The sequence below is a fragment of the Carettochelys insculpta genome, chromosome 10 (assembly GCF_033958435.1).
Source record: "Carettochelys insculpta isolate YL-2023 chromosome 10, ASM3395843v1, whole genome shotgun sequence".
Classification (NCBI taxonomy): Eukaryota; Metazoa; Chordata; order Testudines; family Carettochelyidae; genus Carettochelys; species Carettochelys insculpta.
In genome coordinates, this window is record NC_134146.1 from 14695816 (window position 1) to 14984173 (window position 288358).

General features: G+C 44.1%; 1 protein-coding gene across 1 annotated transcript; it reads left to right on the plus strand.

Annotated features, from left to right (window-relative positions):
* Nucleotides 1-73594: 73594 nt before the first annotated feature.
* PXYLP1 (2-phosphoxylose phosphatase 1) lies at nt 73595-198253 on the plus strand. Its single transcript, XM_075004205.1, has 6 exons — nt 73595-73718; nt 107619-107750; nt 155270-155431; nt 159030-159156; nt 186743-186882; nt 194736-198253. Exons 2-6 carry the CDS (start codon nt 107672-107674, stop codon nt 195665-195667), a joined length of 1440 nt encoding a protein of 479 aa, XP_074860306.1. The 5' UTR covers nt 73595-73718; nt 107619-107671; the 3' UTR covers nt 195668-198253.
* Nucleotides 198254-288358: the final 90105 nt, after the last annotated feature.

A 288358-nucleotide genomic window follows, 5' to 3' on the forward strand; every position in this document is an offset into this window, starting at 1 on the left:
GTATGCAAATTTAATTTTTTCTCTCTTACACACACAAAAATAGAACCCTATCCTGACAAGAAAGTCTTCCAACCATTGTGGATCCTTCAAATGAGCCTTATTTTATCTGTATGATAACCACCAAAGCCCGTAGAGAAATTGAGAAGTTTACTGTAACACCAGAAAGGAAGGGGTAGAAGCAATACAGTCCAACAATCCCCTGAGACAGTATTTGTCAATCATATACAATGCAGAACACAGATATCAAGCTTATGTCTGGGTTTTGGCTGGAAATCCAAAGGAATGTACACATCTCCTGCAAAACCATCAATGTGTGTATCCAGTCTGAAAGAAGTTCATCCCATGTGCAGCCTATGTAGGAAATATATTCCTACAGAGTCCATTGTTAAGCCAACGAGTCCATTGCCATAAGCATGTTATTTATGTTCCTTATAGGTCACAACCATAACCTCCTTCAACAGCTGTTGTACAGGTTCTACCTCCCTAGTCTAACACCCTCAGGACCTGAGTGGCCCCAGACAAGGGATTTTGCTGGACCAGGAGAGAGCAATGTCCCCCGATGGCCTTCATGCCCCTGCTCCTATGCTTCCCTCTCCATTCTCGCCTGCAGCTTCCCGACATCCTCCTCTTCACCACAGGCTCCCTAGACACAGCTCAGCTGGCAGCTGCCATTTTCTGGACCTGACCATGTCTCCCAGCCCCAGCCACCCCTCCCCAGCCACAGCTTCCCCGGGGCTGCGACTTTCCACCCAGCCCTGGCGGTGAGCCGCTCCCAGCTGCTGCTCCCCAGCCTGGGCTGCCAGCTTCTCAGCCCTGGCCACTGCCTCCAGGGGCGAGAGTCTCACTGCTGCTCCTGGGCCTGGGGCTGGGCCTGAGCTCCCTGGCTATTGCAGGCCCCCGCTTGCTACGACCCCACCTGTGCCTGCCCTTCTTTGGGCGCCAGCTGCTGGTGTAGCTGGACCCTCCTCCTCCCCGACCTGGGACTTTCTGATCGTAGAAGATCCAAGGTCCTGCCGGGCCAAGGATTTGGCCAGGGGAGGTAATGCAGGATGTGGGCATTTCAGAAGGGACAGAGGAAATCAACCTCTTTCTGTGTTGCCACTGCTGGAGGTGGAGCTTCACTTCACAGGAAAAAATAAGTGGCTGACAACAGGAGAAGACTTGCACCCACTGACAGGACTTTCACAGCATCCAAACCAAGACTCCGGATCTGACTTTTACATAAAATAAGAGTGAGCCCTTATTGCAAGTCAAACTAAATGTAAAATTCACTTCTGACTCAGCTGCCATGCAATAAACCTCTGCAACACAGTAACATACTTGCACCTATCAAAACAAAAAGCAGTCAAGTAGCACTTTAAAGACTAGCAAAATGGTTTATTAGGTGAGCTTTCGTGGGACAGACCCACTTCTTCAGACCATAGCCAGACCAGAACAGACTCAATATTTAAGGCACAGAGAACCAAAAACAGTAAGCAAGGAGGACAAATCAGAAAAAGATAATCAAGGTGAGCAAATCAGAGAGTGGAGGGGTGAGGGGGAAGGTCAAGAATTAGACTGAGCCCAGTATGCAGACAAGCCCCTATAGTGACTCAGAAAGTTCCCATCACGATTTAAACCATGTGTTAATGTGCTGAATTTCAATTCATAGCACAAATCTACTGCATCAATAGCTTTTGAATTTCCATGTTTTAATTCTGACACTAGCTTCAAACATTCAAATATTTGTGCACATCATTGAGGAACCCAAATATTGAATCAAGCTGCTAAATCTGCTTAAAGCATTCTGTAACTGATTGGGTTTCAGTAGCTAGAATGGAAAAACTGACATTTACTTCAATTTTTTGTTTTGGATTTGGAACTGGTTCATCTTTTGCCTTATATGTGAACCGTTGCTTCTTCCTCCAAATACAGCCTAGTTTTGGAGGGGTAGCTGTGTTAATCTGTACCTTTGCAAAACAAAACAAGCAGTTCCATAGCACCTTAAAGGCTAACAATTGTATTTATTTGGTAAGGAGCTTTCATGGGTAATCATCATCATCATCATCATCATCAGATTTTATCCTAGTTTTGGTCTGAACGCTGTTGGTAGTTCAAATTCCACAGCAAGCTCATGAGCATGTACTTGTGTCTTTTCACTGACTCAGCTGTGTGACTGCCCAGCTCTGGGCTACTGAGAATGACTGAATTGCCAGATCTGCCCCAGGCAGCAAACCCAGGTGGCATTCTTTTGAAGCTATGCTGTGACACATTTTATTTGGATTTACGTACACAGCTGTGCTCCACAATGGCTGTGTCTACAATCTCAAAGTACAATTTTGAAGTAAGCAACTTTGAAGTACAGTGTCTACACACACCCTACACACATTCCTGGGAATGCAGTAAGGACTTTGAAGTTGGGAACTTCGAAGTAAGGGAAAATGCATGTAGACTCCCTGCTGGCTACTTTGATGTAGTGCCTAACTTCAAAGTTGACTTCGAAGTTAGTTCTTAGTGTAGATGCACCCAATGTGAAGTAATATAACTCAACTTCTGACATGGTGATGATGCCCAGTTTTACAATTACAATATTTGATACTTTTGTTAAGTGATACTTTTGTTAAGTGATAACATATGGCTGGGCAGGCCCTGCCTATATTACTTTTGAAAACAGTACATAGGTTCCTGGGCCACTGAGACTATGTCTATCCAGGCAGATGGACTTGCACTTGCTGGGCTTGAGTTAATGCATGAAGAATGCGGATGAAGGTGCTGCATCTCCAGATTGCTAGTGTAGAGGTCAAGCTCAGATGGGTTTGAGTGCCTGAGAATCAGTCCATATAGCAATAACCACACAACTATTTTAAGATGGTAGCTATGAACCCTACTAGTGAGCATCTTTCCAAGCCGTCCAGAAGGCTAGCTCCCAGCTGCTGCATTGATGTATTGCTGGACACAAAATTCCTTTTCTACTAATTCTTTTTGGTAGTAAGGGAATTTCGAAGTTGGGCATGTATTTCGAAGCACCCGTGTCTAGGCTGCCTGTCAACACTTTGAAGTTAGCAGCATTGAAATTCGTGTGGCTGCCATTATGCTAATGAGATGCTGCATATGCATGGTAGTGCCTCATTGATATTCCCCAGTCTGTGTCATTTCCATGCCCCCTTCAAAGAAGGGGGCAAGTGTAGACATGGCCCCAGTGAGTTGAGAAGTGAGCAATATATGTGCACCTATTGGGATTGGTACCAAGCCATTTTATATGCATAAACAATGTCTGCATGCAGTCAGCAGAGGCCACAGCATTGCAAAATGCCTCTTGCCTTGGGTTAGAGAGGAGCTCCGTGTTCTCGGAATCTGGGACAGAACTTGCAGTGACAGGGATTATTATTTATGTAAAACTGGAAACAGGCAGATATTTAAAAAAATAATCCCCGAGTTCATCCTAACATTAGTAACAGTGTTACATAACTCCAGCTGTGTGATTCATAGGAAAGCTGGATCAGAGACAGGAGACTTGTCTACACAGTGGCCATTCCAGAGGCTTCATTTCATACGTTGCAGAATGGTTTTATATGTGTTTGTGCTAAAATGAAAATATACCATCATGTTAAGTGGGTCTGCTACACTGAACTAAGCTGAACATTTTAAATACTTTTAACATTTAAGAGACAAGAAAAATTACAATTAAACTCTCTGGATTAAAAAAAAACTAAATTAAATTACTTTCTAATAAATCTATTTAGAATTAACATTAAGATATTTATTGCCAGTACCAAGTAGTACAATAACTGATATTTAAACATTTGTAATTTTAGTGGTCTCAGAATAGCTATTACTATATTAGTGTCATGGTGCACACTTCAGTGACTAGCTTAGTATTTAAAAAAAAAAAAAAAAAAGAATCCTAGCATATTTTGCCCACTTGGCCATCATGCAGGGCCTCATTCAGCAAGATACCTAAACACAGACTCAACCAAGTCAGCTTTCCTGCAGACGACTTGGTTAAGCTTGGGAGTAAATTGCTTAGGGAGACTGTAGAAACTCCATTACTGGAGATTTTTAAAACCAGATTTGATAAATAACTGTCAGGGACATTCTAGCTAGTGCTTGGTCCTGCCCTGAGTGCAGGGGACTGGACTTGATGACTTTTCATGGTTCTGTCCAGCTCTCTGATTCAGTGGGATTTGTGGATGTTCAAGTACTCACTAGGCTTCTTATTTAGATACCAAGATTTAAATTTAGGTGCTTAATTTCATTACCCATATTTGAAATGTTTGGACTTTACCACTATACAGTGCCTTTTTGCTTAGGGAAAAAAAAAAGAGGAACCGGTACTCAGCTGGCATTCCCACCCACCCTCAAGCCAATCCCATAGCTGGGGCTGCCGAGGTGCTCGTACTCAGTACCAGCAAGTACCTGCACAAAAAAACCACTGCCACTATTACCTGATACTAATTTGCTTTATCTGTTATTGGCAATTGCATTACATATAATTAACATATTTTTAGTTAGATTATTACGAAACAGATATAGCTGGATAAAAATATGAGTGCATGTTATTAGATGAATTAGGTGCTAAATAAGGAATTGTTTCCATTCTAAAGGCACTTATCTGATAAATTGCAAAAAAGCCTACCTCAGATGAAATTTATTACTCATTTGTCCTCTTATTTTTCTTGAAGAAAAATAAACACAACTTTGTGGATCGTTTTCTCATACCCAAAACTGAGCTCTCCACACAGGGGAGGCCCAGGGTGAGAAGAAGAGGGTGACTGCTCTCCATGAGTCCATCATCTGAGGGACAGCTACCTCTAGAGGTCTGTCAATACTGTCAGTGCTCTCTTCCCCAGGCACTGAATCCACCACACACATAGTATACACTGAACAGAAAGTAGTGGAAAATGCTCAATTGAACCTTGAGTCCATGTCTCTTGAATGCTTCTCAGATGTATAAGCCAGAAATGTAAAGGACACCACAGGAAGTAGCAGCATATCAGCTCAAATGACCTAGCTTATCTTAGTTATTAGAGGGGGGAAAAGAGAACATTTTCTGAAAGACCAGTTCATAGACTGGACATGCCTCAGGCAAGCACATGCTTCAGAATAGACATGTATGTACCTTGTGTCTTGTTGTAATGCCCCAGCACAAGAGAAGAGTTGCTACAGCTGGTGCTGCATCTCATGATGTACTGTGCATGCAGTCAGCAGCTGAATGGTATCATATGTTACTTAAAGAGCTTCATTGATCCCCTTTTCCCCTCTCCTTTATCAACCCCATTCCCAACCTAAGAGCTGTCATGACGGGAAAGAACTGGACGGGGGTCCCGGTACACTGCTTCTGAGCTGGTCAAAGAAACTGCTATAGAGCACCACAGCACACACAAACTCAAATCCAAAGGATGAAATGTATTTTCCCTGCAGCCCTCCCAGCGTAAGAAACAAGCACAACAGCACAAGTGTTGAATTCAGATCCCAGTGTAATGCCACACACTTCGCCACTGATGAGGAGAATCTTTCTAATCAGCAGAAATTACACACACACACACCCTCTGTCAGTGAAAGATCATATATTGCACTTAAAGTACTTTACAAAGGAGGTAAGTCTCAGACACATAAACACATGTTCACATTTCTGAAACTATGCCTGTTAAAAGGTTTACACAGGTAAGAGAGAAACCAATCTTTGTATGGTGAAACACGGGAAGCAGAAATAATTGCTAGGCACTGGATAAGGGCGGATTGTGTGAGGGTTGGGAAAATTACAAGAGGCAGGGGGATGGAGTGCAGATGGAGCTCAGACACTGGCCCCAATTACAGACCAATCAGCAGAACTGGAGGCAAATATGTTTCACTCTTTCACTGTTGAGTGTGTATACAAGTGTAGTAGAATACCCATATTCCCTTTGGGGCAGTACAGCTCCAGGTCTCTAAAATCATGACCGATGATGATGGTGTTTACTTGTTGATCATCTTCCAGGGGAGTTGTGGATCCACAGGTGGCTGAGAAGGCCTATCCTTGAACCACAAGTTCTATTACAGGGGCCGTGTCTACATGGCATTCCCCTTTTGGAGGAGGAGTGCAAATAAGAGTGATCAAAATGCAAATGAAGCACTGACTTACAAATTCATGCTTCATTTGCATAATCTCACACAATCACATTTTGGGAAGAGACTTTTCCAAAAGCAAAACCAGCCATGTAGATGGGGTTCCTTTGGAAAAATCCCGTTATTGAAAGACTTCAACAATGACAGCTGTGCTGAAGTGTTAATTTTTTTAGCAAATCCTTCATGCTATTTCATCTGAAAGAACATAATATTGTACTTGTACAGCACAATTTCCTCTTCCAGCTGTGCTCCTCAGGAGATAGGAAAGTCCAGACATTTCCACTCTGAAAGTTTCCAATGTATTCTCCTAGGCTCAGGCTACACTATAGTCTTAGCGCAAAATAAGTTACACAATTTGTGTTGTGCAAATTGCATAACTTATTTCTAGGCATTTATTTCAAACCCACTGCAGGCTACACTGCACCAGAGTAAAATAATAAGTGCTTATTTTGAATTTCCCAGTAACCCCTGTAAGACGCAGTGTTTGGCCGCTCGGTTTCAATTTCAAGATACAAATATATCCTGAATTAGAAACAATAGCATAGCCTGAGCCTTACTGAGTGGTAGGGCATGAACCCCCCACCCCATATCAAAATAACAGAGGGTTCAGTACTGAAAAGCAGTAGATCCTTGAAATCCAGACATTCAGGTCAGACTTTTGAAGCCACTAACTTTGTACAGGTTTCAAGGTATTCCTACATCCCACTAAGCCCTTTGGAAGGATATTTTCTGCAGGGAGCCATTCTGCCAGCAGCTCCCATCACTAGATCAGGAAACCCTTTTAGTACATGTTGGGGTAGGTTTATGGCACTGAGAGAAAGAAGCAGTTTAATGTTAAGCTTGTCAGCAATAGCATTAATGTATCTTATTGACCCCCTTCACGCTGGTGCATGACCTATTCTGCAGAGTGAGGTGGGGAACCTTTGTTGGGCTGGAGGCCACTTACACTCTGAAAAATCAGCTGTGGGGCAGGTGCCACACACAAGGGAGAAGCAAAAATGAAAACAACAAAATGCTTCACTGAACTAGGCCCCAAGTGAGAAGAAAATAAAACCCTCACAGATGTGGCCTCCCAGTGAGAAGCAGAAATAAAAGAGAGGCACTCACCTCATGCCTCTCAAGCTCAACCACCTGGTGGGTTGGGGTGTGGCTCAGAGTGGTGGGTTAACTCTTCTAGGGTCCCAGACTAGCAGAGTTTATGGGGACCCTTAGGCTCTGGGGTGGAGCCAATAATGAGGGGTTGAGTGGGAGGGTGGTGCCAGGCAGTGTGCTGGGATGGGGGTGAAGAGTCTGAGTACGAGTTAGGGTGTAGGAGTGGGCTAAGGGTGCTGGGTCTGGGCAGAAGAGAGTAGGGGACTGGGGCACCTACCAGCTCCTAGGGACAGCTCTGTGGCTCACTGCACTTGCAGTACCACCTCCACCCCTCCCATTGGCTAAGATTCCTGGCCAGTGGGAATGATGGGAGTAACAGCTCCCAGCAAGCGTGGGGACTGAGCTTCTCTGCACTGCTGTTTCCCGAGCCCCTTTTACTCCCTGCCAGGCAGAACACGAGGGCTGGATGCAGCCCACGGCTCGCTTAATTCTAGCCTGCAAGGCTCGGGATTCTCCCTCCACCCCAAACACTGTGGAAGGGAAAGGCAACGGCAACAATGGCGGTCCAGCTACGTGAGGGGTGCCAAGCCTTGGCACATCCTTGTGTGACCGGAGTGCCAGTGCCAGCTTGCCCTGTTGTGGTGTAGAGGCTGGGGAACTCCAAGCCTCATGGGCCAGCCCATGGCTCACCTTGATCTGGAGGGTCTCTATCCCTGCTGCAGAGGGTGACCTGCTCCTAGACCAGTGCTTAGCTTACGTACAGTTTGAGTTGTTTGGAGGAGGTACCACAGGATTAGGGGAAGGAGAGAATGGTACAGGGAAGACAGTGCTCCCTCGTGTGAGCCTCACCCCCGTTTGCACGCTCCCTGGGCAGAGAGGGACAACAGCATTTTGTTTTAATCTCTAGCAGGTTACACTTCAGTAGGGTGTTTTGCATCAGATGTCAATAGCAAATCCAAAATGTATCCCATTCTATTCAGAGTAAATGAGGCACAGACTATCCCTAGGTGCTGGAACTAGGTGTGTGCGGAGGGGTGGGGAGGCGGGGGGTGCTACAGCACCCCCTGATTTGAAGTGGTTTCCATTATATATGGGGCTTATAATTTGGTTCAATGGCACTCAGAACCCCCATTATAAATGTTTTTGTTCCACCCACACTGACAGAGTATCAGAAAAAGAAACTGTGAGCATGCAATCTCAGCTGACATTGGTACAGGAAAAACTCTAATCAGACATCTTTCCATGCAGTTAAAGCACTGGCTGATGTGGTAAAATCCAAACAAATCAATACATTAAAGGAGGTGAAGTGCCCTAATTAAAGCATAGGAGCCTGTTTCAATATCCCTTGCACATTTAATGCAGTCAACTCCAAACATGTTAAATTTAGTTCAATAAAAATTAACATAACTCAATTAAGTCCATTTTGGATATTGCAGGAAACAATTGGTCTGTCACACATATGCAGGTGGGTTCTCCTAGCCATAAATGGTGGTATGCATAGGACTCTCAATAGTAGTAGATATTGTTTTGATAATGGGTTCACTTCTGTATGGTTTTCCAGTATATAAAGGACATTACCCCTAAAAGGGCTGTTCACAGATCATCAGACGTGACTAGCACCAACACTGCTTGAGAATGAGAAAAATATTACTAAGACTACAGCACAGTTGCCCCAAATATTTTGTTAGTCTTTAAATTGCTACATGACTGCTTTTTTGTTTTTAGAAGCCAGGTGGTTGAGCCTCATTAGCATCTTTCGATTAGGTTCATTATCATGCCCCTTTCAAAGCTCTGGGGCGAGTGTAGATGTAGCCTAGACGTTTCTCCTGCACAAGGGAAAACCTCCACTCTCAGCTAAATCAGTTCTAGGGCTGCCACTATGGAGCCCTAATGCATCAGAGAACTAAGATCTGCCTACTTAAACCTGGAGCTAACCGCTGTTTTCAGAATCTGCCCCTAGGTTTTCATGGAAGTGAAGACTGAATATTTCCTGATGCATGTAGCCAAAGGATCTTGTTGCCAGCACAGTAACTGAACAGTCTAGCATTCAATTATACAAACAGCAAGAGCTTAAAAGAGTGATTTGTTTAACCTCATAAGCAGGAAGAACATGAGTATTGCATCTGAACTAGCTAGAACCTGTTTAGACCAACTTTTACAGAGGCCCACCAACAATGCATTACAAAGATATTATGTTAAGAATCACTGCTTCATCAGTGAAAAAAGTATCGCATTGGCTCCAATCAATGTGCCTATTGTTATCTAGCAATTTCTGAGAACTGGTCAACATTTTAATGAATGAATGAATTATATCTTCATGGTACCGCTCTAGATTTTGTTGATGTAACTGGACCTGACTTATTTCTGAAGCGTCTCCTGCTGGTCACTCAGGAAATAGCTCTTTCAGCCTCCAGAGTGTCCTCTTGCAGCCAGTGTCTCATCCACTGTTGTCTATGGCCGTTTCTACATGCTAATACACGGAGAGAAAGATGCTGATGAGGCGCAGATGCAAATTCCCTGTGCCTCATTAGCATAACATCAAGGGATTTGGAGTCCGGAAGACCATTTTTCTGGACTCCAAAACGCCGTGTAGAAGTGCGGCCACAGGGGGGCTTCCGGAAGGAAGTCCTTCTTCCAGAGGCCCCTTCTTACCTCACTAGTCTGTGCTCACGAAAGTTCATGCTCAAAACTTTTCTGTTAGTCTATAAGGTGCCACAGGACCCTTTGTTGCTGTTACTTCCAAAGCAAGTGGCCTGTGTAGAAACAGCCTATCAGTTTAGTCTCCACATTACCCAAGGACCTGCATTCCTCCCTGACTATAGAGCCCTTCTCTCAGGGTACTGCCCTACCATTATGTCCCACACTCTGGGATCCTCCCCTCCTAGGGAACTCCACACTCTTTATATCCACCTTGCCTCAGGGACCCAATACCGGCCTTCATTTAGCCCCTTACCTCAGGGGAAAACTGCTGTCTGAAATGGCTGCTCATCACTGGCAAGGGGTTGGACCTGCTGCCTTTCACTAACCTGGCTGTCCCTTTGCCACCTTAGGATCCTCAGCCCCTGCAGCCTGGGGCTTGCCTGGCCAGAGCTCCCCTGGCTCATCCTGCCTTTCCCTAGCACTGCTCTGTCTGTGGTACCAGTTCTAGTAGGCAGCTAGGTCCCTTTTCCTCGAGCCATCTCATGTATACAGCCCTCCTGGGCTCTGAACAGCTGCAACAATCCTTACCCGGATTGGTTCTTGGGGATGGCCCTCTCCCAGGGCTGTTTTTGACCCTTTCTGTACCAGTGCAGGTCAACTGCCCCTTCACAGTTGGCCATTATGCCAGGTAACCAACATTAGTGAAAAGATATTTGCATAGTGAATCCTGTTCAGGACTTTCATGCAGGACCCCTAATCCACTTCCATTCCAATTCTGGTTCCCTTACCTCCAGCATCAGTGTTGGCTGCCGCAGCCCTCTGCTGCTAACCATGGCTACAGCACCTCTGCTAACAGCTGTGGGATCTGGCCCCATGGCCCTGCTGCTGAAGGCACTGGCTCCAGCCACCACTGAAGGCTCCAGCCCCAGCTGTAGCCCCCACATCTTTGCTGAAGGCTCTGACCCCAGCTGGTCTTGTCAGATGAGAGAGTACCAGATTTGAGAGGTGCAACCTGTAGTACTCTGCAATTGTCTCGATTTCCTTTCAGTTTGTTGAACTGGAACCACTTGTCCAGTCTGCCATAGCCACGAATTCTTGTCCTGTCCTCCAAAATGCTGGCAACCCCTCCCAGGCTGGAGTCACCACCAGATTTTATACGCATGCTCTCTACTTCATTATCCAAATAGTTAATGAAAATGTTGAAGAGTACCAGACTCAAGACCGTGAAGAACCCCTTGATAGTTTGACAGCAAACCATTGATAGTTACTTTTGTTTAAATTGATGTGCAAATTCCATCAGGTTCTCTGTTTCATCGTGGAGAGGTCAGGACAGTATTTTATCAAACTACAGAGGCTCAGCTAGAACATTTCTCTGAGTAGACACATTTTTGAGACTCAGTTTTGAGACCATTGAGATCATTTGGAGATAATTTCGAACCCTCCTTTTCACAGTTCTAATTAGAACTGATCTCCAAATGATCTCAATGTACATTTTTGTCTCCCTTGGAACTTATATGACCAGATTCATAGAACCATAGAAATGTAGAACTGGAAGGGACCTCAACTGGGACATCCTTCTTCAACCAAACTGGCAAAAACTTTCCTCTTCCAATTTCCAGTGAAAAGTCCCCATGTACAGAACCAAAGGACACGGAGTACTAGAAATCCACAAAATACTTAAGAAAAAAATGTTTCCCCTAAGTACATCCCCAGTTTATCTGTGGACTTTCTTAAACCACTTAATCCTGGAGAACTTGCTAAGCACACCTCATGGTAAAGGATACAGCTTGCACCTTCCTGGTCTGGCATGGCCACAACGTAATTGGTGCCCAACAAGAGAATTCACTGGACCAGGGGAAGTCCTCTGCATGGGTCCTCAAGCTCCCAGCAGGCACTTTGCCTTGCCCCTCCTCTCCCCAACTGGACTGCTTGCCCCGCTTCTGTGGGGGCCACCTAGACTCTGGGCCCTGGCCCACACTACTGCAGGGGCTCTGGCCCCAGTCCCACACTGTTGTGGCAGGCTCTGGCCCCACAGTGCCCCCACAGAGTTGCCAGGGAATGCCAGTCCTGGCCTCATGCAGTTACCAGAGAAAGTTGGCTCCAATCCCAGCCTTTCACAGTTGCCAATGGATGCCAGCTACAAATGCCTTCCTGCTCAGGCTCTCTGTTGCCAGACTAGAGAGTTCTGGTTTTAAAAGGTGCAACCTGTACTGTGGAGCCGAAGTCATTCCAGAAGAACATTGTTATTTATTCTGTTTGTGGTAGGCTGAATGCCTCTCAGTGCCCTTAATACACATGCAAAGCATGCCTGCTACTACAGCCCTTCATGCTTCGCATAAAATCTTGGAGTGGAAATTCAATTCTAGTCAGGTTCTTCACTGTTCCCAGCTTCATGGTATCAGAGTGCCAGTGCCTAACATTTCCCTTCCTGAGGCCATCGTGGAGAAAAGTTCCTTCTACCCTATCACACATTACGTCTAGGCACATTCTGCCCCTTAGTGCAGATATTTGGTCTGGTTGTCTATAAACATTCCTGCAGATATGCAGGAAAACCCCTGCCTGTCTCCACAGATGTATTGCCTGACTGCCAATAGCTTCTTTATCTGGTCACTTCTGATTCCCTTCAGAGAAGCTCCAGTCATGGACATTCTTGTTGCACTGACTTGTCCCTTTCCCCTTTTCCTATTCTCCCATCAGTGGTGGGTGCTGCTCCCACTTCCACTGCAGGCTGCACACAGCGCCCTCCCCAGCCAGCCACCCTTCGGCCAGAGTGGAACACGAAGCTACCAGCAGAAGCATCCTGAAGTATCCCTAGCAACTGGATATGTTGCTGCAAATGCCTATTGTTGTTATGTTTCCCTGTCCCTCACTCAGCTGTTCTGCTGACTGGGGGCTCCCCACCAACTACAGGATTCCTCTGCCCCACCCAACTCACAACACCTCTCCAACTCCTTGGCTGCCTTCCCCTTCTGAAACTATCTTCACTCATCATACGCCTTTGGTCAGATGACATTCCCCATAACAGCAACAGCTCCTTTAGGAGCAGGGGCCTGGACTCGATGACCTTCTGAGGTCCCTTCCAGCCCTAGGAGTCTATGATAATTTAACAAAAAGGCTTCTATTGAGTGCCTACCATTTTTCCCTTGCTGCTTATGCACAGTTTCCCACTGTCCTACCTGGAGGTTGAGATGTCTCCTTTTGAGGTGAGACTTTAGATCACATCCCAGAACCATTCAAACTTAGACTATCTGTTGAGACTCCCAAAGGGTAGCAAATTATTACCAGTTGTGGAGGTGGCCACTTTGCCTCTGAGAACTGGACTGGGAAGGTAGACAGTAAGCCATAAGGTTCAGTCTCAGCTCCCAATTACCTGTTTGATCTTTCTCTCAGACCCTTAATGCTATCTGCAAACACATATTGTTGTTACATTTGCCTGACTCTTTCTTCTCTTACAGAAGTGGAAATTTATGGAAGTGATAAATATAGCAAGTAACTAAGATACACATAAAACCAGGCTTACCTAGATGAAAGGTTGCTGTGCATGTTATCTGAGTGTGTTTTGCAAACTCCAAATAAGTCCCATTACAACTCTGTGAGAGTCACTTATTATAACACCTGAGGTACTGATGGGCAACCTGAAGGATGACAATAATAAATGATACAAGGTCACACAATGAATTATTAAGACCCAGGAAAAGAACTAAACCATCTTTTCTCCCAAATTGTGTGTGTTCTAATCACTAAACCATATTAAACACTGTCTAATTTTAAGTTCAAGGCTGCTGATGCCTGTAAAATCATGGCTTGGTTTCTCTCTTGATGTGACCTCATGAGCTTCAAAGGGGTTACATCACTAGAATATTTGGCCTAATATATACCTCAGCGCCTACATTACTGATTTGATGGGATGTTGCTGCACAGTTAGAAGAACCAAATGAAAGAGTTGGCAAAATGTGAGATTAAAAAAAAGCAACAAAAGCAGCACTTAATTGCTATACAAGGAATACAAAAGGCAAAAAAACATGAGAAGTATCGGTGACTAAGGTGACCATCCATCCCGTTTTTGGTGGGATAGCCTTGTATTCTGTGCACCAGAAAGGCACCACAATTTATTTCAACAAAAGCACTAATTGCCCCGTATTTGGCCCCCTGCTGGCACACAGGCTCAGCTGCTGGCTGGAGAACACGTGGCGACCACGTACAGTACTTGTATGCTCTCTGGCCACACCAGAGGGAGCCAGCAGGGATTCCTGCCCCGTCCTGGCTGGGGCTGCCTCAGGGCAGCCGTCCCACCTTGTGCTGTGGACCTGCCCTGGCATCCTACCACACTAGGTCCTGGAGGAAGGGGCTGCAGGGCTGAGCCCCCCCACACTGGGTTCTAACCCAGCCAGTCTGGTGGACCCAGCCTTCCTCAGGCCTGGGGCTCTCAGGCAGGCTGGGCTGCTCGGAGCACAGGGCTCCCGGCCAGACAGTGGAGTGAGGTGGGATGGAAGTGGGGGCACTGCTGAGTCCCGACTGGCATCCCTGCTCCTCCCTCACCCCACATCAGCCAGCTGCCCTGGAGGCAGGGTAACAGCAGTTCCTGGTGGAGGCAGGACACAGCCATGGCAGACTGGGGCTGAGGTAAGCACGGATGGGCTGAGTGCTGCCCACCCCCAGGTCCTGTGGGGCCTGGGCTGAGGGAGCAGTGGGGCCTGGCCAGCGGGGTTTCTCCAGGACTGGGGCGGGTTTGGTGCAGGGGAACTGGTAGTGACCTAGGGGCAGGGAGGCTGCTCCTGGGGGGCTGGCAGTGACCGGGGGCGGGGGGGGGCAGGGAGGCTGTGGTTGTGGGGCTGGCAGTGACCTGGGAGGGCAGGGAGGCTGCAGCTGCGGGGGCTGACAGTGACGTAGGGGGGTGGGGAGGCTGTGGTCATACAGGGCTGGTAGTGAGTTAGAGAATGGGGAGGCTGTGGTTGTGGGGGTTTGCCATGAGTAGGACCCCTTGCCTGGCCTGGGTCCCTTGCCTTCTCCCAGCCGCTGGGGAGCAGCTGCTCTCAGCCACCTCCCTGCTGCACTTTGGCCACCCTACACAGAAGCCTCCTGCCTGCCCCCACATCCGTGGCTCAGGCTGGTCAGCCAGCTGCCCCTCTCCCCCTCATATCTCCCTGTCCCATATGTGGTCACATGTCCCTGGAATAGGCTAAAAGCAAAGGGTGAATCAAAATGTTGTAACTGAGATTTTTTAAAAGGAAAATTTAAAATCTCTTTTTTGGTGGGGGCGGGGGTGGAAAAATAAGACTCCTTCTATCACTTAGTACCAAAATTGCTTTGTGTAACACTTCATGGTTCAAATGAACAACACGCACAGCGGTATTTAGGGTGCAGTGCAAAGTCATTCTGTTCCAGCAGAGCTAAGGGAAGGACTGATATCCAAGAGCCTCAGCCCTTTCTGAGCAATCTGGTGTACATCCCCCTCCCCCACGTTTCCTGTACTCCTGAAATTTCTGAGTACAAAAGATTGGTTCAGATCTTTCATGAGACATGCAAGGGAGGAAAAGCTGCTTGTATCATTCTCTGCCACTGAGCAACCATGCAAGGATCAGGGACCTTCTTAAAACTAGGAGCTGTATAGTTCAAAGCTCTCTTTGCTCTCTCCAGGCCAGTGTTTGCATTTATGAATATCAAGGATGCAACATATTTGCATTTACTCATGTGCCCAAGCAATAGAGTTCTGTTGGTCCATATGGAAGACATGGTGCTACAGGTCTATTGCTATCAGCTACTGTTGCTCAAGCAATAGAGTTCTGCTACAGATGAAAAAATCCCAACCCTTCTGATGACATTTGTGAAGGGTCAATATGATTCCATGTCATTAATTTGTTTCTATTTAAGTTTTCCTTTCAAAATCCTTTCCAAAATATTATGTTAAAGGAATGTTGGAAAGTCAAGTTCTCGGAAATTACTCAGGCACTGAGTAGCCTTCGTTTGGCCACTCTGTGGCTATGCATGAGGATACAGTCTTTAGACAATTGACCACATAATATTTCCCCCACATACTATTCTGTCATTGAACAGGATAGACCATGCATGGGGAGAGAGGGACAGGTGGCAGTCAGGGTTGCATACTAAAGAGGGCTGGGTGCTGAACATGGCAGAAGATGCAGGTAGAGAAAGGATGGCGAAGGCGATTAAGTACTGTCCTTGAGAACTACTTTCCCTCCCTGCCTCTGCCCCAGAATTGCCAGGAAGCCATTGAAGCTAAGCTTTTCACAGGTGATTACCTGCTACGTGTTCCTCATTTGTGCATAGTTGTGAGCTCTTTTGATCTTTTCACAAGGAAAAGTTTCCAAATAAGCCTGGGTTCTGGGGCATGACAGTAAGGGTGCTATACGCCAGATTTTACTGCCCATAAAACCGCACACTGTCATACCAGAAATCATCTATAATGAAATCAGAGAAGAAAATTATAACGAATCCATTTTGGAAACATACAAACATAAATCTACATTTAATTTTTGCTGTTTTATAGCAAAGTTAGTATTTTAATATCCATTTTCCAGTGATCTACCAGGACTGGACATAAAACCCTTATTCTAAAAGAAAATGGGGAGACCTACCTGACTTTTAAAAGCTGTTTGTTCTGCATCCAGGGCCGAACATTGCCAGTCCCAAATCTCAGAGTTATGTGACTTGGTAGTAAAAGGCATTTTTTAAACAGGCTGTTTAAATAAATTAAGCTGGCAACAGGATACTACACTGAGTTTTGTAATGGGGAAGTAGCAGTAGGAATAGCTTAGTGGATGGGGTAGTAATAGGGGAACTACAAATGTATTTTTCACGCTGGGCTTGATCCAAAGCTTGCTGAACTCAAAAGGCTCATGGATCTCAAAGGGCTTTTCATTCAACCCATCCTAGCCAGTGTGTTCTCATAGATAAGCAGCTCTTCCACATTATATACATTTATTAAATCTATCACAAGACACATTGATTATAGGACCCAACTTTCTAGTGTCTTAAATGGAGCTGGAGCTATACAGTGGGCAATGATAATCAGTCACCACATGTGTGAAGTTGCACTGCTATTTTGCACTGTCTTATAATTGAACACCTTTTATATTTCTATTTTCATTTGGCTCTCATGACTAACAGATCATACTAAAAATGGATGTCCTTTTTTATGCAAGCAGCTTGGACAAACTGTTTTGTAAAGACAAAAAGGCAGTCAAGTAGCACTTTAAAGACTAACAAAATAATTTATTAGGTGAGCTTTTGTGGGACAGAAAATATATAGACTAGCAAGGCTCCCTCTCTGTTACTGTTTGGTAAAGGTGGCTCCATATGTAGTTATACTGTAGTAACCTGCCCTCTAGTGGTTTAAAATAATAATCCATTAATCATAAAATATATTTTAAAAAAGGAAGAAAAATTCCCAAATATGCAGCATGACTATTTAAGCTAACATAGGACATCTGTTTCAGACGTCCTATACCATTAATGAATACATACAGCTGCAGTGTACTTATACTTAAAGCAGATGATTACTGAGGCCAGCAATACATTTTAATCCAGAACAGACTTTATAAAATGAATCCCCTGTATAGTATTGATCATATTCAAAGAATAAGCACTTCTCCGAAAAATGCAAGCTAAAGCATAAAATATTGCCAGCATCTGAATATGTTAAAATGTTCTTTGCATTCTTCCAAGGGATTACAGAAGTAACCTTTAACCCACACACTTTAGCTATGTCTACACGTGAATGCTACATAGAAATAGCCTATTTCGATGTAGCAACATCAAAATAAGCTATTTCGATGAATAACATCTACACGTCCTCCAGGGCTGGTGCCGTCGATGTTCAACGTTGACGTTGGGCAGCACCACATCGAAGTAGCCGCTGCAGGGGAGCGTCTACACGCCAAAGTGGCACACATCGAAATAAGGGTGCCAGGAACAGCTGCAGACAGGGTCACAGGGTGGACTAGCACTTCCGGGGCAACAGCTAGCCGCTCCCTTAAAGGACCCCTCCCAGACACACACAAGCTGCGTCTACACGTGCACGCTACTTCGAAGTAGCGGCACTAACTTCGAAATAGCGCCCGTCACGTCTACACGCGTCGGGCGCTATTTCGAAGTTGAAATCGACGTTAGGCGGCGAGACGTCGAAGTCGCTAACCCCATGAGGGGATGGGAATAGCGCCCTACTTCGACGTTCAACATCGAAGTAGGGACGTGTAGACGATCCGCGTCCCGCAACATCGAAATAGCGGGGTCCTCCATGGCGGCCATCAGCTGGGGGGTTGAGAGATACTCTCTCTCCAGCCCTTGCGGGGCTCTGTGGTCACCGTGGGCAGCAGCCCTTAGCCCAGGGCTTCTGGCTGCTGCTGCTGCAGCTGGGGGTCCGTGTTGCATATACAGGGTCTGCAACTAGTTGTTGGCTCTGTGTATCTTGCACTGTTTAATGAAAGTGTGTCTGGGAGGGGCCCTTTAAGGGAGCGACTTGCTGTTGAGTCCGCCCCGTGACCCTGTCTGCAGCTGTGCCTGGCTCCCTTATTTCGATGTGTGCTACTTTGGCGTGTAGACGTTCCCTCGCTGTGCCTATTTCGATGTTGGGCTGAGCAACGTCGAAGTTGAACATCGACGTTGCCAGCCCTGGAGGACGTGTAGACGTTATTCATCGAAATAGCCTATTTCGATGTCGCAACATCGAAATAAGCTATTTCGAAGTTGGGTGCACGTGTAGACGTAGCCACAGTCTGCACAGCACGCGGTCTGCAGAGCCATAGGCATGCACACCTCGGCGAAGCAGTTATGGACCCCCAGCAGCAGCAGCCAGAGGTCCACCCAGCCGCCCCTGCAGGAACAGTGCTCGCCCTGCTCAATGCCATGCAGGAGGCAGCTGAGCACCTTTTATTCGTGGAAGAGGAGCTGCCCCCGGGGAGGAGGAAGCAATCCCAGACCCTGCTGTCCTCACCCCTCCTCCCCCCACGCCGCACACGCCACCAGCTGTGGAGCTACCCCACGAGCACCGACTGGTGGGAGCGGCTGGTGCTCGGTGAGTGGGACGACGACCGCTGGCTCCAGAACTTTCATATGAGCCGGCAGACATTCCTGGAGTTCTGCCAGTGGCTCACCCCCGCACTGAGGCACCAGGACACCGCCATGCGGCGTGCCCTCAGAGTGGAGAAATGGGTCGGCATCACTGTCTGGAAGCTGGCCACTCCAGACAGCTACCGATCCGTGGGTCAGCAGTTTGGCGTCGGCAAGGCCACCGTCGGGGCTGTCCTCATGGAGGTAAGAGGACCCACGGGGAGGGGGAGGCAGCCTTGGCGGTGGAGGGGAGACCTGTGGGGGAGGGCAGCCCTGGGGGGGAGGGGAGCCCTGGGGGGGAGGGCAGCCCTGGGGATGGAGGGGAGCCCTTGTGGGGGAGGGCCAGACACACCCTGCACACCCCTCATTGGTGCTCTTCCATGTCCTTCCCCTGCAGGTCGTCCGCGCCATCAATGCCCTGCTTCTCCACAGGCTCGTGCGGCTTGGGGACCTGGATGCCGCCATCATGGGGTTTGCCACCCTCGGCTTCCCAAATTGCTTCGGGGTTCTGGATGGGACCCATATCCCCATCTGAGCTCTGGAGCACAGCGGAGGATGCTTCCTGAACCTGAAGGGCTACCACTCAGTGGTCCTCCAGGCCTTGGTGGACAGCCGGGGCCGCTTCCTGGACATTTATGTTGGCTGGCCTGGCAGCACCCACGATGCCCGGGTATTCAGGAATTTGGGCCTGTGCCGCCGGCTGGAGGCGGGGACCTACATCTCCCAGCGGGAGATCCCTGTGGGGGATACCACCATGCCCCTCTGCGTCGTTGCAGACGTGGCGTACCCCCTCCGGCCCTGGCTCATGCACCCTTACACGGGCCATCTGTCAGCCAGCCAGGAGCGCTTCAACATGCGCCTGAACCATGCGCGCCAGGTGGTTGAGCGCACTTTTGGCCTCCTCAAAGGGCGCTGGAGGTGTCTCCTTACCCGCCTTGATGCAGGCCCCACCAACATCCTCCAGATTGTGGGCGTGTGCAGCGCACTCCACAACCTGGTCGAGAGCAAGGGGGAGGCATTCTTTCAGGGCTGGGCTGTGGAGGCTGGCAGGTCTGACGTGCAGCCACCCGCTGCCCCCAGTCGCCAGGTCGACCCTGAGGGGATCGGGCTCCGGGAAGCCCTGCGGGCCCATTTTGACCAGGCCGTGGGGTGAACGCTGGCAGGCCCCCCACTGCACCCCCCCATCTTCCACAACACTCCCTGCCCCCACGCCCACACCACAGAGCACCCAAGAGCACACCCCCCCACACTTTTCTTGCAAATAAAAATAGACCTGTTGTTTTTGAAAACAAAACCGGTGATTTTTCTTATAATTAAAATAATACAAATAAATATAATATATAATATAGAGCTGAACAAAAGGGGGGAACTATTTACATGGGGGGCAGGTACCATATAACAGAACAGAACACAAACTATATTATACAAATATATATTATATAGGGGAGGATATGTACACAGGGGAAGGGGGGCCACATCCTGGGCCCCGCACCCCTCTACTGTCCGGTGCCCGTGGTTGGCGGGCACGACCCTCACCTCAGCCTCAGCCCTGGCGGAGGCTGGCTGGGGGCTGGGCAAACTGGCAGATACAGCCGGTGGGTGTCAGCAGGCCCCAGGTCCCCCTCGGCGGAAGGCCCCACGGTGGCGGACGGCGGTGGGACGGCAGGTGGAGCAGCAGGTGGAGTGGCAGGTGGAGCAGGCAGGGAGGGCAGACCAGCGGGCGGTGCGGCGTGGGGGGCCAGGTAGTCTGCTATGTGCTCAAAAGTGCGCATAAAGGCCCCCCATGCCTCCTGGCGCCAGGCCAGCGCACGCTCCTGTAGTTGCAGGTGCCGCTTGTCCACCCGCAGGTGTTGCTCCGATACCTCCAGCTGCCACCGGAGGGTCGCCAGCAGCTGGGGGTCTGTCACCGTCCTGTGGTGGTGCTGGGTCCGCCGTCGGCCCCGCCCTGGGGCTGGCCAGTGCTCCGCTGAGAGGCTGGCCTGCAGCAATGGCCCCAATGGGCTGTCCGGGACCACTGACACCTCGCCAGCACTCTCCAGGCCCTCCGATGGTGCAGCTGCGGAACACGGGGGGGAAGAAGAGTGGAGGCAGCCGTTAGTGTGGCCCCTGAGCCGTGGCCCTTGTCCCCCAACCCCTCTGCTGCTGGTTCCCCATCCCTGTCCCTGGGAGATGCTGCTGCTGCTGATGGGTGTCCCACTCCCTCCCCCCCGGGGGACCCTAGGTTCCACTCTCCCCATCCCCAGGGATGGGGCATGGCACTGTCCTGCTTGGGGGGACAGGGGCTGATGCACTCTTCTGAGGGACATGCCACTGCTGTCCTTGGGGCCATGGTCATCTGGGCATGTGGAGGGCCCTGGTCATATCTCTTGTCCCCGCCCCTCAACCCCAGGGGTATGCACCGGGGGGGTACATACCTGATGGTCCGCTCCCACAGTCGGGGGACACCCTCTGGGCAGACGCCCTGCTGGAGCTCCGGGATGGCAGGAGTATTTGGAGCCCCCCGTCACTGGAGGAGCATCCCCCCTCCTCCTCCTCCGGTGTCCCAGGGGTGGGGTCCTGGGGGGGGGCCCTGGGGTGCAGGGCTTGCCTCCGGGGCGGAATCCGCCTCCGGGGCCTACTGGGGCTCGTCGGCCGAGGTGTCAAGAATGGCCGGCGGGGAGGAGGTGTACCGGGGGCCCAGGATGGCCCTGAGCTCCCTGTAAAAGGGGCAAGTGGCAGGGGCAGCCCCAGATCGGCTGGCCACATCCCGGGCCCGGGCATAACCCTGCCGCAGCTCCTTGACCTTACTCCTGACGTGGTCAGGAGTGCGGGCAGGGTGATCCCGGGCGGCCAGGCCCTCGGCCAGCCGAGCGAAAGCATCCGCGTTCCGCCTCTTGCTCCCCATTACCTGGAGAACCTCCTCCTTGCTCCATAGCCCCAGCAGGTCCCTGATCTCGGCCTCCGTCCACGAGGTGCCCCGCTGCCTCTTCCAGGGCTGGCTGCCAGGCTGGGAGCCCTGGCTCCCCTTGGAGGGGGGTGCCCTGGGGGCGCTTGGGGGGCTGGTGGGTGGCCATCGCTGCGGGGGTGGTGGGTTGGGGCTCTGGGAGGACGTGCAGGCTGGCCGCATGGCTGTGCTGCCGCCTGCACGCTCTCTCAGCTTCCTGCACAGGAAGGCAGGGGGCGGTGAGCTTTAAGGGGCCACTGCATGTGGCGACCATAGAGCTCAGGGGCTGGAGAGAGAGTCTGTCAACCCCTCAGCTGATGGCCGCCATGGCGGACCCCGCTATTTCGATGTTGCAGGACGCGGATCGGCTATATGTGCCCTACTTCGACGTTCAACATCGAAATAGGGCGCTATTCCCATCTCCTGATGGGGATAGCGACTTCGACGTCTCACCGCCTTACGTTGATGTCAACTTCAAAATAGCGCTCGCCATGTGTAGACGTGGCGGGCAGTATTTCAAAGTTGGCGCGGCTACTTCGAAGTAGCTGGCACGTGTAGACGCGGCTTTTGTTTAGTACCGGTAGGATATGGAGAAACTGTAGAAATATTATAAACCTTAGAATTGGATGTGGTTTAGTTGACACTTTTACTCTTCCAAGGACTCTACGGCTACGTCTACACGTGAAGCCTACATCGAAGTAGACTATTTCGATGTGGCGACATCGAAATAGGCTATTTCGATGAATAACGTCTACACGTCCTCCAGGGCTGGCAACGTCGATGTTCAACATCGACGTTGCGCAGCACCACATCGAAATAGGCGCTGCGAGGGAACGTCTACACGCCACAGTAGCACACATCGAAATAAGGGTGCCAGGCACAGCTGTAGACAGGGTCACAGGGCGGACTCAACAGCAAGCCGCACCCTTAAATGGCCCCTCCCAGACACACTTGCACTAAACAGCACAAGATCCACAGAGCCGACAACGAGTTGCAGACCCTGTGCATGCATCATGAATCCCCCGCTGCAGCAGCAGCAGCCAGAAGCCCTGGGCTAAAGGCTGCTGCCCACGGTGACCATAGAGCCCCGCACGGGCTGGAGAGACAGCATCTCTCAACCCCCCAGCTGATGGCTGCCATGGAGGACCCCACAATTTCGACGTTGCGGGACGCGAATTGTCTACACGATCCCTACTTCGACGCTGAACGTCGAAGTAGGGCGCTATTCCGATCCCCTCATGAGGTTAGCGACTTCGACGTTTCGCCGCCTAACGTCGAAGTTAACTTCGAAATAGCGCCCGACGCGTGTAGCCGCGACGGGTGCTATTTCGAAGTTAGTGCCGCTACTTCGAAGTAGCGTGCACGTGTAGACACAGCCTACATGGAAGAAATCCTTTGTGGAGAAAACTGTTCATTTACAGGACTTTAAAATTTCTTTTTTAAATTCAAAGATATGAAAGCATCCACTATTTCAAAATAACTATGTGAGCATCTACAAAATACAACCACTATTTCAAAATAATTTCAAAATAGCAAATGCCTTATTTCAAAATTGTTAAACCTCATTGCATGAGGCATAGCGCTTATTCTGAAACAAGTATCAGAGAGGTAGCCCTGTTAGTCTGTAGCTTCAAGAACAACAAGAAGTCTTGTGGCAACCTTATAGACCAACAGATATTTTGGAGCATAAGCTTTCGTGGGCAAAGACCCACTTCATCAGATGCATGAGTGGCAGGGGGGTGGTTTCAGAGGGGTATTTGAAGAGTGGGGTCCCAGTAAGAGTGAGGGCTAGAGCTGACAAGGTCTATTCAGCAAGGTGGAAATGGCCCAGTATCAACAGTACTTATCAAAAGAGGAAAAAACAAGTCAGATCAGACAGGGGGATGTGAGCCTTTGTCAGAGTCTAATGGGGAGTTCTTAGCACCCAAAGCAGAGAAACTGCCTTTGTAAGTTGCGAGCCACTCCCAGTCCCTGTTTAATCCATGGTCAATGGAGTCAAATTTGCAAATAAATAGTAGCTCAGAGATTTCTCTCTCCATTTGATTTTTAAAATGTTTTTTTTTCAGGACTGTCACCCTTAAATCTGCCACTGAGTGTCCAGGGAGATTGAAGTGTTCCCCAACAGGCTTCTGTACATTACCATTCCTGATGTCTGATTTATGTCCATTTATTCTTTTACGGAGACACTGTCCAGTTTGGCCAATGCAAATTGCAATGGGGCATTGCTGGCACATGATGGCATATATTATATTAGTAGATGTGCAGGTAAAGGAGCCCCTGATGGTATAGTTGGTGCTAGGTCCTGTGATGATGTCACTGGTGTAGATATGTGAGCAGAGTTGGCAGCAGGTATTTCTGAAGAGGGGCTGTGTAGACAGGAAATAGAGCCTATTTCAAATTAAGCCTAGTGAGTCCAATGGCTTTATGTCAAAATAGGCTCTGTTGCGTGTAGATGCTCTATTTCAAAATAGCTGAGCGCAATTTCAAAGGGCATTTTGGCCGCTTCTACCCTCGCAAGTTCTTTTGGAAAATCAGGCCCTTTTTGAAGGAACATATGGAGCTAAATATTTTCTTTCGATCTGACATTTAAGGAATGTGGCTTGTCTTCTGGAAGCCCTCTTCCACTCCCTGATCAGGAAGAGTGCCTTCTTTTGAAAGCTTCTTTCACTAAAAAGCATGTGTAGATGCTCTATGGGCCCTTTTTTCAAAAATGCATACTGAGCTGTAGAGGGAGGTAAGTACTGTTGTGTTTTAATCAGCTGAGAGCGGGCTTCAGTGGAGCAAATTGGCCCATATCCTTTCTTGGGAATGTGGCTGCAGACAGACGTTTGCACCGTAAAGTGTGCTGCACAGCAGCAAAAACTGAGAAAGCCTCTTAGATATTCTCTCTTCCCCATGTTGTGAACAGTAGGACAACAAATTTATTTTTATTTATAATTAGAGTGAAGAAGTGTGTATTGCATCCAAGGCAGATTGGGATTTGGTGGGGAGAAAGGCAACCTGAAGGAATGCAAGAACTGGAGGGGCATCGTGTTATTGTCTATTCCAGGAAAAGTGTTCAATAGCATTCGCTCGGACAGAATGGAGATAGAAATTGATAGACAGATCAGGAAAGAGCAGGCCGGCTTCTGAAGTGAGAGATCTTGTACTGACCAAATAGCAGCTCTCACAGTGATCGTAGAACAGTTGCTTGAGTGGAACTCCCCCCTGTACATAACCTTCATAGACTTTAGAAAAGCCTTCAATGTGATTGATAGAGACACTTTGTGGAAACTGCTGCAACACCGTGGCATCCCACCCAAAATTATTAACCTGATTCAGCCAAAGTATGAGCCCTTGACATGCCAAGTTGTTCAAAATGGTGTCTTGACAGAATCCTTCATCATACTCTCAGAAATATGACAAAAGTGCCTTTTGTCACCTTTCCTGTTTTTGATCACAATGGACTGGATTATGAGCAGAACAACAGATGGCCATCAATGGGGCATTCAGTGGAAACTTTTCAAACAGCTAGAGGACATGGATTTTGCTGATAATGTCACCCTCCTTTCACACCAACATGAAAGCATGGAAGAAAAGGTTGCAACATGAGACAAAACTGCCTCAGTGACTGGACTGAGCATCAACATGGAGAAGACCAAGATAATGAAGATCAACCAGTCTAGTAATACCACCACACTGGGAGGAGATGACCTGGAAGATGTGGAGCAGTTAACCTACTTGGGGAGTATTATGAGCAGAGATGGAGGAACAGACAAAGGTATCGATGCCAGGATAGAGAAAGCAACAGCTGCATTCAAGACTCTTAATCTTATATGGTGTTCACAAATAATATCTGCAAAGACAAAACTGAAGATCTTCAACACAAATGTGAAGAGTGCACTCTTCAACTGATGCAAGACCTGGAGTGCTAGAAAGTCTTCAAATCACAAGCAACAGACATTCATAAACAGATGCCTGAAGTACATCCTTCACATCAAATGGCAAGCCTTGGTCACAAGTAAGGAGCTTTGGAACAGAGCAGGACAAGAAAACCACTTGATGTTCAAATCAAGAGAAGAAAGTGGGGATGGCTAGACCACACACTCAGAAAACCATCATCCAGCATAGTCCATCAAGCTCTCACATGGAACCTTGAAGGAAACCTCAAAAAAAGGAAGACCTCAGACAGCGTGGAAAAGACCTACTGAGACTGAAGGACAACAACTGAGGTACACCTGGAGTCAGCTCGAAGTTTTGTCTTGAGACAGAGTGAGGTGGAGCAGACTTGGAGATGACGTATGCTCCACTCGGAGTACAAGGGTATAATTCAAGTAAGTCTGGGCCCCAGCAAGAAGGGACTTCACCCTGTCCCTTCTACTGCAGTCCTCACCCCTGTTGCCTCCTCTGCTCTCCAGCTGGGGAATAGCTTTGGGGTATGGGGGCTTGCTCCATTCTACCCACCTGGCACTGCAGATGTGGAGCAAACAAATGGATCAGGGCAAGCCCCATGCCTCATCCCTGATCCCTGGCAGGAGATCTGGGAAGGTAAAGTAGGTGGGAGCACAGGAGTGCCAGTTTTTCTGCAGTCCCCCCAATTTGCTAGGGCTCCTGAGCGCAGGCCCTATTGGCCAACTGGCTATTCCACCACTGGTTGCGTCTTCCTAAATTGTAACATTAATTTTCCCCTCCTCTCTTTAAAGTCAGGTCAGAGGTAAAATCAGCTAGAACTAGACAAACCTAAAATTTCCTTCTATCTTACACCCCTGGCAGGATAGCCATTTTCCTGAAGAACTCTCTTGAGTTTCTCAAAAATGCTGTTGGGAGCTGTGCTTTATTAACACTTGTCTTCTAACATTGCAGCAACTCTGTGACATTCCTCCCAGTTATTCTGTTATTACTACCTACAAATGATGACTTGCACTTGCTACTCCTATTTCAGATGCAGAAAAATTCTACAAAACCATTTCCTCAGAGTAAAAAAGAGGAAGAAAACATATTATGAAAAACACAAGGCCAATTAACTAATATGGCTGCTTTCTGGGAAATGACAATTCTACAATATTGATACTCATTTAAACCCAATAACCAATTAGAGGTAAAATCATTGGACTTGTAATTGTCAGAAGCAGCTCTGGAACCCCCTGCATTCCCCAAAATAATCTTATAATAAGAAGTTGCCAGGATGATGTGTGTAATGAGTACTACAAAGCATGATGTTTGTGCTTTCTTTTTAATCCCATGTGTCCTACAAAGAAATCACCACTTGGTGGCAGAACAGACACTGTTTATTTCTTAAGACTGCGAAGCACTGACATGCTAGGTATTATTATTAGATTTAAATAATATGAGTTTAAAATTGAATGAGATCTATCAGGAAGAAATCATCTTTTGTTCCATAAGTTTTAAGAATATTGCAACAATGTAAGAAATCAGAGAAGGACAATCAAAATGGTTAGAGGTCCGTGGATGCATGAAGAGGTTGAAGACAAAAACTTTGTAAGTGATTAATACTAATGTATGTAGAAAAGGAAAGAATATGAGATACAACAGTGGTAAATACAGCACGAAATTATATACAGAAGGCCAAATTTGCAGTCACATTTAGTTGTTCTCAATGTGGAAATACAAGAGGATATTCAAAAGATGATTTAATTTGATTTAAAAGGCAGAAGAGACGTGAAGAGAATGAACTACAATGGGGATACACTGGAGAAAATGGCCAAAGACAGACAGAAGTGGAGGACCTTCGTTGTTGCCCTACATGCCAGTGGGTGTAACAATCTTTAACTAACTAACTAACTAACTAACTAAAAGGCAGAATACAGACAAAGGGGAACTTTCTGCTTAAACAAACAACTTTGGTGGAACTCACTGTTGCAGGGTATTGTTGAAACAAACAGCTTAATTTCTATATAAACATAGTTATCAGATTCAATTATTTTCACTGAACAACCATTTTAAATTCTTGTCTTTCTGGGGCTAACCACTGGTCAGCAAGAAGTTTCCAAGGGACATTAAATTGAACAATTAGGCCTGAACAAATTGTTAACATGCCTGGGAATGGACCAGCAATCTTCCCTGCACATGTCCATAAAACTCTTGGACGGGTATTCTTTAACTCTTCCCATGAGGTTTCTGGGGAAGCCTGCCTTATTCTGACCTCATCAATAGCCGTGTCTACACGTGCATGCTACTTCGAAGTAGCGGCACTAACTTCGAAATAGTGCCCATCACAGCTACACGTGTTGGGCGCTATTTCAGTGTTAACATTGACGTTAGGCGGCGAGACGTTGAAGCCGCTAACCCCATGAGGGGATGGGAATAGCGCCCTACTTCGACGTTCAACGTTCAACGTCGAAGTAGGGACCGTGTAGTCATTGCGCGTCCCGCAACATCGAAATAGCGGGGTCCACCATGGCGGCCATCAGCTAAGGGGTTGAGAGACACTCTCTCTCCAGCCCCTGTGGGGCTTTATGGTCACCGTGTGCAGCAGCCCTTAGCCCAGGGCTTCTGGCTGCTGCTGCTGCAGCTGGGGATCCATGCTGCATGCACAGGGTCTGCAACCAGTTGTCGGCTCTGTGGATGTTGTGTTGTGTAGTGCAACTGTTTCTGGGAGGGGCCCTTTAAGGGAGCGGCTTGCTGTTGAGTCCGCCCTGTGACCCTGTCTGCAGCTGTGCCTGGCACCCTTATTTCGATGTGTGCTACTTTGGCGTGTAGATGTTCCCTCGCAGCGCCTATTTCGATGTGGTGCTGTGCAACGTCAACGTTGAACATCGACGTTGCCAGCCCTGGAGGATGTGTAGACGTTATTCATCGAAATAGCCTATTTCGATATCGCCACATCGAAATAGGCTACTTTGATGTAGGCTTCATGTGTAGACATAGCCAATGTGTGTTTTTCTAAGGAGGCTGAAATCTCACATTGCAACCTAAAGGAAGCAGGGAAGGAGCATTAAGCTATGATAGCACAAATGCTCCACCATGCTTGGACCATCCCCGTCCATTCCCTTCCCCAGCTGTTGGGGGAAGGGAAACTTTCACTGTCCCAGCGAAGCAGGGAGGAAAAGCACAAGGGAGTTGTGAGAACCACAAAGCCCTGATAGCACAAGCTACACTGCCATGCCTGCTCCCCCAGCTTCCCTTCCCTGGGTCCTGGGGAAAGAGAAACTTTCACTGTCCCAACAAAGAGAGGAGGGGAAGCATGCAGTGACTGTGACTGGCACAGCCTTGAAAGCCACCATGCCCCCCAACCCCCTCAGCATGCACAGCTGTAGAATCTACTTTTGGAAGCATAGGCTTGAAAGCATGCCCTTAGTCTGTGCCTTACAATGGCTGGTAGTGAACTGAGTCAAGCAGGTCCGTTAAGACCTCTGTGTAGTACCTGCTGCACAGAGGAGACTGGAAAGAAAAATGTATCCTTGTCCACAACACATCCCCATTGTTTGCCACAGAGGCTGTTTCACGAAATGACTTGGGGTGCTGTAAAACTTACCTCTTCTCCAGTAAATGTATCTCCCTAATGTCTGGTCTTCCCTTACGTTTTATTGCAGTGTGCGTAACAATGGGCTCTTTGACCGTTATTCCTCAACCCCATTCAGCTGGCAGACTGGCACAGATCAGAAACAATGAATGTGGGAAGATATGCTCCTGGAGCACATGCAAGCCATCTGCAAGGACGTGGCAGTTAAGTGCACAGAGGAGAACCACGCTGGATGCTGGACGAGAAGAAGGCACATTGGGAGCAGAGGAGGGTGCTCAGAGAGCATGAACTCCAAACCCAGGAGGAGATGCTGAAGCTGATGGTGCAGCAAACAGATCTCCCGAGGTTCCTTGTACATGAGCACAGAGCCCTACTGCAGCCCATGCTGAACCACATGCCCTCCTCACCATATTCTGTAACCTCCACACTGGGTGCCCCAGAATGAGGGGCGGGGGAAGACAGGCCTCAAATTTAGACACATGCTAATTTTTTGGTATTTGATAAGAAAACGACTTGGTTTTATGCCCATCCCCCCAAAATTAGTGCATTTGCACAGGAAAAGGCTAGAAAAGCATGTTAAATTCGGATACATTCAAAATATGTCTCACTCGGTTATGGCCGGGGGCCTCAAAAGCTGGACCTCTCAGAGGGCCTTCATAGATGTGCTTGGTTTTAATGTCTCTGACTACTATTTTAGTGACTTAACGCTAAGGTGTTAAGTGCCCAGAGGTGACAAGGAAGAATTTATAAGGTGGAACTGAGTGTCGTCATATGGGCCTGATGTGGTGCGACACAGCACTAGCAGCTTAAGAAGGCTACGAAGTAGGAAGGAATGCAAGGCCCACTTATATATCTGGAGTTATAGTAGTGTATTTTCTATGATCATATAAACACCAAAAAGGGAATTATACATAAAGCTGTATAATGCATGGGGCTGCTGGGAAAGTCTGTAAAAGGACTATCACTTCCTTCTAACACTGGCTATAGATAGACTGTTTAAAACACAACTCAGAAAACTGCCCTAAACATGATATTGTTATGAAGACTGAGCATTATTTACTTCTGGGCAGTCACACACGGTACCAAAGCTTTATTCATCCATTGTCGGAAAACCATAAATAACTTACTAGAAGAGCAAGGGATTTAGCACTGCTTAAGCAAAAAGTAACATTAGCTCTGTATAGACCGGTGAAGCTGGACTGTTTAGTGAGAGCCAGGATTCCGCCTTACTTCCTTGTCATAACTATCCAACATGACTTCATTCAGCGAGAGCATGCTGGACTGGTTTCACTTTCATCTAGCTTATTACAATATTTTTCAGAGGATGGATAACCATTACGGATAAGAAATACTGACACAGACCTTAGTTTACTTAGGCCTCATTCACAGGGATTTAAAAACTCCAGAGAACACTAGGGCTATAAGGACAACCAGATAATCTCCTAAAATAATCTTGTCAAACTGTATTAAGGTCCAGGTAACTACGGGTGCATCTACACTAGCAAGTACATTTGAAAGTGAGGTTGAAAGATGGCCTTCTTTCGTAATAACCCGCGGAGCGTCCACATACACACTGCGGTCTTTAGAGAGTAATTTGGAAAGAATGGGACCGTTCCATCAAAGTTGGTCCTCCATTCCCACGGTGGGAAGAGCACCCCCTTTGGAAAGATTATTTCAAAAGAGAACAAGTGTAGACACTCCGTGGATGGCTATTTCGAAAGAGGGAGCCACTCGCAGCACAAGCAGAGCTCTATGGCCCTGGCGTTTGGCTGCGTTTAAAGATGCAGGCTCCCACAAACCTCAGGCAGGAAGCTGAGAGTGTACAGGCAGCAGGGAGCCCACGCTGCTCTCCAGCACGCTGCCTGCTGCAACACCTCAGTCAGCCCCTCACCCTCCCTGGTCCCATGGCCAGCAACCTGACCCTGCCCACCCCAGGGGCCCTTCAAGGACAACAGGGAGCCCTCCAAGGAGGCGAGCCAGGCCCTGAAGTGCTGGGCCCCCTTCTGGACAGAGATGAGCTCCAGGACTTCCTCTCCCTAGGGGACGATGAGGAGGTCCTCCACCAGACAGGGGTCTGGTGCCACAATGCCAAGAGTGCCTGTCTCACGACCTGCTTGGCTGGGGCCTCCCTAGCCGCACCCCAGACCAGGTGAGGTACAAAGGCAGGGCTAGTGCAAGGCCTGGGACACCACTGGGCAGTAAGGGACAGTGCTTACAAGCTGCCCCAACTACAAGTAGCTGCACCGCCTCCTGTCCCAAGGAGGCAGGACCCCTGGTCATCATCCTGGACACAGCCAAGACCAAGCTGGAGACAGCAATGGAGGGTGAGGAATGCCCGGGACCAGCAGCCAGCCCCAGGCGCCCACGGATAGTATGCCGACTGGACCCCATCAGCGATGACAGGGGCTCAAGCAAGGAGGCCCTCATCATCAACATTGCGTTTGGCCTGTCCAGCCAGGCCCCATCTACCCATGCCTCACCTGAGTTCCTGAAGGGACCCACAGGCAGGTGGTGTGCACACCAGCCACCCTGGGGAGGGGGCGCTGGGTCCTGCTGGGGGTGGTCACAGGCTACCCACATGGCTGCAGGCCCCAGTCCATGTGGACTCTACATAGCCATGCTCCCCGGGCTCCGGGGGCGGGGGCTGATGCACGGCACACAGCACCACGTGGCCAGGACAGCACCATGGGCCGCCTAGCCATTGAGGGACTGGGAGGGGCGGCGGGGGAGCCCGCACCCATGGAAGCCATGTGGGGAACCCCAGGTCACATATGGTCACATGATTCAGAGTCCAGAAGAAGCTCTTCCAGACCCCAAAATGGCTGTATAGAAGCGCGGCTACCGGGGAATCTCCAGAAAATTTTGGAGTCTGGAAGAGCTTCTTCTGGGCTCCAAATCATGTGACCTTATGCTAATGAGGTGCTGGAAATTTACATCCATGCCTCATTAGCATTCTTCAGGCTGTTCATTAGCATGCTGCTTTTGGAACAAGTGGCATGTGTAGAAACAGTCATACTGCTTATTTCTAAATAGGTATTTCAAACAGCTGTTTTGAAATAAGTGCTATCCTGCATCTTCACAGCACCCATTTTGAAACAGGCGCTGTTCCTCCTGCAATGAGGTTTACTGATTTTGAAATAATGCACCTGTTATTTGAAATTTATTTCAAAATAGCATGTGTGCAGTGTAGATGACAGCAAAGTCATTTTGAAATAACCACTGTTATCACAAAATAACTTAGCTGCATTAGCATTACAGTGCAGCCCACACTAAAACCCCTCTCCAATAGTCAATCAACTAGTGATCTCTTTAAAGCATCGAAATTATCAGTGGAATTTTATTTAAACTTTAGATAGCCATTAAGCTGTCTGAGGCAACTGATTTTTGCTGATCTCCCAAGTAGCTGCTTCAGGCAGTGTGCTATAATGACATCTTCACTAAAGATGTCCATCACCTTGCCAAAAAAAGATTTTACAGGAATTTAAGGTCTCTAAAATGTCTTTACTTAACATATACACTATAACTACACAGTCAATACTGACCTTAACCTTAGTAATTGCTATTCTTCTTAAAGAATACAGGATATTACTGGCTGTTTTATCATACAATAATTTTTCATGAGCAGCCAAAAGTACTATAGCCATAATCCATTAAGAAACAAGGACTGCCCTCTGCTGCGGTGGGACATTAATTACCCCTCTTTATTGAAAGAGTCCACATAAAAAAGAAAAAGGACAATCAGGCCTTCATGTTCATAGAAAAGGAAGAACTTTAATGCTTCAGCTCCTGTTTTAATGATCTGGTATACCGACAAAAGATCAGGACGGAGTAAAATGCCCACTATCTTAGAAAGTAGGTTTCTGCCCCTGTCTTCCAACTGTCTTCCTTGAGAGGAAAACCTGCATTGCAAACTACACTCTCTTAAGAAATCTAGGTTTGTTTGCTGGACCAAACCAAATCCTCAGCCCACCTTTAAAAGTCAATATATATATTGAATTTTATTAAGAAAAAATAAACTTCTACAGGTTGAATGAACTGTCAAAATTAGAGCAGGCATCAGTTATTCACTCTAAATGGATCAAGTGTCTTAGATTTTATTAATTGTCTCAACCTTGTTGATGCTGTAAAAATGAGAAGTCCTGTGGCACCTTATAGACTAACAAATTTATTGCAGCATAAGCTTTTGTAGGCAAAGACCCACTTCATCAGATGCAAGGGTCTTTGCATCTGACAAAGTGGGTCTTTGCCAACGAAAGCTTATGCTCCGATAAATCTGTTAGTCTATATAAGGTGCCACAGGACTTCTCATTGTTTTTGCGTATACAGACTAACACTCTGATACTTGTTGATACTGTGTTTAAGATATAAAATTATTATAAAGACACCATATTTTAAAGAGCTCTGGCACAGTAACAATAACAATCTGGTAACAATAGGGCTTTGCACTACATCTTGCACAGTTGCATGTTTCACACAAGGATCTTAAAATGTATTTTACCATCAGTGACACCATCTTCTGTTCATCTCTGGGTCTCCTTCACAGCTGGATGGGAGGGAAGACTAGTGAAGCAGCATAGAAACAAAAGTAAATCATGGGATCTGGGCTCCTGCATCTGGAGTTGGCCATTCCTGCTAATGCCCAGGAAATAAGCATTTGGAATGCCAGCCCCTGTGAGCCCTGGTCCATGGAGAAGCTAAGCAACAAACTCCCTAAAGGAAACCTTACCAGGTTTTCCTGTCTCTCTGACTCCCCTTTGAAAGTTTTTCCAATGAAAGGAACAATGTGGCCAAAATTAGTATTTGTTTTATACTCTGTTCTTCCTCTGTTGCGGGGGAAATCAATGATAAGATAAAACATAACTATAATAGATCATTCCCACATTTCCTGCTTAAGCTTACAGGGTCTTAGAGTTTCAGTGCTCACATTTGCCTAAAGTCATTACTGTCTCTGCTAAGTGCTGAATGATGAGGTTGCCAGTGGAACAGCACTACTATATTAATTTCATGAGGAAAATATGCACTAACACTTAGCAGAGAGTGTATTTTGAGTTTTTCTCTGATTATTGATCTACACTCTGAAATGCACCTCAGACCTACTGTCTCTTGAACTGCTCATAATTTTTAATCATTTGCTTGCCATGAATTAAAAGGGCCATTTCCAGTAAAACCAAGTACTACCCTAACAAATTAGGCAATGTTCCAGTAAAGTCCTGACAGACATTTTCAGAAATACTTTTACACTTTTTACCTCCTTAAAACAGGATGTCACTTGAATTGTCCGAATCTTGTGCCAGCTCTTCTGAGGTCTTTGTCCATAATGTCTCTGTTTTGCCTGCTACCATCTGCTGAAAGTAATACTCCATTCACCCAAGCCTTCCAACCCATGATGATGGTTACATGTTTGTAACATGACATATGAAATGGGAGGATTGATATCTGTATAGATATTACATCTTTTTTCAGTGCATACTTCGGATTGATCATCACAGTTTGAGTGACTTCCTTTCTAATTATGATAGGTCCCATCCTATTAACTTTAGGTGCTGTCAATACCAACATACATTTTGTTAATTTCATTTAAAAAGGCCCTTGGAAAGTCCATAGTCCAGAATTAATGTGTTACTTGCACGTCTAACAAGCTATAACATGATAGGTTGCATGGTAAATCCTCGTTTCCTAGTCTGCAAAATCTGGATTTTGCATCAGTATAGAGGGGTGCTTGGCAGCCAGAACATTTTTCACGTTTTAAGATCACTAAAAAGGGCCCTTGCTCAGGTGGTGACACCAAAACAGGTATAGAGGCTGTACTCAGACCATAGGAATATATATAGATGGGGAAACTAATGTTTACAGGTTGAACAATGTGGGGTACCTTGGTATGTATCTTAACACATTTGGAAGCATCCCATAAGCCCAGGGTTTTGGTGCACTCACACACACTCACTTCTGCGTATTTTCTTATAGAGCCTGACGGAGAGGGTTGTGATCCACCTCCATACAAGGCAAATGTCACGATGGTTTTGTTTTCATATTTCCCTGATGACAAGGTAGCATTGTCCTGCAAACATTTATGAACAGATCAATACCAACTCAATTTTTAAGTTGGGGGAAGCTTTCTATATTGCTAGCACATCCTCTGTCCTTGGTTCTTCTCTCTTTCTACGGCCTCCTATTCGGGATATCCTCCAAACTCTGGGAGCTTGAGTTTTGGTTGTTCCTGTACTAGTGGAAGTCCTTTCAACAGAGGTAGTGGTAGGGTGTACTCGATCGTCTAGCCTCTTTTCTGGATCCCTCCTTGGGGTGATGACTATTCCTCATATTCTTTGTATTCCCTATTACAGAATTCTTCCTGTTGATCCTCCAAAGCTTTTCACCATTTTCCTGCAGATTCCTGATAATCCTCCTCCAAGCTGAAATGGAGAAAATTCCAAGCCAAAGTCTCACTTTAATTGGCACAAAAATAGTGTTCATTTTCCCATATCCACATTTCAGGTTTTTGTTGTCCAAAAGATAACACTGCTATTAATTGAACTATATCTATATACATTAAACAACTGATCTTCATCCTCCTTTTCTGTGAAAAGAAACAAAACAGATATCATTAGAATGCTCATTACTTATGTCGATTTGACTGTTTCCTCTTGAGGAAACACGTTATCCCCCTTCCATGCCTTCAGCTGGGAGCTACGGAAACATTTCTGACTAATCTTGCCATTCTTCTACTCAGTTTGATATTCTGTGGGACTAGATTTTTGGATGATTCATACCAGACCTAAGCATCTGGGGATTAAGACATGATTATTTTCTGAGTAATATTTAAAAACTACTGTATCTCCTACATCCCACTCTTGATAGATTAAATTTTCATTGAGTCCTTTGTCCATTTTATGTATGTTTTTTTTTTAACACGACAGCCATCATACGATGGGTTAGAGTGATATTTTGCAGTATATATTGTCTATAATTGTCAATGGCAATTCTCGGGGCACACTCTCCTTCTAGAATCCACCAAGCCTCAGGGGTGTTCATGGGCCTTCTGAACATGCCCTTGTGTGGCATAAAACCATGTGCTCCGATGGTAGACCTGATAGCCATTAGGATCAAAGGGAGTTTATGGTCCCAGTCTTTCTCAGTTGAGACAATCACTTTTCACAATGCAGTCTTTAAAGTGTGATTTGTTCTTTTGACATTCCTGGATGATAGGGGAAGTTTAGCTACATGGAATTTTTGTCATATGTTAAGTCCACTGCAGAACTGATGCATAACTTCTCCTGTAAAGTGGCTTCCCTGGTCTGAATCTATTATTCTCGGCAGTCCAAACTTGCTGAATGTTCTTTCCAAAAAGAGATGTGCTGTTGTCAAGGCAGTGCAATTTCGGGATGGGTAAGCCTCAACCCATTTGGTAGATGGATCCACAACAACCAGACAGTATACATTGCCATTTTTGGTCCGTGGCAAAGGTCCTATATAATTTATTAATACTTGATATCAGGGTCCCTCTATTGGCTGATGCAGCAATGGGCCTTTTTGGATCCTTGTATCAGGGTTGTTTTCTGCGCAGCATAATCAGTTATAGACATGGTGCTTTACATCTTTTCCATCATGGGCCACCACCCGAATGTTCGTATTGTCTGTAGGGTCTTCTCTGCACCACAATGTCCTTGGTTCTGGGGTAACTGCACTACAGCTCACTTCTAAGGGCTGTGGGGATTACCAAAAAAGGAATGGACCCACCTTGAAGCCAGCATCTTCCTGATTAAGCCAGATGGAGGTTTATACATTTTACACAGTAAATATTTTTGTGATCCCATGAGTTGTTGAATCTCGGAGTCATTATTTGGGAGAAACAAAATATCATGTGCATCCAGAGTCTTCCGAGTCAGGGCCCAAACTGGCTTCTTGCTTCGCTAAACCATTGACTTTGTTGTGGAGCACTGACACTTCCGCCATATCCTTTCTATGTGCGCTTACTTTTAACAGGGAAGTGGTTCCCTTTCTATCAATAGCCAACTGCCAAGCATGGTGAAGATATCCTGTATATGCAACTGGTTTTCCATCAGTTGTGGTCATTCCTCGGTTTAACCATGGGACCATCCAGTCAATTAGTGCTCTAGTGAGCCAATCAGAATATGTACAGATTGTTATATTGGTTTCTTGATCTGCTTGCTCTTAAGCGACAGTGACAACCACTACCTCAGCAGCTTGAGTAGAGTGCTGCCAAATAGTTCCTTGGTAGACTTCGCTCATGGCTATGTGTAGAACAGTATATCCAGTTGCTACTTTTCCATTAATGAAAAGACTGCTTCCTTTAATGAAAAGACTGCTTCCATCTACCACACATAAATTGCTTCCCCTGGATTTTGCTTCCATAAGACTGTTCCAACTTGAAAGGAGAAATATTTTCATTGGTATCTATAACATAAGGAATGGGACACTCATGATCTTCAATAGAGGCAGAATCAGGAATCACAAGGCATAGAACAAATGGCATGATGTTAGGTGACTGACTTTACTTATTGTGATTTCCTTATTTATTAAAGCAAGAGTCCAATTTGCCAGTCTCAGATGGCTGACTCTTCCTGAATTGACTTTTCCTGATAACACATATTTCACAGGAGTATGTGAAGTTTTTAAAATAATGGGAGCCATTCTCATAATGAATTCCCAGTGTGAGAGTGCCCATATAAGTGCTAGCACTTCCTTCTCACATTCAGAATACTGCTCTTCTACTGCATTAGGAACCCTTGACCTGTAGGCAATAGGTTTTAGAGATGTTCCTTGCTTTCGCAATAAGGCTGCTCCCACTGACGTCTTAGTTGTGGCGAGTTGTTGATGGAATGGCTCATTAGGTTTTAGAAAAGCCAAAGCTGGAGCAGTTCAGAGAGCCTGGCATAATGGCACAAATGCTGCTTGTTCTTCTATGCCCCACTGCCACTGTTGATTTTTATGAAGCAGCCTATATAGAGGCCGTGCTTTTTCGTTATATCCTTCTGTAAAGCCTTGTGAGAAACCAACCAAACCCAGGAATGAACGTGAAGCACTTACATCAGTGGGGGCTGGTAACCTTGATATTAATTTATTTCCTTCAACATGTGGTCTCCTGCCTTGTGGACCGAGGTGAGTAACTTTTGCCTGCACCATCTGGGCTTTTGCAGGGTTAATTAGGAAGCCAGTGTCTTGTATTTTTTTTCCCAGGACCTCCTTTAGAGCTGAGAAATTCCCCTCCTGTGTTCTTGTTGCAATTAATATGTCATCCACATCGATGACCATGTGCCTTTGATGCTGTAGGTTCTTCCACATGCTTCCACAGGTTGATGACAAATGCTAGGTGCATTGTACAGTCCTTGTGGTACTCTGGTGAATGTTAACTTATGTTGACAAGACAGGTGGATAGGGATGGCGAAGAAAGCATTTGCAAAATCTAGCACAGTATACCACTGTGCTCCTCATGTTATCAGTGCCATTACCTCTGGAAAACTTGCAGCGACTGGTGCCAGGCAAGGTGTCATGCTGTTTAGGGCTTGGTAGTCCACAGTGAGTCACCATGTTTTTCCGTTAGCTTTATGTACTGGCCAGATGGGGGAATTACAGATGCTGTTGTATGGAACAAGAACTCCCTGTTCCCTTAAAGCTTCTATGGTGGTTCTTATTCCTTCCTTGGCTTCCTCAGGCAATTGATACTGATGCAGTGACTTAGGATTTGGTCCTTCTGTATTTACCACAGACTTGATTTTCCCACAGGTTAGCTTTTGGTAGCAAATGCAGCTCTGTTGATTGACAACGTCCATGATTTCTTTCCCCCATTAAGGAAACACCAAACTTTCAGAAGCTTTTATTGCTGCAATGTGATGTGCTGCTGGAGTCTCTTCCCCTTTTTCCCTTCTCTCTGCTCGGGTGATCACTCTGTTAGGCAGATCTATAATACCTCTGAACTTGGAGCTGAGATCCACACCCATTATGCCATGACCAGCTAAGCTTTGCAAATCTACTGAATTCATTACAGATAATGGTCCTAGCACACAAGCCACCTCCTGTGTGAAAGTGATTAAGCTCTGTTTTCCATTACATGAAGTTAAGAATCTCATCTCTTTAATAGGAATCCTTTTGATACCTGGATTATTTCTTATACACATAATACTAGTAGATGCCCGTGTATCTACCAGTACACGCTGTTTAAAGGTACCGAAGCTTCCCTTAATCATTAGTTGTGTGGTAGGTCAGCCCCAAATATCATTATCAATACGGGCTATCATTTGTGGGGTCTGAGAAGCCTCAGCAACTTCATACATGTGTCTCTGTTGGGGTTTGATTGCCACCTGCAGCTGCTGCCACTTTACCATCTTCTGCTGCTTACTTTGCAGTTGACCAGACTCATACGCTGCCAGCTTCCTAAAGATTGCTTCTGCTGACAGTTTTTCCTTTACTCGTTGGCCCCAGGGCTCGTATTAGATAACAGCCTTATTAAAATCTTTTTCATGGCCTTTCTTTCTCCTCCAGACCCTCTAAATTCTAAATGTTGGCTATGGCTATGAGTCTGGCTTTTTTGATTTGAGCCACTGTTAAGGGCTGTCACCCTTTTCTTTCCAGTAACATTACCACTATAAACATGATCATTGCGATTGTTATTGTACCTCGGGACAGGCAAAGACATTTGATGATAATCATAGACTTCTCTCACCCTCTTTTCCAGATCTCTTAGGTGAGTGATTATTGTATTGGCAGGTCCCAATGCCAGCCTGATATTTGCACTCAGACTTTGTACATAAAAATTTCTGAGTTCAGTCGTATCGTAAGTTATTTTTCCTTCTCCATTTTGTCCTGTGTCTGCCAGCCAAAACAGAAGCTTTTTCCTCAAAAAGTACCTCTCTGAGCATTCTTGGGGAAAGAAAGCTCTTACTACCTGCCTATACAAATCTCTTTGGTTACAATTACCATCCATGATTAGTTCATAAGGTAACCTAGAAAATTCCTCCAGACTCATGCAGCCACAAAATACAGTAACAAAATCCTCCTGGGTTATATTTGGGGTCACGAATACCTGAGCTAACCAATCCAAAACTGTTTCCTGGTGACAGGGTCCCCAGTATTTACCCATGGCATGAGCTTGTTCTCAGGTAAGCACCTTGTTTTATCTTTTAACGGAGAGTGGCTCTTGATTTCCTCCTTAAGTAGTTACCGCGGTAACCACAGGGGCTAATGGTGCACTCCCTTTTTCCACATATGGAGGAATTTCCTCAGGTGTAGAGGGCATTGCTTCCCCATCATTCCCCCCCTATATCCTGCCCTAAGCTGATAGATAGAAGTAATCCTCATTACCTTCTTTAAAAGCAGCTAGAGAGTCACTCCCTATTGCTCCTTTCACACCCTTGAGCTGCTGAATTTGCTCTTGTAGCTTGCTGATCTGCTGCTGACACATGCAGTGGTTTTCTGGCCCTGTACCCACATTTTGGGCCTCCTTTCAGCTGCAGCATTAGAGAGCCTGCAGAGTCCTGTGCCCTCCGTGGTCCCAGAGAGCCCCCCCAGAGGCAGCAGAGGGGGGCCAGGCACCTCCATCAGCACCACCACACCAGGCCCGCAGCCAGAGACCACAGCAGCATTTGCGGGAGGACACCGCCAGCCTGTGCCAGGCCAAGGTGGTGGAGCCATGCCTCTGGCTGGAGGAGGCCGACCTGGCCTGGCAGAGGGAGGCCTGGGACCAGCTACTGCCTTGCCTGTAGGGCACACATGGGACCCTCCAGGGGCAAGTAGCCCACTGTGCTGCACCCCCAGCTGTGCCCCCTGCTGAGCCCCTGCTGAAGCCCCATCTGAAGGCCCCCACAGCCCGATCTGCCAGTGCTTCCTGCCCTATCCCAGCCCTGCCACGGACCCCAAATCAGGGGAGGAAGGGGACCCAGGGGCCTACGGGGCCCTTGGCCTGCTACCCCTGCCCCTGAGTGACCCTCCCAGTTGAGGCCCTGACTGCCCACCTCCCAGTTCAGGCCCCTCCCCACCCCCCAATGTACAAAGTTTGCCCCCACCATTGTAAATAGGTTTTGTTCATAAGGTTCAACGGTTCAAGGTTTAATAGAAATGGTTTTATTTCACCAAGATGCCTGTGTCCCGTGTTCTCGTAGGGATGGGTGTGTGGCTGAGGTGGTGGTGGTTGTGTGTGTGGTAAGGGGTGAACGTGTGTGGGGATGGTGAGGGGTGGCTGTGGTGCGGGGGACAGTGAGGCCTGAGAGAGAAGCTCTCCCAGAAGGCCTTCCTGTTGAAGACCCCATCCTGGTTGGCCTGGTGACTGGCAGCAGCAGCCTGCTCTTCATACCCAGGCTTGGACTCGGACGCCCATCCCTGGATGAAGGTGTCCCCCTTGTCCTCCACAATGTTGTGGAGGGTGCAGCACGTGACCCAGTCCACAGCATCTCTGGCTCCATTCTTTCAAAAGAGTGCTCAGAGCTGTGTGGATGCTCCCTTTCGAAAGAATGGAGCAGTCTTTTGAAAGGGCAGGTCGAACCTTTGATCTGCTTTTGTTGTATAGTCGCACACTTTGGAAAGGCTAGATTTTGATTGCTGTCATTTGATTTTTAGCCTTCTGAAAGAGGGCTCCCATGTGGATGCAGCACAAGTGGGGTTTAAAAATGGTAACAATTGTTAACCGTACTTCCTCTCAAATTTTATGTGCTATATAATTTGTTTCTGTGTTTTTTAAAATCTTATTTTTAAACATCATGCAATTTTATGATGTAACAATATATAAAACCTGGCACTTTGCAGGAGACAAATGTAGCAGGGTATGAGAGAAAACTGGAGTTTGATTGTCAGATTCTTTAGTGCCTTCATTATGTTGTTTTTTAGTGGAGATTGCAGCACAATCATGCTTATCATTTGTTTGATGAGTCAGATCCATCTGGGATAAAGCAGTCAGTTTTTCTATGAATAAAAATGGAGGGTTTCTCCATGGCCACATTTGATTTGATTTTGTTCATACGGACAAGCAGCTCTAAAATTTCATCTTTCCTGCAGGGGGTATGCTGCTTCACAGGGGGAGATATGTTGAATTATACTGAATTCTTGTTAAAAAGACTCTTTCTTCCTGTAGAAAAGGTGGAGTTTTAAAGTTCAGGTGCTGCCAAGCCCAGGAAACCTGATCACTTGGCTGCCTGATACTGAAACATATAATTCAGAAGTGCTTCCTTATGAATTAGACCCCCATCATGCATTTTAACCCCCTTGGAGAAAATTATGCAGTGCTCTGAATTGCCTACATGAGTTATCTTTTATTCATTAGAATCCTAAATATTATTGAAATGTATTCTTAATTATTCCCTGCTGAAAACAATGGTGATCTTGAACAAGTATTTTGCATTTGTGATGTCCTGCTGCCAGCAGAGTTAGTAATAAAAAAATTCAGAGAAGTAACAGAACTTGCTAGTGTGACTCAGTTCAGAGAAAATGTTACTGCTGGCCTTCATGGCCTGTGAACAACGCTCTCTGAATATTTCAAGCATGTACAATCTCTGCTCGCAGGACTGACACATTAATACATTTGACAGAATGGTGACCAGTAGGAATCTCCCCCTGCACATACCCATTCTCTAGATCAGTTCTAGAGCAGCACTAGAACGATTTACCAGATACTAGAGCTGGCCAACATTTTTGTTTGAGATTTAAAACAAAACAGAAAATAACCTTTTGGCATGTTATAATGGAGATTTAAGTTTTCTCTTTTTTGACAAATAATATTCATTTTCACTCTTCAGTATTTCAGATTTTGTTTTCCAGTTTTTTATTCCCCCCCGCCATTCATTCCACTCCACTGCCCTTTGCTTTACACTTTCGTCTCAACAAAGATAATCAGTTACCTCACACATTACAAGGACCGTTTCTCTGTCTTTGATATTTGTAGTGATCTCAGGAAGCCCACTTAATAGACACGCACAGCAAGTAATTTTCTTCCCTCACTCCTTCTGTCCTAGGTAGCTGATTTATCAGTTTTTATTTCATTTTTTTCTTTCGGTTAAATTCTCTTTGCCTCGGTTTTCATTTATCAGAATTTTCCAGATCTGAAGAAGTGGGTCAGTCCCACGAAAGCTCATCACCTAATAAATTATTTTGTTGGTATTTAAAGTGCTACAGGACTGCTTTTTTGTTTTGTGAAGATACAGATTAACACAGCTACCTCTCTGTGTTTTTGAAGGTTTCAGTCTCCCCCTTTCTCCTCAAATAAAAAAACTGAGTTTCAGAAGCTTGTTTTTTGCGCACTAAACACACCTTCTGGGGAGGTGGTGTGGGGTGTGTGTGGGAAAGCAGCTCTGCTAAATACTCTGATGTAATGCTCAAAGAATCCACTTTGACATCTCTTGACTAAATCAAATGTCACTTATGTTGTCTTAGGCCTTCTCTCTACTGCCTTTTTCTCTCTAAAACTACCCACTGCAGCAGTTCATTACACCAGTGCTCATTTTTGTATTATTCACGTTAAATTATTCTACTGGCTGGCACAACTGTTTTTGAGGAGTTCCTCTATCCCGCCCTGGTAGAACAACAAAGGTATTTTTGGTACCTGCCATTGTGACTTGTTAGCTGCTGATGTGCTACAATTACAGAGCTCCTGACAAGCTATACATCCACCCTAAGGATATCCAACGGCACTACTGCCTTCACCACCACTGCTGTTGCATGGTCATATGGCTTACAACATGGCCCTGAATCGTTAATTTGGTTTTGTTTCATTGTATTCCATGTGTGGCATATCTCCCTGTAGAATCCAGGTATTACTCACCTTAAGGCTTCTGAGCTGGCTTGTTCGTTATGTTCAAGACAAAATCAAAAATTATTTTGTTATAGTTGCCTCACTTTTTGTCTCTCAGACATCCCTTTGTAAACATGATTTTAAAAGTTACATCTCCCTAGAAAATATAGGCCTTGTTTATCAAAAATGTTCACGAAAATCAAATTTGCTTACTGAGTTTGTAAATTATTGGAAATAAAGGGAGTAGCCTACAGTTACAATAAACCTCTTAAATAAGACAACAGGCTTGATTCTTAACTGCTTTGCTCCTTGTATAGGCAGCTGCATCTCTTAAGAACATAAGAATGGCCATACTGGGTCAAAACAAAGGTCCATACAGCCCACTATCCTGTCTTCCGACAGTGGCCAATGACACAAGCCCCAGAAAGAATGAACAGGTGATCATCAAGTGATCCCTCTACTGTCATCCATTTCCACTCCCTGACAGAGACCAGGGACACTATTCCTACCCACCCTGGTTAATAGCCTGTGATAGAACTAGATTAATTCATGGAGATTAAGTCTTCTTGAACTCTGTTAAAGCCCTGGTCTTCATAACATCCTCTGGCAAGGAGTTCCACAGGCCTACTGTGTGCTGCATGAAGAAAAACTTCCTTTTGTTAGTTTTAAACCTGCTACCCATTAATTTCTTTTGGTGATCCCTAGCTCTTATGGGAACCAATAAAAAACTTTTCATTATTTACTTTGTCCACACCCATCATGATTTTACAGACCTTTAATCATTTTCCACTCAGTCTCCTCTTTTCTAAAATGCAAATTCCCAGTTTTTTTAATCTCTCTTCATATGTCACACATTTCAACCCCCTAGTCATTTGTGTTGTTCTTTTCTGAACCTTTTCCAATCCCAATATATCTTTTTTAAGATGAGGTGATCACATCTGTATGTAGTACTCAAGATGTGGGTGTTTTATGGATTTATATAGAGACAATAAGATATTCTTTGTCTTATTCTCTATTCCCTTTTAAATTATTCCTAGCACTGTTTGCTTCTTTACTGACGCTGCACACGGGGTGGATGTATTCAGAGAACTATCCCCTATGACTCCAAGATCTCTTGTGTGGTTATAGTGAAAGTAGTCCCCATCATGTTATACAGTTTATAGTTAATCAGTTTATAGTTGGGATTATTGTTTCCAATGTGCATTACTTTGCATTTATTAACATGAAAAACTGATTTGCCATTTTGTTGCCCAATCATCTTGTTCTGTGAGATCCTCTTGAAACTCTTCACAGTCTGCTTTGTTTTTAACTAGCTGGAGCAGTTTAGCATCATCAGCAAATTTTGCCACTTCACTGTGGCTGTGTTTAGACTCGCCACAAACTTTGAAGGGGACCTGTAATTAGGGTGTTGGGGGATTACTAATGAAGTGCTGCGGTGCATATGCAACACTTCATTAGTCAAAATCTCCCCGTGGCAACTTTGAAGTGTGAAACTTTGAAGTGCTGGCTTGCGAGTAGCCATACATCAGCCGCAGTTACGTCGAAGTGCCTGAACTCCTTCGAAGTCACTTTACTCCTTGAAGTTGCCGCGCAGGAGATTTTGACTAATGAAGTGCTGCCGACACCCTAATTACCATGCCCCCTTCGAAGTTCAGGGCTAGTCTAGACATAGTCTGTGTATCCCTTTCTCCAGATCACTTATAAATATGTTGAATAGGATTCATCCCAGAACAGACCTGTGGAAGACACCATTAGTTACCTCTCTCCATTCTGAAAACTGACCATTCCTTCCTACCTTGATTCCTCTGTTTTAACCAGGATGCTGCATGCTTCTACTGCATGTGCAGGTCCACTTTGGGGAATTACAATTTCCCTACTCTGGAAGAAGCAGCAGGGAGCCCCTAATTCCTGCAGCACATCTGTGGCTGACTGTCATTTGGAAATTGTTACTTTTACTCTGTTTGTACATGCCATCCACTCCGGGAGTATGGTGCAGGTGCAAGTGGAGGGACCAGTGGTCTGTAGGAGAACCAGATTGCCAAGATTGAAAGCTGCAACAGCAATGAGACAGCATTCCTCTGTGGAGTTAGGATTTTAGAAACTTAATACTGTGGTCCTTCCTTGAGAGGAGCTTCACTCAAAGCCTCAGTTCATTGTGCCATCTGTCCCCTTCCCCATGGCTTTGCTGCGGGCTGATACGAGATCAGGTTAGTCCATTCTTCTCTTATAAAGAGAGAGTTTGAGAGCACAAGGGCTACTCTGTGTCCTCTCTCTCAAACCTGCCTCCCTTATGTCCTGATTTCCGCAAGACTTGAGAAGTGTATCCTACCAAGGCTGCTTAGCTCTGTAGTGCGAACCATGGCTGTTATGCAGAGTGTTATGAATGGGAATACCAAAAACAACTACCCTGACTGCTGTTTTCACAGATAGTAACAAAAACCACAGGCCAGCAAGGTATAAAGCAAAACCTCTTATTTATGCGCTTTCCGAAGGGGAAGGCTGTGGAACCTGAGCCACGTACTGGATGGGAAATGCTAACAGTGGCTGCACAACTGAATGGTTGGGGCTGTAAGATGGTGGTTTTAGTGACCGACCATTGCGTCTTGGAATGGGCCGAGTTTTATCCCTGGTAACTTCACTGACTTAAAACAAATCACAGTAGAACTTAAGTGATCTCTTTTGTATTTGTCATGGGAAGGTGAATACAGCTGTTGACAAGGAGGAATATTCTGTTTTCTCTGTGCCAATGAATTGCATTGGTTAAAGAAAAAAAAATACCATGACACTCTGCAAGCTGTCTGAAGAAGCTTCCCCATGCATGTGAAACTGTCCCAGTGTTTTATTTGTTTTTTTATCTTTGCAGAGTGCCTTTCGTATTGTACAGCACCAATGATGAGCGGAGCAAAACCAGGGTGATCTAAACATGCACAGGTCAGCCAATATCAGGGCTTAGGACAGTAGTAGTAAGTTTTGCAAGGGCACCCAAGCAACCCCGTGGAGCTTTTAGTATCCGGGCAGAACAGACAAGACTTGGACTTTTAGAGGTGCCATTGGAATAGCACAGAGGAGTCAAAAGAGGATTTAGTCTGTATACCCTAGGAAGATTAAAATTAGAGTATGCCCTATTAGGAATTTGAACTAGTGATTTCGCAGAGCAGCTGTTTCAAAATCTTAGACTAGGGTGAGGGCCCCCTTGAGGGTGGGGTACAGGATGATCAGCTGCTTGGTTACAGGCTCATCCACCTCATTAAAAATGTTGAAATTTGTTACTGATTTGATGTACTGATTTATACACCGATTGATAAAGTTTTATATTCTATAGACTTATTTTCTTACATGTACCAAAAAAGGATTTTTCATATGAACGTAACTGAAATTTCCATCCGTTTGCATTACATTAGAGAGGTTGGGGGCCCCTGCTAATTGCAGAGACAAAAAGTGGGGCCCGATGTAAAAAGTTTGCTCATCCCTTACGTAACTAAGCCAACCCTCTGGTTCACTTACAGTACAAATACTTCTGTCTCTGAGACATCACAGTAGCATTTTAAATGTTAAGCCTTCCAGCCTGAAACATTCTGCATAACCATTTTTCTCTCTAAAAGGAACTCAGTACCAAGGCTGATAAAAGACATTGCTGAGCCCCTAGGGAAGCTGGCTCCAGGCCCCCCAGGAGGGGTGGAGTCTCAAGCAGAAGGGACAGGATGGGGGATGGGCTAGCCTTCCTCAGACAGCCCTTCAGTGCAACTGGGCCAGAGGGCCACCCTGGAAGCAATTTAAAGGTCCCAGGCTGCTGCTGAGGTAACACCACTGGGAGCCCTAGGGGCAGCTGCTCCTTTTGCCCTTTCCCCTCCCCTCCATCAGCAGCCCTGGTGACTGGAAGTGGGGCTGGCAGACAAGGCTTGGGGACAGAAGCAAAGGCCAGTGGCTGGGATAGGATGGGGAGCTGGGGACTGGCAGCCAGAGGGGTTGGCATTTACCTCCCTTGGGTTAGGACTTGTCTGGTCCCAAGGGCGCTGGACCAGGGAGGTCAAACATGCACTATCAAGACTAGGCTCAAGTGACTAGAATTAGATGGAACAGCTATGGTACAAAAGCCAAAGCTGTTTTAAGAACCTTTTACTAGAAGAAAACACCAATAAATCACATTATTTTTTATTCTCCATTGCTTCACCAGGCCTTCAATAAAGTTATTTTCATCTTAGCAACATGAGGATGAAGTGGGTATAAAACACTACTCCTATTCAGAAGGAACATGCAAGAGATACATTTCCTGGACACTACAGTACTAATAAAGGATGGCCTGATCAGTACCACACTGTACCAAAAACCCACTGATTGCTATACTTATCTACACCCTTCTAGTTTCCATCCTGCACACGTGACTAGATCCATCGTTTACAGTCAAGCTCTTAGGTACAATCGCATTTGCTCTGATCCAACTGACAGAGACCAAAAACTACAAGAAGTTTACCAAATATTCATAAACCTGAATTACCCACCAGGAGAAGTAAAAAAACAAATCAACAGGGCCAGACGAATACCCAAAGACCAGCTACTCCAAGATTGGCCCAAAAAAGCCAAGAACAGAACACCACTGGTCATCACCTACAGCCCCCAACTCAGACCACTGCAACGAATTATTAAAGACCTACAACCTATCCTTAATCAGGATGGCACACTCCAGAAGGCCCTGGGTGACATGCCTGTTCTCTCCTACAGACAACCTCCCAACCTCACGAGGATCCTCACTAACGGCCACAGTCTATACCCCGGGAATACCAGTCCTGGAACCTTTCCCTGCAACAAAGCCCGCTGCCAGCTTTGTCCACATATCTTCTCTGGAAATACCATCACTGGACCTAACCAGGTTACTCACAGAATCACGGGCACTTTCTCATGCTCCTCTACTAACATCATATACGCCATCATGTGCCAACAATGCCCAGATGCCTTGTATATTGGACAGACTTCTAACTCCCTTAGATAAAGGATCAATGGGCACAAAACAGACATCAAAACACTCCAGATCCACAAACCAGTTAGTCAACATTTTAATGGAATGGGGCATTCTGTCAATGACCTAAAGGTATGTGTGTTACTGAAGAGGAATTATCGCACTGTTCTGGAAAGGGAAGCAGCCGAACTGGCTTTTATATTCAAATTCGGCACATTAACACATGGTTTAAATTGTGATGGGAACTATCTGAGTCACTATAGGGGCTTGTCTGCATACTTGGCTCAATCTAATTCTTGACCTTCCCCCCCACCCCTCCACTCTCTCATTTGCTCACCTTGATTATCTTTTTCTGATTTGTCCTCCTTGCTTACTGTTTTTGTTCTCTGTGCCTTAAATATTGAGTCTGTTCTGGTCTGGCTATGGTCTGAAGAAGTGGGTCTGTCCCACGAAAGCTCACCTAATAAACAATTTTGCTAGTCTTTAAAGTGCTACTTGACTGCTTTTTGTTTTGATAGTGTATAGACTAGCACGGCTTCCTCTCTGTTCCTATTCAGAAGGGTTTCACATCCCGCTTTCCACAGGTATAAGTGACAGTTTGTGCATTAACATTTTTTGTACCACAATCAAACAAACCCTGGTCCACGACTGGTACTATCAGGGAGAAGAAAGAGCCACAAGACATTGCCATGTGTGATGCTCCAAACACGCAATATAGGAGTTTTATTGAGTGAAAGTTTACAACCAAACAAAGCCAAATTGCACAGGATAAGAACGAAAGCACATGTAAGTCATCCGCGGTGCAGAGGTGGGTTACAGCAAAGACAAGCACTTAGCATGGTTAAAAAGTATACACCACCTTGCCCTGAATGCATATGTTTGTGAATTACATTTAAGCCAAAAAGTAACCCCTGGACAAACCTCCATAACAGATAGCAGAGTCTTACTCTATTACCATAAGTAAATACAGAAATGGATGAATTTGACCTTCCTGGGGATAAGGCTTAAGATTTAAAAAAAAAAATTAGCTCAGTCCCGTATACTGGGGTCAAACTGTAGCCAATTCAGAATTCGTCAAATAAAAAACGTTCTTGGATTGGAGGCAGTTGAGAACACTATTGAAATACTATACTTGACATGTCAGCAGTGGCACAAGCACCAACCATGTTTTTGCTAGTAGTGACATGTTTGTTGGTCCTTGATAACGTTATGGAGGAAACAAGAAAACAGAAAATATTATGTGACAAAGTACACTTAGAGTTTATTTCCCCAATTAACAAAAGGAACAATTTCGGACTAAGTTAAAATATTTACCAGAGTTTGGAGGATAACATGAAAACAATATTATTCTTGTACAGAAGGCTCACATTGTGCCTGGAAATTATCTGAGGAATGGATGCAGGCATTACAGCTGATGGATGTTTGGTGAATAGGAATGACATGAAGATAGAAAAAGTAATTGAGCTGCTAGGCACATTTTATTTATTTGAATAGTAACAGAGAGGTAGCTATGCTTGTCTGTATACTATCAAAACAAAAAAGCAGTCCAGTAGCACTTTAAAGACTAACAAAATCATGTATTAGGTGATGAGCTTTCATGGGACAGACCCACTTCTTCAGACCATAGCCAGACCAGAACAGACTCAGAAAAATATTATCAAAGTGAGCAAATCAGAGAGTAGAGGGGCAGAAGGGGTTGGGGGAGTCAAGAATTAGGTAAAGCCAAATATGCACAGGAGCCCCTATAGTGACCTAGAAAACTCCCATCCTGGTTCATTAACATGTGGTTTGAACCAGGAAGATCAACTAGTATGGGAAGGTTTCCCCTTTCAAACGTAATTTTATTTATCAAAGCCAGGAAATTAAAGACTATTTCATTAGTACAAAGCGTAAGGTACCAATGGTGGAGGCAAAAATGTCAGACTAAGTGAACTCTTTTGTTGCTTGCAGTTCATTTCTTTCAAAATGATAACAGTGCCTCAGAACCAGCTGGGATCCTTTTAGGACAGCTACACATCTTTGAGCTTACCACTTCCAAGTTTTTAAGAAAAAAAAAAGATTTACTTCAGGCAAGGAAATTCCTAAACACAAGTCATGTTTCTGGGTCATTTAAATCTCAAGTCACATCCCTTTCTCTCGTAATGTTAAATAAAAAATGCCTTTGTGTCTAACACTGTTTACTTTGGGGATCTGAGAACAGTGCATAATCTTATATGCCATATGGGCGGCTCTGTGTAACACCAGACTTGGATTTGGTCCTGGAAGAACAGAGATACATGCTAAGCAGGGGCTGAAGAGTCTTAATTCTGAATTTCCCTGCCTCTGCAGGACTGGAGTCTGAGCCATCATATATTTTTCTGAACAGTTGCCTTGTGCCAAGATGTACCCTATGCTTTGTAATGTGAACACCAGCCTGGAAAAGCTAATATGTACACAGTGCTGCCAGCTGAACAAGTAGCAAGATCTTGTGGGGGAACGAGATTAGACACCCCATGAGGCCGCATTTCATTTCAAATGGAAGCTCCATGGGAACACCAGCAAGAGCGTTGCTATTTTTCATCAGGCAGAGCTATCTGATTCTATGTGCCTTTCCTTTGTGCAATTAGGGAAGTCGAAATATTGTTAGCACAATACAATGTGCTCCAGTTTCACTGCATTCATTTTACTGTCTAGCCCTCTTTCCCATCACATCACTCTTTGTTTACCTCTTTCTACACTTGATGTCAATGGTAATGTTAAATTAGGAAAATATCACACAGAACAGCAAGCTTTTCTTTTGCTATGACTATAAAAGTATGGATTAGCAATGGGTAACGTGGAACATAACCAGATCAGTCACAGATGAGATCCTCTGAGTGAAAAAAGTTAAACACATATCTCACAGAAGTGGAAGGGACCTCAAGAGGTCATCAAGTCCCGTCCCCTACCCACTTAGCAGGACCAAGCACCACCCCGACAGATTTTCTTCCCCTTCCCCCCCCAGTCCATTTTCTCCATGGTAGAACACCCTTAGAGTGAAATAGCGATCCAATCACATTTACCATTAACATGTTAGGCACCAATCTCTCTGAAAGTTCATTGGTTTCTTTAGGCCTTGTCTACACTACAAAATAACTTCGAAGTTGCTTACTTCAAGGAACAACTTTGAAGTAACAGACTTTGAAGCCGAGCATCTACACACACCCTATTTCAAAGTTAAACTTCAAAGTATGGCACTAGTCCATTCCCGGGAATGGAGTAAGGGTTTTGAATTTGGGCTCTCTTACTTTGAAGTTAACTTTGAAGTAAGGGAAATTGTGTGTAGATGCTCTGCAGGCTTCTTCGAAGTAGCCCCTAACTTTGAAGTGAACTTCAAAGTTAGTTCCTAGTGTAGATGCACCCTTAGCATGTAGGTCACCACAAGATTTAGTTCAAAGAACTTAGGAATCTGTATGCTGGTCCTGATTCAAAGCCCATCGACTTGAATAAACTTTGTATCCAGTTCCAAGAGAACTGAATATACTACAGGAATAACTAAAAATACAGTCTAAAATGGGTGACTATGGTAAAAGGACTCAATCCTGTATGGGGTTACATTGTTTACAGTGCATTCAGGGTGAATGTGAAGTCATTGTTCTATGGCAAAGAGGTAGCCAACCCCTGAGAAGTCAGAGGAAGGGGTGCTGCCTCTCCAGAGGAACGGAAGTGACAGATGGAGAAGAAGAAGATGGCAGGTGAAGGACAAGGCAGAGACGGGGAGTCTGTGTGTGTATGTGAGACTGACTATGAGTAAGTGGAGAGAAACAGAGTAAGGGGAAAGGACAGCCAGAAGGATGGAGGCAAAATGGGCCTGAGAGAAAACAAAGTCAGAGGCTGGCCAGGATAGATGTTATGGTGGGTCATGCCAGCTTAAAGATGGCTGGTCAAATCTGTTCACATTTGTGGCATGTTTTTAAACATCTGTACCTAATGTTGGTTCATGAGGTCCCAGAAATCTGGGACAGAAGTATCCACTGTCCGATAGAGCCTATGGGCCTCGTCTAATGTGTACCCCCTCAAGCAAGCAGCACTTGCGTGTCTTCCTGTAGAGATGGACTTGACAAAAGTCACTTCTGAGGTCTAAAGAATGACTTGACCATGAGACTCCACCCAGTAAGAGATTTGGGGAAAAGGGACCCTTGAACTAAAAGTAAAATAAACTGTATGGTAATAGCTAGTACAGATGGAGCTAGATAGAAACATTGCTTATGTTGAGGGTTACATTTCATCAAGTACACTTTGTGGTAAGTTAGTGTGCATTTGAATTTATTATTTTATGTATATTTTGTGATATTATTGGCAAGTGGAATCCACTTCCCTGTGTTTTGGTTGAAATAAAAACCTGGTTCTGGCTATCAAAAAAACCCACATTTGTATTCTTTTGTCTGCCATTGGACCATACCCCCTCACCTGCTTAGGAAGTTCTACCAACACTGTGATAGACCATTATTAATGCCAGGTCAGTGGTTTTTGGATTGAGTGAGCATAGCTGCATTTCACACAACACAAAAACCATACGCGGAGATCAGTTTAAAATTGTGATAAAGGTAACAGCTGGTGGACTAACACATATATTCCACCATACTAATAGCCTAACGCTGCTGTGCATGAGATGGAACTGGAGTAATCTTGTGTATGCTGTAGCCCAGCTCTTTGGACACATGAGCTGCGTCTACACGTGCACGTTACTTCGAAGTAGCGGCACTAACTTCGAAATAGCGCCCGTCACGTCTACACGCGTCGGGCGCTATTTCGAAGTTGAAATCGACGTTAGGCGGCGAGACGTCGAAGTCGCTAACCCCATGAGGGGATGGGAATAGCGCCCTACTTCGACGTTCAACATCGAAGTAGGGACGTGTAGACGATCCGCGTCCCGCAACATCGAAATAGCGGGGTCCTCCATGGCGGCCATCAGCTGCGGGGTTGAGAGATACTCTCTCTCCAGCCCTTGCGGGGCTCTGTGGTCACCGTGGGCAGCAGCCCTTAGCCCAGGGCTTCTGGCTGCTGCTGCTACAGCTGGGGGTCCGTGCTGCATATACAGGGTCTGCAACTAGTTGTTGGCTCTGTGTATCTTGCACTGTTTAATGAAAGTGTGTCTGGGAGGGGCCCTTTAAGGGAGCGACTTGCTGTTGAGTCCGCCCCGTGACCCTGTCTGCAGCTGTGCCTGGCTCCCTTATTTCGATGTGTGCTACTTTGGCGTGTAGACGTTCCCTCGCTGTGCCTATTTCGATGTTGGGCTGAGCAACGTCGAAGTTGAACATCGACGTTGCCAGCCCTGGAGGACGTGTAGACGTTATTCATCGAAATAGCCTATTTCGATGTCGCAACATCGAAATAAGCTATTTCGAAGTTGGGTGCATGTGTAGACGTAGCCATGGTGAATTGAGAGTGTGAAGCGCATAGTTTTTGAGGGAAAGGGCTGGCCACTCTGGTTATTACAAACCCTGCCTGCTGTTGCAAGAAACTGCCTATCCTTGAATGGCACTGGTCTTTTTTTAAAAAAAGTATTTATTACTAGAAGTTTTATCTTGCATTGCTTGGGTCCTTTGGAGCAGGGGCTTGTGAGGAGTGCAGGAGGCAGGTTGTGGGGCGAGGGTATAGAAGTCAGGGCAGGTGGCTGGGAGGTGGGTGAAGACTCTCTGGGGCTGGCCTGGATAGCAGGGGCTGCGCTAGATGGCCTACAACTGCTCCCCGGGGCAGGTGACGGCCACACTGGCTGGCCAGCAGCTTCTCCCCAGGATGGCACACTTGCTGTCACCTGTGGTCTTTCTAGAGTATAACTGTCCCTGCTATCAGAGCCCTCCCTTTCCCTTTGATGAGAAACCATCAGATTCCAGGCACATCCCATTGTCCAGGAACAACCAAACCCTCCCCTAGCTTTAAGTTATGGTAAGGCATAGCTGCATTTCATGTTTGGGGGTCCTAGCTCTTACCAGGTAGGAGGTGTTCTTTAACAAACAAACTCACAGACAGACGGACACACAGACAAACTGTAAAATATATAAATAGATTAATTCTACTTCTAATTGCTACTTTAATAAGGGAGAAAGCGATTCAAAATCCAAAAGCTGCTAAGTTTGGTGTGCCAGGCAAGGTAAGAATGTGAAGGCTTCTTGGTAAATATAGGATATTAGCAATTAATGTATTTGTTATTTCAATGACATTTGTAACTTGTCAAGGTAAAAGAAGCCAGTAGCTGCAAAGTGCTCCAAATGCATTAGAAGCATTATGCTTCTGGAGGACTCCCTTAATATGGATTTATCATCAAGCTGTCTTAGTTTATGAAAGCCCAAATGCGACAGTACTACTTGCATCACGTTGGGACCACCTAGATCACGACATGGTTTTATCACTGCCTGCCCTATAGCCTTAGGTGCCTCAATACTGGTCTGGTATGGCACAGAGTTCCGACACCAATAACCTGCCCAGAGAGAGAGACGTTTCATCCGGCCTTCCACCAGCCTACCTCGTCCTTGCTGGATGACAATAACAGCCATCCCATCCCTCTCAATCCATCCAGTGAGTTCTGAACAACAAAGTTCTGAGTTCTCTGACTCCTCCCGTCTGATTTGTCACCCCCAAAGATGCAAAAAACAACCCTTCATTATCACTTCCTTTTGCATCCTGAGACCTGTGTGCAGGTAAAAATAAAGAAATGGTTTATTTATTAGAAAAACAACAGATGCCAAGCTGAAATAATATGGGGAAGCAAACACATGGGAGTTAGGCAGAAAATAAATATTCAATCACAGGCTTTAACTTTCAAATGAGATACAGTTCTACAAATCTAAAGGAGCTACCTACTGTTACCCAGACAGGAAGGTGCCTTTTGTGAATGGCCCCTACCAAGTAACTGTTCTTCCATTGCTGGATCAATTTCACTTCACATCCCCTCCCTCTGCCCACCTGTTTGCAGAAGTTTCCCCCGTTCAGTCACTGTAGACTCTCTCAGCAGAGAAAGCATCCTCCTCTCCCAAGACTAGGTTTCTATTCTCAGTGTTAAGCTTTTCCAGCATGTCCCCATTCATTTTACCTGCCAACCCTCAATCTTTCCCTGGGCTGCACAATAAGTGCTGAAAGCTAGTCTCCTCTGGTTAGGATGGTAGCCTGTTTGCCTGACTGACCACCACCCTGCTATGAGTGGAGCTAAGTGTTGCAGCACAGATTATGAGCACAGTTTGTGTTTGCATATAAATACACACACACACACACTCAGAACCAGTCTATATGCACATCTCATGACCAAATCCATGCTGACTATTCTTGATCACTTTCCCTTCCTCCAACTGCCTCAAAATGACTTCCTTAAGGAGCCCCTCCATGATTCTTCCAGGGACTGATGTAAGATTGACTGGCCTATAGTTCCCTGGATCATCCTTCTTCCCTTTTTTAAAGATGGGCACTACATTTACCTTTTTCCAATCATCCGGGATCTCTCCTGATCTCCATGACTTTTCAAAGATAATGTCCAAGGGCTCATCAATGACATACGCCAACTCCCTCAGAACCCTTGGATGAATTAGGTCCGGACCCATGGATTTATGTACATTTAGCTTTTTTAGATAGCTCCTAACCTGTTCTTTCCCCACCACCTTCATCCCACAGTGCATTCCACCTTCCACCTTCATTTCCACAGTGCATCACTTATCGCATTAGTCTGGGAGCTGTCTTTGTCTGTGGAGACAGAGGCAAAGAAAGCATTAAGTACTTCAGCTTTCCCTACGTCATCTGTCACTGGGTTACCTCCCTCATCCAGTAGGAGCCCCCATGCCCTCTCTGATCACCTCCTTCTTGCTAACATGCCTGTAGAAACTTTGCTTGTTATCCTTCACATTCCTCGTGAGTTACAATTCCAGCTGTGCTTTCACCTTCCTGATAACGGCCAGACATTCTCGACCTATACATTCATATCCCTCCCTAGACATCTGTCCAAGTTTCCACTTTTTGCAAGCTCCCTTTTTGTGCCTAAGTTTTCCAAGGATTTCCCAAGTAAGCCAGTCTGGTCTCCTGCCATATTTACTTCTCTTGCTGTGCATCGGGATGGTTTCTTTCTGCGTCTTCAGTAGGGCCTCCTTAAAATACTGCCAGTTTTCCTGGACTCCTTTTCCCTTCATGGTAGCATCCCAGGGGATTCTGCCCCTCAGGTTCCTGAAGGAGTCAGTCTGCTTTTCTGAAGTCCCAGGTGTGTAATTTACTGCTCTCTTTCCTTCCTTTGGTCAGGAACCTGAAGTCTACCATCTCATGATCACTGCTTCCCAGGTTGTCAACCACCACTACCTTCCCTATTAGTTCCTCCCTGTTTGTAAGCAGCAGGCTGAGCTGCGCACGACCTCTGGTCAGGTCCTTCAGCACTTGTACCAAGAAGTGATCCCCAACATTCTCCAGAAACTTCCTGGACTACTTGTGTACCGCCGTATTGGTCTCCCAACAGATGTCAGGGTAATTAAAGTTCCCCATGATAACGGGAGCCTGCAATCTGGAAACTTCTCTCAGTTGTCCAAAAAAAGCCTCATCTACCTCATCATCCTGATTTGGCAGCCTGTAGCAGACACCAACCACCACATCTCCAGTGTTGACAATGCCACTAAGCTTGACCCATAGATTCTCAACAGGCTTTTCTCTCTTACATACAGTGCAACTCCTCCTCCTTTTCTCCCTTGCCTGTTCTTCCTGAACAGTTTATACCCTTTCATGACAGTGCCCCAGTCATACAAGTCATCCCACCAAGTCTCTGTTATCCCAATCAAGTCATAGTTCTTGGACTGGGCCAGGGCTTCTAATTCTTCCTGCTTGTTACCCAGGCTTCTGGCATTGGTGTACAAACACCTTAGATAACCAGTCCATCTCCCTGCCCTCTCTACTTGAACCAGGGGTCCACTTTTATTGTACATTCCTCTTTGCATTTCTTCCTGGCCTCCAAGTTCCTTTCTCCCTTCAGGGTTTTGGTCACTGTGCCCCAGTGAACGTAGTTTAAAGCCCTCCTCACTAAGTTTGCAATCCTACTTGCGAAAATGCTCCTTCCTCTCTTGGTTAGGTGGACCTCATCTCTTCCCAATAATCCTTGTGCCCAGAACAGTGTCCCATGACTGAAGAATCCAAAGCCCTCTCTCCGACACCACCTGCGTAATCATGCATTTACTTCCTCAATTCGATGATCCCTACCTAGACCTTTCCCTTCGACAGGAATGATGGACAAGAACACCACTTGCACTCCAAATTCTTTGACCCTTCTTCCCAGCACCACATAATCCACAGTAACCTGCTCAAGGTCATTCTTGGATGTATCGTTAGTTTCCCCAATGCAGAAGTAGGAACGGGGAGTATTCTGAAGGCTTGAGCAGTTTTGTAAGGCTCTCAGTCACATCCTGAATTCAAGCTCCCAGTAAACAGCACACCTCACGAGATTCCAGGTCCAGTTGGCAGATGGATGGTTCAGTTCCTCTTAGGAGGGGGTCCCCAACCACGAACACCCATCTTTTTCTTATGGGGGTGGTGGTCATTGAACCCCACCCCTAGGGCTACACATCCCATGTCTTGCAGTAGAAGCAGTTCCCTTCCAATTTTTTCCCTGTGAGGCTCCTTCCATAGGATTCACCACCACAGAACCGGTGGAGACAGACTGAAAGCAATCACTTATCTCTATATTGATGGGGGACTCATGTACTGGCCTTCTTTTTCTTCTAGAAGTTACATGCTGCCAGTTTTCTTCTTCATGCCTTACTGCCCTCCCTGGTTCTTCTGCCTGCCGTGCTTGCAAGATTAAATGCTCCCTTCTGTCAAGAAAATCTTCATCCTCCCTGACTGAGCATAGGGTCAACACTTGAGCCTCCAGTCCTCTAATTTTTTCTTCTAAAATGGAGACCAGCTTGCACTTAGTGCAGATGAAATCCCTTCTTTCCTTGGGGAGGAAGACAAACATGGCGCATCCTGAGCAGGTAACAATAGCAGACCTGTCACTATCCATGCCTGCCATCCTAGAAAAGGGATTTAAAAAAAAGGCAAGGGTCCCTGGCTCCTTCTAAACTCCCTCTCTAAACTCCCTGTTTGTAAGCTCACCTGTTCGCTCGGACACTGCTTTATAAAGCCCTGAAATGCCTCAAAGTCCCTCCCCTTACTGAGGCTCAGTCAATCAGCAGAGGCTTCTAGATATCAAGCTTATTTAGAAGCCAACAGTTTCCAGCTGCCAGTCCACGTCTGCCCTCTGTGGCGGGGAGAGGGGGAGGGAAGGGATACAGAGAAAAAAAACAAACACACACACACCATGGAGCAGAAAAACACCACAGCCACAGCCAGAAAGACCCAAACACAACACACACTCCAGACAGACTCTTATTTAAGAGTCCTGTATTTGCTTCTTCTTTACCTGAAGAACTCTCTCTCTAAACTCCCTATATGCAGTCCCCTGATCTGCAACTTCACCCTCAAAGACTAACAGATATTTTGGAGCATAAGCTTTCGTGGGCAAAGACCCACTTCCTCATCTGATGCTCCAAACTTACGCTCCAAACTTATGCTCCAAAATATCTGTTAGTCTGTAAGGTGCCACAGGACTTGTTCTCAAAGACATAGACTAACATGGCTACCTCTCTGACAACTTCACCCTCAGAGACTTGTGAGTGCCCCACATCAGAATAACAGTGATTAAATCTTCTCCCACTCTGGTCAAGGAAGAATTGAACTTTCCCTACCTTTATGATAGGTGAGTGCACAGATCACTTAGCTAATACTTATAAACTGAGCAATGCTACCACCTGCTGCACATTTTCCACGAGACCTGACTTGCTAGGCAGCCTCGTTGGCCATTTACCAGATTAGGCTCTGCGTGAGATGACGGTAGATGAACACCTGTAATCCCCTGGTTCATTAATCGCTCTGGGGCTTAAGTAGATGCCCATACACCTACAATGTACAATGTACACATCCAGAGGCAGAAACATAAGTGCTAAGGGAACTGTTGCTCTGAAAACTTCACTGCCTTTCAGGTTTGGTGCCGACAGGTTCCAAAGGAGTTGTGGATTGCAATTCAGTCAAAAACACCTAAAGCTAGAGTTTCAGTCCCACGGTACCTTTGTGTTATCCAGCATTGCTGACCACAAACCTCTGCTGACCTCAGTGCAAGTGGGGCTGCACACATAAGTGCTATTTTAATTTCAAATCCCGGGGTGGGCTCCTCTGGCAGGAGCCACTGGGCGGCCTCCTGGGCAGCACCTAGCAGGGCGCTTGCCCCCCGGATGACTACCTGGAGGGCCTCCGCTACCTGCTGCTGCAGCTGCTGCTGGGTATCCATATCCTCTGTGACTTGGTCTGCAAGAGAGTGGCTACTGCTCTCCAGACCTTGTGCTGGGCAGGCTGGGTGTGTCTGGGAGGGGCCCTTTAAAGGAGCAGCTTGCAGCTGCCCCGGAAGGGCTAGTGTGCTCTGACCCGGTCCATGGTCTTTCCTGGCCCCTTATTTCGAAAGAGGGTGCTTGTGTGTATGGACGCTCTGCATTTCCTTCCAGGACGGCTCCTTTCGATGTTCCCTGTCGCTACTTTGACATTGAATGTCGACATTGCCAGCCCTGGAGGATGTGTAGACGATAATTGTCGAAGTAGCCTATTTCGATCGTCTTACTTTGAAATAGGCTACTTTGAAGTAATGTGCTAGTGTAGACGTAGCCAGCAAGCATAGGCCAGCCCCACTGACAGCTCTTCCTGCCTATCCTTTGCATTCTCAGTAAACTTCATCTATTCCCTGCCAGGTCTCTGTGAACACGCTCCACCAGCCCAACATCTACTACATTCACCACCCTAAAGGGGTCTCTTATTCTTTTGGTTTCTGGTAGTTAATGGTTCTGCTCTGTTACCCTTCCTCTGGAGCATTATTTGTCTTAATGAGCACTTTTCACTACAAACAGACTGAAGAATTGGATCTAAAGAAAAATACATTCCCAAATCTGCATAATCCCTGAATGCAATTAAGGCAGTACACTAAATTCAGAGAGTTTGGGTTAATATCTGTTTAGATGCACAGTACATTAATTAATATACTATATAAAGTGAATTTATATGAGAGATATAATAGTGTATGTTGCAGATGCTGCAGAGGCAGATAACACATGGGGGGCAGAGACTCTGACTGACTCACAGTATCCTTCAGTGGGTGTTAATTTTAAGACTGGATTAGGCAATGCATCTCACTTAATGTATGACAGAGCTCCAACTTTTTACACATTTTACATTCTAGTCACAAAAACTGGAAACACAGCTGCTTTGGTGTCACAACTATTAAGTCGTATTAGTGATCCCCCAAGTAAGCAAACCACAGGAGTTTAAATGCATGTCCACCCCCTGATCATAATAGTATTTACTTCCTTTGGAAGAGCAGGCTGGGGTGCTAAAGGATCTCTCCTGCAAATGGTTTTGTACCTTCCTGCTCTAACATATCAGTATTACTGAGAAGTTAGGAAGAAAGATTTTAGTAACTTGTATTGTCTTTGGGCTTATTTTCTTTTAAAATAGTAGCAGATCTTTTAGACGGTAAATTATAACTGTGTTAAGTAGAGCTCACCTGCATCTCTGCTTAATATTTTTAAGATCTTTATTACTTCTGTATTTAAGTGGGAATAGGTAGAATGTTGCATAAAATGTAAATACTCTTGCCACTAAAACTGCTTGCAAAATATCGTGGTGAAGCCCTGGGTTTTAAAGGTATCTCTATAGCCTCGTACACCAGGAGGAGGTTCCTCCTGGACAGGATTGAGGCTTAGTAACTGAAGAGGCAGTAGGAAAGATAGTAATGGCACTGCCTAGACTGTATTGCTTCTGTGGAGTAGGGCAGTTCCACATGTACTACTCTCAGGGTAGCACTTCTCATGAGCACTAAAAGCCATTGGAAAATGTAAATATATAATTAAAATTGAGGAGTTTCTTAGGCAGATCCTCAGCTAATCTTACTGAACAGCAAGAAAGCTTCCCTCCCATGTCATTTGCTGATTCCTTTGGCAGAGGAGAATCTACAGATTGTTCAAAGCCAGCACTCTTGGCTGTATGCCATTTCTCTGATCCTACTCACTGTGGAGGGGCACATCAGGGACAAGTGTAACTGCCACTTTGCACAACCCCACTGCCCAGGCAACATAGTTCCTGCAGCAGTCTGAATGTACCTAAGAAATCCCCCCGCCCCCCCCAAACAACAAACACAACTTCTGATAGAAACATCATGGTCTGAAAACCTTCCTTGCCAACTGTCCTACTGGGGGGAAAAAACCCTCAATTGTCATGTAAATACTGAAGCAATGTGCTCAGGCCACCAGCAGTTGCCTAGGAAGCTAAGTGCTGTTCCTGGGGGATCTGTTTAAAATTCCAATCCAGATTCTAGTCAGGCTTGTAAAACTCTGGGAGTGGAACTCCTGAAGTGTAGGGAGTTTGAGTTTCTCTCTCCCCAGCTTGTCTGAGCTAACAGAAAGCAGCTGGGCCAGACAGAGCAGGTGGACCCTGTTATCCTTATAACCAATTAAGGTTATATAAATAGGTTTTTTCAGTTGCCTGACAGAAGGTGATGCTTAGAGAATGTGGGATTTTCAGGGTAGCAGTGGACACAGATGGGCTATAGTCAGCATATGCTGATTATTTTCTGCCTTTTCTTTTTCTGTATCTGCTGGCTGTATCACTTGGGACAGTGATGCTTAAGCTGAATCACCCAAAATGCAAGCCACAGCAAAGAGCCTTTCATTTGAGCAAGAGGGGAAAAACCCTTTGGGACCTATACTATTTGGTGAGGCTAATCCTAGCCCTGCTCCAAGTTCATTAATACTGAAAAATACTGCCTATGAGCAAGGACAGGTAAATAGACAAGTTTGCCAACTAACATGATGACCAGGCTGATCCCCATAGAGTGGGGACCTTTTTTTAAAAAAAAAAAAAAGCTCTGCTTAAAAAGCTTCCTAAGTTCACAAATTCTCCTATCCTGGGAGGTGGCTGCCACTACCCAAGTGAGAAATGTCCCCTTCCCTTAGAACCCAGGAAGACATACTTAGGACATCTCTCTGTGGGGTAACCCTAAGCTTCTTCCCTCCATTAGGAGAGAGCTTGGAACAAAGATGAAGAAATTAAGCTGCGGTCGGATAGCTGACCTTTCTTTACAACACAGGAATGAGATCATTGCTTTAGAAAGTATTTATCAACTAAATAAAAGATAAAGTATATCAATAAACTGATAAAGTATGCTTGATTGCTAGGTATTAACAAGGCTACTGAAAGAAAAAGTAGATAATACCCCAGAGAATTACTTCCCTGGGATTCAGTTTAGAAGTTACACTGGACGGGGGCGGGGGGGGAATATATCAGCCAGCCTAAGAAGTTCCACATCGAACCCAAAACTAAAACAACCTGATTGTGTCCGACTAAACGTTTCCTTTTTACTTACATATCTGTATGTCCTGGTTGTGTTGAAGCTATTTACCGGATTCATTAAGTCTGCACAGGATTAATTTTCTCGGTCTGTCTGCTCTGGACACACAAAAGAAAGATCTACCTGCTCCTTCAGCTAGTAACTGTTTCAATTCAAAAGATCCCTCTCTTCCCATTGGCCTACCTGCCTGCTTGTCAACAGAGAACCCCCTCTCTCTGAATTTAACCCTTTACAGGCATTCATTTGTGACATTTGAATATTAGCAGCTACTGTAAAATGGAGACAGAGAGTGGGGGTTGGGGAAGTAGCTTACCTTGCTGGTCACCCTTTGAGGAGTCTGAATAGGTGTGGCAGGCCATCTGGTCATCCCCCTTAAGAGTCTGACTACTTACTACCTTACAATGTCACTGATGAAGTAAGGCTGTAAATGGAGGGATAGGTGGCATGCGAATAGGTACTACTCAAAATGGAGGATGGTGGCCTGAGCAGCATTGAGGTTAGGGTTAATAATCCTCCCAGTATCACTGGGAATCCCCTGGAATTCCTGTCTCAGGTTACAGAAGCGAAACCAAGAGAACTTAGGCCACTAAAAGTCCAGTAGTGCAGCAGTACTAAGTCAAGATCCCTGCTAGCCCTGGCTTTGTCCCACTTCCAGAAGCAACCAGCATGTCCTGGTGGCCTTGTGTGTGTGTGTGTGTGTTGGGGGGGTAGGGACAGGGAACCTCTGCATGTTGACTCTGCCCTGAGTGCTGGTTGCACAGCTCCTATTGGCCAGAAACTGTGGTCTATGAGAACTTTGGGAGAAATCAGGTCCATTGATGGGCAACTGCCCTGAGGCCCAGAGATTCAAAAGGGTCCAGAGCTGCTGACTGCTGCTATCAGTATGGTGGCAGTGGTCAAAGCCCTGGGCTCCTTAAATTGCTGTTGGAGCCCTGGGCAGCACTAAGGGCAGGCTATCCCAGCTCTGCTCTTTGCACCTGAGGCCCCATCCCTTGCAGAAGCACAGAGCTGCCCCTTCACTTTGTCCAGTGGTCCGACAATTCTGTCAGCTCCCTGTGGGTGGTCACTGCAGGTGAGACAGTGAATGGAACCTTGTGACCCCCAATTCCCAGGGCCACAGGGACATGCTGGCCACTTCTGGGAGTGGTGTGCATCAGAGCGCTCAGGGACCCTGCCTTAACTCCACTGTGCAACCAGCAGGGAGCCCGCATCCGTCACCCTCTCCTGGACCTTAACGCTCTTCCCCAGCCCTGAGCCACCTCCTGGAGCCTGAATCTCCACTTTTAGTTACCACAAGGATGGAGAGACTTCTTTGGGTAGGGGGACACTCACCCACAGAAAAATCAGTCAGGGGCTGCATAAAAGTGAGAAGCAAACAAACAAAAGCCCAAATTTCACTGATGTGGCCCCCACCTGAGACATCTCACTCCCCTTGCACTTCTGCCCCACAGGGAGGTGGGGTGGGGAGGAAGGACCAAAGTTTAGGGCTTCCCCAGGCCAAATTAACTCTTTGAAGGGCCAGGAGCTAGTTGGGAGAGGGGGTGCTGGGGAGCAGGATGGGGATGGGGTGTGGAGTCTGGGCAGGAAGTAGGGTGCAGAAGCAGGGTGCAGGTCTGGATAGGTGGGAGGGCACAGGAATGGACTGGAGGTGGGTGTCTGGAGATAGGTATGCTGCAGGAGCAGACTGGTGGTGCGGGGTATGAGGTTGGGCGAGTGCATGAGGGTGATGGGGGGGCACACTCAGGGGCACATGTGGCTCTGCACCTCCCATTGGAGTGGGAGGCCAAGCCCCAGAACTCACAGGCTGCATCCAGGCAACCCACAGGCTAGGCTATAAGGTAACTCAGGGATGGGGAAAAGCAATTAACAGCAGCACTGTGCTAGGAAATGCAAGTGAGATCTGAGTGGAGCATAAGTCACTGCAGAGGTGCATGTTAGGGGTTTGCCTCCTCCAGGCCAGGAGAAGGCCACAACACCTCCCTACCATCACCATTCTTCATAACGTATGTTACACATTGCTTCTTAGTACAACACACTTCAAAACATACATAACAAAGTACCTTTCAAGCTCTCTTCCACTGGCATTGAACAAAGGGATATCTGTTGATAATATATTGTTATAGGCCTGGCGTAAATATGCCCAGGCCAAAGGGGGTTTAGCTACAAAGAATACTGTGTAGCCTCTGCAAAGTAGTAGCAGATGCCAGGGCCTTGCGAGTTGACTTAACAATGTCAAAAACCTAATCAGCAGTTCGGCATGTGGGTATTTTCTTAGTGCAATTTGATAGTCTATTTACTACAGACTCCCAAAGGGTGCACAGGCAAATCCCTTTTTTAAGCCCCAAATCTAATGCCCGTTTCCTATGAAAGAGGGTTGCCAGCAGCTCTGTGTTATAAAGTACATCCATTATTTAACCTGCTTGTCCTGACTAGATCAGATCAGGCTGCCTTTCATTCACTTTTGCTGGCAGCACAGAATCTGACCCACTCTGGAGATGCCACATCCCAGTTGAAATCCAGGATAAGAAGTATCCCTGTACTGATTTAGAATTCTGATGGATGTGGCCAGGTCAAATTTGCATTGTGTTGCAACTTCATATACCAGCTCAATATACCCCTAAAAGCTGGCATCATGTGTCCTTCTCAATGTGGACAATCAGGCCCATACCACACAAATTTGGCCTTACCTTTCTTCCATTATACCCATCCTGTACTTTTAAAAAATGTTGTCAGCCCTAGTAGGGAGCAAGTACAAGCCAGCAATGTACAACTTTTATGTCAGAAAGCAGCCTCCCCTAGAGGAACTGCATTGCAAAACTAACAATACATTTTTTCAGAAGCTGTACCACAAAACCACACTGAGAAACAGCACTTGTAAAATTGTCATAGCACCACTGGTGAGTCTCACCCTAATAAAGGTAAGTTGCCTTGCTGTGTATGTGGGGTCATGTTCACAGTGATGTTAAACTACTGAAGCACTACACTTACAGCACAGAGTAAAGCCTACAGTCTCCATAAAACATTTGCTACCCCAGAGGATGTAATTAGCATATGTTGATGTGTTTTAGGGTGAAGAGTACATTGCATTGCCAGAAACATTACTTCATTTTCATGACTGGTTAAAAGAGACTTTTTAATTCTCTTGGGAGAAAAATTATTGCTATTTTAGAAGATGCTGGAATTAAGGGAACTGATGTTTCATCTGAACACATTAGTAGTTTGCTAGCAGGCACATTATTTATACCCCAGAAAGCTAAAACTTCACAGTTAGCACTGTTATGCACTCACTAGAGAATACAGATGAGAAAGAAGGATAATTGCATGTATACTTGAATGAGCATCCTTTGCTTGCTTAATATCTTATGGTAACAATACAGATTTTGTACATTACCATTAGGGATTAAATAAACTAGTGAAGTAGTCCAGAAAAGAATGAAATTGTTGGTAATATTTCAGGAGTGTATGTACTCTAATGGAAGATTTCTTCATTACTGCTTCAACAGATAAATCTGAGCATGATAACATCAGGACATTAATGCCCTGAGCAAGTGATGAACAGACCACATTTAACAGAAACAAGATACTATAAAACACAAAATACAACTTTTTGAGGGCAAATGTGGTAATCCCCAAAGAAATTAAGAAAAGGTCAAACTTTAAATACTGCAAGATCATAAATGTAGATATGACAGGCAACTGAGGCTGAGGCAACAAACCCTAAAAGGAAACTGGAAGAGATGCTGAACTGCAACGGTAAAGTTGTACAGACATGCCTTGCTGATTGAAGGATGTCAGATCCACCAATTCAATGTCCTGAAAGATTTTTGCATGGACTCCAGATGGACTAATGTCAGTAGGTAACAACATAAGTATCCCAGGAGGAAGTAGGAATATAATGTTAGAACGTGCAGAAAGCATCAAGGTGTGCAAAGGAATAAAACCAAGGCTACTTCAGTCAAGCATTGATCATATATGTCATGACATTCCAAATGCTCCAGACACATGCAGACTTTGTAAAACATCAATAAACCAATCCAAAGGAACCTGGGAGACCACATTAGATTCCAGTTCTGCTGTAGCAAAAGGCAGGCCTAAAACTGTGACTTCAAAGGAAGTTTTTTAGCTGATTTTTTTAACATAATGGTCATACTGGATCAGACCAAAGGTCCATCTGGGCCAGTATCCTGTCTGCCAACAGCGGCCAATACCAGGTGCCCAAGAGGGAGTGAACCCAACAGGCAACAACCTCTTTAAATGCTTATAAATATTGAGAAGGAGTGGAGAGGCATCCCAGCCTGTAATTAACAAGCTTAAAGTACTGTTTGCTAGGAATGGGATGATATCAGAAACCATTAGTGAGCTTTTTCTACATGAGAGATTAAAGATTTAGCAAAGCATTGGGGAATATATCAGAGAATGCAAGTCCAGGGTACCATAATCTAACAGTATAACTGAAAGAATGAGGAGACAGGTTAAAATCAAGATTTTAATGAGGAAGAATAGATCCTCAGTTATGTTAGAGTTAAGAAACAGCCCTGGGACTGGTGTATTATATTTTTCTCTTCAATTACTAATTGGTATTTCACATAGAAATGGATTGGCATGTACTTTAGAAGTGTCTGACAAGATAAAAGTGGATGAATTCCTCTTTTAAGTGCAAACCTCAGTTTAATCCTAATTATGGAACAGCAATTTCAGCTTTTTTAATTTTGACACAGAATTCCACTGTGATTAACCTACACAGAGGAGGAAAAACAAGTACAGGACAGTGCAAATCTGAATAAGATGAAGGTCTTCCAATAAAAGGGATGAGAGGGGAAGGCAAAAAGGATAATGGCTATGTGGCTTGCTCCAGGCAGTCTTGAAGGCTGGGTGAGGAAAGCATGTCATGGTCTGGCCGGCACAGAGGGATGGTCACCCAACACCCAACCCTTTCTGCCCAAGGCACCACCCCTTCTGGGACCACAGTGGCACTCCTTCCACCTTGCCTAGGGGACTGGTGAGGGTGGCAGATGAATGATTATGGTGAGGGCTTGAAATGAAAGGTAATGATGAACCAGTTACACCCAGACTGGAATCAACATTAAGGGAGTGAAATGGAATGTCCATTTTCCAGGAACAAAGAGTCTGTTATGTTAAAATGGTAAAAAGCAGACTTCAGTAGCTTAGTGCTAGTAACTGCTGACTCTAGGATGTGATTTCCAAATAGAACCAGGCCAAACACAGGCTAAAGCAAGAAGGTGAAGACTGTCAAACTCAGTCCCAGTGTGGATATCCTTAAGCGTGCATCACATGTATCAAAAGGAGACAGCCTTTAACCTGGAAATACTTTAAACATGTTGTATGGAAAATAAAGCTTCAGGGGAAAAATGTAATAGATTGTGGTATAGTTAGGAAAAAGATCACTTCCTGTTTGTGGGTTTGACTCAGGGCAGTAGCATGCTTCAGAGTTCTAGTTACTTCTCAGTGATGTTTCAGTTTGTTTATCAGCTGTGTTCTTTGCAGCGTTCAGAAGTGTCTAGCTTCCATGCATTCCTAACACTTTGACAGGAGAGGTTCATGAAAACCTTTTTGTCCTATCTAGGAAGGTCAAACAGTCTGCAGGTAAAGTGACACAATCCTCTAATGGATAATATTTAAATTTACAAGGACTCGTACTATTTCCTATGTAAATAAATGGTCTGCAATTGTACATTGCACCATATGTGGCAGGTGATTTTACTTCAGACTTTATCCCAAGCAATCTCGGTTGGGATCACATCCTTAAAGGTATTTAGGTACCTAATTCCCATTCATTTCAATAATCACTGGACTACAGAGTCATTCTCATTTTTTCTCTGCAGTCCAGTTACTATCCCACTGCAGATAAATACTGAAACAATCTTCAGGCCTGAAAAAGAGAGTGAGAGAAAGAGAGAATGAGACCCTGTAACCCAGTGGTTAGGACACCAAGCTGGGAGATGGGAGGCCCACGGCCCAGTCTGCTGCTCCAATCAATCTTTTATTTATTCACAGTGGAGCAGTCTCAACAAGGAGATCTTGAGGAAGTCCACATCAGAATATCCCTTAGCTCAGGTTGGTGCTAAAAGTTATATGGTTATAGTCCCCTCTTCCTTTAGCTGAGTTTGAATTCACCTACTCTGGTAGGTGGCCTCTGTGCCTGTCTACCAGATTAGGCCCTGCAAGTGACTTGGTGTCTGATCACCTATTTTACTCTGATTTGGGAATTGCTTTGAAACTTAGATTGGAGACAGATGATGTCTAGATGCCTAGAGTGAGAGGGAGAGGTGCAGGGGGCAGAAACACAGGCACCAACAAAGCCTTTCGTTTCAAAACCTAGTTGCCTACAGGGAGTTTGGGTCCATCACAGTGGACCTTAAACTGGGATTAGACACCTTAACCTTATATTTGTGTCCAAATCTGGGATTTAGGTGCCTAAGTATCTTTTACAAATTTGGGCCAAGTTGCCTTGGCTCACTGAGGTGATGGTATGAAAGCAGCGAAAAGGCAGGCTGTTTTTAGTAGTTTAAGACCAACTGCTTAAAGAACATTATTTTCCTGAGAGATAAAGGGCAAATTTTCCCAGGTGCCTAAAATGTTATCCAAAGACTATCTCCTGAGTGAATCCTATAAAGTCTCACACAGAGGCAGGTGAAGTTTCTTATAGGAGTTGGAATAGATGAAGGCTAACGATAGTCATGGGTTAAATAAAACACACTTACAAATTTTTTCTTTCTATGTACAAAGTACATTTTCCTTCTGGTTTGTGTGTATATAGTTTAATTACAAATAATCCCCTGAGTTTCAATTCTGTAATGAGAGCATAGTATTACATCTATGAATACATTTGTCTGTTTGTTCCCTCATCTAATATATGCTATTTAACTCCTTCGGGAACAATAACAACATAAAAAAAGAGTCTCATGAAAGTATCAAAAAGGAGATAGTTTTTAATCTGGAAACCAGGTACAAACAAAACAAGGGCTACTAGGTGGTGGAATACTTGATTCTTAATTTTCTTTTTAAAAATAAAATAATTGACCAGCTGTGGGGTTGGCAGAAGCCAGGTCTGAGAATCTCAATTTTGTACAATGCAGTATCTTGAATTGTAGTTCCACCCTTCCCTAGAAGGAGGAGGCTGTGTTAATGCTTGACAGAGCGGGGTCTTATTCTTGCTTATAACTTCTGATTTGTAGGCTTGCCTGTCTAACTTTCGTCAGAAGTCAGCTAGAGAAGTATCAGAATATCAACAAACCTCATCTCTTGCACAGTGCAGGCTCCAAAACTTCATTCATTCCTCAGATACATCCATAACCTCTGGCAGGGCCATCCATAAGGGAGTGAGAGGCCCAAGATGACACCCCCTCCTCCCGCCGCCAGCCCTGCCATCATCCCATCTGTTCCTCCTTCGGCATCTTCCACCCCCATTGCATGCCTTCCCCCAAGCTCTCTGACCTGAGCAACATGCTGGAGGGTAGGGTGGGGTGGGGCTGGTGCCAGCAGCAGGACTGGGGGATCCTCCCCACTCACTCATGGTTGTGGTGGGAAGTGGAGCGTGCCAGCCCTGTCTGCTTCCCCAAGCCCAGCTCCCAGTTGTGTCACTCTGAGGAGCTGAGTGGTCTGTGGGCAGGTCACCCTGCTTACTGCAGCCTCCATGAAACAAGGCAACCCAGCTGGGAGATGGTGGAGTGGAGCAGGATGGGGCTGGCTTGTCCTGCTTCTTGCAGTTCCTGCTGCTCCTGGTGAGTGTGGAGACAACCCCTTCCCCTGTAATATTGCAGGGCCCTCCAAAGCTAGGGGCCCAAGATCGCTGCCCCAAACCATCCAATGAATGAGACGGCTCTGACCTCAGGCTGAGTTCCTGAAATCCTCAAATCATGATGTAAAGATTTCAGCTGACAGACTTCACTATTAACTCTAGTTCAAACCAGTCCAATGCTGCAGATAAAAGTCTCTGCCAGTGTGACATGAGCAGAAACTCCTTCCAAATCCCAAATATGGATATTAGTTAGACTCTGAGCATGTCAGCAAGAAACACCAGCCAGACACTTGTGGGAAAAAAATCCCAAGTTTAGCAACTCCAAGCCCTTCCCATCTAGGCTATGTCTAGACTGCAGACTTTTTCCGAGAGACCTGTCTGCCAGGTCCAAACAGTGCGTCTACTTTTCCAAGACTGCTCTCAGAAAAGTGGACGCATTCTGCCAACAACCCTTGTACACCTCGTGCCATGAGGCAGAAGGGATATCCTAGCAGAGGGGCTTTTCCCAACAGTTGACCATGTGTGGCTGGGCTATATGTGGGAGAGCCTCTCCCGACAGGACTGTGAACAAAAGATTCGCAAATTGCAGTGCATGATTTGCATATATTTTGCTGACAGTGTCCCGCAGTTTAGACACAGCCCCAGTTTCCTGATATTTGCTTCTAGCAGTCATAAATGGGACACATGTCCCACAACATAATGCCTTGCTTCAGCAAGGATGCGGCTGGGCCTATTGACATGAGTAAGAGGCTGCTAAAATATTAAGTTACTACACACAGACCTTCCTTAATGTCTAATGGTTGAAATTCACCCGGATGCAAGGAAACTTGGCGGTGTTGCTAACAAAGTGGTTTCTTTGTGCCATGAAAACATTATTTCTACTACTCCGTAAGGGCCATAGAGGCATTGAAAACAAGACTCAGAAAGGTTATCCAGTTGAATGAAAAGGCATTAGATGAGATAAAGTGGGGATGTGGACAGTATTCCTATCTGTCTCCTGGAGCAGACTGCTGTACAATAAGTCCCCATGTCCTGGATTCAGCCCAAGAATGCAGTTTGCTATCCCACACACTATGGTATAGCTTAAGTAACCTGCGGCTTTAACTCCAAGAAAACTACAAATTCTTTTGTGTGTACAGACAAATGTGTAAGTCTCCAGAGCAAAAGGATTCTGTGAAGGCAATTAAATCCTTTTCATTAGTTAAAGAACAGACTGAATGCCAAATCCTTCGTGAATTATATTTAATTCTGGGCCCAGCTGGAGATGTAACCCTCTTTGAAAACACATGCCTCAATCAATGAGATGAATCAATACAGCAGCGACTGTTCTTGGTAATATTTGCAGGATTGGGCCCCAGAGGTAATACAATAGACCTGAATGCATAATGTTTTCTTTTTCTTTTGGTGGTGAAAAGCTGCTGTGAAATCCCAGTTATGTACCATGTAACTGTTAAATTGAATTAAGCAGGACTATTAAACCTTTGCTATGAAGGTTTATAGCCACATGAGCCAAAGGAAGATGTAGGTTTATGCTAAGATTATACAATTCTGTAAATTTGGTTTAAGACTTCTAGACACACCCACACCAAGCCAGGCTTATTCAAAAGAACAGACTTTAGGAGAAAACATGGGACTATGACAGCGTAGAACCATCTGTTTAAGAGAAAAGCCTGGTTTAATAGTTGTGAGGGTCATACCTTCTCAATGTTTCCCAGCAGTGTGAGTTGTGAGATATAGATTGAACCTCTCTAATCTGTAATTCTCTCTCTCCACCAGTTCTGGCACTCACTGTTCTGTGGTATTTAGCTGCAATTAACCCTTTAACGTCGTCTAAGAGCCCAGTGAGCAACAGAAGTGTTAGTAATGTGCTAGCCAAAACTGACCTCCTCTCGTCCGGCACCAGTCAGGTCCCAAGGGTGCTGGATAAGTTCAACCTGTGTATATAGCTCCTGCTGCCACTGGTGAGACTGCCCCCCCATTATTTTCAATAATGCCTGTTGTTTGAACTCTGAGTTTCTTAAAGGCACAATCCTGAACAGAAATGCGCAATCGCAGCCGCACAGCTCAGGAAGGTAACTGCTGACAACTTGCCGGTGTTTTTGCACGGGATGGTGGGGGGTCACCTCCAGTTTTTCCTCATACAGCGAATTAATCATCCTCCCTCGACGTCTTGGCAGCGATGCGATCAGTTCGGAGTCCCACGAGCACTAGGCCAGGGGCGACTCGCCCAGGGTCACTGGGGCAGGCGGTGGCCGCGCTGAGCAAGGATCCCAGCCCGAAAGCCGGACCCCGCCCCCGTGCCCACGCGGCGGCTGGCGCGGAACGCGGGTTGTGGGCAGCGCCGCCGACCCGGAGGAGTCACCGCGCCGCCCGGGGGAGGAGGGAGCCCGAGCTGCAGCCTCTCGCCTGGGTCGGCAGGTGGCGCTGGCCGCCGCGGCGCAGGGCCCCAGGGAGCCCCGCGTGTGCGAGCGGGGCAGGAGGCGGCGCTCGGGCTGGTGGAACTTGATCCGCCCCGCGGAGTGCGAGTTGGAGCCGCGGCGGCAGGAGGCGGCGCGTTCCGGCTGCAGCCCCGGGACTAGGCGGCAGCCGCGGGAGAGGTAGGAGCCGCCGCCCCCCCTTCCTTCCGCACCGGACTTCGCTTGTGCCCCCGATCCTCAGCCGGGCTCGTCCGCCGCCCCTCACCGGGGCTCCCGCTCGCGGGCTCCCCTTGCCGGCCCCCCCCCCAGCCGGGCTTGTTCGCCGCCGGGCGCCCCCGTCCCCCCCCGCGACGGGCCCCGGAGCAGCGCCGCCGAGCTGCCCCGCTCCCCAGCGCCGGGCTCCCCCTGCCCACGGCGGGGGCTGCTTTGTCTGGGGAGGAGCCGCGCGGAGGATGCGCGCTGAGCTCCGCTCCGGGTCAGAGTCGCCGGGAGCGAAGGCGCGGCGGCGCCGGCTCCCCCTGCAGGCGGCGCTACTGCTGCAGTGCTGGGCTGCTCGCCCGGCGTCCACGTAGCCCGGTCCCGTTGGGGGTAGTCGAGCTCTGGCTCCGGAGAATCGCACTAGCGTGGACTGGGAACGCCCAGGGCAGGGGCCCTGCCGGCGCCGGGTGCCCCCATACCACTATAATCCGGGCGCAGCGGCTCCCCGGCCAGGAGGGGGAGATTTTCCGGCATCCCTGAGCCCCAAGGCTGCACCCCTCCTCCAGCGGCCCCCTGCAAACGCCCCCTTTGCAGCAACGGATCAGCCTCGGCGTGCTGAGGCTTTGGCTGCTGCAGGGAAAGTGTATGTGCTTAGTTCGCCATAGGGAAGAGGAGGCAGTTCCCAGCTTTCATTTGTGCCAGGGGGTGCAGACTTTGTCTCAGGTTGCCAGCACATTTCGAAACTCCCCACTGGCCTCTCCTTGCCAGGGTTTCCTTCCCTGTTCCCATGTCTTAGCTAACAAAAAAGGATCACAGAGGTAGCCGCTCTAGTCTGTATTGTAGAGAACAACAAGAAGTCCTGGGGCACCTAAGAGACTGACAGATATTTTGGAGCATAAGCTTTTGTGGGCAAAGACCCGCTTCATCAGCTTATGCTCCAAAATATCTGCTAGTCTATAAGGTGCCCCAGGACTTCTTGTTGTTCTAACAAAAAGTATCAGAGGGGGTGGCTGTGTTGGTCTGTATTTTCGAGAATGACAAGAAGTCCTGTGGTACCTTATGGACTAATATATTTTAGAGCGTAAGTGTTCGTGATCTTTGCCCACAAAAGCTTATGCTCCAAAATATCTGTTAGTCTATAAGGTGCCACAGGACTTCTTGTTGTTCTCTAACAAAAGGTTTTTTTTTTCTCTTGACGTTAGGATTTATCAATTAAATTTAAGCCCCTGAATTCCTGTGTGCAGATCCCAGCAGTCCCATCAGGGTGGACCATCTTGGCTTGTACTAGCCCTTTAAAAACCAGCACAGGAGCCAGGACTTTGAAGTTGTGGCTGGGTTTGGTGCTCTAGTCAGAGCAACAATTTCACAGTTGCATCTGTGTAGCTATTTTTGGAGTGCCACAAGCCACATTAGCTGGGTTGTCTCCACCTGGCCCGAGAGGTTTGCATCTGTGGGCTGTGTAGACATACCCTAAATAATGTTTAAAATTTTACCCATTGGCTTTATCTCCAGGGAAAGTTTGTCAGCATAATCTAAAGTTTGACTTCACATGAATGTGGTTGTCCTTGTCTGACCTCCCTTTGTGGACACTAATTGTGGGATAACAATGGCTTTTTTCAGTTTAGTTTGTTGCTTGAAATGGAGCTTAAGTTAAATTGAAAAAAACTACTTGTACCAGAATAAATGAGTCCGTGCAGCAAGGTGTATCTGATAAGACATTTCCTTGTAGAGAGTTCCTTCTGTGCTTTTATGCTTTTGAAAATTTTACTCTGAAATTTGCTCATTGGGAGTTAAGCTTTTAAGCACCTAAATCAGATTTAGGAGCATAAATCATCTAGATGACTAAAGATTTTACCCATAGCTTGTCACTTGCCAGTCTCAATGGTTTGGGGTTGGCAGCAGCCCAAGGAAGGACCTTTTTAGTAATAATAATAGTAGTACAAACAGAAGCATCCCTGAATGGCGATGATTAGACGACAGCCTTGAAACCTGATTTGTGTGTTTACATCACACGTGTCTTTGTGCTTTCTTTTATTCCATCCTTTGCACATGGAACTTGCTGCCTGAGCTGATCTATAAGATGGCTCCACTCTCCTTTAAATTCTGTCTCAAGAGCACTTGTGCCGTGATGCTGCTGAAAAATTATCCAGCCAGTGGCGTGTCAGTTATTCAGGCCTTAGTACTGGAAAACTGAATTTTATGTGTGTGAGTAGAATACACTCTGACAAACCCTTCCTGGTACAAGCCATTTGTTGCTTATAGCCAAGGGTTTATTATAGTGAAAGAGACCTACCGGGGCAAGAGGAGGAAAGGCAACAGTTCCTCCAACCCTGCAGCTCTGGTGGGGCCTGGAGGACCTGCAAGCCTCCATCATGGCTCAAAGTGGGACTTGGACTGGATTCATTCTATATGAAGGGCTTGATAGTGAGGGTGTACTGTAGTTTGCTGTTGCAGGTTCTGAGGTTGGGGTTGTATCTTCCTATTCATGTGGCCAGTGCTTAATGCATCAGAGTTGCTACCAGAATGCGCATACTGTACTGATAATGAGACTTGTGTCTGCACTGGTACATTTCATAGCATTAGTCTTGGAAAAAACCTGTTGTCCACTCTTGTAGTGTCTGAGGACTGATTTAACACTGGGAACTTATACTGGCGTAGCTGCATATTTCAAGGGTGTGAAAAATCCACCGCCCTGAGAGATGTAGAAATGTTGACCTAACCCATAGGGTAATGTTAGCTGATGGCCGAGTAATGAGTGGTCTGTGAGCCTAATTACATCCGAGTCTTTAACTGCTAGAACCAGCAGTCCCTTCGCAGCGGGCAGCCAGTGTGGCTGATGGGTGCCCCAAATGTTGGTGCAGAGAGCTTATTCCACCCGAGTCTTTAACTGCTAGGACAGACGGTCCTTTCGCAGTAGGCAGCCAGGGAGGCCGACGGGTGCCCCAGGAGTCTGTCCCATGGAGGCGACACAACTCAGCGCTCAGCTTTTACTGCACCTTACCACTGACCAGGCTGATATAGCCAAACGGCTAAGGTTCTTTGTTTGTGTTCGGCCGGGTTACAGTAACTGGAGGGAGTCAGGCCGAAAGCTTAAATGGTTGCTATTTACTAAAAGCAGAAACAAGAATCTTAATGGTTACAAGGTTATCGCTCTATCTTCTTAACCACTAGTAGGATGATACATATGATATGCCAATTAGATTACAAGTGAAAAGTTACCCATTTGAGGACCAGACACCTCAGCCTAAAGAGCTGTTACTATGAAATGTGCACAAAATACATTGCAGGTATAATTCTCACCCCTACGTCCTTCGACTCCGGCATAGCCAACGTCGTTCACTGAATCCCTCAGGAAGAACAATATGAGGAGGACGTCTCCTGGGACCTCGGGAGGCAAAGACCTTACCTGACCGGCAGGTATAGGTAATTGGAGCTCAGTTAGAGTGGGTTGCCAGGCCCTTCTTTATACCCCTTGGGTCACATACACTCTTCCTTATCTAAAGGTACCAGTTGTACTGGTTCATCTTTGTGACGCCAGTTCTTACAAGGGAGTTGCAACTTAATTTACATTTGTAAGATAGAGCTAACTAAATCATGAACACAGAACACTCTTTTTGTATGGGTGGGAGATTCCTCTTCTGAGACAATGTGTGGGCATATCAATTATCAGTACCTGCCCAGGGCAGTTTGAGGCCCTGTGATCATCGGCTGGACCGTTAGCCCTCTTCTCTGTGTTCTTTCGTCCAGGGTCGTGATGAGACAGCACATCTGTGTTTCCAAACCTTCTAAGATGGTGCTGTTTCCTTGTGCTTTGTGCTCAGAGGCACCTAAGAGGGGCAAGATGTCGTCGAGCAGGGGGATTCAGTTTGGTTACAGACAGACGGAAGTGTTTTTGTCAGTCTAGCTTCCATCCTTGGGGAGGTGCATTACCTACACCAGCCATAGAACCTTTCCTGTTGACTTAAGTAATGTGCCTATTGAAGATCTGCAGTATTCTCAGTGTAGACATACCATTACTTGCGATAAGTTTTTAAATGGTGTACTATGTCAGGTGTCTTTTTTTTTTTATTCTAATTCAGTCTGTGAAGTTTGATGCCTTTGACATATTCAAGGAAAGTCCCTTTTTTTTGTTGTACCTGAATTTCATTATACATTTTTTGTTTGAGAAATTAATCAAAAGTTTTTATCAAAGAATTCTTATTATGACAAATTCCTGAAAGTACTTCAAAACAGTTTTGATGCTTATTGACACTCCCTTGAAATTTGTGTTGTGCATTCACTGGTTACTTTATAGATCATATCAATTAGCAGTAATTTTTGCATCTTAATTTTAGTAAAATTTGAGTTTCTTCCAAAAGTGAGCAGAGGGAAAAGAGAGGGTTAAGAGAGATGTTCCCATATCCATGTCCATTTAAAGGCTGAACTCCTGTCTGATCACTTCAAGTAAGTGCCAGGCAGCAGGATGGCCAAGGTAATGACCTTTTTACTGCCGATTAAAGACCAAGCACTTATTTGGTTTCAAAACTTCACCTTTTAAGAATATTTAAGATGTAATTCTCTATGGTGAGAGAACACAATCTGTGGAGCAAGTAGTTCTTGTGTTGAGTAGCTGCATGAACTATGACATATTTTAATATCATTATTGTGCCAGCATTACAATAACAATGGGATGCTAGACTAACAGATTTTGGCAGTGAGTAGTTTTAATATGTATGTCCTGTTTTGACATCTGTGGGAGGAGGATTAAAGCCGACAGAATTGGTAGTAGGAGGGTGTGAGTGGGATGAAAAGGAAAAGCTTCTTAATTTTAATCATTTCTTAAAAAGGCGATTAAAAGTAGCACAGAGGGATAAATCATATTAACCTTATCTTAGTGGGTTTTAATTGTAAACTCTTTCATATTTGGCAGCCCTGGGACCACAAGGTTGCTGGTATTCAAATATTCTGGATAATGGAGAGGTGTACCAAGTAATGCATAACACTACAGAAAAGCAAGATTTGGTATTAAGAAACAAAAATATATACCAAGTACTTCATTTACCACCAACGGTAGTATATTACACTATAAACTATGCTGTATTTGCTGTATTTATTTGTATTTACTTTGACTGTATTGTATTTATGGAAAACCTAACTAAAATTTACTTGTTGTTGAAATGCTGGTTATTTTAGAGTTGTGAGGATAGAATACCAGTTATGAAAGAGTTTACTGTAGTCATTTAAACATATTGTGTAAATTCAGCAGTATTAACACACTAATATTTGTAACAGGCAATATATAGTTAGGCATAGCTCCTTGTCTTCGAGAGTGCTTCTGCTTGACCTTTGTATGAAAACCAAACAGCAGAAAATTGCTTTGACGTGGTGATTTTAATATTGTCCATAATTACTTGCTTAGTTAATCATAGAATGCTAGGACTGGAAGGGAACTTGAGAGGTCATTGAGACCTGCCCCTTGCCCTCATGGCAGGACCCAGTCCTGTCTAGACCATCCCTGATCAACATCTATCTAACCTGTTCTTAAATATCTCCGGAGATGGAGATTCCACAACCTCCCTAGGCAATTTATTTCAGTGTTTGACCACCCTGACAGTTAGGAACTTTTGCCTAATGCCCAACCTAAACCTCCTTTGCTGCAGTTCAAGCCCATTGCTTCTTGTTCTATCCTCAGAGGCCAAGAGGAACAAGCTTTCTCCTTCCTCCTTATGGTGCCCTTTCAGAGACCTGAAAACCGCCATCATGTGCCCCCTTAATCTTCTTTTTCCCAAACTAAACAAACCCAGTTCTTTCAGCCTTTCTTCGTAGGTCATGTTCTCCAGACCTTTGATCATTCTTGTTGCTCCTTTTTGGACCTTTTCCAATTTCTCCACATCTTCCTTGAAATGCAGCACCCAGAACCGAACACAATACTCCAACTGAAGCCTAACTAGCAAAGAGTAGAGTGGAAGAATGACTTCTCATGTCTTGTTCACAACACACCTGTTAATGCATCCCAGAATCATGTTTGCTTTTTTTGCAACAGCACTGTTGACTCATATTTAACTTGTGGTCCACTATGACCCCTAGATCCCTTTCTGCTGTAGTCATTCCAAGGCGGTCTCTCCCCATTCTGCGTGTGTGAAACTGATTGTTTCTTCCCAAGTGGAGCACTTTGCATTTGTCTTTATTAAACTTCATCCTGTTTACTTCAGACCATTTCTCCAATTTGTCCAGATCATTTTGAATGTTGACCCTTTCCTCCAAAGCAGCTGCAACCCCTCCTGGCTTGGTATCATCTGCAAACTTAATAAGTGTACTTTCTATGCCAATATCCAAATACATTCTGTCATACATTTCAGGGTTCAGTTTCATTCCTGTTCATCTTGTTTTCATGAGTGGTGTTCTGTGTTTTTGGGTCTTTAACATATTTTTAGTCTTAAAAATAAACACAGAGGCATTTGTAAAATTGACTTCTACATGCTACATCAATGTTTTGAGTGTGGAGTATTCAACTATCTATGCAGTCCTATCCCCTTGCCAAATAGGCATGTTTGCTACAAGGCTGCCAATGGCAGGGCGTCCATGGTTAGGGTTACATTCAAGAACGGCCTTAAAAGGTTTAATAAATTCCTGCGTTTTGTTGTTTGTTCTTTCTGTAAAAGTAGATGACCCATTGGTGTAACATTTTAAGTCCTTTGAATTTTCCCTGAAGCTCTTGTCCGATTTCTCTTCATAAATTTTTAATAGAACTTTTTAAATTGGCTCTAGCTGAATTTTTTCCATGGCAGTTTGACCTTTCATTGTTGATTATTTTCTTTACAAAACAAGATATTGTTCAGCTTCACAAAACTTGGTGGGAGGTGGAGGCTGTGTGTAGATCGTGAATAGGTTTTTTCTTTTTTACTGGATTTAGACTTGTTTGCATTATTATTGAAATTTCACACAAAAGAGCAAGCAGATCTGATGGAGCCTGGGTGCACACTAACTTCCTTCTCAGCAGCTACTTTTCCTGTTACTTTATCACATGACAGAGAGGTTCCCTGTGCAGCTGTGGGTGCCCAACGGTTTTCTGCACAGCTACTAATGGAGAAAATTCTTCTCCTGCTATCCAAGTTCCCAGCCTGACTGGAGTATTATAAAAATCTAAATGAAGAATACACAGAATTCATTATAGGCAAGAAGTTAGGGTAGATACACTCGGAACCTACAAGATGCCAAATCACAAAGGTAAATAAATTGGAAGATAAACCCCTTAACATTATTGTCCTCCAGTTTCCTGCAGTGGTGCATACCCTACCACAACATTCTACACCATAGACCTGTTCCTGGAAGTTTAGTTATGCTTCCTGAGGAATCTGATGAAGGGGTGTATGTAGAAAAGTTTGTGGGAGTCTTTTTGTAGGTGATATTGGTTTGGAAGCTAGGGTGTGAGGAAAAGTGGCCTCATGCTCTACTGCCATGGCGTCCAATAGTAATTGAAGGATCGCCACACTTGTGGTTGTCATTCTTCTGTAATCACCACAGCACCCTCCCCCACTCTAACAATGACCTGCCCCTCCCTCAGACTCAGGCAACCCCCAACAATGTCTTCTCCCTCCTCTAGAACCAGGCAGGCACCCCAACTCCCCCCTCCCGACTCCAACAGTGCCACCCCCCCAAACTGAATGTGGTGACTCACCGAAGCTGTGGCCACTGCCTCAGGAGTCACATTGGGACCCAAGCAAGCTGTGCTGGCAGGAGCTGTGCTGGGGCCTGAGCCACAGCCCAAGGTGTGACCATGCAGGCAGGAACCACACCAGGGCCCAAGCCACCATTGCTGCCACCACATGCTTGTCCCACCAAGTGGTGGGGTGTGTACACGGGCGGGTGGATGAAACGCATGTGTGTGGCTTGGAGGAGCCTCACTTAAAGGCTTCAAGAGCTGTACGCGGTTACAGAATTGATCACCAGACTTCAGTGTCGTGTTCGCCACTTGGGGTGGGTGGGGAATGTGTTGGACACTGCAGCTCTACTGAATGGTTTTGCACACATTAGCAAATATGGATGCAGCTAGACACTTTAAAACTGTCCTCCAAGACTCTAAAGTATCTGTGTAAAAAAAAAAAAAAAAAAATTGTAACATCCTAGTGTCTTAAATTATACTAGGAGAGCAGTTTTGTCCAGTGTTTGGCTGTGTCCACCTTTGCTGGCTGTGTTCAAGACCACTTTTGGAGTTTGAATACAGTTTGTAATCATGACTCATTGTTTGTGAAGATGTAACCAGTAAGACAACAGGGCTGCATTGATTCATATTGAAAAGGTGATTTATATCTAATATTTTATCTTGGCTAAAAGCCTTTCTTTAAACAAAAAAATCCCAAAATTTAAATTCTATAGGAAATCCTAGGAATACCAGTGTCTCTGTGGAAATTTTAGATGATGGAATTTGTACTTCCAGTTTTTTGAGAGATCTGGTAATTATACTGACATACTGTAGCATTTGTCTACTAAATCTCATTTTGCAGTATGACTTTTTCCATTCAGCATCTTTCATGCAAAATGTGTCCTGAAATGCATTAGAGAAGTAATGTAGGTGAGTATGTGGTATTAATTACGCAGAGGTGGTAAATATAAATTAAAGCACTCAATCACAAGGCCAGTAGCAGGGTGATAATGACTTAGATGAGGTTATATAAATTTTTCTATAAATCTATGCAGAAATATACCAGAAGCTCTCTAAATTGTGAATTACTTCATCTGCCATTTGTGTGCTTAATCAGTGACTCATTATTTGAATACTGTAACACCACACAACAGGTTAGAACAGAAAATTATGAATGCTTTGTCTTAAAACTGCATGAGGTATTCCAGATAGTCTATAAGGTGCCACAAGACTTCTTGTTGTTACAAAAAGGAAAGCAATCCCTAAATGCTGCCAAATTTCAAACTAGGGTACTGATACTGCAAAGAGTATCACATCAGGAGAATCCATGCTCTTTCACAGAGTTTCTCTGACTTGAATTATACTGAAGCCCAGGTACTAAGAATCAGACTAACAGATATTTTGGAGCATAAGCTTTCGTGGGCAAAGACCCGCTTCATCAGATGCATGAGTGAGGGGGTGGTTTCAGAGGGGTATTTAAATACCACTCTGGCCCTCCCTCTTACTGGGACCCCACTCTTTAAATACACCTCTGAAACCACTCCCCCACTTACGCATCTGATGAAGCGTGTCTTTGCCCACGAAAGCTTATGCTCCAAAATATCTGTTAGTCTATAAGGTGCCACAAGACTTCATGTTCTCAAAGCTACAGACTAACACAGCTACCTCTCTGATGCTTCCCTTTTTGTGTAAAGTGTCATGTGATCTTTGATTATGATTGCGCAGTGCTTTGATTTTTATGTCTCACCCAGAGAAGTAATTGACAGGTGTCCAAAGAAGGTGTAGAAAGAGTAAACTTGCTGTAATGGAACTGGTCTTGGTACATGTCTTATAAATATTTAATGATATTTTAATTTACTAATGCATTTTAAATGTAACTAGTTGATCTTAAGGCACGAAGATATTGTTGATATGCTTTATTAGTAATGAGGTAAGCAGTATGTGCCAGGCAATTGGATTGAACAAATGGAAGAGGCTTTTTCATGCCCTAAGAAGCATTTGACAGGGCATATGTGATTCATATTCAGAATCAGATTAGTGGCTGATTGATTGTATCGATTTAAACAAAATAAGATAAAGATTCAGACCACAAGAAGTCAGAAGAAGTAAAAGTTCAGGTGGGTTTCCATAACATTGATTGTTTTGCTATCATGGGGCTGAAGCTGCTTAAAAGTCACACATGCTGTTCTGTTGCTGTTCTCTAGAAATACATCATTGTCAGTAGGTAAAGGGTGCAGTTATCACTTAGCTAGAGGTCCAGGTAAATCACTAGTGAAACTCTGGTTAAAGAAAAGAGAAACCCCACCCTGCTCTCAATGCACTCCTGGCACAATGTTGAGTGGGAGGAGGAAGCTAAACAACAAACTCTCAGCTCTATTCTCATGGATCTGAGATGGGAGAGCAGTTTATTACATGCAGCTGCTTGTCAGTGCTAGCTGGTTGAGCCCAGCATGCTAGGATTGCTTGCTCAGCTCTTTTGGATTGAGGGGGCAGGAGGCAGGTCTGACTTACCAGTTTCACTGTTTTACCTTAGCTCTGTCATGGCACAGTGTAGATCAAAACAAGAGATAGCTAAGTGATTAGGAGGCCTGTCATTCAAGGAGAGGGAGCAGCTCCCATAATAAGAGTAGTACCACAAAAAAGTCTCAGGGTGGGAACCAGGAAATCCAATTTGAGAGTATAGATAACCAGTAAAAATAATAAACACTTTCTGTGCTGTAATTTTTCCTCTGTTTGCAACAGCAAATAACTACTGAGCTAAGTGTAACGGTATAGTAAAGAACTTTGTGGCAGCAAAATAATATTGTTTCATTTTAAGGTTCGTGAGAATCAGGTCAACTCTAATGGTTGGCTGCTATAAGGTAGTTATGAAGGGAAAGTCAGCTAAAGGACTGGACGCAAGGTTTGGCTTAAAGGGATATGTCTGTTCTAGGCTAATCTGCTGAGTGGACTGAAGAGTTTAGTACTTTGTCAGTTATTCCTTGAGACATTAAAAGCCAGCTGGACTATCCTCCGACTGGTAAAGTCTGTGTTGAGGGACAATATGCCAAAACAGTGGTTTGGTGTGCCCATAATAAGTGGAGACATTGTCAGCCCTAGCTGCCACAGAAGGTCTGATGTTAGGCTTTTTCATTTGATTGTTTCTCATCTGGTTTTACGCATACTTTATCTTCTCTGCCCTCCTCCTTACTAGAACATAGAGAATCTCTATTAAAAGCTTCTCTAAAAGATCTCTGTCTGGTCTGATCAATGTGCTCCTCTGCACCCACCAGTTTTTCCCTCAGCCCTTAGTTTAAAAACTGCTCTACAGCTTGCTTAATGCTAAGTGCCAGCAGTCTGGTTCCTTGTTGGGTTTAGATGGAGCCCATCCTTGTATAGGTGTTCTCTTTCATAAAAGTTTCCCCAGTTCCTGTTGAATCTAAACACCTCCTTCCTACACCATTGTCTCATCCATGCATTGGGACTCTAAAGTTCTGCCTGCCTACCTGGCCCTGCACGTGGAACTGGAAGCATTTCTGAGAATGTCACCATAGAGGTCCTGGACTTCAATCTCTTTCCTAGCAGCCTAAATTTGGCCCCCAGGACATCTCTCCTACTTGTTCCTATGTCACTGATACCTACATCTGCCACAAGCACTGGCTTCTCCTCAGCAATAGACATAAGTCTAGCTAGATGTCTTGAGAGATCTGCAACCTTTGCACCGGGCAGGCAAGTCACTGTATGGATCAAACCCAGCTGTCTGTTTCTAATGATTGAATCCCTCTTCATTAGCACCATCCTTTTCCTAATGACTGGTGTTCCCCCTCACCCCGCAGAGCAGTATCCTCAATGTGAGTGGTTACCACATCACCATCTGGAAGGAGGTCCCAACTATGGGATCGTTTCCTTCTGCTCCAGTTGAATGTTCTTCTCTGAGTCTGTCACTCTCCACAACGTCACAGTGCCCCTCTAAATAGAGGTGGGATAGTTCTACAGTGTCCCAGAAAGCCTAATCTACATACCTCTCTGCCTTCCTCAGCTCCTCCCATTCCACTACCTCTGCCTGCAAAAGCCTCTATGTGGTCTGCTGAGGGCCAGGAGCTCCTTGCATCGAACACACATGTATGCCACCTGTCCGTAGAGCAGGTAATCAGGCATGCGACATTGGGTGCAATAAACAGGATAACCCCCACCCTGCTGCTGGGCTTCTGCCTGTATTCTCTTCTACAGACAATTAGATTCTTGGTAGGGTTTTTTATTTAAATGAGGTAGATTTTGTTTTAGTTTAGTTTAAAAGAAGTTTTAAAGAATGTCATCCTTATCTAGCTCCCTTTAAATTCCCACATGAAACTTCCTATAAGCTGCTCCTGTTTGCCAAGCTCCCCCGGTCACTTACTAGAAAGCTTTGTATGGCCGTGGCCTTCCTGGTAGGCCCTGCCCTGGTTAAGGCGTGACCAATGAATGATGGTGCCTGTGAGGGAGAGGCAGTATCCAGAGCTTCCTGCGCCATCTCTCCCACCTAGGAGCTGGACCTGCCGGCTGCTTTCGAGGTCCAGGACAGACAGGGAGCCTGCCTTATCCCCACTGTACTGCTGACCAGGAGCCACCCAAGGTAAGCTCTGAAGCTCTCCTCAACTCAGAGTCCCTCCCACAAGCCTCGCTGAACCCCTCATCCGTGGCTCCACTTCAGTCTGCACTCTTCAGCCAGAGCCTTCACCCGCTCTCACACCCCAGCCCTCTGCCTCTGTGAGACTGGGGGAGAGCGAGCTGCCGAGGGAGGGGAATGTAGTTGGGAAGGGGTGGGGATTTTTGCATTCAGTGTTCCTGTGGGAGTTGGGAGGCTTGCCTCCAAATGGAATTCTGCTATGCTCCGGCATGTGGGGCAATCTCTACTCTCTGCGCCCATTCAAGTTCCAAATTAGCTGCAAAGTATCTTTATCAAGAACATGATGCCCAAGTTGGCTGTTTAAAACCAGGAGTGTAATTTTACTTCCTCATCCTGCTGGCTGATGGGATTTTCTCCTTTCTCTTCATTGTCGTTGTCTTCCTCCTCCTCCCCAGAAACCCAAGCCCCCCATCTCTCTAAAAGCGGGAAGGGACCAATAAGAATTACCCTGACCTTCTAGCCTTTACCTATGATGTGGTTTATGACATGCTGACATTCCAATTCTGGAAGTTGATAAATCCTGTGTCTGTGGGGCCCTCACTGCGAATCCCTGGGCAGTTGGGCTGTCGGACAGCAATTTAGAAGGAGAGGGAAAGAGCAAGAATGAAGTTAGCCCTGAAGCAGTGTTATGGAGACAGGAAGAGACACTGCAGACCACTCATGCTGTGATTTTTTTTTTTGAAGTCAGGCTGAATTAGTTGTTAGGAAGGCGTGGAAGGAAGTCTTGGGCCCAAAGGTTGCCTCTGGTGTCTGACTACTCCTGAAGGCAACTGGGATCCTGGTGTACAAGGTGACTAAATGAAACCTGAGCTAAGAACACCTACTTCTGTTGTGTGCTGTGCATATCTCTCTATCCCCTTGTCTCACCAATAAGTAAACTGTGTTCATGAACACATTTACATTATGCAAAGGATTTTCTTTAAAGCAAGACCTATGAGTCTAATCAGACCTAAACAAAGATAATTTGAGCTCTAAAAAGCAAAGCTTCAGCAAGTTGAGAGCAAGGAAAATGGGAGGGGAGAGTTGTTTAGGTTGCAAGATGCTTTCTAACGTTACAGTGATGTTTCCTGACATAATAGTGTGGTTCTTTTAATGGGGGCGTGTCATCAAGTCTAAAACTAAGGAATTTGTGATCAAAAGTTCTTTGAAAACTGTTAGAACCTTCATAATTTAACAGATTCGATTATAAAGTGATATATGGGAGGTTTTAATATACAGGGCATTCTGTGCTCCAGAGTATCTTCTGTTCCATTATAAAACGTATTTTAAAAATCTCATTTTGGCTTAAATGTGGAACTCTATAAGTCTTAATAGCAATTTCTCCATTTACAGAAGTTTTATAGCAGCAGTATGTAGGTGGTTTTCTGCTGCAGTGATCTAGTTTCTCAGTCTTCATTTTGGTAACTTAAAAATGTGCACAATCCTTTGAGGTTTTTTAAAATGATAGTCATTTGTACAGGTTTGTAACCAGCTTAGTATGAAATGAGTACCAGTTGGTTGAAACTTACGTAACAGTTTACGTAATATTCAGGGTAAGTGGAGGCATATGAAAGAAGTAGGAAAAAGTACTTGGCTTCTTTTAAGTCTGAGTGCTAGTGAAACACAAATGGATACATTTTCTTTTACTTAATGGACCTGCAATAGATCTTTTGTTGTTTTTCATCTTTTCTATGTTGCATACAAGGAATGTGGATTATGGTTTACATTTTTCATATGTAGTAGAGGATTGCAACTAGCAGCAAGGTAAAGTATAATTTTTTCCTCAACAGATGTCACAGAAATAACAGTATGTCCTTGGAAATTCAAAGATTTACAGTTCAAGTTTGTCATATGGTACCATGACAGCTATGTGCTATACAAGCAATTTTTTTGAAAAATTCCTCTATGCCAGTGGTTCTCAAACATTTGGATCCATGGCCCAATCCTGCTAAACACAAACCTTTCCGTGGACGACCAGCCAACTGCCCAAAATGACACAATACATTTGCGTGTCTCTAAATACCTTAAATAGTAAATTATTCATATTAGGTCACTGGAGTATTAAAAATACGCAGCTAAGGAGGCATTTCATTAGCTCTTATGGTGTATATTATGTTAGCTTATCAAACCTTGTTTTAAATAAATTAACATGTTTAAAACACATTGTCTTTATTTGTGGCATGGATGGGGATCCTTTTTTGAAAAATAAATTGAGAGCCATACAAAGGTGAGAAGCAAAAAAACACCGTCCAAGCAAAAACACCGGTCCTTTCTGATATTCCCCCTGATTGAAGCACCTCTTTCCCCTCATGCTCCAGCTCCACTGGCAGCAGAGCTGGAGGGACAACCCAAGTTCAGGATTTCCCACAGGTCAGATTAACTCTTCTAGGGAACCAGAGATCGTAAATTTTGTGGGCCCACCTATGCTTTAGGGTTGGGCCAGAATGGGGAGTTCCATGTGTGGGAGCATGCTGCTGGGGAGTGGGATAGGGATGGGGGTGCGGGGTCTGGGTATGAGGGGTGAGAATGGGAGGTCAGGATGGGAGGTAGGGTGCAGGAGTGGATTAGGTGATGTGGTTCCAGGGAGGCAGTTCGGGTACAGGAGCAGGCTGGAGGTGGGGCTGAAGGTGCAGGAGGGAGCTGGGGGGTCAGGGTCTGGATGTGAGATTGGGTGCAGGAGTTGATTGAGGGTAGTAGGGGCTGTCCAGGGCAGCTGTTGCAAGAGTGGGCTGGAAGAGGTGGGGTTTGGGTGGGGATGAAGAGTGCGTAGGAGTGGGCTGGGAGGGAGAGAGGGCGTGCGGGGGGGGCTCCTTGCCTGTGAGGCTCATGGCTACCCCCTCCCTCCACCACTCTCCTGGTGCAGGGGGAAGCTAGATGCTGGTGCTCCAACCTCACAAGGGAGGCTGCAGGGCTGGAATGGCAGCACAGGCTTCATGCTGTGGGGAGAAGAGGGATGAGCCCTCAGCCCACCTGGAGGGCAGTTCCGGACCCCACTCCTGGTCTGTGGACCGGTGTTTGAGAACCACTGTGCTATAGATAAGTCTGCAGTAATACTGAAGTCTTCTTTTGGGTTTGTATAGAGGTACTGGTAACAAGGGGCGTACAGTTTACCATGCATGTGTGAACTCTACATTGAAAAAAGTCAACAGATCTCCTGTTTGTGCATCTTTGCACCTGTATTTTTGCGTGCAAGCTTCTGTGCACAGATACAGAAATAAGCATTGTAAGATAACCCAGATACGTCACATTCCATTACCAGTTACTTCTTACTGATGTTCTGTACTTGATCAGCTGCTGCAAAAATAAAACAGCTTTGATCCTGTTTAATGCTTGTAAGTATAAACACATCTGTAAGAGAGTGAGAATAAGAGTGTAACAGTTCTGTTACACACAATAATCTCAGTGCTCCCTATCACCTTTTTTGACTGTAGCTGTCCTGCCAAAGAACCAAGTAAATAGAAAATACTGTAAAAATGCATTACACTCATCCCTCGTTAACCGAGTACTTCATTTACGCGTACTCGCTTAAATGAGGGACACACTTACCCACCCTAGTTCACACTATGAGTGAACTTCCCCTGCTCATACGAGCCTCTACCCCGCTTCCCGCGGCTTCAACCCCCTTAGTCTGCCCCCCACCAGCCCCAACCCACTGCAGCCTGACCCCATGCTCGCCCCGCAACCTGACACCCCACTGCTGTCTGCACTGCCTGCGGCCCCGCAGCCCCAAACCGTGGCAGCCTCATGCTGCTGCCGGCCCCGTGGTCAGACCGTCCCACTGCTTGACACTCCCTCCTCCCTCCCCACCTGCAGCCCTAAACCACAGCAGCCAGATCTCCTTACTGGCCCCACAGCCTGACCGCCCCCACCCCCCCATCATGTCTACCCTTGGCGGGCCTGCAGCCTGACCCCCCCCCCCCCCCGGCGGGCCCCGCAGCCTGACCTCGCGGCCACCTGTATGCTCTGCAGCCCGACTCTCCTGCTGCCCCCATGGTGAGACCCTGCTGCCACCTGTAACCCCACAGCCTTGCGGCCAGATCCTTCCTGCTGCCTGTACCCTCCCCGTGGCCAGACCACCCCCGCCTCCACCTGTACCCCCTGTCAGACCGCTCTGTGGCCACCTCTACCCCCTGCAGCCAGACTCCACCCCCAGCGCGTGTAACCCCTGTGGCCAACCCCCCCGCCACCTTTGCCTGTACCTCCTGCAGCCAGACCCCTGGCCACCATCTGTAACCCCCACGGCCCCAAACCATGACAGCCGGACCCCCTTACCAGCCCACACCCAGACGCCCCCTGCCGGCTGACCCGCGCAGCCCAGATGTCCCCAAACCACGGCAGCCTGAACCCCCAACCCGCCCCCAGATTTTAACCCTCTCTCCCACTCACAGCCCCAAACTGCCCCCCAGCCTTTAACCCTCCCCAACCCAAGGTTCACTAACCTTTCAAAAGCGGTGCCACCTGCTGCCACTCCTTCTCCGAGTTAGGAGCCCTAGGAACTAATCAGAGACTTTTACATGTAATTTAATAGGAATATAGCGTCCCTTTTATGAGTTTTTGCCTACGAGTAGGAAGTTGGGAACCAATTGTGCCCGTAAAGCGAGGGATGAGTGTATTGAGGATCTTGCTATTGAGATGCATATCCTAATTCCTTGAAATTTGAGCTACAACTTTCACATACACATAGAGACAGAATTCTAATTTGAATCAAAACTACAGCTAGGGATGGGGGCAGTAGCCAAGGAATTTTGCCAGGTTTAAAGGACCTAGTGGCACAACTATATCGACCCCAGTGTTCGTCAACCTTTTTTTTTATAAAGTGCCCCTTTTTCAGAAAAAAGTACCCCCATGCTTCTGTCATGTACCCTTAAGGGGAAGCACATCATCCATTGAGAGACATGGTCCTAACGTAATCAGAGGTCTTGAAACAAGTGCCATTCAGCCTTTCCAGATTACTGTGCCCTTTTCAGGAGTCACATTTGTTTTGCATCCCACCAAGTTACACCTCACTTAAAAGCCACTTATTTACAGAAATATGCAAAATATCACAGAAGACTACTGCTAAAACTTTCTGACTTTCTACCATCTTATTATGAAATAAATTAATTGGAATAGAAATATTGTATTTACATTTCAGCGTAAGGCATATGACTCAGTAGCAACAAGTCAGTGTCCGAATGAACTTTTAGACTGTGCTGATTCTAAGAACACTAGTATTGTAGTCTGTTGTAAAACTAGGCAAATATCTACGTGAGTTGATGTACCCCTCTGGAAGACCTCAGTGTGCCCCCACTGACCCCTGGATGAGAAATGGTTTATACGACAGCTGCAATACTTCAATGCAGGCACTACAGCAACAGGAGGGGTTCTCTCGTCACAGAAGTTAATTCATGTTCACTAGAAGTGGAATCAATTCAACAGAAGTGCTGCGTATCCTGGGTTTAGGTTAGCTTTACTACAGAGCTTCGGGTTATGGCTTTTTCACTTCTGTGCACATCATAGTTTGGTCAGCCTAACCTTTATTGTAGTACTGGCTGTGACAAAACAGACCAAATTAGAAGGGTAGACTTTTGTTTTTGGGTGACATAAATGGCAGAGAATGTTACCCTGAGATAGATTTATCTGGTGCAAATTAGAGACAAAGGAAATACATTTGATGTGGTTTAAGTAGAGGCCGTCTGATGAGAGAGATCATCAGCATGAGTAAACTGGAAATTTAGAAGCTTTAGGGAGAGGGCAAACAAATTCATAGAGAAATCAGTATCTCTAATACAGATTTATAGCTGCAGTACTGCATCAGAAAAATAAAGTGGTAGTCCTATGGTTATAGGTGCATGATAATATCTGCCTTAGATTTGGCTCTGGATGCCATAGAAAACATGATTGCAGATGTAAATAAAGGAGCTAATACAAGGAGAAAATACTTGGACTAGTTTACAGAATACAAGGATTCCCAAGCTGACACTTGGCACCTTAATCCCTCAGTGCAGGGTTGATCTTTTTTTTTTTTTTTGGTCCTGTCTGACAGACCTGTTACAGCTCTGTATAAATATAATACTGAAGACAGGAGGAGGTAGAACAACTGAAGAACTGCTATAGTTCTAGCAACACAGGGTGAGACAGAAAATTCTTAACATTATTTCTCTGAAGTGGAGACAGTTCTGAAAAACACTTGAATTGCCCCCCCACCCTCCCATGCACTCTATTTAATGTTATAGTTAAAGCTGTGTTATCTGGCATGGTGGGGAAATGCAGGGAGCTGATTAATCAAATATTCTGGTTAACTGAGTTGTACTTTACCAAAGCAGTATCATTTTCAAGGAATTAGAACACAATAAAATTAATAAAGTATAAAATAGTATATAGGTACTCACCAATCCAGCTCTAGTATTGCACTGCAGAGTAGTTGGTTTCTTAAAGCACTTAGGTATATACAGGTAAAGTTTTCCAAACAGGTGGTTATTGTAATGACACTATGTATCAATCACCACTATTGAGAGTTTTGGTGAAAATCTGATGGCAAGTTTGCAGTAGCTGCAGTAACAATGTCAAAGGGGAAGAGAAACTACATTGTCAAGTACCATAGCTGACTCAGTTAGGTGGGTCTGGATAAACTACTGTACCTTGTGTTCTGTCCCTATTGTTCCCTGTTACCAAAAGTGGATATTCCTTTTCTTTTAAAATATTGTTAGAAACTGTTGAGGATGCTGAAACAGCTGCTTTTATTGATGGTCTCCAATGATTATACTCACCATAAGTAATTTGTTTGTCTGATTGAAGTAATGTTTCATTATTCACGCAACTAGCTTTATGGGGGGCTTTGCTTAGCTAATGTTTAGACTTGTTTTTAATCTGACAGGTAGAAATCACATATGCCGTGACTTTCCAGAACGGAGCTGAGAAGGAGTCCCTTGCAATCACTTGCCTGATTGTTTTCCGTGGCCAGGGTAGTGTGTTGCTGCGATGCCTTGCTTCTTGTTTGTTTTTAGCTCCCTGCCTCAGGCTCAGCCAACAAGAAAGCTTGAAGAGTGGAATGAGGGATTGGCTGAATCTGTTCTCCTTGCCAGCTTTTGTAGTAAGGATGAATCAAGCACGATAGGGGCAAAATGGGTCATTTGAAAAGCGTCAGAAGTGGGGTCTGGCGTTCCAGGGACTTTGTGTTGTAACTGTAAGTGTTCTGACCCAAAAAGCAGTGGTGGGAGTGGTGGGTTGCAAAGTTATTGTGGACGGAGCTTTGTGGTACTGTCTGGTACCCTTACTTCTGCATTGCTGCTGCTGCCGGTGGCACTGTCTTAAGAACTGGGCAGGTGGAGAGTGGTGGCTGCTAGCCAGGAGCCCAGCTCTGAAGGCAGAGCGGCTGCCGGCAGAAGTAAGAATGGCGCAGTATTGTATTGCCACCTTTACTTCTGTGCTGCTGCCTTGTAGAACTGGGCCGACAATCAGCGGCTGCCAGATATGAAACAGCAATGCATAAATAAAGGCAGCATAGATATGATGTTGCCACCTTCTCCTCTTTGCTGCTGGTGGGGTCTTGCCTTCAAATTTGAGAACTTGGACAACAGCTGCTACTCTCTGACTGGCTGGCTCTGAAAGAAGTGCAGTGCAACCCCTCTGAAATAACCTTACAGCTTCTTTGCAACTCTCATTTGGATCAGAATCCTAATTAGAGAAACACTGTTCTCTGTGAAATCTGTATAGCGTAGGCTGAAGGCACACGCAACGCCAAATTTCACGGGGGGAAGACCAGATTTCACGGTGCATGATTCATTTTTCATGGCAGTGAATTTACTAGAGCCCTACACATAATAATAGTAGTCCTTCCTTCATCCCAAGATGAAGTAGTGGGCAGAATATAAGAGAGCTGGCAAAATGAATAGCATATGCTATTTATCATATAGAAGTGCAGTTAATTATATGGGTATCACTGCTATATGTTTGATATGGGTGCAAGAATCCTGTTTATTTAATGACCATTTCAAGCTGTTTCACAGTCCCTATGATTATTTTTAACACATTTCAAGGGTTGCTTCTTTGTAACAAAAAAAAAAAAAATCAAAAACAAAACAAAACAACCCCCCCCCCATCACAATACTGGTTAAAAGGTTTTCTTGGTGCAGTACCATCCTCAGTCTTCATGGATTTTAAATATTGCTGGTCAAAAAATCTTCTTGTGTAGACCATTTTTTTTATAGAATAGGGATATTTTCTTAAATCTGCAGTTATATAAAACTATTTGTGGGGCTGACTTGAGTCACAGCAATTGTTGTAGCAGCAAAATGAGTCAGACTTCAATACGAGGAAGCACATATCATGGCGTTGTGTCTATAGTTAAGCATATCAGGCTACGTGTACACTGTGAAATAAAGTTGAATTTATTAAATTCGACTTCGTAAAAGTGCGTTTTATAAAGTCACGGGGTGTGGTGGAGCTGGAGCTAGTCCAACAGCCACATGGCATCTGTGGGGGAGCTGCCCCGTACATATGTGAAGCGCAGAAAAGAAGTTTCTCAGCCTTTCCTGATAAATCCTGTGCAGGGAGGCAGCCTTCACCCTGCAGAGGGTAGGACATTCCGGTGTCTGTGAGCATGATCCTCACAGCCCAGCTGCCGTGTGGTGGGGTGGGGACTGGCCCACCAGCCGCATGGTGCCGGAGAGGGGGTTGCCACATGATCTGGTGGGGGTTAGACTGCCAACCATATGGCGCCTGGCGGGGTGGGGGGGCTGCCCCATACAAATGTGAAGCACAAAAAAGAAGTTTCTTGGCCCTTCCTGCTACATCCAGTGCAGGGAAGAAGCCTTCATCCTACGCAGGGCAGGACAAGCTGTTGTGCTGCTGTCTGGTCCCCAAAGCCAAGCTGCTACATGGTGTGGTGGGGCGGGGGGCTAGCCTGCCAACTGAAATGAGATCCTGTCTCTCCTGATGACTCCATGGTCGGTGCTCTCTTTCACGGCTAAATGTGATCACCACACTGATCAGAAAGAAAACAAATTTCAATTGCTGGGCTTCCTGTTTCCTACTTCTTGCATACCTGGGGAGAGCAGCAGAGGTGAAAGCAGACAGAATGTACCCATTCTGGGCATTGTGGGCTACCCCGGAGGGCAATAAAATTGATTTAAAGTAACACAGTTTCCACACTAGCATTAATTCGACCTTTTGAATTTGAACTTGGCATTATGCCACATTGAAGGGTCAAGGCGAGCTTTTGTGGGTAAGACCACTTATCTAAGAAAATAAGTGTTACCCAGGAAAGCCCCTGACCTCATAAATGTGTTAGTCTGTAAGGTGGTGCAGGACTGCTTCTTATTAGGAAGAAGTAGGTGCTTATTTGTGTAAACCTTTTCTGGATTCCATATCATTGATTTGTTTGACAGACTGTGCAGTAGAGCCAAATCAATTTTAAAGGAGACAGCTTTAATAATACAAGTATTACGAAGAAGAAATGTACAAGCAGGGCGGGCAAGCATCTTGGCCTGAGCATAGCTCTCTTGAACATCCACAATGCTAAAAAAAAAAAAAAAAAAAAAAAAAAAGGTAAGGGAAGGTCTGGAGTTAGTGGCCTGAAGACTTAACAACTGACCTTCCCTGGTGATGTAACAATGATTAAAGAGGAGTCTTTTGGCCCGTTACATTGGATCTAAATCACATGGTCCTTGGAATACTCTGAAAATGGAGAGCAGACCAGAATTTAGTGTGTAGTAGATTTGTTAATATCCCAAATATATTTGATTAAATTATGCAACTTAAACTGCTAAGTACTTTGTCTTTCATATGTGTGCTGCCACAGTTTTAAGTCAAATTGTTTAACCTGAAAATAACAATCAGCCTTTCAGTAAATGTCATTACACACCTCTGGGTGACTAAAAATGATGTGCACACTTCATATTTTTTGCATAGCCATTAGCGATGCATAGAAATGTTTGTCTATGGCTCATCTGGACATATTCAGTAGTATTCTGTTAAGTTTGCTGATTTGCTCTTGTGATGCTGAAGCACTATTTATATTGGCAGTCCAGTTTAAAATTGCGTGCTAGCTCCATGTTTATACTGTGACAGCCTCACTAAGGAGGTAGGATAAATTGAATGAGGTAATTGGGTGTAATTTGCTATGATGATGGGCAGATTGTACTCTTAAATGGGGAAGATAACACATCTAGAAAGTGGAGCAACCTGTTGTCAATGGAGAATTAAGTTATTTAAAGTCAACTACTTTGTCTGGTTTGAGAGAGGGTGAAGAGATATGAGACGGGTTGTATAATCCTCTGTGTAAGCATAATGACCATTCGTAGTAGATAGCTTTAATATTGTTAATGTACTAATTGGTTTGTTGCTGCCTGATGTTACTGGGATGTCAGTCAAAATGTACCTACCGTACTACAGTGTCTCTGCTTTAAAATGCTGAAGTTCCAGTGGACTACTGAAAAGACACCAGCTGTGGTTGATCCAGGGTGTGTGTGGAAAGAGTAAGTTAGTGTTTGTTAATTCTGTACAGCAGTGGCCAGTCAGAGCTGTCAACACTTTAGATGTCTTCTGAATCATTTCTGCTCAGTATCACTATTCCTTTCTCTGCTGCCTTACTTGAGCATTGAAGTAATAGTTAATCTGGCCATGTCCACTTGCATACAGCTGTTATTCTCCATCCTCTCCAGGAGTATGTTCCCAGACAAAGTCAGGGAAAGAAAATGTTTTGGGCTGTCCCACTTATCAGCTGCCAACATGACTTGTTTTATGTACTTCTCCAATCCTCCCTTTGTTTTGTGCATAAGAGAAGGTGCTTTGCTGGTGATCTCTGCTGAGATCTGAATGCACGACAGACTAATGGGTATTAGTAACTAAAAAGAATACAGTTTAGTAGTCTGTGTGTTGGGCTGTCACCGCGAGGATTTCTGTCTGGAAGGTGTTGGAGCCTCTGTGCCCCCTCTTCTTTTAGCTGGGTTTGCCTTTCCCAGGCTGTGCTGTTGCCGGTACCCAGCCTAGCCTTGCTGGCCCTGCTATCACCCAGCATGACAGAAGGTGGCACTACACACTCAAATGAGTTGTCTGACTGTTTTACCAAAGCCACTCCTCAGTTTACAATGGAGCACCAGCCAGTTCTCCCCTTTTCCTTCCTTGCTCCCCTTCTGGTATATAAACCCAGAATTGTACAATCTTGTGCTACTCCGGGAGCTGTATAATGCAAACTCATTTGATTCACTCCTCTCTCAACAGTTACCAAAATTTACCAGTTTACCAAGCTGGTATTCTCGCAGACACTTCTATTCAAAAACTACTAGTTAAGATAAAACAAAAAATAAATTTATTAACTACACATAGATAAATTGTGAGAGATTACAAATGAGATCAAACAGATCAAGGCAGACTACCAAGTAAACAAAACCGAAAACTAAGGCAAATTCATGTTGTAACTTTCTGATTTGGATTTCCCTTTTTGGGCACATCTGTCATCTGTGGGTGTTCAGGAGCTGGAGCACTCATGGGGAAAAGATCCCCAGTTGCATGGCTCTGGAGCTGCCACACATCTTCCTGGAGCGCTACCCCCATCCATATTCTGTTAAGGTTGGCCCCTCTGCTTCCATCAAAGCAGAGCCCTGCAGTTGACATCAGCAGAGGGGCTGCCATTGACTTTTCCCAGGTTTGAGATTGGTCAGGTCCTGAATGTACTAGAGCAGGGAGGTTCAACCTGTATGCTAGATAGGGTTTGAATCAGCCATATCTCACCTTGTCTGAGAATGCAAGCAGACTTGCAGATTCTTGAGGTCCAGGATGTGTCTGCCTGGCAGTTTGGGTTCTACTTTCCCATTCCAAGTCCTGTGTCTCCATAAGGTTCTTTCAGCTGTTGAGTTGTAGGGGAGTGAAGACCAGTTATGATGTCACTCCTTACCTTTACATAGCCTCTCCATATGGTGGGAACTCTTTATTCAAGCTAAGTTCCTAGCCCGGTTTATGGAAGAATGTAGGTACAAAAATGGAAGTCGGGTGTCATGTGGTCTGGCCACATGCCCGTGCATGCATATCCTTGCTGCATCATAGCAGCCACTGTCCATACCATGTTTATCGGAAGGCTAATCTCTTCCAAGTCCCATTGTCCTTGGTGATGTCCATCAGTACTGCCTGGCTTCTTCAGTGTTGTACCTGAAAGATGAGTTATGGGTGTTAGCCAGACTAAGCACATCTTGAAAAACAGATTTAACAGATACATAGTCAATATTCCTAAATTCAGAGACAAAATTGGTACATGCACATAAATAGGATAATCATATTCAGCAAATCATAATTTTCAGACATCCCACATGACCCCTTTTGCACCAGATGCATCATAACTATGTCATAATCCTGATGGTGACACCATTGTGATGAATAGGGGGTGCAGTGTCACAATCAGCTCCTTTCTTTTAGTTGTATATCGTTTTAGGACCTTAAGCTGGAGTTATTTTGGCTGTTGGTGCTACCCAAAGATGTCCTAATGAATATAAATGACACTGAGTTGATCTGCCAAAGATATTTCTTGTTGTAGGTAGTTTACTAAGTGAAGAAGCATTTAACCTCCCTCTTGGTGCTGTAGGATAACTAGACACTTGCCCAAATAGAATCACATAAGCTATTCTATTACTTCCTCAATTTGGTCCTGTTTGTGAGGCATTAATGAGGTATCTGTGCTCTGGTATAATGAGACACTTACTGTGTGCAGTTTTATATATTTGCTTTTAAAGATCTTTATTCAGTTTTCTTTCCCTTTAAGATACCCTTTACATCTATAGTACTTCTAATAATTGCAGTCTGAATGTGGAAACTGAAATAAAAGAGAATTTTCATAATCTTGGTTGATGTGATCACTTTGTTACCTTCAAAACAAGGCTTTCTTGGCCTCAGGGGACAAAACCCTTACTATGTAGTGAGAGCATAGAAGACAGCTCAAAACCAACTGGAAGCTCTCAAAGAGATAGAACTCTCAGTAGTAGATATGGGACTAATAAGTGGTCTCTGACTAAATTCTTTAGTAACTTTCCCCAAATTAATCCATGAATATCACCCTGCACCAGCCCAAATCTTTTTTTTTTTTTTGGGGGGTCCTTGTGTTCTCTCCTCAATTTCCAGGCTGATCTTGCCACTGCAGAGCCTGATAGCACAGAGTGTTTGCTGTGTCAGTGTGTGGCAATCATTCGCTTATAGACTTTGAAGCTTTCTTCCTTACAACTGTAATACTTTCCCTTTTCCATTTCATAATGACCACTGTTCACTTGTATCTCAGCAGTGTGTGTCATTTTGATGTGATGTTGCTGGAACTATCATACCAGATAAATACAGTAATTGTATGGAAGCAGACTTTGAAAAGTACTATTGATTATCCTGGAGACATGCTATTTTAATCAAGTAAATTCATTCAGCTGTCTTGGTAATTCAGTGAAATAATGTGCTTCCACGCTAAGTAAGATGGTAGGTTTGCAACCAAGAGGGATGCTGCTATTTAGAACTAATGTTGTTAGTTAAATGGCACAGTTGTGCATAATGGAAATGATCATCTGGCGAATGTGGGGCATAGGACAAGTCTAGTTTCTTGAGTTTTTGAATTCTGTGGTGGTATGCACATATTTTCAGTGCATTGCATGAAATACTAATAAAAACACTCGTTACGTAAGTCTGAGGAGATCCACAAGAAGTTTGGTAGAGTCAGGAATGGATCCCAGGTCTCCTGGCTCACTTTATCATGTCTCTTAATAACAATACCATTTTTCATCCTTGAGTGACTATATAGAAAGTTGTAGAGCTTACATTTGTGCATACTGATATCTTCGTGCTTGGGTACATAATTATGGGGATACTTTAAACCAGATCAATCATCTGCTATTGTGATGTATTAGAATAAATATTGGACACAATTTAAGAGGGAGAAAAACAAAAGTATCTTATGGCAAGTGCACGAATTAGGTGAAGGGTGTGGTTTTTTTTTTTTAAATTCTTAGCTATATTTGTTTATAGAAAGTATCATTATATTATGAGTCTTTCGACATTCTAGGTTGAGTTTGTATATCTTACAATTAGTAATGTTTGAATAAACTTTTGTGTTTCTGCATAACTTCTTTATCCAGCCTAGCATTATTCCTTGAGCTGAATACCTGCATCATCAGTTATGCGCAGTAAATGCTTGGATTTACACCAGTTCATTAACCTGCTGAAAGAGTGCCAATGCTGAGAATGCTGAGCATAGACTGCATTTCTAGCAGTACGCTATTTATTTATCTTTCACAACAAGAGAGTCAAATCCTGGAGAGTTACAAGCTGCCAGGCAGAGCCAATGTTATGTCAAATGATGATAAAATTGGCCTTCGGGTACTGAGAGCTTTCTGGTGGAGACAGTGAGGCTAGGACATGCCCTGCACTCTGAACCATCTATAAACTAAATAGATAAAGATCAATATGCTCCAAATGTCATCCAGACAGCACCTGCTCTGTAATACAGGGAGCTTTAATTCTGCAGCAGTATCTCTAAATCTGTAACAGTATGCTTCTAGGGTTTGGTCAACACCACAGAGTTAGATCCACATTCTCCTCTTGGTGGTCACTCGATATTGAATAGGACATCTTCCTGTCACCCGTCTATTTGTGAGTCCATTGATGGCTGATGAGCCAAGTTCTGGAGCTGCAGATCTTATCACAGAAGAGGCAAGTGTTAGCAGCTCTTGGAGGGGCGCAGGGCAGTTTTTGATGCTCTTTTCTCCTTCTCCACCTGTCCTCGTCTGTTCTGTGGTGGGACCTCTCAAAATGTGCCACCCCCTCACGGATTCCTGTTCTCCAGTGGGGATGGTCTTGAGCAAGTTCTCCCAAGTATTGACACTGATGATGCACTTTTTCATGTGTGCCTGCAGCATGTCCTTATATCACTTCCGCTGGCCCTCAACACTCCTCTATCCTTCCTCCAATTTGGAAAACGGAATGGGTTTTGGGAGGCACTGATCAGACAGCTGAACCACCTGACTAGTCCAGCAAAGTTGTTGTTAAATGATAATGACTTCAATGCTGGTTATGTTGAACTCTTCCAGGATGCTAGAGTTTGTGTGCATATCCTCCCAAGAGATATTTAGGATTCTTCTGAGGCAGCGTTGGTGGTATTGCTCAGGTGCCTTCAAATGACGCATATATGTTGTCCAGGTTTCACATGCATATAGTAGCATTGGAACAACCACTGCATGATGTACAAGGAGGTTTGTCTTGGGATAGATGTCCCAGTTCTCAAAGACCCTTTGTCTCAGGCAGGTGAAAGCAGAGCTTGCGTGGCTCAGACGATGCTGGATTGCCACATCAGTGTCGAGTTTAGCAGAATGATGACTTCCAGCTATGGGAAGTGCTCCATTGACTTCATGGAGTACACGAGAAAGTACATGAGATTGTCCGATCAGTGAAGGCTGGTGGACCACCTTAGTCTTTTTGATGTTCAGCCTGAGGCAGAGATTATTGTATGCTTCAGCGAAGGCACTTAAGATGTTCTGAAGGGCTGTGGGAGAAAGAGCAACAACCATATTGTCATCTGCGTACTGGAGCTCCATGATCAAGGTTGTGGAGGTCTTGCTTCTAACCTTCAGTCCCCTGAGATTGAAAAGCTTCCCTCTCATTCTATAGACAATCTTCACACCATCTGGAAGCTTGCCATCAGCGAGGTGAAGGGTCATGGTGATGAAGATGTAGAACAGTGATGGGGCAATGACACAACCTTGCTTGACTCCCTTTTTGACCTCAAAGGGATTGCTTTGGGATCTGATGTTACTCAGTACTGTGGCAGTCATGTTGTCGTGAAGCAGCCTTAAAATGCTAATGAATTTTTTGGGGCAGCTGATCTTTGAGAGGATGGTCCACAGGGTGCTATGATTGACTGAGTCGAATGCTTTGGTCAGGTTGATGAAACTCATATATAAGGCTTGGTTGTGTTCCTGACATTTTTCTTGCAGTTGCCAGGCAGTGAAGATCATGTCTGCTGTTCCTCCAAATGGTTGGAAGCCCCACTGGGATTCTGAGAGAATTTGGTCCAGGAATTCTAGGACCATGGTGGAGGGGTGGTTCAAGAGCTCATTATAGTGCTCCCTCCAGCGAGAAGCAATGGCTTCATTGTGTTTAAGAGTTGTGTACCGTCCTTTGATCTTTGGGGAGTGATTCCACGGTTTCTCGGTCCATAACAGCTTTGGTAGCATTGAGGAAACCTCTCATCATTGATGTCTGTGAAACGTGGGTGTTCTTGCGCCTTCTCTGTCCACCACTATTTTTTCAGAGTTCTTGTTTTATTTTGCACTTCTGCCTTGGCCTGGGCATGTGCTTCTCTCTTGGTTGTGCAATCGATGCCAATTTGCCAGGCCCTAAAGGCTTTCCTTTTTGCCTCAATCAAGCGTTCAATTTCCACATCAATCTTATCGAACCAGTCCTGATACTTAGTGGTCTGGTAGCCAGTGGTTTCTCCACAAGCTCCATTTATGGCATTTTTCAGTTGACCACCAGTGTTCTTCCACATTTTCCGGGTGTACTGTTGGCAGCTTCCGTTGGAACGCTGTCTGGAACTCACTTCATCTGATGGAGTCCTTCAAGCCTTGTACATTGATCTTTCGTTGGATCTGTTTCCTCTGACTTCTCTGTTTGGTGACAATCCTAATCGCCATTGTGGATTGAATAAGGCAGTGTTCGATACAGCAGTCATCAGCACTAGTCATTGCACATGTGAGAAGGACGTCACGCCGATCCCGAGTGTGGGGAATGGCATAGTCTGTGAGGTGACCCTGTTTTGATCGAGGATGTTGCTACGAAGTCTTAAAGTTTGTTTTTGTGGCAGAACAGGGTGTTCGTGATGACTAGCTCGTGTTGCGCATTTGTAAGGAGGAGCACTCCATTGGAGTTGCTGTTGCCGACTCCTCCTTTCCCAACGGTAGTCTGCCAGAGAGCTGTCCTTCCGATCCTGGCATTGAAATCCCTCAAGAGAATAATGTTGTCTTCTTTGGGTATCTTTTTCAGGACTGTGTCAAGTTGGACAGAGAACTTATGTTCACCTAAATCTGTGTCTACATTACAACATTGGTCCTGCTGATTTAAGTCTTCCACTTCCCAAGCTCCCACTCCACCTTGGCAAGAGGTATAGCGGTTAGATCAACGTAGTTAGCGTGACGTATTAATAGTCTGTGTAAACAGCGTAGGCCATTTTCTGTATTGCCTGTTGGTCCTGTACAGGGTGCACAGCTGTCACCTTCCCACCTGGGTGCCCACAGCAGCCTTGTGTGGCTTGACAGCTCTGGCTCTTGGCCTCGCCTTGGAGGGGCTCCAGCTCTCAGTGTACCGTACGGTGAGGTCCTGATAAGGACACAAATGACTGATGAGGCACAACGACGGTGGCTGTTCATCAACTTAGCTTAGCTCAACTTAGTTTTGTGGCAGAGATGGGGCGTAATACCAAAAGCACATAAGCTGTCTGTTCTCATCTTTTCCGGATCATCTGGAGAGGGTTTTGGTTTATTGGGTGAGTTTGTTTTCCTGCCCTTAGTTTACACTTTCTAAACACCTTCTTTATATCGACTGCTTGATTAGAGTGTGCTTCTCAGAGTTTCCAGCTGAACGTCCAGCCTGTATAACACCTATTTTGTTGGTTGTAGTGCCTGTAATGTTCAGTCTTAGTACTGTTTTTCTATTGGCTACCACACCTATAAGTATTTTAAACCAATTGTTTCATTTCATTGTGTGTGTGTGTGTGTGTGTGTGTGTGTGTGTGTGTGCGCGCACGCACACACATCTAATCCCAGGATATTTGATATCAGGTGATAGCTGGTAATTAGTTGTCATGCCAGACCCTTATTGAATTGTACAGGAACTGTCCCAAATGAATCGTAACATAAAAATCATACTTTGTTAGCATGCAGAAACATATAATTTAAACAGCCTGTTAAAATATACAATTTCTGAACTATTTAGTCTAAACATTAAATCTTAATTGCAAGAAGAAGCTAATTAAACCTCTTCCATAAACATGTTGGCTAAGGCAAGGCATCTGTTCTCCCTTCTTTCTCCAATCTAATGTCTAACCCAATGTTTAAGCTTCCCTCTTGCTTCACTTTTGGTGGCATTTTGCATTATATACCAACATTATTAACTAATTATATAGGGGTGAGGGAGTTGGTACTAATTCTTCAGATGTTTCTTGCTTGTATATTTTACCTCCCCCCCATATTTAATTTTGTTTTTCATGCAGTTTTCCTTCTCTTCTTCTATCTAACTTAACTACTACTTTGTCTCCTGGTAGTTCGTAACCATCCATCCTTGCGTCTCACTTTTTTCCCTCCTTCCCTGCTTAGTTTAGCATCAGTCAGCGAGCTGGTACACCTCTCAATAAGTGATTCCACTAGTGTTCAGTGAGAGCTGTTATTCAGAGGAGACCTATAAACTACAGGCCTCCTTCCTTCCTTCTCTCCCTCCCTCCCTCCCTCCCTCCCATTTATACTGTTTCTTTTCAGCCATGCAGTTCTTGCTGTGTTCCCATGCCAACTATGGCACTGGTGGCATTTTGGAAAAGTATAACAATAGGCAGCAGTTTCTAGTGTCTCAGAATCTGCACTTTTTTATAGCCTCCTTGAAATTAGTATAATAAAACGTGAAGACAGTCGATATCCTTTTGAGACGGACAGACACACAATCTTGAGAGGATTTATATACTGAGAATTACAATTAGTTTTGTTACCGTAAAAGCACAGGTCCCTGTTACAATCCTTAAAATTCATAATAATCAAAATTACATGAATCTGCTTAAATCTATTGTTAGATTAAAATTTTAGCGTTAACTAATTGGGTCCTGTACTTTCGTGCAGTGCCCTAATGTAGCTGCTCTGGCCTGAGCTTTCAGCTCTGCTGCTCTCCCAGGCACACAGGGAAAAACCCTGGGAACTTTTGAATTTCATTTCCTCTATGGACGGTGTGGCAAACCCAGCAACTCACCTGTCTATGAATGCAAACAGGCTCCAGCATGGAGCCAGCAGTATAGACTGGATTTGATTTCTATGTGGGGAGAAGTATGTGCAGACAGAGCTTCAAAGCAGCAAAAGAAACACGGATATCTATGTGGAAATTACACTGTGTATGTGGGGGAACAGGATACTGCATGAGCGCCAAGCAGTGCTGCATGAAAATAAAGGCACTCAGACCAATGTACCAGAAGACAAAGGAGACAAATGTTCAGTCCAGGTCAGAGATTCAGACATGCTGCTTCTAAGAGCAGCTGCTTTGGATTCTTGGGGTGGGGGGAACCCAACCACTGTCCCAAAACGGTCCATGGTTACCTCTCAAATGACTCTTCAGGCAGCCATGGGCAGCAACAAGAAGGACATTGTAGATGGAGAAGATGAGAATGCTCCCTTGGCAAGCAGGAGATCCAATCTCAAGGTCCAAGTGCTGTTTCTAGCTTTGGAGCTAATCTTCTTTCAGGATTTGTAGTTGCCAGACTCTGATGGTGGGTAGAGCACCTGTAGTGAGTTCACATTTGTAACCATGCTACAGTGTGGACTAGACTTGATGACCTCTTGAGGTCCCTTCCAGATCGAGCATTCTATGATTCTCTGAATTGAGTATAATCTTTGATCTTCCCTGAGCAATTGGGATACATTGGTGGCCAGTCTGCCTAGACAGCAGAGTCTTCCTGGAAGACTTGTTAACATAGATGCAGATGGAACAGGAGTTATTCCTGCACATCACTATAAAGCTCTCATCAAGGTGCTCTTCAGTCCTCCTCAGGAGGTTTCTGAAGAAGGCTGCCTTATTCCATCCTGGGTGGTAGGACACCTTACCACGCCAAGCCACCCGTTAGTGATCTGGCATGATTGCAGCACAAAACATAGCTGCATCAGGTCCAGGTTTCTGGCCACATTCATTCAGCATCCACTCTCTGTCGTGCTCTTTGACTCAGAGAAGACTGATATTTCATGTGGTGATCTGAGCAAAATGGGGGAAGCTCTGTAATTGATAGCACTTGGGCAGTCCATCTCTGTTTACTCATCCCTAACAAATTATGACTCCAGGATGCTGCGCTGTTTGCAGTGACTTTGAAGAGATCATCCTGGAGAACAGCCATGCTGATGACCACACTTTGAGCCTCTACATGCCCAACTCTCTGTACTCACTCATTCCAGTCCATGTGGAAAAGGATGGCTACAGTCTGCAAGCACTCTGTGGTGGTGGGGGGACTCCTCGCAAACCTGGCCCCCCCTTTGCAAACGCAAATGTGTGAACAAAAAGGGCTGTATGTTGCAAGTGCCCTTTCCTGCATGTTTCAAAAGCCTTCTGATGTGTAGCTTACCGTGCTTGCCAGCAAACTGAGTTCAGCTGCACAGCATTCTGCTGTGAGTTGTACCTCACTGGTTGGTGATCAGTTTAAAAAGCAGAATTTAGTCTTGTACATAATGTGTCTTTTGTTCATCATGTTCCTCAGATCACTATCCTCCCTAGCAGAAGGATGTTGATTGCTTTGGCTACTTGGATCACAGCAGCTCCCATTGTGTATTTACACCCCCTGAATTGATTCCTAACTGACTGGTAGCAGTCTGGCTTTACAAGCTTCTCCCGAGCTATCGCCACTTGCGTCTCAACAGTAAGAGGGGGTGTCGTTCTGGAAATGCTGTGTTTTATGGAAGGAGAAAGCAATTCACAAAGTTCCATGAATGTGGCCTTATGCATATGAAAGTTTTGCAGCCATGTAACTGTACAGTTGGACCAGTCTGTGCTTGTTTGGTTCCACAATATCAATGTGCCAAACTGCTGCCAGCATATGTCAATCGCTCCATTCAGCAGGTTCCTGCATGTCTGTGCATGCAGACTCCTCACGTTCTTCCTCTCTTAGGTGAGGTGCTGGTGAGACTCTGGACAAAGCACAGGGTAATGCATGAGGTGTTAGCAATGCTTTCTGTCTTCACAAAGAAGCAGAGAAAAAAGGGCATGGAACAATTGCTTTCAAGCAGGGAGAGCGGGAGGAGATAAGTGCTTTGTGGGAAGCTGAGTACATGTACCCAGAAACAGTCATACCAATGTTTTTTATCCCATCAGGCATTAGGAGCCTGGTAGTCTATATTAACCATGGCAGTGGGGGACTCCCTTCATCAACCACATTAGTAAGGACATTGGGTTTTGACTTTGTAAAGTCAAATGCTAAAAGTTCACCTTAATAAGTTTGACCTAATTTAGTAGCGTAGACTCCCTAACAATAGTTAGAAAATTCCTGGCAAAGTAAATAAGAGTTGCTTTTAGGAGCCATCAGTCAAACCTGTCAACTTTTCTGACCTGCATTTTCCAGATGGGTCGGGAGAGACTGCTTTAATTAAAGGAATTCTAGAGCTGTTAAGCTTGGCAGCTAGCTCTCAAAGTAGCACAGGTCTGCAGGATCCTTGTTAGAGGTGGCAGAGGATCAATTACTGTGTTGTGAAATTTGCTTAGTTTGATGAACTGGCCTGAGAGGAAAGGAACAAGCTCGATACCTTTGTGTCTTGATGAAGATTCTGCATCTCAGAAACTTTCATTCAAGAAATAATTTCATATCTCTCATATTTTATACTTTATACTGTCAAAATATACTTAGATTCATTCCAGGGTGGCTGAAGCTTCCGCTTGTTAAATATTTACTTGCCTGTTTTGTTCACAGGAAGTGTTCATGTACAGAGGTGGAACCATGAAAAGAAAGCAGAACGATTAATAATGCTTTTCCGAAATCGTTTTCTGATCTTGCTGGCTTTGGCAGCTTTACTGGCCTTTTTGAGCCTCAGCCTACAATTCTGTAAGTAACATGTCCTTTTCTTTTGCTTACAGTGTCCTGTAATGTAACAGAAAAAAACATTTTGTGTCCTTGTGATGGGTTGGAGCCCACTTTTGACTGTCTCTGAGATGTTGGGGTCCCACTGAGCCCACTGGTCCTTCCAGCCTGCGTTTCTCTTGCACTGGCTTGCTGTGCCAGGCCGTCTATCCCCTTTACAGCACACACCCAGGCCAGAGCACTCCCAGCTGCAGTCAGCTCTGTGTGAGAGGGTTTAGCTTGGGGGTTTTGCAAGTGCACAATCTGCAGTGTGATATTGTCTTGCACTGTACAGAGGGAGGTGTACAGTGCAAGCTCATGAGCATTCATCCTCTACCCCAGTGGGGAAAGAGAGATGCATTCCTTGCATAATGAGGTTTGACATGAACAACACATGAGTTTATTAACTGCAGAAGGTAAATTTTAAATGATTGCAAGAGAGAGCGAGCAAACAGAACAAAGCAGATAACCTTAGTAAATAAACAAAATGTAGAAATTGAGCTTAGCTCTGTAAATCACCAGTGATTTTTTTTTTTCAACCAGTGTGCCATGAAATTTCGTCAGTTTCCCCTGACTGTGGCTCTTTGCCTCCTGATGCGAATGAAATGCTTCTTCCTGGCCTGAAAGGGTTGGGGGTGAGCTTGCTCCCCCCGCCCTTCCCCGCCACTGTGGCAGGGAGGGAGGGGAGGGTGTGTGGGAGGCTTTTGGAGCTGGGATGCAGTTCAAATGCCACATCCCAGCTCCAGTGGGGAGGGGAACCTGCTGTCTGGAGCAGCCTTCCCCCACAAGTAATTGAACTTTTCAGCGGTTTTTCAGTTACAGTAAACCCTCGCTATAACAGGCTAATGGGGGAGTGGTGTTGGTCAAAGCAGAAAGTCCTTTATACCTGAGCGGTGGCTTCTCTGGCTTTGAGCCTCCTGCGCTCTGCGCTGAACGCGGTGGCTTATCCTGGCTCTGAGTCACCCATGCTGAGGGCAGAGCGCTGGGGTTCCTCAGCGTGGTGGAGGGAGACTCTGCAGCAATCCCAGCCACAGCCAGAGGCCCCTGTGGCTGCGGTGATCCCAGCTGTGGTGTGAGGGACCTGGCGGTGGCTCTCCTAGCTGTGTCCAGGGACCCTGCAGCTGCGGCAATCCTATTTTTTTGTGGGGGATGATAGCGGATGTCCGTTGTTACTGATGTCTGGTAAAATGGGGTCTGCTGTATCGAGGGTTTACTGTACTCAACATCTCTAGCTTGGCATGCGTTCACTTGCCTCTCTCTTTTTTTTTTTTTAATTTGACCTGTTGAAGATGGTGTTTTCTGTGGTGGATTTGAAACATTAATACATTTGACCCGTTTAGTTTGTTGTATGCACTACTGCGATGAAGCCCTCTCTCCAGTAAGACTGTAACCATCACAAATATCAGTAAATGTAATGGTTATGAGCAGTGGATTCAGCTGAAAAAAAGTGGATGTATCTCACTGAAGGTTGCTGTGTTACAGAAAAGGTTGGGAACCGCCGCCCTACATAGGTAATGTGTACATTAGCAAATTCTCCCCTCAAGCAATGAACAGGTTGACAGATTCTTCAGGCACTAGTCGCCTTGGCTTTCCCAAGTTTTCATAGACAGGCTAAAAATATTTCCAGCCAAGGGCCGTCATTTTCCACAGTTCAGTCCTTGTTCCTCAGGTGTTCAAAGGTGGGTTCTGGTAGGGAAGACCAGGTCCCCCCTTGATGTCTTACCTCCTTTTCCCATATATCTTCTTGCAAATTTTGGAAAGTTCTTTCACTGTGATCTGGATCAGACAGTTCCCATTGTGTGTAGTGTGCTTTTGGAGAGGTTTCTGTTGTATCCAATGCCTGGGCTACCTCTTGTGCTTGGCTTCATTTCCATTAATATCGTTTGTCCTTTTTACTCTTGTACCTGAAAGGTTGCTTGTGGTTTTTTTCAACCTCTCAGCATGTTTTGCATGCATAGCCAAACTTCATACGTTGCATATGCTGATAACACATATTCACTGAGATATTAATGTCTAGCAGATCAAGACTTTTACAGTGATACCCCACAAGACATACTTTGTAGAAAACATCCCCTAATTACATGGCAGTGGTGAATATTGGGGTGTCAGGGTATCACAGTCATTTCTTAAGAATTTGTGTATTTTGTACAAAATGTACATAATTTTCTCTTACCTTTTAAATTTCGATTTAGCAGTTAAAATCACGTAAGAATAAAAATAGAAAAATGGCATATTATGCACTCTGTTATAAAATCAGGACAATTTGACAAAAGAAAATATATTTAGTAACAACAATGGTCCTTGCTAAGTGATGCAAAACTCTGATGTAGGTAAAAATGTTGATTTGCTTTATATTGGACCAAGCAAGATGAAATCCAGTGAATTGCTCTGGCAGTACTGAACACTAAGACTCCTTTGGTCTTACCTGAGCAAAGAAATTTTTACTGTGTTTTAAGAAAACCTTTGACAGTTGAGTTAGCTGACACAATGCTGTCTGCAAGTAGCTGGCAGGTGTAGAGGCAGCAAATCAAGTTCTGCATTGTGTAAGCTAGCCATGGGTAGTTCCAGTAGTGTTTATCCAACACCAGCAGATGCAGTGCTATGCAGGACTTGCCCTTGTCTTACATTCTTACTGTGTCATCTAATTTGGGTGTTTTTGGGAAAAAAAAAAAAAAGAGAGGTTTTACAAATGAAATTTCGTAGTGAAGACGAGGCCTATGCATGAATCTTATCTTTCTACTATTGAAAACAAAACTAAATAGGAGTTGACTAAAAGTAAAGAGTAGAAAATATAGGACAGAATGTAGGAAAACGTTTTCTGTCTTGCATGTGTGCAGTTTCAAATTGAGGAGAATTATGAAGTATTTAAATTCTTCAGCTCTTGTATATAATTTTATCAAAATTTCTTTGCAATTCTGTATTTCTTTCACATTCATGGAGTAAAATATGTTCTGTTTAGAAGCCAGAATAACACTTGTAAAATAATATAGTGGAACCTCGGTGTTATCAGTCCCTTGGGAATGGAAGTTATTGATAACTCTGAAATGTTCATAACTGAACACAACATCATTATTCTTTCAAATGTTTGCAGCTGAAAGTTGACTTAATGCAGCTTTGAAACTTTTCTGTGCAGAACTAAAATGCTGCTGGTGACCATCTTAATCTAAAAGGAACAAGCACAGAAATAGTTTCCTTACTTTGTCAAATTTTATTTTAACATTTCTTTTATCTTCTGTAGTTTATGTTTAAGATAGTACTGTCCAGTGTTTGCTTTTTAATTTTTGTTGTTGTCTCTGCTGCTGTTGCTGTCTTATTGCGTGCTTCTAGTTTCAAACAGTTATATAAAACATGGCCAGTTCCTTGTGCTGAGGTGCCACTGTAACTTGCATTTAATATATATCATCCCCAAATAGCTCTTGAATAATATTTAAATGTTTTTTTGAAGCACAGGGTTTTCACATGCATTTTTTCAGTTGCTACTCTTCTGTAAAATGTAATCCAAAAATCTATGGCTCCCAACAAAACCTTTCAAAGAATTTGTTCGTCTTGGGTAGGATGTGATCCAGGCACACTGTTGGTTGTTGCATGTCATGCCTTAAAGGGTGTAAGAGTCTCTGCCTTAGTTTTCTGTGTGGGAGGCGATAGTGCTCGAGAGAAGCCAGTTGAAGTGTGAGACAGAAAATAAATAGATACCAATAAAGAAGAATCCTTACTCAGAAAGGGGGTATGTAGGTGAGTGAGAATCCTGTGGAAAAAGAAGTCTTTAAAAAGACAGGTAAGTGATTTTCACTTCTATAAAGAAACCATTTTGGCAGGACACCTGGAGAGCAAATGACAGAAGGATGTTTTAAAAGGCAAGTAGGCTGCAGCAATCAAGGCTAACCCTGGCAGTGAAATAAAATGTGAGGTTTTACGTAAAGAGGACTAAAAGACTATCAGCAGGTGCCAAGCAGATTAAAACTCAGCTGACCATATTGAAACCATTAACAAATCAAATCAGATAACTGTTATGGTTATGTGATGAAATGCCTACCTTTATGTCATCAGGCTACCTCTCTCAATAGTTCAGCAATTATCCTAATATTGCTTCATATAGCACACTACTTATTATTACATCAATAAAGCACAGCTCACCATCACCTTTAGAAGAGATACATTCTTCACTGTATGCTTAGTTCCTACTACTGCATAAAGTGGTAGCATGTTATCGCTTTAAGGTTTAATATATTTCATATATAGTGCTTTTTCCTCCAAGTGTAACATTCTCACTTTCTGTTTTAGACTGCAAAACTTAATTTTCAAACTTTCAGCTTTTTCTAGCTGTCTTAAGCAAATTTAATTGCAATGCTTTATTTTTCAGTTTCAAATAATGGAGTGATAATTACAGTGGAAAAATACCCACATTGTGGTAAGTTAGAGGAACTAGAGAGGAATTTGAAGCCAGCTATCTTATGAAATGTTACTCGTGGAAATGGATGCTTGATACTAATGCAAAGCTGTGACTATTATTAAATGTGTATTGGCAAGATAACATGGATGAGTTAATATCTTTTTTTGGACCAACTTCCATTTGATAAGAGAGACAACCTTTCAAGCCCACACAGAACTTTGCTTCAGGTCCAGGAAACTAACTTCAGCTTTGTCTACACTTGTAAGTTTAAAGCACAGCTGTAGCTGTACTGCTGTGGCAGCAGTAACACGGCATTGTAGTCATGGCAGCAGTACTGGGAGAGAGCTCTCCCAGAACTGCTGGTGGACTATCAACATGATGGGAGTAGCTAACTGCTGTGGGTGCAGGGCTCCCAACACTGGGGGGCTGTTTACACTGGCGCTTAACAGTGCTGTAACTTGCTGTGCTGGGTTTGTTTGGGTTTTTTTAAGTGAGAAGTAACAGTGTAGTAAGTGGCAGTGTAGATAAACCCTTCCTGTCATGGCTCTGTGTAAGGTGGATCAGATTGTTTACCATAAATTAACACATCTCAAGAGAACCAATGAAGGTGAAGTGACGTGTTACTATAAGTTGAACCTCTCTAATATGGCACCCAGGGGACCTGACTGGTGCAAAAGAGAGAATTTGCCAAGCCACTATAGGTCAATATTGTCTCGTAGCATTACCAACACTTCACTGTTTATTGTGCTCTTAGAACAGATTTGGGGATAAATTACAGCTAAATAATAACATAGAACACCGAGACCAGGATTGGTAACTGTAAACAAACTTTACAGTAGCACAGGAAACTTGGCCACACCCATGATAAGTGAACATCTAGCTAATTAAAATCATGCTGGACCAGGAATGTTGTGTGCCGGACTCGAGAGGTTGAACCTCTCGTCCCAACAGGCCACCTCAAGGCAGTATTTCTCTAGCTTCATTATTCTGTGAGTCCCTTATGAACTTATGCACAGCCATATTGGGTTAGTTCAGTGGTGTTTGTAACTCTGAGGTTCTGCTGTATACACACACAATCACAGGGACTAAATTAGCTGTTACCACTCAAGAATGAGATCTTGGGGTCATCTCTGGAAACATCCACTCACTGTGCAACAGTAGTTTAAAAAAAAAAAGGGGGAATGTGAGGAACCATTAGAAAAGGGATAGATAATAAGAAAAAAATTCATAATGCCTTTTTATAAATCCACGATATGGCTATAACTTGAATACTGTGTGCAGGTGTGGTCATCCCATCTAAAAAAATTTCTATATATTAGAAATGCAACATGTACAGAAAATTAGACTACTGAACAGCTTCTCTGTGAGGAGAGTTTACAAATAGACTGTGAAAGAGAAGACTAAGAGGTGATATGATTGAGGTCTATAAAATCTGGATTTTTGTTGAAAAAGTGACTAATGAAGTGTTGTTTACTCGTGGACATAACACAAGAACCAGGGGTCACCCAATGAAACTAATAGGCAGTGGGTTTAAAGAAAACATAAGACAGTGCTTTTTTACATCACACAGTCATCTGATGGAATTTGCTTCCAGGGGACATTGGTTGTTAGGGCCAAAACTATAATGGGGTTCAGAAAAGAATTGGATGAGTTCATGGAGGACAGGGCAATCAGTGGTATTAGCCAAGATGTTCAAGGATGCAGTCCCATGCTCTGTGTGGCGCTAGCGTCTGTTTGCCAGAAGCTGGGACTGAACAACAGAGGATGGATCAATGAATAATTTCCTGCTCTGTTCATTCCCTCTGAAGGAGCTGGCAGCAGCTGCTGTCAGAAGACTGCAGACTGGGCTAGATGGACCATTGGTATGATCCTGTATGGCTGTTCTTAGCATCACAGTGGAGTCAGAGGAGTTGGGCTCCTGATTTTTTTGCTTCATGTGGATTTTAAAATTAGAGTTAGCACTTCAGGCTCTGCTTGCAGTCCCTGCCCCAGGAACTTCAGTTAAATTGGGCAAGTTGCCTGTTTCCTTAGCCCAGGCTTAGCTCCCCCATTGGCCTGTTGAGCTGATAGCTTGATTTCTGGGGTCACGAACAGACTTTTAAGCTGAAGTGCTGAGTAGCGTGAATGGCATATGTTGAAAAACCAGGAAGATCTCTGGTATGAATAGCCGTGGGTGGATAGACCCCATCCATAACTCCTCTTTCCATTGTTTCCCTTGAACTGTGTGCCAGATGGGTTGATCATGGATACATTTTTCTTTTATTTACTTATTCTAGTAAGTGCTCAGAGTACAAGGCACATTTTTACTTAAGTATATAATGTAAAACTTTGTAAAAGACTAGTTTCAGAAGTTCTGGACATCTTTTACATAATTTATTATATTGATTGTGTGGGCTAGTATTGGAAGCACAGGACTAGGAACCAGATATGTTCTCAGTTTGGCTGATTTTTAACAATATTAAACTCAGATCAGCTCAGCTATAAAAGGAGGTTTTCTTGAACAGATGGTGCTTCTGAATTGATGGATGCTTTACATTTTTAAATGCTATAGAAAAAACAAGTTCTGCTTGAAACAAAATTTTAATTGAGCTAATTGTCTGTGACGGCCAGATACCGTAGCATATTTTCAACTAGCAGATCTTACAGCTCTGAATTATTATGTGGTGGGCTTGATCTCAGACTGTGCAGCTGCAGGCAGTTGAAGTTTATTGGTAAATGTGAACTGTTGCACTGTTGTGAATATATCTGAGTACATCAATGTTATACATGTAAAGAGTAAAAAAAACAGTCAAGTAGCACTTTAAAGACTAACAAAATAATCTATTAGGTAAGTGCTACTTGACTGCTTTTTTGTTGATAGTATATAGACTAGCACGGCTCCCTCTCTGTTACTATGTAAAGAGTAAGTATACGTTTATTTCCATATCATATTCTGCTTCACACTGTCTGTGATGTCCTCTTTTTCTGTCTTTTATACTATTTTTGGCTGCCCTATTAGAGGACTGAAATCACATTGACTTTTCATACACATCTGTTTTGCTTGAAGTTTGATTCATATATAAACTATATCATTCATATAGTTTTCTTTTGTAGCCACATAGACAATATGACTCTGAAATTCATTTTTTAATGTACTCAGCGTTTCATTGTTATTTACTGAAGGATGAAAGGAATGCTATTTTGGTAAGGTTAACACAGACCATTCTTAAATAGAAGTTTTGACAAGAAGAAAATAAAGGAAATACATATTGAGTGATATTTTCGTTAAAATTCTGGGTTACCAGAGCAAAATATCAGGTAAAGTGAGAGCAACAGACCATCATGTGCCCTGTATTTGTAGCCAGTACCTTTCTGAGGAAGGCTGGCTTCATTGTTCTGCTCTGTAATGCTGTTGAGTAAAGACAGGCATTTCTTCTGTGGAGATGGGAGTGGCTGTGTTGTTCTGTCCTCCTTGCTGGAGAAGTAAGACCCCAGGAATGAGCTCTTTATCCCCACCCAAGCTGTTTGGTGTTGGGTAAAATAGCCAAGGACACCATAAATGGGGAAAGATTCCCATGGCATGAGAACTGAAGCGTGCAACTTCACAGATGCCGTCTGGGGACCCTGGCCCATTTATCAAAAGGTGGGGTTTTTGTTTGTGTGTTTGTTTGTTTGTTTCAAATATACTGAAGGTGATTGTGATTGAAAGAGCATCTCTTTCAACTACCCTTTTACCCAGTCTTTTCCACTGTGGCAGTCATAACTTATGGGAGCACCTTCCTTTTGGGTCTGGATACTAAGCAATGGGTATAACTAGGAGTGGCAGAATTCATTTTTAAAAATAATTTGTATGAATAATATCAGTCTTAATTTTAAAACATTTCCTCTATTTTTATCCATCTAATTTTTCAGAGGTGAAAATATGGGTTTTAAGCAGTTGGGAAATTGCACGGTGGGAATCAGACAATGGGTGTGTCTACACTAGGAACTAACTTCAAAGTTAACTTTGAAGTTAGGCGCTACTTCGAAGTAGCCAGCAGAGAGTCTACACACATTTTCCCTTACTTCGAAGTTAACTTCCAAGTATGAAGCCCAACTTCAAAGCCCTTACTCCATCCCCGGGTATGGAGTAGTGCTGTACTTCGAAGTTTAACTTTGAAGTAGGATCAAAACAAAAAAGCAGTAAAGTAGCACTTTAAAGACTAGCAAAATAATTTATTAGGCAAGCTTTTGTGGGACAGACCCACTTCTTCAGACCATAGCCATACCAGAACAGACTCAATACTTAAGGCATAGAGAACCAAAAATAGTAATCAAGGTTGACAAATCAGAAAAAAAATGATCAAGGTGAGCAAATCAGAGAGCAGAAGGGTGGAGGCGGGGGGGGGGGGGGCGTCAAGAACTAGATTAAGACAAGTATGCAAAAGAGCCCCGTAGAGTCCCAGAAAATTTGCATCCAAGTTCAAACCGCATGTTAATGTGTCAAATTTGAATATGAAAGAGAGTTCAGCAGTCTCTCGTTCCAAAGCAATGTGAAAATTCTTCTTCAGTAAGACGCAAACTCTTAAGTCATTAACAGAATGGCCCACTCCATTAAAATGTAGACTAACTGGTTTGTGGATCAGGAGTGTTTTGATGTCTGTTTTGTACCCATTAGCTCTTTGTCTGAGAGAGTTTGAAGTGTGTCCAATATACAAAGCATCTGGGCATTGTTGGCCCATGATGGTATATATGATGTTAGTTGAGGAACACGAGAATGTGCCCGTGATTCTGTGACTAGCCTACTTAGGTCCAGTAATGGTACCTCCAGAATAGATATGGGACGAAGCTGGCAGCGGGCTTTGTTGCAAGGAAAAGTCCCAGGACCGGTGTTCCTGCGGTAGGGACTGTGGCTGTTGGTGAGAATCCTTATAAGGTTGGGAGGTTGTCTGTAGGAGAGAACAGGCCTGTCACCTAGGGCCTTCTGGAGTGTGGCATCCTGATTCAGGATAGGTTGTAGGTCTTTAATAATGCGTTGCAGTGTTTTGAGTTGGGGGCTGTAGGTAATGACCAGGGGTCTTCTGTTCTTGGCTTTTTTGGGCCTATCTTGGAATACCTGGTCTCTGGGTATTTGTCTGGCCCTGTCGATTTGGCAGAAGGAGGGACGTGTGTGTGGGCGTGTGTGAGAGAGAGAGAATATGTCTGACACATTTTCAAGAAGGCAGCACAATGAATGCATAGAAATGGATGATTCCTTCCACAACAAGTACAATTGATTATGTTAGAGGAACCATTTTAACATCTCTGCTCTAACCCCCTTCAGGCTCACTTGGCTTAAACAGGATTTGGTCCCTTAGTATTGAAAAGTGTGGAAAAGTATATTCTAGGGCATAGACTTGTTTAACTCAGTTTAATCATACCTTTTTGACCTCATCTGTGATGGTTTACTGACCTCTAAAGCTAGATAGTGAGAGTCTGGTTAAAACATAATTAAAGATGAACACATATGAACAGATCGACCTTAACAGATGGCAAAAACGTGTTATAAATCAACAGTTACCTTTGGAAAAGTCGTAAAACATAACTCAGACCAAATTATAGTAGGAAGGAAATGAGAATGGAAAATCAAGAGTGTGGATAACAGAGCATCTCATATAAGCAGTCTTGAACCTGGTGATTTAATGTGCAAAAAGTGTTACATATAATTAACAGTTACATATGTCTTGTAAATATGGAGCTATACCTATCTCATAGAGCTGGAAGGGACCTTGAGAGGCCATTGAGTCCAGTTCACTGCCCTCATGGCAGGACCTGTCACCATTCCTGACAGTTTTTTTAAAGCATTTTGCCCTAGATTCCTAAATGGCCCCTTCAAGGATTGAGCTCACAACCCTAGGTTTAGAAGGCTGATGCACAAACCACTGAGCTATCCCAGCCTCTCAATAGTTACCTTCATGACTATAATCCATACTTAAATGGTCACCAAAATAAAAATAGGAATTCTTGCTTCCAGATTAAAAAAGGTGGCACACAAATAAATGCATTCTAATTTCAGTTTAATTATTGGTTTGAGTTTTGGATAAGTGGTAAAAGAAGCTCAAACTACTTTGATTCAGCTAGGAAAATGGTCTTGGATACCAAATCATGTTTTCTAGAAGTTCCCATCTTTGAGTGCTTTCAATGTCCAATTAACCATAGCTCCTATTGCTTGTTTATCTTGGTATCTAATAGTTGGTTTTCTTTCTAATAACTAAGCTGTCACAGTGGAGCTTCATTGAATACCTGCATAGTTAGTTGTTAAACATCACTTTGCCTGGTAAGTTGGACTCTGTCAAACCAATTCTTTTCAGATAAGCTTTCTCTCTGAAGTGGAACTTAACGTCTCCTTTTCGGAGTTAAAAAGAATATATGGGACATGCTTGCTATTTCTCAGAAAAATATTGTATGTATGGTCCACATTGATTAGATCATCGTTGCTGTGGAGACCAAGTAACCTTGGTATATATCCCTACAATGTCTGCAGAATGTCGAATTAATAGTTACAGCTCGTAAATAAAAAGCTCATTTCTGTAGATGAAATCCTGATGGTTTGTCTTCCTTACCAGTCAACAACAACTTAGTGGAGTCAATTTATTGTGTCTACACTAGACAGTAAATCGAGTGGCAGTTGCTCTCCTATCAACTCCAGTACTCTGTCTCAACGAGATGCACAATGCATTGTGGACAGGAGAGTGTCTCCTCTTGATGCACCTCAGCAGAGACACTATGGCAAGTAGATCTAAGTATGTTGACTTCAGTTTCGCTGTTCATGTAGGTGAAGCTGAGCAACTTAGTTTGATCTCTCCCAGTAGTGTAGACCTGCCCCATGTCCAGTCCTTCACTGAGGAAAGATTTCATGCTCAGAAATCAGTTCTTAGTTTATGAGGGCTGACTATTAATTTGATACTCTGTATGCATACTTGTTTTAAAATTCTGCTCACCTTTGAATGTATAAACTACATTTCATCACTTTGAAAATGTGGGCCAGTCTTTTTTTCCCCTTATATATGCTTGACAACTGAGATAATTCTCAGTGGTATTGCACTGATCAGTTCAGCAGTTATTCAAACATCCAGCCATCTACAAAAACTCCTTTTCACCTCTTGATTGACTGTTGCTCTGAGTCATGCTGCTTTACAGGTAATTAAAGATGCATTTCTGAGTCCAATATCTTTTTATCTTCTATGTTCCAACTCAGTATCTCGTGGAAGTTGGTTGGGTCTAGAGTTTAGTTATGTATTGCATAAAATAAGGGTTTTGGGTGTCAATATTTTAAATTGTTACCTTTTTCATTCCAAAGCCCATCTTGTTTTTGTTTACAGGAAAGATAAAATAGGTAGAGCTTGATTGGCCTCTGTTCATTATATTTATATTTAACATATATTTCTCTCTTAACTATGTAGTCCTAGAATTAAGTTTAGTGCATCGCTTTCAGGGAGGTGCTGCTTGACCTACTTGACCTAGTCTGGCCCCCCTCTTATGTCCCTTGGCAGATTTGCCTTTTAATGGAATGTTTGCACTCTGAGTCTTCCTTGGGATTTTCATGGTAGTGCGGCTTTTAAGTTAAAACTGTGGCTGAATAGGAGCCACTGCAACCCTGAGGGCTACCTGGGGGATGGATCTCAGAGCCAGTACTGCCACTCTTTTTGAGTTGTGCTGGATACAAGTGGGTCACTTGTTATCTTCTTGTAGACCCTTTTTGTTGTTGTATTTTACTGAGAATCTATAATCAAAACTAAACACGGTGTTCAAAATGAGAGAGTCCCTTAGGCTGACCTGACATTTCACGTCTACTATATTCTGTCCGTTTTGTACAGCCTCTTGGTTTTTAGACTGATGCTTTGTTAGCGCTTTCCACAGCTACACTTGATCATTTTCCTGAATTCTCACAATGAATTCAGAATGCATTCTACCCTGTTTCATTTTCGTTTCTTCAGAACTTTCAAAATAAATATCATGTAACCCTGGTGATTAATTGCAGTCTAATTTTGCATAATAGTTTATTGGTCTTTTGCTTGGAACTATTTTTTTCTGCGTGTGCCTTACCTTCCTGTGAAGAATAATTCTGCCAAAAGTATTTTCCTCTTAATCAGTCTCTTACACCTAAAATTCTTTTTTTTCCATTGGCTAGCTGTCCAAGTTTCTTGTTAGCCCACTTCGTGATGGACCTCCCCCACGTGCTTTATGAAAAATTGGATATGAATGTAAATATGCATAACTCCGAAATTCTTTGGATGAGATATGGCTTGTGACCTATCATTTATAATGCTGTACCCAGCTGGATCTGTAAATCCTATTTTTGTGCATGTATCATCTTTGTAATTGAAGTTGTAAGTGTTGTCTACATATATGTACTCCAAATATTTGTGTCTGTGAAGATCTCAACAGGAGATGTGGCTACTCTATTGTGATAGTATGGCTTATGAGGGGATTACAATACTTAGCCAACTTAATGGTTGTCAATGCACATATGAGGAATTTGGCTGTGAACATGCAATCCAACAGACAGGCATTAGCTGGTTGCCTAAAAAAGGACTTGGAGATGTCATCTACTCATGTGACAGTCTCCATCCTGGAGTGCATTCTTTCACGAAGAGAACAATGGGATTCCCTCCACAAGGGAAAGATATAAAGAGCGTGCTGGGGTTCTTCCATTTTTTGTCTTCAACCTGCCTAGGAAATTGCCTGGCACACCCTAAGTAAGACAAAGAACTTTATTGGAGACCTAGTAAGTATAAGATCATTTCCGACCTGAAGATTTCATCTGATATAAAGGCCTTGGTTTAGGGTAAGAACTCGAGAGTAGAATCAGCTGTGTGTACTCTCTTCTGTTTGATTTGGTAACTCACTTTGATCTGCTTGTCCTTACTTATAACCAGTTAAATCCTACTGTTTTGCTTAATAAAAACTCTTTTGTTTATAATCAAGCCCAGCGTACACTGTTGTTGCCTGGGGAGGGCTACCACTATGTGTATCTCCCTTTCATTGATGAAGGGGCTTACCTTATGAGCCTTCCCTGTGCAAATATTTTGCAAAGAGAGACAAATTTTGTTGGACTTTTGGTCCCCTGTGGGGGATGAGTCCCGCCAGGTGCTGTGCCCTAGAACTGTTTTTACTTAGAGCTGTGGTTAAACATTGCTCTGCGGTGAGGCAGTTACTCCAACGCTGTGCCTTGGCTTGGGGGAGACCAGAGGATCAGGCTCAGCAGGACAGTGTGGTTGGGGAGCCCCCAACAGCAAGAAGGTGGGTGTCAGTGGTATGATCAGCACACCAGGGAAGATCCCAAGGAGTCTTTTATGACCACTCCCCATCACACTCTGTCTTCATCTTTATGTTTTGTCTGTCAGTCTGTTCTGTTCCATTATCCTCAGTTATACTAGTTTCCATATTTTTGAAATGATATAATACTTTATTCAGACCCCAAAGTATCTTGTTATTTAATAAAGCTGGAGTTTTTCCTAACTCTTTCTTGTTTTCAGAGGTTTGCATATCTTCTCTGACTAATGAGTTTTCTTAGGTTGTTTTCATGCTGATTCTGCGGGTTTTAATGCTTTTCTTCAGGCAAGTTACCACACAGTTTTTTCTAAGCAATCAAATTTAGTCTTAAGATTATAAAACAGAACCTATATGCATGCTAAAAATCTTACCAGAGATCATCCCAACTTTGATATCAAGCTCAGGTTAGTCCTTCAAAATCCACATGTGGGTTTTCCCCATCGTTACGAGTTCATTACTGTCTCAGATGCAGAGCCAGGACTCGGGCTGGGAAGCTGTGTCATTCTGGTCAGTCAGAGTGCTTATTTATTCCTGTGGTCTCACATCTCCGGGAATGGGTAAGCAGTCACTCCCATTGTCACATAGTTCCAAAAGGCTGGGTTTCTGCATACTTAAACTTTATTCAGAAAATTCGCCTAGGGTTGTGGCAGAACATAGTCACCAAGATAAACCTCATGTGTTGAAAACGTTCCCATTTTCAATCAGAGGAATTCAGTGTTCCAGCTTTCCCTAGCACGCACAGTGCACAGGTGCTCACATGACTGGAGCAGAGAAGCAAGGCTAACCCTTGTTATCTCTCTTTGCCAGTCTCTGTCATTGCAGTGCACATGCTTGTGGAAAAGTCCTAGTGGTGCAAAGTCTTGGTGCTTAGGTGCTGACTCAATAGAGTTTTTGAGCTCTGCTTCTCTGAAGTCAAAGATGCTCACATCTATGTTTAACACTGTGCGCTTCCACAGCATGCCATTGCGGTGTAGGTGAAAGATGACTTTTCAGTCATGTTCTCTTGGGTACATGCTTTTTTCTGGTCTGAGGTAAACATCCATGTCCTTACAAAACAAAACAGCAGTCATGTAGCACTTTAAAGACTAACAAAATGACTCATTAAGCAATGAGGTTTTTTGGGACAGACCTGAAGAAGTGGGTCTGTCCCACGAAAGCTCATCACCTAATGAGTCATTTTGTTAGTCTTTAAAGTGCTACATGACTGCTGTTTTTTTTCATTAAAATACAGGCAAACACGGATATGTCTCTGTTACTATTCATCCATTCATTACTATTATCCTAATGGCCATTCTTGCCAATTGTGCGATAGGCACAGCTAAGCTCTGTAATATAGAATGATTGGTTCTTCTTCGAGTGTCCCCGTGGGTGCTCCACAATAGGTGTCGGGCTTGCCCCGGCGCCGCAGATCGGATCTTTCCAGCAGTTTCTGCTGGACCGCGCATGCGCCGGCGTGCACCGCTCCCTTGCGCGCTCCCGGCCACGTGCGTGGTCCGGTCCCCGCCAGTACCTTCTTAACCGCCATCGGCTGCAGACGGAATCTGCTCAGGCTGCAACCAGAGTCAGCGTATTTAATGTTTTAAGTGTTTTTAGAGTTTCTTTTCAGTCTTTCAGTCTTAAGTTAGCTTGTTATTTTTCTTATTGCAAAAAAAAAAAAAAAAAAAGTGTATAAAAGCCTTAGTAACAAGAAGAGCAGCGGAGGCCCGGGGACGTAAGGCCATTAGGCCTCCTGCCATGGCAGGCTGGGCCCGAGAGGGGAACAAGCACAGAGAAGGTGCTAAGTACCCTATTAACAACTCAAAGACTCACCGCAATGTCCTCTTCAGGATTCAAGAAGTGTGAGTCATGCCGCGAAGCTATGCCGGCCTCCGATGGGCGCAGTCAGTGTATTAGGTGCCTGGGGGAATCTCACGTCACCCAAAAATGCTCCTTCTGCGCAAAGCTCACGGCTAGAGCAAGGAAGGACGGAGAAATGCGGCTAAAAATGCTGCTCTTTGACAAGGCCCTCCAGCCAGACGTGCCGGAGCGGCCCCAACAAGAGGGACCTGCAGGGGCCCATAAAAGGAAAGTGGCTTCCCTCACCCCATCAGTGCAAAAACGGAGGAAGCTCTCGCCACCCCGATCCCTGCCGGCAGCCACAGCGAGCGGGACGGGTGCAGCACATAGTCCCCAGCCGCAATCACAGACGAGCGGCGGCGGCGCGGAAGCGCACGTGGCAGAGGCTGAGCCTCCGATAATCAAACAGCCGGCCCGCACCGTGGGCAGAGCGGCGGCCAGGCAAGCGCCGGAACCGGCTGCACTGCAGCTAGCGGCACAGACCCCCGGGGCGCCGACGGTGCACAGCTCGCAGGCACGCGGCCTGCAGGCGCCGGGGAGACCACCCACGCAGCACCGCAGCGAAGCGTGCCAAGTGCGGCGCCGACAGCGGGGCCGAGATCCCCGGTGCGGAAAGGGGCGGAGTCAGCCCCACAGGGGAGGGGAAAGGCAGCAGAGAAAACTCGGCACCGCAGCCCTTCTCCAGACAGATTTCCCCTCGCAAGCCTCCAGCGAGAAGATGTATCACCGTCAACAGGACCCAGAGGGATCCAGAGAGGCTTACCCTAGTGGTTCCTCTCTATCCTCCCCCGACGAGGCTACGGCACCAGGGGACGTCCACCCCCCGGACGATCTCAAACAGTTCCAAGAGCTGTTTAAAAGGGTGGCCTTTACGCAAGGCATCCAAACAGCAGAGGTGCAGGAGAAGCACCATAAGCTCCTCAAAAACCTGAGACCTCCGGCCTCTTCCAAAATAGCTATTCCACTCGATGAAGCAATTATGGAGTCTGCTACCACGATATGGCAGACCCCTGCGTCCGCTCCGCCTATAAACAAGAGAGCGGATAAGAAATACTTCGTCCCGGCGAAGGGCATGGAGTTCCTGTTCAGTCACCCACAACCAAATTCTCTGGTGGTGGAATCGTCTCAACAGAGGTCGAAAACTTCTCAGTACAAGACAGGGGGAACGGACAAAGATGCCAAGAAGCTAGAGTTATTTGGCAGAAAGGTCTACTCCTCCTCTACCCTACTGTTGAGAATGGCAAATTATGCAGCACACCTAGCGAACCATAACTTTGACAATTACTCCAGGCTGACTTCCCTCATGGACTCGCTTCCAGAGGTTAAGAAGCTGGTGCTGAAGGCCATTGTGCAGGAAGCCTACGCAGCCTCGAGGACAGGAGTTCAGATCGCCCTGGACGTAGCAGATACGGCGGCACGCTCAACGGCTATGGCAGTGGTCATGCGCAGGGAATCCTGGCTTCAGACATCGGGTATCCCGAGGGATCTGCAGGCGAAGATCGTTGATCTCCCCTTTGACACACAGAAGTTGTTTGCTGATTCAACTGATTCGGTCCTTCATTCCAGTAAGGACTCAAGGGCTACTCTCAGAACCTTGGGGATTTATACCCCTCCATACAGGAAGAAAAAGTATTACCCTCAGCAAAGACGATACCCGTACCAACCCCAGCGTGCTCACTACTAAAGGAGCTATGAGCAAGGGCGGCATCAACAGCACCAACAGTACAGAACTCCCAGGCGATATTCCCAACAGAGCTGTGCTGCCTCGGGGCAGGGCCAAAGGCAACAAGTTTGACGGACAGATCGAGGGCTGCACTATCACTACCATCGCGCAATGTCATCCAAAGCTAATGTTCCATCATCGCCTCCGACCATTCTACGCCCAGTGGCAAAAGATCACCACAGACAAATGGGTACTGGAGATCATAGCCACGGGTTACGCAATCCCCTTCCAGTCACTCCCACTGCCACAACCTCCACCCAGGCCCCATCTAAAGGACGCCTCCCACGAAGCGAGACTCAAGCAGGAGGTGGACCATCTTATGTTTATAGGGGCAGTGGAAAGAGTGCCGGAACAACTCCAAGGGAAAGGGTTCTATTCAAGATACTTCCTTACAGAGAAAAAAACAGGAGGCTGGAGGCCCATCCTAGATCTTCGAGGCCTCAATCGGTACTTGCGCAAACAACGCTTTCGGATGATCACAGTCGCCTCTATACTTACGGCACTGGACGATGGAGATTGGTTCGCAGCCCTCGACTTACAAGACGCGTATTTCCATATAACAATCCACCCAGCTCACAGACGTTTTCTCAGGTTTATGGTCGACAAAGAACATTTCCAATACAAGGTTCTGCCGTTCGGCCTTTCCTTGACCCCCAGAGTATTTACCAAGACCCTGGCAGTGGTGTCAGCCTACCTGCACAGACAGGGGGTGTTTATATTCCCATATCTGGACGACTGCCTACTGAAAGGGGCCTCGAAGGAAGAGGTACCACGCATGATACGCGTTACAGCAGGCGCGTTTTCTTCGCTGGGCCTGGTCATCAACCTGGCGAAGTCAAAGATCGACCCCACACAGGACATAGAGTTCATAGGGGAACGCATAAACTCCATCACAGCAAGGGTTTATCTACCAGATGCCCGCTTTCATGCCATTGGTTCCCTCGTACAAGTCATCACCTTCAGCCCCCCGGTGCCGGTTCTAATGTGCTTACAGCTGCTAGGCCATATGGCAGCAGCAACGTTCATAGTACAGAACGCCAGATTGCATATGCGCAGCATGCAGCACTGGCTGGCGAGCGTCTACAAACTGGCAGCACACACCGTCCGCAGGGTGGTGTCGCCCGTGACAGAGGTGTGCAGATCCCTGCAATGGTGGGTGAACCCCAAGAACATGCTAACAGGGGTGCCCTTTCATCAACCACAAATATCTATCTTTCTCACCACCGACGCCTCCCACATAGGGTGGGGAGCACGCATGGGCGAAAAGGTGACGCAGGGACTGTGGTCCCCTATGGAACAGTCGCTGCACATAAATATACTGGAGCTCAGAGCAGTGTTCAACGCCTGCAAACACTTTCGAGACCATATACAAGGCAAAGTAGTCGGGAGCAATACAGACAATACCTCCACCATGTTTATACAAATCGATAAGGAGGAGCTCAGTCCCGTGCCTTATGTGCGGAAGCAGTCCGCCTGTGGAACTGGTGCATCACCAACAATATAACTTTGAAAGCCTCGTATTTACCAGGCGCTCACAACGTGCAGGCAGACCAGTTGAGCAGGCACTTCGCACTCACACACGAGTGGCAGATCCTTTCCGATCTGCTACGACCAATTTTTCATGCATGGGGGTTTCCCCAGATAGACCTGTTTGCCACTCATCGCAACAAGAAGTGCCCACAATACTGCTCCAGGGCAGGACTGGGATGGGGGTCCCTGCGGGATGCATTTGCGATCTCGTGGAAGGGCCCCCTGCTCTACGCATTTCCTCCCACAGTGCTCATCCACAAGGTCTTGCAGAAAGCCAGGAGAGAGAGAGAGCCCGCATGATCCTAGTAGTCCCAACTTGGGATCGACAGCACTGGTTCCCCTTACTCCTGCGCATGTCGGACCGCCCACCGATGCCCCTTCCGGTGGCACTGGACCTGCTCACACAAGCCCAGGGGTCTATAGTGCACCCACACCCCCGAGGCCTGCGACTGCAAGCATGGCTAATCCATGGCTCAGCTCCCTAGAGAGCGTATGTATGGAGGGAATGCAACAAGTCCTAGAAAGTAGCAGAAGGACTTCCACCAGGAAGACCTACAAGCAGAAATGGACTCGATTCACTGCATGGTGTTCTACCAGTCAGTTAGCTCCCCTTGCTGTGCCTATACCTGTAATATTAGAATACTTACTGGACCTCAAGAGAGGCGGCCTCTCCCTATCCTTGTTGAAGGTCCACCTTGCCGCTATATCGGCTTTCCGACACAAAGAGGAAGGGCCCACGGTGTTCGCCCATCCCATGGTTGCCAGGTTCCTGAAGGGGCTGGTAAACCTGTACCCCCCTCGGAAACCGCTTCCACCTTCATGGAGCTTGGACCTGGTGCTTAATGCGCTATCGGGACCACCGTTTGAACCCTTAGCCACAGTTTCCCTCTGTCTCCTTACGATAAAGACAACCTTCCTTCTTGCAATCACGTCAGCTCGCAGGGTGAGCGAGCTCGCGGCAGTTATGGCAACACCACCCTGCACAGTATTTTCGAAGGAGGCGGTAACTTTACGGCTGCATCCAGCCTTCGTTCCGAAAGTTTCTTCAGAGTTTCGTATTAACGAACCTATAGTCTTACCCTTGTTTTATCCAAAATCTCATAACTCCAACAAAGAGGCGCGCCTACACCTCCTGGATGCGAGGAGGGCGCTGGCTTTTTATATAGACAGGACTAAGTCCTTCCGAAAAACGGATAGACTCCTAGTCTCTCTCGCTCCCAGATCAAAAGGAGAAGGTCTCTCTTCGCAGACAATATCGAAGCACATCGTATCCTGTATAAAAATGTGCTACGAACTTAGACTCCTTTACTGGTCCCGCCTAGGGCTCACTCCACCAGGGCGGTGGCGGCATCAACAGCCTTTTTCAAGGGCATTGCGTTAAAAGACATCTGCAGAGCGGCGACATGGTCATCCTATGACACCTTTGCCAAGCATTATGCCCTACACAGAGTATTCCAAGAGGATACCCGTCTCTCGACAGCGGTCCTTTCGGGGGCAAGCTACACATAACCCGATTACCCACCTCCTTTCTTGGGTTACTGCTGGGTAGTCACCTATCGTGGAGCACCCACGGGGACACTCGAGGAAGAAAGAGAAGTTACTTACCGTAGTAACGATGGTTCTTCGAGATATGTCCCCGTGGGTGCTCCACCACCCGCCCATCCTCCCCGCTTCGGATCTCTGTTTAGTGTTTTTCAGGAGCATCCGAGGCGGTTGGTCAAGGAACTGGCGGGGACCGGATTGTGCACGTGGCTGGGAGCGCGCAAGGGAGCGGCGCGCTCCGTCGTATGCGCGGTCCGGCAGAAACTGCTGGAAAGATCCAATCTGCGGTGCCGGGGCGAGCCCGACACCTATCGTGGAGCACCCACGGGGACACATCTCTAAGAACCATCGTTACTACGGTGAGTAACTTCTCTTTGTGTGAACACTTTACCAAGCAATGCATCACTCAGTATGGCTAGCAGTCCAAGGGTAAAATAAAATGATAAAAGATTAGTCTAGGATAGCAGATGGTTTAGCACAGGAGGGAAAAGTGGCCAATTTTATGTAGCATTATGGTATTTTGGAAGAAAATGCACGGTTATAGCCTTAGAATTTTTTGCCTTGTAAGACAGCTTTGGAATAAAGAAACAAAGAGAAGTTGTTACCTTTACCACATTCCAATGGTTAACTGTCATGAATATGCCTGAACCCTCTCATGTTGATGGCCATTGCTGAATTACAAGCATTGAAAAATAGAACCACCAGATGTCTGGTATCAAGTAATTGGTCAAGTGATTGGCTAATTTGAAGGGAGAGAAAATGAGAAAATATCATACTGCAGATGGAGAGGGAAATGAAAAACTGTTCTTTTTGAAAGAAAAAGCAGTTCAGGAAGGAGTACAAGGAACTGCTGCACACCTCCGCCTATGCCACAGGTAAAGGCAAATCAAACTGGAACACTGTGTGTGTGGGGTGGGGGGGGGGTGTTAAAGCCATGCCAGATTGGTGTCCACATTTGTGTGTTCACTTGTATTGTTTTCCATTGCTAAGAATCTATCAAACATATATTGTATTACCATCATTACATCTTTTGATTTCTCTGTTCATCATTCAGTCACTATATCTTTAATCCTGTGTTTTGTAGGGAGACTTTAGAGTACTGACAGGGTACTGACAGTCATATCAAGTGTCTCAAACAAGTCCCTGCTGAGTAGGAAAATAACATGCTGTTTCACTGTGGAAGAAATTGAGTTCACATCTTGTCAGTAGGTAACCTGTAGCACAAACAAAAAAAATTAATTTTAATAATACTTCCAAATGGCAGGATTATATTTGTCTTCTATAGAATTTGAAAATGTTTAAAACCAGTGTAGTGGTTTTATTGTTAACAAGTCAGAAATGCTGCAAATTCTCTAAGCAGTGCCATATATCCTTGCTGATGAAGTACAAGCCTCTGTTATAGTTTAACAGGTTTAATTTAACTCAGTCTCAAAAGTTGACATTGATTCCCTGTTGCACTTTGGTCAAAGTGACCTCATCAGTGTAGAACTTTCCTGTGTTTGCTAATTGCACAGTAGCCAGCCACGTGGGATTTTGTTTACTTGACTGAATCATTGCAAAGTTTCCAGATGATGGACATGGAAACAGTAAAGCAATCCTCAAAAATCTCAATTGGAGATAATGAGGCTAGTGGGATTGCAGTGCCATCTGCATGCAGAGGACAGGCAGTGCCATTTCTTCCCCCCCCGACATAGGCCATGCAGCATCTTGTGTCATCCCCAGTTTCTGACCGAGCCGTAATGAAAACAACTTAGCTGGGGCTGCATGCAGAGAAGATAAAATATTTGCCCCACATGATTGAGAGGATTGGTTTCAAGTACATTTAGTAATATACTTAGTAAAAGATTCAGTAAGATTTTAGTAAGAGATTCAGTTCCTGGAAACAACAGTGTAAATAAGCTGTGCCCCCATAAACACCATGCTATACTGGAAACCCACAGACCGCTGTGCTTACCTACGTGCTTCCATCCAGGGCACACCACATGATCCATTGTCTGCAGCCAAGCAGGAAGGTACAACTGCATTTGCTCCAGGCCTTCAGACAGGGACAAACACCTACAAGACCTTTATCAATATTTCTGAAAACTACAAAACCCACCTAAGGAAGTGAAGAAACAGATTGACAGAACCAGACATGTACCCAGGAGCCAGCTGCTACAAGACAGGCTCTATAAGGAAAATAACACTACTACTGGCCATAACCTACAGCCCCTAGCTAAAATCTTTCCAGCACATCATCAGTGATCTACAACCCATCCTGGACAATGATCCCTCACTCTCACAGACATTGGGAGTCAGGCCAGTCCTTGCCTACAAGCAGCCTACCAACCTGAAACAAATTCTCACCAGCAACCATATACCACACCACAGTAACTCGAACTCAGGAACCAATCCCTGCAATGAACCTTGGTGCCAACATTTTCTACATATCTACACCAGTGACACCATCAGGGGTTCATTCAGCTGCACATCTACTAATGTGATATATGCCATCATTTGCCAGCAATGCCCCTTTGCCATATACATTGGCCAAACTGGACAGAATAAATGGACACAAATCAGATATCAGGAATGGTAAGGTAGAGATACCTGGAGGAGAACACTTGAATCTTCCTGGGCACTCAGTGGCAGATTTAAAAGTAGCCATCCTGCAACAAAAAAACTTAAAAAACAGACTTCAAAGAGAAACTGCAGAGCTACAATTTCTGTGCAGATTTGACACCATCGATCAAGGATTCAAACAATGACTGGGAATGGCTGGCCAACCGCAAAAGCAGTTTCTCCTCTCTTGGTGTTCATACCTCCATGTCAGCTGCTGGAAAGGGCCACATCCTCCCTGACTGAACTGACCTCATCAATTTTGGCCTTCCTCTTGATTGGGACTCCCTTCTTTTCATGAGCCTATATATTGAAGAGCTGCCTCTGGAATCTCCACTACAAATCTGTTAGTTTATTAGGTGCCGCAGGACTTCTTGTTTTTGCGAATACAGATGAACACGGCTATTCCTCTGATACTTTAGTAACTTTTGAAGTTGCATTTCACATATAAGAATAGAGTTCTGAAATACAGGCCTCCTCAGTAGAAGCTGAATTCCAGTGACCCTGCTTTGGTAATGGTAATGGCAATAATAGTGGCAAGGTAAAGACTGGCCCTCGATAGTCTGGCACTCTCGAGACCTGCAGGTGCTGAATGAAAGAATTTGCCAAACCATGGAAGATTAATATTGTCTAACAGCATGACCAACACTTCCACTGCTTACTGGGCTCTTAAAAGACATGTAGGGGGTAAATTACAACTAAATAACAGTACAGAACTCCGAGAGCCAGGACTGGTGGCTGGAAACAAACTTTACGGTACCATGGGAAACTTGGTCGTACTCACAATAAGTGGTCATCCAGCTAACTAAAATCATGCAAAATCATGGGTATTGCTGGATGAAAGAGTGCTGACCTAGAGAGGTTCAAACCTAGTATTAAAACCAACATTCAAGCTGACTTTGAAATGTCACAGTATCCGTTAAAGCTGGGGTTGCTTCCATGTGTGCAAATGCTAAACACCAGAGAAATGCAGTGGTGCAGAGAAGTGAGGGAACCCCTGTCCCCTTTATTTGGAGGGAAGCGGGAACATGACATCATAGATCAGTGGTTCCTGCATTTTTTGGCATCACGCCCCCCTTTTGAGTTTTGAGAAACCCTCATGCCCCCTCACCTCTTGTTTACCATCATCCAACCCCGCTTTGAACTAAAAATTCAACTTGCTATAAAAATATTATTTAAAATTAAAAATAAGCACAAATAGTTTTTCTTGGCCACTTGCAGGTGCCTGGTGCACTCTAGCTGCCTGAGCCCCAGGCCAGCTGCCAGAGCTGCCCATTTCATCTGCCCGCCTGCCAGCTGCCTGAACCCTGTGCTGCTGGGACCAGCTGCCTGCCCACCCGCCCCCACCATAGGCCAGCCATTTGCTCAAGTTCCACGCTGCCAGGGCCAGCTGCTTACCTGCCAGCCCGAGCCCCACGCTGCTGTGGCCAGCTGCACAAGGCCTGCACTGCTAGTGCCAGCTTCCCATCTTCCAGCCCCAGCCGCCTGAGGCCTGTGCTGCTGGGTCCAGCTGTCCACCCACCAGCCTGAGTCGCCTGAGCCCTGTGCCCGGGGTCAGCCGCCTGAGCCACTCACACCAGCCCGAGGCACCTGAGGCCTGTGGTGCCAGGGCCAACTACCCAAGCCCTGCGAGTCCCACAAGCTGGCCAGGCACCCGAACCCCACAAGTGCTGCGAGCTGCCTGCCTGAGCCCCTCCCTTCCCTAAAGCCAGGTACTACCAGTCCCATGCTCTTACCCCATCCCCCTCCCCTGAGCCAGGTAACTGCCACCCCCATCTAACCCCTTCCTCCTCATCCCCAACCCACACTCAATCACCCGTGCAGGAGGCAGCTAGCTTCATGTGGGCCTTCGCCAGCTGCCTTCTTTTTATAGAGGTTCTGCTGGGTCACTCATATAAAATGTCAGGAGCTGAGAGCCAGAAGCAAAGGCCAGCTCTTTCTTCAGGTGGGGGATATAATGGGGGGCAGGGACTGGGTCACCTCGTGCCCCCTGTGGAATTTCTTTACGTCCCCGGGGGGACACGCCTCCCAGTTTGAGGAGCCATGTCATAGAAGGAAACTTTTGTTTTATTTTTTTTAAACTAATTTGACACACTGAAATCAACACAGAGAAACCTGTGGAGTGTTCATTCGACAGTCCCTTCCTTCTGAAACTCAAGTTCCATTCCACTTTATTGAATTATGCAACAGTACGGTCAATTAAATTCTGAAACTTCATCCGGTGAGTGGAAATCTCCTCGCTTTCTGCATTCACCAATATTTCTTGTGAATGGAATGCTGGGAGCTCATTATTTTATTCAAAAGTAAACTAGTGAAATTACACCAAATACCCTTTTTTTAAAAAAAAAAACCATTGCAACTCTAGCTCTATCAAATGAGATTTCTGCTTTTTTTTTTTTTTTTTTTTTAAAACCAGATCATCAATAAAATAATTGTGTGCCTGCCAAAGTTTCACTTTCCACCAACTCTCCTTGGTATTCAAGCTATTTAAGGAAAAAGCACCCCCCCCTTTTTTTTTTAAACAGAAAAACATTATTTTACTTCTCTGCTGAAAAATGTTTCAAACTTTTTAAAGTTAGACTTGGGGAGAGAGGAAATGCTTGATGGCTGAAAGCAAACTTGACAAATTTTAACCAGAAAGTTACTAGTTTATGATAATTGACTACTTCAAATAACCCTTTATAAGGAGGGCAACAGGTAGTTAAGCTTAATTATGTCTGTGCCTGTGTGCCAGTTATAATATTAACATCACCAGAATGTAAGCGCATCTCCTGTCTAAAGAACTGTTTAGGCAACCTTGTCAGAGTTCTGAGTATCAAAGAAAACTTGTTAGACTGGACGAGTTAGGAGAGAAAGTATCAACCTGTGTTCTCTTTATCCTTCTTAGAAAAATGATTACAACTGATAGAGTGCAGGACCAGTGACTTAAACCATAATTGGCACCTTCTTATTTTGTACATGTGTGCTGCAGTTGTCCTTCTTGATTTTTTTGTTTTAAACCTTTCATCTCACAAAGATAGTTGCTACACCTTTGTTTCTGAATAGATTCTCGTTATGGCCTCTTGGGCGTGGCTGGGCTATTCTGATTGAGCCCAGTCATAATCTAAGTGTAGTAGTAGTAGTAGTAGGTATCCTTCGATCCCGAGGGATCATGGGTTTCCGCCCCAGTTGGACTGATTCGAGCAGCATCGTCTGTGGCTGTGCAGTCCAATCCGGGAGTGGCAGTCCTTTCCGTACTGTGAGCAGCAGTAGGCAGATGTTGCTCTGGTATCACTGGCACAGATCTTCCTGAGGGCTCTCCTGTCTTCTGCTTCCTTCACCAAGGTAGTTTCATACATAGCAAGAGCTTCCTTCACTCCCTGTTTCCAGGCATGCCTGTCTGAGGCGAGCTAATGCCAGGTGTTCGCACTGATAGAGAGAGCGTTGAGGGCACACTGGTACGTGTCCTTGTAGCGCAATTTAGGTCGCCCTTTCGGCCTCTTTCCAGATGCCAGTTCGCTGAAGAGGAGGTCCTTCAGTATTCGGCCATCCGTCATACGTGAGACATGGGACATCTGAAAGTGTCAGTGTCTAAGCTTCGAGAACAAGAAGGAGAAGAAGTCTTGAAACACTAACAGATATTTTGGAGCATATGCCACAAGACGACTTCTTGTTGTTCCCGAAGCTACAGACTAACACGGCTACCTCTGTGATAAGTGTCTAAGCTGTCACTGAAGTGGCTGTGTTGTAATGTGTGTGTTTAGTGGTTTTAAAATAACGTTGGGCTTCTCACTTATCCACCCTGATGGATAGGATGATAACCAATCAGCATACGCAATTTTCCTGGTACATAGGATGACTTATTCTGTTTCTCCATTGAGATGTTTTGTGTGTCAGAGCAGGGAGACAGCCGCTGCCACTGTATCTGTCTGCCTTTTGTCTCTTGACAAAGGTCAAAGAAAAAGTGTACCTCCTGCAGCTGGACTTTTCTGGCCATAGACATACATGTGTGTTTTGTTATAACTGAAGCATCCACTCTACCTAAACTGAAACAATAGGACAAAAAAACAAGCAGTCCTGTAGCACCTTAAAGACAAAAAATTTATATTAATGAGTAAGATCCACTTAATCAGATTTGCAGCAGATAATGAGAATTCAGCATTTATATAAGCAAGCAGGGTGGGGTGAGGGAAGTGGAAGGAAGGTGATGGTGGTGGAGGAGGAGAAAAAGAAGAAGAAGGAAAAAAATGGGGTAGTCACCTGCTATTAATAGGACCTGTGGAAGAAGTAAATTAAGTGGGATGGGTGCTGTTCCTGCAAATATCAAAGGTGGGGAAGTTGTCCATATAATATAGAAGATAATTGAGATCTCTATTAGACAACAGGATAAATGCGTCAAACTTGCAATGCTTTCCAATTCAGCTGTCTCTCTCTATAATCTTGTGCTAAAATCCTTTTGTAGCAGAATGACAACTTTCAGATCCTTTACTGAATGTCCAGGGAGGTTCAAGCATTCCTCTGCAGGTTTATGTGTATTCCAATTCCTGATGTTAGATTTATGTCCATTCATTCTTTGGCGCAGAGTACACGGCAGAGGGGCATTGCTGGCACGTGATGGCATAGATCCCATTAGTGGATGTGTATTTGTATGATGACCCCCTGATGGTGTGGCTGATTAGGTCCAGTATCTCTGGGTGTGGTTAGAGCTGGTAATGGGGTTTGTTGCAGGAATAGGTTTCTGGGTTAGTGTTTCTGTGGTATTATGTGTGGCTGCTGCTGAGTATTTTCTTGAGGTTGTGTGGCTGTCTGAAGGAAAGAACAGGCCTGTCACCAAAGGCCTGTGAGAATGAGGAGTCATGCTCCAGTAGAGGTTGTAGATTGTCAATGATGGCCTGGTGGTTTAAGCTGAGGGCTAGAGGTGATGAGTGTTCTGTTATTTTCCTTCTTGGGCCTATCATGAAGTCGCTGGCTCCTGGGTATTTGTCTGGCCCTGCCAATCTTTTTTTTTTTTTTTTTTAATATTTATTTCCTATGGTGGGTAACTAAGTTTTATGAATGCTTGGTAAAGCTATTGTTTTCTGTCTGTCAGTGGGGTTGGGACAGATAGTTGTAGAATCTCCATTGCTGGCGATATTTAACAGGTTAGATAGATGTCTATCAGGGATGGTTTAGACAGTACTTGGTCCTGCCATTGGGGCAGGGGGCTGGACTTGATGGCCTCTCGAGGTCCCTTCCAGTCCTAGTGTTCTATGATTCTATGATATTCGGGCTTGGCTGTAAACAGTGGATCATGTGGATGGAAGCTGGAGGCATGTAGGCAAGAATAATGCTTGGTGGCTTTCTGGAATAGCATGGTATTAATTTGACCATCATTAGTTTGTATTAGGGTGTCCAGGACATGGATCTCTTGGGTGGAATGATCAAAGCTGAGATTGATGGTGGGGTGCAAATTGTTGAAATCCTTGCGGAATTCTTCAAGGGCCTCCTTCGCATGGATCCACATGATGAAGATCACGTGGTGCTAGGGGAGGGAAGCTGAGATGCTACATGACTGCTTGTTTATTGTGAAGCTACAGACTAACCTGGCTAGCCCCCTGAAGCAAAGCTGGAAGCCGTGATAATCAAAATGCTGCTTCTGCAAATAGGGAGAGAAGCACTGTGCAGAGTGGGGCATCTTCTAACCAGCCAAGTCGCTGTGCAAGGTTGTCCCTCAAGCTAGAAAAGACCAAAATCGGCCTGTTCATCTCTTCAGACTCTGAAAAGTATCCTCCCAGTCACAGAGTAATTAATTTTTCCCACTGTTTTCCGAACAGCAGGCACCTGTCATCTGCAAGTTGCCCCCTGTCTGTTGAGGTCTGAGGACTCTTGTCTGTGGATGAAGAGGTTTTTAGCAGGGCAGGTTATACCCAGACTTCCTCATTTGCAGTGTCAAGGCAGTTGTAGGGAAACTGCCATCTTTTATCTCAGCCTAAGTACAAAAACAAATTAACCAGTAAATGGGAATGTAATTTGCCAATTTTCATGTTGGAAAGCAAACTTTCATGTGCTCCCATGGCTACAGTTACATCCATAAAGAGGCTAAGGAAATTTTAAAAAATGTTTGCATCTAATATTATCCAGTCTGATCTTGACATAGACTCTCCAAAGGTAAGTGGACAAATGAAAACTGTGTATTCTACTGATGTCTGCTGGCAACTTAATGTGTATATTTAAAAGTCCAAAAAACAATATTCCCTTTGAAACAGCTGCCGCTGTATTGATCATTGCCATCAGACAGAGGTGGATTTATTTGGTAGGAGGGGAGGTTTGCACTCAATAGCATTAAAAGAATTGCTCCAGTAGGCTTTTGGTGATTTTGTTCTCTTGTCAAAATACATTTGTGCTAAAGGTGTGCTGCAGAAATCTACATTAAGGTAACCTGCAGTATTACAATGCTGCCACAGAAAGTATTTTTTCAGTCTTCTTGATGAAAATCATTGGCTCGGCATGAATGTTTGTTTAATGATATTTGCTCATTGGTCACTGTTTTTAAATATTTTTCTTAAATATTTGCAGCGTGAACACTTTGGCCTTCAGATCTACTTCCCAGTTTATAAGTTACTAGCTGAGTTGTGTTTCACAGGGTAGGATGCTCAGAATTGTATTCTGATGTGAAATGGCCTCAATCAGTACCGCTCTGAATACAGATAAATGAAGAACAGTAGTAACTGCTGCACTCCACAGGTAGTGTGGATTTTTTGGACACATGCCTTCACACATACTCAAATGCTCAGCTGTATATTCATCCTGTGTAACAAGGTAGGGTACTGGATCACTTTCTGGGACATAGGGAAAGGAATCCTTCCCTTCCTTCCCCCTTTCCACCTGTTCTGATCACTGAGCTCCTGTGTGGCTACTACTTACTGTAGTTTTGAGGCTGCAGTTTGCCCCATCTAGCTCTAATACCTGTGATCTGGATGAGGGACTGGGTGGGTAGAGCTGTACAATGGTGGATTCATGAGCCTGTTTCTAGACCTCCTGTCACGTGTGGGGGCAAAAGGAGTATTGAATTGTTGGTACCCAGCTCAAGCCCTGCAGAAGATACATTTACGTGAGTGGCTCTACAGCAGGGGTCAGCCACCCCCAGCCCAGGTACCAAGAGTGCCACATCAGCCAATTTTCATAAGCACGCCAGGAGGGAGCTCAGCCCTGACCCTCCTTCCCCATGTAGCCGGGAGCTTGCTCAAAGGCAGGCCAGCTGTGGATTAAAAAGAACACCAGCTAATGTTACCAGCCACCACCTAAACTGTAAAGCTCTGCATCTTTATGTATTTATTAATTAAGCTGTTGTAAGTAGGACTATTAATGACTTTAAACATTATCACCGGCATTCAGATCATACATAGAGGTCAAAAGAGCAAATTTTAGCATTCTGCCTTGGGAAGGTTGCTGACCCCTGCTGTAGGAGGTATGTTAGAGCAGAGCTGCTACTTTTCATTCCCTGCCCCCTCAACTGAATACATGTTTCTATGCTACTCCACCTTCTCTGCTGCTGCCTGTTATGATCCCTCCATCTAACACAGCGGCCAATTCCAGGTGCTCCATTGGGGATGAACAGGACAGGTAATCATCAAGTGATGAATTCCCTTTTAGAATCATAGAATCCTAGGGCTGGAAGAGACCTCAGGAGGTCATCGAATTCAGCCCCCTGCCCAAAGCAGGACCAACCCTATCTACATCACCCCAACCAGGACTTTGTCAGGCTGGGATTTAAAAACTTCTAGCGATGGTGATTCCACCATCTCTATGGGTAACTTATTCCAGTGCTTCATCAGCCTCCCGGTGAAATAGGTTTTTTCCTAATATCCAACCTAGACCTGCTCCAGTTCTTGTCCATTCCCAGTTTCTGGCAAACAGAGATTAGGTACAGTAAACCCTTGATATACGCAGCTTCAAGTTGCACGTAACTTGTTTTAACACGAGTTAAGCACAATTTGACGCTGCTCTGAAGCGCCTTATTCCAGCCGCGCAGTTGTCAGCCTGACAGTCACACCACTGGAGGAAGGCAGGGAGAGTAGCCAGGAAACTGACCAGCCTTGGTGGGCTGCTAGGTTTCGTGGGTCAACAAGTGGAGGGGAGATGCGAACCGAGTGGCAACCTGGTTCCCATCTCCCCACTGATTTGCATGAAAATTTGAGTTACCCGGGGATTGCAGGAACACAACCCCTGCATAACTTGAGTGTTTACTGTATGCCATCCCTGCCTATCCTAGCTAGTAGCCGTTGATGACCTAGCCTCCATGAATTTTTAATTCTTTACGGAATCCCATTATAGATTTGGCCTTCACCACATCCTCTGGCAGAACTCCACAGATTGTGCGCTGCAAGAAGAAATACTTCCTCTTGTTTTAAACCTGCTGCCTATTAATTTCATTGGGTAAACCCTAGTTTTTGTCTTATGAGGAGTAAATAAAACTCCCTGATTTACTTTCTCTGCCCTGGTCATGATTCATATCCCTCCATAAGCCATCTCTTTTCCAAGCTGAAAAGTTCCAATCTTATTGTGTTCCATACTCCTAATCATTTTTGTTGCCCTTTTCCGAGCCTTTCCCAGTTCCAGCATATCATCTTTGAGATGGAATGTTCATATTTACATGCAGTACTCAGGATGTGGGCATATCATGGACTTATATAGAGGCAATATGATATTTTCTGTTTTTTAATCTATGCTTTTCTTAATAAGCCCCATAATTCTGTTAGGTTCTGTGACTACTGCTGCATATTGGGTGGATGACTTCAAAGCAATCCACAATGATGCGAAGAGCTAGCGCTCTCTCTGTCTCAATCTCTCTCTCTGTCTCTCCCCCTTACGTGGTAATAGCCAATTTAGACCTTGTTACTTTATATGTGTAGTTTGGATTATGTTTTCCAATATGTGTTACTTTGCATGTATCAACATTGAATTTCATTTGCTATTTTGATGCCTGCTCCCCAGGTTTTGTGAGATCCTTTCGCAACATTTCACAGTGTGCTTTTGGACTGAACTGTCTTCAGTAGTTTTGTATCATCTGCAAATTTTGCTACCTCACTCTTTTCCAGGTCAATTATGAATTTGTTCAGGGCTGGTTACAGACTTCTCCAGGCCTGGAGCAGTGTGTGGGCATGAGTGGGTGGGTGGGGTTGGGGGCATGGGGGTGGGACTCCCTGGAAGGGAGCCTCAGAAAGAAGGGATGGAGCTAGTAGGAGCAGCCCTCTGAGCTGAGCAACGCCTGCCCAGCTAGCCTTCAGTGCCACTCAGTCTTACGCCACATGACGGTCTGGTGGTGTTTTAGGGGGCTTAGGGCTCTGGCCACTGCTGCCACCACAATAGCAGTTGTGACACGCAGAGGCATGGGCCCTTTTTAAGTCTCTGGGCCCTAGGTGAGCAGTCTCTTTCACCCATTCCCTGTCAGCCCTGAATATGTGGAATAGGACTGTTCCCAGTATGGCCCCCTAAGGAACTTCACTATTTACGTATTTCCATTCTGAAAACTATTTATCCTGCACTGTGTTTTCTGTTGTTTCACCATTTGCCAGTCCATGAGAGGACCTCCCCTCCTATCCCACAACAGCTTATTTTACTTAAGAAACTTTGGTGGGATTTTTTCAAAGCCTTTATGAAAATCTAAGAACACAATATCCAGTGGCTCCTTTTTGACCTCATGCTTATTGATCCCTCAAAGATTTCTAGTAGATTGATGAGGCGTGACTTCCCTTTACAAAAGCTAGGTCGACTATTTCCCCAACACATTGCGTGTCTGTTCTTTACTTATAGTTTCAATCAGTTTCCATGTTATTGAAGTCAGGCGTATTAGATTGTCATTTCAGGGATCACCACGGGTGTCACATTTGCTATCCTCTATTTAGGTTTGGGCAATAATTTTTGATGGGGAGGCACTCCAGGAATTTGGAAAGCAGTCAAGGGCCACATTTTTCCATGATACTAATGGAAGAGGTGCAGGGTCTGAGGTGGAAGTTGGGTGGAGATGGGAGCTTGGGGGTAAGGAATTGGGGTGCAAGAGCAGTGTGGGGATGCGTGAGGACTTTTGGGTGAAGGAGGCAGCAATGACCTGGTGCAGGGGGTTGTGTTGCATGTAGGGCTAGGGGGCTGTGCCCTGGGACAGGAGATTGCGGTGCAGGGTCTGGGAAGGCTATGGGTGCAGAAGAAGGGGCACAGGGTTAGGGTTATGTGGGTTTGGTGGAGAGAAGAGCTGGGTTGCCAGAGGCAGGCTGTGGCTGGGAGACTTACGTAGGCAGCTCCTGGCCAGCAGCTCTGTGCCCCAGACTGCTCAAAATTGCTACTTGTTCCATGTAGTTCTCTGCTCGAGATGCCAGAGGGGAGGGAAAGGCTTTTTGTGCTGCTCACGCTCCCCAGTGAAATCTGTGTTCCTGTTGGCCAGAAACTGTAAACCAGCCCATGGGAGCTGAGATATTTTCCAAGGAGGCAGAAGCAGCATATGAAGCTTACACCTCATGCATGCAGAGCATAGATCTGCAGGGAGCCACTTATAGAAGCAGCTGGCTGCTCTGTGCCTGTATCCTGCTGGCGCCTGCTCTAATCATTTGGTGTCCATTTAAATGATAGGTTACAGACCACACTTAGTTATTCTGCAATTTCACACTTGAGTTCTTTCAGAACTCTTGGGTGAATACCATCTGGTCCTGGTGACTTACTGCTGTTTAATTTATCCATTTATTCCAAAACTACTTCTGACATCTCAGTCTGGGACAGATCCTCAGATTTGTCACCTAAAAAAAATGGCTTAGATTTAGGAATTTCCCTCACATCCTCAGCTGTGAAGACTGATGCAAAGGATTTAGAGTAAACTCTTTCATATCCAGCAGTCCCAGGACCCAGAGGTTGCCTGATATTCAGATATTCTGGATAATAGAGGTGTACCTAGCAATGCATAATATTACAGAAAAACAAGATTACATGTTAAGAAACAAATGTATGCAGAGCACTTCATTTACCAACAGTAGTACTGTACGCTGTAAACTTATACTGTATTTGAGGTATTTATTTGTATTTACTTTCACAAAACTGTACTTATGGAAAATGTAACTAAAATGTATTTATGGTTGAAATGCTGCTGTTTGAGTGTTCTGGATAGCAGAAAGCTGGATATGAAAGTTTACTGTATTTTTTCCACAAGGGCCTTATTATCGTTGAGTGCTCCTTTAGCATCTTGGTCATCTTCCTGCCTTTGATGTACATACAATGTTTTTGGTATTACTTTGGATCTTTGGCTAGCTGTCCTTCAAACTCGTTTTGACTTGCCTAGTTATGTTTAGCTTTTTGTAAATAATGGAGGTGGGGCCATTCTACTGTGTCTTCGAAGTCTCATCTGTATAACTCTGTCTCCCTTAGCTTCTCCAGTTCAGTGGCACTGGTTTCTGAGGGAAAGGAGCTCTTAGCACTGAATGCACACATATGTAACCCGCTCATAGGGCAGGTAATCTTACATGCTGCATTGAGTGCATGAAACTGGATGGTCCCTACTCTGTTCTGGACTTCTGCCTGCATTCTTTTTACTTCTACAGCCTGTTCCTTTGTTGTTGTTTTAGTTTTAATCAGTGGTGTTTTGGGGGTTAAGTTTAAAGAATGAGTGTATCTAGATCCCCACTTTCCCACTCCCCCTCTGAACTCCCTCCCCTGTTCACTAGAATCTCTGATTGCTTCGGCGCAGGCTTTTCAAAGCCATGGTCTTCCTGAGTAGCCCCTTCTTTAAGGGTTGATGAGTGCTAGAGCGCTTAGGCATCAAAGTGTCATTAAGAAGCTCTCACCCATGTTTGGTCCCCCCCCAAAGAAACAAACCACACGGTGTGTTTCAGTTAAACAGCAAGCACACCACAAACACACATTCTGTAGACAGCAGACTTACCCAAGGATCACAGGCGCTCCTCCTTCACATGAGCATGAGGAAGGCTTTGAGATTCACCTGTGGATGGCCTGGAAGGGAAAATTACTCCAAGAATAGCTCTGCACTGACAAGTCTTCTCTTCAATGTCAGACATTGCCCAAGTCCAGTCTCTTTCCCCCTGCTTGTGCTGGCTGACTAGCTGTGAAGTATCTTACTTTTTAGACACTCCTGTACTTACGGTGGCTGTGCACCTGACCCCTACTGAGGTGATAATTGTGTGTCCAGCACTGGCCAAACCTCTGTAATGTGCTAGTAGTTAAATGGAAAAATAAACGTACAGCTGTGCATGCACTTAAGATGAGAGTGCTCAGCTGTAACAAGGCATTCTAATAGGACAGAGCTGCAAAACATATGTACAGCTGTCAGAAAGATTCAGATTGGACAGGTGGATTCAGTTGTCTCCCACACAGGCGTATTTGAATTTCACTGATGTTCAAATATGCATTTTTGTTTTTTTTTAAAAAAAAAAAAAAAAAAAAAAAAGCAAAGCTTTAGAATTGGTCCTACAGAGTGAATGTAGGATGGCAGGGTCTTGGGTGCACTTCAGATACTAGTAGTAGGCATCCTTCAGTCTGCATAGACTATGGATCGTGCCCTTTATAGTTTCAATTGAGGACTTCATTTACAGCGTCTACTGTGACTATGAAGGCCCACACGAGAGTGACAGTCCTTGCTGCATCTCTTGCAGATGTGGTGGGTGTCTGGTAAGTCCTTAGTGTGCTTTCTGTGTGCTCGCTTCGCCTCTGCTAGCTGTCTGATCTTCATCTCGCCCTTCTGAAGGCCCTTGTGTAACCCCTGCCTCCATCTGCTGCGGTCGTTTGCTAGTTCTTCCCAATTGTCCAGCTCGATGTCTACCTCTCTGAGGTCTTTCTTGCAGACATCTTTGTAGCGCAACTGGGGGCGTCCGGGAGGTCTTTTGCCAGAGGCTAGCTCACCATACAGGATGTCTTTTGGAATCCTTCCGTCGTTCATCCTGTGGACGTGGCCAAGCCAGTGGAGACAATGGTGTCTGAGGAGGGTGTGCATGGTTGGGATTCCAGCTTGCTCGAGGACGGCAGTGTTGGTCACTCTGTCCTTCCATGGTATTCCAAGGATGCGCCTGAGGCAGCGCAAGTGGAAGACGTTCAGCCTCTTTTTGTGGCGGGCATACAGGGTCCAAGTCTCGCTGCCAGAAAGGAGGGTGCTGAGGATGCAGGCTCTGTAGACTTGCATTTTGGTGTGAGTGTACAGCTTGTTGTTGTTCCACACTCTTGCTGAGTCTGGACAGAGTTGTGGCTGCTTTTCCGATCCTCCTAATTAGCTCAGTGTCCAATGACAGGGTGTCAGTGATGGTGGACCCAAGGTAAACGAACTCATGGATGACCTCTAACGTATAGTTGTCAATGCTGATTGATTGGGATTCAGCAACATCCTGACAAAGTACGTTTGTCATCTTTAGGCTGATGGTAAACCCAAAGTCCTTGCACGCTTTGCAGAACTGATCCAGCAGTTTTTGAAGCTGGTCTTCTGTGTGAGACACTACAGCAGCATCGTCTGCAAACAGCAAGTCTCTGATGAGGACTTCCCGCACCTTAGACTTAGCTTTCAGCCTTGCAAGATTAAACAGTTTCCCATCTGATCTTGTGTGCAGCAAGATTGCCCTCTGTTGAAGATCCAAAGGCATGCTTCAGGAGGAGTGCGAAGAAGATCCCGAAGAATGTCGGAGCAAGCGCGCATCCTTGTTTGACGCCGCTCCTGATTCTGAAAGCATCCGATAATGCGCCGTCATATTGGATGGTTCCTCTCATGCCTTCATGGAACGACTGCATCATCTTGAGTAACCGTGGAGGACAGCCTATCTTGTGGAGCAGTTTGAACAGACCATCCCTGCTGACCAAGTCAAAGGCCTTGGTCAGGTCAATGAAGGCTATGTAGAGTGGCTTCCTCTGCTCCTTGCACTTTTCCTGCAGCTGCCTTAGAGAGAAGACCATGTCAACGGTAGACCTCTCTGCGCGGAATCCGCACTGCAGTTCGGGGTACACCCTCTCAGCAATCGTCTGGAGTCTGCCAAGGATGACGCGAGCGAACAGTTTACCAGTGACGCTTAGGGGGGAGATTCCACGGTAGTTGTTGCAGTCGCTTCTGTCTCCTTTGTTCTTGTACAACATTACAATGTTAGCGTCGCGCATATCCTGTGGAACCTCACCCTCTTTCCAGCACAGGCACAGTAGCTCATGTAGGGGTTCCAGGAGTGTGTCCGCGGCACACTTGATTACCTCTGGTGGTATACCATCCTGACCAGGGGCCTTTCCTGGTGCAATGCTGTCGATGGCTCTCTTCAGTTCATCCACAGTCAGTTCTTGATCCAGTTCGTCCATTACTGGTAGGAGCTCGATGGCATCGAGGGCTGCATCAACCACAACGTTCTCGCGTGAGTACAGCTCGGAGTAGTGCTCAACCCAGCGCTCCATCTGTTTGGCTTTGTCAGTGATGACTTCACCAGATTTGGATTTCAGAGGTGCCATCTTGTTCTGGGTGGGTCCTAATGCCTTCTTAATACCCTCGTACATTCCTCTGAGATTACCAAAGTCAGCACAGGTCTGGATGCTGCTGCATAGCTGGAGCCAGTGGTTGTTGGCACAGCGCCTGGCTGTCTGCTGTACTGTTCTTCTGGCCGCTCTGAGTGCTTGCTGGGTACTCTGGCTCGGTGAGCGTTTGTACTCCAGGAGTGCAGCATGCTTCTTTTCAATGACTGGAATCATCTCATTGGAGTTAGCTTCGAACCAGTCGTTCGTGTTTCTAGCTCTTCTTCCAAACACCGACAAGGCCGCGATGTAAACTATATCCCTCAGGTGTTGCCATTTGGATGTCGCATCGGCGCCCCAGGGCAGCTGCGCAGATTTTCCTGGCGGGTCTCTCTGAACTTTTCAGCTTTCTCCGAGTTTGCCGTCTTTCTGGCGTCAATGCGGGGCCTTCCAGCAGGTTTAGAGAGGTACCTCTTGGTGTACTTTTTAAAAGCTCACTTTTAAACTGACAATAGTATAGGCATTATTTTACACTAGCAGCTCTCCAGTTCAAACTTTGTCTTTCCAGACTGCTTTTAATGCTGCTTATCTTTCAGAAGATTATTCTTTCCCCAGTCCATGTTTTGTCCTCTGCCCTTTCTAATACTTTTTTCCTTACCAGTCCTTTTGCTTTCCCTGTCCCTTTTCTTCACATGTTAAACGAAACAAACACTCTGTGGTTATCATGAGGATTTCAGAATCTTTCCTGGTGTGCAGTATACCAATTTACCCTCGGAATGTTCTGTTAATACCAATAAACCTTTACCTTGGAGGGCTGCGTAAGTAACTTTTTTCCTCGTTCCTGATTTGCTGTTAGAAGCTGGTGTAAGTTTCCCATTTAGTCTTTTTGCATGTTTGCTATGTGGCTTACTTCCATGTTAGTGCTTTAAATAGTTTGCTCACATGGAACTGAAAGACCTTTCTGTTTTACCAATGTAGAAAAATTGTAGCTCACCCTGTGGCAAGAAAAAAAAAAAAAGCAAGTGGCCATTTTAGCCTTGTGCCACATGTTCTTCTCGGACCAGCTGCAGTTTTAAAAGTAGAAAAAAAATTGGAACATGGCTTTGATGTTGGCCTTTATGCTTCTAGGTAAATGTTAATTATGATTCTTTTTTTTCAAACTGTGTAAATTGCTACATCATCATTATGCATGTTTTTAATATTCAAAACCATACTGCGAGGAAGGGAAAACAATAGTAATGTAGGTTTTTTTTCTGGTTAACATTATACAACATATACTTTGTGGACTGCAATTTGTAATAGGTTTTTCTTCTGTGTATATCATTTTTTTTCTGTTATTTTCATCTGTCGTCTTTTACATACTCAAAATCTGTATAGAACTGCATCTCTCCTGTTCTTCCTCTGAGTGAAATATTTGATTTGTTAAATTACACATTGTTTCCAAGGGGACTAATTCTCATGTAGTCATGGATACAATTATTTTAAAGTGCCTGTTATGATGATTGCATGTGTTACTTAGAAATTGCATGTCTCTATTTTCTGTGAGCTCACTTCCTGCAGTTTTTAAATTGTTCTGCACAAACAAAATTAATCAGACCCTTTTTAGAGTTAACGGTTCATATTTAAAGTACAGTGAAGGTAAATCTAATAAAAAATTGTAAAATATTTCAAAATAAGCTATTTTTATTCTAATACAAGATTCTTGATTAGCTTAGCCTAAACTGTTCACATACTTTAAAATGGTTCCTCAGCTTCTGTAAAAGATCAGCTTTTTTGTAATACACAAATTTATACAACAGTGTAGTTTTGTGTTTGAATATTCTGTAAAGTGCAATTTAGGTGTTTACATTGCCAGTAAATTGAAAAACACAGTGAAATCCTTGGGGCACAAAGCTGGCATAAATTATTTTAGTGCCATTGATGTCAGTGGAATTATCCTGACTTGCATTAACTGAGAGTTTGGCCCCTTTTCACTGATTACATTTTTTATGTGTACAAAACCCATGTGAATTCAGACCTAAAGATTCTTACACCATTGATTGTTGTGTTTTGGTTTTAATTTTTCTGCAATGTGACCAGTCTCCTGTGATTCTTCTATCACTCCCATTTTGGGACCTTTTTGTCTGATATTTGCCCACATGTTCCTTTTTTCATGTTTAAGACGTGTTCTGGCTTGGCAAGACAACAGACAGTGCTTCCTTTAGCAAAAGTTCTGTTATATAAGAATGGCCATACTGGGTCATACCTAAGGTCTATCTAGCCTGGTATCCTGTCTGCCAACAGTAGCCAATGCCCGGTGCCCCAGGGGAGGTAAACCGAAGACAATGATCAAGCGATTTCTCTCCTGCCATCCATCTCCCGCCTTCGACAAAAGGCTAGGCACCATACCTTACCCCTTGCTAATAGCCATCTATGGACCAAACCTCCAAATATTTATCAAGCTCTTTCTTAAACTCTGTCAGAGTCCTGGCCTTCACAGCGTCCTCTGGTAAGGAGTTCCACAGGTTGACTGTGCGCTTTGTGAAGAAAACCTTTCTTTTATTAGTTTTGAACCTGCTACCCATTAATTTCATTTGGTGTCCTCTAGTTCTTATATTATGGGAACAAGTAAATAACTTTTCCATATTCACTTTCTCCACACCATTCATGATTTTCTATACCTCTATCATATCACCCCTCAAAAAGAACTGTGAAGAACTTCAAAAAGATCTCAGCAAACTGAGTGATTGGGCAGCAAAATGGCAAATGAAATTTAATGTGGGTAAGTGTAAGGTAATGCACATTGGGAAAAATAACCCTAATTATACATATACTATGATGGGGGCAAATTTAGCTACAACAGATCAGGAAAGGGATCTTGGAATTATAGTGGATAGTTCTCTGAAAACATCCACGCGGTGTGTGGCGGCAGTCAGTACAGCAAATAGGATGTTAGGAATAATTAAAAAAGGGATAGAAAAAAAGACAAAGAATATCTTACTTCCCCTACATAAAACTATGGTACGCCCACATCTTGAGTACTGCGTGCAGATGTGGTCTCCTCACCTCTAAAAAGATATATTGGCATTAGAAAAGGTTCAGAAAAGGGCAACTAAAATGATTAAGGGTTTGAAACGGGTCCCATGTGAGGAGAGGCTAGAGAGACTGGGACTTTTCTGTCTAGAAAAGAGGAGACTGAGGGGCGATATGATAGAGGTATAGAAAATCATCAATGGTGTGGAGAAAGTGAATACAGAGTTATTTACTTGTTACCATAATAAAAGAACTAGAGGACACCAAATGAAATTAATGGGTAGCAGGTTCAAAATTAATAAAAGAAAGTTTTTCTTCACACAGCGCACAGTCAACCTGTGGAACTCCTTACCAGAGGACGCTGTGAAGGCCAGGACTCTAACAGAGTTTAAAAAAGAGCTCGATAAATATTTGGAGGTTAGGTCCATAGATGGCTGTTAGCAAGGGGTAAGATATGGTGCCTAGCCTTTTGTTGAAGGAGGGAGATGGATGGCAGGAGACAAATCGCTTGATCATTGTCTTCGGTTCACCTCCTCTGGGGCACCCGGCATTGGCTATTGTTGGCAGACAGGATACTGGGCTAGGTGGACCTTTGGTCTGACCCAGTGTGGCCGTTCTTATGTTCTCAGTCTCCTCTTTTCTAGACTGTTGTACTTGGATGCTAATGTATAAATTGTATATTGCATTTTATTTCTATTAGTCCTGATTTTTTTAAAAATTATCCTTTAAAATAATTTTATATTCTTTCTCCTCTAGTTTGTAACATTTTTACAAGTTTTGAACTTTCTAAGTTACTTAAATTTCATCTCTGCTGTTTAGCTGTTGTATAATAAAGATATATGTACCTAGTCTTTATAGCATAGTTTCAGTGTAGGTGAGGTTTCCAGAATCTTCCAAGAGTATAATTTAAATCTGCCATTTCTTCTGGAAAATGAAATAAATGCTGAAAATTCTCAGATAGCAAATTAATCATCTCTGTAGAAGTGTTCACATTTGAGTCCCTTTTTTGCAAGAGAAATATTCAAAATCCTGGCAGGATAAGGTCCTTGTTCTAAAATGCTTTTAATTGGGAATCTATATTTGAAAATGGTAAGTACTGACTTGACTGTTCCACAAAGATACATTTAGATCAATTGCATTTGATCCTGCCCAGCATGGATTACACTAATAACACTGAAGGCTGAATTTGCGTAGTATAAAAAAACCTATTATATGCCACACCTGTTTGTTGTAAAGTAAAATAAATTGTACATTAGAGATTGAACCTGTTAGCAGTTTACAACAGAAAAAGCAGCAAAGAGGTAGGACAGTATCAGATGACCAACCCTGCGAGTTATTTGAGGTAGTGATACCTGTGATGACAAATTGCAGTGGGCTTAGTGGTCACTAATTTTGCTCAGGGACAGAGAGAGCATTGACACTGAGGAGTAGGAGTTTCAATAAGGAATACTGACAGCGAAACCTGCTTCTCTACCAGGAGCTTTGATTAGCTGCTGCTTGTGGAGCAGAGATGAGGTGGCACAGTTGGCAAAATGACATGAGTGCCAAGTAGTGGGGAGAGAGGAGCAACATGGCAGGGGGGGTAGTGGATACAGGGAAAGATAAAACAGCTGGGGAATAGGAGAGGACAAGCAATGCAATCAAAAGGGAACCATCACAAAAAGACATAAGGCTAAAAGGAGAACACAGAAAAGGAAGAAGGGGAGGTTAAAAGAGAAGTTGAAAACCACTGAATTTCTGAGATTGTGCAAGGCTAAGTGGGAGGAGCGATTATTCATTTTAGCTGTGTTTCCACAGGTGGCTTCTGTCGACAAAACTGAGCGTCTACACAGTTAGTGCTTTGTCGAGAGTTTGTCGACAAAACCCAGCTGTTCAACCAGCAGTGTTTAAACCTGTCACCGATCAGAAAAAATGCCTCTGTCGACAGTGTTTTGTTGACAGAGTGCCTGCGTAGACACATCCGTCGATAGAGAGGGCTTCCAGTTCCCCGGGCAGCCCTGTTTACAGAGCTTCCAGTCAGCCGTCCTGTGAAGAGAGGACAGGACAGGCTGGTGCCTCTCTGTCAGAGTGGATTGCTCTTTCAGTCTGCTTTTGTGTTTAGCCTCAATCTGTCAACAGAGGTTTTGCTGTTTTTTTTTTTTTTTTTTTTCTGTCGACAGTGACCTGTGTCCACAGAAGCTGCCCAGGTAGCCATAGCCTTAGTGGGGGGAGAAGAGAGGGGAGAGAGAGGCGAAGATGTAGGACTGAAACTTTAAAAAAGATCCATAAAGAGAGGTTTTTATTTTTCATTTATCAAAGCAGTTTGATATAATGGAACTACAATATTTTCGATGTTTATTCTATCCCATTTCCTTAGACTGCTTTAAAAAATGTTTCCTTTTTAACCAATGTTACATACTGAGCAGAAATTTTAATTGAATTGTGTCCAGGTTAGAGTTCAGACATGATGCCTGTGTCTTTTTAACCTGAATGTTTACAGTTAATTTAGAAACCGTCAGATTCTGTACTAGTTCAGGCCATTCCTTCCAATGTGCATTACCTTGTATCTGTCAAAATTGAATTACATTTGCCATTTTGCTGCTTATTCAGCTGATTTTTCTGGAGTCCTTCAGAAGTTCATGGGAGTTTTCTCTCTCTTGGCCATCCTAATGTGTTTTGTGTCATCTGGAAAATTTGTCACCCAGCTATTTACCTATTTTGTATAATTGATACATGTAAGCAGCACTAGCCCTTGTACAGAAACTCAAGGCTGCCCGCTGTCACCTGGTCTGTATGTAAGTCCCCTCTAGCCTCTGTGAAGAAGATTTGACGTAAAGAAATATTTTTTTCTCTGCAATGTCTTTATTATCCTCTTTATTGCTCTTCCTTCTCATTGATTCTGGCTTTCTGCTTCTTTGATAACATGCTCTTCAGAATCCCTCTTACTTTAACAGTAAGGTCTCAGAGTATGCGAATCCAGAGTACACGACCCTGCTCTTACGTGGGTGCCTCCTGATTCTTATAGTAATCCACCACTTTACGCAGCTTCACATTGCGCAAAACTTGCTTTAGCGTGAGTTTTGCAAAGTGCAAAGCTGCTGGGCTGTCAGACTGCCTAGCTTCCTGCAGCTGTGGGTGGCTAGGCAGGCAAGGAGCTCCTTCCTCTTGTCTTCCCAGAGCGGCACTACGCACCACTCTGGGGAGGTAGGGGGAAAGCTTTTAGCCCACCTACCTGCCTGCCCCTGCAGGCAGCTTGGCGGGCTAAAACCCCATTCCACCTACTTTCCAGAGTGGTGCAGCTTGAAAGCTGTGCCAGTTTACCCCCATAAATCCCCCACTATCTCAGCCCCCCACAACTCCCTCATCCCCATGGCACATCTCTCCTCCCCGTGCGCCCTGGGGGGGGCTCCCCTCCAACTCCCGTGCCCCTCTGCTCAAGCATCCCCACCCTGATGCACCTCCTATCCAACCCCTCCACTGTAGCCCCAGCTCACACTCTCCCCCATGTGCGTGGGGCTCTGGCTTCAACCCGTGTGTGCAGGGCTCTGGTTTCCAGACCCCAGCCTTCTGGGGGGGGTTCTAACCCCCCACCCCAGTGCACCCCCTGTTCAACCCCCCAGCCTGACTCAACTCCTCCCCCTGCACTTGGAGCTCCGGCAGTCAGCCACCACCACCAGCGTGCACAGGGGCTCTAACCCCCCTGCCAGCTCAACCCACCCACGTCCCAGCTCACCCCATTCAATCGCCCCTCTACCTGGTTCACTCCCCCATCTTCAGCTCACTCCCCCCGGCACGTGCTGGGCTCCAGCTGTCAGCCATTGCAGGCGCATGAGGCTCTACCTCCCTAGCCACCCGCCCCCCTAGTTCACCTTGTTCGACCCCCCCCCTCAACCTCCCGCAGCCCCAGCTCACATCCCTCAGCACGCAGGGCTCCCACTTCAATCTGCGCCCTGGGCTCCAACCACCCTATCCACCACCCCCATGGCCCCCAGCTCCAACCCCCTGACTAGGCTCAACCCCCGCCCCAATCCCCTGTTTGCCCAGGCTCAGCTGCACCCTCCCACCCCGCAGCATCCCTCACGCACCCCAGGTCAACCCCCCTACCCTCTCCCAGGGCCCCAACCCTCCCTGACTTATGCGAAATTCAAGGTACGCGAGGGTTGTGTGGAACCTCAAGAGATTACTGTACTCAATTTCCATTTTACATTTTCCCTGCTTTTGCTCAGGTCAGGTTCCTGTTTGCTGTAGGATGCTGGTTTAGCCTGAAGAGCGTTTTGAGCCTTGTCATTTAATCACATTTCCTGCCCACCCCCGTGTTGTTTTCTTTTTAAGAGCTATTCATCTTCTCTGTTATCTAATACTTAATATTTTTAGAGCTAAGTTTAATAATAATTTGGACTTCATTTTTATTATATAGAGCATCATTGTTAGTCGTTCATAAGATTTTCCTACACCCTGCTCACCAGCGAATGTTGAACTGATTGTGTTGTGTTTCCTTACACCAACACTGTATGTTACTTACTGCTAATGGTGCCTCCTGTTCTGTGCTCTGAAACTAGCTGTTCCAGGAGACAATTGCTTACAACTCTTCCCCATTTTATTTGGCCACAGAACCCTTTTAAGCTTGAAATAATTTTGTGGAAACCCATCTCTACTCCCCCTCAGCCTTCCAACCCCCCCCCATCTCCAGGCTTTACCTGCCTCAGCCCCCAAATCTGCTCCCTTATCCTAAGCTTTAACCTCATCCTGCAAATACATCCCTAGGCTTAACCCCCCTCAGTCCCAAACTTGCCCACCCATTCTCAGTCTTAACCCCTCTCAGCCTCAAACCCAACCTCTGGTTCCCAGGATTAAGCCGCCTCAGCCCAAACCAGCCCCTGGGACTAACCCATCTGTGGCACTGGCTGGGGAGCCTATGCTTGACAGCCACATCCACCCAGTGGAAGGAGGTGTTCTGTTGGAGGGGGTGAGCCACACCATGCCCACCGGAAGGGCGTGCCCTCTTGGGTAGCGGGACGAGTGAGGAGATCTCTGCAGCTCCCTGTCCTGCCAGCGCTTAAATAAAGGAACAAAGTTCAGTTAGTTTAACAGCTGGATCCCTGCCAGCTGTTAAACTAATTATATTTAGTTCAACTGTTTCAGCAGCAGCAGGGCAGGGAGCTGCAGAGGAGATTTCATGTGGAACCCTTGTTTTCACTTTGCAGAGCTCTGGTGTTTCGCGGAACACCATTTGGGAAACACTGGCTTATATTTGAAAGTTGTCTCTTTGTGACATTTGATCAATATGTATATGGGGGCATAAATGAAGTCCTCCATTTTCCAATTTTAGTAAGCATAGGAACTGTTCTGATCTTCTGTGACGCTGCATTTATAGAGGCTGGTTGTATAATCTTCTTACAGGTTGTACCTCCCTTGTCCGGCACCCTCAGGACATGACTAGTCCCAAACCAGGGAATTTGCCTGACCAGGGAATGTCAGTGCTGGTTCCTCTGCTGCTGCTAGGCTCTGCTTGGGCAGCTGCAGAGGGGCCGGCACTGACCAGATGGACACTGGGAGAGGCACAGGGGTCAGAAGCCCAGCCCAGCAGCAGCAGCACACTGACCTCTGCAGCTGCTGTGCTGCACTCCTGGACCCTGCCATCAGCTGCTGGGCTGTGCTCCTGGCCCCAGGGGGCTCTGCAGCCACCCTGCCTCTTCCCCCCTGAGTTTCCTCCCAGTCCTCACTTGTTCAGTGCTGGGCCCTGCTCCAGCAGCAGCGGAGGAGCTGCCATTGCCCCAGTGAGGGAGCAGACATTTGGAGGAAGAGGCAGGACTGAAGCAGAGCCCCTGGGGTGCAGCCCTGTGGCAACGCACTGAGCCCTGCTGCAGCCGAGCTGTGCTCTCAGCATGCACCACCAGCTGCAGGGCTTGAGCTCTGGCCTGGGATATCCTCTGTGGTATAAAAAATTGGTTCAGCTGAACTTTTCTTATCACCTTATCCTTCTGAACTAACATGGTTCCCCTACGTAGTTTTTTGCCATTCTCACTCCTAACTCATAAATTGGGTGACTAGAACAATCAAAACTAAAATGCACTACTTTCTCCATTCATTGTACTTCCCAAGGTCTCAGTCATCACTACGTACCTTAAATTGATGACCATTTGTACTGAAAATTGTTGGTGAGTTAAATTGTCCTCTGTGTAAAGCAAGATTGACCCCCCACTCATAAAAAGATGAAACGTCAGGAGTGTAAAAAGGGTTCTTTAGCCTTGTTCACTGGGTATTCTTTTTTGTGCTACTGGCAGTCAAGGCTTCTGATGTTTCCAAGGAGATGATGAGATTTAAAGCCGATGACCTGTCATTTTTCTCCCTGCCTGAACTAGTTTCCAGACAGGCAATCAAAGCAACATTTCTAACTAAGATACTCTGTTGTGTCAAGTTTCTGAAGTAAATGCTTGTGATATTTACTGCCAACGGGGCTGTACGGAGTTAATGGTCTCCTGAGCTATTAAACTTGACTTCAGAACAGAAAGAGTTGGGGAAATTGAGTCCCTCCTATCCTCATAAAGAAAAACTAAAGTCTGGCTTCCCCCTTTATACGGTAAGGTTCCTTTTCTAAAGACTAGATATCCTTAACTATTTTCTAAGGTGCTTTTTACCAGAAGTCCCAGTAGTTCTGTGGCAACAAGTTCCTTTACAGCAGCTCCTGCTGTACCTCTCAGGGTCTACGTATGCTGAATAGTCAGGATGTTTGCAGTCATGGGAGATAAGGACTCGTTTCATATCCAGTGACTATTGATTAAGTATAGATGTGTAGTGCTCCTGTGCTTTGATGTCTCTCCCTCTCCCATTCCCCCGCCCCATGAAGTTATCCAATGCAACAAGCAGTTTCAAGGTGGAAAATGTGCAAATGCCAAAATGAACAAAGAAAAAATACCATGACTCATACCCAGGTAGATGTCTGTGGTCTTTCTCCAAGGACTACACACACAAGAGAGCTCCTTACGGTCTTCCTGATCTCATTATATAAGGGTATCAAAAACTGACAGGATGAGCACAGAGCCCAAAGATCTAGTATGACTGATTTTCATGAAAGTTCATTTCCTTTTAAAATAACCTGTTTTTTCAAGTGAGGATTTTGCATGTTATTAAAATAATCATAGGACATAATAATGAGTATCAATTTGCTCCAAATGTTATTAATTTTATGTCTTTTAGTGCACTTAATTCCAGTTAACCCACTGAAGGAAGATGGGTTGAACCCTAAGAGCCGAAAGAGAATAATGCCTGATCCGCTGACTGAACCCACTGCAATTGACCCTATTTATGAAGCCCGGGTTTACTGTAACATTCCTAGCATAACTGAACGCAGCATGGAAGGTAGGGTATGGCACATGGTAGAGACAGTTGACAAAATGTATTTCATTCTTATTAGTTCCTATATGTTGGCTTTGGAACTGGTGACTTTTAATTGTGCATTGTAAATATTTTAGAACTGAGAGCTAGCCACAATGATCTTAAATGGCTGCTGAAAGATATTCAGCTGCCAAAAGTGTTCAATTCCTCCTTCCCCTCATTGTGTATGGGCGTTGGCTGCTAAAGGAGGTCTACAAAGATTGTTCTCAATGTGGCTTGGGGGGACAGGGAGAGAAAATGTAGATTGTAGTTGACGTTTAAAATATTTAGCACGTTGTATGAAATACTGTAATCACTTTCTAGTGGTGTGAAACTTGGACATGTTAATGCTGAAATCTCAAACTGAGACAAAAATGAAAGGCTAAGTTGGTGGGAACCATGAAAAGAGGTATTTATGGGAGGGGAAAACAGTCTTAGTCCCAGTTGAATAGTAACAGAAAGATAGCCGTGTTAGTCTATATTCTGTCAAAACAACAACAAAAAAGCAGTCCAGTAGCACTTTAAAAACTAACAAAATAATTTATTAGGTGGTGAGCTTTCATGGGACAGACCCAGTTCTTCAGACCATAGCCATACCAGAACAGACTCAATATTTAAGGCACAGAGAACCAAAAATAGTTATCAAGATTGACAGATCAGAAAAATTGTAATCAAGGTGGGGAAATCAGAAGAGAAGAGGAGTGGTAGGAGGGGAGGAATTCAAGAGTCAAATAAAACAAAGTATGTAAAAGAGTCCTTATACTGGGCCAGATAATTGTCGTCCTGGTTCAAACCACGTGTTAATGTGTTGAATTTGAGGAAGATGCTTGTTCTATTGAATGACGAAGCATCTTGTATCATTGTACCTTTGGGTATGGCTATATTATGTTGGGGATTGATGCTGCAGTGATTGATTATCAGTTTATCGCATCTGCTCAGACGTGATAAATCAATCTCCCGAGTGCTCTCCTGTCAATGCCAGTACTCCATCAAAACTCAGAGTAGCAGGCGTTGATTGGAAGACCAACCCCCGCTGACCTTACCATACACAAGATGTCAAAGTGAGTATGTTGGCTTCATCTATGAAAATAGTATAGCAGTGCATTCAGCATGGACCAGGCCTTTATATTGCTCACTAATGTAAGTAACATTCTTGAATCAGTTAGGGATGTTAACTGGTTAACCAGTAAGCCTCAGCTTAAGTGGATGAGCCTTACCAGTTACAATTAATGGGGAGGGCTTGGAGCAGCCCCCACTTGCTGGAGGCAGGGGGTTGCACCCATTCTGTGTGGCCACCGCGGGTGAGGGGTGCTTCAGTGTGGCTGGAGCAGCCCCTTTTCATGGTGGGCCCAGGGGAGGACACCCATGCTGCGGACAGGAGTTGCTTCAGCCGTGCTGAAGCGCCCCCTACCTGCAGCAGCGCTGTGGGCAGGTATGCTCCAGCCAGGCTGAAGCAGTCCTGGTCCCTGGTGCAACACAGGCATGGGTGTTCCAGCCCAGCTGGAGCAACACCTGTCCATGGGGGGGCTGGGAGATGGGGGGAATGGTGGGGTGGCTGCTCCAGACCTACTGGGCTGGAGCAGTTTCCTCAGCTGCCCCTTCACCTATTTAATTGCTTAACCAGTTAAACCTAAAGCATTTAACTAATTAACTCATTAAATGGGATTTCACATCCCTAATGTTAGTCAGTGTTAGGGATGTCAGATCCTCTCCCCAAGGTAAAAGGGGCTGGTTTAGGGTTAACAACCCTTTCTGTAAAAAAACAGAAGTTACAAAAACATCTACCAAGAACTCTGTAACTGCACAAGTCTTGGAAGGAGTTGGCAGTCCTCACAGATTGAGTACGAAGCATGGTAGGGAAAACCGAAAGGAGCCTCGCAGATGACCCTTCTCTCACCAAGGACAACCACCAGTTTGGTACGTGGAATGTTCGGCCCATGTATCAAGTGGGGAAGACAGCACAGACTGCAGCGGAGATAAAACATCCTTCAGCATACTCCCAGGAGTGTGACGAGGGTGCCTGTTGTCACCTTTCCTGTTCTTGATCACAATGGACTGGATTATGAGCAGGACAACAGATGGCCATCAACGACGCATTCAGTGGACTCTTTTCAAACTGCTAGAGGACACTGATTTTGCTGACAACATCACCCTCCTTTCACACCAACATGAAAGCATGGAGGAAGAGGTTGCAACACTAGGCCAAACAGCTGCGGTGAGCATTAACATAACACTGAGCATTAACAAAGGAAAGACCAAGGCAATGAGGATCAACCAGTCCAACAACACCGCCATCACACTGGGAGGGGATGACCTGGAAGATGTGTAGCAGATCACCTACTTGGGGTTTATTATGGGAAGAGACGGAGGAACAGACAAAGGTATCACTGCCAGGGTAGGGAGAGCAACGACTGCATTCAAGACTTTTCATCCCATGAGGCATTCACAAATAATATCTGTGAAAATGGAACTGTGGATCTTCAACACAGATGTGAAGAGTGTGCTCTTGTATGGATGTGAGACCTGGCATCCTAAAAAGTCTTCAAATCACAAGCTACAGACATTCATAAACAGATACCTGAGGTACATCCTTCACATCAAATGGCCAGACTTCCTCACAAATGAGGAGCATTGGAGCAGAGGAGGACAAGAACCTTTTGATCTTCAAATCTAGAGAAGGAAGTGGGGATGACTGTGCTAGATGCACAAAACCATCATCCAGCATAGTCCATGAAACTGTCACATGGAACCTAGAAGGAAAACGCAGTTGTTTGAGCGTTGGCGTGCTAAACCCAGGGTTGCGAGTTCAATCTTTGAGGGGGACGTTTAAGGATCTGGGGCAAATAGATGAAAAAAAATCTGTTGGGGATGGTTATAGGTCCTGCTGTGAGGACAGGGGACTGAACTCAATGACTTCTGAAGGTCCCTTCCAGTTCTGTGAGATAGGTAGGTATATCTTGGACAACGTGGAGAAGATCTCCTGAGATTGAAGGACAACAACTATGGTACTCCTGGGGTCAGCTAGAAGTTTTGTCTCGAGACAGAGTGAAGTGCAGGAGACTTATAGATGACCTATGCTCCACTCAGACTACAAGGGTTTAAATCATTATCAGTCACCCTTCTAGAAAGTAAACTTAAGGCAAAGATTAAAAAACAGTACATTTGATCCAAAGTAGCTCACATTTGGCGACTTCGTAGGATTGGTGTACGAGACATATGCTGCTGAATTCTTTTTTTGCAGGGGGCTTCCCAGAATAAGTAAAGAAGATGCATAAAGGAGCTGTGTGGTAGCAGAGTTTCTTTTTGAGTAATTATTTTAATATTTCTGGGGTTTTGTTGTAGTAGTAGTATGTGTTGGGCATCTAGAGCCTTTCCTGGAGTCTTTTAATATTTAAATTGAAAAAAATACATTCTTCAGGACAAAGGTCTATATCTCCTTCATATTCTGTAATTGTTGGATGCGGTGTTGATAAACAAAAATTACTAGCGGGAATGCATGTGTTTTTACTTGGAATAGAAGAATTGGGAAATATATGAAGAGAAGTAAGACTGATACTTAATTTTACTTCTTCCTTCTACATAGGTCATGCGCCCCATTATTTTAAGCTTGTGTCTGTCCATGTGTTGATTCGCCATGGAGATAGATATCCACTTTATGCCATTCCCAAAACAAAGAGACCAGAGATTGATTGTACCTTGGTGTCTAGCAGGTAAACATCCTGTATTTTACCTTCTCACTCTTCATGTTGACATATAATGTAACATTTCCAAATGATGTGTGACAGCTGATGCATAGATCATGAACAGAATTAGAGAGAAAAAAACACTTTTCTTGTTTTTATGCATCCAGTTTGTAAAAAAAGTCCCTGGGAATAGTTGGCAGTCTCTTCATTCAGCTATGAACAGTTCTCCAGGTTTTATTATTAGGCATGTAGCTGTCTGGTGTTGTGAAGTATCTCTTGCATATCTGCTGCTTGGATAATGTTAGAGACATTGAATTATCACAAAATTTACACTGAAGAGTTCATTTGTCATTGAAAAGATGCATTGAGATATTTAATCTCTTCATTTGGCCCTTACAAAATGTAAAAATCAAATGGTATAACAGCACAGAGATGCATATGAATATTTGTGTGCTTATTATGTAAATGAAGTATTTTGGTTGGATTAATTGGACAAAAGTGTAGAAATTCTAATATTTTACAATTATAATCCAGCTCACTCCTCCCTGTATAGGTTTTACATTAACAGTACAGTAAATACTGAGAGAGTTTTTAATAACCAATTTGTTGTCATTTTGTGTGAGATCGACAGTTTCCGTTTCTTCAATTTGGCGCAGTTTTAAATTTTACTCTAATAATATGAAAAGATAGCTCAGATGATTTTTCCAAGTGACAGAGTCATAGATGAATGATTTAGTGGATAAATATAGTTTGGTATTATATTAACTTGGGTACATAGAAGCAGATGTGATTAGCACTTGGAGAGATGTTGCCCCTGAGTACTAGGATGGTGCTGATGTCCTTGTTGGACAATTACATCTCAAACTGGTAAAAGTGCGGCTATTCTTTAAAGACAGATATGCGCCATTCCTGTACTACAGTAAGGGCTCGTCTACAGAATGTTTGGGGAATAAGGAAACTTCTAAGTAGCATGGGTACTTTGAAGTGTCTGCGGCTAGACTGCTTGCTGCCACTTCAAAGTTAGCAACTTTGAAGTTCACGCGGTGAGAATTATGCTAATAAGGTGCTGCATATGCAGTGCAGCACCTCATAGCTGTTTAGCGATCGGCCTTGATTTTGTGCCCCCTTCAAAGGAGGGGGCTAGTGTAGAAGGGCCCTAATTGTATTTTGTTCTTTGTACTCCTCTTTGGTAAAGAAGGTTCCTTTGTTAGTTCTATTGCTGAAATAAATGAAGTTCTGCTGGTTTACAGGGCTCAGCATACTTTTTGCTGCGGGCTTTGGATGTGTTTTGGCCCGATTCACATAAATATTTGAACAGAATTCAGCATGGTTGAGGATGGCACAGCTCATGGGTGCCATTTATGATCTATCTGGGGTCAAACAGCTGCCCACTTGCTGGTGCCTTGCTGGTCTCAGGCTGACCTTAATTTGCTGGTAAGCCTCCAGCCTTCCATCTGTTCCATATCTCATTGTAAGCATCTTGCTTGTGGCCCAGCTCCCTGTCTTTTTTGAGTGGCCATACACGAGGCCTTTTCACAAGTTCCGTCCCTTCCCTCAGCTACGATTTTCAGAGCTTTGCCTACAACTGCCTTCTCTCTCTGCTGGGAGCAAGACTGAGTGCCGCGTCAGTACAGGCTGTGGTGAACTCCCATTAGGTTCATTCCATTCCTATCTCTCTTCCTAGCTTGCAGCAGCCTCAAAGCATTGCATGCTGCCCTGCTTTTTGAGGTAATCATCACCCCCAGCAAACTTCAGAGCACCATTTCCTTCAAAGTGCCTCACAGAGAGCTTGTTTGAAGTCAAGATAATTTTCCTAGCCTGTCACTTTCACCATGCCACTCCTCTTTGCACCTCCTTCCTGGTTCTACCTTTTCAGTCATGCCATATAAAAACTACTTGTCTTCACCATGAAGGCCCTTCACAGTTAACCTCCATCCTCCTTATTGTCACTACCCACCTCCAGTCAGCCCACTGTGCTAGCCTCCATCCTGCACTGGTGAATTTTCAAAACATCATCTATTTCTCCCACACTACATCCCACCCTTACGAGGCATTCATCACAGATAGCCACAAAACTACTTAATTACCCTCCTTAAACCTCCCAAGATACCTGCAAAAAACCTGACAGTTGTTGGAGACCACTGCCTTTCACGCTAACTAGTATTGTATTATTTTCTTGTACTCCCCATCGATTTGTACCCAGCTGGGGTCTCTTGCCTTATGCTTTCACTGTATATTAGGGGTAGAGACTGCCTTTTTATTCTGTCTATGCAACAACTAACACAGGATGTATGATTATAGATATGGGGAATTACAGTAGCATAGATGAATATAGTGACTAACATGTTTAAATAAGAATACTCTATCCTGTTATCAGTTCAAAGCAGCTCATATTCATAGGGATTATCTGTCTCCATCTGCAAATCCTGAGCTACATCTGCTTATAAAGAACCAAACCCAATTGAGTAAAATATCTACAGTTAGTACATATACTTCCTCTTCCAAAATTTAAAAGCCTGTTGTCACTTATCTAAATGAAGTGTTAGGGATTAACCATTTTATTCCATGCCAACAGGAAAGAATTTCCATTATAGTTAATGAAATTTCCTTTCCTGCATAACAGTAAATTGTAATCTCTGTTCAGTGAGTTCAGATTTAGCCTCTGCTTTAGAAGTTTTGAAATTTCTAAATATATTTCTATTCCGCATGTATAAGTTTCCTTTAATTTTTATTTCTTAACATAATACTTAGTGTTGAAGAGAGAAATAATACTTTTTTTCAACTTAGAGGTGGGTTTTTTGCACTGAACAGCATTTGTTTAGGGTGTGGGAGAAGAGTACACATCTGCCATTTTAATTTGTGCTCTTTGACGTAAACAGATACAGTGCCATTTATTAAGAAAATTATTATTTGCCAACATTTATCTCACAGTGCTACTTGAGATGCGAGGGTGGAAGCCAAAGTAAAAAGAGAAAAAAAATATGGTGTGCCAGTTACCTCTGGATCATGAATATTTTAATGGGGCATCTTCTCAATTTGACTTCTTGGCGCTTTTATTCACATAATACAAAGGTGTACTGCCTAGTACTTACAATGGTAGCAGGCCCCATTCAGGTTGCAGATGTTCTCTGTGAGTTGCTGATGTATTTGGCAGGAGCAGTTAGATATATGGAGATTAACATCTCATAGAGCTGGAAGGGACATCAGGAGATCATTGAGTCCAGTCCCCTGCCCTCTTGGCAGGACCGAGCACAATCTCTGATAGATTTTTTTTTTTTAAATCTATTTGCCCCAGACCTCTAAATGGCCCCCTCAAAGATTGAGCTAACAACCGGGGATTTAGCAGGCCAACGTGCAAATCACTGAGTTATCCCTCCTCTTTTACTTTGGTAGCATTCAGTGATGTGAAAGGTGCAGTATGAAACAATCAAAAGTGGACAGTAAAGAGAGAGAGTTTTTTTTATTGTACCTGAATCACTTGTGGTGGTTGAGTTCCCAAAAGATAGAGTTTTCCCCAGGGAACATTCTGCAGTTCTGTGTTTGCTCAAAACCTTCAGCAGCAGGTTTCAAAACCTGAGACAATGAATGTGGACCCAAGCTGTGGTGCTAGTAACAGCTGTGTAGATATTCTGGCTCAGGCTCTGAAACCCTCCCCCCATCCCACCACTTTTCACAGCCTGATCTTGAATGTCCATACAGGTGAAAACAAATTACAGAGGAAACACAGTAAAAATACTAAAAGAATCTACAGCATGCTAGCAAGTTTCCCAGATGTTACTCCAGCTCTGTTGTGGGTTCTGGCAGGTTAATTCCTTCAGCATCCCACCTCTGGGGAGTCCTTTTGATTACCAGTTGATCACAACTTTGGCTCAAAACAAAGCACACACATCCCATGTTTTGTTCATCCTTTATACAGTTAAGGCATCCTGAGCTAGAATTACCAGAAGAAGTGATTGGTGCACAGTAGGTCTCTCTTCCAGGGCGTATCTTCCGAAGATTGGTTTTTTGAGGAAGCCCATTTACATTTCCCAGATATTTCCTAGAAAATCCACTTCAGTCACCATTCCAAAAAAGTCCATTGGCATTTCTAATACCTTCCTGAGACTGCAGTAGTCTCCTAGAGAACACATATAGTTGTACAAGAACACATACACAATTGCATTTTAATCTACTGAATTCCAAAGATGATAAACTTACTTCAGTGAGGCTTAACCTAATATCATTAAAGAACTTTATTGAATTTCAAGATATTATCAATGTCATATTATAGATTTTTTTTGAAAAGTCATTTAAGTTTGCATATTTTGCATGTCAAGAAGCCTAATCGAACTTCATTTTGAAAACACGATAAGTTACAGGTTGAAACTCTTGTTCACCTGTGTTTCAGCACAACCATTGATGTTGCTGCACCAGAAAGCACCTGGACCACAGAGCCCCAGCTGCCCAGAGCTCATTCTACCCCTTCTCTCTGTCATGCATCCTCAGGAGTCAGGTGCTTCCATTTTGTGGCTTGTCTCCAGATTAGTCACTGTAGTCCATCCCTTCCAGGGCAGGAAAGGCTCTAAGGACCCTCTGTCCAATGCAGTCTTTCCTTTCAGTGTGTGGTTGGGAACCTTGGCCTTCTCCTGCATTGCCTTCTGTCATCCTGAGAGTGACTGCAACCCCCTTCAGCTCTCAGCTCCTGGGATTTGTAAAGGCCTTTCCGGTCGAGCTGAACCTCATATCTCATTAGTGCTTGCCTCCTAACTGCTCTGCCCATTGAAGTATAGGTTGGTAACTGACCTACTTAGCACCTTAACGCGTTCAGGCCTTGTGGGAAATGGATACCCCATCACAAGTAGATTTATTTTATTTAGTGAGGTACGATACATGACTGCAAAAGAAACGTAACCTTGAAGTAGGCCTATGTCCTGCAACTTGCATTATATCAGATCTTAGCTTCAGTGCTAGGCAAAGCTATAATCAAGTATGAATAATTTAATAGGAACCATATAACTGACCATGCTAATGGTGACTCTGCAAAGAGTTGCAGAACTGAACATGCACAATCTGTTGTGCTCCGTCAGGGCATCTGCTGTAGCAGCAGGAGAGAGTGTATTTCAAAAAGCCCTTTACACTTCATTTAGATTACCAGTCTCTCTTTTGTAAGACAGCCCAAATTATTAATGGAAGAGAAATGGAAATAAAATCCTCTTCCACAGCCACATCAAGAGGATTGTGGTGTTTTCACCACTTAGCTGGTCATGAAGTTATGCCGCTGTTCAAGTTTTTTAACATTATTTTGTTTAATATTTTAAAAGAGAAACAAAAATGTGAGGACTTTTTCCCTCCTCCTGTGTAAAGCTGCCCCACTTCTAACATATTTATTCCTTTTTAGGCATAACAAATTCAGGATAGGACAGAAGTAAGCAAAACATTGGCTGATAGCAGGGGTCCATGTGGCATGTATATAAAATGTTACATTACAGAATCTAAATAATAATCATCTTCAGTGTCTTACAGCAAACAAACAGCTAAAGAAAATATCATGGGAAGACATTTAGGGAAAACAAATTGCATATCCTCACTTTGAAAGGGAACTTGAGACTTAATCTCTTTTGCTTGCTGTGATTTTTCCCTAGTATAGTCAATGGAGAGGTGCACTGAATGGTTGAAGCTCATGCTCAAAACTTTTCTGTTAGTCTGTAAGGTGCCACAGGACCCTTTGTTGCTGAATGGTTGAAGCACTCAGCTACAGTCTGAAACCACACCCCCACTCATGCATCTGATGAAGCAGGTCTTTGCCCACGAAAGCTTATGCTCCAAAATATCTGTTAGTCTGTAAGGTGCCACAAGACTTCTTGTTGTTCTCGAAGCTACAGGCTAACATGGCTACCTCTCTGATACTTGATTAAAGTGTCACTCTGTCTCAGGGGTGAGCAAGCTTTTTATGTTGGGCCTTACTTTCCATCCCTGCAATTAGCAGACGTCCCCAACCCGCCTAATGTAATCCAAACCAACAGAAGTTGCGGTTATGTTCACATTTAAAAAACCAAAACCTTTTCAGCACATGTAAGAAAAAAGTCTGCAGAATTTTAAAACATGATTAATCTATATATAAATGTGAATACACAGATATAAAACAATAACATATTTCAACATTTTAATGAGATGGATGAGCCTGAGATCCAGCATCTGATCATGCTGCTCCGCGCCATCCGAAATTTCACATGGCCTGTGCACCCCTGCTCTATCTCAGACTGGAAGGCCATCTCCAGTTCACCTGACTCCAAAATAGGTAACTGATCCGTCGGGTTAGGGCAGTTGGATGTGATGCTGGCCATGTCACTCCCTCATCTGCCGTTGACTGCAAAGCTGATGTGCTTTAACTGCAACAGTCCTGTGAGTGATGATTGGCTTTGGGGTACTTTAGCTTTGATAATCCAGGGTCAGTTTAGTGCGCACCTGTTTTTTCTGGAATTTTATCTTACAACATCAAAGGTTGCATGAAAAGTGCATGTTATTTTGTCAAGTTTCTTTAATACATAGCCAAATATTTTTCTGAACACTATGTACAGGTTCAAATGTGTACTTTTGCTGTGTTTAGAAAATGAGGTACAAATTAAAACTGCATAGAATTATCTACCTCAAATATGTTACATTTTCAAACATGTCAAGTGAAAATTATTACAACTAAAGGGCCTGTGGATATTGTATTGGCTCCATAAAAAATCACTGATGTCTGTCTTGTCTAATAGTTCTGTTAATCTGCTCCGTCCAGTTCTGAGATAGTAGAGTAATATTAAGGTAAATGGACTGATTTACAATCAGGTTTCTACTCCTTATCTGTACGGGCAAGGTGAGTAAGCATTGATCCATTTTAAAAATTTGTCATGAAACGGTTGGTTCCCAGTGTCACCCTTCAGTTTAACTCCTTTTGTTTTCAAGTGTCTCATATTTTTTAGTCTCTAAAGTGCTGCATGACTGCTTGTTTAGTTTGTTAGAATACAGCTATTTCTCTGTTACTACTTGGATGGGGAGGCAAAGAAGCAAACTCAAGAGCTTGATTGTTTTCCTGCCCTGCGGCCCTCCCGCTTCCTGCCCTCAGAGCTAAGTGGAGTGGTGCTTTGGTGGCCACATAAAGGAGCCCAAGGCTCCCGTTACCACCACTGCTACTGTGGCAGCAGCCGTGGCTGGAGCCCTGGGCCCTTTGAATTCACCTTAAACTTAGTGTTTGTAAATCTGGCTTTAGTTGAAGGAGTGGGGCTTGAATTACATCATGCAAAGTTGAGATTGCTCCCATAGTTTGGTCTTTTGCATGCCACCAAATAAGTGTCACTGGGCTGAGCAGACATTTTCTGTAATAAGACGAACCATGAGCAATTTGCATATTGCTAAGATAGGATTTTTAATTATCTGTGTCTCGGGAGCAAGATAACATTTTCCTTCGGAAAATAAAGAGGTATAATTCAATATCACTTAGAGATCGTGAAGCGTCTGATTTTTTGATCTCAGAGAATATCTGCTGTGTTATGACAGGTACAAATAGGAAAGCACTTTTGTGACAATAACTTGAAAGCATGACGTTAGGTGACTAGGTTTATTTCTCTGGGTTACAGGGGGATATGAGACCTCACTTTGATATTTTAAAGAGAAGTCAAGGTTGATGGAAGGCTAAAATGGCATCAGCATTCACTTCACTTAAAAATACTGTGGAAAAGTCAGGTTTGTTTTTTTGTTTTTTGTTTTGTCTTTTTTTAACTGCTTGCTCCCTCTTACATAGATTATATAGCTCAGTGGAGTTGCTTAAATAAAAGTGACAGTTTTTTTTCACCTGAAGGCTGTTAGCTCAGAATTTAATCATGCAGCTTAACCTGCGGCCCGATCTCTGCAGGCAGACCCCTGTGCACCTTTGGAGCTTAAAGTGGATTTAAAAAAAACTATTTAAAATTGTAATCTGTTAAGATCAAAACTAATTATAATATATTAAAATCATGTAAATGAAATAAAAAACAGGGAATGGTACATGTTGGCTGCCAAGTTTGAGAAAGTTCCACCACTTCAGTGATTTGAGCTCAGCACTTGAAATCAGTTTGTTCAAATGAAACCAGTTTTGCCAGCAGAAGCTTTTTCTGCAGAAAGTATATATTCATACAAGAAAGATAATCATATTCAGGAACTGTTCAAGTGATTCTTCATGTGAGTTATCTTGCACAAAGCACATCTCAGTTCTTATGTCATATTCCTATTATAAGCATAAAGCATATGGGAGGAAATGACACAGAATAGAGTTCACTTTAAACTTTAGCATTTGTAAATCTGGTTTTATCTGAAGGAACAAGGTGTGAATTCTGATAGTAGAGTGCTAGTTCGTCAGTGTTGTCACTGAATACATTCTATATCAAAACGGCAGAGTATTTTTCGATGGCCATAAACCATGTATTCCACAGCATTTTAAAAAGTGTTTCCTGGATGTGGCTTCTGAGGTAATGAACGTGAAAGGGCTTGCACTCCTCATGTGTATTTTCTTCATTTCAGTTTATTCCATTGCTTTAGCTCAGTGACTAATTCATTCAAAATTAAGAAATCAGTTGGACATTGAAAAGTCAGGAAAGCTTGTTTTCCCCTTTCAGTCTCTGAATAAAAATTAGATGTGAGAGGATAAATGTTAGTTCCCAACTCCTGACGGACAAGGTGACAGAAAACAATTCAATTAATGATCTACAGATAATACTTCCTTGGTTTAATTAATCAATTTTAAATGCAAAACATGTTTTGATAAAACATTTTACTGTAACTTTTAAGTATTTTATTCAGTAAAAATATATTAAATGTTTTACGCATTTTATTTATGTTTGAATTGCCATCCAAGTGGTGTTTGACACAAATGACAGTAAAAAAAATCCATGATCTTGTAAATCAGACATGTACCAGTCACCACTTTCTAACATAATAAAAAGTAAAAATTTAAAAATCTAAGTACAAGTTAAGCCACGTACTTGAAGTATTTGAGTGTAGATGTCATGTATCTTCCTGACTAGCAAAAGGAATCACTAAATTTAACGTAAAGCTTATGCCCAGTTGTTAATCAATCCATTTTAATGGTTGCCAGTGAATGCAAATCAAGCTTTCTTCAGAAAAATATTAAGTACATAAGCAAAACATGATTGAAGGTAATTATTTAAATCAAGGTTTTCTGCATGCTGATTTAAATCACTGATATAAATCAGTCCACTCTGATGGAAACCCCTTTATGCTAGTAGGATTCTGTAAGAGTTCTTTAGCATGGATCAAACTGTAGGTCATTAATCACAGAAAATAATCGCATTTGGATGGTCATTTGATTCTACTTGTGATCTCAGTCTGGATTTTAGTGGGAATGAATTGAAGCGGGTAAACTACCCAGGTCATTTAACTGATAACCCTGCTGGCCAGGTGGGAGAGCTAATGACTTTACAGTTCAAGAATCTTATCATCTCTGGTCCATCTAAGGCCTGGTTTCCCAAACTGCGGTTTGTGCCCCCTCTGGGGGGAGCGGGGGACACAAGGCAGCCCAGCCCCCACTCCATAATTTCCTGCACCTGAAGAAAGATCCAGCCTTTGCTTCCAGCCCCTGCCATTTTACATGGGTGACCCAACACAGCTGTTATAAAAAGCAGGCAGCCGGTGAAGACCCATGTGGAGTTAGCTGCCTCCTGCAAAGGTGAGAGAGTGTGGGTTGGGGGAAGGAGGAGGAGGGGTCAGATGGGGGCTGGGAGTGCCTTGCTTGGGCGACTGGCTCCAGCATCACTGGACTCAGGCAGCTTGGGCTGGCAGCTGGCCCCTGTAATGCGGAGCTTGGGCAGCTGGTGGGTGGGCAGCTGGTCCCAGCAGTGTGGGGCTCAGGTGGCTGGCCCTGGCAGTGTAGGGCTTGGGCTGGCAGGCAGCTGGCTTCATCAGCATGGGGTTCAGGCGGCTCGGGCTGGTGAATGGGCAGCTGGCCCTGGCAGTGTGGGGCTTCGGTGGGTGGCTCGGGTGGCTGGCCCGCAGCCGAGGCAGGCAGCTGGTGGGTGGGTGGCTGGCCCCCAGCAGTGCGGGGCTCAAGTGGCTGGCAGGAGGGCGGCTGGTCCCAGCAGCTTATGGCTCGGGCGGCTGGCCCCAGCAGCAGTGGGTTCAGGTGGCTCAGGCTGGCAGGAGGGCAGCAGGCACTGGCAGCAGGGAGCTTGGGCGGGTGGCCCAGGCAGCTGGAGTGGGTGGCTGGCCTCAGCAGCACGAGGCTCAGGTGGCTGGCTGCAACTCTGGCAGCGCAGGTATAGGGTGGGTGGGTGGGCGCCTGGCACGGGCAGCTCTGGCAACTGGCACAGGGCTCAGGCAGCTGGCCAGGTGGGGCTGCACCAGACACCCGCAAAGGGCCAAGAAAAACAATTTGTGCTTATTTTTAATTTTAAATAACATTTTTATATCAAGTTTTTGTGTTTAAGTCATGAATCGAATTTTTTATTAAAAGGGGGGTGGATGATGGTTAAGCGGGGGGGGTGTGAGGGTTCCTCAAAAATCAAAAGGGGAGGGCGTGATGCTGAAAAGTTTGGGAACCACTGCTCTAAGGCGAGGTGGAAGGCAGTCTGAGGCCAGATCTACACTACACCTGAAAGTCGATTTCAGATATGCAGTTTTAGTGATGGCAATTGAGTAGCTAGAACTGACATATCGGAAATAGACTTCTTCGAGTGTCCCCGTGGGTGCTCCACAATAGGTGTCGGGCTCGCCCGGCGCCGCAGATTGGATCTTCCAAGCAGTTTCTTCTGGACCGCGCATGCGCCGGCGCGCGCCGCTCCCTTGCGCGCTCCTGGCCACGTGCGCGATCCGGTCCCTGCCAGTTCCTCTTAACCGCCGTTGGCTGCAGACGGAATCCGAACTAGGCTAAGGCCAAGTTAGCGTATTCAATGGTTTTAACTGTTTTTTCTTTAAAGTTTTCAGGTTCTTAGGCTACTGCAAGTTAGCCAGTTGTTATTTTTCCAAAAAAAAAAAAAAAAAACAACAAGCGGGACGGCATTCAGTCCAGTCCCAGTAACAAGCGGAACACCGGAGGCCAGGAGCCTAGGGCCATCAGTCCTCCTGCCGTGGCAGCCTATCGGAGAAGGGGAAAAACAGTACAGAGAAGGTGCTAAGTACCCATTAACAACTGAAAGACTCACCAACAATGTCCTCTTCAGGATTTAAGAAATGTGAGTCCTGCCGAGAGGCAATGCCAGCGTCTGATGGGCACAGTCTCTGCATAAGGTGCCTGGGGGAGTCCCATGTCACGCAGAAATGCTCCTTCTGTGCAAAACTAACAGCCAGAGCAAGGAAGGACAGGGAGATGCGGCTTAAAATGCTGCTCTTTGACAAGGCCCTCCAGCCAGACGTGCCGGAGCAGCCGCAGCAGGAGGGACCCTCCGGGGCCCATAAAAGGAAAGCCGCCTCCCTCACCCCATCAGCACAAAAACGGAGGAAAGCCTCCCCAGCCCGATCCCTGCCGGCAGCAACAGCGAGCGGGACGGGAGGAGCGCGCAGCCCCCAGCCGCAGCAACAGCTGATCGGCGGCGGCACGGAGAGCCACGTGGAGGCGGCTCAGCCTCCGATAATCAAACAGCCGCCCTGCACCGCAGACAGGGCGGCGGCTAAACAAGCGCCGGTACCGGCGGCACCGCAAGCAGCGGCACCGACCCCCGGGGAACCGGCGGTGCAGAGCGCGCAGGCACACAGCCTGCAGGCACTGGAGGACACCGCCTGTGCGGCACCACCCATGAGCGTGCCGAGCACGGCGCGGACGGGGCCGAGATCCCCTACACGTCAGGGGGCGGAGTTACCTCCTCAAGGGAGGGGGAAGGCTGCACACAAAACGAGGCACCGCAGCCCCTCTCCTGACAGGGCTGCAGAGTTGCTTTCTTTCAGCCCTCCGCTTATGCTGCAGACTCCAACCAGAAGGCAGGGGTCCCCCCTAGCCTACCCGGAGCCCCCGTCTCCATTTTTACAACCAGCCTCGCCCTGGCTGGGACCACCTTCACCCTTCCTGGGGTTTGAGCCGCTGGAATACTATCCAAAATCGCTCTCTCCAGTGTCCCAGATCTCTCGACGATCTCGCTCCCCCAGACGCAGAGGGTATGCACCAAGGGAGTGGTCTAGGTCACCTTCCCAAGAACAGTGCCTATACTGCCATGGTCGCCCCTATCACGCGGGGCATAGACACCACCGGCAATCTACCAGGGAAAGATCCCCACAGACGATCTCGTATCCCCGAGGGCAATCGCGAACGGGGACAGAGACTCAAGTATCTCAGGGGGGACTGGTTATGGAACCCCGAGATTTTCCCTCGCAAGCCTCCAGCGAGAGGGTGTACCATCACCAACAGGAACCAGAAGGGTCCAGAGAGGCGTACCCCAGTGGTTCCTCGCTCTCCTCCCCGGACGAGGCTACGGCCCCGGGGGACGTCCATCCTCTGGACGATCTCAGACAGTTTCAAGAGCTGTTTAAGAGGGTGGCCTTCACGCAAGGCATCCAGACGGCAGAGGTGCAAGAGAAACACCATAAGCTCCTCAAAAATCTGAGACCTCCGGCCTCCTCCAAAATAGCAATACCGCTTGATGAAGCAATCTTGGAGTCCGCCACTACGATATGGCAGACCCCTGCGACTATTCCGCCTGTCCACAAGAGAGCGGATAAGAAATACTTCGTGCCGGCGAAGGGCATGGAGTTCCTGTTCAGCCACCCACAACCAAACTCTTTGGTGGTGGAGTCGTCGCAACAAAGATCAAAGACATCTCAATTTAAGACAGGGGGAACAGACAAAGATGCCAAGAAGCTAGAGCTGTTCGGCAGAAAGGTCTACTCCTCCTCCACTCTACTGTTGCGAATGGCAAATTACGCAGCGCATTTAGCGAACCATAATTTCGACAACTACACTAGGTTAACCTCCCTCATGGACTTGCTTCCAGAGGACAAGAAACCGGTGCTCAAGGCCATTGTGCAAGAAGGCTACGTGGCCTCGAGGACGGGAGTTCAGATCGCCCTGGATGTTGCGGACGCAGCAGCACGTTCCACAGCTACAGCAGTGGTGATGCGAAGGGAGTCCTGGCTCCAGACTTCGGGTATACCGAGGGATCTGCATGCAAAGATAGTCGATCTTCCCTTCGACTCGCAGAAGCTGTTTGGTGAATCAACTGACTCGGTCCTTCATTCCAGTAAAGATTCAAGAGCCACACTTAGGACCCTGGGGATTTACACCCCTCCATACAGAAAGAAAAAGTACTACCCTCAACAAAGACGGTACCAGTACCAGCAACAGTGTCCCCAGTACCACAGGGGTTACGAGCAAGGGCGACATCAACAGCACCAGCAGTACAGAACTCCCAGGCGACGTTCACAACAGAGCCGCGCGTCCTCGGGGCAGGGCCAAAGGCCACAAGTTTGACACACAGATCCAGGGCTGCACCATCACTACCATCACACAAGGTCATCCGAAACGGCTATTCCACCATCGCCTCCGACCATTCTACGACCAGTGGCAAAGGATCACCACAGACAAATGGGTGTTGGAGATCATAGCCACGGGGTACGCCATCCCCTTCCAGTCACTCCCACCGCCACGACCTCCACCCAGGCCCCACCTCCAGGAGGCCTCCCACGTAGCGAGGCTCAAGCAGGAGGTAGACCATCTCATGCTCATCGGGGCAGTGGAAAGAGTGCCGGAGCAAATGCAAGGAAAAGGGTTCTACTCGAGGTACTTCCTCACGGAGAAAAAGACAGGAGGCTGGAGGCCCATCTTAGATCTTCGAGGCCTCAACCAGTACCTGCGCAAGCAACGTTTTCGGATGATCACAATCGCCTCCATCCTTACGGCACTGGACGATGGAGATTGGTTTGCAGCCCTCGATTTGCAAGACGCGTATTTTCACATAACTATCCATACGGCTCACCGGCGATTCCTCCGGTTCATGGTAGGCAAAGAACATTTTCAATACAAGGTCCTACCGTTTGGCCTCTCTTCGGCCCCCAGAGTCTTCACCAAGACCTTGGCAGTGGTGTCAGCCTACCTGCACAGACAGGGGATATTTATATTCCCATATCTAGATGACTGCCTACTCAAAGGGGCCTCGAAGGAGGAGGTACTACACATGATACGTGTCACAGCAGGCACGTTCTCTTCGCTCGGCCTGGTTATCAATCTGGCAAAATCAAAGATAGACCCCACACAGGACATAGAGTTCATAGGGGCACGCATAAATTCTATTACAGCGAGAGTATATCAACCAGAGACTCGCTTCAGGGCCATCGGCTCCCTTGTGCAGGTCATCACCTTCAGCCCTACGGTGCCGGTCCTGACGTGCTTACAGCTGCTGGGCCACATGGCAGCGGTGACATTCGTAGTACAGAACGCCAGGTTACACATGCGCAGCGTGCAGCACTGGCTGGCGAGCGTATACAAACCAGCAGCACACACCGTTCACAGGGTGGTGTCGCCCACAGCAGAGGTGCGCAAATCCCTGCAATGGTGGGTAAACCCCAAGAACTTGCTAACAGGGGTACCCTTCCACCAACCACAAATATCGGTTTTTCTTACTACAGATGCCTCCCTCATAGGGTGGGGAGTACACATGGGCGAAGAGGTGACTCAAGGGCTGTGGTCCTCCACGGAGCAGTCACTGCACATAAATATACTGGAGCTCAGAGCAGTGTTCAACGCCTGCAGACACTTTCGAGACCATATACAAGGCAAAGTTGTCGGGATTAGTACAGACAATATCTCCACCATGTTTTATATAAAACGGCAAGGAGGAGCTCGGTCCCGTGCCTTATGTGCGGAAGCAGTCCGTTTATGGAACTGGTGCATCGCCAACAATACAATCTTGAAAGCCTCGTACTTACCAGGCGCTCACAATGTGAAGGCAGACCAGCTGAGCAGGCGTTTTGCACTCACGCACGAGCGGCAGATCCGTCCCGATCTGCTACGACCGATTTTCCACGCATGGGGGTTTCCCCAGATAGACCTGTTTGCCACTCAACACAACAAGAAGTGCCCACGATTCTGCTCCAGGGCAGGACTGGGACGGGGGTCCCTGGGGGACGCATTCGCGATCTCGTGGAGGGGCCCCCTGCTTTACGCTTTTCCTCCCACAGTGCTGAACCACAAAGTCTTGCAGAAAGCCAGGAGGGAAGGAGCCCGAATGATCCTGATAGTCCCAACGTGGGATCGACAGCAATGGTTCCCCCTACTCCTGCGCATGTCGGACCGTCCACCGATGCCCCTTCCGGTGGCGCCGGATCTGCTCACGCAAGCCCAGGGGCCCATAGTGCATCCGCACCCCCAAGGCCTGCGACTACAAGCGTGGTTAATCCATGGCTCAGCTCCCTAGAGAGCACATGAACGGAGGAAGTGCAGCAAGTCCTAGAAAGTAGCAGGAGGACTTCCACCAGGAAGGCCTACAAGCAGAAATGGACTCGCTTCACGGCATGGTGTTCTACCAAACAGCTGGCCCCCCTTTCGGTGCCTATACCTGTAATATTAGAGTATTTACTGGACCTCAAGAGAGGAGGACTCTCACTATCCTCGTTAAAGGTCCACCTTGCCGCCATTTCGGCATTCAGACACGAGGAGGAAGGGCACACGGTGTTCGACCATCCCATGGTTACCAGGTTCCTCAAAGGGTTGGTAAACCTATACCCCCCTCGGAAACCGCTTCCACCTTCGTGGAACTTGGACCTGGTGCTTAACGTGCTAACGGGACCGCCGTTCGAGCCCTTGGCCACGGTTTCCCTCTGCCTCCTTACGATAAAGACGACCTTTCTTCTCGCAATTACGTCAGCTCGCAGGGTGAGCGAGCTTGCGGTAGTTATGGCAATGCCACCCTGCACTGTATTTTTCCAAGGAGGCGGTAATCATACGGCTGCATCCAGCCTTTGTTCCCAAGGTTTCTTCTGAGTTTCACATTAACGAACCTATTGTTTTACCCTCGTTTTATCCAAAGCCTCATAACTCTAACAAAGAGGACCGCCTACACCTCCTGGACGTGAGGAGGGCGCTAGCCTTCTATGTAGGCAGGACCAAGTCCTTCCGGAAAACGGATAGACTCCTAGTCTCTCTCGCTCCCAAATTGAAAGGAGAAGGTCTCTCTTCGCAGAGAATCTCGAAGCACATTGTATCCTGCATAAAAATGTGCTACGAACTCAAAAAGACTCCTTTACTGGCCACGCCCAGGGCTCATTCCACTAGGGCGGTGGCGGCATCAACAGCCTTTTTCAAGGGCGTTGCGCTAAAAGACATTTGCAGAGCGGCGACCTGGTCATCCTATGACACCTTCGCCAAACATTACGCCCTTCAGAGGGTGTTCCAAGAGGATACCCGTCTCTCGACAGCGGTCCTCTCGGGGACAAGCTGCACATAATCCGATTACCCACCTCCTATCTTGGGTTACTGCTGGGTAGTCACCTATTGTGGAGCACCCACGGGGACACTCGAAGAAGAAAGACAGGTTATTCACTGTGGTAACGGTCGTTCTTCGAGATGTGTCCCCGTGGGTGCTCCACCACCTGCCCATCCTCCCCGCTTCGGCTCTCTGTTTAATGTTTTGCAGGAGCATCCGAGGCGGTCGGTCAAGGAACTGGCGGGGACCAGATCGCGCACGTGGCCAGGAGCGCGCAAGGGAGCGGCGCGCACCGGTGCATGCGCGGTCCGGCAGAAACTGCTTGGAAGATCCGATCTGCTGTGCCAGGCGAGCCCGACACCTATTGTGGAGCACCCACGGGGACACATCTCGAAGAACCACCGTTACCACGGTGAGTAACCTGTCTTTTTGTGATTATCTTCTCTAAGGAAAGTCGAGGGGAGCATTTCTCCCCGTGACATCCCTTATGCCTTTCAGTAGTGAGGCATAGTGGGGTTGACTGTCAACCCCAGACAGATTTTGTGTGTCTTTACCAGAGGCACCAAATCAAAACTGCCCGAGTCGATCTTCAGGGAAGTGTAGACAAGCCCTGAGGAAGCTTGCCCATGCCTGTTGTTATTTTCTGGATGAATAAATGTCAGTCTTCAAATATGTCACCACCACTTGTCATCGCCACTAAACACGAGAGCTTACCTAAATTGAAGCACTCTGTCCCTCGAACAATCCTCTTCTAAATGAAAACCCTCCCTGCCAGAAGCAGGCAGCAGTCAGTGAAGAGACAGCTGTAGGTGCAAGTGTCATTTCAAGGCTTGGCAGAGGGGGGTCCTGCAGGTTTAAAAAAAAAAATTAATTGTACTGCCATCATTTTGGATGGTTTATTGTTTGTGTCAGGAGAATATTTAGCGCATTTGCCTGTTAGCTTTGAGTTCCTTTATGACTTTGTATTGGCTTTTAATTGTAAATTTCTACTCAAAATATTAAAAGATATCATTTGCACGTTTTTGAACGGGAGCCTTGTTGTTATTGAATAATTTATCTGAGCTGTCCAATTAAAAATTCAGTTTGTTTAAACTGCTTGGACTTTACTTTCTGATAAGTATGCCATTCAGATTCAGTTCATTCACTGTTCAATTTTAGTATTCTGCTGATGAAATTCATTAATTACAGAGTTTATGCTGCAGCCTGATGGACTTTTAATAGATATGTAAAATAGCTGAGAGGTTGGAGCTTGGGTTTTGTGAATTAAGGAGTGTGGCATGTGCACAAAATGTGGGATGAATAGAAGGGAAAGGGATGTGAAGTGCTTTGGAGGTTTTGTCTCCTGTGACTTCAATTAGCATTTTTACTATTTTGAGCATTCAGAGTGCAAATTTACAGAAGGAATCAAAAAATATATTTTTCTCTGTGAGAAGAACTATTTTTGTGCTTCTGATCCAGATTTTTCCATAGTGGTGGTAATTTTTTAGGAATAGAGTAACTGTTTTGTCATGTTTATCTCCCTCTCTTATAAATCCTTGATTACAGTCTTAAAAAGATAAAATAAAGAATACCAGATTACCAAAATAAGTTGTATTTTGGATAGAAATGTTTAATCAGAAGGGATTTAAAACCATTGCAGAAGAAAGTTCCAATTTATTAGCATGCAGGTTTAATTGGCAAGTGCTCGTGAGGTACAGTATTAATGTGAATAAGTTAAGTAACAGGATTGAGTTTTGTATACATCTCACATATAGGTGAGTGAAACTCCATTAACTTCAGAAGGCTTGTATTTGCTCACCGTAACAGGAAATTTGGTCTGTGGTCTTTAAGGCTTCTGTGCTCCCACTAATGCAGCTCCACAGGGCTAAAAGGCATATTCTGGTTATGCACATGCTCCATTGTGGTCTCCATTGTAGCTCTCCAAGAGTAGTGCAGTGCTGGGTGAATTTAACAGAAGATACAACAGTGAAGTCCTTTCAAAATAAGGTGTAGAGGCTGCCAACAATTATGCTGAAATCTTATTCAGAGGTTGATCCGATTATTTTATAAACTGCATGGCAGAAGCATCTGGCAAGACTAGAAAGTGGGAATACGACAGAAATAAAGATCGACACGCTGAAAAATAATAATTTGGGGGCAGTTGTGCCCAATGACTTGATAGCTTGTCCTAAGAAAGTGAAAGTTGCTGCAGTTTTGTGAGTATATATAACTGCTCCTGCCTTGTGTCTCTGTTCGAAGCTCTTTATGCACATTAAGATAACTTTGCTAATCCTATGTGTCTGTCCATTTATCTTCCAGAGCGGGAAATAATCCATCATCTCAATCCATAGCTATTTGTCTTCTCAGACGTTGATACTAGCTTCACATAAAAACACACGATTCCTTTGTGGCATTTCAAAATCTCAAAAACTCAGTAAGCATAAGAAAAACTGAATTTAGTTCCAGAGTTACTGTGACTCTGGTAAAATGCAAACAAAATAAGGTGGTTTTTCTCCTCTGAAGTGTGTGCAGGTGTCTGGCAGAATATAGATTCCTGTGCTGTGAACACAGCACATTGCCAGAAAAAGAGGTAACAGAAAGAAGAGTTCACCCTTTCTCATTCTAGTGTTTATCTTTAGTCTGGCAGATTGGCAGCTTCTTATTTGATGAACTATTCAAACTTTTCCAGCTTTATATATTTAAGGCACCTTTTAAAAAAAAGACTTAGTAATTGGACACAATTAAAATACCATATTATAAGTGTGGTTTTCCTTTAATCATAGTCTGACAGCTTTCCTTCTGTTTGCCTTTAATATTTTGCACGTTGGGAGAAGCTACATTATTTATACCATTTATGAATATTTACAAACATTTAAATTATTAATAAACAAACATGTATTTTCTTGTCAAGATGATGTTTTTGTCAGTTGCACTAATAAATGTTGTATTTCATCATTCTATTACTCATCTCGTCTCTGTAGTTTTCATGGAAATTTAATCTCAAATGACTTGTGGATTCCAATATCTATTTTTTTAAACTTCACTAAAACAGATATATAGAGCACAGCGGTTTGGCACATGTCATAAGTAGTCATGTTTGAATAGGAGACCAAAAAACCCCAAAACTTTCAGCTCAGTTGAGACCCCATTATGTGGTAAAAGGATATTTTAAAATATTTTAAAATTATAGCAAGAATACAGTTGTACCGCTGAAGGTGATTTGAATCATTAAAACAAAGAAGGTTTCTACCCATTATGGTTGTGCAGAAAATCTTCCAGATGTAAATGAGACGCATTGACAGTGTTATTTTCCTGAATCAGCCTCAAACAATAGGTCTGAGTTGTATGAACTGTCCACATCCATCTCTCTGTTTTAGCTCTGAAGTCTTGAGTTGATGTTCAGTATTTGAACAGCTATCTCCTGCTTAATGAGTTTATTGTATGATTCCAAATGGCCTCCCAGGCCTTCTGGCGTAGGGAGAGCAATACCTTTCCCAGGCTTTGTCTACACGAGCCCCTGCCTTTCAAAAGGGTGATGCTAATGAGACACTTTGGCAGATGCTAATGCTAATTCCTATTTGGTTTTAGGAATAAGGGGCTTTCGAAGACTGGGGGGGGTCATTTTGAAAGGCTCCCCATCTACATGGGCAGCATGCTATCTGAAAGCAGCACTTTCGAATTGCTGTGGCTGACATTATGCTAATGAGATATTGCATATTCATGGTGGTGTCTCATTAGCATCTGCCTAAGTGTTTCATTAGCATCCCCCTTTCGAAAGGTGGGGGCTAGTGTAGACCTAGCTTCAGTGGCAAAAGCTTTGGCTAATTCCCTGATAATTTCCATGTACTGATTTGAGTTACCACAGTCAGTAAAAACTTCCATTAAAAGAAAAAAATCAGGTAGCAGCAGCAGAATTTCCAAGCTGCTGTCCCGGAGCATCACTGAAGTAAGGAGCTTTGCTGTAGAATGTTGAGGACTGCACACGGGCTTTTATGCATAAATCATGTTTTATGCACATAGGAAAAACATATATATATATACACACAAAACCATGTGTTACATCTGTGTCACATGCTCAGTCCATAGCAAACTGGACCCAAATTCTCCAACATGGCTCCTCTTGGTTCTGTATGTGTTGCAACATAAGATTTTTTTTTTTTTTTAAACAAAGATACCAGAAATAGAGATTTCCCTTTTGTTCTGTACACATTCAGATGCATCTAACTAGTTAACAATTTAAACCATAAAGCAGAAATCATGGTTCATTTCTCATCAAACCAACTAAAATATCTTCTGATTTTAGCCTAACCCAAAGAAACAAGGACAATTTCATGTCAGAATGAATCAGCTTAGTGTTTGGCATTAGTGTATGTATGGTTCCTTTTCATGTAGCTCCACAATATGCTTTTTGGTGCACAACAACAATATAAAATTTAACAGAACAGTTTTATAGTTTTGACATACATGAATTTTTTAAAAAGTTATTCTAAAAGATTTAATATCAATGCTTGTAATGACTTTAAAAAGACCATTTGTTCAGATTTAAGCATTCTTCTGCATGAAAGCCAGAAAATGAAACTGGAAAAAGGTGTTTCTGATCCCAGTATAGATTTGTATCTAATGCCAATGTTGTATAGTGCATTGATAAGAGGAAATCATACGAAAAAAGCAAGCAGATGTTGTTAAAAAGACACAAAAGCTTGTATTTTATTAAGCATTATTTTACAACAATAGAAGTAAATGAAAAAGCAAACAAACCTGTCATTCAACTAACCAGAAAATAAATGTCTGTGATCAGATCAAGTTAGATGGTAACAACCGCTTTGATCAATGAATCTTACCATATTCTGTCTGACAATGTAAGAATAAATTTTGGACTGAAATTGATTAGAAACAGCTGATATATTAACTCCTCGTTCTTCAGTTTTTGCTTGTAATGCTGCTGCTATAATAATAAAGAAGTCAGTGAAGTTACACAATGAATCCCTTATATTGCACTTTGATTCTCCTGTGATGTTATGGAAATTAAATTTTACAAATTTCTCTTGAGGGCTTAATCTTTTCAACTACACAACTGAGTAATTTTCTTTGCTTCCTGCTCAGAAACAGTCTTAGCAGTCTTAGCAGTGTTGCCTGGATACTCCATCTCCTGCGGCATCTGGAAATTGGCTGATTCAACTGTAAGATTGGTAATCTAAATAAAAAAAAAATCTTTGGGAAAAGGGAATTTGTCAGCTACCAGTTTAAATACTACTGCAAAGACTGCTTTTCAGCATCACTTCGCTAAATTCTCTTTATTGTGATATAAAAACTTTGCACAGAAAAACATCTACAACACATTTGTGTTTGTTTTTTTTCAATTTTGGCAAAAAATCTCCCTCCTGTCTGGACTGAGTCTCTTCTTTCCTGGAATTATAAGATACAATCAGAAGGCTCTTCAGTTCTGAAATCTTAACTTTCAGTACAGGGAATCCAGTAGTGTATTATTTTCTGTTGATTTTGATGGGTGTATGCTTACGTGTTATAAATAAATAAATAAATAAATAAAAACTTAATGGATATATTTACTGTATTATAAATTCATTGATATGTGAAGGTTGAGTCCTGGATATTAGTTGTTCTGTCTGAGAGGGATTTGTCGACAAAACAGACGTTCTGCTGACAAAATCGGCAGAGTGTTCAGATTCCCAAGGGCGTTCTGTGGACAGTCAGAGGAGGAATGCCACTGCAGACATATGTTGACAAAATGCTTGTCTGGACATTCCAGGGGGTCTTTTGTTGACAGAAGAGGATTCCCGTACACAGGGCAACCCTGTCCGGCATGGTTCCGTGGTGGTGTTTTGCCGATAGAGTGGCTGGGCAGTCTGGCCACTCTGTTGACAGAGCAGATTGCTCTTTTGGTCTGGATGTGATCTGTCTATAGATGTTTTGTCACAACATATATTTCAACGAAACTTCTGCTGACAAATTCCTGTAGTCTAGACATAGCCTAATTAATGTTAGAAGTATTGTTCCCTTTTGTATTGCAACATAGTAAAAATGTTTTTATAGATATTATCTGCTGTGTAGTTTCCATTCCTTTCCTCAAATAACTTGTAGCAGTTTCCCCAAGGAAGGTTTTAATCCACTAGAATTACAGGTGATGGAATTAAAGCAGCAGAACAAGAATAGCTTTTGCAGTTTGTCTCACAAGTGTATTTGAAGAGCTTAACAAAAGAGCTAGAAACTGCATTAAAGGGAGCATTGTTGGGAGAAAATTACCAATGGTAGTTTATGCAGGCTAAATTTTATTAGAAGACAATGAAGTTTTTAGGATTTTGGGTTTTGTAATGTTTGTTGTAATGTTCGCATCTTCAAATTTTGTGCAAACTTGTTTTTTCATTTTAGATTCATGTGTTATTTTTCATTTTAAATTCTTGTTCCCTGAGACATTTCAAATAAATAAATCTATAAAAAGTTTAGTGAAGTATCTATTAAGCTCTGTGGTTAGTGTGTCGGGAAACCCAAAGTAATTTAAAACTGAAGGAAGATTTTCATTGCCTCTACTTTCCTAACAGTGCGCTTTATTTACCCTACATGAAATCTTCCAGAATCTGGAAGCGGCATGCAATTGGCTAAAGTCTCAAATAGTTTTCCTTCCAAATTATATTAGTTCCTCAAAACTTATTTTCTTTCCATATGCCCTTCTTCTTTTCTCACAATTTGTCACTGCTCAAACGTTTTCCATTTACATTGTCACAGTAACGTACAACCAATTTTTTTCTAATTCCTTTAGGAAGAAAAATATAATACACTGGTTCTGGGAATCTGTTTAACACTGCAGACCAAAAAAAGCAGACATTTGAACCCAATTGTGGTACCTATTTTGCTTGAGAGCTAATGCAATTAGTGTATCTTCATCAGAGATCCATTCTTACTAACAAAAGACATCTGCTCTCTTGGAACTGGACATGTAGGAGGAACCCATGTGAACCCTGTTGGCTTTATATTGAGAAAATCTGATGCCAGATTTCTTGTTTCAGAATGCTGTTATTCAGATGGAGTTGTGGCACCCTCTAGTGGTTCAGAAAACTTTCAGAGAAAAACATAATGTTTGTAGACATGTTTTCACATTAGGTTGGTATCTTACTATGGCAAAAGTGAATAGGAGTGGCTGTTTAGTTTTTTTTTTTAAACTATTCCACAATAACTAATAGAGATTCTTTAAAAATTTCTCTTTATAAAGTCAAGGTTCTGGTTTAAAGCCCAATCAGATTATATACAACAAAATCCCATTTGAATTGTTTCTAAGCAGTATTAAGAAATAGATGGAAATACCTTATACTGATAAGTCATACAGAGGAGATGTCAGTAGTCTTGGATTTCCATAATTAAGTGGGCTGTCTAGAGCTGCAGGAGTTGGGATAAGGGTGAGATGGACTGGAGTTGGAGGAAACAATGGGGAAATACACTTGCCACTAGACTTGATGAAAAGTAGAGCCTTTTAGAAGTGCATCTTCTGTGTAAACACACCCCATTCAGTTATAATTCTCAAACCTTGTGTTTTTAATAGTTTTCACTTCTGCATGCATTAAATGACTTAACTTGTACTTGTGTGATATAGCTTCATCATGACATTTGAACTTATACTTTTAAGTCCCACCAACACACACACAAATCACTCTTCCTCTCATTTTTTTTTCTTACCTCTTGCTTTGACTTCAGATACACCCTTCAGTAACCAACCAACAGCAATGATATAAAGTGTTCATGTGGAATTCACCGTCATTGAGATTTTCAGCACCATTTAGGGGATTTAAAAGCATCTCGCATTAATTGAACTCTCAATTATTGTATTAATTTCAACACTTTTTGCTTATATCCATGACAATTGTATAAGAGAATGTTTTCAGTCAATTATTGTTATTGCATCTGTACTTGCTTTAATTTAATAGAATAAACACACTACTTCCCCAGCTGTCTCAGTGACAGTCCAAAGGAATAGCTGTAGAGTAGCTGTCTCCTCTTGATGGTGTATAACTTAGCATGGGGCTAACCATCTGTGGTACGACCATCTTCACTGATGAGAAGGAAAGGCCAGGACCTCCTTGCTTCATACTGCTGCCTCTCTCTCATTCCTGTAGAGCTCTCCATTTGCTACATGCCACACAGTTTCAAGGACACCTTGGAAGCTGCAAAGCGTGGGAGACTTTAGTGGCACTGTGTAGAGGTGCTTGCTGAGGCCCACCTCATCTGGGGCAGGAGACAGCCACAACACCACAGTACAGTTAGTCTTTGGGGCAGTCCTTTGTTCAGAGACAGACCACGGTTACTCTGGGCTCAGTTCCCTTCTGCAGGATCAGAGCAAACCAATAGTAGCCCTAGTTCAACAGAGCAACAATTTAGGGCTCAGCTCCTCCAAGCAGGACTGAGCAAATTAGCAGTCAGTAGACATAAGCCTGCCCTGGTTCAGTGCAGGAAGGCTGGCTCAGGGCTCAGCTCCCCACAGCATGACCAAGCAAACAAACAAGAAGTACTGAGGCCAGCCCTAGCTTAGGGAAAGGCCTGCAAACCTGCAGGGCTCAGCCTTTGCTAAAAGGAGATGAGCAAACTAGCAGTGTGAGTGTAGGCATGGGGAGGAGGAGACTGCCACCCTGTGATGGGTGGAAGTGGGGGAGGTCTCAGGCCTGCCTGCTCCATTGTGCCCCAGCCGTGGAACTTAACAGCAGCCATTGCTAGCTGCTGGTCAGTGGGGATCCAGACTGCAGCACACTGGCATCAGCGCAGGTAGTGCCGCCACCTACTAGGTTTGGTAGCCCCCTGAGCTACTTCCTATCTCCATAGATACCTGAGTCCATGCTGGGCTGTCAGGGAGCTAGGGCGCTTCGGTGTCTTCAGAGTAGAGGGCAAGCAGCAGTTCTGGAAGCTCCTCCAGTGTCTGGTCAGAGCCGTTCAGGTCCAGCTTGTTCTGTTGGGCTCCTCCTCTCAGGAGCCAGGCAAGAGGTGTCCAGTCCTTTCAGTAGCTGCTCTCTGAATCAGCTCGGAGCTCTGCCTCTTATGCTTCCTGTCCTGCATGTTAGTCTCTGCAGGACAGGGCAAGGTGCTCTGGTTCCCACCCAGGCTTCGGGAAGAACTCGTCTGTTTCCTGGCCAGAGGAAGACCACACTGCCTCACTACACATTGCGAATTCCTAGGTGTGCCATTGATCTCATTCAGAGCTAGAGCCGTGTTTTGTTGTTGGGAGTATCAGGGAAACCAAATACAGGTTGAACCTCTCTAGTCTGGCACTCTTGTCCACATCATCTCTAATCCAGCATGATTTGAGGAAGCCGGACAACCACTTATGATGGGTGTGGCTAAGTTTCCCATGGTCCCATAAAGTTTGTTTACAGCCACCAGTCCTGGCTCTCCACTGTTCTGTGCTGTTATTTAGCTATATTTTGCCCCAAATGTCTTTTAAGAGCCCGGTAACCAGTGACGGGTTGGTAATGTGCTAGACAATATTGACCTGTCATGTTCATGCAAATTCTTTTGTTCAGCACCAGTCAGGTCCCCAGAGTGCTCAGCTAGAGAGCCTCAACCTGTATTTCTTTTCCACGTATTAACTGAAATAATATAGCTTGTTGCTGTAATGCTTAAATATTAATCCTTATCCATGTTATGACTTCATGTCCAGGGGCAACTCACTTAAGCTTTGTGCTGCTCAGTTTTTCTATTTGCAAAATGAAAATATCTGTCTTAATGGGAAATAGTCAGTATTTCATTAAAGATGGTAAAGCGCTTTGAAAGGCTTGGAAGTGCAAAGTTTTATTAGTAGTGAAATCCATTTTGTGTGTATGTGAATGGGGATATCTTTGCAGGGATGTTTGATAATAAAAAGCAACTTTTCATGGCTATTAAATTGTGAATATGTAATTTAGATATTGCCACTAACACTGGCAATTCATATAAACTAACTCATTCCCGCATGCTCTTCTGCTAGACAGAGATTAGAGAGAGATTACGGGGAGCATTTGATGTTGACTGTGTGCCTGAGTATTCTGTGAATACTGTGGCACTACTTGCTTTGTTTTGACCTCATCCATACTGGTCATCTCAGGAGTGTTAGGATGGTTTCTTCTTCTGTTTCCATGCTGTGCCTGACACAGAAGGCCCCAATTTCAGCTAGACTTTGAGTGCTACTACAGTGTAAATGTAGCTGTAAGGACATGCAAAATTTGTACAAGGACAGTTTTTTAGAGCTCTCTTTCCATCTGATTATAGAGTAACACTATACTATTTGGTACAAGGAGTATATTATTGAACAAAAGCTGAAGTTATATTTGTAGGAGGGCAGAGTGTAATTATGCATGAATTTGGACAGGTCATGTGGATTAATTCTGCAACTCTTATAAAAAGTGCCATGACACTTTTAATGGCAAGGAGAGTTAGGCGTTTGCTTTTATTTCTCATTTAAAGACAGAGCTAGCAATGTGTGGTGCCTTTTAAAAAACTGGGCGGAAATCAAAAAAGCAATCATGTAGCACTTTAACGACTAAGAAAATAATTTATTAGGTGGTGAGCTTTCATAGGGCAAACCCACTTCTTCAGATCTCATCACTTAATAAATTATTTTGTGAGTCTTTAAAGTGCTACATGACTGCTTTTTTGTTTTGCGAAGATACAGGCTAATACAGCTATGTCTCTGTGGCTGGATAGAAATGTAATTTGAACGCACAGAAAAGTGTGATTTACGACATTACCAAAAGCAGCACTTTGTGCAGCATAGCACGTAAGAGTTCCCCGAAGATCTTCCACCTAAATACTGACACAGACAGCTTTATTTATATTATCACACCTGATAAAATCACAAACCAAGGTCGTGTGGCTATTGAACATACTGTTGAAATGCAGTAGTCTTTCTGGTTCTGGAAAAAAAAAAAATCCCTCCCCACAAGGGATTTTCTTCAAATGTTTATGATAATATTGGTGCGCGTAACCACAAAAGTTGCTAATCTGAAGAAAGTGACCCTAGATCATCAGAAAGAGAGAACTTCTATTGAATTTTTTATGTTCTTGTTGGATGGCAAGACACATTAAAATCCTTTATTTTGCCCTCATCAGTGCTTTAATATAAATGCTCAGCTGTGTGACTGGGGTTGTTAACGAAAGCCCTGACCAAGAGTAGATGTTTTCTCAATGGGAAATATCCCCTTATCATGAAATTATGCGAGCTGACATGATTAGAGCTGTTCACTTTTCTGAGCTATTTTTGCATGCACTTATGAGAGTTTTCATCTTTTGGTTGACCTCTTTAGGAAGCCATCTCACCCTCAGCTTGAAGCTTTTATTCAGCATATGACCCAAGGCTCTGAAGCCCAAATGGATGGTACCCTGAGCAGCCTGCCTCGTTACCCCAGTCATTCTGTGTGTGAAATGGGAGAACTCACACAGACAGGTAAGTTCCTGACCTTATTTATCTTCCTGGTCTCCCAACAAAATACAGTCCTCTTCCAGAGCTCTGTTGTCCTGTTTAGACAGCACATTAAGTCGAACCATATTAAAAAATTATTCTGTAAGCTAAATTTGTTTCCATTCCCTGTGTAGGTGGGATATAACCATGTATAAAGCCACACAGCCATGACAGAAGCATATACTTTGCCTACATTCAATACACTAGTCCATCACTGCTGGGACTACTTCTAACATGTTAAACCTCAGAACATAAAACAATTGCCATTTTTTAAAGAATCAACCTTATTTCCTTCTCTGTCTTTTTTTCAAAATATGGAATTCCTGTCTGTACCCTCTGAAGTAAGGGACATTTTTAACATCCAGGAAGAATAATTAGTGCTGAGTTGGCAGCAGGCTTACGATTCAATGTCATATGATCCAGCAGGTTTAGAAATGATAGGCAAGATTGAATTGTCAGTTTTCCCATGTGACGAAGTTGCTACTGCTAACCCAGGGAGATCCTATGATAGCAGCTGTAGAATTGTGCCTCTTGTAAGGAAAAAAAATGGAAAAGCTATTTTAGGTTAGATGAGAGGATTTTCATGTATGAATTTATTTTCCTTTCTCTCTCAGTTCTGTACAGTTGAATCAAGTTGATGTGAAGGGATTGGAGCTTTACACAGAATGGAATTAAAAAAAAACAGTAAATTGTTTCATGATTCTAAAATAGTCTTGAAATAGCTTGTCTCTGAAATATAATATGTGGGATCTATGACAGACTTGTGATGTGGTGTATAGCTTTCATTAGCTGGAACTGTTTTCATAATTCTGTCTTCACTTGACTCCTCAGACCATTCTCTCCCACATTACACAACAAACTCAAGTCAACCAAATAATATTATCCTCAATACTTTTACAATAAAATGAAATGTATAATTTCTGTTGTTATATGAGAAGATGTTTGACTCAGGTCCTCAAATTTGCTACAGATTGAACCTCTCCAGTCGGGAACTCTCATCTGGCAACATTTGTAATCCAGCATGATTTTGGTTAGTCAGATGACCACTTATCATGAGTGTGGCCAAATTTCCCATGAAGTTTGTTTATAGCCACCAGTCCTGGCTTTCTGTGTTCTGTGCTGTTATTTAGCTATAATTTATTTCTAAAAGTCTTCTAAGAGCACAGTTATCAGTGGAAGTGTTGGTAATGTGATAGGCTGTGGGTGCCAGACTAGAGAGGTTCAACCTGTAGTTTGTGTATTTTCCATCTGGCCAGTACATAGCACCTCTTGAGTATAAGATGCAATCTGTTTTTATGTATTTCTTTTTATTTGCTGTCCAAATATATGTCTCCAAAATGAGCAAAAACATGTATACAACCAACAAGAATCCCGTCTGTAAACATAGGAAAAACACAATTATTTAGAAATCTGGTTGTGAGCAAGGCATTAGTCTTGCTATTACCTGATTCCTTACCTCAGAATGGCTGTGTCTACACTAGCCCAAAACTTCAAAATGGCCATGCAAATGGCCATTTCAAAGTTTACTAATGAAGCGCTGAAATACATATTCAGCACCTCATTAGCTTGTGGGTGACCACGGCGCTTCAAAACTGACGCGGCTTACCGCCGCATGGCTTATCCAGACGGGGCTCCTTTTTGAAAGGACCCTGACTACTTCGAAGTCCCCTTATTCCTATGAACAGATAAGAATAAGGAGATTTCGAAGTAGCTGGGGTCCTTTTGAAAAGGAGCCCCGTCTGGACGAGCTGCATCAATTTCAAAGTGCCGTGGCTGCCTGCATGCTAATGAGGCGCTGAATATCTATTTCAGCACTTCATTAGTAAACTTCAAAATGGTGATTTGAATGGCCATTTTGAAGTTTTGGGCTAGTGTAGACACGGCCTATATGGATTTATTTTGATTTTTAAAGGACACTGTATGAGGGCGCATCTCTGCAGTCTGGACTCCCTGTATCGTATTTAAAACAATTCTGAACTATTCATTGCCACTGTGGACCACCTGCACATTCTTCATTCCTGTTCTTTAACATCAGTCTGCCTTAATTAACAATGCCCATTCAACCTCTTCCCCAAATGCTTACGAGTAATAGAGTTCTTTGCAATGTATCTGGAAGGACAAATCTGAGCAGACAGGGTGGTAAAAACATGGTGGAGTACCAGCAGCAACCTCCTTTCTGTATTAAGGAAGCACCAGCTATATATGGTTTCTACTGATCAGACTTTTGATTAATGGCCCGTTATAGCTCGGTAAGGCTGTGTCTACACTAGCCCAAACCTTCAAAATGGCCATGCAAAGGGACATTTTGAAGTTTACTAGTGAAGCGCTGAAATACATATTCAGCGTCTCATTAGAATGCCGGCAGCAGTGGCACTTTGAAATTGACGGGGCTCCTTTTTGAAAGGACCCCGGCAACTTCAAAATCCCTGTTTTGATCTTCACTGAGAAGTCTGAAGAAGGAATGCCTAATATAGTGAATGCTAGTGGGAAAGGGGTAGGTTTAGAAGATAAAATAAAAAAAAGAACAAGTTAAAATCTGTTAGAAAAGTTAGATGTCTGCAAGCCACCAGGACCTGATGAAATGCATCCTAGAATACTCAAGGAGCTGATGGAGGAGGTACCTGAGCCATTAGCTATCATCTTTGGAAAATCATGGGAGACAGGTGAGATTCCAGAAGACTGGAAAAAGGCAAATATAGTGCCCATCTATAAAAAGGGGAATAAGAACAATGCAGGAAGCTACAGACCGGTCAGTTTAACTCCTGTGCTAGGAAAAATAATGGAACAAGTAATTAAGGAAATCATCTGCAAACACTTGGAAGGTCGTAAGGTGATAGGGAACAGCTGACATGGATTTGCAAAGAACAAATCATGTCAAACCAATCTGATAGCTTTCTTTCATAGGATAATGAGCCTTGTGGATAAGGGAGAAGTGGTAGATGTGGTATACCTAGACTTTAGTAAGGCATTTGATACAGTCTTGCGTGATATTCTTATCAATAAACTAGGCAAATACAATTTAAATGGGGCTACCGTAAGGTGGGTACAAAACTGGCTACATAACCGTACTCAGAGAGTAGTTATTAATGGTTCTCAATCCTGCTGGAAAGGTATAACAAGTGGGATTCTGCAGGGGTCTGTACTGAGACCGGTTCTGTTCAATATCTTCAATAATGATTTAGATATTGGCATAGAAAATATGGTTAAGTTTGCAGGTGATACCAAGCTAGGAGGGGTCACAGCTGCTTTGGAGGATAGGGTCAAAATTCAAAATGATCTGGACAAATTGGAGAAATGGTCTGAGTTAAACAGGATGAAGTTTAATAAAGACAAATGGAAAGTGCTTCACTTAGGAAGGAACAATCAGTTTCACACGTACAGAATGGTAAGCGACTGTCTAGGAAGGAGTATAGTAAAAAGGGATCTAGGGGTTAGAGTGAACCACAAGATAAGTGAGAGTCAACAGTGTGATGCCATTGCAAAAAAAAGCAAACATGATTCTGGGATGCATAAACAGGTGTGTTGTGAACAAGACACAAGAAGTCATTCTTCCACTCTACTCTGCACTGTTTAGGTCTCAGTTGGAGTATTGTGTTCAGTTCTGGGCGCCACTTTTCAAGAAAGATATGGAGAAATTGGAAAGAGTCCAGAAAAGAGCAACAAGAATGATCAAAGGTCTAGAGAACATGACCTATGGAAGAAAGGCTGAAAGAATTTGGCTTGTTTAGTTTGGAAAAAAGAAGATTAAGCGGGGACGTGATAATGGTTTTCAGGTATCTAAAAGGGTGTCATAAGGAGGAAGGAGAAAACTTGTTCTTCTTGGCCTCTGAGGACAGAACAAGAAGCAATGGGTTTAAACTGCAGCAAGGGAGGTATAAGTTGGACATTAGGAAAAAGTATCTAACTGTCAGGGTGGTCAAACACTGGAATAAATTGCCTAGAGAGGTTGTGGAATATCCATCGCTGGAGATACTTGAGAACAGGTTAGATAAATGTCTATCAGGGATGGTCTAAACAGTACTTGGTCCTGCCATGAGGGCAGGGCGCTGGACTCGGTAACCTCTCAAGGTCCCTTCCAGTCCTCGCATTCTATGATTCTATCCCTGGACCCTCACGTTGGCTGTACGGGTCAGTTAGTGTCCAGGGCTGATGCTCCTCCCTGTGATAACATCAACAGGTGCTCTGGCATGCAGAAGGTAACTGGCATTTTGCCCATCACTTGGCTGCAGTGGACAGGCTTATAAGAGGAAAGGGGAGCCCATGATAAGAGAAGGGTAGGACTTCTCCCTTCCCACCCAGTGGATGCCGTAAAGGCCTGAGATGTGGAGCATGTTATCCTGCAGTGTGTGTTGACTTGTGCTGGCTTTGAATATTGGTTTCGGTGATAAGGCAGATGCTGAGGAAAGAATGGGAAAAGACTAGTACAGTAGAAACCCGGCTATCCAGCATTCAGATGACTGGCACATTTGGTTAACTGGCATGCCCAGCTGGGGCTGTTGGCCATGGGCCAATGTCCCGGCAGGCATTCGACTGCCGTGGAGCCAGTGTCCCAGTAGGTGTTCAGCTGCCGCAGGGTCAGTTGCCCACTCCCTGGCTGGGGGTGGGGTAGACTGGATCCAGCTGCTTATTGTCTGCTCTGAGAGTTGGGAGGGCGTCAGAGTGGGGTGACCCCATCTCTGATAACCAGCACGTTTTACTGTCTGGCTTCTCTGGTTCTCTGGGGATGCCAGGTAATAAAGCTTATACTGTAGTTAGGATTTGATTTCCTTTCTGCAGTTCAAGAGTCTGCACACTGGAATCCAATCTTCTAACATTTAAACCATTCTGGGTTTCTGGTTTGCAGTCCCTAAAGGCTGTTGTGAAATTGTAAGGTTGTTTGTCTGTGCAAGCAACACGGTGTTAACATATTCCTCTGTGAATCCATTTTATAAACCACATAGTATTTGTCATAGATCATAATACTGGCTTTCCTGTTCCATTATTTTAAATTTTTATGTTCACTACTACTTGTGAGTGAACAGCTTTATTATAAATAGTTACAAAATTAGCTACGCCAAAGAATATACCAAGCTAACCTAGATTTCACATTTAGAAATCTATCTTATCTATCTTTTTTTTGCATACGTTTTGAAATCTTTCTGGATAATTATCCAAGTTTAAGTGAAATTTGATTCCTGGGTAAGATCAAAAACATTTAACTAATTTGTGCACATGCTGGACAAATGCTAGTTGTCATTTTCCAAAAATGTTGAAGTTCTAAACATATTTTCATAGAATCATAGACTCATAGAAGAGTAGGACTGGAAGGGACCTCGAGAGGCCATCGAGTCCAGCCCCCTGCCCTCATGGCAGGACCAAGCACTTTCTAGACCATCCCTGAAAGCCATCTATCTAACCTCTTCTTAAATAGCTCCAGTGATGGCGATTCTACCACTTCCCTTGGCAATTCGTTCCAGTGTTCGATCACCCTGACAGTTAGAAACTTTTTCCTAATGTCCAACCTGAACCTCCCCTGCTGCAATTTAAGTCCATTGCCTCTTGTTCTACCCTCAGAGGCAAGGAAGAACAAGTTCCCTCCCTCTGCCTTATGACACCCTTTTAGAAACCTGAAAACTGCTATCATGTCCCCCCTCAATCTTCTCTTTTCCAAACTAAACAAGCCCAATTCTTTCAGCCTTTCCTCATAGGTCATGTTCTCTAGACCTTTGATCATTCTCGTTGCTCTCCTCTGGACCCTCTCCAATTTCTCCACAACCTTCCTGAACTGCAGTGCCCAGAACTGAACACAATACTCCAGCTGAGGCCTAACCAGCGCAGAATAGAGCGGGAGAATGACTTCTCGTGTCTTGTTCACAACACACCTGTTAATGCATCCTAGAATCATGTTTGCTTTTTTGGCAACAGCATCACACTGTTGACTCATATTTAGCTTGTGGTCCACTATAACCCCTAGATCCCTTTCTGCTGTACTCATTCCAAGGCAGTCCTTTCCCATTCTGTATGTGTGACACTGATTGTTCCTTCCTAAGTGGAGCACTTTGCATTTGTCCTTATTAAACTTCATCCTGTTTACCTCAGCCCATTTCTCCAGTTTATCCAGATCCTTTTGAATTATGACCCTATCCTCCAAAGTAGTTGCAACCCCTCCCAGCTTGGTATCATCTGCAAACTTAATAAGTGTACTTTCTATGTCAATATCTAAATCGTTAATGAAGATATTGAACAGAACCGGTCCTAAAACAGACCCCTGCAGAATCCCACTAGTTATACTTTTCCAGCAGGATTGAAAACCATTAATAACTACTCTCTGGGTACGGTTATCCAGCCAGTTGTTCACCCACCTTATAGTAGCCCCATTTAAGTTGTATTTGAGTAGTTTATTGATAAGTATGTTATGTGAGACCGTGTCAAATGCTTTACTGAAGTGTAGGTATATCACATCCACCGCTTCTCCCTTATCCACAAGGCTCCTTATTCTATCAAAGAAAGCTATTAGATTGGTTTGACATGATCTGTTTTTAACAAAACCGTGCTGGCTGTTCCCTATCACCTTACCACCTTCCAATTGCTTGCAGATGATTTCTTTAATGACCTGCTCCATTATCTTTCCTGGCACAGAAGTTAAGCTGACTGGCCTGTAGTTTCCCGGGTTATTCTTTTTCCCCTTTTTATAAATGGGTACTATATTTGCCCTTTTCCAGTCTTCTGGAATCTCTCCCGTCTCCCATGATTTTCCAAAAATGATTGCTAAAGGCTCAGATACCTCTTCTATCAGCTCCTTGAGGATTCTAGGATGCATTTCATCAGGCCCTGGTGATTTGCAGACATCTAATTTTTCTAAGTAACTTTTAATTTGTTCTTTTCGTATTTCAACTTCTAAACCTACCCCTTTTTCACCAGCATTCTCTATCTCAGGCATTCCTTCAGAATTTCTCAGTGAAGACCGAAACAAAGAAATCATTAAACATCTCTGCCATTTCCAAATTCCCTGTTACTGTTTCTCCCTCCTCACTGACCAATGGCCCTACCCTCTCCTTGGTCTTCCTCTTGTTACCGATGTATTTGTAAAAAGCCTTCTTGTTTCCCTTTATGCTTGTAGCTAGCTTGAGCTCATTTTGTGCCTTAGCCTTTTGAATCTTGCTCCTGCATGCTTGTGTTGTTTGCCTATATTCGTCCTTTGTAATTTGTCCTACTTTCCATTTCTTATACGATTCCTTTTTTATTTTGAGATCATGCAAGATCTCCTGGTTAAGCCAAGGCAGTCTTTTGCCATGTTTTCTATCTTTTCTACGCAGCGGGATAGCTTGCTTTTGGGCCCTTAATAATGTCCCTTTGAAAAACTGCCAACTCTCCTCAGCCGTTTTTCCCCTCAGTTTAGCTTCCCATGGGACCTTACCTACCAGCTGTTTGAGTTTACCAAAATCTGCCTTCCTGAAATCCATTATCTCTATTGTACTGTTTTCCCTTTTACCCTTCCTTAGAATTGTGAACTCTATGATTTCATGATCGCTTTGACCCAAGCATCCTTCCACTTTCAAATTCTCAATAATTTCCTCCCTATTTGTTAAAATTAAATCTAGAACAGCTTCCCCCCGGTAGCTTTTTCAACCTTTTGGAATAAAAAGTTGTCTGCAATGCAATCCAAGAATTTATTGGACAGTCTGTCCCCTGCTGTATTAGTTTCCCAACATATACCTGGATAGTTGAAGTCCCCCATCACCACCAAATTCTGGGCCCTGGATGATATTGTTAGCTGTTTAAAGAAAGCCTCATCCACCTCTTTTTTATAACCTGTTTATTTGGATGTCCATAAAGGGATATTTTTAAATCTCTCCTAGGTGTCGTGCAACACTTACATAATGGACAGCTCTTACGGGAAGTTTATATAAAGAAACATAAACTGTTATCAAGTGATTGGACAGCAAAGCATCTATACTTGGAGACAACTGGAAAAAGTCGAACCCTGCAAAGTGGACTGGCACTGCTGTATACCTTCCTGCCAGATTTTGATTGGAAGAAAATTAACATAAGACATCAGTGGAGCACCATCTTTTGTTCTGGAAGCTGTGACTGCCCAATGAGAAACCATTACCTAGAAGAGGAGCAACGCCGCCAGTATAGTTTAAGGGTGAAAAACAGCTATTTGGAGAGAACATATGTGGATATGGCAAAAATAGTAGGCATTCCCACTAGGCAGTTAAGAGCTTCTAATCCAATAGATTCTATGTTGTGTCATTTTTGCCACAATGTCAGTTTCCCTTGTACTAAAAATGGCTGCATTGACATTGAACACTTCAAGGTAATTAAGACACACCAGTTAGAGGATGAGAGAGAGAGACAGGAAAAGAAACTTTATTTCTGGTATGCATTACTGGCTACTCATCCTCTTCTGAATCAGACTGTTAACCGGATGCAGCGCATCGCAGAAGGGAAAAAAGAAGAATTATTTGTCCTTTACTCAGCTCATGATGTCACCTTGTCACCTGTTCTCAGTGCCTTGGGCATTACAGAAGCCAGGTTTCCGAGATTTGCAGCCAGATTAGTCTTCGAGTTGTGGCAAGATGGGAAAAAAGCGAGAGAACACTTTATCCGCATCCTGTATAATGGGTTTGATGTCACATTCCAGACCTCGTTTTGCCGGAAGCATAACAGGCACTCCAGCAAGCCCATGTGTCCTCTAGAAACGTTTGCTCGTTTTGTCAAAAGGGACATGTTTTCGGTTTTTAATAGCACTAATTATTATGATGCATGCCACAGGAGACCATTTTAAAGGGAGTATGGAGGAGAGAAAGAAATGCTAATTTGCATATTACTACAAGGTGCGTGTGTCTGGTGGAGTGGGTGGTGTTTGCCTTTTGGGTTTTGAAGTTCTTGTACATGTAGTACAAAGTATTGCTTGAAACAGACTTTAACCATTTTATTTTCACTGAAAGACCTAGTTGTTCTGAAATAGAAAATAATTTGCTAGTTTTTTTTAGTTTGTATATGAACACACATTTTTTCTAAATTATCTTTAATTAATTGATAAATTAAGTGGGCTACTGTAAACTGGACATTGCTTGAAAACGTGAGAGTAGAGGTTTGGTTCCTTTGAATTCTTGGGCAGAATTTGGATAAACAAAATATTTTCCCACCATATCAAAATAGTTTAAGTATGTAAGGAGCATACTTAATCAAAAGTATTTATGAATTCCAAGCGTCTGTGTTGTAGTCTTGCTAAAGGAATCCTGTGACAGGAACATCCTTCCTTTTGCCAACAGGGAGCTATTACAGGACAACTTGGCAGAAATGCATGTGTGTGTTTGTGCACACACAAACGTATGCGTGCTTTTTTTCACACAACCTTCTGAAAACTTGTCCATCACGTAGGTGTATTGGACAAACAGATATCAACTTCTGTTCTTTGATTGCACTTGCAGCACTTTCGTAAGTAGTTTGAACACAATGTAGACATGTTTATGGTTGTGTGACTGTCACTAGAAACAGGTAAGAAAACACTAACAGTGCAGCAAAATGTGAGGGGGAAATTAGAACAATAAATCAGTTAATCGAGTAGTAATATTTTGGGATCTTTCCTATTAGTAGTCGTATTCATGCTGACAGTCTGTGGTACAAACCAGTGTGTTTCACTTGATGTAGTGGATGTGTGAGCTAGCAAGACAGCCTGAATAAATGTTCAGAAAATTTGTAGTGCAATTATTATTTTTTAGATTAGAAAGTTATTTTATCAGACCGGTCTCGTACACACTGTATTGTGTGTGTATATGTATAGCGCACTTAATTTTACTTACCTGCTTGATCTGCAAAGGGCTGCAAAGAGCTGATTTTGTGGACTCTTTCTCTTGATCAGAATAAGCAGAATTAGGAACAAACTAGATCTTATGGGTGATTTACCTTGAGCCACCATAATAAGTAAGAAAACTCCATTTTTAAACTACTTTCATCTTTTATGAGTAGGTAATTCAGATCCAGTTTTTAATACAAATGTTTGAAAAAGATTTTCATTACTAAACTATTACATTTTTATAATGATGGAGTTTTTTTATGTGTCTAGAAATAATTATGGTTAAGTTTGTGGTTTGTGACTTAATGGTGCTAGGTTATCAAAGGAAATGTACCTGAACGTGAGAGTCTCTAACTTGATGAACATCTGTCTCTCTCTCTCTCTCATTTTCAGATGCTGCATTTGAATATGTTTCTATAAATAAAGTTTTTGGGGAATATTTGTACACTTGTGTGTGCTTTGAACTAAAGACAATTCTTGATTTTCACTTTTGTGCCCACTGTTTAAAATTGATTTTGCAAGCTGCCATTTGCTGCATTGATCATTGTCACTGTGTTGTTTCATTTTTTTTCTGCCTCCTTAAACAGTTTCTGATTAGGAACAAAGAAGTGATTAGGGATAAGGAAACAAATCAGGTCTTAAAGAGAAATAAAGGTATAAAAAGTAGCTGGGGGCAGGGTTATTTTGTATTAGGAGTGTGCAACCTCAGGAAGGGTTCCTGTTCTTCTGTGTATGTGGCATATTTCAGTTCTTGTGGTGAGGAGAGAAGTGGTGTGAAGTTGAGAGATTTAGCTCACTTTAAAAAATGTTATTTTGAAAAGGAATTGAAAATGAATAGCTTGTCCAAAGTAGACATTGTACTCCCCAAGTCATTCCGCAAAGGGCTGCTCAAGTTCCCTTGCAAACCTCTTGCTTCTTCCTGGAGATAAGGGGTGTTAGAGGCATTGTGCAAGTCATGCAGCCCACAGAGACTTGGATGTGAGCTGAAGTCTTTTGCTTTTGTGGGGAACATTGGATATATATTTGGACTCTGTTAATCCATTGGAAGGGAACTGATTCAAGTGGTAATGTCTGGAGTCACATTCTACCAGAAAGGAGGCCACCAGCAGGGGATGACAGGGCTGTGTTTGACCCAACTACCAAACCACTGTTGAACACCACCAGTAAATGTTGCTTATCACAGGAACTCTGCATTTTCATTTATGAGACTGGTGATCCCAAGTGCCTCAAGCACATACGCAGCCTCTAGTAGCACTGAAATCCTCACTGTGTCTAGGACTGTCAGGGAAGTCAGTCCCAGAGGAAAGTGTCTATGTTTCTTCTTTTTATTAGGTGCATCATGGGTAACAGAGAAGGATTTTCTCTTAGCTTTTTCTTCACCAAAAGAGTCTACTCTGGAGTATGGTGGCTCTGTGATGCAATGTCAGTGCTGTCTAGGAAGGTGGGTAGAAGAATGGATTCTTCATGTCAGGTGGTAAGAGGATGCCACAGGATGTGGAGATGGCAGGCCCAGGGATCTATGGAATTAGATTGTGGTGCAGCTCTCCAGATCTCAAAGCAGCCAAGATAGAAGATTCCAAGGGTTTCTTGGTCCTGTTCACACAGGTCAAAACTATAAAAGGTACCCAAGGAGGAGTCCAGGCTGATAGTACTCTCAGTCACTTAGACAGATAATACTGACAGCAGCCATTAGAAGCCATGTATGGGACCCCAGACCTGTAGATTCTGAGGAGATCTCCAGTCTGGGTGGTTGCAATGTGAGATGAGCCTGTGAAGGCTAAAGTTCTGCAGTGGATTGGAAATGATGGAAGTATTCTCCTCAAATGTAACAATCTAAAATGTGATGCAAAATTGGAACAAAACCGTAACAAGGGCTCTGACGAACACCCTAAGATGGAGAAGGTGAACAGCTGCGCTTTAGCTAGACTGAGGCATGGAGTGCTGCCCCCTCTAGAGGGCGCAGGTCTGCAGCGTCCACAAACACAGCTATGGAAAGGGCTTCCTTGCTTAAGGCACCGAGGGGGCCACTTCACTGAGTGGCCATGTCCAGAGGCAATTGGGACTTCCATTTCTGGTGAATACCATTTCTGTTTCCTGACAGCCCTCTTCACCTCCAGCCTCTTCTCCCCTCCAAACTCCCTTTCCATGCTGCTTTTCTAATCACTGCTGGCCTTGTGTGGCTGCGCAGGATATTGACGCAGTAAGAAATACACGTAGCAATTCATTTACCTAAGACAACGTAGTTTCAGACAAGAAAATAATGGACACTCACATTCTTCATAGAATTATCTCTTTAGAAAAGTCAAAGAATGGGGATAGAGCCCCACTTAGAGCTTATTGCTTAGAAATATGCTCGCAAAACACTCAGCCTGGTATTTTTAATTGCTCCAAAGGCTCTAGGTGAGCTGATATTGATTACCCACAGTGTAGGTTCAGTGCTAATGGATATGCAGAATATAGTGAAAAGAACCAGTGGCATCCCCTGTAAAATGAAATGTAATTTGACCATTTAGCTTTATATAAAAGCCAAGAGAAATGCTTAAGAAGAGAATTGCACAATTCAGACAAAGCAAAATGCTGAGAAATAACAAAAAAGGGAGCAAGTGTCTTAATAGTCTGTTTTTTGTTTGTTTGTTTTCTAGCTTTTTCAGCATCCCAGTTTGTATCACTATGGCTATGTGCATACATCATGGTGGAAAAAAGAAGTGGGGGAGGTCTTTAGTCATTTCCATATGTTACTGTTGTAAGATACTCTGTTAGGGTGCTATATAAATGATTTTGATAGAGAAGGGTTATGTCAAGATTAAAAGCCAAGTGCTTTTTTTCTCCCTTCAGGAGAAAACAATTTTCACTGCTTCTTAAAAACATCAAGTACTTTAAACTTTATGGGATGCTCATTTAAGGTTTTTCTGCTACTGGAATCTTTTCAGACTAAAATGAGTATCTTTGTAGGCTTGTAAACAAACATGCATTTCTGAAAAAGAGAGAAGTGGGGCTGTTTGTGGATGAGGAGAGAATCAGCATTAAAATTGGGATTTATGAGAGGAATGGTCTTGACCTTATCTGTGGACTGAAGCTTTGTGTTATTCAGACACCCACATCACAAGCTTCCCATCATTGCCTACAAAAAAAAATGTCTCAGCACTAACTAGGAACAGTGGTTCAGTCTCCATCCACATTCTTCCACTAATCTATGTGTAGCATGCCAGTGAATGTGCCCCTTGGTTTTCCATTGTTTACTCTGAAAAGCTCCTCTGAATCTAGATCTACTGGAGGAACAGTGCTCTCCTTTCTGTTGAAAATACAAAGAGAAGCCCAAATGGAACAGTTGATCTGAACCTCTTAGCTTCGAAGTTGATGTCTGATACTCGATAATGAGCGAAAACGCATCCCTGAATCTCCATAATCTTGAACTCCGGGAGAATTTAGTTAAGATCGTTGCTCCAGACTTTGACGCAAGTTCATCTCTAGTTAAAGTGTAAGTGTGAAGAGGTGTAACACATCTGCTGGTTTTGTAAGGATCTCTTTTTAAATATATAAATAGCAGTCAGAAAGCTGTTCATCTTCAACCTGGTCTTAATCTTTTAAACTCTGCCCTCAGGCATTTTTTGTACGTCCCAATTAGTTAAATTAGTTTAGAACCTATTGTGTACACAATAAGTTTATGTATACTCTGCTTCTTCACAGGGGATTTGGGAAACATAGCTTATGTTTATATGGTACACTAACCTCAATATAAAGAAGCAGTTGTAAAGCTGTAAAGCTAGCTTAATGCCATGACAGTCTATTCATCCATCTGACTGGACAAAGGGAGTGACCAGAGTGAAAGTTGTTTAGGAAAATTTTTCTCACCTTTTTGGAGCCACAAACTTTTAAGGGCTGACTCAAATCTTATGGAAGTCTTCAGGAGTTAGACCCTCTCTCTGGTGCAGAGCTAATTCTGATAAATGAACTGTGCAGCAAATTGAACACTCAATATTAAGGCTGATGAATGAAATGAGACTTACCACCTCCAGCACTCACAAAGTGCTTTGGTATTGATATAGTAGGCCTGTATCCCTGGAGCACTTTTTCTTCCATTTTGAACATCTGTTCAATAGGATGAGATGTTCATCAACAAAGGGGTATTGTCCTTGTGGCACCTCACAGCACTTAGCAGCGAAAACAAGGGCCATTGCTTTCATACCACTGACTCTTCTAAAGAGAAGAAATGATGAGCCAGGGAAGCTATTAATTTTTTATTCATGACTAGATTTCAAAGTTTTACATAGTATTTTGCCCAATGTCCATTGAGAATGGATTTGCATTTGGTATGTGACCAGAATTTTGATACCTAGATGACTAGATGTGATTAGATGTAAAAACCCAGAAATCCTGACTGCATGGCTGTAGGTTTAATCAAATGGACAGCCTAGAGATGTAAACATCTGCCACTTTACAATGAAGGTTTAAAAAAAATCCTTGCTGTCCTTAACTTGTCCTGTTGGTTTAAATAAAGCTTAGGTTCAGGGATACTGAGCTCACTTGCCATTCCCATTGATTTCAGTGGGGGTTGTGAGTGTTGAGTGATTATCAAACTCTTCTTGCATTTTCAGGGCAGAAAAGGAACAGATTATTTCCCATTCTTCCCTCTTCTACGGTAACATTTGTGAAACCACTAAGGATTATGGAATTGGAAGACTTCTTTTCCCATATTTTAAATCCACTCGAACACTGTAGGGGTCAAATGGTTTGGCTTGAAGTCTAGCATATCTGGCTTTACATTCAGGCAAGCTTGAGACAGAAACCTAACAGTGAAATGCAAGGGTGAGAAATGGCATGGCAGACAGAGGGAATTTGTACTGGAAAAATACAGAAAAGTAATTCTGTGAAATGGGCCCAAGTATGGGAAGGGGAAAAATCTGAACAAAAAAAATAAATAATCCATGATGACATATGTAAAGATAGGGCATTCTTTGTGTTGGCTTCCTGTTGTACAAAACTGGTGTTTCTGTAATTTGTTGGGAAAAACGGCCTACAAGGATCTTAATTTTTCTGTATGAAACTGCCTATAACTTAAATGTCATTTGCACAATGTCTTGGGGAATAAATCCTTCCTTTCACACAACTCTAGTGTTAGTCTCTATGTCTAGGAAATGTTGCTCAAAGTACAACAGGAAGAATACTGCAGAAACCAAGTGGCAGAGTCATGATTGTATCCAACCTTTGGCATCTATTTTTCAACTTACTATCTAGTAATTAAATGCAGGGTTGTGTTAGTGGGAGAGATGGTGACATTGTAATAAATAAAAAGGGATAGTTATTTGTCTGTCTTGCAAACCAGCTTATTTTGTAGCACATTAGTTCTCTCAAACCAAACTACTACAAAGCAAGCCAGCAGTAATGTACCAATTGCTGTACCCATCAAGGGGGTTACACAATAGAAATCATTGAATTTTGCTGCTAGACGTTCTATCAATAAATACACTGTGTGAAAGAACTGCTGAGGCTGGTGATATCACCTGCAATGACATCACCAGAGCGGTTGAGGGTTGGCCAAGGTAATAGAGAGTGGATCTTGAGAGAGTAAGATCTTGGAATTGGAGCAGACAGAATCTTGGCTAGACTTGTCTGGGGTGAGGTTAGGTAACTGAAACAGGGTCATCATAGCTCTGAAGAGAGAACTAGAAGTGTGTCAAGGTAGCCCTAGCCCCAGGAGCAACTTAGGTAGATCGTGGTGAGCTCTGGAGGCGATAGGGTCCCGGGGAAAAGTGAAGAGCTGTCCAGGGCTGTCTCAGTAATACATCAGCCAAGGCTGGTGCTGCCTAATAATTATGACAGGCTGCAAAATAAGGAGTCACCAAGTGTGTGTATGTGTCAGCTGGGAGAGACGTGATACATTTTACTGTCGAAAACTGGGTCACCAAATGAGCACTAACAGACGGCAGTGCATTTGGCTTTCCGCACTGAACCAAGCCCAGGTTCTTGGTTTTACACAGCATTTACTATCTGGTGGGTCTTGGTAGCCTACATGAGAGGTATCAGCAGAGCCGCCAAGGACTGAATGAAATGAGTGCATGAACCCTCCACAAACCAAAGAAATGGTCCTCCCAGAACAAGATTAAGTGAGAGGAGGCTTGGCCTTGCCATTGGTCTCTTGGCTGTGAGTAAAGCCTCTCTAACAATACTTACTTCAGGGCTCATTCATGTGTTGAGCTGAGTGCCTTCAGTTCCCATTAAAGACAATGAGGATAGAAAGTATCATGCTTGACAGAAGATTACTAAAGTAATTCATGATCCCCATCCTGTCCCCATGCCCACCCTGTGAGGTAGGTGTGTAGCACTGTACCTATTTTAAGCTGAAACACAGATGTTAGGAAACCTTTGCAATGTAAAGTTCAGGCTGAACCAAGAATCCCGCTGCTAGTGACCTGCCCTTACCACTGCATCACACTCACTGAAATCCCACCTAGTCCTTTAGATTTATAGCATCTAGATCACTTCCAGCAAACCAAAAAGACATGGCCATCTCTTCTCTATTGTCAGTCTTGACAGTAGAATTTGGGGGAGTGAAATTAAGCTCAATCTGTTACTCATGTCCCTATTGAATTGCTCTTGTACTTTTTGCACCTGTTCTCTTGGTGCAAACATTGTCTGTTTTCTGCAGTTAATTCCAGCCACTACATTAATGTCTGCAGTACATCGTTCTTCTGAATCCATGATTATGTCATGTAGTGTCAATATGTGTGTGTAGCTCAGACAGTATCCTGCAGATTTCTGCATTTCAGTTATGTTTCCATTTCACAGAGGTGGATAATTAGAATTACAGGTAAATAGCATCTTTCATTCCAATGGCTCCCACTAGGCTTTGATGCTGTGTGACATCCTCTCCTAAAGGCACACCCCTGGAGCTAGCAAAAATTGGTTGTCAAGCAGAAGGCTGCTCTTTAAAGTCTGAATGAAATTGTACGAGAAACCACAGGGATATTTTAAAGTGTAAGGCACAGGCTTGTCACTTAGGGTTTACCTACACTGGCAGGTATAATGTGCTGTCGTTTACAGCACCATTCAGAGCGCAGCAGTGAAACTGCTGTTCTGTGTTCACGCTATCAGCAGCATTTGGAACAGGACACTCTCTGGGCAGCTATCCCACAGAGCCTCCTGGGTCCTGTCTCAATGTCCTGGAGAGCACTGCTTCACCTTCCACCGACCCTGGTGCTTCCGTCCACATTTGGCACCATCTTGCAGCGGCTTTTGTGCTGCACGCTCTGCCTCCTTAGTCTGTAGGAATGGATCTCAGACAGTTGAGGAAAATACTGATAGGTCTCACACGTCAAGTTATTCCTTATGCTGCAAAGTGCTTATGAGTGGCACGATCAGGACCTGACTCCTCATCGAACCTTTGACGTGCAATCTCTTGTGGCATTTGTGGAGATGCTGACCCCAATAAAATGGTGCTTTGGGGTTTGTGAAACCCGCACTGAGCAGTGGGATCAAATCGTCATGCAAGTCTGAGATGATAAGCAGTGGCTGCAGCACGCTCAGATGAGGAAAGCCACTTTCACGGATGGTGTGATGAGCAAAGACATGAGAATGAGAGCTGCCCTGCTGGTGTAGAAGTGTGTGGCAATTGTGCTGTAGAAGCTGGCTACTCCGCACACCCACCAGTAGGTCACTAGTTACATAAGAACAGCCTTATTGGGTCAGATCAAAGGTCCATCTAGCCCAGTATCCTGTCTGCCGACAGTAGCCAATGCCAGGTGCCCCAGAGGAGGTGAACCGAAGACAATGATCAAGCGATTTGTCTCCTGCCATCCATCTCCCGCCTTCGACAAAAGGCTAGGCACCATACCTTACCCCTTGCTAACAGCCATCTATGGACCTAACCTCCAAATATTTATCAAGCTCTTTTTTAAACTCAGTTACAGTCCTGGCCTTCACAGCATCCTCTGGCAAGGAGTTCCACAGGTTGACTGTGTGCTGTGTGAAGAAAAACCTTCTGTTATTAGTTTTGAACCTGCTACCCATTTTCCACCCAGTTTGGAGTGGAAAAGTTGACCTTCAGACTTGTGTTGATGCAGAATTTCAGGGTCACTAATTGCATTGTGCTCTGAAAGAATGTGACTCTGGAGCAGGATGGAATTGTGTGGAAATGGTATGTGAAATTGTGGATGGCTTTGCAGAGAGGTGGTAGATGGCACATCTGTTCTGATTCTGGCACCAGATCACCTAGCCTCTAACTACATTGATCAGAAGTGGTATTTTCCCTTATTTTCCCGGCACTTGTGAATCACCAGAGGCATTTCCTGGACATTAACAGAGGCTGGTCCAAGAAGGTGCATGATGTACACATCTTTCAAGCCACTGCAAGCGGACTTTCTTCCCAGACCAGAAGCTTGCTGTAGGGGAAATCAAAATGCCCATTGTGATCTTGGAAGACCCTGCCTACCCCTTATTGCCATGACTTATGAAGTTATGCGCTGTGAGCCTTGACAACAACAAGGAGCAGTTCAACAATAGGCGAAGCAGATGCACTGTAGAGCGTGCTTCTGGCTATTTAAAGCCCACTGGCAGTGTTTGTATGGAAAACTGGATCTGGCCAATGACAACATTCCTATGCTTATAGCTGCATGCTGTACTTGCCATAGTATTTGTGAAGGGAAGGGGCAAAAGCTTCAGTCAGGGATGGACTGCTGTGGCTCAGTGCGTGGAGGCTGAGTTTGAACAGCTTGAGACCAAGTCTATTAAAGGAGCACAGGGACGTAAAAATCAGGAAAACCTTGAAGTGGCAGTGTGATGCGGAATGTTAGTTATATTTGTTCTCCTTGAAGTACTTGTTCACATTGATTCCAATGTGACCCACGTACAGGCATTAGAAATATTTTCCCCGGCAGGCTCCAGCTGTTGTAACAGGCTAGCCTCCTCTGGGGTAGAAAATAGATCCTGACTACATGCCTCTGTGGACATCAAGTTGTCCTCTAGCTCTACGTCCCTCTCTCCTTTGGCTTCCTCATCCACAATTTCCTCCTCCTGGCTCAGTCCACTCTGGGTTGGGCCCTAAAGTAGCCACACTGGTCTTTGACACCGAGGTGGGGCCACCCCCAATATACGTCATCCAGTTCTTTGTAGAGCCAGCAGATTGTGGCCGCAGCACCAGAGCAGCATTTTGCCTCCCACACCTTGTGAGAGGTGTTTTGTAGCTCCTTCACTTTGACCCAGCACTTCAGTCAATCCCGGCATGGCCCCTTTCAGTCAAGCATCTCAACATCTGCCTGTTATCCCAAATGTCGATGAGATGCAGCGCTTCGGCATGGCTCCAAGTCGTGGATTGCCTGGTGTGTGGAGCACCTGGAAAGATGCCCCAAGAGCACTCCACGGATTGCTGAGCAAACAGGAAAAGGACATCCAAAATTCCAAAGGAATGCAAAGGGCAGGTCTGAGGGTTGGTCAACTGAGCGGAGGACAACTGAGTTCAAGCCGACGTCTGCAGAGGTGGGAATAGCCATTGTGGGACAGATACTAGGGGCCTTTCACTGTAGTATACTAGGGCATCCAAACCGGCACCCCAGCACTATAGCCACTGAGCAGAAAGCTCTACGCTTTTCATCGAGGTGGTTTACCTACCATGCACTAACTCCACAGCTGATGCACTCTAAGTGCCTTGCCAGTGTGGACACCTTGGGAGTCGCAGCGCTGCGAGCTGGTTTGCTGTGCTGTGTCTTGCAGGTGTATTTAAGGATGTAGAAATAGCCCTTACTGCAGGTTTTGCAGGTATATACAGAGCACATTGTCACACTGTGCATTATTGTTGTTTACTTTGGAATTATGTAAGAATTGCGTATTTAAATCCTGAATATTGCAACTGCCCCTGACAATTACTAGAACTCAAACCCCCAAATACAGGCTACAGCATCACTCTATTTGGAAACAAATATAATGACACAGAGTAACATTTTCAACAGGGCCTTCAGGACCCATTTTTAGAAGGGACTTAGAATCTTACATCACTACTGTCTGCAGTTGGAAAACCTACCCAGAGGTGCTGTGCAAGGCACAGGAGAAACTCAGACCTGCCTTTTAGCTGCAGTCACGTCCTGCCCTCCTCCTCTCCCCTCTGCTGCTCAGCAGTGTTTCTGCCAATACTTTCCATCCGTGGGTAGAATAAATTCTGTTATGTGTACGAAGGCAAGTGTGGATGTGCACCACCAATAGAAATACCTGCTGCATACTGCGGGTCACTGTGAGCACTTTGCTACTCAGCTGGCTGGCACCTGAATCTCTCCTGGGTGGTCGCACAAGCACTCAACTTACAGTGAGTTCTGCTGCTCTGACTCCATGGACCACTTCCCTTTGCCCCTTGCATTTTTTCTGCACTTGTATCAAGGCCTGGGTCTGGAACATATCAGGCTAGAGTATTTCTCACCTGACCCTGTGCAGCATTGCTCTGGTCAAAATGCTTTAGGTTCCCAGCTCCTACTGGGAACCCAGCTCCTTCTCCTTTGATGGTGAGGTTGAGAGTGGGTTCCCTTCAGTTCTGCAGCCTTTTATAAGGCCAGCTGACTCTTATTGGCTGATTGCTCCTTGCCCTGATTAGCCGAGGTTGCACAGGCTTCCTCTGGCACTTTTAATCCTCTCCCTTACTTAGATGTCTAGAAAGCCTTTGACAAAAGACCCTCACCAAAGGCTCTTGTCATGGAATAAGAGGGAAGATCCTTTCATGGGTTGAGAACTGGTTAAAAGACAGGAATCAAAGGGCAGGAATAAATGGTAAATTTTCTGAATGGAGAAGGTAAACGAGTGGTGTCCCCCAAGGATCAGTCCTAGGACTAATCCTATCCAATTTATTCATAAATGATCATAAATGATCTTGAGAACGGGGTAAGTAGTGAGGTGGTAGAGTTTGTGGATGATATTAAACTGTTCGAAATAGTCAAGACGAAAGCAGACTGTGAAGAACTTCAAAAAGATCTCACCAAACTAAGTGATTGGGCAACAAAATGGCAAATGAAATTTAATGTGGAAAAGTGTAAAGTAATGCACATTGGAAAAAATAACCCCAAGTGTACATTTAATATGATGGTGGCTAATTTAATTATAACTAATCAGGAAAGAGGTCTTGGGGTTACCATGGATAGTTCTCTGAAACATCCACACAGTGTGCAGCGGCAGTCGAAAAAGCAAATAGGATGTTAGGAATTATTAAAAAAGGGATAGGAAAATAAGACAAAAAATATTTTCCTGCCCCTTTATAAAACTATGGTACGCCCACATCTTGAATACTGTGTACAGATGTGGTCTTTTCTCAAAAAAGATACTTTGGCATTAGAAAGGGTTCAAAGAGGGCAGCTATAACGATTAGGGGTTTGGAACGGGTCCCACGTGAGGAGAGGTTACAGAGACTGGGACTTTTCAGTTTAGAAAAGAGGAGACTGAGTGGGGATATGATGGAGGTATATAAAATCATGAGCCGTATGGAGAGGATGAGTAAAGAAAAGTTATTTACTTGTTCCCATAATATAAGAACTGGAAATTAATGAAATTAATGGGTAGCAGGTTTAAAACTAATAAAAGAAAGTTCTTTTTCACACAGCGCACAGTCAGCGGGTGGAAATCCTTGCCAGAGGAGACTATGAGGGCTAGGACTATAACGAAGTTCAAAGAAGAGCTAGATAAATTCATGGAGGTTAGGTCCATAAAAGGCTATTAGCCAGCGGGTAGGAATGGTGTCCCTGGCCTCTGTTTGTCAGAGGCTGGAGCTGGATGGCAGGAGACAAGTTGCTTGATTGTTTTCTTTGGTCTACCTCCTCTGGGGCACCTGGCACTGGCCACTGTTGGCAGACAGGATGTCGGGCTAGAGGGACCTTTGGTCTGACCCAGTAATGGACGTTCTTATGTTCCCTGTTGGAGTGGGCTACAGCACCACTCATTTACCATTAGAACTTTATACTGAAGAAATCCTGAAGGAAAAAAGGTGATACGGGGAGATTCAGCAATTAAAATACTGCTTTTTCAAGATTACACCAGTGGTGTGGTTGCAACAAGGTCTGCTTTTAGACACACAAAGAACTGGCTGAGAAACAGGATTTGAAGTATTTTTATTAAATACTCAGCGACGCTCCATATTAAGAATGGTGAGAAAATAGTATCATTTGGTTGCCCTCGGGAGTCAGAAAAATCCTCAAAAATCAGTAAATGCTTCCCGGGCAAGAGGCAATATCTAAGGAGTGAGTTGCCTGTATAAAATGCATATATTGTTCTCTGTGATTGCGTATTGTCTCTCTGAACAGACTGCTGGTGGATACTGATAAGTTAATTCCTTTTTTTTTCTCTCTGATTCCAGTTGGAAGGTTATTGACTTAAATCATAGGAAAGGAGCATCAATGTACAATATATCATTTGATTAGCAATGATAAATTATTGTTATGTTAGATGCTTTCTTATGGACTAATGTATGGAGGTTCTGTTGAAAATAAGTGATTAATTGTCATGTTTGATGCCCCAGTTGCCTCAGCAATCTCTAAGTATCACCTTATCTGGCCAACCCTTCTGGGTATCAAGTGTGTGTTTTTTTGTTCGGTTATTTAATTTATCTTTCTCTCCTCTCCTGTTTTCAACCCATGCTGGAAATTTCCTTCTTATATGTACTGGGCAGCAACATCCTATCCAGGTAGTCTATAACTTTTTCAACATAGGTATGCAAGACCTGTGTGCTGCTCAGTAAAATGTGCAACTTCTAATTGATTCACAAATGGACTTTCTATCTTATCTGGCATATTTTAACATTGATGGCTCTGAAATTAAATGTCTCACCTTCATGGGGAACATGACGGGTTTTAATAACCCTGTTCAAAGGAGGACATATTCAAGGCTTAAAAGAAGTGTGTTGATAGTGCCGTAGTCCAGGAGACACTGCCGACCGAACTTGAAGCTCCTAAACTGAATAGAACTTGGTTAGGCCTCTCATTTCCTAGTTGCTTTGATTCTAAAGTGATGGACTTTGATTCTAAAGTGATTGTTATACTAATATATGAAACATTAAATATTGATGCTCTGAGCAGAAGGTCTGACAGTGAGGGTGGATTTAGTGTCCTCAAGTCTGAAATTGGCAAGTCTATAATCATCTTTGAGAGTCTCGTGGGACAAACTAGAATAATCCCATGATTCATGACATGGGCCAACCTCGTGCTGTTCTTGCGGCAGAATTTAATGAAACTCTAGCCCTTGATAAATCTTCTGTATCTCTGTATAAAAACACAAATATTCATTAGGTACTGCATACATATTTGGGTGATTTAGGGTCACAAAATATGTGGTGAATTCATAATCCTTCTGCTAGAGATTGTAGGGTTTTTTGTTTTCTTTTGTTTTTTTCTGGAGTTCATTTAGCATATTGAAGATTGGACTGTTTTTCTTTGTCCCCAGAATTGGTCGGTTCTGTCAGTGATCGTAGGATTAGCATTATTGTTTGATCTGACAAGGCCCTCACAGCATGCGCTGAGCCACACTAAAATGTGGAGATTAAATAGCTCTCTGATATTTGAAACATCCTTTGTTAATTCAGTCTACCAGGATTTAGGACTTCTCTCTGAAGAACCAATGCCCACCCACTGCTTCACCAGTTCCTACACTTGAGGAGGATTTTAGAGCTGTCCCCATGGGTCATATCCTTTCTCATGCCACCTTTCAAAAGAAATGGAGATAACCTAGAACTGACACCCTTGCAAAGGAAATTGAGGATTTAAACGATGCTTATGCTTCTACCCCATCCCCAGAAAAACTCAACCCTCATCAGTATAGGATGTGACATTAACACACTTCTGTGCCAGAAGTTTGAGTTTGCTGTATTCTCTTTGAAGCAAAGCTACTGGGAATCTGTCAAGGGAGCTGGTTTTACTTGTTGGCGCATAGATTTAAGTAAATGATTGCAGCTTTTCATAAGACAGGTCGAACCTCTCTAATTCAGAACTCTCTTGTCCAGCAACATCTGTAATCCGGCATGATTTTAGTTATCTGGATGACCACTTATCATGGATATCGCCAAGTTCCCCGTGGTCCCATAAAGTCTATTTACAGCCACCAGTCCTGGCTCTCAGTGTTCCGTGCTGTTATTTAGCTGTAATTTACCCCTCAATGTCTTCTAAGAGCCCAGTAGTCAGTGGAAGCGTTGGTAATGTGCTAGACAATATTGACCTCCTTTGGTCCAGCAAATTCTCTCATCTGGCACTGGTCAGGTCCCAAGGGTGCCATATGAGAGAGACTCAACCTGTAGTACCATACATTCTAAACAATGGTCAGATATTTATAAACAATTTCAACAGTTTTATTCAGAAGTATGTTTAGCTGAAGAGGCAATTTGTAAAAATGCCCAGATAACCTTTTTTTTTCAGTGAATCACCTCTGATTTCTAGAGAGCAGGAGATTTGCAACAGAGAACTGACTCAGGCTGTAAAAGAATTGAAGATCAGAAATACTCCTGGTGCAGGCAGGTTCCCAAATGAATTTTACAGGGAGCTCGCCAACTGTAACACCTAAATTGTTGAATATATTCAGTGATTGAGTAAACTTTCCTGCCTGCTCTAAAAGAAGTTTCAATTTTAATTTTTAACTTCCTTGGTGCTACATTAGCCCATAAGTTTTGGGAGTCCCCATATCAAGAATTTGAAGTGGTGTTAAAGGACTAATATGGTATGGTATGGAACCCTGCTTCTTAAGTTTTATTGTTGGATATATTCCTGGTATGTTGAGAGATCTCTAGTGGCAAGGTGGCATAGCTCCAATGTGCCGCTTTCGTTGCTAAAACATTAAACCTGCAAAAAATAGACAGTTGATTCCACCCTCTGCCTCCCAAATATTGATGTCTTGCTCAGAGATGAGGGTGACTTAATAGCTGTTGAACGACTGTCATTCTGCAGGAAGGGAAGGCCTGAAAAATGCAAAGAAATTTGAGGTGACTTTTTAGAAGACTGTGATCAGCATAAATCCTGAAGATAAGTATATTCCTTCTCTTTGCCTCCTTTTAGTCTAACTTCATTAACTTGGGTGTTATGATGAATCTGGCTTAGTATATTTGTTGCATTTAGAAAAGCTAATAAAACCCCCTCCCCCATGAAAATTCACTTCAACTGCATTTTTAACCTGGGTTCTTTTGTAACCTGAGGTAAGTAAGGAAGGAGGAGGGAACAATCAAGTGGGTTTCCTGGGTGAAGAGGAGAAAGTGGGGCAATTGGCTCCTTCTCTACGATGCTTGTACACTAATGCCAGAAGCCGAGGGAATGAACAGGAAGAATTAGAGGCCCTGGCACAGTCAAACAAGTATGAGGTGGTTGGAATAACGGAGACTTGGTGGGACGATTTGCATAACTGGAGCACGGTCATGGAAGGTTATAAATTGTTTAGGAAGGGCAGATGGGAGAAAAGGAAGAGGAGTTGCGCTCTATGTGAGGGAGCAATATGAATGCTCAGAGCTCCAGTATGAGGAAGGAGAAAATCCAGTTGAGTGTCTTTGGGTTAAGCTTAGAGGTGGAAGTAACAGAGGTGATGTTGTAGACACGCAGCACCTGGGGCGGAAGAATCCCAAGCACTGTTACAGGCTGTGGACCGACTGGCTCAGCAGCAGTACAATGGAAAGGGACCTAGGGGTTATGAAAGGCTGGGTATGAGTAAACAGTGTGCCCTTGTAGCCAAGAAGGCTAACGGCATACTAGGGTGCATTAAGAGGAGCATTTTGAGCAGATCTAGAGTAGTAGTTATTCCTCTTTATTTGGCACTGGTGAGGCCACATCTAGAATATTGTGTCCAGTTTTTGGGCCCCCCCAGTATAAAAAGGATGTGGATTTGCTGGAGCAGGTTCAGCGAAGGGCAACAAAAATGATGAAGGGTCTGGAGCACAAGACCTATGAGGAGACGCTGAGGGATTTGGGCTCGTTTAGTTTACAGAAGAGAAGACTTAGAGGTGATTTAATAGCAGCCTTCAACTTCCTGAAGGGGAGCTCTAAAAAGGAGGGTGAGAAACTGTTCCCAGTGGTGTCAGATGGCAGAACAGGGAATAATGGTCTGAAGTTGAAGGGGGAGAGGTGTAGGTTAGATATTAGGAAAAACTACTTCACCAGGCAGGTGGTGAAGCATTGGAATGCATTGCCTAGAGAGGTGGTGGATTCTCCATCCCTTGAGGTTTTTAAGTCCCGGCTGGACAAGGTCCTGGCTGGGATGACTTAGTGGGGGTTGATTCTGCTTGAAGCAGGGGGCTGGACTAGATGACCTCCTGAGGTCCGTTCCAGCCCTGTGATTCTTTGCTTTGCCACAAATATTGGGTGAGCAAACTTTGGTTGACCAAAATGGACCATGTCACAAGCACTTTTACAAATATGTATTTGCAAATGTCCTGTGAATACATGCTCATGCAACTCTGTCAACTGAAAGCATTTGTGTGGCTGTCAGTTTTGAAAGTGTGAGGAATTAGGTCTTGCAGCAGAGCTAATCTCCAGGCTGCCTGGGGATAGGTCCATCAATGGCTATTAGGCAGGATGGGCATGGACGGTGTTTCTAGCCCGTTTGCAAGAGGCTGGAAGTGAGCGATGAGGAATTGATCACTTGATGATTACCTGCTCTGTTCATTGCCTCTGGGGCACCTGGCATTGGCCACTGTCAGAAGACAGGATACTGGGCTTGATGGGCTTATGATCTGACTCAGTACGGCTGTTCTTATGTTCTTATGCCTCACCAAGTGCAACTGGTGTGCAGCAGTACAGGTTGGCCATGCACAAAGGTGCCATTTAGGAAGGATATGAGGTGCGGGCAGGCTGAAGCCCCTTGTACTAGGATGCTGTTTCCTCCTCTTCTCCTTCCCTTCACTTACCAGGGAGTGAGTGGAAAGTACAGAGCTTATGTCTTGTATTCCTCTGCCCCCTCCCCTCATGGGCCCGGATGAAAGGAAAGCAGAGTGCCTTGTGCCCTTCCTTCCCTGATAGCCTGCTCACTCCAGTTCCTGATCCCTCATTCCTCTGCTCCAATACCTGCCCTCAGGTCTAATCCTGGCTCCAGCTTCTGACTCACTGGTTTTGGCTCTGAGCCTAGTCTTTGGGTCCTGACTCCCATTCCAACCAGCAGGCCCTGAACAGAGCTGTCCTTCGGATTTATGGGACGCTCTGCAGTACTCTTAACTGGTGCCCCTATGCCCGACAGCAGCAAAGTGGAGGGAGGGGGTAATGACTGTGTAATTTTATAATCTTCAGCCACACTCTAATGTATAGTTGTGAAACAAATTTTAAACTAAGGTCCTTTAGAAAATTCAGAAACGGACTGGGTTTGGCAAATGCCTGTTAAATGGCTTCATTCCCACTGGAATGTCTCCTGCACAAGTTCTGCTAAGAGGTCAGGCAGGCTTTTTTTTTTCCACTTTCAAGTAAACTAGGCCATCTCCAGAGGATGGATAGCCACAGAAGGAAGAGGCAGGTGTGTGGACATGAATACTCAGTGGTGCCCCAAATTTCCCAGTGCTCTATGCAGCTGTGAATTTTGTGTGTGAGTAAGAATGGCTCTGCCCCTGAATGCATGCTAACCACTAAACTAGACTGCCCTTGTCCCCGTTGGCTAACAGGAAGTCGTTCAGTCATAGAGCGGAAGGAATGTCAGTACCCTGATGGCAAGGGATGGATCATTTGGCAATTGCCTGTGAGGCAGCTCACCTTGGTTGCTGTCAGATAAAAGGATGCTGGTCAAGATGGACCTTTGATCTGACTCAGTATGGCTATTCTTATATACTTCAGGAACTTGGGTGACCTGGTACTAAGTTAGAGGTTGTGAAGACCCTGAGCAAGAGGGAGGGAATAGTCTGTGTGGAAGCCACAGGTAAAATGTGTCACATAATCTATTAATTGAATAATTTCAGTTAATAAGTCAATCTACTTATGATTACTTTGTGAACAGGAGGAGAGGACTAGATTCATCAGATAAATGGTTCATTGTGAATAGTTCACCCAGCTCTAAAGATACTTTAATCAGTTGGTAAATTACTCCCCTAGGATACTTTTATGGAAAATATAGTGTAATTATGGTAGCAGCAGCCCTTTAAAAATCACCCTATTAATCCTGCTCTATCAGCCTAGAATCCAAATCATATTTTTTTAGCCCTGAATGTTTTTAACTTACAGAAAGGGAGAGATGAGGGTCCTTTTCCTAAAACTTTCCTTTACATTTATTCTTTTAATTTACCATTGAAATGCTGGTTGCTACATCTTCGCTCTTCAAGCTCCTGAAACTCACTTAAATATATTGTTTTAATAAAACAGTATTTAAAGAGGAAATCTATATCATTTATGGAGTTTGTGAGACTTCCCCTTCTCTGCATCTTCTCATTTAGTGAAGTTAACTGTAAACATAAAATAAACAAGTGTTATGCAAATAAACCAATCAATGCAAAATGCCTTGATTTAGGGAATAATTTTACCATCTAGCTACACCAGCATAAATTCAGAGTAACTCCAGTGAAGTCAATGAGTCAGATTTTCAGCTGGTGTAAATAATTCTAGCTCTTTTAACTTCATTAGAGGTATGCCAGTGCTGAGGGTCTGGCCCAGGGAAATTATTCTAAATTGACAATGAATCAAGGTAGTTGAGATCAGAACCTGATCCAATATCTTACTTTAAATCAACAGTTTAGTTCATTCTCTTCCTCCAGCATTTGGGTAACAACAAGAAATGTGATTATTACAGGGATCCACTGTTATGGAATAATGGAGTTGGGAAAGACGTCTTGGGAGTTCCAGACTGACCAAAAATGTTCAACCAGCTCAAATATCTTTCAGTAGCAAGGTCTAAGAGAGGGCGAGATGGAGAAGGATAAATACTGATGGTTAAGGCAATTCTGCCTTTGCAAATTCTTTTAATTTTCATTCATTTTAAGATGGCTCTAAATAAGAGGTTTTTGGAGCTCTGGGTCAGCTGTCTATATCTATCATGGAGAGTGTCTACAATTTAATCTGTCCTCAAATAAAAAGAAGTCTTATTTCCTGATACTGTTAGTGTCTCAGCTTTTGCAAACGAAGATATTTTTACAGTTCAGTAAGGAAGTCATGTCATTTCTAATATCTGCTGTGTAAAACACCACTGTGCTGTTTTCATGATTGTCTCCTGGCAAACTACTTAAGCATTTCAGAAGTGTACAGCTTCTTCTTCAAGTTCCGACACGCAGAACTCTGAGTCAGGTACAACTATGCGATGACTTGTCATCTGTCAAAACTGTGCCAGAGAACTTGGCAGGGCTGTGGTTTCTCTCCAACCTCAATACCCACAAGAGTTTGCAAATGTATATTTCTTCCCTGGGTTCCTGCCAAAAAATCTCCTTAGGGAAAAATATATACCGTCTGGATCTGCTACTTTTCATTTTTTTTCCTTTCGTTTCCTCTATAGAGGTTGAAATATTTCTTGTTAAGTCACTGACAGCTCAGGCTGCTTTAGTAAAACATATACAAGAGGTAATCTCCAGACATAGAAGCCAGGCATGCTTGATGCATGCTTGATCAAACCTTACTCTTTTTGTCAATGATCTCTATTTAAGAGTGCAATATGTATACTATGACCAGAAACGTTGCTGAAGAGGTGAGGGTTGTTCTAAGAGGTGTAACTATTATGGGACCTGGCATTCTCTCAAATGCCTTAGCGTGGGCTTGTGTGAATGCACATGCACACACACACCCCTATTTTGTAGCAGGATGCACATAATTAGAGGTGGAGAAACCAAACTATTAAACCATCAGTTCTTTTAGGTGTGTGAGCACAGAGAGAATCAAGAAGGTGTAAGACCTGGCCTTTAATCCTTCTTTCACATACACTGTTCTGTCTCATCAGTTTTTGGAAGTACTCTTCCAGTGACCGTTTTTATATACAATTTGATCACAGTACCCCCTATTGGGAAGCTATTTATTTTAACAAAGTCCATTTCTCTTGAAAGGTAGGTAATATTATCCCATCAGATAGTATATGATACTAGGTAAGATTTTGACTTCTGTCTTAAAGAGATCCCTAGTTTCAGAAAAATGTATCAGTTTATAAAAGTTTAAACTTTAGGGCCAACATTTTCAAACTTGGTTGCTTGAAGTTATGCCCCTTAGTCCTTGTTTGGAAACCTTAAAAAGTGTCTTGATTTTTCAGAGCCAGTCCACAGGAACTCAGGGTACTTCAGCCTCTCCAGTAAACATACCACTTATTTAGGTGCCTATATATGGATGTAAGTATCTAACTGTAGCCACTAACATTTAAAAATGGTGGTCTAACTTTCCAGAGTTACACTGGCTTTATGCATGCAGTTCACATAACAATTAGTTGCAGGCTTTGTTATAATACAATGGAACCTCCCTGGTCCGGGATTCTCTGCACTAGCAGCATCCATGGTCCGGCAGGAGCACGGATGTTGCCAGACCAGAGAATCCTGGCAGCTGGGGATCTGGCAGCAGAAGGGATGGCATCTGGCGGTCTGGCCAAGACTGAAAGTGGAACTGGGTCTGTGGCTGGGGGTGAGGGTGGGGTCAGTATTGACCTCTCATGGTCCATTAAACTCCCTTGTTCAGGATCAGTCAGGTCCCAAGGCTGCCAGACCTGGAAGGTCCAACTGCACTGGGTATGTCTGCACTGCAAAATAAATAAATGAATTCATGGCAGCAAGTCTCAAAGCAGGCTACACTACAGTTGGCTGGCTGGCCTGTGTTAGTTGACGTGGTCCAACAGAGCTCCAACTTAGAGGCTGTGAAGGTATTTGGACTCGGGCTGCAGTCTGAGCCCTGGCACCTTCATCTGCACAGAGGCCCAGAGACTAGATTCCAGTCTGAGAAACCAAACAGTCCCCTTGCCCAAGGCCTGTGAGCCTGAGTCAGCTGGCACGAGCCTCCTGCAGGTTTTTAATTGACACATCCTCAGAGCCTAGGCCAACTGAGTCAGGCTCGCACCAGAGGGCTTAAAAAGAGCAGTGTTAACCTTCAGGCACAGGCTAGATCCTAGGCTCCGAGGAACACCAGAACCTGGCCGCCAGCCCAAACACTGGCACTGCTGTTTTTAGCTCCATGTATGAGCTCACATCAGTTGACCTGGGCTCTGAGACTAACTACGGCAGGGCTTTTTTGCAGTGTAGACATACTGACAGTCTCCTATAACAATGGTACCTACTCCTCAGGGAGTTCCGGTGAGGTCAATGGGACTGTTGGGGCTTGTCTACACTAGCTCCCTACTTCGAAGGGAGCATGGTAAGTAGGGCATTGGGAGTTTATTAATGAAGTGCTGCAGTGCATATGCAGCACTTCATTAAGCAAATTCCACCCCTGTGGCAACTCTGAAGTGTTAAACTTCACAGTAACGGCTCCTGTGTAGCCACAGCAACTTCGAAGTCCCTTTACTCCTCAAAAGGGGGCAATGTGCACATGGCATTACAGATGGCACTAAAACTCTTCCAGATGATTCATACATTTTCCTGTCCAAGTATTCTTGACTGATGGTTTCTTACAGTGGCAAAATTAATGTTTGTCATTCCACTTTTGTGTATTGTCTTTAAAAACAAACAAAAACCAAGTGTAATTCAATATGTTCTAGAGGCTTCATGTGAGATTGGCCTTCAAATGAGGTGCTATAACACAGAGTTATGCTGCTGTCAAACTTGTTTGTTTTTCATGTAGGGCCTCATCCAAAGCTCTTTCAAGTCCATGGAAAGACTCGCATTGATTTCCATGGATTTCGAATCAGGCCCTTGATGTAAGTGATAATGCTCCATTGTAAATCTTGGTTCTGGTTTGAGGTAGTTAAACATTGTGTATGTGTCATAGCTGTGTAAGAAACCATCATCAGGCCAGACTCATGAATAAGAACGTGGAAATGTTGATTTTGATGGAGCTAGGAGGAGGGAAGGTGTTACTCACTGTGAGGTGGTGCTCTGTGCTAAGTGACTAGTTCATGAGCAAATAATGGGGGGTGAGGGAATGTGTTCAAATGTATCTCAGGAAATGAACACCCTTGTGTATGACACAACTGTCAAAATTCTCCCATCAGACTTCCTCAGGGCTGCAATACTTCTCCCTGCTATTTTTCCCCTGCCCTGAAGGGAACAGGAACTGAACACACTTTAGTAGGAATGAAACTGCTTTTGAGCAAAAATAGAGCTTCTCCATGTACCACTGCTCTAAACCTTTACTGGCTCTTTCTAAATTAAGATGCATGCTGAGCGAATCTCCTAAGGTTTGATCACTTGTATTGTACGAGAGACATGTCACATACCAAGAAAGCTGATGTTAGAACAGGAGTTACCAAATAGGGAAAAATATATTAGCTGTGTCAAATGAAATATATCTCACTGAGCTGGGACTTTCCCCTACCTCTCCCATAGCAGCATTAAATTAGGATACCGGTCAGCAATATCCTGGTTAGACACTCAGCAGTGAGAGTCTTCTGTCATTCTTAATGTATAGATGAAGCAGACAATTACCTCAAAGCATAGGAAGAATTTCCCAAGTGTTTCCTCAAGGCAGTGTTGCCAGTGGAAACAAAGCTTATATTAGGCGATCTTACTCGGGAGGAATCCCAGTGCTGGACAATTCCTTCACATTCAAATGCTCCAATCATTCCAGCATTTACTATTCTGTTACATACAGCCCCGGTTGTTGACACCAAGTAATACATAAAGCCTGCTCTTCTTTTCCCTTGAAGGTTTGTCCCCTCACCATGTGATACTGATGTTTTCTCTTCAACAGTCATCCTGTAAAGAGTTTTCACAGCCATGACTGGATGAATAAATGCAAATGTGATTTATTCATTACAAATGGTCAAAGGAGGATACAGAAGATGCAACATTCCATTTCCTAAAAAGCCTGGGAAAGAAGAGGCACCATACTCTTTTATACAAAGAAATCAGCAATATGTTGTAATGTAAGCTATTTTAAGGTGTATACGTGACAAATCCTGCTTTAATATACAGTGGAATTGTGCAGATAGGGAAAAAATTCTGTTTCACTCAGAAATTATTCAAAGTAACATTTGTTTCCAAATGCAGGAAGAGCACATACAAATAAAGGGACAGACTCACTCATCGTTAACATTTTATTTAGAACTGAAAAAATAATGCATGATTTAATGAACTAAGTCTTTTTTCCTCTTTGACTCTCTATAAGTAAGGCATTATCTCCATTATTTATTGGTTATTTGATTTATTGAACATATCTTTGAATATTTTTGCCTTAAGACTAAGTCATAAATACATGATATTTGAGCTGTATTAATTGTGGTGGGTCTGATAAACCACACTTATTTGTGTTCACTAATTGAATGGAATCAATTGTAGCTCTAATTAATTCAAAATTTCTTTTCCATAAATACTTATAAGAGGCCTGACTTTTTTCTCTCTCATGGACACCCTTTAATAGCAGTTATAACTCCACTGACATCAATCAACTGATGTGAGCAAAGCTACTACAGATTTGCACTGATGCAATAATGCACATCAGGCACGCTTTTGAAATTTGCTACATATCAATATTCTTGCCAGTAAAATTTGGTTAATTAAAATATTTTAACATTCACAGGGGCTGGGGGGAGTTGTTTTGCTTTTGGGGGCAGGAGGGGAGAAGTTGTTGCGTGATTTGTTAGCTGTTTTACTTAGCATGTTATTAAGTTAGAATGACTACTTCAAGCAACTTACTATGCTCACTATGGACTCTGTTTTGCTGCTCGTACTCATGCAAATTCATATGTTATTCCCTGAGCTGGTTTCACTGAAATCAGTGGAGATAATGCATGAATAAGAGACTATTCAAGAACAATAAGCAGGTTGAATCTGACACTCAGGTATTTACGTAGCATTTACCTAAAGAGTGATTCTGGGTACTTTGGTCTTTAGATGCCCAACTGGAGACCTTGTAACATGGGCTGATTTTCTGCTCCCTGCCCACTGGAAGTCGGAACCTTTTAAAGGTTCTCAAACTGACACTCAAAAATAGATACATTTAAAACCTCCAGTTACTTTTGAAAAGCTCAGCCTTATGTGCTATAGTAAACACATTGCAATTCGGATTCAGCTATTGGTCCTGTTTATATGCAAGGAAAATGGGCACGATCAATTTTCATATCTGTTTCTAGTTTTCAAAAGCTGCTCAAATTTACTTTCACCTCAGAACACATGAAACCATCAGCTGCCATGGCTAAAAAGCTATCCTACAAAGGGATGGGTTTTGCATAGTAGGCTGCAGTGGTGATGTGAGGATGCAGTGACACCAGATAACTGCTATACATTCGCTTTAAGAATTTACAGAATTTTCAGCTTAGGTCTGTCTCTAAAGTCATATCATGGGTATTTACCTGCCCCTTTGCGAGTAGTACTGGAGATGGGACAGTGCAGAATCATCCTAGATCTGAAAATCCCAGTTCATCTTCATGCCTTCAACTTTGCAGCACTGTGAATCTCAGGCTACATCTACACTACAAAATAAATTAGAATTTAAGGCAGTTAGCTTGATTGTACCAAGTGACTGACTTCACTGTAAATGCCAGTAACTTGATTAAGGGAGCACTAATATTGGTAGCATAACATTGTCGCAATCTGGTGCGTGTAGCGTCAAGATTGAATGAAAGCTCGTGTGGAAGTGCCATGTCTTTGAATTGAATTCATTAGCATCCAGAGGCTGACAGGTGCTGCTGCAACTGGCTCCAGGCTCCTTGCCACTTGTGGGAGCTGGGAAACTGACCAGCACAGCAGCCCTGGTCAGTTTCCCAGCTCCTGCAAGTAGTGGGGAGCTGGGAAATTAACAGCAATGCTGTACCTGGCTCCCTGCTCCATGCCTCTCATGGGAACCAGGAAACTGACCAGCGCAGCACCTGGCTCCCTGCTGCACCTGGCTCCTGTCTCTTGTGAGCAAGGTGCAGCAGCACTGGTCCCCCCCTGGCTGGGGGAACCCAGGAACCAGGCAGCAGGATGAACACTGCCAGCAATGGGGGTGCAGCCAGGCATGGGGGAATGGCACAGAATGTGGCACTGAGGAAGCTGTGGGATAGTTTCCCACAATGTGCTGCTGCAACAGTTGATGTTTGGCCCTTCTAGTGTGGCATCACTAACTTGACTTTGTGTGGACTTTGTGGGAAGTGAGGATATTCAAAATTGAATTTATAAACCCCCAAGTTATAAAATCAAATTTAATTAAATTGAATTTATCTGGTCGTGTAGACATAGCCTTCATCATGTCTCCTTCTCAGAGTCAGTCCTGATTTCTGTCGTCTTTGCCAGTGGCTCGCCTAGCATCACTGTCATTTATGAAAAGGAGGAAATGAGCGAGATGTTCACCTTACCATGCTGCCTGGCTTCGTACGTCACAGAATAGGGTAGATAAACTGTTGGGGTGTGTGCACGGCTATATGAGAGATGAACATATTTTGGAAGGTTTATTAAAAGACTGTTCATGTGACTGTCTTGACCAAGTCATGGCAAAATCAATATTGATGGGGGTAGAATCTAGCCTGAATGCATCAAGGGCAGCTATTGTACCCATCACTGCTCTTTTTAAAAATCTTTATTATTGAATGACATTGAACTTGGACAGACACTATTCAGGCCCACCCACAAGGGTTTGGGGGGGACTAAAGTGGGCAGGCCCCTTTGAAACGCTGTGGAGCACAGTGCCACTGTTCTGCATGCAGTGGAGAGCTGGCCACCAACCCACCTTACCCCTGGGCTCACAGTGATTGTTGGTACTACTGACTCTGTGGATTCATTCCTGAAATCCAAGATCTACTCTCTTGGCCATATTCATGTGCTGGCATTTTTTTCAGAAGTTTTGTGCTCTGCTCACCTACTGCTATTGTGGATACACCTACTGTGCTGAATAACATTATTCAGTTTCAGTTACACTATTACATGACAGCAAGAGCCCTTTATTTTATTTATTATAAACAGAGACACATTCAAATGTGTTCCCACATTAATGGTAACTTGCATCAAGTTATGTCATTTTAAGACACATCTTGAAGTTGATGGTAGTGGAAATTAATACCATGCCAAATGTATTGAGTGATTCAAATAGCTTGTTATTTCAGTTTTTATTATTCTTCCAAAATCCTGAGGACCTGAAAAGTGGGGAAAGCAGAAACGGAATCAAAAGCAGCAAAACTCACTTCTAATATAAAATGACAGTTTGACAGCAAATGCATTCAGCATGAATTTCAAATACAGTGCAGACGGGAGACCTTAATCTGGTCATTTAGATCTCAAATCATCCTATTATATAGTGTTTTATATATGCTAATGAACTTCTGCACCGATAATAGCACTGACATTATAGAAAAAAGAAATTCTTAAATGTTTACTGGTGTATATTATACTATCCTCGGGTTTCAACTGTTGTTCGAGCATGGATCTAAATCTCGCATCTCTTTTCTTCTGAATATGGATCAGACACAACCCAAGGGATGAGAAAGCTGATGAAAGCAGCTCATCTGATAAGATTTCCATCATTGGGTGTCAAAGTATCAGAAAAATTACATGAGGGTTTGTCATTGAATCTAACATTAGCCCTGGTTTGGACACGTAGACCCAAACACTAGCTTTGGTTGGCTGATATATTCTGCCCTAAATCAAATCTGGATCCAGATCATTGCCTTCTCTAATTTAAAGAGCAGGCTGAAGATGCTGGCGGTGGTGGGGAAACTATTCTGCTCTGACCCTGAGAGTAATTCTGTGCTTCAGTTTTTATGCAAAGTATTTCAGCTAGTACTTAAGCTTTTAAATAATCCTATCTGCAGTGGGTAGGAAATCCCTCAAATGGTCGACCTATCTTGCATTAGTTAGTATATAAATTGGTGTACTATAAAATATGATGCAATGATAGACCTGATTCTCCAAAGCTGTACGCCTGGAGCATTTGTTGACATGTATGTAAAAAGGTTGCCACAGGTGAAAAGGAGGGGAGAATTCAGAGTTGATACTTTGCCTTGGTATAGCCAGAATAGGAATTATTTTGGGAATGTTGTATGGCCTGTGTGATACAGGAAGTCAGACTAGGTGATCAGAATGATCCCTTTTGGGCTTAGTCTATGACTCCATGGCTACGTCTACACGTGCCCCAAACTTCGAAATGGCCACGCAAATGGCCATTTCGAAGTTTACTAATGAAGCGCTGAAATGCATATTCAGCGCTTCATTAGCATGCGGGCGGCCGCGGCGCTTCGAAATTGATGCGGCTTGCCGCCGCGCGTCTCGTCCAGACGGGGCTCCTTTTCGAAAGGACCCCGCCTACTTCAAAGTCCCCTTACTCCCATCAGCTCATGGGAATAAGGGGACATTGAAGTAGGCGGGGTCCTTTCGAAAAGGAGCCCCGTCTGGACGAGACACGCGGCGGCAAGCCGCGTCAATTTCGAAGCGCCGCGGCCGCCCGCATGCTAATGAAGCGCTGAATATGCATTTCAGCGCTTCATTAGTAAACTTTGAAATGGCCATTTGCGTGGCCATTTTGAAGTTTGGGGCACGTGTAGACACGGCCCATGAAAGGTAATAAAGAATCTAGCTCAGTCTGAGTGTACAGTACCACTGGTCTTTTCCTCCTATCCCTTTGTTACACAAACTATTTGAATATAAAAGGTTCTTGATTCCACTTGAGAGATGAGTTTTCTGTCCAGCCTGAGACACTTAGCAATGTATTTTTCAGAATACGCAGCATTATGTAGCATTCTACAGGTTTGGTGTATGCTTCCATTGACTTCACATGCAGCACTTCACCTAACCAAAGCCTGGAGCAAGGGTGCCAGAAAAAGAGGGATCAGTTAGGCCAAGCTCCTCCTACTTTTTGAAAATGGATGGGCTTGGCTTGTGCACTTTTTCCCAGGGGCCCAGCTCCTGCCCCCTCTGCTTCCCAACCCAGCTCCCTTCCCTGGACCAGGCCAGCAGGTAAAGCCCAGCTGGGGAACTGTGGACACTTCATCTGCTCAAGGATGGGGGGACTGGCTGAATGCTATTTTCGGCCCTTATCCCCACCCTCCCACCTATTTTTCCAGGGCAGATGTAGGGTCCAAGTTTCCCCACTGCTGTGTCTCTTACCATGACAAGGCAGAGGCTCTGAGGCTCTGCTCTCTTTCTGGAGCTGGGTCAGAGTAGGAGCTGCGTGGGGATCTGAGAGAAGCTGCCCAGAGGGAGGGGGCATAGGCTGGGTACTGCTCATGGTCTTTCTGACCCATGGCATGTAGAGAGGCTTGGGCTTCCTGGCCCAGCTCTGGCTTCCAGCTTGGCTAGGGACAGGGCCTGGTGCAGAAGAAAGGCAGGGGGCTCCTGGAGGGTTGCCCACTTTTGGGAAGGCTCTGCCACTTCTTCACTGGCAGATCAAGTTGGGCACCCAAGAAATGCCAGGCCAGGCCAGCTCTCTACTCCTCAGCTTTCTCCCTCCCAGGTCCAGCCTACTTACCCTGCTAGTCTCTTCCTTCAGGCTTACTGTCTAAGTCCTAAATCCCCACCCACTCTGTCACCCTTCCCACAGCCAGCCCCATCTTCGCACTCATATGCCCCACCCCAGCTTCTTTTTCCAGTCTCTCTGCTCAGCCTCTTCCAATTCTTGCCCTCTATCCCAGCCCCTTGTCTGGTCTGTCTCCTCCCCCGCCCTACTCTTACTGGTTCTTAGACCCATGATTTTTGCCTAGCAAATTCCAGTCTCATCAATGCTCCCTAGCTCCTCATCTGATCTCGGTAGCCTGCTCCACCAGCTCATCCTCCAGGCCAACAGACTCGCAGCCACGGTTTCCCTTTGTAGCTCTCAGTCCCATCTGCCTCCACCCAGCTCCCAGTCGGACATTTTCTTCACCCTTCCATTCGCAGTCTCCCGGCAGTGGATTCCAATCCCTGTCTCCATGCCCAGCCAGCTCGTTTCTTCCCCTCCCCCACCAGCCCCAATCTTACCAGACTAACTTGCTCCAGTAACCCCCTTCCATCCCACCTCACCCAGCTCCCCCCACCCACCATTCACACCAGCTGTCTTGCTTGTCCACGCTGCACAATAGCAGGGGTTGGAGTGTGGGAGGGTGTGCGGGTAATTGGGAGCACGGAAGTGACAGGCTCCCAACTCTTATTTTGGGTTCCTGGCCCTGCCCTAGGCCACAGCAGCCATTATGGGGAAAGTCCAGGTTCAGAAGAGTAGCCCTGGGCTGGCGTGTGCTCTGTCACATGGTAGGCAGGCTGCAGACAGTCAGGTGGCACACAGGTGCTTTGAGGGGACGAAGCATGCTAGTCGCTCTGTGGGGATGATCCTGTGCAGCCTCCTCCTACATTTCACCAAGGATCTATAGCCTATCTTAGAGGTCAGTTCCTCTCTCTCACAAATGTTGGGGGTTAATCCTGCCATTGCTTAGACAGCACCCCAACCTGAAACACACTCACCATCACACATCCAGGAATCCATCCCTGCAACAAACCCTGCTGCCAGCTTTCTCCACACATTTATCCTAGTGACCCCATCGTAGGGCCTAGCCGCATCAGCTATATACCACCAAAGGCTCACTCAGCTGCGTACCTCCTAATGTGAAATTTGCCATCGTGTGCCAGCAATGCCCCTCTGCACATTGAAGACACCAGACTGTCTCTGCACAAAAGGATAAACGGACACAAATCAGCCATCATAAATGATAATACACACGACTAGTGGGGGGTCGCATTAACCTCCCTAGACACACAGTTAGTGACTTGCAAGTTGCCATTCTTAGGCACAAAACCTTCGAAAACAGACTGCAGTTTGCAACTGCTGAACTGGAATTCATTTGCAAATTTGACACCATCAAAATGGGCTTGAACAGAGATGTGGAATGGCTCCTTACAGTAAATAATTTCCCCTTCAGATGCATTCACCAGCTTGTCACTGTTGGAGGTGAGCTACATCCAGCCTGATTTAACTAGCACTGGTGTTATACATCCATCTCTGTATCCCTTTCTTTAACTTCAAGCATCTGAGGGATAGAGCTATATCTCATGAAAGCTTAGGTCCTAATGAATGCGCTAGTCTTTAAGGTGCTATAGGGCCTATGACCTATGTGGGGATGGTGCATGCACAAGACTAGGAGCTTGAGAAGCTCGAACATGCAGAGTGAGGGTGGAATCTTTGGAGATTTTTAGCCACTAAAATTGAAAAAGACCTTACTGCATATGTGGGAACATGGATTGTCACATGGCCAAATCTAGGCAGATTTTCACATGAGTAACCAAGGGCCAGACACAAGGGTCACCCTCCTGCCAGTTCCAAGTCCTTGCTCTAAAGCATGAAGGCACCAGAATAGTTCAAAGATAGGGTTGCCAGAGTTTTACTTATTTTCCCCAGCCTCTTTCTCTAAAATGGCTGAACTGTTTTGGTTGAAGTGGTCCAAAAAGAGTCAGCCTGCAGCAGACACCTCCCGCAGAAAATTTCAGTTTGGCAAAGTGAGAAACAACTTAAAACAGGATTTTACAATGAATGTTATCAGGCAACCTTAATTACAGATGATGCTAACAGGCCTGTCTATCATATGTACACACAGAGGGCTCCTCATACCCTGTAAGCACAGCTGAAAAGACAGGCATACAAGGTATCTGTAGCCCGCTTCTGGCCCCCGGCCCTAGGGAATGACAAGGAGCTTTCCCATATAGTTCTTTCACCTCAAAGGTCTTCCAAAGCCAGAGGTAAGGGAGTAGATGGTACAAAGTTAGTTATATGCTGGGGGACTCTTCAGTGGTCCCTTTGGCACTGACAACTTTCTTTTGCTGGGACTGCCCCAGAGGATCCCACCAGGGTTTGGGGAATGGGGTCAGACTCCTTGGGAGCTCTTTCTAGCAAATATATTCATCCCGTAGAATACCCTTTTCAGCCAACTAAGTTTGTTTTAAAACCAGAGCAGAGCTTAGTTTAGAAGTAGTAGAAAGGCAACATATTGGACCTCAAATGAGAATAAGAATTAGGTACAGTTTTGTGGTATGAGCCTGTTTTAAATCTGAAGCGTAATGTTTAGTGGAATTCATAGCTGAGACTCATTCACCTCGCACTGTGTTCAACCATTAGTATTACACTTATGCTCTCTCCCATGGAAAAACTGACTTCAAGGAAATTAGTTCTTGGCTTCAGTTCTCTGAAGTGTTTTAATGGTGCTTGCTACCAATTTTCTTGGAAACCCTACCTATTGTAATGACTCTGAAATTCGTTCCAACTTAAAATAGACCCATAAATTACAATCCTTGATCGTACAAAAACTGTCCATTCCTGATGTGCCTGTCTGATTCTTTGGCTATGGATCACAGCTCTGGTACTTGGAAAAACTTTGGTTGATCGAACTGAAAAATCATCAGCCAATGCCTCAGTAGAGCTGTGATTCTGTCTCTTCCAAAGGGCATTAGCACTCACTCAGCAAGGTCCTCATCTTGTGCGTGATTGCTAAAAGAAGCGGCGGTATTGTGAATAGGTGTATAGTAATGTGTCTGCCAGTGACATGAATCAGTCTTCAACAATAGCGACTCTTCTGCCTACAAATTCCATGCACTTCCTTTGCTGTTTTATGTCACACACACTTTATAGCACTAATAATGCTTGCTCTACAGGAAGAATGTACTTAGACTCTCATCCCTCTTTAGACTGTCTAAAGTGAGATAATGGTACTGTGCACATTCACATAAAAAATTATGCTGGTTTATTTTGCCAGGTTAGAGACATGTGCTGCCAGCTGTTCCACTAAGCTAGAAAGGATAATAAAAATATTTATGGATGTTGTGGAGTTCAACTGTTTAACTTCTTTAAAGACTTGTACTGCCTGCCCCAATTAACAGCTGTTTTAACTCTTAAAAATATCAGAATACATTGCAGACAAAAGAAATTAAGCAAGCCAGAGGCTACATACTCAGAGTCAAAGAGCTTTTGGCTGTCTAAAAATAAGAGATATAGCTAACAAAATTTAATAACCCACTAAGTGAGGGAGATGGTTTTTCTTTTTTCTTTTTCTTTTTTTTTTTTGGCTGTGGAAGTTTTTTTGCAGTAACACTGAAATACAGCTTTTGCTTTGCCTTGGTACAGTCCATGGCAGTGACTGCTATTTTTATTTTAAAAAGAGCTTTTTAATGGGCTTATTTACATTTTGATTCTCAGGATAAAGGCTTTATTAGAACTAGTCTAAGTATATACTGGATTCTGGATGTTGGGGGCTCTACATATGAAACTTGGACAAGTTTCTAGTTCATGTAATAGTCATGGGGTTGCTCAATGACATCTGGAAATTTAGCATAAACAATATTGAGTTTGGGAGGAATTAGCAAGTGGTTCATGGAGATATAAGCTTCCCAAGAACAACAAAATATCAACAAGCAACCACTTGGCACCCCTTTCTAGCACAAGGGTTATTGTGTCCTGCCAGTACCTGTATTTTGAAGTATTCGTTCAATATCTCCAGTTGCTGGGGCAATCTTCCTGTGGGACTACAGTTGCACTAGAAGCATCTGTTGACAGACATTTCTGTGGGAAGAGAGTTTCCAACAAAACATCTTTCGGCAGAGCGCTGCCATATGTTAGAGCAGATTGCTTTTTCGATTTGCTTTGTTGACAGAGCGGTTGGACTGCCCAGCCTTGTGCTCAACAAAACAGACAACTGGAAGCACAGCAGACAGGGTTGCCCAGCGTCCTGGAAGCCCTGTCTGTTGACAGAAGGCCCCTTGGAGCATCCACATAGCTTTTTTGTTGACAGAATCTGATGACAAAAGTGCTTGTCCTCATCTGGGAGAGGCAAAAGGATGTTGGCAGTAGTGTCAAGTTTTGTCTTGTGTCATTTTAAAGGGGCTTGATGTCGGGATGTGGTGTGTACCTTCCTTCTAAAATATCAGCTCCATTTGCGATGTCTTGGGCTGGGCACCCAACAATTACTACTCACTTCTGAAAATGTAGGCCTGTTAAAAATACAGGGACTCGTGTACGGCTTGTAATGTAAACTCATACTTCAGTCTTACAATAAAGTTTTCCAGTGTAGACTGCTGTTCTCACATAGAGTGAAATTCTGGCCCCAGAGAAGTCAGTCAAATCTTCCATTGACTTGAATGGACCCTGAATTTCACTCCAGGAAGTTCTGTTTATGATCCATGGGGACTCCATAGAGATGTCAGTATCCTCCCTTGCAAGCCCCATGGCAAGACTGTTGTATAAATGTGCCATGAAATAAATGTAAGATCATACTCAGGTGAATTACATTGGCTTCCAAAAAGTCGTGGTGAATTTGACCCTCTGTGTCACAGTAGCATTTGGAAAGTAGTGAAGTTTTTTCACTAGAGACTGTAGAAATCTTGTGGATGTGGAAACAAATCTATTCTGCCAACCTTTTCTGTAAGAAGTAAACTTGTAAACAATTTCTAAGGTATGTAAGATGTGGTGACTGTTGTAGGAAACAGCATATCAAAAAGAAATCTTCTTCTGGATTGTTCAGTGTTCCATTCGCTTCATAGAGTATTTGTGTCTTTGGAAGCTTTGCTCCATTTTGTATTGGCTAACTGAAGCTGATCTTGGAAATAGTTTTTTGTTTTTTTTTCCCTTTTAAGATCTAGTTGTGTATAATCCTAATATGAGTTTAATGGGTGAATTAAATGAACTAAGTGCGTAAGAAAAAATGCTGGATTAGCACTTTAGTTGGCGGAATTCGTCGATGCAGACACAGAAGGTGCAGAACCTTGGAAGGATCAGTGAGCTTCCTTCCATACATTTCACCACCAAGGTGCCTTGACAAAGCCCTGGAGGAAAGTAGGTTAGACTCCATGACATTCCTTCAGTCTTTGGTGTCCACTTACACTGCCAGCAAGAGTGCTTTTCAATGCAATAGAATAAACTTTGTTTTGGCAGATTAGTGTATTATGAATTACTATCTCCTCGGAACAGCTTTGAGACTATCAGCAATTTTGCTTCTGACTGGACTCAAAATGTCCAACAGAATTGACAGGAACTTGCTGAAGAAGAGGCTCCAAGGTCATAGGAAAAATGGTCTTGCGGTTATAACATCAGCCCGTGACTGAGCTGTTTTGGGTTTTGTCCCTGGCTGGGCTATGATCTTCCTATGTGACCATGGGCAGGTCATTTTATCTCTACAAGGGATTTTCAAAGGGGTTCAACGCTGGGCTCATTCTGTTGCCATTGCTGTCAATGGGAATTTCACCACTGATTTCCAAGATTAGAGTTAGGCCAAAGCTAACTGGTTTTGAAACTCTACTTTCTGGGCCTCAGTTCCCCATAAATAAAATAGTGCTACTGGTCTTCCTGAATGAGATGTTGTGAGGATTAAATGATTAACATCTCTGATACTGTAGTGCTGAGTCCTGCAGGAAGCCATATATATCAGCTAGAAGATTTACCTGGAGCCTGCTCTGGTTCTAACTTCAACATTTCTTTTTCCAAAAATAAAACAAAAATGTATGTGCTTCATGTGATTCGTGATACTGGGGTGGGGCTGGGGGAGAGGGTTTCAGTATGCAGGTTGCCCTGGGGAGAGAGGACTACCCCAGTCCTCTCCCACTTCACCAGCTAGCAGCCAATGAGAAATGCCTCTCCAGGTTCATCTGCCCTGTGCTCCCCAGCCAGAGTGAGGAGCTGTTTCTATATGAATTGGAGGAGCAGAGGGAGATGAGCATCAGCCCTGCCTGCCCTCCCTAAAGCACACCTGGGGAGATGGAAGGCTCTGGGCTGGGGTGGTCCTGGACAGGGTGGAGGCACCTCCTACCAGCCCCTTTCACCCGCCTGGTGATTCTGTCTCTTTTGTCTTACCATTTTATGAGATGCAATCCCATTCCAGGCACATCCCATTTTTCTGGTACAACTATACCTTTACCTGGCTTTATGCTGTAAGAGGAAGCTGTATACTGAATTTGGTGGTCCAAGATCATACTGTTTATGAGGAATTTTTGAACAGACACACAGACCAACACTCTCAAATGTACAGTACATAGCTGTTCCTTTCTCTAGCCTTGCCCTGTGCTTCCCCATTGAGGTTGCAGCTGTCCATTTCTGGTCCCTTGCTGCTCCCCCAACCCTGTAGTCATACAGTATAACTGTCCCTGCTTTCCATCCCATATCTCTTGCTGCCCCCATGTAGTCTTTCTATAGAAAACCCCTCCCTTTCTGTTTTATGAGAAGCACATCCCAACCAACAACCAAACTCTTACCTTGCTGTAAGTTATTGTAACGCTGACAGACCTGGGTTGCCGGCACCAGGGACTGAATCTGTGATCATAGGGGCTAAAGCCCTGTGCTCTACTGCATGAGCTAAAGACAAGCTGGCTCTCAGCCAAGGCTGTAGAACAGAGACTTCACTCACCCTAGTATGAGGTCTCAGCGACCCGGGGTTCTACATTATGATTAGAGGAAGCTGTATTACCAAATGTGGTGATCCTAACTCTTCATGTATAGGATGAGTTCTTGGACTGACAGAGAGAGAGAAACAGAAAAACTCTCTTAAATATATAGTACGTGAAGAAAGAATATGGAAAATGCTGTTGGAGAACTGCTGTTTTAAGGTTTCTGCCAGAAGCTTACTGTATCTCACACACTTTTTAATTAATCAGCATTTCAACAGCCTCATTTAATCTTTGTTATTTCATGTGTGACTTGGAGTTATAGAAAATTGAAACCGATACTGGCTTTTAACGGTAATTCTGTGGAAGAACACCCCCCCCCCAATGAAATACTACACAAAAGACCATTACAAGTGAAAAATCATTCAGGAAGTAGGTGCAATGAGGTGGAACGCTATGGGCTCATCTACACTACCACGCTCCTTCGAAGGAAGGATGGTAAGTAGGGTGTTGGGAGTTTACTAGTGACGTGCTGCGCTGCATATGCAGCACTTCATTGAGCAAATTCCCCCCTGCGGCAATTTCGAAGTTTTAAACTTCAAAGTACTGGCTCCGTCGAGCCCCGGCTCACCCACTGGTACTTTGAAGTGCCAGGGCAACTTTGAAGTCCTTTTAATCCTCAAAATTTTGCTCTAGAACTGTTTTCCTCGAGCACTGTGGTACAACTGGAATAAAGCATCTGGACAAGCCCAGTCATTCCTGTCTTTCTGTACCTCTATTTTCATCAGCCCTCTGTAGTTAAACTTTTAATTTCTGCCATATCTATTTTAAGATACAGGGACCAGAGCAAAATGTAGTATTCCAGCTGGGAAGTGAGGGTACATAATGGAACTATAATATTTTTAGTATTAATTTCCATCCTTCTCCTTATGTAACCTAATATTTTGCTTGCTCTTTTGCCCATGAGTGCACATTGAGTAGAACTGTATCCATTGTTGTGCAGGTCTCTTTCCATCATAGTTACAGTTCTTATAGAACTCAATCATTTTGCTTGCAATTTAAAGAAAACACAAGGTACCAAGATGCTAAATCTAAGAAACTATCCCCTAGACAGCTAAATAAAAAAACCCACAGCTATCAGTAATCTTCTCTGGTCGTGATAGCTAGCAATGAGATTAAAACCACATGGATACACTGGAGAGTAGAAAGAAATTCAACCATTCAGAATTTACTCTGAAGGTCTATTCCAGACTCATTCGTTTGTTGATTATCAGTGAAATCTGAGCCTTGTACCTACTTTTCAAAGGTACTTTTGACCCATTAACACATCATCATAATTCTGCAATAGCCTAAAAAGGGAGGAGGAAAGCCCACAAAAATATTTTCCCCTATTACTTACCAAATCAAGTTACAACCTATTCTGAGCGTAATCTAAATGTCTTGTTATGACAGTTGCCTTAGATAACTGATGAGCCTGGTTACAGTAAAAATTGTGTTAGTGCTTTCATCATAAACTCCAAGTATCATAGAAGCCAAGAAGGAATGGTAGAGCCAGCAAGGCTTTTAGACTTAGTCTCTTTCAACTCCTATGCCTCTCACCTCTTGCATGAGCTGTAAATCTGCATGTCCAGTTCAGCCACTGGTAACACAATCTTCATTGTCCTCCCTGCCACCTTCAGTGGACCCTGCTAGGCTCCACTTCAACCTACTTCAGTCTATCTTGGAGGCAGGAATCTCATCCTCACTGATAATGACTGACTCCTGGGATATTTCAGAATCCAGCATGAAACATTGTTATTTCAGGTCTCTAGGAACCTCTGCGGCTTGACTTTCTTCTCCCTTCTGATCTCATTCATCTCACTTCCTGTTTTTTTGAGGCTTTTTCCTCCACTACTCATGACAGAATTAGTTTGGTTCCCCCTAGCTTCCCTCTCCTTCAATTCAGTTAATTGAGGGTTTATTGCCGTGACAAGCTATACAAGTGTTACCAAAGTGCAGGGAAAAGACACACCTCTCCGAGGTCTATCAGAGGCTGGGTATGACGTACAACATGGGTAGGATTACATGCTAGATTTGAGTTTGATCTGTATCTGTTTATCATTATTGCCCATGCCTGATCAAGTGACATATTGGCCATGTCTACACATGCCCCAAACTTCAAAATGGCCACGCAAATGGCCATTTCGAAGTTTACTAATGAAGCGCTGAAATGCATATTCAGCGCTTCATTAGCATGCGGGTGGCCGCAGCACTTCGAAATTGACACACCTCACCGCTGCGCGTCTCGTCCCGATGGGGCTCCTTTTCGAAAGGACCCCGCCTACTTCGAAGTCCCCTTATTCCCATCAGCTCATGGGAATAAGGGGACTTCGAAGTAGGCGGCGTCCTTTCAAAAAGGAGCCCCATCTGGACGAGCCACACGGCGGCGAGGCGCGTCAATTTTGAAGTGCCACAGCTGCCCGCATGCTAATGAAGCACTGAATATGCATTTCCGCGCTTCATTAGTAAACTTCGAAATGGCCATTTGCATGGCCATTTCGAAGTTTGGGGCACGTGTAGACATAGCCATTGATACATCGTGTAGTGCCTATTCTGTTGTTGTCTGTCTCATTTCTCCCCAGGTTAGAAACAGTTTATCCTCCATGCTTTTTTATTAGATGTGGTTTATGATTCCTAATAGTTCCAGTAAATATGTTTCTTTCACTTTGTATTTAGGATAGTAGAGCAGAATTTGTGTTTCTGTTTCAATCTCTGCTCAACTACACTAGCTGCAGACTTGGTTTTCTGGGGTTGGGATTTACACCTCCCAACTTCTACCCCTAGAGTGTGGTGACTGAGGCCTTGTAGTCACACAAGAGTTACATCACTATAAATGCCAAGGTTTAGGTAAAGGGATACAAGCACCAAAGCTTGGATGCAGTTATTGAATCCGCTTCCTCTTTGATTTGTCAATCACCTTCAACATTGTTGACCGGCCTCTTCTTGAAATCTTGTTCTTCCTTGGTTTGCCAGATTCTGACTCTGTCCTCTCCAGCCTCTTCTCCTGTTTCTCTAAGTGTATCTTCAGCAGGTCTTTTAGAAGATCCTCTTCACTTTCAAACCTTTCTGTAAGGGCTCCACAGGGCTGTCTCTGGTCTGCCCCTCTTCTCCTGCTACACTTTGTCTCTAGATAATTTCACCTGAAAACACAAGTTCATTTACTATCTTAATCAGTGCTTTTTTTGTCGAAGAAGAGGACCCACTACTAAGCTGGGTCTCTGCCAGAGGGTTGCTGGAGACCCCTGACCCCACCAAGGTTCCCATGGCTGGGGCTGCCAGTGGGGGCTTCAGCTTCTGGCCCCTGATGCTATGGGGCCAGTGGGACCTCCAGCTCCCAGCCCCATGGCAGTGTCCCATCCCCCATGCTGCTGTGGGGCTGGCAGGGGCACCAGCTCCCAGCCCCCACACTGCTGCAGGGATGGTGGCAGCTCTGGCAACCCCAGCTGCAGGAATCTTGGTACACCGAGGTGGTGCTGGTACATAGTACTGGCACGTACCCGCCACAGAAAAAGCCCTGATCTCAGTGCTGATGCTGATTACTGCAACATCCTTTTTTCTGTCCTTGACAAATGCAATCTTGCCCTATTTGTATCCATCCATAAGGCATTGTGACTGTGTTATTTTTCTCTTTCAGTTCCTCCATTGTCTTCCTCTTCCTCTTATCTATTGGTCAAATTAGGTCATTTGTCTCAAATTTCAGACTTATCCCCACCTATCATCTCTTGTTCACTATTCAGATATTGACTCTCACCTCTGCCATGAGACCAGCCTCCAATCTTTGCAAACACTCCTCTCTTTCCTCCCACTTAGAAGAAACGGCTCATAAATATCTGTGAGGTTACCACATTTTCCTCCTTTGCTGCTTCCTTACACCTCTCCTTTGTCGTGATTCCTACAGAAAACTTGATAACCATGTGATGTGTTGGGAATCACCCAGACCTGTGAGGAGATCTCTCACTGCCTGCTCTGTAATTGTATGTCTGTGATGCTATCGTGCACATACCTGACACCAAGAACTTGCCTACAAGCACAAGTTCTCATCCTGGAGGCCACCAGCCTATTACTCCTTGCAGGGTGACACCAATAGGCATTTCAATCCTGAGTCTCTCCACATCCACCTTCCCGGCTTTCCTAAGTACCACATGCTCGGATCATTTCCCCCTGGGCAAATGAAACCAGGTCTCCAGAGATCAGCTCAGGTTGGTACCCACACTCCACACAGTTGGCACAACAAAGACATGTCCTTCAGTTCCCTGTTCCCAAGAGGATTTATTCTCTTTTCCCTTAGCCTGTGATACCTCGTGTTTACTCACAGTGTGAAAACTCCTCTTGATTTGGGAGTGGGCATATCTCCATGTCATTAACTTCAGTTGCCTACTGTTATCCTTTACCTGGGCTGGACAATGGATGGTACAATGGTGGAATGAATGTAAGCAACTAGGTGGGGAGGAGCTTTTTGCTGTATGTTCACTTCCTGGCTTGCTTGCTGTGAGGTGGTGTCACGGCAGGACACAGGTGATGTGATTTGCTAGTCAAAGTTCAGAGCCAGGGTCGTGGTCAGAAATCATGCCAGAGGTCCAGCTGGAGTCAGAGTTAGGAGCCAAAACAAAGATTAAACTCAAGTCAGTCACTCCAACGGTCAAACCAGAGTCAATAACTGGAGTTAGGGCACAGGAGGGAGCAGGAACAAGGAGAGGTAACTGGCCCAATGAATCTAGGCAGTTCACTTGTATTTGAAGGTATGGACTTTTGATTAGCTATGAAGTGTTTTGTGGTTCTTTTGGGGGGGAAAATGGGAGACAATAATACATTGTGTTATATTCAGAAAGCTGGCGCTCTGGAGCCCACAAGAAACAGACTGTAGAAAATGGAAATGATGCAAAAATGAGTGGGGCAAGGTGGTGAGGGAATAGGTAAGTGAAGGAAAAAGAGTGAGAGAATGTGTGAATGGATAGGAGCATGTATAAATGATCTGATGAATGATGAGAGACTGTGTGATTGAATTAAAGAACGTGTGAGCTGATAGATGGGATAGTGGGAGTGAGGGAGGATAAATGGTTAAACCAACTTGACTGAGAGTATTGATAGACTCGCCCTTCGGGACTGCAGTGGAACGGAGCAAAGAGAGAAACCCAAGAATGGAGGTATCAGTGGCAACATTGCGGATGTGTGCAGTCTTAGACTGGCGGGGAGAAGAGTTGATGGAAGAGCTCAGATTTTGGAAGCACACACCAAAAGAATGGTGCTGTGCACTTAGTTAATGGAGAGAGGCTAGAGTGGGATGTATAAAGATGGCTTGGGGGCATCTAACCACCAAAGAAAAGGATCTGTGACATAAGAGGAAAGACGAGCAGTAGCAAAACATCTAGCAGAACATTCAGCTGTTTTTACAAGCTTTTATATGGGAAAATATAGACTAACAAAGGGTATTGTTAATGGCAATGAAAAGAAAATATATGCAGTAGTTTTCATGAAGAACATGCCTATCTCCATGAGCCATTTGGGAAACTTCATTTATGGCAAGTCACCAGTTGCTTAGGCCAGAGCTTATCACTTATCAGATGGGATAGCTTTTCTTCTGCCTTTTGATTGGGGCTCAGTTTTCCAAATTCATCCTCTAATTTTCCACACTGTCTTGCATGTGCTATTAGACCAGAACGGGGAGAGCTAAGAGACTTGCTCTGTATGACTTTGGCATGATAGGTACCAGGATGATAGTAATGACTGGGAGATGGGAAACAATATTATCAGGATAAGGGATGGGGGAAAGATTGACTCACGTGAAAAGACTGCAACAACTAAGTGTGTGTGGAAGTGATAGCTAAGAGGAGATTAAGAATCTCCTGACTTGCAATAGTTTTACACTCTCGGTGCTCCATTGACATGAGCAGAGTTACTCTTGATTTACACCGCTGGGAGTAAGAGGAGAATAATCCTTGGTTGCTATCATTCAGATTATCCTGTGTACATGGATTCCTGGAGCTGTGGAAACATAGTAAGAGCAATGGATGCATGCAGGTGACTGACTGATTTATAAGTCTCGTGACCATTTGCTAGATGGTAGGCACCAGAAATAACTCATTTTCATTGTTCAAGTCAATGAGAGAGCTCCTGGAATAACTCTGCACTGAATGAGCCTCAGTGTAATTAACACAATAAATCCACAACACAATAAGATTTACAACCCATGTTTGCATATTTTTCCTTATTATTTATGGGTGTTGTATTTTGTCAGAATAAATGACAAATCCTGTAGCCATCCTTCTTGGTTGCTATCACCAATCAATATTTTTAAAAACAAGAGCGTTTCAGTGTGTAAGTGGCAATTCCAGATATGAACCTCAGTAGGTTTCAGGCTGTAATGGCTGTAACATTTAAAAAAAAAATCATTTTTTAGAGCTGACTATTAAAGTGGCACTAAATGTTGACCCTGTTGTGATAGCTGCCTTCAGACAAAAAGGACGGGGTAGAATTTTTTTGTAATATATTCTTAAAAATAATATTCGTTTTCATTTCCTGAGCTGAGGGGTAAGGGTCATAAGCTATGTGATAACAAAAGGAGAATCCTTTCGGCCTGTTGCGTGTGGACAGATACATGCAGGCTGTGTCTGTGCTTGCATTCCTCTTTCGAAAGTCATGCAAATGAGGGAAATCAAAATGCAAATGAGGTGCAGATTTACATACTGGATGCCTCATTTACATATTCTTTTGAAAGGAGAAAAGCAGTGTAGACGCGGCTCTTTCGACAGTAGAGCCCATCTTCGAAAGAAGCCTTCTTCCCATAAAAAGTGGAAATTCGTGTGTTTTACTACTTTTGACCTTCTATAGGGTAAAATTAACTTTTTTGAGGGGGTGAGAGGGTCCTGTTTAGATTTTCATGGGCATGTACCATTTAAGTTGTCTTAAAAATAGATTTATTCCAACCTAAAATGGTGTGAACAAAGCTTACTACTAAACGGACAATAGTTTGTTTAGTGTTCCTCATTGGCTATGGATTAATGAGGGTTAGATCAGTGTGGCTGGAAACTGAAAGTGGAAGTAGCTAAATGGACAGTCTGAGTTCTGTTCTCTGTATATCACAAACCCACCACACAGTTGAAGGTAATGTGGATCTCTCTGGGGCATACAAGTGCCAGACTAGAATAATGGGCCTATTGCAGAGGTCAGAAATAAGATGCATTAGCAGAGCTCTGTAGCCAAGTTTGTACAGTACAACCACAGCAACTTCTGTCTGGTGTGTACATTTGCTCTTTTGAATAACCCCCCAAATTATTTTCAACTGAAAAATGGTTATTGTCACACCTAACTAAGCATTTCAAAGAGTCCATAAAGCAGATGAGGGAGTTAGAAAAAAATAAATATCAAATAGTCATCACCACCAATCTGTGGAGGGACAAACTTTGACTATGAGCAATAATTCACTAATCACACAAAACTCCAAGGGCTTGAGTGACAAAGATCCTGGCAAGTTTAAAAACATTTCCAATTGTCTAGTTCATGTTTTAGCCAAATCAGTTGACTGAGAATGATTACAGGTCAGTACAGCACTGAACTTTACCATGAAGTGATTTGAAAAATAAGATGGACCAAACACTTCAAGCCTTGGTGATGGATTTTTGTTCCAAGAACAGGAAGTTAGCACTCCGTACCGTATGTGTTCTAACACTTTCATCCGAATTCTTATTCCAAATAATTGTGACAGAACAGGAACTCATGGAGGCATCGATCTTTGTGGACACACAGCACCTACCAACTCTTTTCAGTGAAGAGCAGACTTCTTAATATCAATGTTTTCTCGCTTGCCTTTCTCGTCTTTTTCATGTTTAGCATTGTCAGATGGTTTTCAAGTGGGCAGGAGATATCCTCTTTCTTGCTCGGACATCTTTCTACTTCTGGGTAAAAAAGCTGGAGTGGTATGAAGATGGAAAGCAGTGGGAGAGGGAGACCTACAGTATAGGAACTGTGGAAAAGAGATGTAAGGCTATCGCCAATGACCTAAAGCACTGGCATAGAAAGTCTGCAGAGGGGCAGGGGAATGGTGCTGGAGAGATTCTGGGTACCTTTGCCACCCACTCTGTAACTCGGGAAGGGTATTGTATTTAGGACAAACCCCCAGTGATAGGGTGGTACAAAGATGGTTCTTAGAGATGCACCAGAGAATCTTAGCCACCATTTTGCTGAAGTCTGTTGCTTGCTGTTTCTCCTTCATTGCTCCACCTTGAGCTGATCCCAAACTCTCCTTGTTTCCCCATTCCTATCGTTGCAGAGACAGAACTTTCTCACGTTGTCTGGTGATCATTTTCTGACCTCTTTTGAGATTCTTTGATTTTGAAACTCTTCCATTAGGCAGAGTAAAAGGATTGTGTCACAGCATTGCCAATCTTGGGCCTCAGGAACCAGGCGTCTGGACCAAAGAAATTATGCCAATGGCAGAAAAATCATGAGATTTTAAAAACATTTAGCACATTTTTGAGTTTTTCCTCTCTGCCTCCTGGTATATGTAATTTCAGCAGGCACACACTTCACATTTCCAGCTTTTCTGTGCAGCCACATGGGCTAAAAACTTACTTTATCCGTTGAATGAAAGCTGAGAGGCAATCTTTGGATTCCAGTAGCTGTAGCTTCTTGAAAACAACCTCCCCCAACCAAAAATATTGTGAAACTTGCAGTATAATGATGAGCACTGGGAAACCTGGAGTCATCTATCTATTATGAATATTATATACATGGGAATTTCCGAGTGCACATTTCATGAAACTCAGACTAAAGCACACAAATTCATGTGTGAATTTTCATCCACCAGCTGAAGCATCTTGGTCCTGGCTGAGCTTGTTAAAGCTCAAGGTTGGACCAAAGGAAACTACTGTATTATGCTACACAGTACCGTTTATCACACTCTCTTAGGTCTCGTCTTTTCCATGTAAAAATCCCCCTTTTTGGTTAAACAACAAAAAAAAGAGTCTGAAACATTTCTAACTACATTTTCCCCAAATTAAATCGGTTTTCAGGAAAATGGCTGGATTGTTTGTTAGGAGCTGCAGACTGCTCTTCTGTATGTAATGCAATATTAATATGCAATACTTGTTCACACTGGATTTTTCCACTATGTTTCCTTTAAGCTAATGTTAAATGATTAGCTGAACCTCACACCACTGAGACAGATGCAGAACTAGCTCAGCCTGGGTCCCATCTACACACCTGCAAAATCTTTGAAAATAGAAAAGCCTCAAGGGCAATAGTCAGTAGCTAAAAAAAAAAATTATGATGGATAGCAGCAATTATAGACCAATAATATATGGGAAACAGAAAAGATTGCAAAGAATTTCCTGCCATATGCACGTAGGAGGCATCTGGACTACATCTGGGAAAGCACATACTCAAAGCACTGCAGCCAGTTGGGGAGACATGTCTGTGCTATCAAAACTAATGATAAAAAGGTGTGATTTATGGTTGCTACCTTGTACAATAAAAAGATGGCAGAGGGAGACCCAATCTAAAGCACTTCTCTGAACAGACGGGATATAATATAACCCTAATTGGCTAAAAACCAGTGGAGATCACTTTGTGAGCTGTTCGCCTACTTTATTGGTTAATTATGTTCTAGATGATTGATAGCTTTCCTTAAAGACTGTGGTGCTGGGATTGCTGTTAGCATAAGCAGCGACTTGCAAATGTGAACGACCCCAGCATTTAGATTTTGGCTCACTTGGGGAAGGTGCAGTCTAAAGAGAAGCCTGGTAAGAATGCCTTTTGCTAATGAGTCATTAAGAGGAAGCGCAATGGAATCCACATGAAAGGCACATTCTAGAGCAAGATAATTGCTAAGAAAAATTTAGTTTGACTGCACAAAAACACCAGAGGGGGATTTTTTTAAAACATTTTTCTATTGCAATATTTTTTTTTTCTGATGAAATGACAGCTTCTCCATGATTCATCCCCTACCTGAATTGATTTCCTTAAAGGCTTTGGGCACGGGGCTGGATTAGATGACCTCCTGAGGTCCCTTTCAGCCCCACAATTCTATGATACATCAAAAGGCCAGGTCCACATTATAAGCTGCCACCCCTGTGTCACTCTGGGGTGTGAAAAATCTATACCCCTGAGCAACAGTTATACCCACCTAGCTCACAGTGTAGGCAGCACTATGCTGATGGCAGGGCTTCTCCCATCCACACAGCTACTGCCTTACTGCCTCCCACAGAAGTGAATGAACTACAGCAATGGGGGAGAGTCTCCTGCCAGCACAGCAGCTCATTTTAAGTCGACCTACCCAAGGAATTGAGATTTGGTCTATGCACTCATCTGCATGTAGAGAATTCTTCAGACTTAAACTCCTGCCTGCTGATGGGGGGTGGAGGAAAGGGAGCAGTTTCGCTGAGCCTTGAGTTTCTAAGGGGCCCAGTGTTCTGGCTGCCAATTTGGCAGCAGCCTGAGCTCCAGGCCTCTTTGAAACACCATGGGAGTGCAGCTCCACTGCCCCCTGCAACTCTGAATGGGGGCCCAGCTCCATGATCTGAGTGGCACAGAGCAGGCACACTGGTCGGGTGGGCAGGTGGCAGGGGGAGTTGTGAAACCCACCACAGCTGTGGGCTGGGAGGCAAAGGAGCTTCCTGGAGATTGAGACTGCCAAAGCCAGTAGGAGGAGCAGGGCCCAGAGGACTGGGGCACTGATGTAGAGAGCACTACTACATTTGGGGCGCAATGGTTTTCCAAGATTAGTGGAGCCCCATGCGGCTTCATATTCTGCATATGGCTAAGGATGGCCCTGGTGCCCAGCAAATTTGCTAGTCCTGAGAACATCAGGACTCAGGGCTCTCATACCTGGAAAGAGGTGAATCTTTCCATTACTTCTCACCCAGGTCCTGAGCTAATTCATCAGTTCATTAATGCCACTTTGCATTGCATAATTTATTCAGATCAGCTGGATATGACCAAAGGAAAATTTCCCTTGCAGCTCACTGGCGAAAATCTGGTAGATGTCGCTCCTCTAGCTCCCACAACAGTCAACCCTTTCCTCTTCTCAGCTGAAATCAAAGGAGGGGGAATGTTGTGACATTCCAGGAGCTGGATATTGGTGGAACAGGAACAGGAGAACGTCCAGCAAACCAGAGCTTTGCTGCTACTGATCCTCCACTTGTAGAAGTTACCACTTTCCTTGTGCATCCCAAACTTGCACTGGGGCAAGGTGGCTCTGAATTAGGGACCTGCCACCAGCTCCCCATTAGCCTCTTTGCTGCATCCAAGTTGTGTTTCAATGGAGGGGACAGTCGAGGCCAATGGGTTTGTGTAAAGGTTTGCTAACTTCTCTCCCCTAATGCATTGAAACGCTCATCCACGGCTGTGCAGACAACATAGACATATTTGATTGCAAGCTAAATTCTTTTATTGGGCATGTGCAAGAAAGTGTTTCTGACAGTAAAGTTAGATCAAGCATAAACCAGATCATCACATGTACAGTGCACATGTGTTACGCATCTGCATGAGACTAATGGAGAATGCTGTGTTTCAGTATAACTCATAAGTGCATATTGAGAATTAACACTGTGCAAGCTGATTGCTGGATCCATTAATAACTGGTATCAACAGTAGTTGGAGCCCGTCCTTTCTACCACGTAAGTATCTAGCAGTGGAAGGGGTGCAGGACTGCTCCAAAGATATGGCTGAAAGACAGTTTCTACTCCAAGATCCACTTTTTGGACTCCTTTGAGTCTGAAATCTTACTTTTTATGGTTCAAGAATCACAGCGACAGCCAGGGTTGTTTGCCAAGGAAGCTTCCTCCATTAGCAGAGTGATTCACTGTGAGCTCGGATGGGCTTGTTTTGGAGATGGTGGCACAGAGCTGTAGTTCATTGATGACTACATCTACTACTGCTCACCTCTGTGAGGCGCATCGTAGTCTCCCCTTCCCACATTGGGATGACCTGCCCCCTCCCTCCATCTTGTCCCTTTCAGAATAAGGTGCCAGGGGAACTTGGAGGCTGACCACTGGAACTGCAAATGAGCCTGGCCCTTACATGGGCCATGGTCCTCAAAAGGTTTCATTGTGCTTGGCTCTCACATTAGCGGACAATCTCTTCCTGTAACTGTGAGGAAAAGCATGTGACCCTTTCCCCTCACTGCTTTCCAGAGAGTTTCTTTGGTGGGTGGGGAGTGGAGTAGCTTTAAAATCCAGCGATAAGAGCACAGCCAGTGGCAGATGATTTAGCTGAGGGGCCCACATGTCTAATAGACTTACCATTGCTGACAAGCTGGGAGAAGGGATGGGGGCACCAATAAATTCATTTTGAAAAACAAAACCAACCAATTAACACACTCTCTAAGCCTTGGTTCAGATACTGGGCAACTGATACCTGCATTGCTCTTGGCTGGTATTGGTCAGACAACAGCAATCTCAGGAGTCTGATGTCCCACTAAACTGTTTGACAAATGTTTCAGCCTCCCAATCCACCTTCACCTCCAGCTCCTTTGTCTCTTACATCCTCTCTGTAGTGTGGCGTCAGAGCCATAGAGTCACTACCCACTTCTGCTCTCTGGAGAGAGAACCTGATCATTGCTCCTGATGCTAATACACCTCACGATGCCCCCTTTCCCATTCTTAATAACGAGTGACTTTGTTAATAGCACAAGTTCTGACCCCAGTCAGCATTGTTGTCCCATATCACGGAGTAACATAAGAGCACAAGTTCTGCAGCAAAATCTGTATTTTGTCCTGATATGGTTTCCTTGTAAGCATTTCTTCTTCCTCCTTGTTCTGTAATGTCTACTTTTAAAGCCTTTAATAAGAACGTATTTCCTGACTAATTGCAGTTTGCTAGTTCCTCCTCCCTCACTCCCAATTAGAATAACAGCCTAATACTTCCTCTCTAAAATGGACACGAGCAAGGAACATCTTTCTTCACTTGGTTGTGCCATTTATTCAGCATTATTATGCCTGTGGATGTTGCACAGCTGATAGGTGGAAAAATGAGCGGTACTGTATCTTGAGACAGTGTAGCCCCTTATGACAGCAATAAGTCAGTTTGCTCTGGAGGGGCTCTGCGTGTGTCCTCTTTGTTTTGATTGGTATAACTGGAGAGTGTCATTTTTTAATGTTTCAATGTACTTAGCAACGTTTTTCTTATATCAGACAGTAGCCCAAGCACACTGAGAGTTTTTCAGACGTACCTGCTATAGGGCAAGATTTCACCTTGGAGATCCATGCCCTGCTGCAGTCCTCTGCATGCACCTGTCCCTTCTAGTGGGCAAAAAAGCATCAGCTGCCTCCACAGGAGAATCCTCCTACTTCCGTATGACTCCCCATAGAGCCATGGGTGCAGAGCTGCATGCAAGGGGAGAAGGTTGATAAAAGACACACTGGGGAGGCTTGTCAGGGCAATGAAGACGCACGTTATCTTCCCCTACTCACCACAAATCTTGCAAGGATTTTTTGGGAAACATAGGAGAGCCTTTAACATAGTTTTGCACTGGAGGCCAGAGGGACTATCCTGCTGCCTTGGACTACAGGCTTAGTGGGTTGGAACACCGATAGTCCTCTCCCATGCGTATTTCTGCAGCATGGAATGATAGGGACCCATTAGCTGTTGTGGTTCTATAGTGGAATGGGTATAGGTGCTCTGGCTTAGCGGTCACAGCTGGGCTGAGGTCTGCCCACATGGGATGTACCACTGGGCAGTAGCTAGGGGAATCAGAGGAGTCCATTTCTGAAATCATGAGCCATGGTCAGAATCAGGCTAAAGTTAGAGACAGGAAATCAAAGGCAGCACCAGGTTAGAACAAAGAGGCAGGAATCCCAGTCAGAGTCAGGCTGGAGTCATAGACTGGAGATCAGGAGACCAAGCAAGGTCTGGTGTTGCAGCAGGCCAGAGTCTGTGAAATTGTCCAAACAATTTCCTGGGGCAAGCCCTGGAGTTAAACAGGGAACTTAGCCAATCAGAGGGCTGCAAGGTACCATCGCTTTTCAGTGTTGCCAACTCTGATGATTTTGTTATGGGTCTCATGGTAATTGCTTTCCTTAACGTCTCAGCTGCTACAGCCAAGTGGAAAAAGTAAAGCTAAGGGCAAATAAAAATGACCCCCAAATCTATGTTTTTACATAAGTTCATGATTTTAAAACCAAATTTCATGATTTTTAGTGAGCTTGACTCTTGATTTTTGTATGTTTGGGGCTGGCATTACTGATTCTGGGCTATTTTCCAAAGTCCTCCCTGGCTGTACTTCTGGGATTAGCAGCCAGCACAGGCACCACAGAACTGGGGCCTTACAAGCGCTTTTCAACAGTGTTACTATATCTGGGTCTGTCAGAAGGGTGATTTGTCCATTTCCATCAAAGGGGGTGGATATTTCACCTCAGAGTCATAGGGTTGGAAGAAACTTCAAGAGGTCATCAAGTCCATCCCACTAGGGATGTGTCTGCATTTAGACAGACCCTACACACAAAGAGAGAGGAGACCATTTATGAGTTGTTAAAAGAAGCTCCCACAGCAAGTAGCTTCAGCAGCTCTATCCTACTGTCCCCCAAACCAGTCAGAATAAGAGGGAATCCAACTGAGTGCTTCAAAGGCACGCAGGAAGATTTGGTCTGGTTAGGGGAACCTGAGTTGGCTCAGTTTTGTTCTTGCAATGTAAGAAGAAAGCCTGTCTCATTTAGCTGACAGCGAAGCACATGACTAAATATCAGGTTGGACCATTTAAAAACTCTTTTCCTTGAACGCTTTGTTTCAACTGCTAAATAAATATAATTTGTTGGGGACAGGCTGTGGACCATCCTCACTGGTCACTGTACTCAAAGGGAGGAAAGGCAGGTGCTTGAAACTCAAATGGACCATACAGCATAATAAAAGTGAGAACACAGAGTTGTGGTCACTGTCTCCCTACAGAGCAATGCAGATACTGAACTACTTCAGTGCTGAGGGATACAATTCTAGGGCACAGTACCCTGGAAACCAACCTCTTAAGGGATCAAATCCCCACATAAATTCATCTTTCTCTCTGTAAGAAACTTATCTCACTCTTACCCTAAAAAGCAGTTCTCATGGCAAGTAAGAGCTTCAAACCAGAGCTGTTCTTTTATTCTGACTTGGGTGAAGAGCATTTCAAAGTTCTTTGTTTCCTCTTAGAGTAAGCCAAGCAGTTGGAAAAGCCAGCTGAAGACAAAGACCTGATAACTTTTCACTGCTTAAACAGTCTTCTTCAATGGCAGAAATCTATTGTTTAGCATCCCCACTTCCCTTGGAAAAATCATCAGATCAAAATGGAATCCAGTAACAAGTAGTATGGTCACATGCCTTTCTAGCACCAACAACCTATGACCTTCTACCATTACAGAACAAACAAGTCTGTTTATAAGTAATTGAGTTGATCACCCTGTCATTCGGGTTTCAGGGCACAAGTAATGGCTCTCATCAGCCAATTTAGAAGTATAAACAGGCTTACACTTCATATTTCTAACTTCACATAGAAGAATGATACATGCACCAAGATAAGATATGCAGATCCAGCAGACTGCTACATTAAAATTGATAGATTACATGAAGTGTTTTGTCCAAAGCAACTCTGAGTTATGCATATTTATATGGTATCATCACAAATCCCATCTGTGTGTTTAGCCCAGCCTGAAAAGGGCCTGCACCCTGAATATGAATACACTGGGAAATCATTTTATCAACTTATTCCCATTAGTAGCTAGGGCTAGGCAAATAACCACAGAGAAGCTTAACTTGCAAGATTTTGTTAAAATGGACAATAATATTGGGAAACTTAACCTTCAAGAGTGTGCCTGTTGAAATATCCTAAAGCACAGGACAGTGTTACGTTAATGCTTATCTTTAATCCATAAACTGGATCAGATTCTCCTACTCAAAATCCTTGACTTCTCTTTATACTTTTAAGCAACAAAAATGTCACTCTTTGCAAGTTTGCACTGCCATCCACATAGAACTTCTTCCTTCCAATTGCCCTTTAATAAAAGTCCGTGTAAGAGTCCCGAGACACCCAGCCCTTGGCTTAGGGTGGGCGGCACCCAAAAAGGGTTAGAACACCAGCCCCACAGTCAGTTTGGGGTGGTCAGCAGTTCCCGTTATAATACAGTACAGGCCCAGCCCTCAGTCTAGGGCGGGGCAGCAGTTCTCAATAGCAATACGGTACCGGCCCAGCCCTCTGTTCAGGGCGGGGCAGCAGTTCACAGTTGCAATACAGTACCAGCCCAGCCCTCAGTCCAGGGCGGGGCAGCAGTTCACCAGTGCAACAAAATCCCAGCCCAGCCCTCAGTCCAGGACGGGGCAGCGACACAAGGGTTTTAGCACAGGCCCCAGCCCTCAGTTTGGGGCGGGGCAACAGCACAAGGGTTTTAGCACAGGCCCAGTGCAGGCTGGCCCTGTCAAGGAGGGGGTAGGGGGTCGCAGGCCCTCCCACTCCACTGCGACCCAGCCCGGGGGGGTCGCTCACACACGGCCACGGCAGTGGGGATCCAGGCCACAACACACTGCCATGGGTTTGGGAGCGTCGTTCCCCAGGCCACTTCCTACCTGTACCTCCACTGGCACAAGGTCCCAGTCCATCTGGTCAGGGGGTCCCTCTGGGTCAGTCTCCTCCAGATCATCCACCTTCGGGGACTCTGGCCAGTCGCTCATCTCAACGTCATTGGGATAGTCGGGCGGCGGTAGCATGGGGGACCCGAGGTGATCCTGGGCCTGAGGGCTGTAGGGATCCGCCAGGACTCTGGGGCAGACCGCTCCTGGGGCTTCTTCTAAGGTGGGGGGTCTCCGTCGGCGTGAGGGTCCTGGCAGGTCTGGGAAGTCTGGGTAGTCCCCCTGGGGCACCTGGATCTGGGGTTGTTCGGAGCTGCTGGGGGCTTGCTCCTCCGGCAGGGCCGGGCGGTGACAGGCCCTCTGCCCTTAGCGCCGGAGAGCTCGTACAGGCGCCACCTCCCTGCCCGGAGGCCCAGGCTTTAATGGGTCCCGAGCCCTGCCCTTGGCTCTTCTAGCCCTGGGCCCTGCCCTCTGAGGGGCGGGCCTCTGGTGCTCTGGCTCTGGGCCCGCCCACCAGGGCCTCTGCGCAGCCTCCTCTGCCTCTGAGTCCACAGGAGGCCATACTGACTCACTACAGTCCCGCAAACCCTAAAGCAGGTTACCATCCATTTACACGTGAAAACTATGGGCACACTGAAAGAGTTCATTCTGCTTCTGGTTTCAGAGATATTCTTGTCTACCAATCATGCTCTCCATTGGTAAAATGGAAAATACGGCTCAGACCACTAATAGCTCTCAAACTGGAACAAACTTTTTAAGTGCACTCAAAGTCACTTCAAAGACACTCAGTTTGGCTCTCATCCCATGACAATGCTCAATGGCTTTCAAAGAAAAAGAACAGCTTAGACACATTACCCAGCCCTTTGGCCACCCCAAAACAATTCAGGAACTACAATAAACCGACCATCCAATTTCAACTACATATGTTTTTATGTTCTAACAAGACATATGTCTGAACATTATTGGTCATTTCAGATGGAAGTGCAAATAATTGTCATAAAAATCCAGACGCTATAATCTGTCCTGACCCTGTTGGCCTTCTCATACTTCTTTCATTAATAAGGATTTCTCTTCTATTAGCATCAGCTTCCTCATGCTGTATCTATTAGCAAAAGAACACAAGACATGCTGGCTCATCTGCAGTCCACCTCTAAATGGCTTCTGGGTTTGGTCCATCAGAGTTCTTTTCTGGTTCCACTGCCATGATTTATATACCAATGCCAAATGGCTACTCTAGCAAGGTCAAACACACTGCATCTGTGAATCATATTTTAAGGGGCATCTCTCAGCCATACAGGGATGAGCAGAAAAGTGAACCAGAGGGATAAGTGACAACTAAGTGGAACAAAACAAAAGAGCAGTCATGTAGCACTTTAAAGACTAACAAAATAATTGATTAGGTGATGAGCTTTCATGGGACAGACCCACTTCAGATCTGGAAATTCTGATCAGATCAGATCAAATTCTAGTCTGATCAGATTGGACTTTCCAGATCTGAAGAAGTGGGTCTCTCCCATGAAAGCTCATAATAAAAGATTTTGTTTGTCTCTAAAGCGCTACAGGACTGCTTTTTTGTTTTGTGAAGATACAGACTAAGACGGCTGCTTCACTGTAAGTAGAAAAAGTAAGTGAAGTCCCTGAGCATGAAAGTCATGTCTGTATTCAAGCTGTCTAGCAAAGGCTTCTCCACATATTCTCCTTTTGCAGGGAAACTCTTGAAACAACTGTGTTATTAAAAGAAGTGTGTGTTTGTTTAAGTGTGAGAGGATTTGTGTTGTGTTGGGAGAAAGAAAGGGCTGAGGCAACATTGTGCTTTTTGGGAAGAATTCAGTTTCTGATACATTCATTTGGTTAATGAATGTTTGTGGTAGGCTTTGGCTCATGTCTTGTTAATACGGTACTGGAACCTTTGTGAGAATACTGCAGAAGAACGTGAGACTATTATGGGAACTATCCAGAGGATAAATATAGCCCAAGAGCCCCTGTGAAGGCATTGGTTGGAATTATTTTCATGATATTGTCCCTAAGTACATGTGCCACTGTTTGCTTTCCTTATTTCAAACAGCCATATATTAGGTCTCAGTTGCACAGGTGATTTCTTCATATCTGTACAATATCCATATTTCTGCGTGGCTGGGGAAGTATTTCGTATATCCGTGTGTGCTTGGCTAACATCTCTGGCCAGCCAAGGCTCTGCTCCCTCTTTGCCCACAAGGAGGCATAACTGCACTTCACCTCAGACCTACACCAGTCCAGGTAGGCAAAGCAAGATGATGACAGGATGCTTACTCTACCCTATCATCTACCTTGGTCAATAGGATGGGCTCAATGTAATCCATAATGTGCTGAAATTCTGTGCACTTCCTCTGCTGAGCAAAGGGCAATAGATTAACTTTAGTTTCAGACTGAGAAACCTGCAGGGCAAGGATTGCCATTTTTTTAATATTTTTAGAACACCGAGTGCAGTGGGACCCTGCTCTGGATAGGGCCCATTGGGCACCAGTGTTGCCTGTAAGCTGTATGCTTGTGCGGCTGTTCAGGAGAAATTCTCATGCTGCCAAGCTGAGTAGTAGAGTGCTCACAGACAGGTTTTTTGTTTCTAGTGGTGGTGCACATACCTCAGTGCACATAAAAATTATTCCACACATGGAAGGAAAAGATTAAAGGGAGCACTGGTGGGCAGTACTATACCATATTTAGATACATTTTTGAAACTATGTAACAAGGACATGAGCTTGCAAAGTAAAGCATTCCAAAGTTAGGAAACGCCAGGTGTTGAGGTGGCAGTGAGTAACCATAATTCATCCTCCTTGTACACACATATTATGATACATTTTTTACTTACATAATCATGTACTGTTTTTTTCCCACAGGATAGCTACCTCCTTTAGAAAGTGGCTAGTTATTTACTACTTCTTTTTCACCTTCAACATTCAGTGTGTTGCCCTAGGCAAACCACGTATTAATGTGTCAAATTTGAATACAAAAGAGAGTTCAGCAGCTTCTCTTTCCAATATGTGAAAGTTGTGAAAATTCCTCTTCATTAAAACACAGGCTTTCAGGTCATTAACAGAATGACCCACTCCATTAAAGTGCTGGTGTGGTTTGAACTGGGATGGGAATTTTCTAGCTCACTATAGGGGGTCTTTTGCATACTTGGCTTTATCTAATTCTTGACCCCCCCACACCTCTGCTCTCTGATTTGCTCACCTTGATAATAATTTTCTGATTTGTTAACCTTGATTACTATTTTTGGTTCTCTGTGCCTTAAATATTGAGTCTGTTCTGCTATGGCTATGATCTGAAGAAGTGGATCTGTCTCACGAAAGCTCATCACCTAATAAATTATTTTGTTAGTCTTTAAAGTGCTACTGGACTGCTTTTTTGTTCACTCTTTAGAGTTCATCACCTTCCACAGGACTGGGAGTAGGGTCGGCAGTAGGTCTTACTTTCCAAGCTGACAAGGGAGCTGATAGTCGGAGCCCTGGCTGGGCAGCTGCAAAGCTTTCTAGATAAAATTAAGCCTCAGTTTCAAAACTCTCAAATACCATTTTTTTTCCGTTTCATTCAATTGCTTTTGGGGGCTGGTCTCCCTTTCTTTGTACCTCAGGTGAAGTTTCCCTTCCCTGCTGGGGTGTAGCCAGGCGTTCACTTGTTAGCTTTGCTTCTTCTGTTACGTAAATGGATTCTCATTATCTTTAAAAAAATACTGTACCACATTCCTTTCTTCAGAGTCAGATAATTCCCATTTGAAAATGGAGACACATTTTGTGCCAAAAAAGAATTCTGACATCTGAGAGTTCTCTCACCAGGGAGGCTTAATTTTACACTGCAATCGTTGGCTCTTGGGGTCAGTTATTGAAAGTTGGCATATCTGATAATGGGTAACCAATAACCCCATCCCTGCTGGAAATCACATTTCTATCCCTATCTGAGGGATGCCTACAGAACCATGAGTTTAGGAGACATACATTTTCCCAGTGTGCACCTCTGTGCCTTATTTTGAAAATATGGCTCTTTGATATAAATTATGTACGACCTTTTAACTGCCTTAGGCAGTATATAGAAGTATTGTCTTTTGCTTCGTTTCACTGGGAGCCTGGGTCACTGGGTAGTGATGAAGCCTTGCAGCTTCTGAATTCCTGACCCCTTTCCTCTATCACCATCTTCCCAAATGGCCTGATCTCCAATTTCTGAAACATCAGCTGCAAAAATAGCAAAGAATGTAGCTGAAATCCAGCTGCTTAATTGTTGGGGAAACCAAGTCCATGTGTGCAGGGGAGTAGTGGGTAAATGATTTGAACGGATGAGAGATCCAAGACTATGCTGCTGTCATCTTTTAACCACTTTGATGAAAACTGAATGGAGGAAACCGCCCAAAAGGAGCTACAAAAACTGGGGAAACTGTCAAGTGAAGAAAAGCAAAGACCACAAACGGACATGTCCCCCAGCAACACTCTAGGCTCTCTCACTCCTTTTATTCACAACTGCTTGCTTGGTGTTTTTTTTTTTTCATGCACTGGTTTATAGATATAGTAAAAGTTAACGTCCACTTCTGCAAAAGCTGCAAAATCACAGCTTTCAACGCACAGATTTGATGAGATTTCAAATTTGGATGATTCACTGAAGGGAGGAGGTAACAACATAAAACAGAGAAAGAACCTTTGGAAACTGGCAAGACAACCCTTCCCGCCACCCCAATTCACGTCAAGAGCATAAATAAAGGCAATAAAATGGAAATCTTCCATTTTATTCAGTCATTAACTTAATGTGGCCTCCCAGAGGAAGCCCGGAGATTTTAAACACTCTAGTGACATTACAAGTTTTAAATCATATTATTTTGCTATTTTGGGGGGCAGGTGAGGAACTGCCTGAGAAAACTTTGCTATGGTGTTATTTTTTGTCTTCGCTAAAGGGTCAAAAGCTGGATGAAATGACAGGGATGCTTCATCAGCATTTTAATGTTCAGGCCATGTAGCTTCAGCCTTTGGCTGCTTCCATGCAGTCGCGCTTTTAGTCAGGAAAGGCACTCTGGTACAAGGGAGAGCAGTGTGGGCCTAAGAAATTGTCATGCAGGGTTATCTAGTTTTGTTGTCACTGACTTATTCTGTGACTTTGGACAACTCATTTTACCCCACTTGCTCTTCCAACTCATTGTCTTTTGTCTATTTTGGTGATAAGCTCCTTGGGGCAAGGACTGTTTCTTACTATGTGTAAGATCTGTCGCACCTTAGAGATGAACACTGTTATTTATTTGGTGATATAGTTTGTCTTTAAGGTGCTGCAGGATTGCTTTTTTGTTTTGTGAAGATACAGACTAACACAGCTACCTCTCTGAGACAATGTTTAAGATGTATATGTACAGTGCTTAACACAATGGGGCTCTAATCTCATTTTGAACCTCTAGATGTTACTTGTAACATCATAATAATATGATAATTGCATCTGCTAAGTTTTTGTTTAAAATAACATCAGGACCAGATATGGTCCTAGAACATTTGATGTCTAGACTGTGGCTTCAAATGCTGTCCTCTCCGGTAATAACACTGTTAAAATGTATTTTGGCCATTTATTAAATGAATCTTTCATAATCACCTAATGGTTATTTAGTGGTGTAATATCAGAAAAACCCCAGAAGCACCTCCTTCTTCAGGAGCTCCTTCAGTGTGTCTTTGCTATCTACCAGCTCTCTGTTAGATTGACTTTGTATGCAGTTCTTCTTCCTACTAGTGCTCACTTGGGCTGTCCTTTTAAATTTGGCAGAGCAGAGCAGCTGCAGCTCTTCAGGGGCCATTTTGGAAATAGGCTCTGCTGGCTGCATTCCTCTCTTTCTTGGTAAGGAGCTGTTCTATTTTTTTTTTTTTTTTTGCTAGTCTTCTTTTCTATATTTGATAAAGAGTGTCTCAGGGGATGATATGTGTCTACATCAGAAAAGCTCCACCAGAGGTGACCCTGACAAGCAACCTTTTTGGTTGCATAAGTAGAAAGACCACAGTTTGAATGGTAATGGAGATCACTGCTTAACCCTGCTAGGGAGGAACCATTTTTAAGGAAGAAGGAGAGGTAATGGGGTAAACTTCTACTGTTCATGTGCTCCTTACAGGATGATTAATGTACTATCTCAGGAGTGTTTGACTAACTTAGAATAAAACGTGAATTCTTAACTGCAAGTGAGCACTTACTCCAGTAGTCCTTTGGTAAAAAGTTCAGTGAAAATATTAATATTTGTTATAAGGAGATTTAATTCAGGAATATGTTTTCTACTTTTGTGTTTCTCTGGCTTTTCATTGTTTCCTCAGTCTGAGCATGGGGCCATTGTCTGCCACCAGTAATCACGCTGAGTAGTATTTTAACCTGCAAGTCCCATTGCATGAGGAATAAAGGGCTGTTCTTGGTGAATAAAGTTAAATTGGGCCCATAATAGGTGACCTGACAAATAAGGTTTCTAAATACAAAGCAAGTATATTAAGGTACTGCAAAGCTGTATTTTTTGCTGCCACACTAGTTTTCCTGTTGAATTCCTGTTCTTCCCTTGTATAGTATTTTTAGTTATTGAATTAATGAACAAAAATAATGCTGTGAGTGAAATCATGGCCCCTTGAAGCAAAAGGGTCCTTGATGTCAGAAGAGCCAAGATGTCTTTCATACTTATATTATAACAGATTCTTAACAAAGCATGTGCTTCATAATCCATGTTGAATGACCAAGAGAAGATGTCATACTGGAGAGAAGTAAATTAAGTTTTAAACCCTTTGTTGGATAATAACCACACTTGCCAGAAAAATAGCCAACAGAGGGCTGAACTCGAATTGTTTTGCATTTTTAAAAAGACTGTTTCTAAAACAGAGTCAGTGGGTAGCCATGTGAGAGCTTTTGTGGTTTATTATGAAATGTTGAAGATCTCAAGGTGCTCTGCAAAATAGGCAAAAGAGAGGTAAAAATCAGTGGGAGAGCATAGCATGGGGGTAGTATCTTTTGGGCTAAGTGACATGTGAAGGGTTGGAAATCCTTTTTCAAAAATCCCTCCAAACCCTGAAGTTTATATTCTGTAAATAAAATTTCCTTTCTCTCAATCAGATATCTATGAGTTAGAAGTACAATGAGAAGTGTCATGGCTTTTGGAACTTTATTCATTCTAAGAAATCACTCAGGTTGTTAAAGCTGAAAAAGTACACCTGAAATGACACAGAACCAGAGACAGGGAGGAATGTGGTGTTTTCTTTTCATTAGGGACTCTGGTCATGATTGTTTGCCTTAAAGCTTGAAAGTTCATGGTTGGAATTGTCAATCTGACATGCTGCCTGGGTTGGACAAAATTCTGTAAATTTCTTCACTTCAAGAGAGATTACCGTCTTGAGCTCTGTGTTTATAGAATCCCAGTTGTTGGGAATTGCTGAACGAATTGCTCCCTCAGCTGCCTCAAAGTTGTGAATATCAGTTCAGGAGGCGTTGTCTTGAATTAGCGGGTTCAGGTTCGCAATACATTTCAAAATCCATTTAAATACAAACAAGTTTTCAGAAAATCACCCATCTGATTTCTTTCTAAGCCAACAGAAAACAGTAGATTGTCCCTTAGGAGAAGCCTACATGCTGTATTGGTCAATTTCAGTATCTCCCAAAGCCTCTTTCTCGCTGTTTCATTTCTGCTGCAATATTCTAGTCTTTGGGGGTAAAGTTAAAGAGGTTTTCATATATAATATATAGAGAGTTGTGGGCAGCGGAGTATTCCATCTGACTGGGTTTGTTGAAACCCCCTGAACCAGCCAGACTCCGTCGTCATGAAGACAGAGTGAGATGGACTTCTGTAAAAGAATTCCCAGTCCATAAATTCTTGGAAATTCTCGATGTACTTTCCATGCATACACATCAGGATGGGTATGTCTACGCATACAGCAGAGCAGCACATCTGCCAGCAAGACAGAGCACTTTTACTGTCAGCATTTAAACAAATCACCTTTGCAACCATCAGAAGCTATAGTGGCAGGAGAAGTTCTCCATACAGCTAACACTGTGCGCATGAATATTTATATCTGTGTAGCCATGTCACTCAAGGGTGTAAACAACCCCCTTCTCCCCCATCCACAAGCAATAAAAGTTTTCCTGAAAGAGGCTATAGTGTAGGCATAGCCAATGTCTGTAAGTCTTTCAGCACAAATGAGCATTTCCCCAATATCTTGCAAGCATGTAATACATCTATGGGGCACACCATAGTCATTATCCAAGCTTTAATACTTTATTAAGAACCAATTTTATTAAGCCTCTGTCAAACTTACATGAATAGGTCTGCAGGAGAACGTAGTGGTACAGCACTGTGATCTTTTTCAGTAGCAGTCCCCTTTCCTAGGTCCACAAGGAAGGCATTCTGTATGGTTCAGACCTACCAGGAAGGAACCAGCTCAGGCTAGGAGGCTTGGAAGGAGTGAGTGGGCACATGCTCAAGCCCAGCTGGGCTGCATTGTGAAACTGACCAAACAGAAGCCATATGTCCCATACTGACTGTCTTTATAGTCATCATGAGAGTCCATTTCATTGAAACATGTTGTCTGACTCAAAGGACAGCAGAAGGAAATTTCTGTGTTGCCCACGATGGTCAACCCATTAGCTTGCTGGTTTTGGACAATCTGAACCACTAAAGGAGAAAGGAATAAGAGGTCTGTGCAGTGTGTTGTTTTGAGAATCCTCAGAGTGGGCCCAGATTCAGATGCAAGTACATTGACTTCAATGGACTTGTCTGCTTGTGCCCTGACAGCAGAACAGTGACAAGGTAAGGTAAAGAGGGGAACATGTGGCTGACTTTGTATTGAGTTGGTAGTGGGCAGGCGATAAAGCGTCTCTGCCAGCCATGAAATGTGGTAACCTGACTCCTGTATAAATAATACAGCAGGGGAGTTAATTGAACACATTTTTTAGGTGTGCCTATAAAGTACATTGTTGTGTTGACCTATCCCTGTATTTCTTTCCTTCTGCATTTTTATTTAACATGATTTTAGCAAATGTTACTAACAGACCATAAGAATATATACAGGAAAGATTAAAGGTTGAGAAGAAAAGGAATTTTGCCTGAGAGAATCCTTTTACAGAGATAAGATGCAGGGGTAGGTTTCATCTTTTTACTCTTTGTGGACAAAGTTGTGAATAGTCATAGGCATGCACCATGTGGGCTTGGAGTGGACTCGCTGATGGGAGGTCATATTATGACTTTTCTATGCTTATAATTGATTTATCTTCAATATTGCAATAAAAAGCTCCTTGCTGTGGTTTGCTGCATATTTTAATTTCACCATGCTTATGTAGAGAATTATTTCTCTAAAGCAGCTATGCAGTGGGAAGGAATCTTTCCCCCTTATCATGAGTGGCTATAGAGCTGCTCTCCCAAGCAGTGGAAGAAGGTGTATATATGTCTGATTCGTAGCCCTCACCTTCACATGGGCGCAAGACAGGAGTATTTGTGAAAGGCCAAAACCATCTGTTCGTTTTCTGACCTACTGATGCCCTTGTCTCCACTTGATGTTTGCCCACAACCATGCGGGAGGTCCCTCAGGGAGCTGGGGTCTATGTCATGCACAGGGACATGTCATCTGCTTGGACTGCTGGAATCCTTCTGCATATTGTGCAATGAAACAGCACTGGTTTCCCTGCCTGAGGCGCCTCTGCATCCATCAAAGCTGGAACTGGAACTCTTCTTATTGAGTGGCCATTCATACTCTGCTGGGATAACACACTCTATCTGCAGAAACAGAGAACTAAAACAAACTAGAGTGGTGGTTTCAGTTTTATCAAATTTCTTCATTGAAGGTACCAGGGATTCTCATAGTTCATTGCACGGTGATTCCCTTTGGACAGTAAAAATTACTATACAACCTTAGGAGAGGGAACTGAAGCCAAAGCCCACCCAAGATCTGCTGCACCAAGTGAGGGTGTGGCCAAGCCCTAGTGCCCCAACCAGGGGGCCTTCAAACTGAGCTCTGTTGCCTAAGGTTGAAACCCAAGTTTTTGACTTCAGGTCTGAGGAAGGGGGCTCGGGCTTGGGCTTTGGCCCTGAGCCTCAACTAGTCTCAGCCAGCCTTGGTGGCCCCATTTTTGGGGTCCTGACCTACGGGTTAAGAACCTTTGGGATAGGCTATATGGGTACGCTTCAATTTTGTAGGTAGAATTTACTTAGCTTTAGTTCCCTGATTGCCTGGAAGGAAGTAGAAGTAGGAAATAGAACGGCAAGGAAATGTCTCACAGCAGAGGAGGAGGAAAATCCAGCCATAATGCTTTTGATCTCTTGCTCTGGTTTTACATGGGTGTGACCTCATTGACTGCAACTAAAATACTCCTGACCTATGGCTGGGTAAATTCAATCAGAATCAAGCCCAGACTTTTTGTCTCTAGGACTGAATTTCCCAGCCATGATTGTCTCTGTCTTTTCACACCTCAGTGACCTATGTGTTAAGTGCAGACTGTAAGAACCTGGATAATGAAGGGTCCTCAACTGATTTGTCCCCACACTCTTTTTACCTGAAAAGGTACACGTGTAGTAGCTTACTTCCCGTGTTTAAACTGAAGTGTGACCATTTAAAGGGGTTCAATTATGGTTATTATAGGTAATCACCATTTTGTTTGGCTATAACAACAAGGGTCCACTGTACTGGGGCAGGGTTCTTGGTCCTCCCAGAGGAGAAAAGACAGTAGGTCAGAAAGAGTGGGAAAGGGAAGCAGAAGTTGCTAAGAGCCTATATAAGGGGACTCTTACTCCAACTCAGAGGGTCTCCAGATGGTTTCTCGGAGGAAGTCGGCTTGTGGTAGCCACGTCTCTGAGACAAGCTGTCCTCCTCCCTTTCTGAAAGGGTGTGGTGACTGTCAGCTTGAGGCAGCTGCTCATTAGTTGGTGTTTATTGTTTTACTTAGAAACACACACACATTTGTGGGCTTATTCTGGTTAGCTAGGACTCACCCACATGCAAGATGATGCAAAGGGGCATATGGTGGGATTTAGTTAGGGAAACCTCATCCACCACTGTTCCAGTCAACATCCAGTATCATTGTTTCAGAGGAGGTGTTGGCTGCTGGCCATCCGCAACACTGGTGTCCATGAGGCAAGGTAGAAAGGTTCCATTGTTTGTGTTCACCAGTCTGTGTGTTTGAGGTGTGATAGTTTTAACTCTTTGTTTTTTATCCTCCCTTCCCTTTCCTTCCTATCTCAATTCCTTGTATTCATCTGTCCCCTTTCCCTCAGTAAAGAAAGATTTTGGGTCAGCAACAGTATGGCCCATTTTATTTACTAAGTCAGCTATGGCAGAGGGGCTTAAAGAAGCAAAGTTAGAATGAGGCCCATAAAAGCTCCTCCTCAGTCTTCTGGTCAGAGCCTTGGCTTCATCCTTTATGCATTCAGGCACTGGTAAGGGAGAGGGTTCCATGGAAATGAAGTTTTTAAATAATAGTCTCTGACTCCTCTGGACAGTGAGTGAAAAACAAAGGGAAAAAGAGTTAAACTCACTGTGGAACAAGGTTTGTTGGGGAGAATTAGCCATCACATCACTGCTGGGTTCCCACGGCCAACCATGCTGAGACTGCAATGAGAGTAGATTAATGCTGGTGACCGGCAGTTGGAGCTCCTCTGCTCTCCACTCTGGAGAAGACAGTAAAGGAGCACTAATGAGTCCTCTGGAAAACTGGGGGTAATGAAACGTTACGTTAGTGCTACTGACACAGTTGGTTGCTCCACCAGCAACTTGGCAGAGTCAGCATTGTTCATCTAACAGTCCCATTAATTACAGTCTGACTCTCAGGGAACAGTCAGTGCAGCAACTGGATCTTGCCTTCACACACTGAGACATTTAATCTAATGGGAAATTTCTGACATTTTAGCTTTGAAAATACCATAGCTCAGATGCCAGGCTGATGCCTAGTTGTTCTCCACTTGGAATTAAAGAGCCTGATTCTGCCTTCATTTATGTTGACGCAACCCCAGAGGGCCAAATTCATCTCTAGATAAGTTGGTGGGTTTGTCTCAGTGGGGCTATATCAGTGTCAATGAAGGCAGAACTGGTCCAACAGATGGTCTGGATAGAAAAAAATGAAATGAACTATTGAACTTGACCCTGAAATTTTGCAGGTGCTATACCCCACTAATTCCCCGTAATATAACCAGTAGGTACTTTCTTTCTTCTGAAGCCCAAACTGCTCTAAATGTTACAAATATTTACCTAACTTTGCCTACAAATGTTTGAGTGGTCTGCTGGGTCGATTCTGAGCCTTGGAACACAAGTGCTTCAATACAGCTGAAGTCTCAAGCCAAACACCCAGGACTTAGATGAACACAAGCCCATTTCATCTGTGACACGGTAAGAATTAGAATACATCTTTTGATGGAAATCGTGGTAGTACTTCAGTTCTTCTTTCCATGCGTTGGAATACTTGCTGAACATCCAGAGCGACGGAGGAGGCTCTTTCAGCTGTAGTCACTATAAAGAGGAAGGGAGGGAGGAGGTTGTCCAAAAGGAAGCTGGCATGTTAGTCAATCACATGAGCCTTTGAATCCTTCGAACTGAGTGGCTATTGTTACGCTAGCGAGTTTTGCCGTCAAAACCCAGGTTTTGTCAACAAAACTCCCAGGGCGTTTACACACACAATGGGTTTTGTCGACAGTAACCCAGCACATTCGCCGCAGCCTTATGCCGCCAAGCCGTGAGGCATAAGGCCTTCGTTGACAGATGTCTGCCAACAAAAACAGCTGTGTGAATGCCCCCAGGGGACTTCTTTTGACAGACAGGGCATCCAGAACAATGGGCAGCCCTGTCGGATGTGCTTACGAGTGCCTGTTTTGTCGAGAAAGTGGCCAGGCAGTCCGTCTGCTCTGTCAACAGAGCCCAGTGCTTTTCTGATTGGCTTTTGTGTGTGGTCACACTCTGTTGACAGAAGTTTTGTCATGAAATCTCTTCCGACAGTGACTTCTGTCTACAGATCTTTGTAGTGTAACTGTACCCAGTGAGGAAGGGATGAGAGCAAAGGCATGTAAAAATTGTTCCTTTACTGGACAGGAGAGGGAGATATTGATTTTATTTCTGAAGCATCTGGAATAGCTGAATAAAGAAATCAATGCCAGATTTCTTTTAAGACCTTTGCTCTACGCAGTCGGGTCACTGACTGCAAGAGTTCTGTATCCCCTGCAGCTGGTTAGGAGTAGCTCTCTCCCTTCGCTTTATGTTAATTCCTTTCTAGCTCCACCCATGTTCAAATTATCCGGAAAGGAGACTCCTCCCAGGACCATTCAGATAGCTCCCTTCTCTAAATTCCCCCCACATATATGAAATTCCTCCCTTGTGTCTATTTAATATTTACACTGAAGTAGTACCTGGAAGCTAGGTGCTGTACAAATATATAATAAAAATACTTGGCTCTAATATAGTGCTGTTCATTAGTAAATTTCAGAGTGCTTTAAAAAGGAAGTCAATATCCCCATGTCACAGATGGGGAAACTGAGGCATGCAACTTGGAAGTGACGTGCCCAAGTTCACTAGCCAAGCTGGGAAAAGAATACAGATCTCCCATGTTGTAATTCAATGCATTAGCCACTAGGTCATGCATGCTCCTAGCACAGCATTGAAATACTGGCCCTCATTTTAACCTCAGAAAAGAAGCCTCTCTAGCTTTCACATTCTTATCAATAACATTTAATATTGTACTGCCTAAGGGCCAATAAAAAAGGGGTCCCCATGTGCAAGGTGCTGGATAAAAGTGGCATAATGGATAGGCCTTGCACCAAAGAGCTTAATAGATGACTAGACAAGACGGGTACTAGGTGGGGAGAGGGGCAAGATGTACAGTCAGAGAGGCAAATAGCCAATCAACACCAGCCAGAGAAAGTCCAGTCTGAACACTGGCAGGCATTCTGAATGGCTGAAGGTCTCTGCTTTGGATACTTCTTCAGGTGCTCCTACCTGCCAAAGTCTGGCTGGCTCCTCTCTTCTGTTCCTCCCCCAGTGTCACAAGGTATAGGGCAACTATTCATATTTCACAAAAGGAAACTGGGACACTCCCCCTCCACTTGCCTGAGTCACTTCTCCCATCCCCCTGACATGTGCGAGGCTGTGGCTTGGTAGCTGGAACACTGCAACCTGCTTATAGGGAACTCTGCCTCTTCTCCCTTGCCCTGTACAGAGCTGGCATCTCCCTCACTCTCACCGCACCCCATAGTCCTGTACAACTGTCCCCATTTTTGTGACAAAAGTGGACATTGGTCTCATATCCAACTGTGAGATATTTCCTTGCCGTTCTATCTCCTAGCTATGCTTCCTTCCAGGCAATCATTAACCTAAAAATTGTGACAGCCAGGGTGGGGCTTAATAAAGGGATTGTCCCAACCAGAATGGGAATTTGGTGACCATGGAAAAATTACAGGAAACAAGATGGTGTTTGGAGTCATGTGAGCACATCATATGTCCACACATGATTTTACCTAATCACAGTACAAAGCATTACCTATTCTCCAGATGGAATGTTCACAGGAAAGTCCATTCAGCCCTTCCCAGAGTCCTTGGTGAGTTGTGTTCCTCAATGAGCCATTTAACTTGAATGATCCCTTCAAGATGTGCTGGCTAAATACCTTGTAAGTGTCACCCCGAAGCAAATATTTGAAATCCAGATATCGAGCCATGGTCGTAACTTCAACTACATAAACATGTACTCTATATGCAGACAAATAGCATACGCATATTCAGCAAATTTAAACTCTTCTATTGATATCTTAATTGGCGCACTTTGTATAAAACTGGTTTTGATTATATAACAGTGATTTATGTTGGCAGATTTTAATCTGATAACATCCCAAACACTTATGCTGCTTCTACACATGCACTGTCTTCTGGATGATGATCCTCCAGAAGACAGCTTCTGGAGGATTGTCTTCTGGAAGATTGCATCTACATGCAAAATGCAGTCTGGAAGAGCCACCCCTTCTTCTGGAAGACCATGTCTACACATGCATGGTACCCCTTCTGGAAGAACAGGGCAGGAAATTGTGCAGATGGGGTCACATGGCCAGAGAGCTGTTCCAGGGCCACTGGCCACACAGCTCCTTAAAGGGCCCCACCCAAACAGCCCTTCCTGCACAAGCTGCCAAGGCCTGCCATGCTGCTCGCAGCAAGGTTGAGTAAGGTCCTAGTCTGACTGCCTCAACCAGCAGGCATGGACCCCCTGCAGGGTTGCCCTGACCCCCATGCTGGACATCCTCCTGGCCACCCTCCTCAGCCTCCTGTGGAGAGAGAGACCCAGGCCTGTGGTCCCGACCCCATACCACCCCTGCCGGCCTCTCCGCCACCGGCTGTCCTATGTGTCTGGACCCACACCACCAGCACTGACTGGTGGGACAGGGTCGTCATGGGGGAGTGGGACAATAAGCCCTGGCTGCAGAATCTCTGGATGAAGGAGACCTTCTTGGAGATCTGCAGCTGGTTTGCCCCCATGCTTTGATGGCAAGACACCTGGATGCAGCCAACCCTTTCTGTGGAGAACCACATGGCCATTGCCATATGGAAAGTGTCCACTCCAGACAACACCCGGTCCATCAGGCAATGGTTCAGGGTGGGCGCATCCACCATCGGGACCATTGTACTAGAGGCAAGCCCTGCCCTGGGCTCCACCCAGGCTATGGTGGGGAGGGTGCCTGTGGGCATGGTGGAACCTTGGGAGCTATGGGCGGGATGAGATCCTGGACCGGGGTGCAGGTAGGCCTAGCACAGGGGTACCAACACATGCCAACTGCTGGAGGGGTGCCCCAGGGCAGGAGAAGGCGGCCCAGTGGGGGGGAGCAGGGAAGGGGGCAGGGACATCCCTGTGCAAACCCACAAGTGTGCTCGCTATCAGTCCCCTGCAGGCTGTGGGAGCCATCAGTGACATGCTGGTGTGGTGGCTGGTGCGCATGGGGGACCTGGATACGCTTGTTGAGGGGTTCACGGAGCTTGGGTTCTGCCACTGCATCAGGGCGATCGATGGGATGCATATCCCCCATCAGGGCCCTTGACCACAGCGGAGGCCGCTATATGAACTGCAAGGGGTACCACTCCATCATGCTCCAGGTGGTGGCAGTGGACTTGTGGGGGATGTTTACGGACATCTACGTGGACTGGCTGGGCAGGGTGCACAATGCATGCGTCCTCCGGAGTTTCATGCTGTTCTGCCAGATGGAGGCTGGAATGCATGTCCCCCAGTAGGAGCACACCATTGGGGAGGTCATCATGCTCCTCTACCTCATGAGCAACCTGGCCTACCCTCTGCAGCCCTGGTTGATAAGCACATAGGTGGGCCACCTCACCCTCTCCAGGAGCTGTTCAATGCCTGGCTCGCACAGGCCTGGCATCAGCGCAAGCATACCTTTGGCCTCCTGAATCTGAGGTTCAGATGCCTCCTCACGTGCCTGGATGTGGAGGTGGATAATGTCCTGTAGGTTGTGGCCACCTGGTTTGCCCTCCACAACCTCATTGAGGCACATGAGGGGACCCTCCCACAGGGCTGGATAGCGGATCTGGCCCCCAGGTACTAATAGCTTGCTGCGGCCCCCCAGCAGGCGGCTCAACTGCAATGAGGTACGCATCTGGGATGGGCTCCGGGAGCTCTGGTTCTGTCCAGGAGGTGGCCCTCCATTTGGGAGCCCGGTTGGGGTCCTGCTGCCCTCTGCCAGTCCCTGAGGCTGCCCTGAGGGTGCAGGGTGCTGGGCTGCTAGACATTGGGATGGCTTGGGGCTTGGTGTGTGACGCAGGGCCTCAGTGGAGTGTGGCTGCATGTACAGCCTGCTTCCACGCTCTCAGCTACCTGACATGGGGTCTCTGGGTCCTTGCAGCTTTAAAAGCTGCAGGACCCAGGGACCATAGAGCCCCGCTGGGGCCACCTGGAGTGTCTCCGATCTCTGGGTGGCCACTGCCATGGTGACTACTTCTTCCGGAAGAAGTCGTCCCTGAGTGTCTACACATGCTTCTGGAAGAAGACACTCTCCCTGCTTTGGCAGTGGAGTAGGGACTCTGGAAGATGCGTCATCATCATCTGGATTTCTTCCAGAAGATTGCCTTGCATACGTAGACACTCCGCTGTTCCTCTGGAAGACGCCGCCGCTCTTCCAGAAGACTATGCACGTGTAGAAGTGGTCTTACTGTGACTTTTTGCTTTCAGTACATGGCTGTGATTGTGATGACAGTTTGTGTCGTAATAAGGGCGCTAAACATTGTATAAGGAAATCGAAATATTGGACTTTCTGATTTGTTTTCTCTACTTCTTGATAATCCAGAATTTTTTTCTTTTGAACTATTATATCATTTACCCTCCCCTTAAAAATAAGATTGGCACCTCTTGAAGTCTGATGTAAGCAGTCATTGTGACCTATGTAACACCCACATAAAGTAAACATGGTGCTCTCTCTCTGCAGAATACTATCCTTGGCACCCAAAGCATCTTTTTCCCTTACTCATGTCAGTTCCAGTAGAATCATGAGTGCATTAAGGGTGCAATCAGTGTGAGTATGAGGGCCAGAATCTGGCCCTTCTTGTCTGTGATTAAAGCTGTGTCTAATCAATGGAATCCAATGAGCTGCTTCCTGATTGGAGAATGTGTTGTACTTTCTAATGACGGTAGAATATCCTATGTTTTTGTTACACCAGAAAGAGAAGTCTTAAGAACAAAAGTCCAGATGATCAAAGGCTCTTCTACTGTGGCTGTGGATCCATCAGATCTATTCATTGTTTCTTTACTTACACTGAGTATTGCTTTACTTCAGAGAAATCAATGTGGTGTAGTCAAAGTAAGACTATTAGGAAAGGTTTTAGACTCTGGATAGCATTTTATGTGCAATGCGACTACAGAGAAGATACTGCATGTCAGACATTTCCACAGGTCTGTCTTGTGGATGCTAGGCCCCTAGCTCAGAAGGTGGTAAATCTAAGACCGAAGAAGTAGATTGGTTTGTGTGTCGTTATGAAGAATGTGTCTTTGTAATCTCAGTATTGAGGTATTAATCATAGAAGAATAAATCCAGTAAAACTGATTCATGGGTAAGTCTTTCTAAGAAGCTTGGAAAATAAGAACAGGAAAGGAAAATATAAGGTACAGCACAAAACATATGACAGTGCCTCTTTTCAAATATGCTGCAGCATAATTTGGCTTTCCAGAGTGAATCCAAATATAGAGATAATTTCCTGTGGGTTTGTGGAAAGTGGCTGACATGTTGCACTAGTTATGGCAAACTTCAGCTCAGCATGGTGTTGGTATTGTGTGTTAAAACTTTGTGGAACACAGAAGGAAAACATTGTGCTCATTTTTTAAAATTCCAGGTTCAGAGTTTGGAGGATTGGGTTCTGGCCAGAATCTGGGAATATGTATGAATGATTAAATTTAAGCCTCCATTAAAATTTCTTGCCTGCTACCATAAGGTGATTTTTATTAATAAAAGCAGAGGAGAATGTTTTTGTGTTCAAATTCATGGAGAAAAAAATCAGCAACAATACTGAACTTCTCAATGGCCAAATTATTGATCTGATAAGAAAATTCTAGCAGATGGTAAGTGGTTCTATGTTGGGTGAGTTTTACAATGAATATATGCACTATGTTGCTCTAACTTGCAACAAAATTTATGCCCCAAATATTTTTCAAACTTATTTTGAATTAGAGGCTATTGTTTCATTTTGATCCTCTAGTAAGTATACACTTGATGTCATGCTGATGTTCTCATCCCAAAAATCTTTCATGTGATTATAGTTTGTAAGACATAGATGATGTTATATTTAGAATCTGAACATCAAATTAATTTATTCTGTTATATTCAAACTTCAAAAATAATAGTAATTATACTAGGCTGCATATTAAAGGCCTGAGTTTTTATAAGCATAGCTGATGATAGTTTGCACTAGCATGTAGACATGCGATGTTTAGACCTGCAGTTGAACAGGCGTGGCTTAGACAATCTAGCTGTAAATCAGTTTGGAATAAGTTGCAAACCTGAAGGGAGGCTTACAAGCACGGCCAAGACAAACCCCCGGGACCCAACTAAAAGGGTCAGGTTTCAGTTATGTTGGGTGTAACTTGTATAGCTCTTACCACCAAGGGCAGTTTATGGCAAGCTGCGATATGAACCTCTCTTGCACCAGCCTGCTGCAACCTGTGTGTGCACCCTGCTGATGTAGGAAGGAACAGTTTGTTAATGCCATTTGATCTAATCCTGTTTCAAAACATATGAATGAACTGCTTATGCACCTGCCAGTGGGGTGTGTAGTTAGCAACAGTCTGGAGTGGGGTCGAGTCCTACTCCAGTTTGCCACAAACTGTTCATGTCGTCAGGCCCTTTGTGGAAGTGCATATATCTGGGATTATTATACTTGGGGATATTGTTGGGATGGATGTGAAAGAAGTCCACATGCGTGCGCTTGGGTGTGGGTCTGGTGTGGCGTTACATGTGATCTAATTGAATTAAGAGTGGGCTTTAAAATTAGGCCCAAGCAGACCTCTAAACCTGATGGCATTAATAGTCTATTAAAAATCATATTAAGAGCTGGGGTAGGGAAGGGAAACCAATGGGCTGAATAGGAATAACTGTGCCTGACTCTTTGCTGGGGGGAAGTTTGCAGTGGGATCTAGCCGGGTTGTCTCTATGAAAGACGAAATATGCAAACATCCAAGTGTAAAGGGGAAGGAGAACTGTTGCACTGCAGGTGGTTGAGCTGCAATATTCTAATGAGCACAACCATGACAAACAGGAATTTGACATTATTAAACCTGTGTGTGTAAATTACTTATAAGTGAGGCATAATTATAGCACATGCCTCATGAACACAGAAGGGTACTTGCTTCTATTGTAAATGTGCATTTTTGCCTGGAACACTACTGACCCTTGGTGATCAGATGCTGTATTTAGTCTGTAACTAATTTGGGTGTACATTTCCAATTATGAGGTAACTGAATTTCTCAATTTTTTCACCCCATTCTCTAATTCATATCTAAAACATGTTTTACATGGTGAATGTTTAATTATCCTTACCAAATTCAAGCCACAGTAGAAAACAGCGTCAGTTCTTATGGGGTGGGGATGGGGAAGAGGGAAATCCTAAGCTTGTTGCTGAGGCTTCAGTACATATAGGAACAGTGCCCTGCTACTCTTACAACCCTGGAGACATAGAACAAAATCCTGGTTCTAAAACGAGAAACTCTTGTTTTGATTTTTGTTTTGTTTTGTTTTTCTGTCACCCAAACAGATTGAAGTAGTTAAGGATTAATAATGCTCTGTTCTGTTGCAATTGGCTGGATTGTTCTAGTTTTCCTTTAATACTTGGTGGTATACACTTATATTAAATATGCAAACAGCAGAGGATTGGAATTGCTAATTCTGACTGCTGCTATGCTTATTTGCAAATTTATCCAATTCCAGAAACTATAACAGTATGATGTGCCCAGGGTGCAATTTGTCAGCTCCAGTGATGGATTGCTGGTTCTTCTGGTTGATGTAGTTTATTTATTTATTTTTATTAAAACAGACTTTCATGGAAGTTACAGATTCTTTGCGGAATTCACAGCCTTACTATCTGCAGATAGTGCCCGTTGGCTCGGCAATTCAGCCAATGGCACCATCTGTAGGGTTTTTTTTCTTATACTCTAGTGCTAACCTACTCTTGAAATGCAGTTCTCAGACATTCTCCTGATGGTTGTCATTCCTGCACAAACCAAGATGAGCTATTCTGAATCTAACAAATATATAAATTTAAAAGCTCATTTTCACTTCTTGCCTAAGTGAGGTTCAAGTCGCCTAGTCTACTGCATATTCTATTGTATGGTTTGTTAGGGTTTAGATTGAACTTGTTAGTATGAGCTTCTAGTACATTCACTTCCAGTTTGCTGAAGCAGGAAATCTAGACCAGAGAATCTGTAAGGATCTTTTGCTGCTGCTGTTAATTTTCAATGGTTTAGAGAATGTAAAGGCCTTGGTAAAACCCCCTCTGAAGTCAAGTGAAAGTCTTTTCATTGACTATAATGAGTTTTTGGATCAGGCCATAAATTATAAAATGTTGCTTATCATATTTATAGAGCAAAGTCATTGAAGAAAACCAAGTGTCTGGCTAGTCTAATAACACGTTATAAACTGTTCAGTTGAAATACTGCTGATTCTTTTCAAATATTCACTTCTGCAGTGAAAATAGTTCTTGCAAACATTTGCCCACGAAAGCTTATGCTCCAAAATATCCGTTAGTCTATAAGGTGCCACAGGACTTCTTGTTGTTCTCGAAGGTACAGATTAACATGGCTACCTCTGTGATACTTGCAAACATTGATACATTTGACTTAATTATTTGCTGAATTATTGAAACTTCATTTTGGCAGTATAATCCACAAATATCCATCACAGGAATATACCAACTGAAATAAGACATTTTCCCTATATCAAACTATTAGAGAGAATACATCATGGATAACATTTGAATTACTACCTGTCAAAAATTGAAACATGATAAACTTCTTGTAAATCAAACAGTAAATTATAACAACAAGTTTAGTTGATAGGGAAAAGATATGTTAATCTACAAAGTGACACGATGCAAACTTTTATTTATAGGTGTCTGGAAGGAATAAACCTATGAAAAATAAACACTTTTGAAAGAAAATTGCTAGCTACAGGCTTATCTTTTAGTCACAGATTAACATTCATGTTATTTCCTCATTTATTCACTAGATGGCAGGACAAGATCAGTATGCTCAGACACCTGAAGCTAGTAATTGTTATTTCAGCTGCCCAAAACAGAAATCACAAGAGTCTGTACTGAAATTGATCAGTTTGGGTGAATGGGAATGGAAAGTTAAAAAAAGAGAAATAAAGTTTGTTTCAGGTAGGCAGAAAAATTAATAAGTTTGGCATTTCAAGCTGCCGTTCGTGCAAGAACAATACAGTAATGGCTAAATTGCAGACACTGGAGTGTGGTGAAGTGGAGTCTGTATTTTAAAAAAAGACAACAGAGCGTTTTATAATGAAAGTAACATAATTTCACACTAATTCCCCCCACCCTCCACCTGCCATTAGTGAAGACTCTTATGGGTGAATAAGAATTTGTTTCCTTGTCTTTTAGCTTCTTTTTCCAATAATTCAGCATATTCACAGCCTTATAGTTCTGTTGCTTTAAAATGAATTGTGGAAGGTAGAGATTTTTATCTTGGCTATTCCAACACAGCATCAGAATAAGCAAGGGCAGAATCTAGCCCTTGTATACTAGTCCATCCCCTTCCCAATGTTATAGTGTTTCTTGTGCTACATTTTCTAGTCCTTTATCCAGCATAGGTGGAGATTTTAACTGCTTCCTCTGGGAGACTACACTGGAGACACAGAATTCTCACTATGTCTGTACTCCAGGATCAAGCCTCATGAACAAATGTGATCTGTTTTTTCCAATGTGTGTGTCCAGCTCTGCATTTATACTAGCTGTGTCTTCACGCATGTTAATAAGGCACTTTGGAAGATGCTAATGACGTGCTGACATGAATATGCAGCACCTCATTAGCATAGTGGCAGCCCACGCATAATTCAAAAGTGCTGCTTTCGGAACGCCACCACCTGTGTAGATGGGGACCTTTTTTAAGGACCTCCCTGACTTTGAAAGCCTCTTCTCCATATTTGGCTTTAGGAAGAAGGGGCTTTCAAAGTCAGGGGGGTCCTTTTGAAAGGCTCCTGTCTGCACAGGAGGTGGCATTCCAAAAGCAGCACTTTTGAATTGTGTGTGGACCCTCCTTATGCTAATGAGGTGCTGCATATTCACGTCAGTACTTCATTAGCATCTTCCAAAGTGCCCATTAACATGCCTCCTGCACGTGTAGACACACTGGCTGTGTCTACACTTGCATCCCTTCTTCAAATGAGGCATGCAAATCGGGGAAATCAAAAATGCACATGAGGTGTAGATTTACATATTGGGCACCTCATTTGCATATTCCCCTCCAAAACAGCTGCTTTCAGAAGAAAAAAAGCAGTGTAGACCCGGCAGGAGATGGATGGCAGGAGACAAATCGCTTGATCATTGTCTTCGGTTCACCTCCTCTGGGGCACGTGGCATTGGCTACTGTTGGCAGACAGGATACTGGGCTAGATGGTCCTTTGATCTGACCCAGTATGGCCGTTCTTATGTTCTGATGGCTCTTTCTAAGGTGAACCCCATCTTTGAAAGAACCCTTCTTCCTGAAACAAAATCGGAAGAAGGGTTCTCTTGAAGATGGGGTTTACTTTAGAAAGAGCCACGTCCACTCTGCTTTTTTTCTTTTGAAAGAAGAATATGCACGAGGCACCAGATATGTAAATCTGAACCTCATTTGCTTGCCTCTTTGGAAGGAGGAATGCAAGTGTAGACACAGCCACTGTGATTTTCTTCTTATCACAACTTCTATGAAGAAAGAAACTACTGTTTAAAGGAAAATGCCTTAATTTAAATATCAACAGTGGTAAACCTATCAAGATACATACACATAATTGACTTTTCTGTGAGAAATTTTCAAAGTTGCTTTAACTTCTTAATGCCAAAAATCAACATCTCTTTAGTTTCTGCCACAATTTCTAATTAATACTGTAATGACAGACTGCATTTTACTGCAGAAGTATAGTTTTCCCTGTAGGAAAACTTAAACCAGTTCACATCAGATGTGAGTTGATCAGAAAACCAGCAGCATGGACAGAAGGATATGAAGCTATTGTTTATGTGAAACTCCTTTTATGTGCTCTGAAGTGCTGAGACGAATAGCCTAGACTGAGTGGCTTTCATGATACAGCTGGTTACAAGGTGGGATTTTCAAAACTGCCTAGGGGATTGGGATGCTTGAGTCCCATTGACATGAAAGGGAAACTGGGTATCACAATCCCGTAAGAAGCTTTGAAAAGCTCTACCATAGTGTTTAGCTTTACCTCTCCAGACAGTCTTGTGCAATGTTTATCATTAGGATTGATTGTCTGATACGTAAAAAATGCAGAAAGCAAGGGAAAGAAGTTATTCTTGAGTGCAATTAATCTGCACTTTATAGAATACTGTCTTCTTTATGAAAATCCCCTTTGCCTTCATACACCAATACAGCCATTAAATTTACATGGAAACATCAGGATGCAATATGGATTTGCATATAAAGTGCTATTTTTCCATGATTAATTCCATTCTTTAGGTCATATCCAGATTGAGACTTGAGATACTAGGCAGGAAAGCAGGTCTCTCAAGAGGAAAGAGGCTTTGCTTAAAAATAAAAGGCAAACTGAGTATTAAAACATGAGAAGTAAATATTCCTGGAGACCCCCTCCTGCAAAGTAATCACTATTCATCTTCTGCTCCAGCAAATTGAACTCCTCCTGCCTAGTGTCGCGGCCCTTCTATTCTTGTGAGTTAAGTAAGAGTAGAAGTAGCTAAGCAAGTAACAGGATTGGGCCTCAGGGAATGAGGGGGGAAGGGAGGAGAGAATGCACATTTATTGTTCCAATGCTGTAAAGTAGCATCTTCTATGATGACTAATTTATTGGCATCTAAAGGGAATTGAATATGCTCACCAGTTTGCAGACCCTATTGATTAATGGTTGTGTACTTCTAAAGAGGTACACAGATCTGTAAAAAGTATTATTGTGATACAAGGAACTTTTCTGAATGTTAAGAGACCCAGGTGAGAATTGTTTATAATCCTGAAGAACATATAAGTGGATGAATTTGAATGAGATCACTGTAAAAAGACAATGGTAGCGCATGGTTTGCAGTGAGAGCGGGGGGGCCTAGTTCCTATTGATGGCTGTTATAACTTCCCCCATGAGCTCTGAGTGGTAAAATGGATACAGCTCATACGCCGGAAGGACTGACATCAAAGCAAAGCCCATGATCCCCAAACTACTACTGATTGCAGTTTTCATTCTGTTGCACCATGTGCTCTGAAAATCTTACAGTTCCCATGATCAAGCTAGTTATGCTTGCTAACAGGACAAATTTTGTTTAGTAATCAGTAGGGTGACCATATCTCCCTTTCTCAAATATGAGACAGGAAGATGGTGGGGGAGGCAATTTCTCCTGGCCCCACTGAGCTTCAGGGAGCCGGGAAGCAGGTAGCAGCCACCCCCCGCCCCTGAGGCTCCAACTTACCTTTAATTTTGCAGGGCCCTGTGCTGGTTCCCGGGCCCTTTGTTGGCTCCCTCTGGTGTGTCAGCAGCTGCACCTGCGCACCAGCAGGGGGCGAAATATGGGGCAATTAACCCCTTTAAAAAAAATTGGGACACCTTCCTGGCGCCTGAGAAAGGGGCTGTTCTGCCCAAAATGGGATGGATGGTCACCTTACTATAGGAGACAATGTGTGCAAGGGAAATCCCTCCCTCGGATTGGGCAGCTGGCAGATTTGGGGCTGGCAAACACAGTGGAAGAGAAGATAGTTACTGCTCAGAAGGTTGAATAACTGAAGAAATGCTGTAACACCATACAAAATGCACTTGGTACTTCTAATTCAAATTTCAAACACCAAACATTTTCTGACTTAAAGATGGTGGTGGAGAAAGGTAGAATGATCTTAAAGAGAGGTTGTGACAAACTGGACAGTCAAATTTTTTTTTCATACACAGGTATGTCCATTTTTTTCACAATAAAATGGTTAAAATCAAATTTGAGGTAAATTTATTGTATATGAAGGAATAGCTAGAATTTTTGGATAGCGTTACCACCTGCTCTATTTTTCCTTGATATGTAGGTAAGAGGTTTCTATTTCCTTTTTGCCTTTCAACCCTTCACTGGAGTGTTTGAACTGTTGAATGGAACCCAGGCTTTGATACAACCAGTGGAAAATAGTTTTTCCACTCCCTCCAGCTTAATCTGACATTAAATAAAGGATCCCTGCATTATATCCTCTTGTTATTAGTTCTTTCATGGATTTTATGCTCTTGCTGTTTATGAATAAATCGAAATGTCAGACCAACAAATAGAATGTCAGGATCTATGTACATCTCTGCAACTTATTGTATTTATTTAGATTTATAACAAGTTCCTGTACTAGATTCTAGGCACGCTTGATAGAATTATTAAAAACTACAGATGTCTCAGATGTCAAAAATAGTTCTATTGACATGGTGGGAACAATCGTACTGAGTGGTAACCGATAATTGCTGTAGTAGGAAGGATGTGAAATATTTGTAATGAAACCCAGAACCCTGTGAGACATAGTAGGTTTCAGGTTACACTGCAGGTTAAAGACAGGACATTTTTGTCACAAAGCCCATGAATCTTTCATGGGCTAAGTTTTCCATGAGGCAAGTTCTGATGTTGTCTTCCAAATAGAGCAGGTGAGTTGCCATTCTATCTTCCATTGGCTCTAAACTGTGCCCAGGACAGATAATCTGTTCCTTTTAACAGTAGACTTACTTTTTGTAGGCCAAGTAACTCCATATTTTCATCCTATGCTTGAGCCCCAGCCTTGACATTACAGCAGCTTCCAAGGTAATCTAATCAAGTTAAGAAATTGTTTTCCCCTGAAAACTGAAAGTAAGGACAGAAAGGCAGTAGTTGAACTATTTTATCCGCTATCCATAATTTTCCAGTTTGCACTTCTTAACAAAATCCTAAAAGCGGGGAAGGAAAATGGACGTTTCTTGTGGAAACTTTCATTTTGATAAGTATCAGAGAGGTAAACGAGTTAGTCTGTGTCTTCAAAAACAACAAGAAGCCCTGTGGTACCTTATAGGCTAGCAGATATGTTGGAGCGTAAGCATTCATGGGCAAAGACCTGCTTTGTGCGATGCATCAGTCAAAGCGGGTCTTTGCCCACGAAATCTTATGCTCCAAAAATCTGTTAGTCTGTAAGGTGCCAGAGGACTTCTTGTTGTTTTCCTTTTGATGAAAGAGCCATTTTCTATTCAAAACCTGATGGGATTATTTTTTATCTTCTCTTCTGTCTTTGTGCACTTTAGGAGACTAGGGCAAAACTGACTGCGAACAGCCTCCGCTATACAGTTGATGCAGCTTCTCCATAATCTTTAGGTTTAGGTAATGCTTATATCAACTTCCTTCATGTGCATACACTTACCCTTAACACATATTTTAAATACTGGAACAACTGGCAGGTTAACCCAGTGGCAATTTAAGGGTATAACCAAAAACAAGTTTAATGGTCTCCATATTTTCCTGTACATATTTTAAACCCTTAACCCTCTCCAATCCACTATCCCAGGAAATAGCTGCATAAATAGAATTTCCTTGCAGTTTGCCTTGGACATCAGCAAGAAATTATATGATTCAATTAAAATAAAGGAAATAGTTGCCTTGTTACTGCCAGAAATGGCTACCACATTCCATCCAGTAGTGGCTGCTATTTGAGGGTGAGAGGCACTGTTAAATACCCCAAAAGGTTATTGTGTACATATAATGAGCCTTTTTCTGGTGCTGCAGTGGAAAGCCGGAGTAACTCCACTGAAGGGAATGGAATTTCAACTGTGTCAGTGAAAAGCGAACTGGGCCTTGTATGTGGAAATAGAGTAATTCTGATTTGCATGTAATTACTCCCTTGTTTTGGGTGGGCCAAGAGCCAAATTTGCTTGTTTTTCCCCTCCCCAGTGCTCTCATAAGCTTTTTTTAGTCATCAGTGTTCCAGTCATTTATCCTTGTAGTTGTATAAAAGGACATGAATTGTGCAAATTCCTTTCTTCATCCTGTGCTCAGTTTTACTTGCTTGCGGTATGATCAGAAGTCTCTGTCTGCAACCCTTGCAGCCCCTGTGAAAATCCCTGACCGGGTTAGCCCTCGTGGCTCCTGGTGTCCATTCTGTTCCCCAGTGGGGCAGAAATAGATGGTTTACATCATTGCATCTCTTCAATAGTTTCTGGTTCCCTTCTCCCATCGTGTCATCTGGATTGGGTGAGAGAAAATGAGTTTGTCTCACAGCTCTATTTATACCAAAGCCTGGTTAGTAGAAATAGCATTTCTCCTCACTGTTGCAGGATAACAGTAACACCATAAATAGAGCTATCAAGATTGTCAAGCAGCCTTTGTGGTTGTCAGAGCAGTGATGTTAAAAGAAAGTGTCTCCTCCCCGCTCCCAACCATAGCTTTTTTCAAACTGTCAGGCGAGCAACTGGTGAAACAAGGGTTTGCTTCTGCTTTGCAGCTTTCATTTGCTGAGATGGTTTAAGTAGCAAATATGATGAAATACATTATACAGAAAATCATTTCATATCCTTCAGAATGGAGGGTGGCTGGGATTCTTCAGAGTCTGGAGCACTAGAGGAAATAATTACAGCTGAGATATAGCTGAATATTTTATCCACTACGCAATCACCTTTAGGAAGGCCAACTTGCAAGGTACCTGGGAAGGCAAGGGGTGTGAATGTTTGATGCTCAGACTAATTACCTGGCAATGGTTTCAACTCATTGGCATTCAGCACCAATTACAGCTGGATGAAAGAGAAACAAATATGTAACAGGAAAAGAAGAACAGTCACAGAGAGGTAGGCATGCTAGTTTGTCTCTTCACAAAACAAAAAAAGCCGTCCTGCAGAAAATTTAAAGACTGAAAAAAATAATTTATGAAGAAGTGGGTCTGTCCCACAAAAACTCAGCTCTGGAAAATTATGTTTGCCTGATCTGGCCTCACCAATGCCAAGGGGAATAAACGGGGATAATAACTTCTCTAGATCTGCTGGAAATGCTCCTCCTAATGCACCCCAATATGCCGTTAGCCTTCTTGGCTGCCAGGGGACACTGACTCACATCCGTCGTCTGTAATCCCAAAGTCCTTTTCCTCTGCACTGCTACCTAGACAGTCGGTCCCCAGCCTGTAGCAATGCTCGGGATCCTTCCATTCCAAGTGCAGGGCTTGTCCTTCTTGAACCACATCAGATTTCTTTTGGCCCATCCTCCAATTTGTGTAGGGCACTCTGGACCCTAACCTTATCAGCCCACATATCTACCTATCCTCCTAGCTTAGTGCATATACATATTCCATGATTGCCAGTTAAATTGCCTGGAGTAACATGAGAAATAGTATTTCACTTTCAAAACTTAATCTCTTCCTCATGAACTAAGGAAAAATCACGTGCTGCTTATCATTTTTGAGGTTATATACACCGTATAGGTCGGTTGCTAGAGACAGGTATAATTACATACCATCCACAGGGACAGCACTATACAAACCAGAACATTACAAGTCAAATTAGAAAGCAGTGCTGTGTTCCAAGGAACATCCAGGGTTGAATCCACATGTTTATTATTTTTTTATTGTTTTCACCACGTTTAAAAAATAACCTTTCATTTGCAGTTTCACCCAAGTCTGTCCATTACACCTTTCTTTAAAGGCTATGAATAATGCAACCAACCACTGGGGATTTATAAGGCTTGTAACGTTACTGGAAACTAACATGAAAATGCTGGTGACTTAACAGGCAGCTTTGCCTAATATCTGGTGTAGGACAGAGATTAAGGCCCCTGTAACAGTCAGTAACATTCTAAATAGAAATAATATAATTAGGGGAAAATGTATTAAATAGAATCAAGTATCAACTGATATTTCTCACTTCTCCGGCTTTTATCTAGGGTAGGGAGCCATAATTGAGTTTAATGTAGTGAGGTAGAAGTAATAAAGTGTACAGGGTTCCTTTCCTTCCTTGCCATTTCCTTCAAGCCAATGTCAATGAAGCTAGTGGGACTGTAGTGATGGCAGGGAGAAGTCAGAGTGACAAACCCACATTAAAATGGTGTTTTGTTACCAAAATAGATCAAACTTTACCGACATGGCAGGAAGCATTTTCACATGGGCACACACCCCTCGTCATGCTGTGCTCCTTCCCTGGGTTCTGAGCTAGGATGACTTTCTGAAATTTACCCTCTCCTTAATCTGTAAAGGGAGTATCCCCTTAGTTTAATTTTTTTTTTTTTTTTTAGTAAATCCCTGATGGCACTTTACTCTTAGCCTCCCTGCTGCCTCTGGTTTTCTTTTTGTGTTTAAACAAGAGGAAGGGAAGGATTGTCATAAAAAGGTTCCATTTTAAACAGACTCGGAAGGGTCTGATAGACTGATGTGATGTAATTGGCCTTGATGGCAAAAAAGGAAATATTTAGGAAAGATGCTATCTGCTCATTGCCCCATTCCCTCTTGTTGTTATAGCCACCATAGATGTAACCTTAGATCTGTCCAGTCCTATGGCCTCCAACACAATCAGTTATTCCATTTTTATTTTTTAAATATTTTTTATCATAGTATCAGAACACTAGAACTGGAAGGGACCTCAAGAGGTCATTGAGTCCAGTTCCCTGCCCTGAACACAGGATCAAGTACCATCTAGACCATTCCTGATCCATGTCTGTCTAACCTGGTCTTAAATCTCTCTAGTGATGGAGATTCCACAACCTCCCTAGGCAATTTATGCCAATGCTTAACAACCGTGACACTTAGGAAGATTTTCCTAATGTCCAACCTGAACCTCCCTTGCTGCAGTTTAAGACCATTGCTTCTTGTCCTATCCTCAGAGGCCATGGAGAACAAATTTTCTCCCTCCTCCTTGTAGCACTCATTTAGGTACAGTACTTGAAAACTTCTATCATGTCCCGCTTCAGTATTCTCTTTTCTAAACTAAAGAAGCCCAGTTCTTTCAATCTTCCCTCATAGCTTATGTTCTCTAGACCTTTAATCATTCTTGTTGTTCCCCTCTGGGTCTTCTCCAATTTCTCCACATCTTTCATGAAATGTAGTGCCCAAAACTGGACACAATACTCCAATTGAGGCCTAATTAGTGCAGAGCAGAGGGGAAGAATGACTTGTTGGGTTTTGCTCACAAAACTCCTGTTTAAGGTATCCCAGACTCATGTTTGCTTTTTTTGCAATGGAATCGCACATCACACCATCATTTAGCTTGTGGTCCACTATGACTCCTAAATCCCTTTCTGCAGTACTTCCTCCTGGACAGTCCCTTCCCATTCTGTATGTGTGAAACGGATCCTTCCTTCCTAAGTGGAGTACTTTGCATCGCTCCTTATTAAACTTCATCCTATTTACCTCAAACCACTCTTCCAGTTTGTCCAGACCATTTTGAATTATAAACCTATCATCCAGAGCAGTTGCAGCCCCTACCAACTTGGTACTGTCTCTAAGTTTACTAAGTGTACTCTCTATGCCAATATCTAAATGGTTGATGAAGATACTGAATAGTCTGTAATTTCCTGAGTTGCTCCTTGCTTCCCATTTTATAGATGGGAACTATATTTGCCCTTTTCCAGTCTTCTGGAATCTCCCGGGACTTCCATGACTTTTCAAAGGTGATAGTTTAAGGCTCGGATACCTCCTCTATCAGCTCCTTGAGGATTCTAGGATGCATTTCATCAGGCCCTGGTGACTTGCAGACATAAAAAATTACTTAAACTTGTTCTTTTTTTATTTTAACTTTTTTATCTTCTAAACCTACCCACTTCCCACTAGCATTCATGATGATAGGCATTCCTTCCTCAGACTTCTTGGTGAAGACCTAAACAAAGAAGTCGTTAAGCAGCTCTGCCACTTCCAAATTTTCTGATATTGTTTCTCCCTCCTCACTGAGAAGTGAGTCTTCCCTGTCCTTTGTCCTTCTGTTGCTTCTAATATATTTATAGAATCTGTTATCCTTTATGACTCTAGCTAGTTTGAGCTCATTTTGTGTCTTTGCCTTTCTAATCTTGCCCCTGCATACCTGTATTCTTTGCTTATCTTGATTCTTTGTAATTTGTCCTTGTTTTCACTTTTTAGATGACTCCTTTTTGTTTTTGAGATCATGAAAGATCTCCTGGCTAAGCCAAGGTGGTCTTTTGCCATACTTTCTCCCTTTTCTATGCTGTGGTACAGCTTGATTTTGGGCCCTTAATAATATCTGTTTGAAAAATGGACATCTGTTTTTCCTCTTATCCCTTGCTTCCCATGGGACCTTACCTACCAGCTCTCTGAGTTTACTAAAATCTGCCTTTCTGACAGGATGATATCAAGCATTTTTTCAATTTTTTCCATTTAAATTTTTACTGTTGTGTGAAATTGTATGGGGGAGTGTCAGACAATTATTTAATAGCTGTCAATACTGGGATTCAAAAAGTTACAGCTTTATAGCTACTAAAACACAAATACCTATCAACATTGCATGTCCAAACATACAAAGATGAATATTTCAGTCAACAAATCATACCTATATTACAGTTCATTAGCCTGAATTCTAACAAGCCTAATTCAAAAACATAATTCACTGGATTATGACTAGAAAAGTTTCTCAAACTGGATTTTTCTTACTTTGCCTATCTGTAAATTTCAATTGGAAAAGTTTGTGTGTCTGAGTTTATAAGGAAATCAACATTGACCAATAAATATTTAATCAGTGTTGCTGAAATTGCTAGGATGTTGTATTACCCACAGTTAGCCATCCACTTACCTCTTACATGGAGCACTGAAGGAAAGTGTCTCACTGCATCATCTCCCCAGGTGGGCAGGGAAAATTTGGCCCATAGCTTTTCCACAGGTGGTCAAATACTGTTATAAAAAGTTTTTTTGTAAATATTTTGAGCAAAGTACTAATTGCAACTGATGATACTCAAAACCCTTTTTGTTTCCTGGCTGTGTACACTCATGGAAAATATTTGCAGAGAAGGAAGGCCTCACAGATACTTATCTAAGATGGCATTTGTTAGGGAGTTCTTGTTGTAAATATTCACATGGCCATTATGGAAGCTCTGGGAGTCATCTAGTCAGGGAGTGGAAAATGGCCATGTGATTTGGGTAACCAGCCACTCACAGCATTTGTACAAATATGGCAAATATTTATGCCAAAAGCGCTAATGAGACTCTCTGGCTAAAATATATTTGTCTACTCCATTTTGTCCAAAAATGAACAAATTAGTGGAACTTGATGTCTGTTCATTGAGAGGATGGAAGCACAGAAATGAATAAATGTGTCAAGTAAATTGTTCACTGCAAATAGCTTGCCCTGCTCTAGTCTCCTCTCCTTGCGTATGCAACTCCCCTTAATGAATATTTACGAACAGCTAATGCACATTTAGAAGCAAATATACTCCTTGAACTCTGTGATTTTATCCTTCAGCAGAATACAGTTTCATTCAAAAGGGCTGTCAGCTCTGTTTCTCTGGCCATTCTACTCCATCATAAGATAAAACTCTTCTCTTCCTTTTATTTAATAATCTGCACATTACACGCTGGTATAATACTGTCACTCACTCAACAATGGAGACTAAAAAAAGAAGCTGATGGCAAATGATGTTGCTTTATTGGCAGGGAAGTAGCACTGTGGGATTCTAACCAGCGTTCCCAGTAAATGGTACACATGTGCAGCAATCTTCTCTATGCTGCACAGTCTGAACCGTGATACTCACATAGATGTATGGAGCGGACTTTGCAGAATGGGCCCTTCTGCTTCTCCCTGCTCCTCATGACTGTGCATGGCTGCCATGGGAGTGGAAGCATTTCTGTTTTGGGAGATGGGTTTAGGGGGAAGAGGGCAACAGCCCCAGTACAACATGTGGGAACAAGTGCAGGGAAGGAGCTCAGCTGAGCTCTGAAGTGGTAGTCTAGGGCGGTGGAGGTTCCAGAGCTCAGACATGATGGGCCCAAAGCACCAACCCTCCCACCAAGGCACTGGTTTCCCGGGAAGTGCTGGCTGCTGCTGGGGACAGGGGAGGGAGCTGCTGTCAGGGCCTCTTCTCGGGAGAGCCCAGGTCAGGGGTCTGAAACCCCTGACTGGGGGAAAATGTGTGCTGACCACCACTGGGCTCCTAAGGCTCTTCTGCTGGGGAGGTAAGAATTGCTTCACCTGTGGACCATGTAAACAATAATGACAAGACCTAAAGTGTCACACTGGGGAAGAATCTGCTTGGGGCAGCCCTCCCTCACCACACAGCTCTGCTTACATATCCTCTGCCTTATCCTCACCCCACCCCCACCCCAAGCTGTCTAAAAAAACTTTTTAAAATATGTAAGTTTGCAACAGACAATATTTACTGTGCAGTGCAGTTTGTAGCCCTCTAAGTACAGAAGAAGCTGAGAGGAAACATGGATCTTAACAGTTGTAGTTTTATTCAGTACAAATGGCAGCCCTTAGAACAGCAGGCAGGTGAAACAGTAAACCCCTAACCTTCTTATTTGCCATGTCAGCTCTGGCCTTCCTCTTGACTAGGACTCCCACCTTTTCATGAGCCTGTATATTTAGACCCTCCTTTGGAATCCCCACTCACGTGTCTGATGAAGCGGGTTTTTCTCCATGAAAGCTTATGCTCCAAAATATCTGTTAGTCTATAAGGTGCCACAGGATTTCTTGTTGTTTTTGCAGATACAGGCTAACACAGCTACCTCTCTGATACTTTTTTATCGTTGCAACTCTTGTGGGAAGGGGGCAAATAATTGGAAGCAGAAATATTGTACTCATCCAGAGAAGTAGAAGATACATGGAAGCATTGAAGCACAAAGCATTGAAATGGGAGTTGGATTCAGGAGACTTGAGTTCCAACCCCAGATCTGTTTACTGTGTGACTTTGGGATTGACTTCTGTTGCCTTTCTTGCCTAGATTAGACTGTAGAATTTTGGGTGGCAGGGGCTGCGAATGACTAAATTTTTGTACAGTGCACAGCTGCATGGGGACTAGATATAAGTTGGGATCTGGACTACAGACAGCAAACTCGGGTACTTCTATGTTCACAGGCACATCCTAACTACTTGTTTTCAAAAAGCTGAGAATTTGTGCTTACTGACTTTCTTTCCTGATTTGCTCACATCATTTTCACCGTAAAATAAGTTTTGCAGAGAGGATTTCATATAGAGTAAAATTTCTATATGTATCAATTTAAAGGCAGATAACAAGTGGCAAATATTGCAGGTGGTAAGTGAAAAAGCTGGAGATCTGATCCAGAGTCTAGTCAAGTCTTTCCATGAACTTCAATGGTTTTTGGATCAAACTCTAATTTAGGAACACAGTATATTATTCTTTTTCTTTGTTCAGACAGTGCCTAGCAGAACGGGATCATGCTGCGTACTCTTTGGTGCTACCCACATGCAAATAAATACTTGGCTCTTTTTTTGTAGAGCAAGAACAATTTCATGTCCTAAACAGAACCAGCTAAGGTGAGAACAGTGCAATACAAAATTTCAGATCTTCAAACATTTCCTAATTTGCTTAGATCATTTTGAACCAATTCATTGTTTGTTTCTCATGGATTTAGCCATGTCTGTCAAACATAAGGAACAATATTTGAAACTAATTTGAAATGCTGATAAAGCAGGAAGGCAGTTGCTAAGCCGTGTAGTAGTTTTGTACACGTAGTGCCTCCTCGTTTTAAGGTTTTCCTTATCTGATATCCTTCTTGATTGTTCATCAGCCAAATCACAGAATGCCACTATGATGTGAACTGTGGCAGGGTCTGTTTATGTTTGTGTAATTCCATCTGAATGTTTGTTTCCTTTGATTTTCAGCTAGTAATGAAAGTAATTATAGATTATGTGGTAAGGAAGGATCTTTGACTTTTTTCACTATAATGTGGAAACGTGTCATGATTTCTTTTGAAATTTTTAATGGTTGGGTTTGAGGCAAAAATTGATACAACATTGTAGTCCATAACTTTGCTGGGAGAAAATTAAAGGGAACAACTGAGAGAGCCGTGAGTGTTATGCAGTACTTATACTTAATGACTCCTGAGATTTCTCAGTGTGCGAGAGTATGGTCTGGTAGTTAAAACAGAGGACTGAACAGAGACTTCGTGGCCTCCATTTCATTCTGGTAATGACTTTCTCTGTGACCTCTGGGTGCATAAATTTAGGTACTGAATCCCCTGTTCTTGCAAGCTCATGAGTACCACAGGTAACCTCGCTGAAATCAATTGTGCACTGTGTGAGCTAGGCGGACCTCCCAGGCAGAAGGCTATTTGTATGCATATAGAGATGTTTCTTAGTTAGGTCCATTTGGAGCTTATGCCAGAACTGTGGATATGATGGTTCAGAGCATAAATGGTATCACTCAGTACGTGGATGGGAGACCCTGGTAATACACTGTTATTATGCCATCAGAGTTTAAAGACCCTCAGATTACAAATGGTCCTGTGGTACCTCAGGGGAGGTCTACACAGCACAGTAATTTTGATTTTTGGTAGATACCAGCAATACATTCAGTAATAGCTCTATGGTACCTCTGAGCAGGAACTCTATACTCCATAATAATTAGTGTACACTGTTTATGGTATTGACTTGAGCAGTTTCATCACTATATTTCTCTCTGAATCATAACTGCAAAATGGAAGGACTTCATTTTAACCCTCAATTCAAATGGCACTTTAGTTGCTGGCATCTGATACCCGCAATGGCAATAGTGAATAACTGCCAAAGTACTTAGCACAAGAAGTTGATAATCTTGTTTGCTGAAGCACAAGAGATTTCTAAATGAGTGTCTGCATCTCAAACCTACATCTCCAAAACATTATCCTACATTCCAAACATTTGTCATAAGCTCCCCCAGGAAGAGCTGTGATGAAACTTTGTGACCTGGAGTAAAACATGAGGTTTTATCATCTTCTCTCAAAGAGGTCTCACTAAGCTTGTCACTTCAGCACACAGTTCAGTTTAGGAAACCTGGATATCACTAAAGGCAATTCTGATTTTCTACAAATAATGAAATACAGTATATCTTCACTCACTGGTATAGGTCACAGGTCATCTTCCATCCTTGCCTCTGGTTCAGGGACTGAATGACATCCTGAACAACTGGCGCTTTGCGTTTTATGATGTCAAGTGACAGTGAAGTAGTTTATAATATGATCTACAGCCTTAAACTGTCTAGAGGGAAGTGGAGATGACAGTGTTTGAGAAGGTATTTATGATGAAAGAGTAATTGCCACTGAGAAGTGAAGCTGAAGAGGCAGGAACATAGGCTACAACTAGCTGTTACATTAACTCTACGTACTCTTAAGTATATTTTTGACACTGAACTTCAGTTTTCCTGTGAAAGTAGTGAGATGCTGATCATCAATGTTATTGCTATGGGTCTAGCAAGGTATCCATCAAAACAAACCCAGCTCTTCATAAGAAGGGCCGTACTGGGTCTGAACAAAGGTCCATCTAGCCCAGTATCCTATCTTCGGATAAGGAAGTTATTTGTTCCCATAATTTCATTTGGTGACCCCTGGTTTTAGGTTAAGGGGTAGCAGGTTTAAAACTAGCAAAAGGAAGTTTTTTTTCATGTAACGCATGGTAGGGCTGTGAAACTACTTGCCAGAGTATGTTGTGAAGATGAAGACTTTAACAGTGTTCAAAAAGAACTAGATAAATTTAAGTCCATCAATGGCTGTTACCCAGAATGTGTTGGAAGGGTGTCTCTAAACTCTTTGTCAGAGGCTGGAAATGGATGACAGGAGAGGGATTGCTTTATGATTACCTGTTGTGTTCATGACCTCTGGGGCATCTGGCATTGGCCACTATCAGAAGACAGGATACTGGGCTAGATGGACCTTTGGTCAGATGCAGAATGGCTATTATGTCCTCCTTATAAGGAGCTAGATTTATTTTGATGGCTACATGGCTAGACCCATAACAATAACACTGATGGGGTAGCATCTCACTATTTTCATGAGACTGCAGTTTAGCATGATGGCCAGGGAAGTGCCCCTCCAGTCTCTCGCTGACTCCTCTGCTGAGAGTACGGTTTGGCCATAAGGAGGACCAGAAAAGGCAATGTAGTCAAGAACACTGAACACAGAACTGAGCATTCCTGCATTCTTATTCCATGTCTGACATTGACTTCCACCATGGCCTTTGTCAAGAACCTTAGGACATGCCTAAACAACCACTTACATCATCAAATGTATGTCTTCAGGGTGTGAAAAGATATGCTCCCACCAACATAAGTGACTGTCCCTGAGGCACTTCTGCTGCACAGACCCAAATGAGGCTGACTTTGCACCAAAACTGAGAGCCTATCATGGGCTTCACAGGTTCAAAAGGTCAGTGCTGATGCACTTGGGGAAGAAGTGGATCGTGAATAACTTTTACTGATTTAAAAAAAAAAAGTGACCAGCCTGCTGACCTAGTGTAATGGTTAACTCTATACAAGATTGCTATTGAAAAATGGAAGCTGATAGTATATTCAACATTTAAATAGTTTCTGAAATCAACAGTGGGGTTGCAGGTGGAGATCCAGTCAGCACTGCGGCCCACAAGGCAGACCATAACTTAGGCCCTCATCGTAAGGACACTGTTTTAAAATAGGAATGATAAATAGGCGACTGAGTCTTCCAGGGGAGTTGTGGGTGCTTAGTACCTTTTTTAAACTAGGTTACCTGACTTTGATGCCAAGTCCATTAACTCCAGTGAGAATCTGATTATTGACTAAATATTGAAATGTAAACATTTTGGTCCAGCTTCTCTAATTTTAATACAATCAACCTGGCAGTTGGAACACACTGTTGCTGGCCGTTTTCAAAGTGGAGAGGCTATTGCACCAAAGCAAACAGGCTCTAGGCCCCATTAGTCTTAAGAAGCCAGTAAAACAGAAGGTGCCTATCCTCCTGAAAGTCACCTGGTAGCAATTAAAACAATACCCTCTAAGAAGAGAAGATGAACATGCCATTGATTTAAACCTTGGCACTGACTGTTTTGTTGGATATATATATATACAGGAAGCTTCACGTGACATTTCATTAGTATCACAGTGAATTAACTTTATAGTGGTGTAACGGTTAATCCAATTTAGGTTTAGTGTTATTAATGATGCTCCTAGGGAAATAGTTTAAGGCAATTAAACAGTAGTATATAACATTGCCAAGCATCACTACTAGCAAGCTGATGGCATCACAGAATAACACATTTGAAAAGAGAATTGAAAACGGAAGGACAGCACTTTCTGATGATATAATCCTTTGTGTTTGGAAGGGCACCAAGCCACAAGAAAATCTATTCTAGAAGATCTGCTTTTGAGTGGGTATTACGTATTTACAAAAGAAAACATGCCCTTTCTTCTGCTTGTGAACAGCTGGAGCCACATGGAATGCATGAATTGGCTTTACCATGAAAGTTGATGTTTTTTAAGGCATTGGCTCTGGATTCACATATAACACCAGATGAGGAATAATAAAAGTTGCACATGCAGAGTCCATTAGACATTCAGAACACGTAGGCTAATGTCTGAGCTGAGAGAAACGCACCACAGAAGAGATGTCAGCAGTTCCATATCATCTGAGTAATGACCATATATCTGTAAATATATGAAACCCTGAGGTGGGACAGTGCAGAAAAAAGCAAAACCCTTGTGAACAGAGTGTACTGGACAGCTTAGTTGTTTGTGTTTGTCATTTTCTTCAGCCTACTCTTCCCACCTGCCAGCTATGTTTTAGTGTTTTATTACCTTAATTCAGCAAATCAGACAACCTGAGGGCTGAACCATCAACCTCTCTTTGTAAAAGGCTCTGAAGTGTCCACATAGCTCTTTCTGGAATCTCTCCTTCTCATCTTTATTGTTCCATCAAGGCTTTTCTAATCCTTACCTGCTTCCTTTCTTCTTAATCCTCTTCAATTCCTGGCCACATCCCACAGTTGCTCTTCCCTGTTCGCATTTTACCTTTGTGTCCTTTGGACTATGCATTTTGCTTCACACTCGTTTCTCCTCAAAAAAAAATGCCGTTGTCCTGAAGGAGGCGCTTCACTATTCCAGGCCCTTTCTATTAAATTTACCCTGTTGAATCTCTTTTCCTCTAGTACAGTCAATGACCTTATCATAGATGAGGTGTAATGCGACTTGCCACAGGAACAAGTACGTCAGAAGGGCCAACTTTTCCAGAGTTCTCATCCCTCTTTCCACTGATTCTCATGTAACTTTGAGATCCCAAACACTTAAAAATGCATATGACAAAATTTTCAGAAGGCAAGAACTGCCTCC

Coding starts and splice junctions, on each gene's coding strand:
- PXYLP1 (XM_075004205.1), top strand. CDS start 107,672: ATGCTTTTCCGAAATCGTTTTCTGATCTTGCTGGCTTTGGCAGCTTTA. Junction 107,751..155,269: donor GAGCCTCAGCCTACAATTCT/GTAAGTAACATG, acceptor TATGTCTTTTAG/TGCACTTAATTCCAGTTAAC. Junction 155,432..159,029: donor AACTGAACGCAGCATGGAAG/GTAGGGTATGGC, acceptor CCTTCTACATAG/GTCATGCGCCCCATTATTTT.